The sequence below is a fragment of the Cygnus olor genome, chromosome 1, assembly GCF_009769625.2.
Source record: "Cygnus olor isolate bCygOlo1 chromosome 1, bCygOlo1.pri.v2, whole genome shotgun sequence".
Classification (NCBI taxonomy): Eukaryota; Metazoa; Chordata; class Aves; order Anseriformes; family Anatidae; genus Cygnus; species Cygnus olor.
This window is the reverse complement of record NC_049169.1, coordinates 129230156-129518513: the sequence shown is the minus strand read 5'-3', so window position 1 is coordinate 129518513 and position 288358 is coordinate 129230156. Positions and strand designations below refer to the sequence as shown.

Genomic DNA, 288358 nt, shown 5'->3' with positions numbered 1-288358 from the left:
GTTCAAGCTTTTCTTTTTGGATATGAATGTTCTTACTAAAATCTCTGTCAGAAAACAATTGCCAGGTCTAGGTAATACCTGGCTGAGAGGAGAAAAGGGAAAACCTAAACTCAGCTAGAGAAAACAAAAAGCCTGGGGCAGGGAGGAGGGGGAGCATCCACCAAAGATTTCCCAGCTGGATCTAGCAGGGACAGGCTGCATGTGCTTCTGCTTTTATGCTTGCTTTGCTGGATAGGAGGCAGAGCACACCTCTCCCCAGGTGTCCCTCGGTGCCTTCTGACGTGTCCTGTGCCTCACCTCTGAAGGGCAGCAGTCCCCACAGATGGGGAGAGCTGTTCTTGTGTGCTTTCCCAGGTGTCTGAGCAGATTGCATTCTTCAGGGTGGTTAGCTTTTCTCCTGAATTACAAAGAACAGCTTTATGAGGTTACTCAAACAGTGGTCTATCCAGAGGAAATCATGTGTAACTTGTGACCTGATGGCGTTGTGGCTGACTCAAATGGGTTTTGAACGTTCACATATGGTGTTACCGAGTCTGGCTTTTGTTGTCCAGTAAGTTTCATTTCAGTATGCAGTGTTGAAAATGTTTCTTCAGTATGCTGCAACTTTATACAGGAAATCAAGAACCTTTTATCCCCTCCCTCCAAATTCATGAGATTTATGTAAATATCACAGGAAACATGAGAAGATTTTTTTTTTGTTTTGCTCTATTTAAAAGCCCTTAGATTTATGACTATGGTGGTTTAACTCCAGCTGACAGCTAAGCGCTTACGCAGTTGCTCACTGTTTCCCTGCAGTAATTGGGAGAGAAAACTGGGAGGGAAAGAATGAGAAAAAAATTGTGGTTCAATATAAAGAGTTTAATAAGTAGAAGTAAATCTGTACATGGAAGAAAGCAATATAAGGAATTTATTCTTTATGTCCCCTTAGTAGGTAGATGTATAGCAGCTTTCTTGCAAAGTAAGAAATCAGTATGTGTAACAGTTACTTGGGAAGACAAACACCTTAACCCCTTCCTCTTCCTTTCCCTGAAATTTTATTGCTGAGCATGTTGTCATGCTATATGGAATATCACTTTGATTAGATGGGATAAGCTGTCCCAGGTGTGTCCCCCCTTGTTGCAGTTTAACCCAGCAGCCAGATAAGCACCACACTGCCATTCACCCACTCCTCCACATGCCCTCAACCCTGCAAGTGGGACTGAGGAGAGACCTGAGAATTGGGAAAGAAAGAAAAAAAAAAGGTAAAAGAGTAAATTTTTTTTTTTTTTTTAACAGATAAGGACAGTTTAGTAGGAAAGAAAGAGGGAAAAAAAAAAAGAATGCACAAAACAAGTGATGCACAGCACAACTGCTCACCACCAGCTGACTGATGCTCAGCCAGTCTCTGAACAACAGCAGCAACCTGCCTCACCAGCTCCCCCCAGCATTTATTGTTCTGCATGGTGTCATGTGGTATGGGATATCCCTTTGGCCAGTTTGGGTCAGCTGTCCTGGTTCTGTCCCCTCCCAGTTTCTTGTGCACTCCCAGCCTCCTCACTGACAGGGCTGCATGAGCAATCAAAAGTCTTTGACTTGGTGTAAGCACTGCTCAGCAGCATCTAAAACATCCGTGTGCCATCGGTATTATTTTCATCCACACCAACTACTAGGAAGAAAATTAACTTGATCCCAGCCAAAACTGGGACACCTCCCACCCCCTTGCCTGCTCTCATAGGAGTGTGTATGTACATTCAGCAAAAAATGTGATGAACTCTGTCTTGACTCTACTCTGCAGCGCTCTACTCTGCGCTGGTGCGGCCTCACCTCGAGTACTGTGTGCATTTCTGGGCATCACAGTACAAAAAGGACATTAAACTGTCGGAGAGTGTCCAGAGGAGGGCGATGAAGATGGTGAAGGGCCTAGAGGGGAAGACATATGAGAAGCATCTGAGGTCACTTGGCCTGTTCAGCCTGGAGAAGAGGAGGCTGAGGGGGGACCTCATCGCAGTCTACAACTTCCTCGCGAGGGGGAGTGGAGAGGCAGGTGACCTATTCTCCGTTATCACCAGTGACAGGACCTGTGGGAACGGTGTTAAGCTGAGGCAGGGAAAGTTTAGGCTAGACATCAGGAAGAGGTTCTTCACCGAGAGGGTGGTTGCACACTGGAACAGGCTCCCCAGTGAAGTAGTCACTGCACCAAGCCTATCTGAATTTAAGAAGAGATTGGACTGTGCACTTAGTCACATGGTCTAAACTTTTGGGCAGACCTGTGCGGTGCCAGGAGTTGGACTTGATGATCCTTATGGGTCCGTTCCAACTCGGGATATTCTATGATTCTATGATTCTATGACGGGCTGCTGTTTGAATGTATACTTGATTAATATTACTTGCATTCATAGCGGTACTTGACATGAGCAAACAAATTTCAAAATACTAAGTTAAATGCTTCCATAATTCACTATTGGAGGAAGGATACAGTGCAAATGAGACCTAGAAAATTAGTCCTATAGTAAACACAATCCATCAGTTTTCTAACATGGTTCGTTGTGGGATACAGGGAGGATTGTATGTTACAATTATCACTAGAATACATATCTTATATAAAATTTATATAAAAAGATACTACCCTGTTTTGTGAATTCTAGACTATCATTTTTCATATTTTAATTACAACTGATTGTAATTCCTAAATGTATTAATTGTCTCTTTATCAGCTTCATCTACAGGAAGGAGAGTCCAGCACAAAAGCTGTCCTATCAGCAAATAGCAATTCTGAGAAGAGCAAGGTTCTTGGAGTATATTCTGGGACACATTTTAATGCAGTTTTCCTTGTACTTCAAATATTACTATAAACAATGTTTTGTTCCTGTTTCTAGAGATTAATTTATAGTATGAGAGAACCTTCAGCTACACTTTCTATATCTTGTAATTTTTATTCTGTAATTCAAACTGCTCTTATTTGGTTTTTGTCCTCCTGGAATTTTCAGCACTGTCTCTGGTCTCAACTGACACCATAATTTGGGAGGTACTGCACTTTTTGCTTAAAGGAAAGGAAGTACATGTAGGGTCTGGGTGTTCCTATATTCTGACAACACTAGGGTGCAGGATGGCAGCTCCTTGGCACAATTGCAACTGGGTGTGATTTGGAAAGAGCTGTGCTGAGACATCTCCAGACAGTGTTGGAAATTCGGTTCACAAAGGACTTAGAAATGGAGGATGTGTATTACCATTGACTTATTGTGCAGTGTTGCTGTCTCCTGGCCAAGGCCAAAGTATGAATCAGTGGGTGAGAGGAAAAAAAACACGTGAAGATGATGTTCCTGCAGACAAAGTATTCTCATGTTACTCTTGGGGTTTTTCCCTTGCAAATCATGAGGTAATATTCAGGTGCTTATTTGTGAGTGTCTAGTACTATCTGAGATGCTTCGGAGCACCCAAAACATTCATAAGGCTGTAGACAAGCCATGGATCCTACAGTCTGTATCCTTTTGGAGAGAAAGTTGTAGGCCAAATGGGAAGCTAGGGAGACTTAGTTGGTATTAGATGGCTTGTGTTTATCTGAAAGATTCCTGTCTGTGTTGCTTCTCAGGTGAGTGTCCTGTGGCTGAAAGGAGAGGGCAGAGAGGTGAGAAGAGAAGTTCACATATATTTATTTGTAGACTGTATTTTGTAGGTTGGAAAAGTTGGCTCTTATCCCCACCATAGCTGCTAAGAAAACTCATTATGTTTTATATAGCATTTTATGAGTATGCCTTTCAGCACATGAAATGTTCTTATCATGTTTGTTCTGAAAACTTGTTTCTTGTCCTACATGACTGCTGACCAGAAGCCTGAGCACATCAAGGCTTGGATACTTGAGTGAGCACTCATGTAGGTGTATGTTGTCCTTAGGAACTGAAAGATGTTCTTTTCCCATGTTGAGAAGAATTGCTCAGAGTGGAGATTGCTGGTGTTCTCTGAAAACAAGTAAACTGTGTTACAAAAATTGATGAAATGATATCATCTCCTTTATTCATAAAAATACATTTAAATACATTTTTCTCAACTCTTCCTTCTAATTCTCTACATTGATACAGAGTCAGCAGGAGATTGATTATGTTGAGGTTTGCTATCTGATTGAACAACAAAAAAAGAATTTTTCATTACAGAATGGTTCATGGACAATGAACTTTTTTTTTTTTTCTTATAGTTGTACTGTATTCTCATGTCATGTGTTAGAAAATTCAGGTGTGTTCATTTCATTTCTCTTCAGGGAACAGAAAAAGATTTTAAAATTTTTGTTTGGACATATGCCAATCCCCTCCCAATCTAGCATAAGGTGGCTTGGAAATGGCTTTAATAGACTGCTCTGGGAACAGTTCCCACCTAATGAACATTATTAAGTAGCCGGATCTAGTTCTAGGATGATGTCTTTGGTAATTCTGTGAAGAGGACCTTGCTGTTTTTGCTTTACAGTGCAATTAGTCTGTGGATGAGGCACACCTACTTTTATTTTAAATGTAAACTTTATGCTTGATTTATGAAAACCAAACATCTGCTATAGAGATGCTAAAATATTCACCTTAAGATATCTGCTTCTGACACACTTCTAAGTACCTTAAGGCAAATTAGCAAACAATGCAAATTGATATTTTAACACTGAATTTATGGTTGGTTGTTTAACTCATATGTCTTCTCAAGAATGATACTTCAGACTTGCATAACTCACTTGCTCTAAAAATGCCTTTTGTATTTCTGAGTCATCTTTCATATATTAACCAGACTTGCTTTGCTCCCATAATGAGTAAATCTTATAAATTCCTCTGCTTAATTGTACTGGCATTGATTCATCTTGACCATTGCTTAGTGATGTTTACCTTAGAAAGATTTAAGACCTGTTTATCACCTGACAGTTGCTAGCAGAAGAAGAGACACCGACTGATGGAATGACCATTTAAATCTCACCACATAGGCTGAAACTGTCTAAATATTCTTTTTGCAGCGGTATTTACAAGAAAAATTGTTAAAATATACCAGTAAGGTAGATGGATGTGAAAGTCAGACTGTTCTGCTGGTGCTTTTAAGAGTACCAAATGCTTAATTTTCTAAATGGTGATACCTTTTAATAATGCGAAGCACTGTTATCCTACGCCTTTCCTAACAGTGTTTTAGGTTTGGTTGAAGTTTTAACATTATCTTTCCTACTTATTGTGACCAAAACCCGCAATTAGTACATTTTATAGTTAAACTGATGTCCTGGTTTCAGTTAGGACAGAGTTAATTTTCCTCCTAGTAGCTGGCAGGGTGCTATGTTTTGGATTAGAATGAGAAGAGCGCTGATAACATGCTGATGTTTTAATTGTTGCAGAGCAGTGCTTACACAGAGCCAAGGACTTTTCAGCTTCTCGCTCTGTCCTGCTAGCGAGCAGGCTAGGGATGCAGCAGGAGCTGGGAGGGGACAGACCCAGGACAGCTGACCCAAACTGGCCAAAGGGGTATTCCATACCATCTGACATCATGCTGAACAATATATAGGGGTGGCTAGCCGGGGTGGAGGGGGGGCCGGCTGCTCGGGGATAGGCTGGGCATCGGTCAGCGGGTGGTGAGCAATTGCATTGTGCATCACTTATTTCGTACACATTATTACTATTAATACTATTATTATTATTATTATTATTATTATTATTATTATTATTATTATTATTGTTATTATTTTCCCTGTCTTAATAAACTGTCTTAATCTCAACTCACAGACTTCACTTTCCCGTTTCTCTCCCCCATCCCGGAGAGGGAGGGTGGAGGGTGAGTGAACGGCTGTGTGGTGTTTGGCTGCCAGCCGGGCTAAACCACAACAGTCCTTTTGGCGCCCAACGTGGGGCACGAAGGGTTGAGATATCGACAGATTTGACCAGAGTGTGTTAAACTAAAATTGGTATAAGTATTCGACCTGCTTAATAGTTGCTAGTCACAATGTTGATTGCCTTAATCTCAAGTCTGCTGTGCCTGTTTCCCAAATTGAGTTTTATAGCACGTTACTTTCTGTATGTGCTCCCTGTCATGCTGTTTATCCTTTCCGGGCCCTGGTTTAAGATTGTTATGGTACTGTGTGGTATAATGATGGCTTATGAAATGACGAGATTTCTGGTCATGACTCTAACCTGGTATTTGTACTCAGCACTGTCGTCGACTCTATGCTTCGGAAACCATATCTCAGAAACTATTAGCAATTACACCTATTGCCTTTTTTCATCAGGGAGCCAATCTGTGGAGGGGACAGGGGAAGATATTTTTTCCTACCTGTTCACTCTCCCTTCCTCCTTCACCACCCTCTTATCCCCTGAGCTAGTTACGGTAGTTCTCCAAGATGTTGAATATCCTTGGGATACTCAGACCAGCATGTTCTTGTTGTTATGTCTCCTGAATGTGCTTCAGGTTTTGTTTAAGGTTAAACAACTACTTAGGAATCTCATCTGGAGATCTGTCTTGAGGCGGGATATTTGCGAGTGGCAGGGAGTGTGGGAGGATATGGGCAGGTTTCTAGAGCAGTGGGCACCTCCAGTGTTTTGGACATTCACCCCTGAACAACTGCAAAATCCTAAAAAACTGGTAGAATGCTTGAAAAAAAGGTGTCATGACTCTGGCAGTTCCAAAGTGACACAAATCACTGTGGCGTGCTGGGGTCTGGCTTGTGCCTATCGAGCTGCAATTGATGCTACTATCAACCTAGTGACAGACCCTGCGGCCGTTCCAGTCCCGGCTCCTGCAGCCGTTCCAGCTCCCGCTCCCGCAGCCGTTCCAGCTCCAGCTCCCGCAGCCGTTCCAGCCCCTGCAGCTGCTCCAGCTCCTGCAGCCGCTCCCACTCCTGTGGCTGGGTCAGAGAAACAAACTGTAGCAGTGCAAGTTGTCCCTGCAGAGGGTATTCCAACCCCTGTGGCAGACCCTGTGGCTGGGTCAGAGAAACGAACTGTAGCAGTGCAAGTTGCCCCTGCAGAGGGTATTCCAACCCCTGTGGCAGACCCTGTAGCTGGGTCAGAGAAGCGAGCTGTAGCAGTGCAAGTTGCCCCTGTAGAAAAGGTGAAAAAATGGTATAGAAACTCAGGTCGTTTAGAACGCAGAAAGTCTTCTGCTAAGTCTGGGTGTGGAGAAGACGAGGCTGGGCCATCAAGTGTGCAGGAGGATGAAGATGAGGATGAGGATGTCGAAAAATCAACAGTAACTACCCGAACCCCATACCAGCGTGAGCTACGAGATGTGCGAAAAGATTTTGGTCGCTGTATAGGTGAACGGCTTGTCACCTGGCTGCTCCGGTGCTGGGACACTGGAGCCAATGGTGTGGAATTAGAGGGCAGGGAAGCCAGGCGGTTGGGATCCCTTGCTAGAGATGCAAGCATTGACAAAACAATTGGAGATGGAGCATGATCTCACAGCCTCTGGAGGTGTCTCCTGTTAGCTGTGAAGGAAAGGTATCCCTTCAAGGAAGAACTTGTATGTCTACCAGTCAAGTGGACCACCATGGAGAAGGGAATTCAGTACCTGAGGGAATTAGCCATACGGGAAGTAATTTATAAGGACCTAGACAACGCACAAATATCCACAGATCCAGATGAAGTCCAGTGTACTCAACCCATGTGGCGGAAGTTTGTACGGAATGCACCATCATCATGGGCCAGCTCATTGACAATAATAACCTGGAAAGACGGTGAAGACCCCACAGTGGGTGACATGGCTAAACAACTCCGGGAGTACGAGGGAAATCTCTCCTCTTCCCTACAGGCCTGCGTCTCGGCTGTGGAGAAACTCTCTGAAGAGTTCCACCAACTTAAAGAGAATTTATCTTCCCCCCCACCTGAACAAACCAGTGGCCACCTACTAAAAGAGAATAATTTGGAGAAACTTTTTGAAGAGGTCCACCAACTTAAAGAGAATTTATTTCCCCCCCCACCTGAACGAACCAGTGGCCACCAACTAAAAGAGAATACTTTGGAGAAACTTTTTGAAGAGGTCCACCAACTTAAAGAGAGTGTATTTTCTTCCCCACCTGTACAAACCAGTGTCTCGGCTATTAGGGGTAAACGTGCATCCGTGCAAAGAAGACAATATGGTGGGTACACACCCCATGCCACCCTGTGGTTTTACCTACGTGACCATGGAGAGGACATGAGGAAATGGGATGGAAAATCTACTGAGACCCTAGAGGCACGGGTACGTGAGTTGCAAAAGAAAACAATCGGGAGAAAAGGGTTCTCTGAAAAGTTTGCTGCTCCAACTTCCAGCAGGCAGTCTTTTAAACACAGAAACGAAGATTCTGACCAGGACTAGAGGGGCCCTGCCTCCAGCCAGGGGGAGGAAAGGGACAATCGAGTTTATTGGACTGTGTGGATTCGATGGCCTGGCACGTCTGACGCACAGAAGTATAAGGCTTTAGTAGACACCGGTGCACAATGTACTCTAATGCCATCAAGCTGTAAAGGGCCAGAGCCCATCTGTATTTATGGCGTGACAGGGGGATCCCAGCAGTTAACTGTATTGGAAGCTGAAGTGAGTCTAACCGGAAATGAGTGGCAAAAGCACCGTATTGTGACTGGCCCGGATGCTCCGTGCGTCCTTGGCATAGACTATCTTAGAAGAGGATATTTCAAGGACCCAAAAGGGTTCCGCTGGGCTTTTGGCATAGCTGCCTTAGAGACAGAGGACATTAAACAGTTGTCTACCTTGCCCAGTCTCCCAGAGGACCCTTCTGTTGTGGGGTTGCTGAGGGTTGAAGAACAGCAAGTGCCAATCGCTACCACAACTGTGCACCGGCGGCAATATCGCACCAACCGAGACTCCCTGATTCCCATCCATGAGCTAATTCGTCAACTAGAGAGCCAAGGAGTGATCAGCAAGACCCATTCACCTTTTAATAGTCCCATATGGCCAGTGCAGAAGTCTAATGGTGAGTGGAGACTAACAGTGGACTATCGTGGCCTGAATGAAGTCACGCCACCACTGAGTGCTGCAGTGCCGGACATGCTAGAACTCCAGTACGAACTGGAATCAAAGGCAGCCAAGTGGTATGCCACAATTGATATTGCTAATGCATTTTTCTCCATCCCTCTAGCAGCAGAGTGCAGGCCACAGTTTGCTTTCACTTGGAGGGGAGTCCAATATACTTGGAATCGGCTGCCCCAGGGGTGGAAACATAGCCCTACCATTTGCCATGGACTGATCCAGTCTGCGCTGGAGCAGGGGGAGGCTCCTGAACACCTGCAGTACATCGATGACATCATTGTGTGGGGTGACACTGCAGAGGAAGTTTTCGAGAAAGGGAAGAAAATAGTTCAAGTCCTTCTGAAGGCCGGTTTTGCCATAAAACAAAATAAAGTTAAAGGACCTGCATGAGAGATCCAGTTTTTAGGAATAAAATGGCAAGATGGACGTCGTCAAATCCCAATGGATGTGATCAACAAAATAACAGCTATGTCTCCACCAACTAGCAAAAAGGAAACACAAACCTTCCTAGGTGTCGTGGGGTTTTGGAGAATGCATATTCCAAATTACAGTCTGATTGTAAACCCGCTCTACCAAGTAACCCGTAAGAAGAATGCTTTTGAATGGGGCCCTGAGCAACGACAAGCCTTTGAACAAATAAGCAGGAAATAGTTCATGCAGTAGCCCTTGGGCCAGTCCGAACAGGACCAGATGTAAAGAATGTGCTCTACACCGCAGCCGGGGAGAATGGTCCCACCTGGAGCCTCTGGCAGAAAGAACCTGGGGAAACTCGAGGTCGACCCCTGGGGTTTTGGAGTCGGGGATACAGAGGATCTGAGGCCCGCTATACTCCAACCGAAAAGGAGATATTGGCAGCATATGAGGGAGTTCGATCTGCTTCGGAAGTGGTCGGTACTGAAGCGCAGCTCCTCCTGGCACCCCGACTGCCGGTACTAGGTTGGATGTTCAAAGGAAGGGTCCCCTCTACACATCATGCAACTGATGCTACATGGAGCAAGTGGGTTGCACTGATTACTCAGCGGGCTCGAATAGGAAACCCCAGTCGCCCAGGAATCTTGGAAGTGATTATGGACTGGCCAGAAGGCAAGTACTTTGGGATATCATCAGAGGAGGAGGTGGTCCGTGCTGAAGAAGCCCCACTGTACAACAAGCTACCAGAAAATGAGAAGAAATATGCCCTGTTCACTGATGGGTCCTGTCGTATTGTGGGAAAGCATCGGAGATGGAAAGCTGCTGTATGGAGTCCTACACGACGAGTTGCGGAAGCTGCTGAGGGAGAAGGTGAATCGAGTCAGTTTGCAGAAGTGAAAGCCATTCAGCTGGCCTTAGATATTGCTGAACGAGAAAAGTGGCCAGTTCTCTATCTCTATACTGATTCATGGATGGTAGCAAATGCCCTGTGGGGGTGGTTACAGCAATGGAAGCCGAACAACTGGGAACGCCAGGGCAAACCCATCTGGGCTGCTGCATTGTGGCAAGATATTGCTGCCCGGGTAGAGAACCTGGTTGTAAAGGTACGCCATGTAGATGCTCATGTGCCCAAGAATCGGGCTACTGAAGAACATCAAAACAACCAGCAGGTGGATCAGGCTGCTAAGATTGAAGTGGCTCAGGTGGACCTGGACTGGCAACATAAAGGTGAATTATTTATAGCCCGATGGGCCCATGACACCTCAGGCCATCAAGGTAGAGATGCAACATACAGATGGGCTCGTGACCGAGGGGTGGACCTGACCATGGACACTATAGCACAGGTTATTCATGATTGTGAAACATGTGCTGCAATTAAACAAGCCAAACGGTCAAAGCCTCTCTGGTATGGAGGACGATGGCTGAAATACAAATATGGAGAGGCCTGGCAGATTGATTACATCACACTCCCCCAAACCCGCAACGGCAAGTGCCACGTACTTACAATGGTGGAAGCAACCACCGGATGGCTGGAAACATATCCTGTGCCCCATGCCACCGCCCGGAACACTATCCTGGGCCTTGAAAAGCAAGTCCTATGGCGACATGGCACCCCAGAAAGAATTGAGTCAGACAATGGGACTCATTTCCGAAACAACCTTACAGGCACTTGGGCCAAAGAACATGGTATTGAGTGGGTGTATCACATCCCCTATCATGCACCAGCCTCCGGGAAAGTTGAACGATACAATGGACTGTTAAAGACTACACTGAAAGCAATGGGTGCTGGGACATTCAAAAATTGGGAAACACATTTGGCAAAGGCCACCTGGTTAGTCAATAATAGAGGATCTGCCAACCGAGCTGGACCTGCCCAATCAAACCTGTTTACGCACTGTAGAAGGGGATAAAGTTCCTGTAGTGCACGTAAGAAACATGCTGGGTAAGACAGTCTGGGCTACTCCTGCCTCAGGAAAAGGCAAGCCCATTCGTGGGATTGCTTTTGCCCAGGGACCTGGATGCACTTGGTGGGTAATGCAAAAGAATGGGGAGGTCCGGTGTGTACCTCAAGGGGACCTAATATTGGGTGAGAATAGCCCATGAGTTGAATTGTAGTATGTTAATTATCATATAACACTGTATGTCATCACTACCATGGTTGCTATATATCATAGATGAAAATGGTGATTAATTAGAAGGTATTGGAAAGAGTGTAACCTGAGCATGACATAAATGGTATGGAATAAGGGGTGGATATCTGTCCTGGTTTCAGTTAGGACAGAGTTAATTTTCCTCCTAGTAGCTGGCAGGGTGCTATGTTTTGGATTAGAATGAGAAGAGCGCTGATAACATGCTGATGTTTTAATTGTTGCAGAGCAGTGCTTACACAGAGCCAAGGACTTTTCAGCTTCTCGCTCTGTCCTGCTAGCGAGCAGGCTAGGGATGCAGCAGGAGCTGGGAGGGGACAGACCCAGGACAGCTGACCCAAACTGGCCAAAGGGGTATTCCATACCATCTGACGTCATGCTGAACAATATATAGGGGTGGCTAGCCGGGGTGGAGGGGGGGCCGGCTGCTCGGGGATAGGCTGGGCATCGGTCAACGGGTGGTGAGCAATTGCATTGTGCATCACTTATTTCGTACACATTATTACTATTAATACTATTATTATTATTATTATTATTATTATTGTTATTATTTTCCCTGTCTTAATAAACTGTCTTTATCTCAACTCACAGACTTCACTTTCCCGTTTCTCTCCCCCATCCCGGAGAGGGAGGGTGGAGGGTGAGTGAACGGCTGTGTGGTGTTTAGCTGCCATTCGGCCTAAACCACAACAACTGACTAGTTACTTCATGGAAAACTTAGCTGTACTACTTCAGCTTGTGTTAAAATTAGCAGCCCACTGAAGGAACTTGGCATTGTATTTTCATCATTCTGTTGTAAAATGGCAAGCTTGGAAGACAAACTAAAACATGCATGATGGCTTTTTGTCACTGAACACCCTTTAGCCAATAACTAAATGCTTACACAGTGTGTGAGTTAGCAAGAGGGGGAAGCTTGCTCCTTTGAGACCCTGAAAGTTAGGGGCCAGGTTTTCATGAGTTTGCTCTAAAACATTGCACTCATCAGTAAGAGCTGCACTTAGAGACACGGCAGTTAAAAACAGAAGTGATTTCTTCTGAGAGTCAGAGATGTATTTCATGGGAGGAACTACTTTTAAAATCATCTGTTACCTGAATGGAGGTTGGACAGATGGGTAGGTTAATAGTCTTAAGTTTCTGTCTGTACACTCACATTTATTTATTTTTGCATGTTCTGAAGGAAGAAACAGAAGGAGAAGAGTAGATGTCTTCACATAAAGCTTTGAAAAATAACCACCAAATTACTGCTATGAAGTATCCATCTTGTCCAATGAACAACATTAAGGAACTCTCTTCTATCAGAAAATGCAGATTTTTAAATTCAGAGTATTTCACGGGGATTACATTAAGAAAGTTTGGAAAATAAATTTGTTCCAACTTCATTCTTCAATGAAAAAGAGTACAGTTTTGTATGATGTATATTAATGATAAATTTGAAATACAGACCAAATTAACATAAATATATATGTATAACAATATGCAATTGTGCAAGTTATTCAACTTTTAAAAAAGAAATACAATATTTTGTGCTGAAGTCATTCTGAGTCTTCATTCTGTAGAAAATTTTGACTCCCATTTCAGTACAGTTTTAGTTGTAATGTCTCTTTCAAAAGAGAAACAATGAACAGCTCTACATGTAAAGTTCTGTAGCAGATGGGGATGTTGCCTAGAAAAAGAAATATTCTACAACATTTGAAATCTACCCCATTTGTATTCTTGTATTTGGCAGCCTTAAAAAAAAAAAAAGGCATAAGCTAGTACTGTTAAACACAGGAAGACAGTCTTTCTTCCTAATACAAGGTTTTAATGTTAAAAAAAAAGAGGGAGAGAGAAAAAAATTAAGACAAATCAAAACTAAGTTGTTCATTTTTGCTCTCCTAGTACCTTTTCTGAGTGCATAAATTAAAACATGGTCTTATTTTGTCTTTGTCATTTGTCAAGGAAAAAGAAAAAGTTTAAGTTTGTGGCCCTGTTCTTGAAAAAACAACAAGCAACTTGTACATAATGGAATAACCTTTTCATCTAAACAGCTTTTCAGTGCTTGTGTATGTTTGCAGAAAATAACACTTTCTTTCCTAGCATCTGTCTGTAATGCCATCTGCTACTATGCTTCAGGCAGCTTTGATTGTGTAAACTTAGCTTTACAGTTTGCCAAATGTAGTGCTTTTGAAAATGGATCCTCATTCATCCACTACTAAAACATTTGATGGTGTTCAGCAGACCCGATGCAGAATGTACCAACCTCAACTATAGTAAAATCTTTTCTTGTTTCCTTGGTTCTGCTTGTGACTTCACACATCACAGACAACAGGATGAGCCTTTAGGGACAGATAACAGTATTCTGCCTGTCTCTACAAATTTATATTAAATACACTCCCATAATCTCCTTTAATTTCATTACTGGGTTTAACAACTGGTTCCACTGTTTAAAATCTTTATTACTTCAGTTTGTCATTGCTACTGAAAGACAAATTAGTCCCATAATAGTGAATGCCACAATTACCATCAGCCACACACCCTGCTATATTATATTGACCTGAAACAAAATATAAAGTCTCGTCATTTATATATACAAAGTCTCATCATATACATAAAGTCTCGTCATTTTTTGAACTACTTTGTCAACTATTTCTTGGCTGTACTTGTGTAGTTGTATGTCTGTTCCCCTGTTTACCAACCTTAAACTTTATGTCATATAAGCTGTCTCTTGCCCGTCCCCATTGCTACTTGCAATATATAGGGAGACAGCCTATCTGTACCCATGTTGTGCAGAATCAGTGCATTTGGCATGTATCCCTAGTGAGCGATACACACAGCTGAGTCTTTCTGAGAATTTTCATGTGCTCTGCTGTGGGGCAAATTCTTTAAATCTTTTTTTTTTTTTTTCTTTTCTAAACAGCTCCCAGCTTAGAGCATCCATCTTAAAAGCTTTTTAGGCCATTTCGTTGCTTTGTTAATGTGCACCATATTTTAATATGCTTGTAGCATTAAGGAAGTCCTCAGAGACTGAGCCAGACCAGTCATTTTAAAGGTCAGCCATGTAAATATCACATTACTGAAAGACTTTCAGGGCTTTATGGAGGCAAAGTTTGCAGAAACTGGTAGTATTTTTTATTTTTATGGTGATAGAATTTGCAAAAACACCTAGGCTTTCAAACACATCAGCCCTTCTTGAGCTCTGAAGGAGGAACAGCATCACTCTTCAAGATAAGAGCAAACTGAGAACAATTGAATTTAAGTTAATTATGTTAATCCAGTATAAAATTTGAGACGAAAGGATGATTGGCACCTTTGGAGCAGAGAGGGATGTTAGCAAGGGAAGAAAAGTTAAGATTTTTAGTCATTGTGACATGGAAAGAAAGGTAGGTAATTATCACCACTGGAAGAGAGAGGTTACCAGAGGTGAGAGTACAAGTAAATAGTAGCATGCCAAAATAATCTTTTTGTGTCTGTCTTTTTTAGTATCCACTGAAACTCCAAACTGAGTTACCATTTTCATCCTCTGGGGCTTAAATGTCAGTTGCCCTTGAGACTCAGAATTGAAAAATGAGAGGTGGGTCAGTTTATACCACAGAGAGTGAGTGAAGTATTCCACTTGGCTTTCATGAAATGTCTCATGTTGTGATCAATACTGATCTCCATTTGAGCTCCACTGTTTCTGGCTCAAGAGGGTTGCAGACCCTGGGACCCTATTGTCCTGTGTATCAACTTCTCTCAAAGGGACTGGATGCCTCTGAGGAACCTATGCAAGTAGCTTGCCTTGTCCTTCTGGGACCAGAATATGTGAGTGAAAGAGCTTGAGACTGTACCCACATAAAAACAGCTCTGACTCATCAGAGGCTAGGGATGTGGGTACAGCAGACTACCTGTACCTGCACACTGCAGATCACAGTTCCATGAAGGATGCAAGACAAGAGGCAGCTGAAGTGCCTACATACCTGGAAACCAAACATATCTAGTAGGCCCAGGTGTCACCAGTCCTGGCAAATGAGCACAGAGTTTTTAACCTGGGTGTGAAGACAGGAAGACTTTGAATGTGAGCTTTTTTGCAATCTAGGTTTGTTCCTAATGTGTAAACTAGCAAGATATCTTTCTGACCTGTACCTTCATAGTCAGTGTGAAACGCAAAAGTGTCTTTTCTTAACTCGCAGCAGGTGTCAGGTCCGTGGCTATGCTGGGGTAGGAATTGTGCAAATACATAAATAGTATTTGCACTACAAGTTTTTCTCAAGAATGGTGTAAATCATAAGACACATATTATGGCAAACATAGTGTATTAGGCACTTTCTTCTGATTCATTACATTTCATTAAAAAAAAAAATGTATTCCCATTTTAGAGAGAGCCTGATTTATACATTTTTAATTCATATTATGAAAAATGGGGGAGAAAATATGAAAGTGAGCAAAGATGTAGGAGTTGATGGAACAGATCAGAGCGTAGAAAAGCTCATTAAACACTGATGAGCGAACATGATTTTAAATGTAGATGTTTTGTATCTTTTTAAAGTACCAAATTTAAATTTTTGAGAAAGAAGAAAAATAAAGACATGAATATTAATATAAGATAGATCATCTATTAGAAGTCTGTAGTGCATTCTATGGAACAAGTAAGTTATCAAAAATTTGCTGTTTGAAAGTGATAGATGAAGGGTAAAAATAAACAGCACTAGAATTTTTTTTAGCAAGAGCTATGGGAGCTGAGGCTAATGTTTCCTTGGACCAATTGTTCTTGAGAACTATAGTTCTGGATGTCTTGGAACATTGCTGTACATACAGAGGAAAAATCACAAGAAGTTCTGATCAGATGAAGCTGAATATGTTCTTCAGAGGTGACTGTATAGCCTGAGACAGATGAGTGAAAAGAATGGTAATATCATGCAGCCAAACAAATTCCTTTTGAACCTGATGACAGTGCTATTACTCTGAACAGTGATAGGTGGAATTACTTGCTGTTTTTCATCCTGGAAGATCCTAATCCTGCCCTGAACTGAGAATGTAAAATGAAGTAGCATGGGATAACTAGGCATTAATGTTCTGTTTCAGGAAGCCCATCCAATAAGCTGTTAAATGACTACATTTTGTAAAGTCTTTACAACAGCATGAAGAAGTAATTTAGAATTTCTCTGTCCCTCCAATGTTCTGTGGGGAAAGGAGCTGTACCATACATATATTGGAATACTGGTAACACATCTGATCATGCAGAATATTAGCAACGCATCTGATCTTTCATTGAGTACAATAAACAGAGAGGGAACTACCCACATCCATATACATATATGAACAACATGCCAGAGGATGCAGTGCATAGCAAGGTAGACAAGTTAGCAATAATTTATTTCCTGGAACAAAATGGCTGAGTACTAAGTAGAGAACACAAATAGACACTTGGATGTACAATAATAATAGCTGGTAATAGAAGGCATGTAAAATAACCAGAGGTACAATGAGCCTTGAGATAAAGACTGGTACCATAAGGTAAAAGCGACAGACTTTATATTAGCTTAATGAAATAAATAATGTTCTTGCCTCAAAGGGATTAAGCAGCATTTGCATACAGAAGAAATTAAGTCATCTGGCTGTGAACTTGATTGTTCTTTTCTGAAAATAAAGTCATAACGAGAAGAAGGAGGAATACCCTGGGACTATGGATATCTGAGATTAAAGCCACTGTTCACTCAAAATCACTGGAATAATCCACCTTCTGCTTGATCTTGCCAGACTGCCACAAAACATCATGAATTATCTTGGAGGTTGGAAGGAGCAGATGGTCCCATGTATGGAGCTGGCAGTTGGATCTCTGGTCCTCCTATGATGGATGTAAAATGGACTTTGCTTCTCATTCACAAAGGCATTTGCCATCTCAGTTGCAAGCTTAAACTTTTTTTTTTTTCTTTTAATGGAAGAATCATAACATTTTCTTTTCAAAGTTACTGGTTTCTTTCTTTTCCAATCAGACTGTTCATATTCTTATGCTTTTTATTAGTCTGTCAATGTAGTAAAGAATAACATCTCTTCCTCATAATGACAAGTTTTAGAAGATAACCGAGGAGTATGAAGGCTTTTATATTAATACAGGCTTGTGGGGGTACTGTATTAATAAGGACATTAGAGCAGCAGATGTTCTGTGATCTCTTTTGTCCTTAATGGTTGTTGACACTTGCAGAAAACTGTCCTTGTTGTTGATGATCACACCAGCCCTTTCAGTTCTGAATTCCTATGAGTGTCACTGGGAAGCAGCTAATGACACCAGAGCAAGTAACTTGTATAAACAAATATTTTAATGTCTATTATCAGGAATCCTCTCTATCATTCCTTTCCTCTCTATACCTGAATTGCTGTTTGAAATTTATAGAAACATGTAATTTTTGGTGGGTTTTATCAGAGTTGATAACATCCTAAGCTAGCATCACATTTACTATGTTAATTAAGCATGCTTTCCTTAAGTATTGGTGATAATTTAGAATAAACATCTCACTCTTCAGAGTGAAATATTCTTCAGAGTCTTCTGTGTTATAAGTTATAGGGTTGAACAGTATTGAACTGTCATCAGGCTAAATTCTCCCACTTACATTTATTTAAAACAGGCTCTCTTAGTCCAACATGGAACAGTTTAAAAGTTTTCCCTTGATACAAACCCAGATTACTCAGATGTGAGAACAAAGAAGAGACTTTCTGGCTAACTACAAGCAGCTATGTCCTGCTGTTCAGCATATACCAGGAACATTAAAGATATGTCAACTGAGTGAGTGCTACCTCACTGCCTAATTTAGTGGCAATTGACACAAATCACTGCATTAAAGGAAACTAGCTGGATACCTCTATGGTCAGCATGGTCTATATCATATTTAAAAAGATATCTGCAGTATAAAAGAGTCTAAAACACTTACTGGATTTAAAGGTCATCTCCTGATTGGAGATATGCATGTGCTTGGCAGAATTTGACAAGAAGGAAGGAGGTAAAATCCTCTTCTAACCATGGATCTTTGAGGCTGCTGGTTTGGCCTTCAGTACAAATGAGAGAATATTGAGAATTGTGTCATTTATATTGGCCAAGGATGGCCTCAGCAATTATTTTAGCTTTGATATAAGATGCCTTTTCATTTTTCTTCTCAAGTGAATGTTCAGATTCATGCAGAGTGGACTCGTTTATGGCTTAAATACTAACTAATCAAAAGGGGAAAAAAATAGACTTTAAATACAGGATAATTCTAGTGTGTAGCATTAAACTCTGCAACTTCTATAGCAGCTGCATTTTATGTAAAACATTTGGTAAAAACTCAAAAATGACTGAATAAAATCAGATCAAAGTTAATAGGTGCATGCAACATTCTGCTTCTTATTCCTCTGGCTTTTGACCATTCCCTGCTCAAGAAGTCTCTGTACCTAATGTGATTTCTATTTTAGTTACACTCAGTGGATCTCTTCCAGTACTTGTTCAGACCCACACCCTTGAGTCCCCGTGGAGTTTCAGACCTCACAGTTTTTGTGGTGAGACATTCCCCAGCTCTGCTTCTCTTTGAATTCACCCTCTCCATGCCATGATTGTGTATATTCCCCTCAGCCATCCCTTTACCGTGCTGAAGAGATCTAACTTACAAAGTCATTCTTCATATGGAAGCTAGTGCATGTTTTTGATCACCATTCTCAAAAGGTTTCCCTTTGGGGGTATGGATGTTGGGAGGGTAACCAGGACTGTGCACCAAGGAAACCATGTATATATTTAAGCGTATACTAATGTTCTCTTTCTGATATTGTTCGTTCATTCCTTTGTTTCTTCCCTCCTTCCTTCCTTCTCTCCTTCCTTCCTTCCTCCCTGTCCCTGTCCCTGTCCCTGTCCCTGTCCCTCTCCCTGTCCCTCTCCCTCTCCTTCTCCCTCTCCTTCTCTCTTTTACTAATAAATCATAGCATTGACTTGTTGTTTTGGTAGGCACTGAATTGAAGTTTCTATGGAACTGTCTATGATAAACCCACAATTTTTCACTTACATTGCATCAGACATTCCAAAGTCCATCATTTTAAGTAGAGTTAGAATGTTTCTTCCTTTTTTTTTTTTTTTCCCCACTTGTATCCCACAAATATAGAGTTCGATACATGATTTTTTTCTCCCATTTTATTTACTATCACTTGATTTTATAAGGTTCATCTGCCAATATTGACAGTTAATGATACTGGTAAGTCATTGTAAAAAAAATAGTTGCAGCTGCTCAGTGTGTGTGTGCACATTTAGGGTCAGAAGATGACAGCTGTGTAGCAGGGTGTCCTGTAGAAAAAGGTATTTCTTGGTGGAGGCAAGTGTATGGCAGAGCAGTGCTGAACTTCTGTCCATGCTTGGCTGGGTGTGGTTGCTTGTTGTATAATAGTCTGTCAGTTCCTCTGCCTGTGATGTTGAAAGTTGGGATGGAGCTGAGAGGTCTGGTGAATTTCTGTTTTCCCACTGTGGTCAGAAGATCCTGGCTATAGCAGGGAAAATGTCTCTGCATGCTTACAGGTATCTGGACCTCCTTCTGTTTGTTTTCATCCTTATGGCTAGGCTCAGGAATGGTATAAATCTTTTGTAGGTTCCTTGAGTGAACTAAAAGACCATTGGTTTCAATATATCTAGGAATCAATAGGTCCTCAAACAGTAAGTAATTTCTTTTAATTTGTACAGGAAGAGATTTTAATATCCATTCCCATAGCTATCACAGAGAAAATAAGACAGGAACATAATCTTCCAAATCAACATGCTCACATGTTTCAGCCTTAAATATTCATGAATAATATCCCCCTTGCTTCTTCGAAGAGTTTTGACATTTACTTAAGTAATTACTGTCATCTCTAAATGACTGCCCGTATTTTGTCCTTTTGTAAATCCTTCTCTCATTTTATTTATGCCTTTGTTTCATCTTAGCTCTTTGAGCCAAACTTTATCATGTCTGCCAGGTGTACTGTGCATACACATTCTGAATTAATCTCCCTGGTCTGTCAGGGTGTAAGGAAGTTTATTTATTCAAAGGAGATGGGAAGAATGAAGGAAATTCAGCTTGTACTACTCTGGTCTTGGTTATCTTTGTAAGTTCCTTACATTGGGTTGTTGTTTTCTATGTGAATAGTTTCAGTACAAGCAAAGACAATGTCAAACATAAGTAGCCTCAAGTCAAATCCTTTGCCATCAACATGCCTCAAAACAAGATGACTGATTCTTCAAAATCTTTTATTCCAAGAGCTTTGCTGCATCATACACATTGCCATCATGTAAAATCTCACAGCAATGTTCTTTCCCATCACAAGTCAGCCCTATTTCTGCAGCTAGGCACTTTGGTCTGCAACTCGTCTAATATGTGCATAAATAAATGTTTCCTGAAAGAAATTTAATATTAGGTTTCTACACCTGGGCAAGCTGATTTATAGGTACAAAATGATGTGAACAGCAACACAGTTGCATGAGCCTTCTCCTTTGTGGAGATAGGTGCTCTGATTATGTTATGGAACTCTGACTTTCTGGAAAAGTTTGGGGGTGTCACATGGAAGCTGAAGACATTGCTGATTAACTGGGAACTCAGCCGTGACACATTGGTGTTAATCAGATGATAGTCACATTTAAACAATCAAGAGTGAAGAATAAAGTTGGCAAAGACTTGAAAGAAAACTAGAAGCTCTTCTCCTACAAGGCAGACTCATCCAGATTCAGTATGACTCCTTCAGGTGATTTGGAAAAGACTGGCTCTTAAATTAGAACAAAGAATATCTCTGAGTGACTGTTTTCCACCTGGAAATGATAAGCAAAAAAAGAATCAGGAGAGAGCTAATTATAAGTATATGCTGAATAAACCAAAGTTTCTGTTTAAGTTTCAAAACTGTCGAAGAAATGTATGTGCTCACACAAATTGGTGAAAACAGTCCTGAATAGATTTCACCAGTGCACAGTGGAGGCTGTATAAGAGCCCTTAGATCCTGATGAGAAGGTAGGTCCATGGAAATGCTTTGAAGGCAGTTAATGAATACAGTCAGAAATAAGTAACTGGGAGATGCTAGGAAAACCCTAGGGAATGCTGGGAAGAATCACACTGCATAGCCATTATCACAGGCTCCATTTTTGGACAAAGCACTGGGAGAGAAGGAAATCCAAGTGAAGAAGAAAACTCAAAAAATAAGAAAGTTATTTCTTATCCTATACAATGACAAAGCTTGTTTAAGTTAGCTGTTACAAAGTTTACCACTTCTGTCTTCAGCTGATATAAGTCAAGTGATTGCTACACGATAGACATCATAGAATCATAGAATATCCTGAGTAGGAAGGGACCCACGAGGATCATCAAGTCCAACTCCTGGCTCCACACAGGACCACCCAAAAAACAGACCCTATGTCTGAGAGCTTTGTCCAAATGCTTCTTGAACTCCATCAGGCTCAGGGCTGTGACCACTGCCCTGGGAAACCTGTCCCAGTGCCTGACCACGCTCTGGGTGCAGAACCTTTTCCTAACACCCAACCTGACCCTCCCCTGTCCCATCTCCATGCCATTCCCTTGGGTCCTGTTGCTGTCCCCAGAGAGCAGAGCTCAGTGCTTGCCCCTCCGCTCCCCTCGTGAGGGAGCTGCAGGCCGCCATGAGGCCTCCCCTCAGCCTGCTCTGCTCCAGGCTGAACAAATCAAGCGGCCTCAGCTGCTCCTTATACGTCTTGCCCTCGAGATCCTTCACCATCTTTGTAGCCCTCCTTTGACACTCTCTAACATTTGTATGTCCTTTTTATATTGTAGTGCCACAAACTGAACACAGAACTCGAGGTGAGGCCACACCAGCACAGAGCAGAGCAGGACAATCCCTTCCCTCAAGTGGCTAGCAATGTCGTGCTTGATGAACCTCAGGTTACGGTTGGCGCTTTTGGCTGCCAAGGCACACTGTTGACTGATGTTCAACTTGTCATTGACCAGAACCCTCAGATCCCTTTCTGCTCTCCAGCTTCTGATCCCCCAGTCTGTACATATAGTCAGGGTTGCCCCTTCCCAGGGGCAGAACTTGTCACTTGCTCTTCATAAACTTTAGTGACTGTCCGTCATCTTCATTTACTTTGAGCTCAACCCATCAGCCAATTGTACACACATCATATTAGGTATATATCTAGATGTATGAGAGAGATTGTGTACAGGAGGATGCTGTGAGAAACAGTACTGAAAGATTGACTGAAATCTAAAAATATACCATCAACTGGCTTCCCTTGGTCAGCCAGATAGGTGACCTTGTCATAAAAAGAAATTAAGTTGTCCCTAAAGGTATAGTTGTTATTAGTGATAACTCTTTTTGTTTGGTTGCAGTGTAATTTCAAGCCCCACATTTTGGGGCAATTTCAACTGGAGAAACAAACACATAAAAATATTGAATCTTAATTTCTAAGATACATAAGGAAGGACGGCATATGCCAGACACTCTTATCAGGTTCTCAGTTGAGAAAAAAAACAGTGACCATGGAGAGAGAAATGAATGAGTAAACTTGTGACAAGTCAGAGCTCCCATTTTTGAAAATCTGCAAATGGATCATGTTATTCTTAAAAGTCATACAGGACAGTCTGTAAAATGATGTATCTAACCTTTTAATGCCTACCTGCAGCTTTGTAATATTTGTTTACCAGTGAACAGCTTTGTCATTTCTTGCACTCTGAAATACCTATAGCCTGCTGGCTGGACAAAGCTGCCTCAGTGAGGTTTATTCCTTGTTTATTCTTTGAGCTTTGTCTTTCAGCTTGTGTGTCCACAGACCTCAGTGGGACTCTTGCCTGGCCTCTTGAAGATCCTGAGCTACTCAAGTGCTTGAGGAATGGGTATGAGATCGTGAGGTTTTGGTGTGCTGGTTCTGGTGTGCTGCCTTGTGCGAGAGAAAAGCATCCTGGCTTCAGCTGTCTGCTAGGAGGGAGAGAGAAGGAGAGAATATAAATATGGTTACAAGAGAAAACCTTGTGTGTCTTCTCAGTGTTGAACTGATGGTAAAAATGTCTGCAGGTCTGTGTACCAAGAGGAAGGATATATTTCTCTTTACACATGCTATACAGAGGAAACCAGTTACATGAGGAGCAAGCATCAGAATGCAGTCTGGAGGAGAGATTGTAGGCCAGTTTTTTTTTCCTCTGCAGAAAGTGACAAAGAAAACATTCTAAAAATGTTTCTGGTGTTATAGTATTACTAGTGGTGAATCTTTTCATCTCATTTTCTGTGTTGTCCTTGTTGGTATTGTCTCTTGATCTTTGTTTGTTATTGTGCATGTTGTACTTGCATCTAAAAAATACAGAAAGAGAATAATAGTTTGATTTCTTCTGTGTTCTGGTGGCTGAATGGGATGTGTAGGTGTATGCAAACCACTTTTTTTTTTTTTTAAATATTTGCTTACGTGTGCCTTCAAGTAGGTCTTAGGTAACTACTAAAAAAAAATAAAAAAGTCTAATAGTATTTACTGAGAGAGCTTTTGGTTCTTAACCTGTAATGTCAAAGAAAACTTCTCATATTTTTTTTTGTTGTTTCCCCTTTCTGTAGATACATGTGATTAATTTTTTCTGTCATAAGTGTTTATGGAAAATGAAGTTAAAACTTACTTGCTCCAACATTCACTTAAAGCAAATTTAAATTCTTTACCCATAAGCAATTTTCTCATCAGATAACCATCAAGCTTGGCACCTCTGTTCGCTGAAATCTTATGATCTGTTGACTCATAAACTTGCCACTCTAGCTCAGCCATGATCTGAGCTCTGTGTTTATTTACCAAACAGACTGAACACAGATTTCCTTCTCTCTGCTGCAGAGTTCATATCAGATCCTGTGCAGCAGGTTAACAGATTTTGCGTGCAAGGAGAGGATTATTTTTATTATTATTTTGCTGGTCTATGTTGAGGACATGCAACTGGTGCCATCTTCAAAAGATCAAGACAATTTGTGAGTTAATAGACCAAACAAGATTGCACTAGACCAATTTCAAACTGAGTTTATGGAAGTAAGCTGTAGTGGCAGGTTTATGAATTAACAGATCATAAGGTTGCAGTGAACTGAGGTTGTGAGCTTGATGTTTCTGTGCTGAGAAAATTGCCCGGCTTCCAGGGGAACAGACAGATATTATAACACACACGTTACTTTTATTATATGTGTCCTTTTTGTTGATGTAGGTCCCAAGTCTTCAGGGTTTGTAAACAGAAGTGCCTTTGAAACTCTGCTGTGTCAGTTGTGGACTGGGCCAGGACTGAGAGAGGAAAAAAAAAAAAAATAAAAGCCTTGTATCACTCCCTCTCCTCAGTTCTGTGTGTAATGCATAGGAATGGAAGAGCCTGTCTTCAGAGAGATCAGTCTCGCTGTTGGCTCTTTTGCTCTGTGCTTAAGGAGCCATCAGAAACTTACAGGTACAACTCATGGGCTTCCCATAATAACTAAGTGGTACTCCTGGGCCACCAGCTGGGCCTGTGTACTTTCTTCATGATGCTTTTCTACAACATAAGGCAAGAAATGTGACCTTTTGTAAGTAAATAAAATAAAGGAACAATATTCTTTGCTATAAAGGAATAATATTATTTGCTACAGTGTGAGAAATATAACTTGCTGGGGCTGGTTCCTGTGTTTATTCTGTATCTTCATGTCATTCCAGTGATGGCAACATCTGCAAACCTGTCCAAGTAAACATGGATGACAACTGCTCAGTGATCCTGTAGGACTTCTGGAAACCCATTGGAGCTTGCTAGTGACTGTAGCACATTGTAGTTGTGAGGGAAGTGCAAGCTCAAAGCCTAATTTACCCTTAGCTTGTAATGCCAGTCTGCTGCTGGCGAGGGTGGTGACTTCAGCCCTTTGACTAAATCTGTTTGTTCTCCTGGATGTACATGTGCTCCTGGTGACTTCTGAAAACTGAATGTGAGTAGGGGATAGAGAGAAAACAACTGAGTGTGAGTGCTGGAAAAGTTCATGTTTTTGTGGTTGCATTGATGCTGCTTAAAGTCTTATTATAATGCATTGCTACAATACAGCTTATAGCTGCAATAACTATAGTTCTGTTCTCTGCATGACTGCTATTAAATAATGCCTTTAGTTATTTAGAGTCACATCTTTTCCATTGCTGGTGTAGAAAAGGTGCACTTAGAATGCTAGTTGGCTGCTGTGGTCATTTACTCTTGTGCTACACATATTGCTTCAGTTATTGTTGATACACATGTCAAGCTGTTAAAATAATACAGATTTAAAAGTGCTGACATTATTTTCAAGCAAAATTTTCACACTTTGGCCAAAAAAAAAAAAATCATAATAAGAAATTCTAATTCCTCAAATCAAAGTAATTCTATGATGTCTCATGGAGGCTGCAGTTTGGTAACCTTAAATTTCCTTTCCTCTGTAGATGACTTTTCTGGTCAAACTATATATACGAGAGTCAAGAGTCACCTCTCTGGGAGGGAAGGACCTTGTTCATCATGGATGTTGCTGGCTTTAAGATTACATTGACCCAGTGAAGGTGGCTAGTGAAGGAGAATTAGAGTAGAAGTATAAGTGAAGTACAACTTCTGTGAATGAGAAGACTGGGATTTCTAAATCAAATTGCTCAGTATTGCTATTATTTCTGTATTAAGTGGAAAACACATCTTTTGTGAAAACACAGTTGCGTACTGACAAGAGATTGAGCAGAAATTTTCAACCCCTCACTTGATACACTCATCACCTTTTTAAAAATTTGCACCTGCAACACAGCTTCTTACTCCGTTCTGACCAGTCACTCCATCCACTTAAATTTTAAAGCCTCTCTCATCATTATAATGTACTATTAAAGGGATTCTCTTCTCAGAAAAATTGTGGGATTGTATTGGACACACATATGCACTCTGGAAGACATGAATTTACATTCACAGCTTTATCTGTCAAGTGTAGCTTTTCATTTTTATAATTTTCAGACTGCTCAGAACAGGTTTCTAAAGTAAACTGGGTGTAATCAAATGAGTATAAGATTCTTGAACGAGCGTGTTTGAAATTCAGGTACTACTACTCATTATTTTCATAACTCTGAGACGTATATGAATCCAGAACAGTTCAATGAATATTATTTTCAGTTTTAAAGCTGTCAAACATTTAATATAAAATAACCTGTATCAAATGCAGATATTAGAAATTATCTATCATTTCCCAGTTTTAAACTTCTAAGCATTTCCAAATTTGCTGCCAAGATAAACGGAGCTTACACTAGGAACTAAATATCTCTCTTGGCCATCTGATTTGCTAACAGAAATGTTGTTGAATTTTGAATGAGTGTCAGCCACTCGGTGAGGAACCACCCACAGCTTAAACATGGTCCAGATTGTCTCAAACTGGGCTCAGGCACACCAGCAGCATCTTTATAGGTAACGCACTGAAAATGTTGTGGTATATATATCAATGACATAATTTAAGAAACACTGCTCAGCTCCAATTTGGGAAAAGTCCACTGGGAGGTGGGTGGGCAGCTGGTTAGTTGAGGCTAACCAGTTTGAGAAAAAATAAACGACAAAAGTAAACCAGTTGCAGTGGCTTTATGAATTACTCCATCAGCCCAGCTGAGGTATCCTGACTATGAGGGTGTAAGATGAGCTATGAGCTTTCCCAGCTCTGAGTACTATAAGCTTTCCCAGCTCTGAAGTTAAATGTCTGAACTTAAACTTGGTTCACAGCTTCTGTTGTCCCCATTACTGTACTTTGTATTTTGCATTACTTTTACATTGTGTTTTGAATGTTTAACTTCACAGTTGGGGTCAGCAGGAGGCCAGCCCCCAAATTTAAGGCATCTACAGCATCTACATTTGGTTAGCTGAATTTAGGTGCTTGAATCTGGAGCTGAGCTATACTGTTGCTGGTGTGAAAGGCTGTAAAATTAAAGCATACCACCAAATACAAGATATTAGCTTATGATGCATTTTGTCATAAGACATTAGTGATGTGAGGAATTTAAGGCTGAAAAAGAGATGTGTAGATGTATCATAGTTACATTAGAGACAGATCCACTTAGAGTAATGAGACAAAATTTCACACTTTGGGGCTTGACCATTTTTTTCTGATCAGTTCCTGAAGGTCATTACAAGATGTGATTGTTTAAAGTAGAAGGGGAGTGGTTTCACTGATCCAGAAGAGATTTTCCATCCTCAGTTCTGTTGATTAAGACCCAGAATCTGAGAGATGATTTCCTCCATGAAGGAGTGATTTACTTAATTGTCCACGACAGACAGTTTTTATAGTGTTCTCTGAAACATCTGGCACTCACTGCTCTTAGAAACAGGGTATTGCAGTTGATGGATCCCAGCTCTGGTAAAGTTGGCCAACCCTGTAAGTTGTGTTCAACCAGCCATCTCCACTACACAGTCTTGATTATCCTCTGACCTTTAAGTAACATAAAGAAGCTAATGCAAACATCTTATTTCCAAAATGCTGGTGCATGAGGCTTAGGTTGGTGTTAGGGCTGAGGGAACTCTTTCTTACGAACTTTTTCTCTGTTACACTTTAACACATGTAGCTGTCTGCAGCTCTGATGCACCACTCTGCTCATTTTCACTCAGATGCTTTTCCTGTAAATGCTTTTTTTTTTTTTTTTTTTTTTTTTTTTCCCCTTTGGGGGCAGGAGGGGAGGAGGCGGATGGGAAGCAGTAAGCACGTGTATTTAGTACTCATGCCCAAGGGACATGCTAACAAAGTCTTAGTTTACAGGTGAGATCACTTAAAGTCTATGTAGCCTTCAGCTATAATGGCTGTGTGCCACGAAATTCCTGATATTTGCAAGGACACTCTCAGAGGATCTTCCTATTTCAATGATAGAGAACTCTCCCTTTTTAGAGGGAGTCTTTCCTCCAGATTCTCTCCCTCTACTCCACTCTCATGAGGCCCCACCTGGAGCCCTGCGTTCAGCTCTGGGGCCCCCAGCACAAGGAGGACATGGACCTGTTGGAGTGAGTCCAGAGGAGGGCTACAAGGTTGATCAGAGGCCTGAAACACCTTTCCTACAAAGAGAGTTGAAGAGCGTTGGAGTCGTTCAGCCTGGCAAAGAGAAGGCTCTGGGGAGACCTTATAGCAGTCTTCTAGTACCTAAAGGGGGCCTACAGGAAAGTTGGAGGACTCTTTGTCAGTGAGTGTAGTGTCAGGACAAGAAGTGATGAATTTAAACTAAAAAGAGTCAGTCTAGATTCAGAAGAAATTCTTCTCCATGAGGGTAGTGAGGCACTGCAACAGGTTGCCCAGAAAAGCTGTGGATGTCTGATACCTGGAAGTACTCAAGCTCAGGCTGGATGGGGCTTTGGGCAACCTAGTCTAGTGGGAGGTAGCCCTGGCCCAGGGCAGGGGGATTACAACTCAGGGCTCTTTAATGTCCCTTCCAACACAAATAGATCTATGTTTCTATGACTCTATGATATTTACCTTGCATTTCAGCAGAATATGATTTAAGGTGTTATTTATTGTTTCTACTTGTGGAACTCACAGATCTGCAGGATCACAGCATGGTTGAGATGGGAAAGGAACCTCAGGAGGTCATCTGGTCCAGCCCCTTGCTCAAGCATAACCACCTAAGCAGGTTGCCAAGGACCTTATCCAGACAGCTTTTGAACATTTCCAAGAGCAGAGAGTCTCACTTGCTCTCACTCACATTCACAGTTCTTTTTCTCTTAATTCAGCTCACATATTCAGAAGAAACTATATATGCAGCAATATATGGAAGTGAAAGTGTGCTCATCTGTGCGCTTCCCCATCCTTCTTAGCACTGTAAAGCGGATCATACAAGAAAGAAAACTGTAACTCCTTCAAAACCCTAGATCTTTTAACTTAAAGCAAGACTCAATTCTATGTGATCTACATTTTAAATCTGCAATGTTTAATGTTCTTATACAAATCTGTTTGGTGTCCCTTGATTATAGTGACACGTGGATGAAGCTGTGAACTCTTTATGACACATTAAAATCAGCAGGCTTGTTAGTATATCATTATTACTTTTATTAATTGTCAATAAAGCATGAAAGGTTTATGAAGTATTTTACAGACAAATAAAAAGGCATTTTTTTTTTTCTCAACAGCAAATCACACTTAGAAAAGGAACCTGGCCTTTGAGCTGATTAGTAATCCCTCCTCTTTTTTTTTTTTTTTTAAATGAAAATGTTTTCTTTATATTTTCCACTTTTTTCATAGAAATAAATTGAAGCAAAGAAACCCTGACATTTCAATGAAAGAGCTGTTGCAATTCTGAACCTAGATACAATGTGGAGATATCATCCTTAGCTTTTTAAAATCCTTTTACTATTGTTTTGTGCAGAATTGTTTGCATCCAAATAATATGAAGTAGCTGAGATGGGTGGGATTTAGGAATTGCATACATTGAACCAACCAGGGCAGTAGAGTTAGCAGTGTATTTCTGATTCCTTCAGTCTTAGTTCTGGTAGTACTCAGCATTGAGTTATCTCCATCAGAAGCAGTAAAATCATGCCAGCCTCTCCTCAACTCGGTGACAGAGTTTCTAAAAGGAATCAGAGACCTTAAGAGTTCCTGCAGGCATATCACTACAATTTTATTTATCTTGACAATATTTAAACTTTTGATTTGTATGGATTTATGATTTCGAAAGATGCCAAAGGGAGTTAATGTCACACTGAAGCAAAACATTAAAACATGGAGCTGCAAGTTTGAGATGTAATGCCTTGACTTAGATACAGGTTGCACTTACAGAATTTCTGAAGCCTCTTTAAATGTCATTTGTTATATGTGATATCCTTTACAGTCTGTGACTGCCTGCCTTAAATGATTTCATTTTATTATGCTGTGAAGCATTTGCTGATAAAAGAGCCTTCAGGATTACCTTTGGCAGTAGCCTGCATGAAAAATTCTTGATGCCACAGTTCATTGGAAAGTTTTATTCTCAATCTGGGTTCGCATTAGTTGTTGGTGAGTTGTAAAAGTACCTATAGTAACTATAGTATAGTTAAAAAAGGGTGAAAGGAGAGAGCCAAAACAATAGTTTATGAGAGGCTTTGAAAATTGTAGAGTTATAAACAAAGAAAATACCATGGAATATATTATTTTCCTTTTTCCTGCTACTTCTTATATGCAGAATTCAGCACTTAATACCATAAGTGCCTACAGACAGACCTGTGAGGATTCCTTACCTCCTTTGAAGGGTATATCTGCAGCACAACCATTAGAGGAAATACAGATTTTCTGAACATTAAATGTGAAGAGATGCCTGCTATGTTTGCAATTAATTCAATGATTTCAGGATTTAAAGGAAAATTTGAAGTAGCTTTTAATACTACTTGGCAAAGTTAACTGAAGCTAATTATTTGGCCAAATATTAGATATGCGATATTTTTCCTTAAAGCATGAAAAAATGTACAGAAAACAAAACAAAACAAAACAAAACCCTATAGCTAGGCCAAATAACGTGGTCACTCAGTGACAAGTGGTATCGCTCAGGGGTTCACCTTGGGACTAGAGCTGTTTAATATATATTATATTAATGACATAGACCGTGGGATCAAGTGCACCCTCAGCAAGTTTGCAGCTGACCCCAAGCTGTGTGGTGCAGTTGATACAACAGAAGGAAGGGATGCCATCCAAAGGGACCTGGACAAGATTGAGAACTGGGCTCACATGGACTTGATGAGGTTCAACAAGTCCAAGTGCAAGGTGCTGCACCTGGGTCAGGGCAATCCCAGACATGAGCACAGACTGGGAGAAGAACTCATGGGGAGAACACCTGCAGAGAGGACTTGGGGGTTCTGCTGGGTGAAAAGCTTGACATGAGCCAGTAGTGTGCACTTGCAGCCCAGAAGGCCTACTGCATCCTGAGCTGCATCAGCAGAGGAGTGGCCAGAAAATGTAGAGGAGAAAAGACGGGTAGATAGTGACAGAAAAAGAGGAATGGTTTTAAACTAAAAGAGAGGAGTCTTAGATTAGGTGTTAACAGAAAATTCTTCACTCAGAGGGTGGCAAGGCACTGGAACAGGTTGCCCAGAGAAGCTGTGGATGCCCCATCCCTGGAGGTGTTCAAGGCCAGGTTGAATGGGGCTTTGGGCAAACTGAACTAGGGGGTGGCATCCCTGCCCATGGCAAGGGAGTTAGAGCTGGATGGTCTTTTAATATCTGTTCCAACCCAAGCTATTCTATGATTCTTTGATTCAAATGTTTTCATACACTTTACATTTGCATTGAAATTTTGTGGTCTTTCAAACTCAGTGAAATATAGAAACAGAGACAAAGCTATGCCCTCCCATATAGCCAAGAATAAATAACTCCACTTAGAAAGAAAATCTGTTTTGGTCTTTTTTGTGTTTTAGAAAATCTTCCAAAATGAAAAGAAGGAATTTAAAAGGAGGCATACATTAAATCATTTTAAGCAGCAAGCTTTGGATCTGTTCCCTATTTCAGCAGGCTTGTCCTTTCAATTGTTATGTAATAAAGGCAATCTGATGACAACATGAAAGACATAGTTTTGCTGTGTGTCTTTTGCAGGCTTGTTTGTGACTTTGGCAACACAGTCTCCTGGGGGACCAGCTGGTTTGAGACAGGTGCTTGTAAGGCTTCAGAAGTATAGGGCAGGCTGATGAAGAGGAGGAGAACTGGACCTGCCTTCAGTCGTTGTGCCAGGCAGTTGGCAGACTACCAGCTCACTTTCAGACACAGGCATCCTGTATTCATGTATTTATCTTATACTGACCTAAATGTCTCATGGTAAGAGGTCTCTCTCTTCCTTATGGTCCTCTTCTTTTCTGCTGTTCCATGTGTAGCCAGTAAATCTGGAAAGTAATGTGATCACCCTGTCTAGGACCAGAGAGAAGAGAAAGTACTATAGTCAGACTTACTAGGTGTGGAAAATGCACAGATGCCTTTTTGGTGTTTTCAGCCTCAGAAATTAACAGTGGGACCACTTTTTTTTTTTTTTCTTTTTAGGATACACATCCCTCTGAGCATATTACAGAAGTGCACAGTCATAACAGCTGAAGGGGGGCTAGCTGATTTTGATCAAACAAATTATGTTTGGCTTTGAAAGCTATTCTGAGTTTCTGAGTTTACTTCTAGCTTAATAGGTCTTTCTATAATACTTTTGTCTGCTAGGCTTCATTTTCATCATTTGTTTTCCCATTAAGAAAAATGGCAGATAAAATGGTCCACTGGAAATAAACTTGCTTGAATCTTGGCAGTGTTCATTAGAATAAATGCTGCACTTTCACTTGAGAGATAAAAGCATATATTAATCTTGACTGCATCATGGTAAGAAGGATGGGTTCCAGTCCAGGTTCAAGAACACAGGAACTACCCAGCAACATCTGTCTTTTGCCTTCATTGTTGCTTGGGGAGCTAAGGAAGAGGCAATGATTTGAAAAGTACGAGGTCTGATTGGAATCATATTTACAGTACAAATACTTCAGGATGATTTGGTGTGTAAGAAAATGCTACTCTTGGAGAAGATTGTTTTCTCAGTCCTTTTAAACAACAACAACAACAATACTACAACAATAACAAAGAAAAATGGCAGAATTTGATCTTCCTGTGGCACATTAGGGTAGAGAAAATAAAGGGACGTTGGAAAGGCATAAGTTATCCATCTAAAGCTCTCGAGCATGGGATTTCACATTAATGGTGGCCTAATACAGAAGGAAGAAGAGCACTTTGAAGACTGAAATATCAACATACAGCAGCTGGGTTAAATCTATGTAGTTTTCATGTACCTGCAAATAACTCTGTGCCATGTAAACTTTGCATTTTTGTTTGTTTTTAAGTAGGCCTGCATGTCTTTTTAGTAGTGACAGAAAGCTGTCTGTCTTGGTGAACAAGAAGTAGTTTGTAGCAGAAGGAAAAAAGAGAACAGATATTTGCTCTGCAGTCCTGGTGCAATCTGAGGACCACCAGACTGACTAGACTGTTATGCGAATAACTCTGAGAAACAGAAAGACTACTGTAGTTTTGAGTTGCCTGTCTTCAGAAGTAATGACTTTGTCTGATAGGTAAGAAGTAAACTGTGTGAAGAAACCTTTTTTTTTTTTTTTTTTTTTTTTTTTCCTACTGCGTATAGCAGAGAAAGGTTGTAGGAGATCCTTCAGATCCATGGACCTTCATCTGCACAGATAAATGGGCATCCTGGAAAGATATCATGTATCTTAGAGAGACATGGAGTAGCCATCTCCAGAGGTGAGGAGATGGATTTTAGAGTTATCATTGGCAGATCACAGTCATTTAAAACCTCCTCGGCAAATTCTATGTGGAAGAAAAGGCCTTATCAAGCAGTTATCTGAAAGCAATGGCTAGCAAGCTAGCAGCTTCTGCTCTTTCATATTAAGAGGTATCTCTCCAACTACTCTAAATAGTGAATGGATCTTAAAACTCCTCTTTCCTCTTTTTCGCCACCCGAACTTATGTTTTTCTATCAACAAGTTGGATACCTTTCTTATTGTCTTTGCATTCTCAGCCCTTGCATGATCAGCTTGGGTACTAACAAAGATAAAAAATGTAGAACAAAATATCACTAAGTTAAAAGAACTGTAAGAGACACTTATCTGGAATGGAGACTCTTCTGGGGGAACTATCATGGCACAAACACTCTTCCACTACCTGACCTCTAAGTGTGGTCTTCTCTTTAGTGCCTATTTTTTCCCAGATAATGTCATTCTTCCTACCCTCTGTAGCCTGGGAGCTTGTTCCCAAATCCTGAAAAGGGCACTAAATATTCACCATTAGGAACTTCCTTTGAAACACTGTTCACCTTGTTCTTCCATGTCTCAAGACATTTAGAAATACTGTATAAGCTTTAACTGTTAAGTAACGTTGGACAATGTGAAATTGCTTCTGCTCTGAAGGTCCATGCTGTAACTGTAGTACAAGTAAAATGAGCATTGCAATAAAGGCACAAATATTTAAATCTAACCTAAAGGGACTCCAGCATTGCACCTAAGCTAAGGCAAAATGGAAACATGCTATAGGACAGTGAGCAGATCTGTGGTCATTGAGCTCTGAATGAGCTCTAAAGCATTTTACAAGCAAAAATCCCTTTCTGACTGCTGTACAGAGAGTCCTTGCTGTAACCAAAGCTGGCACATGATAAAACGAAACATTCAGTTTCCAGCACCCACTTGGGAAAAACATCCTCAATTGGACTTTCACAAAACATCTGAGATAACAGAAGACAACTTTTTGAAGTATGATGCCAACGGTGTTCAAACGACATGAGAGCCTGAAAGCTCAGCCCAAGGTTGGGAGCTGATAATGCAGAACAAGGGGTTAGCATCACAGCAAGTTGCGGGGAAGGTGAAACAAGTGTGAGTGCTGTTGGTCAGATAGAAGCATGTCTGGATACTTATCAGAATTAATTTTTCATAGCAGCTTGCTTTTTAAGTCTTTACTGCAGATAAAGGCTAACAATGTCCTTAAATTATCTTTGGTTGTGTAAAAGGATGATGTGTTTTGCAAGCGGAAAGGTTTTTTTTTTTTTTTCTTTTTCTCTCGCCTTTTCTTTTTCCCTACTGATAATAATGTCCTTTTATCTATATCACATTCAATGGTAACTCCTAGAATATGCAAAATCAGGGAGCCTTGAGGCTGTATGAAACTCTGGTCAGCCTGAAAACTTGTATAATATATTTACCATGGTGCAGGTTGAGGATTCTCTTAGTTAAGTTGATTAAAGTGAATATTTCTATATGAAACAGTGTTTGTACCTGATAGCATATAACAGAAAAGTTAAGCATGTTATAGTGTAGCATCAAAATATTATAAAAGATCCTGGTATTGTCATTCTGTAGTACAATGCAATGAAATCTGCTAAAGAATCCTGCATAAAAGCCTGTATCTAGTGTAATAAAAATTGGGATGGGCTGTGATGTTATTTGCAGCTTCTTGAAATTTTACTGTGACACTGTAAGTATATGTAGAATACACATATTTGTAAATTCATAGTGGTAAGAAGCTTAACAGTTGTGGGAGTAGCACTTAAATGAATCAAGGGATTTTAGAACAATTTTAATTCAAAATCCTTCCCAATCCATCCAGAGCAGGGCTGGGCTCTTTTGTACTTCTTGCATGTGTGGGGTATGTGTGCTCTGTCTTCTGCATAAGACAGAAGGAGGACAGATGCACCTTTTTGTTAGTGAGATGCCAGTTTAAGAATGGAAAGCAGAAGCTGGTAACAGGAAGGCAGTAGCAGTAAGTAGTTATTTAGATGAGAATCATTGCTGTGCTCAGTTGACTGCACTGGGGAAACTGGAGGTCTGTTGGGGAACACAGAAGTTCTAAGAAATGTACACTGATTATGAAAAACACTGATTTTTATTGCTTATCTTTGTTTTCCATCAGAGTGCCGGCATTTGCATAATGCGTGGTTGTCATCTAGAAGTGAATGATAGGTGCAGGCAAACTTACAAACTCAGCCAGATGGAAGTGAGTGTGCCTTTTGTAAGTCAGATGGCAATGGTATACTGTAAGCCAATTTCATGGAAGACAGTAAACTCCCACTCATAGGAACATTCCCTTCCTCTGGCACCAGCTGAAACCCATTACAGAAATGTATTCCTCCAAATGTCCTGTTGGTCGAGAACTTAATCAGCTCATGGCTGGCCACATCTGGGAGATGATCTGAGCAATATATGAAACTGTCACTGAGGAAATTCAGTCCAAATACTTTATGGTGGTGAAGACGGCTGAAGCTAGATTTTAATTAACAGGGAATAAAGAGGAAACTACTTCTCAAAATTATGTGTTTTAATAAGACAGACACAGGTATGAATGCATGGTTGTAGGGATGTAGTATTTCTCAAAACAGTTGGGGTCCAATGTTTGAAGAGTGCATCAAGCATATGAAATAAAGTAGATAGATTATTATCTCAATCCTGGATTATAGTAGAGGGAGCTTTAAATAGCAGCATGGCATTTAAGGAACAGTGGAATGAATACTTCCCTCTTAAGGAGGAGTATGGGATGGTTATTTTTTTTTTTTTTATTCTTCTACTAAACGTGACAAATATATGAGAACATTTCCTCAGAAATAACTGAGAGGGAAGCAAGTATGGAATATGGCCTGTCAGTGTAATTCTCAGTATCTGACAGAGGAATGTGAGCAGAATGAGATTCACCCAGGAAAGCAGTACTGTTGTCTGCTAAGGAACAATCCTGTGAGGTCTGAATAACTCTCAACATGCGTAATTTGATTGGCATAAACTAGGCTTAGTAAACCATAGGAAAATGAACCACAATGGTGCAGGAAAAATGCGTTTTGAAGAACAAGTAAGGAAATAGATTTTTTTTTTTTTTTTTTAGGTTAAAATTTCACATGGGGGATCTAAATATTGTTTTATCCATGGAGACATTACTAATACCTTCTGTGTTCAGCATAGCAAATTCCGGATATGGTATGAGTAAGTGTAACTGGTAATGAAGATGACAAAAGAGGCCTAGCATTGTTTTAAAAAACAGATATTAATATATAGGACATACCTGCATAGTAATTCAAGTCTAGGAACTCAATCCTTATCTGCTGTTATTTAAAGTATCAGTGTTGGAAACAAATTTAGTATGCTTGTCTTCACCACTGTCATATCTAGTTTGTTCATATGCGGCAAAGCCAAGTATTAGTGTTACTAACAGTTCAGATAATTTGACATAAAATGTAACCCATGGTAGCTCAAGCATTCATTATCACATTTTTATTCCAAGAAACCTGCTTTTAATAATTGATGCAAAGTATGTGTTGCTGCCACAGTTCGTTGTTTAATTACTTTTCTGATCAAACACATTAATGAAGGAAGACCTAATAAATCATGCAAGATCACAATGAAGTACTTAGTTAATATGTGTTGCATTGATTAAAGGTAATATAAAACCACAGCAATCTTGAAACATTGGTTATATGTGACCATGTACAATTACAAGGTCACCTTCAAACAAATTTCTTGGGAAAAAAAAAAAAAAAGAAAAAAAAAGAGTGGCATGGCATTCTCTTAAAAATGAGTGCCTGAGACATTTTCTGACTTGCTCTGAGTTCCAGACCTGGAACTGTGATAAATTAAAGGTATTTTAAAGTCCCAGTGAAAGCTGGATCTGCACGGTTAGGCAGAGGTGCTGCAGGATGCTCCATTATGGTTGGTGTGGGGTGGTGGGATGGGGACTCCACAGGGCACGATGCAGTGACATCCCCCTCAGTAGTCAGGAGCTTTGTGGTGAGAGTTGTTGTCCATTCTGATGATGGCAGATGATATACTTCTTCCTTTTCCCAGAGAACATATTGTGAAACATCATTTTACAACCTTCTATTAGGAAGGCAAAGGGTAAAATGAAGGTAAGGAAGAATGGCATAATAGCAATATAAGGGAATGAAAGGAAAAAAAAAAATATGGGCAAGTGGTAAAAAATGAAGTTACCAACACCTAGGTATGCGTTGTTCAGTGTTAGAAGGTATGTGGCTGCAGTTGTGGGTGACGTGAAGTAAGATACCAAGACCTCTTGAGTGTAGAAAGGCATACTGAGATTTCCATTTTAATTTAGCTTCAATTTTTATAGGCCACTCAAAACTTACATTTCTTCTGGTGCTGTGCCCTCCCCTTACTCTCTGCAGTGACCAACAGTACTTCACAAAATCCTCTCAACACTTCCCCTCATGCCACAAGGTACAAAGCTTATGGCAATGGGCTCAGAAATGGTCCCTGGTGGAGAGGGTTGCCTTGCTGCTGCTGCTGCAGTTTTCCCAGTTAACTTGTCTGTACATCAAAGGAAGGTTTCTGGGACCAGTTCTTTCCCAATTAGCTCTGGGCATTTCAGGGTACATAATGCTCAAATGATCCGCCCAGTTTGCAAGCACTTGAAGCAACAGAAGAACCAGATAGGGATTTCCAGCAAGTGGGTATGAAGCACCTGAGTTGCTCCAATGCTTTTCAAAATCCCACTGGGCTCTGATTGCATCTTTATGTGCTGAAATATTCTGAAAAATTTTGCCCTGCCCAGCTTTCTCCATGTCCCACTTATGGCATGTGTTACAGCAAGGTCTTTCTCAGCCCACCCTCACCAGCAAGACAAGTGTTTGCCTTGACTTGTCTTTGCAGTTTGTCCCTAAGGGCTTACCTCCTGAAGCAGGTGCTTGCTTTTCCTTTCCTTGTACAGCCTCAGAGGAGAATCCCCCACAAACTATGATTAATGCATACACAACCATCTTCCTCTCAGAAAATGGTTTCTTTTGATTTCCAGGCGAACCACAGCAAAAGGATGGAACAAGTTGTTCACCTGCCAGAGGAACTGAGGGAGCTGACCTGTTTTCCCTCAGACTCAGCTGTGACTGTGAAGGAGAGAGAGGCACCGAGAACGAGTTCGGTTGGCTGAGCCTTCACAAGCACTTAATTCATGTGATGCAAACTTCACTACCTTCCAGCTAAGAGAAAAGTAAGGTTACTGTTTTCTTTCTGCAGAACACCTTCCTACATGTCCTAGAGGAATTTGTCTGCAGTAGCTCCTTTTAAGCTGATTTCCCATGAGAAGAAACTGATTGTTTACAAGAGTCTTGGAAGAGGCAAGAAACCCAAATTAGATTTAGGATCCTGTTGCTGGACTATCTCCAAAAGGGGAAGCTCATTGTCATTATCAAATATAAGATAATTTGAGATGCTTAAAAATACTCATGGGTGGTAGAGGAAACTCAGGAAAATAGTGAGGAAAACAGAATGGATGTAATTGATTGGGTATATTCTAATGAGGAAGGACACAAGAGCTCCAATGATCTTTTGATTGACAAGGATGACAAACTTTCTCTTTTGAAAAGTGAAAAAGAAAACATGCAGCCCAACAACATTATGAAACCAAGGGGCAAAAAAAAAAAAACAAAACAAAAAAAAAACAGGGCATGCTGGAAAGGAAATTGAGGCAATCCATAAGCAGACCATTTTTAGAATCATGTTGAAATTTATATTTATTAATTTGGTAGAATTTTCTTTTAGAAAATATCTTGTAATTAAATAGGAATTGGCTTGGAAATAGTGGCAGACTGGTCTTCTGACTGCCAGGTGAGTCAGCTTCTCTGTGTTCTCATCTTCTTATAACTACTAGGGACCTCTCCATTGCAAATGTTATTGAAAATGGGTTTGGGAAATCATTTTCTAGCTTTGTGTTGTCATTGCAGGTTGAGTCATTGTTTAGATTTAATGGAGGTAACAGACGTCATATTCCTCAGAAGGGAACAGAGAGACAAAGAGCAATAATGATATGCAGAAATAGGATGAAGGAGTTTTTGCTGTAGGTTATTTTAGCAATGACTTTGGGTTAAGTAACAAAAATTGAACCAAGTAAAACTACATCAGTTAAAGTCTGCATTGTGTAATCCCAGACTATGTAGAATGGGAATAACAAATATCTGTATATGTTCATACACAGCATTCTGAAGGTAATCTCTCTTCTTACCATGTTAAGTTAAAGAGTCCTGAGACATTTTGTGCCTGTCATCCTCTGTTCATGAAGCTGAAGGCTGAAAAACAAGTCCAGGAGAGGGCTTCTCTGGATCTCTTTGAGGGATGAGTTTCAAATGAACCTTGTTCATTCTTCCGTTTATGGTAACTTCTACCTCAGTAGAATTCCCATCTATGATTTCCTTTTAGGTATTTGATCCCCCAAACCTCAGATGATGATGATGATGATGATAATGATTTTCAGAAATGGTGAAATAATTTTAAATATGTTTCCTTTAAATAAGGAAAGTAATAACTGCAACTCAAGAAGAACAATTGATTCTGATTGATTAAGAATGTTAGGGCTTTTGGTCACATCCAAAAATAGACTTTGGAAAATAGCTTGGTTCAATCAAGAACATAAGTTTTTTTGTTTGTTTGTTCTTGTTTTGTTTTGTTTTTCTTTCTTTCTACAACAAATCCTCTAATCTGAGGAGAAAGCTTTGAACCTCCACCTTTTTCTTCACAGCCACAAAAATGAGTGTATGGAAATGTTTCATGAGAAATGGTACAAAGAGACAGTTGTGCACGGAAAAAGTTTTCTACTGCTTTCACTAATTCTATTAATCTTTCCCCCAGCTTCATTAACCCAAAGGTTGTTTCCTGATTGTTTCTGGTGCAAAGGTAAGAGAAGACACTCTTTCAAGGGTCTTTTTCCATTTCAATCACAAAAAAACAGATGCCAACTTGCTCCCTGATCAAGACGAAAAATCATAGGCTGTGTTAAACACAAGCAAACAAAAGAACTTACTAAAAGTATAAGTTCTGTACAAAAGATAAACATGGCCAGTGAGAATGGGATCCATGTCACTTGTCTTCCAGTCCCTGCATGCCATGCCTGAAGAGGTGAAGGCTTTTATAAGAGACATAAGTGCTCACCTACCTAAGGTGAAGGGAACAGCCTCCTGTGATACATCTCCCACAGGTCTCGGGGTCAGCTCTGAGAAATGGATGGAAAGGATGTTACTCTCTGAACAGGAGACAGTTACTCTCTTTGTATAATGGAAGATGACTATCCAAACACCCTGCCTTTCTTACACACCATGCAAATAAGTGTCCAAAGATTGCATGAACAGTCTTCCTAAAGACAGCGATCCCAGAACAGGCATGTTTCCTGTGTACAGGAGCCCCAGGTCAATTAGAAAAAATGATATATCATGGAATATGAGATCTATCACTGCTGCCAGATACCTGAGTTGTGATTTGGCTAATTGTTTTTTATTCTTCACCTATTTTAATAAACTTTAGAGTTACCAGTATAAAAGACACTTGTACCATGTGACAGGTTTCTAGAACATAAATGCTGATATCTGATGTACACTGCTTGGGTAAGAGACAATAGAGAACTCCTGCAAGTTGCAGCTATTTGTTCCTGTCTAACTGGAACAATAAAGAGCTGATACACTGCAGGCTTTTGAAATGATCTTTGAAAGTAAAAATAATGCTGCAACATGTGTGTTGCTTTAGGGTACCTCAAGAACAATGAATATAAAACACCATGCGATCATTATAAGCAGCAATTGGACAAATTAATTTAGTATGCTGTAAGGCTAATACATGTGAGCCAGATGCCCATAGGGTGAGAGAAACTGGAGGAGGTCAAACTTCCTTTTCAGTGACACTCCCTCCAATTCCTGCACAAGGCCTCAAAGTCTACTATATCTAAGGCTTGTTCAAGCCCTTGCTCAGTTTTCTGAAAGCTGAGTGACATGTAGCTGTTCACAGAAGAGATCAGGCAGGGTTTTACAGTCACACTGACAGCTAGGGGTGTGTTTGGGTGCACGGGGGACCCTAAGGGCAGAGTATATAGAGCTGCTTACTATGATGAGAAAAACGAGGTTGCAGTGTTGCTGTCTTAAATGCAAGAGTGAAATCCCTGAGCAATTAATAGCACGATACTCCTTGCATTACCGTGTTTCAAGCAAGGCAAGCCTGTGCTTTGCATAAAGTGATACTGTTGTGAATAGCAAAAGGGGTAAACCAGAAACCAGCCACACATGAACACAAAGTTGATTATTTTGAGGCAACCTTTAGAATTTCAAATTCAGCAAGCAGTGAGGATCCCTTTTGAGTGAGATTCTTTAATCAATAAATGCAGATCATCTCATGTTCAGCTGTTCTGACCTGATTCATGTAAATGGGTTTATCAAGGCATAGACTTAAAGATCAAGTATTGTGTTTGTTAGGATGTGCTTTTACCTGGAATGATAATACTGAACACCGATTCACCATCTTTTTCCTAACACAAAATCATGTTAGTAAATGAGTATAGTGAGAAACCTTTACAAGTTATTAGTGTTCCATCATAGTATGAACAAACCCACATGAAATATACTAAACTTGCCAGATCTTAAAAACTAATTTATAGTACCACAGCACCGATGAATACACATCACATAAGCAAGTATACCTCTCCCCAGCACAGCCAGTTAGGAATAAACATTATACAGACACCTGTGATGAATATTTATGGGATTAAATGTGCTGGCTGAATTTTACTTTGGATAGAAAATGCAACATTAGAAGAATTTGACCAAAGAGAAGTAATTATACCCTGTTATTGCTAAACGAAAAGCCTTGGATAAGAGTTTTACACACAAGCAGGCACAGACACATACACAGTCACAAGGCACACACACACACATATATACATAGTGCTCATGTTATAGTATCACCAAAATGCTATGTATGGTATAGCATCATTGAAAACCATTGGGATAAATCATAGAATATCCTGAGTTGGAAGGGACCCACAAGGATCATCGAGTCCAGCTCCTGGCTCCACACAGGACCACACAAAAATCAGACCCTATGTCTGAGAGCGTTGTCCAAACGCTCCTTGAACTCTGGTAAGCTTGGTGCCATGACCACTGCCCTGGGGAGCCTGTTCCTGTGCCTGACCCCCTCTTGGTGAAGAACCTTTTCCTGATACCCAGTCAGAACTTCTGTTGCAGTTTCATGCTATTCCCTTGGGTCCTAATGTTTATGTTTACCTTCTGTTTTAACAAGACTGAAATCTTGTGTTTTGATGACATCAGAAGGTTAGTATCTGACCAGTGCGGTGCATGAGAGTGGTTACATTTAGTGGACTACACATTAGGGCTGTGGTGATACCCTCACTGACCAAGCAGAGACTGATCTGAGCTCTCTGAGGACCTCTCCACTGCTGCTTGACAAGAAAAGTGTGCTACAGATGCTGGATCATCCTCACCAGGAATTTCCCCAGGAATCTGCTGTCTTAGTTTAGCATTCAGTATGTTGAACACTGGGGACCATGATCTATGTTGTTAAAAGAGGTTATCAGAACAAATTGCTTCAGTTGTATTAGAAAACATTTTGGACTGTGTATTAGAAAACATTTAGGACTATTTTGCTGGTTATATTGTCATATCAGGTCTTTCTTCTATTTCAAGACTTATTTTGCAGTTCCAACAAGCATTCTTTTAGAAATGGACTTTCATCAGAAATCGGACTTCTTACAGCAGTGTGGGGGTTTAGATAATTTTTCCTAGAGAAAAGGCTACTTCAACACAGAATGATTACTTGGACTGTGGTTAAGCCTACCTCCCATGGTGCACACTGCCCTTATTTCTTTCTGTTCTCCTCCCCATTTGTATACATAGGCATGTAGCATTTAACTCAACACTCCTTCAAAGAAGTCTTTAAAATCAGCAATTAGATTTAATTTCACTGAAGAGAGCAGTGTCTATTTGTATAAACAGAGATTCTGCCCTATGAGAGTTACTCTCTGAACTAACTTGTCTCAAATTTTATATAAAATTCTGAAATTAAAAATGAAAATAATGTTCTGGTTCTGTAATCATTGTGGTGGATGAAATCCATCTTGTTCACACTCTAAAGTACACAATTGAGTACTTCATTAATAAATCTGGTAGATTTTGTCAAGATTAGGTTTATGACAGTGTAAATAGCCACAAGTTAAAAAAAAAAAAAAAAGCATATTCCCATCAAAGCTAATTAAAAAAAAAAAAAAAGCCTGCAGATTTATTTCTTTTTAAATAGGTGCGAGTACTTACCTGTAGACTGACATTTCTAATAAGGGTCATGGCTGGAAGTTTCCTGAATAATGCTTCGAATTATACTGCCAACAGCAAATTTAAATGTTGTTTGCATACGGCACATTAACATTTGTTTGCTCTTTGTTCCATTCTTGAATCACACTGCAGATACTATGGCAAATTGTCATGCCATAGGAAATAAAATAAATGTCATGGGCAACCAACTTATGCCATGTCATACTAAGATATCTTTAGGACAATTTGCGATAAAGCTTAAAATCATTTAAAAGCTTACTCTGAATGCCTTTCTTTGTGCTTTGGTATATGACAGAACACAGAAGCATTACAAGGTTTTCAATGGCATTTCTTTTTCTGGCAGATCATTGTAGATAGATCTTTTACCATTTAATGCTGAAATTCTTAAACTAATACCCTTCTGCTTTCACCATATTTGTCAAATAGCATCAGCTCTTACTCTGTTAGCTGGTGACCAGGCAGTTATCCAGGTAATCTGAAAAGATGAAAGGATGAATCATTTGGTCTGTTTGCCTGTTCTTGCTTAGTCTTGGGGAAGAGACAAGGTGGTCCCTGCTGCCACTTGTAGCCATTTAGGGTGTAGAGCAGAACCAATGGGCAGTACAGAATGCAAATAGCTCAGCCCATGTAGAAAAAGGCATGTTCAAACACCACTTCCCCAGTCTAATAGCCCAGGGAAGGTTGCATTAACTGGGCACTAATTTAGGCAAAAATTGGTGTGTTATTTCCAGAAATATGGAAGCTTTTCTGGCTTTTCCCAAGCCAGAAATATGGATGGATCCACATTATAGGCTTCACAGACCAGGTTTTTGGACTCTCTTTCTCAGGAGCCCCTCTGCAGTGTGCTTTGCCATTGCTTTCAAGCTGATGCCTAACAGCTGGTCGAGCTGGTCGCTGCCTCTGGGCCCAGAAGTTGCTCTGCCAATGAGAGATTTGGAGGATCAAAGGAAAAAAAAAAAAAAAAAAAAAAAAGAGCTTGGTTTAAATTCAGAGAAATTGGTGGGAAAATGTTGCAATGGTTCCTCAGCATCAAGAGATTTTCCAGGCTATATGAGATTTCAGTAAATGAGTTTTGTCTAGTATCCGTCTGTTCTGCACTACCTGACATGTAATACTGGAAAACCAAGAGAATATGAATGACCAAGAGTCAACCTTAGACTTATCAGTAGACTCAACCTTAGATTTATCAGAACTCAATTCATTAGGAAACCAGTGAGGCTTTGGAGCAGCCTTGCAGGTGAGACATGGGGGTACACAACATAGACTGTGGATGTTTACCGTGTTTAGTACTTATATTCTGAATTATCTTAAAGACCATGTGGCCAGGCAGAAGAATGTAAGGCTGCTTAGTTGTCCCATGCTGGCTGGCACAGCCTGGTTAAAAGGTGAAGTTGATGGAAGAAAAAGGAAAGTCCCTCTCCCTGAGAACTGCTGGGCTGATTTGGTTGGAAGAAGCTTTCAGAGCCTAGATGTGGCAAGTAGGGTGGGGGAAGGAGGCAGAGCTGACAGTAAAGCTGTGGCACGGACACTGACTATACGAAAGAAGCACCATGGCTGGTTTCTGCAGGGAACAGACCCATGGACAGGCCTCAAAGATGGTGGAAGAAAGAGATTTGGATGTCAGAGAAGCCACAAAATGTTACTGCTTGGCTTGTTTTCAAACTGAAATTTCTGTGAATTTTCTGCTTTAAAGAGGTACCTGGTCATAATTATTTGTGGAACTTGCATGCCTTATGGTATGCTTTTTTCGAGAAGGAAGCAGTTCTTCTATTCCAGGGCTCCAGCCCTTTCAGCATCAGAGGAAGAAAAGCCCACACTTGTTTTAAAATGGAGACAGATTATTTTAATGAAAGACCCATAAAATTTAGTTTCTGTATTCTGGCAGCAGCTGGACTTCATGATCTTGGGGTTACAACCACAGTGGGGTATGGTATTCATTAAGTAAGGCTGTAGGTTAGTGGACCCCAATCCTATTAAATTGTCAGCACATTCTCTGGTACAGTTTTTGTGATCAATAAGCACTCTTCATGCAAGACCAACAGTGCTTAGGGAACAGCATGGGCCATAGACTATTCTTAATAGGTGATATGGATAAGGCTGGTGTTTTTTGGGGATTGGTGGTGGTGGCGTGGGGGTAAAGTAGAAAGCTTAGCTGCAAGATGTTCTGCAACTCAGCCAAGGATGGGCCATGGTCCATTTTGTTGACTGGGGCAGACATGCACTGCTAGTGCTGCTTAATAGACAAGCATATAGTTTAGAGAAGTGTAAGCCAGAGCACTTAACTATACATTGTGGAGGAAGTATTGTTTCATAGGAATTTGCAGGTAACAAGTAAAATGTACAGATGGCTATATTTTCCTTTATACAATAGATGTGAAATTCTAGACCACTGATGAGAAAGGGGTAAAATTGACTTCTGCAGCTAAAGATTTATCCTAAGATTGTGTAATCTTAAAGGTTATTTCCCTGCACGGATAGTTTCAATAGTTTCCTAGCTTTGCTCTCCTGCTCAGGCCTGCTGAACTGTGTTTCAGGCTTGACTTTCTTAAGCATCTGCTTTCTTCCTGTGAACAATTTTTCTTGTCCTGAGAATAGGAAAGGAAATTTGCTGTTCGATTGTGTAGAGATGGGTAAGTTTTAAACAAAGCAACTAGAAAGAGGAAAGACATTTCTAGAAGTCACTGGGAAGGTGACTTGTTTCTCTGTAGGAAGATTCACAAAATTTCAGTGTGCTTTATATTGTAACCTGTTGTACAGCGTATTGTGCCCTTGATGATGACTTGCTGGTTCGAGGTGTGATTATGTGTGATCTTCTCTTGTTCTTTGGCTGCACTGTATTGAAATATTTCTACTATTGAGGCACTTCTTCAGATGGTTTACAGACTACATTTCAGCCCTACAAAGAGAAAATATTAATGTCCTGCTTTGTATGAAATCTGTGGCACCTTACTGTGAGCATCCACCAGCTGGAGGAAGATGATTTTCTTCCACTCTGCCTCATGAACTATATCATATTTGTGCAGGGATATCACCACAAGAAAAAGAGGCAGAACATCTCATTCCACCACAACTGCTCTCTCACTCCCCCCTCCTCAAATGGCAAGGGGGAGAAAATACAATGAAAAAAGCTCATGGGTTGAGATAAGGACAGCGAGATTACTCAACGATTATCGTCATGGGCAAAACAGACTCAGCGTAGGGAGGTTAATAAAATTGATTGCCTATTACTAACAAGCTGGAGCAGTGAGAAACAACAACATAAAACCCTAAAAACACCTTCTCCCCATCCACCCTCTTCTACCTCCTCACCCCGAGTGGCGCAGGGGAACGGGGAATGGGGGCTATGATCAGTCCCTAACGCTTCATCTCTGCCGCTCCTTCAGAGTCACTCTCTGCCCTTGCTCCCACGGGATGCCGTCCTGCCCGAACTGAGCCTGCGGGGGCTGCCCACAGGCAGCAGCTCTTCAAAAACTGCCCCCATATGGGTCCATACCACTGGGACCATCCCCCAGGAGCAAACTGCTCCAGCACGGGTCCCCCACGGTCGGCAGCTCCCCCCAGACTCCCTGCTCCTGCGTGGGCTCCTCTCCACGGGCTGCAGCTCTGGCCCCGGGGCCTGCTCCTGCGGGGGCTCTCCATGGGCCGCAGCCTCCTACAGGCCACATCCACCTGCTCCACCGGGGGCTCCTCCACGGGCTGCAGCGTGGAGATCTGCTCCATGTGGGACCCATGGGCTGCAGGGGGACAGCCTGCTCCACCAGGGGCCTCTCCACAGGCTGCAGGGGAACTGCTGCTGTGTGCCTGGAGCACCTTCTGCCTTCCTGCTGCACTGACCAGGGGGGCTGCAGGGCTGGTTCTCTCTCCTTGCTCCCCCAGCTGCTGTTGCCCAGAAGTTTTTTTTTGTTTGTTTTGTTTTGTTTTGTTTTGTTTTTTCCTTTATTAAATCTGCTTTCACAGAGGCACAAACAACATTGCTAATTGGTGGCTTGGCTCTCGCCAGCATTGGGTCCCTTTGGAGCCGTCTGAAACTGGCCCTTATCTAACATGGGGCAGCTTCTGGATTCTTCTCACAGAGGCCACCCCTGCTACCAAAACCTTGCCACATAAACCCAATACACTCATGAAGGCCCCTCTGGGTTCACCAACAACATAAGGGGAGGTAGCACAAGATGCTGTTTTGGGGGCTTGGTCCATATGGACATCGTGATGTTTGAACTGGCTGATGGTGAATGGAAAACTCCTGAAGCTGCCATTGGGTGCTACTGTGGTATAATAGAGATATCTGGATTCAGCTGCTGCAGGACAAATTTCACCAATATTCAAATTTAGGAGATCAGGAAAACTAGTGAAATTATTTGTAAAGAAGAATTTTTGCAGGACTATGTTAATAGCTGAAAGGGGAAAAACATGAAGAGAGACTATCAAAGGGAGAGTAAAAAGGTCAGGATAGAGGGTAGTTTGTGTTAATGGATCCTTCTTTCTTCTCATTGAGTAAACCCTAAGAGTTGAGCTTCCCTAGTCCACCTTGTTTCTGACTGCTGCTGCTGCTTGCATCTACAGCCATCACATAATGTATTATTAGTAACTGAGTTTAAAGTGATTTGTTGAAACCTTTCACAAATGTTTTTCCAAGTTAGTTCTTGAATTTTGAATTATGTTTCATTTTATTTTGCATTAAACTGCAATGCTTGTTCTAGTGTATGTATGATATTTTGCTGTGAATGAGCGCATGTATTGTCCGTGCGTTCTTAATTCAGGCACACACAACTTGAAGACCTACCTGTTTGTTGTTGTTGTTGTTTATTATTATTATTTATTTGTTTTTCTGTTGTTGTTAAATTAATTGTGAGTAAATGACCTCCCTGCAAGATGGGATCAACTTAAAGTACCTGGACATGATGAGACAATCGGAATGATTTCTGCTTTGATTTCAATGATAGAGATATTTTTAGTAGTAGAGAGACTTTTAGAAAAAAAAAAGAAAAAAAAAAGAAAAAAAAAAGATCAGCACAGCCTCTTCTCTTACAACCCTGAAAACATTAGAACTGTGGTTTGAAAATAGGAATATAATTAAAGCATGTGCAATTTCATCAGTTTCTCTGTTAGCCAGAGCAAAGGCTAACTGCCAAGCCATTTGCCAGACCATCTGTCTTTTTACAGTTTAAGAAAATCTCAGTACTTGTCATACTCGATACTTAGATGAGACTGTTGCTTTTCAGTTCTCTAAAAATGTGTAAACATTTTATTTAAAAAACTGGTCATTTGAGTTCATCTAATAATGGTAAAGTAGGACAGAAAATGCAGTAACTCACAGGCTTTTGATGCCTAAAGGTGCTGGACGGAACTGTGCACCTCCAGTGCAGAACAGTGCAAGCTAGTGCACTTCAGCTAGTGTCACCCCGTGAGGTTCAGCCAAGCTACATACCTCTGTGATGCTGCTCATACACAGCTGTGTTAGATTGAAACTTCTGGATACCCTTTTGTACCACCAGCTTGTCTGCTGCTGGGGAATCACATGGCTAGATTCAAGTTACAGTGACTTTTACTATTTTCTAAACATTTCCATCAAGAGCAGGATCACCTTGTGACAAGTACTGTGCCTGTGAAAGAGGGTCTATCCCAACTAACTGAAAATCTAAAAAAAACCACAAACAAACAAACAAAAAAAACTTTATGACAATCCAAAGCATGTTAGAGGAAAACACATAAAAGGAATAAAAGCTTTCTGTCCCTGAGCTAAATATACTCAAGCAGATCCTCAGGCCTGCTTGCTATGGGGTCTCATCTCATCAGAGAGGCTGTGTATTGTCTGCTTTTCCTGTCTTTCCTTCATGCCCGGGTACCAATGGCCTTCTTCCCTTGGTGTGCCAGCACCACACCTCCCAGGGACAGGGCATCCCTCTTCCCTCACCGTGGCAGGATTTTGGTCTTCTTAGGATATAAACCCTGCAATCCAGTGCTGTGGAACATCACTTAAGGTAGAGCACATCTCAGATCATTTTAAACAATCAGTTGTTGACTCTTTTTTTTGCGTGTGTGTGTGTGTGTGTGCATGCATGTGTGTGTCTGATGCAACTTTACAGCCCATCTTAGGAACAAGTATTTAAAAGCACTTGTGGCATGTTGGGCAGAAAATCAGGGCCAAATATCAGTGATTGATGAAGAGAGTGATTCTGGAATAATTTAATGAATGTAATAGCAGTAGATGAAGTTTTGGCACTGTATGGCAGGGAAGGGGGAAGCAGTCACTACACAAGGGGAATTCAGAGGCTGTGAGAGGTTAGGTATTAGACAGTCAGCAGGCAATTGCTCATTAAGTAAAATTTCACTCTCATGTTAGGGAGCAGGTTCTGTTAACAGGGCTGAGTCCAAAAATAAGTCCAAAGGCAGAGCAGTTCCACATCTCTGTACAAAAGCCATCCCAAATGCTTCCAAGAGTCTCTGTGAAACTGCAGCACAGGGATGTTGAAAATAAAGGAATAATCTCACCTGTTGTATGTGCACTGTAGTGAAAACAGATGGTGGTGTACCAGTTTATGAGGACTATAAAGCAGCAATTAAACTTTTCTCAGACATGGATCAATGCTTCCTTCACCCAGTGTGTCGCAGGAGGGCCGGGGCTCACCGAGCTCTGTACGAGCTTACCAGAAGGTGGTGCTGACCGGTCATCCTGCCTTGCCATCAGTTATTAAAAAGATTACTCCAGTGTAACTTGTTGCCTTGGGATGCAGGAGTGTAGCAGTGTATTTTATTTTTTTTTCCAAATCGCTGTAGAACAGATGCTGCATGGTATTGCTTGGATGGCATTCTGGTGACTGGAGAGACAGAGCAGTACTTGAAACGTGGAAACCATATTAAGCTGATTGTCCACCTTTGTATTAAGAGTGAGAAAAACAAACAAAACACAAGTGTTTGCAGGCAATTATAAAATAGTTCAAGGGAAGGTTGATGCTGCTGGAATTCAGCTGCTTAAATTAGAAATACAAATGGTAGATCTAGTACAAGCTGGGAACTCTCTTGACATTGCTATAATGCTAGGGACAAGTCATTTCATGCTTCCTTGCTCTTGCAAATCGTGTGAGCAAATTGTTACTGAAAGGTAAGATATTGGGGTAGTCATGTGAATGCCAAAAGGCATTTATTTGTAGTTAATTTATAGCAAAACATTTCTTTTCTTACCTCTCTTCATTCTATTCTCTTTTAATATGAACCCAGATGAAGGGTCTTGATAATGAAAAGCACAGTTTGTTTTTGGTCGTAGTTAAACTGTACAAGGGATTTGGATTTTTTTTTCCTCAGTAGAAATCTCAAATTCACTGATAGGATGTTATGTAGACTGTGCTTGACCTGGGCATCCTTCCCCCAAGAACAAAATATGTTCCTCAGAGAGTAGTAGAAGGTAGAAGAAAATGATTCTGAAGGTAAGTGGAGAAAACCCATGAGACAACAGAGGCCAGTGGTCTGTAAATTGACATTTAAAAAAAATTTTTTTTGGGGAGTGACATGTCTATGTAGAGCTCACACTGATAAATTTCAGCTGCAGAACTGATTTTTTTTCTGTTAGTGGCACAAAGAGATGTTTTCATTATTAATTAGCAAAATCATGACATGATTTGGACAACAAGCAATAGATTATTCAGTAAGACCTCAGTAGAAATAATAAGAAATTACCACAAAAAGATAAAATTTATGAATCCATTGAAATTCACTACCTTTTTTTTTTTTTTTTTATGAAACAGTTAACGTGCCATCCATAATTGTACCCTCTTAAGTATGAGTTTTTTTAATAAACTTTTTCCTCTATGTGTGAAACTTTCATAATTAAAAAAAAAACTAAGGAGGCCTGTGGTGTTTATAATCTTTTCTAGCTTGTTGTTCAATTTCAATTATTGTGTATTTAATTTTATAAATTAACAAACATAATTAAATGTTTATTTACTACAAACAAGCAATCAAACAACAACCAAAAAAACCAAAACAAACCAAAACAAAAACCACATGCCTCAATCTTTCTTGATCTCACATATTGAAAAGATAATTTGAATTCTGAAACCATATTACTAGAAATATTATTTTTCAATTTTCTGCTGGGTATGAACTTTGTAGGAGCAGGTGACTAACAAACAGATATTGACTGCTTATGAAAAAACATATAAAGATCTAATGAGATATAAACAACAACAACAACAAAACTAAAACTGAAAAGGAATCAAGAAAAATCTGTTTTCCTATATATACATATATATATATACAGATTTTTACAGTTTACCTGCAGTTTACTTAGTAGAATATATATATTATATATTATATATTATATAATATATATTTATATATATATAAATATTATATTATATTAAATATTATATAATATATTATATAAATATACAATACATAATAAATATATAATTTATAAATTATATTATGTATATATATACGTATATATATACACTTCTACTAAGTAAACTGCAGGTAAGAAACATGCAGAACTTTGTCAGTTTTAATCCACCTTATCAGGGCTGACCTTTGTATCTCCCCTATCAAAATTTTCCACTGGAATTGAAAATTTGGAAAAAGAAGACCAGTTCTACTTTGGACTTTTTCTTCCTCGATGTATGTTCTTCTTGCACCCTGTATTTTCTTTCTTGGTTCCTCCTCGTAAGGGCCCTCTGGCAGCAGCCTCTTTTGGAGCCTGGTTTTGGTGCTCTTTCTCACCTCCAGAAGGCTTTGAAGAAACAACAGCATGGAGCTGCCCCCTCTATGCAACCTCAGTGTTTCTTTTGCACAGTGCCTCATTTCCTTGAGTTTGGGAAGGTTTGACTGGTAGCTGTTTAAAGACATAAGAAAAGTTATGATTACAAAACCAAAACCAGACAACAACAGCAACAAAAAGAAAGCAGTTATACAGAAATATCTTCAATTAAGTTATTTTTTATTTGGCCAGCCCCCCCACAGCATTATTGTTGTTACCCAAGCTCAGTGTTACTTCGAATAATTTTGTCCTGTTCCAGAAGTTTGTTGTACTTGTTTTCAGACAACTTAGAGAACATCATTATTCTGTGCATTTCTTTCTGAAACACACCTCCAGTTTTGCAGAGAAACATCTATCCTTGAGTCACATCTTTCAAAAACATGAACAAACACTGTTTCATCTCCCTGGCTCACAAGTACTGCACAGCGAGCAGATATTACCACAGTCACATTAAAAGTAATTGCAAGCAGTGATGCAGACAATTATTTCTGACTGACCAAGTTGTTGATCTTTTCAGTTCAAGAAAGCAATGTGAAAATCTTCTGCCCTTTTTCCCTATCTTGTCCTGTTTAATTGACAGGCCAGCATTACTTACAATTTACTGCAGATAACAGTCTCCTGTCAGAAGATGTTTTGAATTCAGAACATGGTCTTGCATTGCTTTGCTGCTAAGGTTAATTAACACTTGATTTTTGCTGATGCCAGTAACAGAAATGTGAAGGAAAAAAAAATGGCATAAGTGGAAATCTGCCAATTATAGTCTGCAAACATGAGTTCAGATATTGTTTGGTGACAGTAATAAGACAAACAAGTTTATCATCTCTATTTTATAGAAAACATTTTTCCACATTTCATGTCAGTATCTGTAAAGCATAAATTTTATCATTTTTGTCTTCCAATTTTCTCTCTTTTTTTTTCTTTTTTTTTTTTTTTTTTTTTTTTTGGTAAAGCAGTCTTATTCACCTTTTGAAGTATCCTCAATTTATAATTATTTCCCCATTTATTTCTGTCTTATCTGTTAGCTCTTCCCCAAAATGCTTCCAGTGCATTCCTCTTCCATTTTCCATTATTTGGCCTCTGTGGAAGTCCTCATCTTTCCCTAATGATTCCTCAGCCATTTTATGGCAATTATTTCTTTGTCCTTTCTAAGTTCCACTTTCTACAGTTTCACTAAGTTTTGAGACAGAAAAAGAAAATTCACCCTCAAATAACTCCAAAAGATCCACATTTATATCAATTAAAAAGCTGGTTTCTGTGAAAGTCATTCACAGACTCCCATCCACAGAAGGATGAATTCCTTCCTACAGCTCCCTGTGGGAAAAAGATGTGCTTTAGAAGCCTTTCCTTGAACCCATGCCACTCATGGAGACAAGCCTGAGTAATGAATATAGCAGCTATAATAGTTGCAATAGTAGATGCTACCTAGTGTGGTTGTCTCCAGGCAGAGCAAGAGCTTCTTCTCCACTTTCTTCCCTGAGCGTGTCAAGTAAGATAGCTTTAAGTTTAACCTGGAATTGATCTGAAGAGAGGAAATCACAGAAAGGATACTGATACCTTAGTGTCCTTATCCCTACTATGTTTGTGCCACATTGTACAGATGTTTTTCTGTCCTGACCTCTTCACTGTGAAATGGTTGTATAAATTTAAATGCTTTTCCTTCCAAACTGAATTGCTCTAGTTTTCTAATTTTATGCTTATCCAATGCACAAGTCATTACAAAATCCTTCCTCCTCTCTTTACCTACATAAGGTCTAACACGGCTGTACGACCAGGTTTCTAAGTGAAAAGTCAAGATAACTTTGTGTCAGTGAAATGTTCAACAAACACTTGTTTAGGTGCAGCCCTAGAATGTGGGAGCACTATCAAAGGGCACCCTCACAGTAACCACATTACTCATGATTCACTGAGGACTTCTGGCAGATTGTGAGAACTTCATGCTACTGTAAGTTCAGTTAAAATTTACATGTAGTTCAAAACAAAAACAAAAACACCACAAACAAACAAACAAAAAACACAGGGAAATATATTACTAGAAAAGAGGAAAATGACAAGAAATGGAAGTCAAGTGTCAGTGGGAGGAACGGGGACTGAAAATCAAGATGGTGTTTGTAGAAGCTGTAGAAAACCAACACCTTTCCTTCAGTATGAACCTTAGACTAATATAATTAAGGATGCTGGCAAGACTTCTCTGTTTAATTATTTAATTATCATCCCAGACAGACCTTAACTTATTTTTTTTTTCCAGTATATCCCAGATATACCTTACTTGTACAATCCAGATTGTAGGAGAAAAATAGTGATTTCATTTAGGGCTTAATGCTCTCTCTGGCACAGGAAGTGGGGAACTATCCGCTTCTTTAATGCATAGAGTGAACACTTTTTTTTTTTTTTTAACTAGACATAACTACAGAGTCAAAATGGGATCTACTATAACAGGGTATGATAGGTTAATTGGACCATTATTGTAGGATGATACAATGCAATTATCACTTCTGATTTTGATATAATGTGGAAGTGTAGGTTCACTGTATATTACAACCTATTGTAAAATCTCATGACTGGTATGAAATTAACCATGTTCAACATAGTAATTAGGAAAAAAATTCTTAGTAACACTAGTGTTGGCGCATCTCCAGTTCCTTAAAAATATGAAGACTGTTCTTCATAAATTCACTATTCTGCAAATTAAAAATAAGTACATTCAAATTGATTCTGTCTCTCTGGGACTAAATTATAATTCTGCAAAAGGTACAATATTAATGGTAGACTACTTTGAAGACCTACTCGAATACACATCAAATTAGGAAACTAAATATTCAAGAATAACTTAGTGTGTTATTATTTTTATAAGGCAAGGGGAGCAATATTAGTTTAAACAAATCTGTATGCATTAAGAATATCATCAAAGACTCAAAGGGCAGGAACTATGATCCCTCTCCCAAAGACCAAGGAGAAAGTTTTCACCTTTATCATTCTTACCTGACATTTATCTTGCCTACACCCAAATCTAAGCCATTATGCTTCTTTAGGTGAGAGGTAAGATGAAAAGCTTCAGTTCCTAGCCCAAGTAATCTTTAACACACAAAGATGCTATCCAACTAGAAATAATTCTCATACACTTCATGCTGTCATTAGGAAGTTGAAAATCCCCATAGCTGAACATTTACTTTCCACAGTATTCCTATTATTTACATTACATAGATTTTTAAAAAGGAACTGGAAGACTAAGGGAACCATTTCAGTTGCTCCATGGCAGCTCTGCGTATTATTGTGCTCTTAAATTATAAACTACAATTTAATTAACCTTATAGATCAGTGAAATTATTAGTCATAGTTTTTGCATTTTTGGTGCAGCTAAAACAAAACCTGTGTTATCTCTATTGGCTGTAATCACATTTAATACTTTGAACACGGGAAACCAGGAGAGTGTTCCTGGAGTGCTTTCTGTCTGCTGTTTGCAGGTCTGAGCACTGTTTGAAACTCAGAAACATGGATCTTTCCTCAACCATTCCTATTAATCAAGCAAACTATCTGGAAACTAGGAATTCCCCAGAATGTCAGCTGTTCTGTAAAAGAAATTGCTTATAAATATTTACTTCGAATGAGGCTGCAGGAGACAGAGGAGAGATTAAATGCATCTATAAACTTGTTACTAGAAAGCTGTAATGCTTCTGGGAAAAACAATTCACTGGTCACTGAAGGTGCTCCCTGGGGTTGTGGTCTTAAAACCTTCTGGTTTAAAGATGCAAACATTGTGAGATTTATTCAGAAAAACAATTACCCACAACTCCACTCATTTCAAACATTGGTTCTACAGGTTGTGTGATTTATACTAGCCTCTTGATAGCTCTCTGTTAAATTTTTTACTTGCATGTGGAGTAGTCTCCATTGCTGTTTTTCCAGACACACAAAACTGAAAATGCACTTACATAGACATGTGTAAGGATTGTGAAAGACGTTTGTCCTTTCAGTGTGAGGGGCAGTAAGTTTTGATCTATTAGGAATTCAGGATGAAAACAGGAGGAGGTATTATATTGATTATAGAAAAGAAAATACAGAGTAGGACGGATGCTTCCCTCTTTAAGAAATAGCAAATAATTAGTGTCCTAAGACACTTGAGCAATGTCAGCAAATCTGTTCTGGCATCCAAATATACTTACTATAAGGAAGTTTTTCTTGAAGTTGAATTTTCTTTGATGTAATTTAAGCCCATTATATTTTTCCCTACCCCAGGCTGCATAAAGAAGAGTTTATTAGTGTTTCTTTTTGCAGCTACCTTTTCTCTAGTTGAAGACAGCTGCACACCACCTTGGGCTCCTTTTCCCTAGACTAAGGAACAAAAATTTCTTCAGTCTGCAGGACATCTAGACCTTTGATCATTCTTCATAGAATCATAGTATCACAGAATTATGGAATGATTTGGCTCGATCCAAACAGACTGACCCAAAGATCATCTAGTTCAAATCCCCTGCCATAGGCAGGAAGATCTTTCACTAGACCAGGTTGCCCAAAGACACATCCAACCTGGCCTTGAACATCTCCAGAGATGAGGCATCCACAGCTTCTCTGGGCAACCTGTGCCAGTGCCTCACCACTCTCCGAGTGAAGAATTTCTTCCTTATATCTAAATCTACCCTCTTTTAGTTTAAAACCATTACCCCTTGTCTTGTCACTACACTCCCTGACAGAAAGTCCCTCCCCAGCTTTCCTGTAGGCTCCCTTTAGGTACCGGAGAACCACTGTAAGGTCTCTCTGGAGCCTTCTCTTCTCCAGGCTGAACAACCCCAACTCCCTCAGCCTGTCCTCATAGGAAATGATGATGCTCATGGCCCTCTGGGCTCACTCCAACAGATCCATGTCCCTCTTGTGCTGGGGGCCCCAGAGCTGAACACAGTGCTCCAGGTGGGGTCTCACAAAGGCGGAGGAGAAGAGGAAAATCACCTCCCTCAACTTGCTGGTCATCCTTCTTTTGGTTCAGCCCAGGATACAATTGGCTTTCCAGGCTACAAGTGCACATTGCTGGCTCACATCCAATTTTTCATCCACCAATATCCCCAAACCCTTCTTCATGTGTCTGCTCTCCATCCATTCTTCCCCCTGTCTGTACTGATATGGGGGGATTGCCCTGGTTGTTTCCTTTGAACCTTCCCATAATAGTCTGAAGACCTCAGGAAAACAAAGCCCTAACCTGGACCCAGCCTCTCAGCTGAGCCCATTCCAGTGCTGAGCAGAATGGAAGATCATTTCAGCTTTTTTACCAATGATGCTCCTCTTTGTAGCTCACAATATAATTTTACCATTTTAAAAACAACATAATATCAGTCGCTCAACTTCAGCTGTAAGCCTTTTAAAGTGTTATCCTCATTTTGAAAGTTCTCAAACATGTTTTGATTAGCACGCTGCTATTATTATGTCTTTTGGTGAGATATGGCTCTCAGCAGCAGCAAACAGAAATTATAGGAGACCATTGGCTGGAACTCTGTGGTACTCAGAAGGATTGTATTTCAAAGAAAAATGTGAACATGTACTTTCATATATGCCTCTCTGTCCTAGCAAAATATATGAGCTTGTCTGAAGGGGAAGCAACAGACTTACAGCCAAATAATAACATCTTAGCATGTATTTTCAGTTAATTGTTGCAAATGCTGAATGTTGTTTTTTCATCTGTTATCAGAAAGAACAGCAGGCTATATTAAACTTCTTACTAGGTGCAAGGGATTCAAAGGAAAATGCATGGTCCCTGTACCTGGTTGGATTTCCTTATTAGCTACAGTACTTTTTATGTTGTAATTTTTATTCTGTGTTCTCTGGAACCAAATACAATTGTTAACAGCCATAGTCTAAGGGACATCTGGAAATAATGAGGAAAGCTTGAAATGCTTTCTCTACTAAGAACACTCTATCACTTAAATGAATGCTTCTAGGAATGCCTCAGGAATAGTATACACAGGATGGATCACTTCAGATTAGTTAAAATAATGATGCCTCATAGAAACCTTTTTAGCTCTTTCTACCTCAAACTGTGCTAAAAACAGTAAAATATTGGTTTTCAGATCCATTAGCAGTCATTGGATGCTTTCCTTTTTGAGTAAAACTGAAACCAGGGGGAATTGTGAGGCCCGCCTGCAAGAAATCTATGTCAGAATCGGGCATATCTAATAAATTCTGGTCTGAAAGGTGCAGAGCTACTGTTCAATTAAGGAACTGAAGGACAGAAAATGGTCATAAAGCTAACTGAAACATTCCATGCAAAACTATGTTTAGGTACATGCTGTTACTAAGGTGCACAGATGAAAGAAGTTGCATGAAGGAGAATGGGAAAGCCATCGCATGGCCTGGGTGCAGATATTCTGTACGTCCTACTGAACACAAGGCAAACTCAAAGACTCCATCTTATGATGATCTGTAGAGTCATTGATTACTGCCAACTCTCACAACTCTTCATGGACCACTGGGCATTCTTGGTCTCAAACTTTTAACTGTAAACACTTTTATTTTTATTTTTTTTCGCCATTTCACAGAAACCAGTGTGTTGTGGATTATAGTTTTGGAGTCATTCATACAAACAGACTTAGATTACAAAACCCATGCTGTCTTCTGAGGGTATAAAAGGCAAAATAAAATCTTAGTCTGAACAAATGTGTCACAGTGTTGACATTTTCCAATACCTATACTAACAAAGTGGATAACTTCCAGTACTTAACACCAAATAAGAAAATTGGTGTTATAGCCTTACTTTGGTTTATGTTATTGAAGTTTATTTTCTTTGTACACAGAAATAACTTTACTGATCATTTCAAGCTGTTTGATCCAAAATCTGTTGCATGCATTTTTTTTTCTTTTTCTTTTTGCCTCCTGTTTGTTGGCTGTCTCATTCTTTCATACAGTCAGATGTAAAAAAAAGAAAAAAAAAAGTGATATATCTAATTTTGTAAAGTGAACAGTATTATTTGAGAAACAAAAAGCTTTAACAAATAAACTCTGCCATATATGTGTATGTATTTTTTTTTATCCATTGGATTAAAATTTTCCTTTGTGCTGAGCTTGGAAATTCCATTAATAACTTCCATCACATACAGTATGCGGCTACAGAACTGACTAATTTGTCATTCTTACATGAAGTCAGCTGCTTATAGTTCATTTTTTTCCCCATTACCTCTATATTTCCTTTTACATCCCAATGCAAAGCAAACAATGAGGGACCTGAGGTTCACTTCACTGTTCTAAAGATACTGTGAGGAGCCAAAAAAATTAATTTGATGGATGGAACAGTTCTTGACAAGTTGTATTATTAGTGATTATACAGTCCTCCCCTTTTTTAAAGAACTGCAAGTGTCACTGAGATGTCTAGCTGGAAGTAGACTACACATGACATTTCAGCAGCTTTCTTTCTGCTTTGTTTCAGATTAATGAGGGCTAATCTTTAAGAATGGAAATGAGGTTTTATCAACAAGGAAAAATAATGTTCTCCTTAATAATTGGCCATCTAAAACCTCTTTAATTAGCTCAAATGGTTCATGAGGAATCTTGATACCTCCTGTTCTGAAGGTGGTGTTAAATTCCCCCTCTCCAGTTCTCAGAAACATTTTATTAAATGATGTGGAACTGAACAAGGTAGAACTGGCAAATACCTCCAAAATATTTGCAGTAAATGTTAGGTTGTGTAAAAAAAGTATGAATAAAAATTTGATTAAGCTTTGAAATAACACTGTATTTTTATAACTCTTCAGAAGATTCTACAAATCTGGAATTCACTTGTTGTTATATATCATTTTTCATCTCATTTGTATCATTTCCATGGAAACTTAGACTTGCATTTTATTGTTAGTCAGGGTGACTGAATCAGGTAGTTGACTGACTGAGTCAGGTGACCATAGATGATGATCAACAAGAAGGGCAGAAAAGAAGACCGAGGAAGGCTTAGGTTAGTCTAACCTGCCCCTAGAAACGCTATGGAGAGGATTAAGCTAGGTGCTATTGAAAGGCATTTAATGAATGAGGCTTTTATCAGGCATAGTTAACATTGGTTTGTGAAAGGAAAGTCCTGCCTTAGCAATTTGGTGTCCTTCATAGTCATCCATAGTCATGTCCTTCATAGTCATCCATAAGATATGGATGACTTAGTGGATGAAGCAGGAAGGGGGGGGATGTTTGGAGTGATGGCATTTGTCTTCCCAAGAAACCGTTATGCAGAACGAGCCCTGCTGTCCTGGAAGTGCCTGAACACCTGCCCACTGATGGGAAACAGTGAATTAATTCCTTGTTTTTCTTTGCTTGCATGCACAGCTTTTGCTTTACCTAGTAAACTGTCCTTATCTCAACCCATGAGTTTTTGCACTTTTACCTCTCTGATTCTCTCCCCCATCCCACCTGGGGAGAGTGAGTGAGTGGGTGTGTGGTGTTGAGCTGCCTACTGGAACTAAACCACAACAGCATTAGCAATGCAGTCAGCAAAGGCATCGAGGCTGTCACATTGTGGTGATCAGCTGCTTCTGGTGAAAATGGCTACAATATTATATAAATTTCAGGTAACACATGAAAACTTTGTGTGATGCAAATATATGATGTAAATGCCTTTATTCTTATTGTTCTTGAATATCTGGAATGATAGAAAAAGTATTATTCTTTTTATGCTTGGTTTTGTTTCCCACATATGTGATATCAGACTGTATTTAACTTTGCAAAGAAAAGAGATTCTCAAAATGCTGATCAATAGTGAAAATCCATAATAATTATGGGAGTCAGTCATGTTCTTTGTCCAGTATTGATGACATTAATATACTGAGTGATATCTGAGAACCTTCTGAATCTGACCATTTAAGGATGAGAGCTTCCCCAGCTCCTTCTCTTCTTCACGTTGAAGAACAAAGCTGATGGATATGTTACTTGCCAGCTGCTCAGCTGCACTGCTGTAATAAGTATTCCCAGTGATATCCTCTACCACCTTGTGTATTAAGGATTCCGAAGGTCTGAAGATAGGAATACATGAAAGAGGGAAAGAAATAACAGCTATTTCCCTTTCAGACCAGACTTCTTTTCTTGTAGGTGAAAAGAAACATGATTTGAAAAGGGAAATACTGCTCGTTTCATAAGGGTTTCATTTTTCCTTGGGAAGAAATGGTCAACTGGGAAATGGCTTTTGTTTGTTTGTTTGTTTGTTTTTAAATTTAGCTGAACTTTCAAAGCTCAGAGTCAGTGCTGTGGTGTCACAGTGACTCAGTGACCTCATTGAATCTCAAGCAGTAGAGACACAGCAGGTTTGGATTTCTCAGTATTCCCAAGCAACTGTCCTGAAACAAGTTTTCTGCTGGAGACGAATAACCCAGAAGCACTGCTCCTCAGTCAATTTTTGTGCATCAGACTTAGCAACGATATTACCTGAATAATAATAACAGATCTTTACTGGTCCGACTCAATTCTAATTTAAGTGCCTATGTGAACATCTGCATTTGCTTTTACATTAATGCACAGCTTTAAGAACATATTTTCCAATTTACCCATGTCCATGTGGCATTCTGCTTAAAAATAAAGCTATGACACTATCCAAATAGGAATGCTCCTTTATAGCCTGAACACCATCTTCATTTTAGGCTATTTTTTTTTCTTATAGGATAAGTCTACGCTTGTCTTCCTGGGTAATCATCTAAAAAGTATCTTGTAGTTCTGCACTGGGAAAATGAGAATCTCATTACAGGTATCTGCCACTTGTTGAGATGACTCAGTATTTCACTAATGACCTGATTTTTTTTTAATGGGTCAGGAAACTCTAAAATCATAGAATACCTGAGTTGGAAGGGACCCACAAAGATCATCAACTCCAGCTCCTGGTTGCCCAAAGGACCACCCCAAAAAATCAGACCATGTGTCTGAGAGTGTTGTCCAAAGGTTTCTTGAACTCTGGCAGGCTCGGTGCCATGACTGCTGCCCTGGAGAAGATGAAGTTCATGGCCATGCAAGACTCTAGATGAAGTTCATGGCCAAAGAACTGGGTTATCTTTCCTATTAAGAAAACTGCGGATTATTGTAGGGAGCAATGCTTTTTGTGGGGCTGAACTAGTGTTTAGAATGTGACAAAGTGGGAATATACTTTGAGGATATATGTTAAAAAATGAAAGTGAATAAATAATGTGAAAAAGACTAGGCTGCACTGTGAATTTGTTGTGAAGGATCGGTGACATTGTGAATAATGTTCCGTTACAAGAGAGGAAATTAAATGCAGGAAGGTTGTGCTCTAAAGAAAATGCAAGACAAAAAGATTGATCTCTGCTAAGTGGAAAAGACTAGCATTTATATTCAGAGAAATATCACTTTTACATTTCTAAAAAGTTACTTCAGAAAAAAAAAAAATAAAAAGAAGCAAATGTCTGAACACTTCCTTTCCTTTCTCTGCATAGTTATTCACCTTTTCCCAATGAATATGAATTCTAACTGAAGTCAGAAAACAGACTTGTTTTGATTGCAGTAGGAGGTAAATCAGATAGTCACAATTCCTGTTGATACCAATATGAGTTCTATATGAAGATACATAGAAATCAATGATGCAGATCAGGCAAAAGAATTTAAATTTAAAAAATGAGTAAATAGAAAATTTAAAATATATTCCTTATTTTTTTTTCTAAAAAAATAAATATATATATATATATACATATATATGTCTGACTGCATCACTAACGATCAGTAGCTATGCTCTGGGTGCTGGTTACTCTTGGATCTCTATTTGTTTAAATAGACTTGCAGGCTGTCTTTCTGTATTCATGTCAGTCTTTTGCCTACTATCAGGGTTAATTCCACAACACCACAACATCAACTAGTGGGTGGTTAATATCCTTCTTTAAAAAAATCAGTACTGTTCTTGTCATTTTTAATATACATAGCAACAGCTGCAAGACAATCTTGTTAATTTTTTAAGATTCTGTTGTCAGGAAGGGTTTGATTTTCATTTATTTATCTATTTATTCTGGTGTGTGTGTTTAGTTTTATAATAATTGTTCAAGTGGCAAAAGCTGAACACTCTAAGTTTGTCAAAATATATATATTTTTGAGAATATGTAGATTCTGGGACGTTGTTGTTAGGATACACCACGACCTAAATGATTTTAGAAGAGTCAGTAATTACCTGACTATAAAATATGACTGTGGAGATGACTGAGGCCTTGGCATAAGCAGGCTTTATGGAATGTACTTGAAAAACACTTTGTTGTTGTCTTGTTTTGTGTTGGTTTTGTTTGTTTTTGTTTACAAACCTGGTTAACAAGCTGAATACTTAAAATGTCTGAAAGCTTCAATGAAACTACAATTGACTTTAATTTGGCTCATACTTTGGCAGGAAAGGATAAAAGCCCAGAAGAATGACCTTTGCTTATTCCCTAGAGTATAAACAATTGAAAGATAGGTATGAACTGATTCAAATTCTCTGTAGGACCATTTTCTCCTCCAGTACATACCGTGTAATGAATGTATACCTCACATCGGTGTCAATAATAATTATGCATATTCAACGAGAGGGAACAGAAATTTTAAACTGCTAACTCTTCATAAAATCTTATTACCACTGCTCCATAGACTATGGATCAATAAAGTGAGTTAATAAGCATTAGTCAAATTCCTGTTGGGGCAGTAGCAATAATATAGGTAAAATGTTTAATATACATTTATTGCTTAGTTACTTTCCAAAGAGAAAAGAGTTTAGCTAAAAGATGTGTTTTGTGACTGATTTTCCTTCTACTGTCTCTCTATCACTCAGCACTGGTTTTTACTAGTGAATACCATCAGGTGTGAGCAGAGTAGTTTAGATTTTAATAATTTAAACACTGAATTAATAAAAAAATTCATACAAAAACTAAGGTGGGAGTATAACCACATGGTTAAGCATTCCAATCAGGAAATGTATGGGCAATCTTCATTTTACTCTGATGAATAATGCATTGTGTTACATCCTTTAATTATATGATTGTATACCACTTGAAAAATATTTTTTCCCAACAAGTTTAAATTACTAGTTTATGTGATTTTCTAGTACTATGTATTATTAGTTGTATGCTAGGAAGAATTCAAGAAAGTCTTTTATATAAAATCACATAGCATGCTGATGTTACTCAATAAATTTATAAATAAATCACAGTTTCACTGTTCATCTTCAGATCTCAAACAGCCTTACAGATGGATTGGTCTTAATCAAATGTAACTGAGGCAGTACTCAGCAGCATTTTGATTCCTATAGGTCAAGGCACCTGACCCCACAACAGAATATATTTCTGTCACAAGCAGAGATGCTTTAAAATTAAGAAACAATCATAGCTCTAATATTGCTAATGACTTAGAAGATACCTTGTAAATTGCCTTTACTCATAAAGAAAACTAATTATGAATGTGCATACCAATAACATGTAGCCTGTGAGTCTGAAGTCAATGCATCTTCTAGGGTCTTTCCTCTGCTTTTGAAGTTACACAGACTGCTTATAGCAGGAATATTCGCATTCTGCCTGCTACCAGGAGGCTGCTGAGCTAAGAGTGTGTCACTGGGATGCAGAAAATGAGGCCCCTTTCTCTCTACATTGTCCTGGTTTGAAACTGAAGAGGTTGTAAGGTGAGGTAGAAGAACCACTTTCCTTCCCAGTAACTAGAACTATGGAGAAGAGAGGGGAAAGATATTTATGCACCCACGCGTTCACAGATTTGCTCTTGATACTTCTCTTTAGTAAAAGCTAGAGAAAAATTTGAAGTAAGAGCCACTTTTGTAGTGTGGAAAATGACAAAATGGACTTCTCAGAGCACACAGCATTATCTCTTTTGTGATGTTGTTACCCTATTGCATACATCATGCTTTAGTCACGGCACTTTTCTTTGTCACTTAAGAACATCGTATTGAAAATGCCATATGTAGGTGTCCAAATATCACCTGTTACTATTTATTTTATTTTATATTTTATTATTTAATTTTAATTTTAATTTTTATTTTATTTTATTTTAATTTTTACATTCTTCAGTAGTACTGAAAATGACCATGTGTCTGCATTTTGGATTTGCTAGGGGATGGCTAATCCTGGTAAGATAGATCCAGCACATGCAGGACATAATTACCTAAATCATTCATATTTTGTACTATGATTGATCTCATCATGCTCCTCAGCAGGCATATAAAATTAAAAGATCGTTTTAAAGAAACTCTTGTAATCCATTTATAAATAAATTAAGCTTTATAGCTTTCTTCATTCTAAATATATGATTACAATGTTCTGGATCTTAGCATCCTTATGCCTAGATCAGATGCCATATTGTAAAGTCTATTTTAAAATGTTATTTTGAATAAGCTCGATAAGCATTAAATGGGGTAAAAAATTGTTTTGTTGCAAGCTAGGAAGAATGCATACTTGATTAAATATCAAAGATCAAAATTTACAAAATAATACCATCAGAACAGAAGCAAATTCAGCTTACAAGCATTAAGAGAAGACGTGATTAAATTGATTATGATGTGCAGCATTAGTCATCGTTACTATACAATTGTGCTGCCTCTTGAAGTCTCTATTCTACAGTAAAAGTAAGATATTTTGTTCATCAGACTAATATATAACATCTGGAACAAAATAATTACTGCAAATGAAATCAAGAACTGTGACAGAACTTTCATGTATATATATATTGGAAGCACTTGCTTCACTAGATAAATCATCTTAATAGCATGATATAACAGAACTCTTTGTTAGTCATCTTACCAGGCATCCATGAGACAAGTCTTTTGTATAGTACTTTCTTGTCACTGTTTGTGTCAAGACTTAAAAAAAATTTGAAACAGTAGAGACGGATGAATATTCAACAGCTTGGCCACCAAATTCTAAAGAAATGAATGGTCCTACAAAAACTTCTCTCATAGTTGCAGTTAGGTCAGATAAATCACAGAATCACAGAATGGCTGATGTTGGGAGGGACCTCCAGAGATCCCCCCTGCTCAAGCAGGATCACCCAGAGCATGTTACACAGGATGGCATCCAGACAGGTTTTGAATATCTCCAAAGAAAGAGACTTCACAACCTCTCTGGGCAGCCTGCTCCAGTGCTCTGTCATCCTCATAGTAAAGAAGTTCTTCCTCATATGGAGATGAAACCTCCTGTGGTTCAATCTATATCCATTACCCCTGGTCCTATTGCTGGCCACCACTGAGAAGAGTTTGGCCTCATCCTCTTTACATTGTCTCTTCAGGTACTTGTAGAGGTTGATCAAATCCCCTCTCAATCTCCTCCTCTCTAGGCTAAACAGGCCCAGTTTGCTTGGTCTTTCCTCGTAGGACAGATGCTCCAATCCCTTAATCATCTTCATGGCTCTTTGCTGGACCCTCTCTGGAAGTTCTACGTCCCTCTTGTGCTGATAAAGTAGACAAAGGAAGTGGGCAGGAGAATGTATTTACAATAAACTTCTCAAGTATGGGTTCATACACAGCAAATGTAAAAATAATTTAATTCACACCATTGATCATTCATTTTAGTGGCCTAACATAGTAACCTCAGTTTGCATGTGACTTATTTTGTAGAAATTTTAATTAAGGATGTTTACATTCAATTGAGATTAAAACAAGAATATATGGGAAGAATTGTAAAATGTTTTCACGTAGCAATAGTGTCTTAGGGAAGGTAATACAAAGCCCAGACACACAGAGAGGAACAAGAACTTATCTCACAAACACACTTAACAATACTTTGGATGTAAGTGTGCAGAAGTAAACAATGTAATTTGCTGTTTATACTTTTCCTGGACTCTATAAAAAACAACAACAACAAAACAGGCAATGGATAGCACCCTGTTAATTCATGCCACTTTCTCTGCCTTCTGGCTGTCATAAACTAAAGCAGCACAGTGCAGAGAGGGAGAAATTCACTGCTGGAACGGGTCTCAAACTGCTTCTGGCTACTGGAGTTCCTTCCAATAACCCAGCAAGTATCTCCAAGTAAGGAAATTTTGGATTCACAAGAAAACATTTTTAAAAACAAGGCATCAGTTTAAACTTTAAGACTGACTTTTGGTCATTAGTAGAGGCTGCCTTTGGTGGAAGGGTTCTCTTTGAATACTTTCTTGAAGCCTGTGATATGTAATGCATGCATGTAATTTAAGTTATATATGACACCTACGAGCTATCAGTGATTCAGAGCCATATCTATATTTCCAGGAGGCAATATGAAATGCAGGATAAGATCAATATTGTGATGTTTCTGAGTAGAATTTTTTTTCCTATTGGATATCTGCCTGTGCCTTCCAGTATGAACCACAAAAGAAGGTCAAGGACTGAATTAGTACCTCTTGTTAACCTTTCCTCCTCCTACTGTTCCCTAAGATAAGGAGATTTGAACTGGTTAATGTGTATATAACTATATTCATATTTGTCCTTTTTTTCAATGTTATCCTACTCTAAATACCAGATGTCATTTTATTTGTATGAAATGCTCCTGTATACTGTAATGGCTTCACTGGTACCACACCAGAAGCAAGGTGTTATTAGTCACTTAAACAGGCCTTGTAGCATAGAAAGCTCTTGGGAAAAGCAATAATTTGAAGGCAATGCCAGAAAAACAAGGGCTGAACCCACTTGATCTGACTGTTAAAACTGAAGTAAATCCCTAATGATACTGTGAAACTGTCACACCTTGAATAGAGAACACATTTTCAAATGAGATTTGGGGCGTTCTATTTTTTTCTATCTTTACTGTGTTTAAAAAAAAATTAAAAAAATCACACTAGGAACTGGTATTGTAAGGACGGGACAGGATGGGACAGGACAGGATAGGATAGGATAGGACAAGATAGGACAGGACAAGACAGGACAGAATAGTTCCAGTCAGAAGAGACTGACAAAGATCAGCAAGTCCAACTGCCAGACTGCTTTGGGGCTGACTCAAAGTTTAAACATATTCAAATACCTCTTGAACAGGCATGGGGCATCAGGCACCTGACGAGGAAGCCACTTTTTCCAGAGCTCTTGCTAAAATCCAGAAAAAAAAACATGCTCCACCTTTCCTTCTTCCACTAAGTGGCTGATCTTATCACTGAAGGGTATCAAATTAGTAGATAAATATGTCTATATATTCTATATTCTGTATAGACTCAAACTTTCAGAAAGCAAAATTCACATGTAGGAAGTGAAGTCAGTACAAAGAATATATTTATTATATTTAATTATATTTAAGAGAAAATTACTATAATCTCTTTCCATCTATGCTTATTATTTAAAAGGGGAAAAAAATATGTAATAGAGAACAATAAGGACTATACTTTTTGAAAATACTTTTTGAAAAGTTTAATGAGACTCAGGCAATTAATAAGAAAAAAGAGAAAGAAGGATGTAAAAATATTTTGAATATATGCAAAATGGAGCTGTACTGACAAATGATTTGTTAGAGCTGTTAATGTCAGATTTAAAAAATGTTTGAAATACATAATTTTATTTTATATTGAACAGCTGAATAAATAGCTATTACATTGTCCTAATATAAACAAGGGCATTATTGTCATTGTTCGACAGAGACTTTTTACTAATACAATTCTTAAAGAGAAACAGGATTTGCTTACCTTGTTTGATCCTTTACATTATTTGTTATAGTACAGTTTGAAAAACAGGGCAGTTGTTTTCTTCTCCCTAATTTGTCATTTGTCAGTCATGTTAGATTACCTTCAGGGTTTTTTTTTTTATTTGTTTATTTTTTGTTTTGCTTTTGTTTTTCCCTCCACTATAATTGTGCCTTTTACATAGGATGTACTCTTTATTAATTTATGTTTGGCAGTATAGTGAAATACACTTGGTCTTGTTAACAAACATCCAGCAATTATGATAATCTGACATGCCATTTTGAAAGTTATATTGAATTTTCTCTTTTTATGGACACTAATTGCATATTTGAAGTGATGGATTTTGTTCCTTCAGAAGCATGCTCCTGGATAACTTATTTATCATAATTTGGGAAAGTGGTATGACCTTATTTCTTCTGTTTCTTAGGTTTCCAAAAATGCACACACAATGCAAACAAATATAAATCATGTGCCACCAATTAACTGTTATAAAACCATTTACATGGAAACAGGGTGATTCTGTCCTATTTTCTGCTCAGCAGTTAGTGCTTAAGAAACTCAGGTAGAATAGAGAGGTGACTGAATTAACTTGTACTCAACATAATATATCATATTTAGTACCCATATTAATCTTTGGTATATTCCTGGGGAACTGCAAGGATGCATTATTTAGCCTCTTCACTGGAAGAACAGCACTTTCCTGTCATCTTTCTTCACATTCCCATGCCATTTTACCACACACACCCTCCCCGGCTCCCCCATACTGCATGGGAGTCCTTGACTCCCATTCATTTGCCACACTTCTGCTGTCAAAAATGTGCTGTGAGAGATAACAGATGAGTGGCACTGGAAAGAATCACATCTGTAGAACAGGACATACACAGCTCGTATAGAAACTGCTGCATTTTGATGGCTCCGGCTCTTGAGCAGGAAGGGGACATGGGAAAGTGCTGTGGACATTTAGGCAGTTATTTCCCCTGACCTGTAGGGCTGTAGCTTATTCCTCACAATTGGCTGTGCATTTCATAGACACCATTTAATTGTGAATGAATGGCAACGTAGAAACTTTAGAGATTTTAGAGACTTCCAACTGTCAAAACAACTTTTTTTTTTTTTTTTTTTTTTTTTCCAATTTGTGGTAAAGGATGCAGTAAAATCCTCCTCCCAGTATACAGACGGGAGCATGACCTGGAACCCTCTGGTTAGAGAAAATAGCTGCTTTGATCCCTCAGAGTTTTGAGGAGAGCTATTCAAGTGAAAGTTGCAGTTCACAGAATCAGGGCAGAGCTGAGGCTGGCAGGGACCTCTGGAGGTCACCTGCTCCAAGCCCTGCCCAAGCAGGGACACCCAGAGCAGGCTGCCCAGGGCCAGGCCCAGGCAGCTTTTGGAGATCTCCAAGGAGGAGACCCCACAGCCTCTCTGGGCAGCCTGTGCCAGCGCATCACCTGCACAGCACAGAAGTGCTGCCTGGTGCTCAGAGGGAGCCTCCTGTGGTCCAGTTCGTGCCCACTGCCTCTTGTCCTGGCACTGGGCACCACTGAGAAGAGCCTGGCTCCGTCTTCACTGCATCCTCCCTTTTGTTTTTATAGACATTGATGAGATCCCTCTGAGCCTCCTCTTCTCCAGGCTGAACAGGCTGTTCCTTAAGTTAGTAAATCCCCGTTTTAAAGCATTTATTAATTTCTGTTTGGTACTTCCATTCAACTACCATGTTGATTAACATGTCACTGAAGCCTCTTAACACTGGGAGATGTCAGGAATGATGGAGCAGGTACCCCAGATTCATATTACTACATCTCTCATCATGTTTTTAGAACCCCCACCCTAATTAAGGGCAGGTTATTTTGAAGCACTTCCTGCAAAATATATATATACATATATATACACGCATACACACACACACACACACACACACATATATATATGTATTTAGCTTAGGGATATAGTTATTTAGCATTTCAAATAACTGTGAAGAGTACGAAATGGTTGCTAGCAGCTAAATCTTGGAAAGCAGACTTTCAAGTAGGTTTTCTCCAGTTAAAAAAACTTTAAAAATGTTTAGGTACTTTTTCCAACAAAAAAGGTAATGAACATTTATAGGTCTTTAAAAGCATGTCATATCACAAGATCCCTGTGAACAGCACCATCTGAAAGATACCCGCTGTATTCAGTGATGCAATGGGAACTCTGCATGCATTCCTGAGATTCCCCACACTTTTAAGCAGGTGGCAGTGTCGGTTAAAGAGACATAGTTTTGCCTGCAGCCGGTAAAGATTGTTGCTTTCCAATTTCTCGATTTATCTTAACCAAAGGTAACAATATATAGCACCATTATTGGGTTCCTACCTAGACAGGGATAGGAAGAAAATTTGAAAAGAATGTCTTTGTTGACTAAAAACTATTTTATTGTTTCCAGATGTAGCTTAGTGAGCTTCATTCCTCAGAATGAGACACTGCAGTAAGAGACATAACTCTTCTTTAATACCACGTTAGCATGAAGAACTATCTTCTGACAAGGTTAGAGGATGTTGTAGTGCAGTGATTCAGCATCAACTCAGTACCTACCTTTAAATGCTGATAGTTATAATAAATGCAAACTTTGTGGTCTTTCTTCTGTTGGACCTTCCGTTATGCTACTGACACAGACTTGGCAGGCAAGGCAATAAGGACTTAACTTAGATTTGCATGTTTGGACTGCTTTTTCTATTTATCTATTTATTTATTTATGGCATAAGATGTTATATTATCTACCATTTGGACCTACGAATAGCTAGTAAGCTATATATTTTTTCCAGACGTCCTACAGCATTAAACAAAAATAAACAAAATGCAATAACTGAGGTTAATTTAATGAACGGTAAGTGGCTTTGATCTCTTGCTAATGTGTGAACACAGCAACTACTGTTCAGAAGACATTTTTGACTATGACTCCAAGCATGGTAAAAGTATCTGTCATGAAGTGGTAGGTTTTTTTTGCCTGGAGATATGAGAAACGTGTGCGCGTGTGTGAATTTTGTGGAAACAAAACAATGTTCAAGCGGACAGGTTTTCTGGTGGGAGAAAACAGCTGGACCTCAAACTGGAAAAAGAAGAGTAAATTATTTTGGGCATGCACGGTAGGGGAAAATACCACTTATGATTATTTTTCATGAACTGGTTTTCAGTTTGTTTAAGCACATTTGATTCCGATTCACGGAAAGTTTAGGATTTTCCTGCAGGAACCACCTGAGCTGACGTGGAGGCATGCAGCTCCCCGACAGGGCGTTGCACAGGACACAGGTGCAGCCAGTAAGGACTGTGAGAGGGATGGAGGCAGGGATAACCATGCGGGCAGCTGAGGGAAGGCAGCATTTCATGCTCCTCCACGGCCTCCCCAGTGGCCAGTCCCCCTTCACACCCGCAGAGACCCTCCCGGACCCCACCGGGGCCGTTCTGCCCCCTGCCCACCCTCAGCCCCGGGGCGCGGTGCTGCGACATGGCGGACCCTCACCACCCCCCGGGCGCGCGCACGCGAGCGCTCACCCCTCATCCCCCACTCCCCACCCGAAAGGCCGCCAGGCGCATGCGCGGCGGCAGGCGCGGAGCTGTCCGCGTGCTGAATTCCCAGCGCCTCATTCCGGCACAGGCGCCGGGGTGCCCCGCAGCCCCCCGCCTTCCTCCTCCCTCCATCCAGCCACCCCTCCGTCCCCTCCGTCCCTCCATCCCTCCTTCCACCCGTCCCACCCTCCCTGCCGACAAAGGGGAGAAGCAGACCGAGCCACTAGCCCCGCCACCGTTCCTAAATACTACTTTTCAAAGCAAAAGGGGGAATAAAACACACCGGCAACAGACTGCTCGCAGCGCTGCTCCCCGTTGCGTGATGCTCTGTGGGTAGTGGGGTTTCCTCTTTGCTCTCCTTTTCCTTTTTTTTTTTTTTGTTCGTGTCTCTCTCTCTTTTTTTTTTTTTTTTTTTTTGTTTATCCCTCGCACTAAAATCAAGGCAAGGGAGCGACCAGGTCTGATGCTTTGTCTCCTTTGTGTTGGCTGCTGGAGATGAGCCTAGGCTTGACCTGACCATGATTCCAAGGACTGGCACTTCTTTTTTACCCCCAGTTTGTAGAGATCCAGACCTTCTCTTCCCGACTGCCAAGAAAAATAAACTATTGCTGAATTGGGGAATCTAGGCAGCACCAGCGTACTTTTTCCCTGCATCTCTCTGGAATCGTTTCTGGGATATTTTCCAAAATCATCACAGAAAGCAGGAGGAATGAACCGGCAGCTAGTGAAAATTTTGACAACCTTGTTTGCATTTTTCTTAGAGACAAACCACTTCAGGTAGGTGATATGGTTCTATGTGATGATATTTTTCAGAGGTTATGGAAATCATAACTATAAAGAAACTACGTCACATTAACCTAGTTTGTTTTGCTGTACTGAGAGTATTTCATGTTCATTCTATATAGGCTATCCCTTTTACACTCAGAGACTCGTTGCTTGGTAACAAACACACCAAAAAATCAAGTTTGGGTGATCTATTTTCCATTTCTCTTATTCAAAGACATACATTGTCACTGATTATCAGTATAGCTAAAAGCAGTTCCTTCAGTTTTTCTTCTGAATTTAATCTCTGCTCCCATCAGAGGTTATGTAGGAAGTTGCTTTGGTTCCCTCCTCTTCAAGCTCTGGAAATGACTGAATCAGTTTTGTCAGGGACATGGTTATTTGAAATTAGAGAGCCAGCCCTCTGATTTTGGGAAAACCCTGGATTAGACCAGTACTATGCCCACTTAAATTATCAGTACATATGATTGTTGCTTTTTTTTTTTTTTTTTCTTTTTAAATGTTTTATAAGCTTTTGCTTTAGCTATTGACTTTTTGCGGTACAAGGCAAACAGGTCAGTTTTATTAGCCAAAACACCATTTCAGATGAGATTCATTATTGTAGTATACACAGCTGTGTATCTACATGTACACGTATAAAGTGTATTTATATGCATACTGATGTATATATACAGTGACAGAGTGAAATGATGCTTATATTAATGAGTTTGCACACACGAGATCACAACACAACTTGTAACTAGTGGATTCGGAATGAAAACAGAAGTAATTTATATAGGATCATCCCAGATAAGTGCACTGGATTAATCTTCCAGTTTTTCTTATCTAACCTGAACATTTCTGTGATTTAAGATGGAAATATAATCTATTTTGTATTAAAAATTAAAGATGTTGTAACAGTACCATGTCACTGACAAAAGCAAAAAGAAGCAACTACCCTCTGTATATGGAACCTGAAAAAAGCAGGGAATCACACCTCAAGAATTTGCTATCATTGCCTTTTAACAGTTTTGATTTTTTTTTTTTTTTTATAAAGAGGTAAAAGATTTAATATTTGCTTCTAATTTCAGATGCTCACTTGTATATCTATTTTGTTTATACTTACATGTAGATGCACAAAAAAGAACAAGAAACACTCATGAAACTGAGTGGTTCCCTTTGGGTGAATATTTAAATAGAGAATGGTTAAGAAGACAGAGATAGAATTACTTTTTGTATAGCTGAAAGACTATATTGAAACATAGATACTATGACATTGGTTATTTGGAATCAAGATAATGCTATTTATGATAAAATCCGTGCCCCTGCACACCAAATATTACTATTTCATTATAGTTTCTTTTCCCTTGTGAATGACCTGGGGAAACTCATGAATTCTCTTGCTTTGAAATACCCGATGTGCTTGCAATATGTAATATGCTATGTACAGAAAGTTTCATATGCATGATATGGTACCAGAAGTTTGCTCTTAAAACCTGAAAACAGAGATATGTTCTAAGAGCTTGCATATAAATACCAACTGGTGATAATACTGATCATTTTTATAATTTGACGTTCATTATTAAAAAAAATAACAAAACTAAACTAAACTAAAGAAAAACCCTGTTAATATCAGTTGTGACCGACTCTGAAACATTTTTGCCCTCTTGGGGTAGAATCCAGACATTCATTAGCATGATTTCAGTCTTCTTTGGGTGGCATTTGTAAAGAACAATTAAAAAAAAAATCTATATCCTTTCCAATAAAAAAACAAACAAACATATTTTTCAGTGTTGCTTGGTGAGTGTTGCCAGCTATTGTTTGGAGTTTTATGACCACCTTAAATCAGTGTTAACATATATGCATTTTAACTGCATACATATAATTAAAACAATGATATGAAATAGATATCAAAGTTTCTGTGTGATTATCCTATACATTAAGATAAATAGTAAACTTAATCTTCTAAAGTTTTAAAACTCTAATAAATTTCTTCCTGAAGCTGTTTGTTTTTTTTTTTTTTTTTTGTGAAGAGCAAGTTGTGTCCATGCATACTTTCTGAAGCTCATTTTTATTTATAGAATAAAGTATTCTGATGAAAAAATAGACTATATTGCTCTATAAAAATATTAATCATTACATTCATTGGATTGAGACAATTTTATTTAGTCCTCGAATTTCTTCATGACTTGAATGAAACACTAGCTAAATAGTAGCTAATGGTGGCTAATAATTTATTTAGGACGACTTTCTGTAAAGAACATGATTCAAGATCTGGAAAATCCCCCTCACAGACCCTGTCTCCTTCAGATTTTTTGGACAAATTGATGGGAAGGACATCGGGGTATGATGCTAGAATCAGACCAAATTTTAAAGGTAAGTTTTTTAAGACTGCTGACAAATTAATTGTTTACCTTTTGGCCAAAATGTAGTTTTAAGGGTGTTACCTCTAGGTTTTTATTCTCTTTTCAATAACTTCAGTTGTCTAATGTGATATTGTCATGGAGATCAGTCATTTCAAGGGAATACTGGGGGAGCAGTGTGGGTGATAAGGATACAGAGCTTGAAAACCCTCTTTTCAAATTTACCTGTACATGACAATAATACTTAGCTGCCAGAGGTTGTTTCTGAAGATCTTACTAATTCCACATAGTAAAAAAGATTTCAGGTTCCCCTCTAAAAACAATTGAGATGATTTGTGCCTGAAATTTTTAAGCCATGAAGAGCCGATCTTCAACATTTCCATGATGAATTGTGATCTTCTTTATAGCAGGCTTCTTTTCCTTCTTTCTGAAAAAAAGGTCTATGCTTGTGATCAACTTGAAGAAAGTAAAATCTTCTTCCCCAAAATAGGGAGGTAGGACTCAGGGTGTGCACACAACATTTATCTGGGTAACCTTGATAAGAATCAATTTTTCAGGATCCCTACAAACTTGCAAAAACATATTTTGTTTGGGGAATTTCCACTTTCCCCTTTTCTTCCAAAATTTTGACTGAGTTGAGGAGAATCACCACCACTATTCCAGAATGCTGTGGACTGGAGGCCTCATTTGCAATCATTGCTATCAGAGCACGTTTTCTTTGCTCTAGACCTTTAAATCCTGGTGGAAGTGAACACAGAATGTCTTTTGGCTTCAAATGAAGAGAGTCTGGAGACAAGTTTTCATTGTAAATATTTAGCATTTTTGGAGAGCTCTCTAATACCACCCAAACAGGCTCCTCTAAGCCAATTCAAAGCTTGGAATGTAGTTCTACTTTGAAAATTAATAAAACTATTCCTTCCTCAATAAATCTGGTGCCAAAGTACATTTGCACTCGTATCTATTGGCTTTGTTGACCAAAATGCATGTTTTTCTATGCTGATCTTTGTTAGCGATGCTGTGAACATTGATAACGAGTGGAATAATCATTTCTTAGCCAGCGAATGAACCATTAGGAAAAAAGGAGCTCACATGTCAATGAGAAAAGTGTTTAATTAAATTTAGATCAAAGATCATTTTCTCTCTCTTTCACATGTGCAAATTACAAGACTTGTAATGAAATGTCTTTTTTGACTGCTTACCAGTGAGGAGGAATCTAGTTTGACTTTCAGATCCAAAGGTTTTAAATTAATAAAACTCTAGTCAGACAAGTTTTAAGTATTAATTTCAGAATAGTTTTCAAAGTGTTTATTGAGTTCCTGAATTGGAGTCCACATTGGCTTGTAGTAATATTACATTAGGTTTTTGCATTCATGTAATATGTTTGCATGAATATCAGAGATATTTCAGAGAATGCAGATAAAGGCAGAAAATGCCTGAATTGAGATTGCTAAGAACTTCTTCCTACCCTTTTTGTGGGATGGACAGTAAAAGAAGACTTCTGCTTCATCTCTTGTAGCTCAGGTAAAATCAGTGAGACTGGCAGTCATGTACATAGGACAATAAAAATACAGCTCTTTATTTCCCCCAACACATATCTAAAAGCATTTTGTGAAAAAGGCAGGAGAAGACAGATCCACAGCTTTGTTCCCTTGATGCTCAAGTGGGTAGAGCAGGTACGGTGTGCACAATGTAAGGTACATGCTGATCTGTTTGACAAATGCTTCTCCCCTCCAAGTCCCATAGTTCATGTTCCCAAGGTGAAGCTGCTGCCTGATGACACCTATGAGTGTTTAATAACAAAGAGTCTGGCATTTCATATATGTATACTTTTATGACGTCACTTTCTAGTGTGGTGTGGTACTTTGCAGCAGTTTGAACTGACAAACAGATCTGCATTTTTTCATAACTTCACATCTCTGAGCTCTCAGTCGTGAGAGGTATACAAGGTTTTCTTATGAACTAGAGAGTTAAGTCATCTGGGTTTGAACTTCACAGCACAAGTGAAAACCTTTTCAGCTGATAACTATTTTTATTAGTCATTATGATGCACGCCTATGTTATAGTTGCCCAGGTCTTGTTATTTTTTTCAAAGAATAAAAAGTACATAATGTTCTATATAACATTTTTTCCTTATAAAGAATAAGAGCACAGCTGCAAAGAGATCATAATAAATTTATCTTGATTAGAGTTAAGTATTATAAAGATTTTTTTTGTACTGAATCTTTATTGTGACCTTAATACAAATTGTTTCCATTTCTAACATTTATTAGTCTGTGTGAGTTTTTTTTTTTTTTTTTTTTTTTTTTTTGGTGATATGCTCTGTTGTACAATACTGATATTTTAAGTCACATAACTCTATTGATGTATGAGATATTAAAAGATTACCCAATCTATAACCTTTTTTGTATTTTAAGGCAAGAAGTTTTAAGCATAAAATATATCTATGGGAAGAATAGATTAAACTAGGGATAAAATATCTGACTTTGTGTATAGTCTGGTGTTAATATCCATTTCCTGTGACTCACAAAAGATATTGTGCATGAAGATAATGTGTTCACTACTCAAGTGTTTATCTGACTTTTTCTGCTTTAGACCAGTTATATATCTTTCTCCTAGTCCACCAGGCATTTTAAAATGTCAGAAAAGTCTGATATTCTTGGAAAGGCAACTGAGTAGAACCCATTTATCTTATACCACTGATTATAGAATAATTAAATGTGTTTTTATGACTAGTCTGAATTACTGGAAAACAGAAAAAACAGAACCTATTTGATTATTTTGTGAAATAAAGGCAACACATTCTAAAAAGAGAGGAAAATGTTGCTTACTGGAACAAGGTGTTTTATCCAGATAAAGCATTTCATCACTAGTTACTGCTTTTGCCTAACCGGCTCTTGTGAATTAGAACATTCAGGAAGACACTGGGAGAGCAACAGATGAATATATAAACGTTTAGACATCAAGAACACATATCACTGCCTAGCTCTTTTTTTTTTTTTTTTCTTCCTAGCAGTGCTGTATAGTTTAAGATCCTTTCTTTTCCTATCTTTCTCTCTTATACAACCATTGGAGAACACAAAGAATGATTTCTGGTTCTTGTTGACACAGCCTGTGGTCAGATACAGAGCAACCAGGGACTTAGAGAAACTGTCGCCCCAATGATCAGCCAGAGAGAAGTGCCAGAATGATGCTCTCAAAATTGCCTTTCTTTAATCACTTTGTCAGATACTTAATGCATGCTTTTCTATCTCACACTTATCTCTTATTGAATTTGAATAGCCTAATAATTTCTGTAAGGATACAGAAGGGAATACTTTTAAATGTAAATATGAAGACTACAAGCTAATACTAATTGAAGTTCCTGAGAGTCTTTCTGTTGACAGCAAACATACACTTGGGGTCCCATGACTTGATTTGCTTTCTTTTTCAATTATAACATCAATTAAGTGTGGCTTACATAAAATAATAAAAAGTGAACCTGCATGATGTTCTTTTTGTGTGATTAATATCAATGATATATACTTTTAATGATAAAAAGCAACAACAAAAATCAGAGTGAAGTCTTGTACTTTCTCCATTGCTCTCTTTGTTTTCCTCAACAAAGCCAGAAGTAGTGCAGGGCGCTTGTGTTATAAGACTAGCCAAGAACGTAGTTTTGTGCTGGTAGAAACTAGAGATGGCAAAGTGGTATCATAGGTCCCTGTGTATTCACCTCAGGCTTCCTGAAGAATACTACATGCAATGCCGTGGTACACAGGATCAACCTACAACTTAATCACAACATGAGATGCAAGGCTGATGGAAAGTCAGCTTGAATTTAAGATTTCTTGGCAAGTATTAACCTCCAGAACATAATAAATTATTTCTGTGTTGTAATACCTTCATCTTCTAAAATCACTTAAAATCTAAAGTAAACTAGAACTGATCAGATAGAGAAAACTAATTACCCATAGGCATTACTAAGTCCTTTATGCCTAATACTTTAAGAAGTAGATGACTGTCATGCACTGGAGAGAGATGGGGAATTTGTCCCCAAGATCTCCAGAAAATGTTAATAATGAGGATGAGAGTAATTTTATTTTTATTGAATTTAATTCTATGTTTTCAGTACATTCTTTCCCATCGTCTTTTTTTTTTTTTTTTTTTTTTTTTCTGAAGAATATTCTGATTTTCATGGAGTTAGATGGAGATGTGTAGCAAGCGTGCCCATCAACATTATCCTCATCACTGGATGGTGCAATGCAGTGTGAACCAACTTGCTCAAAAGCTGCTGCTTTTGAACTCAGAAGTCTTGTTGGAGGGATATAGTTTGGGCATATAATGACTGTAGCTGTAAAAGATTAGTCTGTGATTACAGTGGTGTAATGCCATTCTCATGCCGAGTCAGTGGGTTTACATCTGAATAATAAACACACGGACTAAGTCATTTACTGAAAATTAGCCTGACAACTGTTACAGGAAATGGCTTATGCACTTTAATACTATAACTCCTTGGCACCAAGGGTCAGTTTTTCCCATGCATTCAAGCCTGTTGCTTGTTTGGCACCTAAGTTGACCAACAATAAAATATTTAAAAAATCATGAATAGAAACCACTGAATGACGTTTAAGGGTGAAATGAATGACATCAGGAGTAATACATAAAAGCAGCTTCTATGTACATGCTAAGAAGAGGCACTGTCTGATGAAATTTACCCTAATCTAAACATACACTTCACAATAAATACCTGTTGGAAAAATAACCTATAAATATATTAAAAGGCTGAAAAATATACATGACACGGAGCTGGCATGGTTTGTTCTCCAGTGGTTAACAATCCCAATGCCAGACTTTAGTTGGTAATGACTACTGCCCATAGCATCAGATGCAGTGAGTATTCTACATTGGGCTACTTTCCATAGAGTTGAGGCTCAAAAGGCCACATCCAGTAGAAGCTCAGATCAGAATCAGGCAAGACACCACATAGGAAGGAAGTGCACCCTACTGATGAACATGATAGGGCATATGCAGAATGTTTATTGTAGGTGGAGGGAAGACGCCTGGCCAGTTTTTGGAAGCAGCCAGGCTGTTACACTCCTTAAACACAGGTTTCCTGAGATGTGCGCATATCCATTGTTAGGGAGGTATGCTTATGATTTACTTTCATCTTTGAAACAGGCCTCTCACTGTAAAGGTAGATGCTATATAAGATGCTATATGAGGATATCCTGCCCACAGAATATCATGTTTTGTTTTGTTTTTTATTATTTTATTTTATTTTTTAGGGTTTTTTTGTGTGTGTGGGGGGGGGTTGTTTTTGTTTTTGTTTTGGTTGGTTGACTGGTTGATTGTTTCTGTTTGTTTGTTTGTTTTGTTTTATTTCTTCAGCTGTAGAAAAGTAGCTAAGAAACTGATGTTCTGTCACTGCTCTAGACATGCATGTTTTCATGCAGAAAGCTTTCCACTGCAATTATGTGAGGAACCTTTCAATTGTGTTTCTTTTATAAATCCTTGGAAAGAGGGCTATGGAAGTTGTCCTTCTCCCCATCTCTTTTAGTTTCATGTTCTTTCCCAGAACATCAGCACTCTACGGGAATTTCATAGCTAGTTACGTTATGTCAAGCCTACTAGACAAGTGGGGCCAGACAGCAAGCTCAGGTAGACTCCCCGACTACCTACACTGCTTATGTGTTTGCTTATTCCCTGAATCTCTTTCTGAGCTTCCTCCAAATAGCTTCCTTCCCTCCAAAGCAAGTTTGAAAGGCTGTGAACTTGCAGCAGTGTAAACACAATGTTGCTTGACCTCCAGGCTAAGGATCTGTCCCTGGTTTTCTCTTATATTTAAAAGGTTAGCCATGGTCATTCATGTTGTGTTGGTGTGTTGCTTTTATTCAGTACCAGTGGTTTAATTAAGAGGTAACAATGGATTTGGCAGTAGTCATGGAATATTGGTCTGCTGCTGCATGAACTGCCAAGGGGATTTATGATAAACAAATGTTAAAGCAGATCCAAAGTCTTTTGATATCTAAACAGGAGACACTATTGTTCTCACCATGTTCTAATTTGTGTTATTTTCATTATTTCCAGTGTCGGGTTTAGATTTAAATATCTTATGTAGTTGAAGCCAATGCCCTGGGGTCAGTAATTAAGTGTCTTGTTATGTTTCGGCTGTCTTAAAAAACATTCAATTTATATATAGAATATATAAAACATGTACACTTGATTTACTATAACATTTGTAAACTGCAAAATCTATTCCATACACTGATACAGTAACTAGGAATATGTACACATAAAGCAGAAATGTGCAGTTTTATTAGGCAGATTCATTATTTTAATCCTCCCCACCCCCCAATATGAATATAAATCTCTGATTAAGTTATCAGAAAGTGTATGTTTGATACTTCAGCTTCCAAATATGCATTTCACAGTCTTTCACAGAAATAAGTGATTTTAATGGTCTGCAGAGAAGAGCCCTCTAAATGATGCAGACAAGGTGGTACAGGGTCTAACACAGCTTTCAAATGAAGAGTATTCAATAACATAATGGCATAAATAGCTACCTGCCGATCTCATTTAGACAAAATCCATGGTTAAAATGAAAGTGTACAGAAATATAAAGGTTACAATTCTAGAAAGCATGAGAGATCACCAAGTATTCAGTTACTTAGTCCAGGGAGAAAATGCAAGGGGAACATGGCTTTTTAACCTTGTAGCTGGTTGTCTAAGAGTCTTCACCGTTTTGATATAGTGCGCAGATGTGACTGTTGTAACCATCTCATGCTGTGGTCAGTTGACATACCTGTTACAGAAAAAGTTGTAAGGACAGGAACTGGAAACCAGCACTTCTCTCACTCTTCCCAATAATTACTCTGACAGCTAAGATACAAATTTTCATGAGTTCAGTTTCTCTCTTTCTCCAAATATTGTATCCTAAGTGCTTTGCTGCACAATAAGGTGAGTTCAGAACACCATCTTCACCTATTAACTATTTTAAAAAGTGACCATAGCTGCACTTTGGGATTAATCCCATCCACTGTCAATATGAGACGACAGTGAGAGATTTCTCTCCCCAGTTCCCAAGAAACCCATAGACTTGTAGCTTAGGAGGTGCGAGTTTGCATCCCTTCAATCTGAGGTATGCATAGAAGATCCTAGAAACGACTCTTTCTACATGGAATTTCCCAATGTCTTGTTATTAGCTGCAAAGCTGGCTGTGTTTTAGAAGGAAAGACTGACATTCTTGCTTGCTCTTTCAAAGATTTTATATGTTGCAGAGTAATGATCCAAACTGTGGATACTGAATGAAGTACCTAAACCTTACTGAGGAGGGACTCAGAAATACCACCAATGCATCAGAATTACAGCTGCTTCTACCTGTCCCAGGACTAAGATTTTGTTGGCTACAGCAAACAGTGGCCTGTCCAGGGAAGCACAGTAGTGTTATGATGCTCTTCTCTGAAAGCTAATACACCTACCTTTGTGTTTCTGTCTCTCCAAAGCTCAGGAATGCATGGAAGAAACTGGGCACATCTGAGACTAGCTGAGTTGTGGGCAGTTTCTCTTAAAGAATAGTGACTGATATTCAATTGATAAAGTTATTCTGTCCCAGGAACATGCCTATGTTATCTCCTTTGTTTTTGTACTTAAGGAAATACAAGTGAGAAGAAGCCAAATGCTTTCCTTAAACCAGCACAGTTAGGGAAAACCTAAGATTAAAATTTACCAGATCAATATTTGTTACATTAGGCTGTCTCTAATGACTACATTCCCAATGTGTGTTGTCTTCATGTCTTCATCTTAGGTTACAAAACCATTTTATCAGGACTGCTCCTTCTTCTTGTGCTGTTTAGTGTGTTTAATAAAGAATAACTCCTAAATAATAAATAAAATAATAACAGCACTTTGGCAGGAATGTTGCTATAACCTCTCACACTGAAATTTAAAGCAATATCTCACTCTGTTGAAGAGATGCATGCAAATTACATGAATTAGATCAAACCAACATAGGATGTGAAAACTGCTTTCTGTCAGGATGGGAATATAGCCTGTTGCCTATGCATAAATTCATGCACAAACCAAAATGCACATGTGGCCATTCCACATAAGAACTTCAGTCTGCAGCAATTGTCCTTTGCAGACTGTGATGTCCTATCAGATGGAGAAGTCTGTGGTATTAAAAACCTTTGGTCAGTCTGGTTATAGGAGCCATCCTAAAAATAATAATCTGGGAGAATTTTACAGACATTTGGCTCCATAATACTGAGATGATTTTTGCATTCTTTGGCTCCTTATCCCTGAAAATTTTATTTTATTTTACTTTATTTTTTATTTTTTCACACTTCTGAGGTGGGTTTTGCGTGGGGTAAAGCCTGAACAATCTGTTAAAAACAGTTTCTAAGCACACACACGCACACACACACACACATATATATATATTTCCTGTATAAGAAAAACTTTGTAGACTTATCAAAATTGTAAACAGTTAGGGACAGATTCCATATAGGCCGGTAAGCTCCTCAGTGTGAATATAGTCTCATATGGGCAACTTCGTAATAGACTCCTACTTAACATGGATATTGGTCATAGAAACTGTAAAAAGATTGTACTCTGACCCTGCAATGAACTTTATGTCAGCAGAGCTTTGGGCCTGTTAAACCATGTGATGGTCCTCTCAGTGATGCAGTGAGCATCCTGCATTGAAGAGCTTATCATTTCTTTACTACAGGTGATTTGGCATTAATAAAAAAGTAAGCCAGCCAGTTTATAAGATGCTTATTTTCTAGGCTGGTGAAGAGTTCTCATTTCCTCTTCCATTTTTCAAGCCATTTTATACACAGAGTTCCTCGATGATTGAAAAATTGCTGGTTAAAGACATCCAAGAAGTGCCTTAATCATAGGATTATAGAATGGCTTGGGTTGGAAGGGACCTTAAAGACCACTTAGTTCCAATACCCTTGCCATAGGCAGTGGCATTACCCACTAGATCAGGTTGGCCAAGGCCCCATCCAACCTGGCCTTGAACACCTCCAGGGATGAGGCATCCACAACTTCTCTGGGCAACCTGTTCCTGTGCCTCACCACCCTCTGTGTGAAGAATTTCTTCCTAAAGTCTAATCTAAATCTATCTTATTTTAGTTTAAGAACATTCTCCCTTGTCCTGTCATTATCTACCCAAGTAAAGAGTTCCTCTCCATCTTTTTTATAAGACCCGTTTAGGTATTGAAAGGCCACAATGAGGTTTCCCTGGAGCCTTCTCTTCTCCAGGCTGAACAGCCCCAGCTCTCTCAGCCTTTCCTCATAGGAGAGGTGCTCAGCACTCTGACCATTTTGTGGCCCTCCTCTGGACTCCTTCTAACATGTCTACATCTTTCTTGTGCTGAAAGCCCACACCTGCATGTGGTACTCCAGGTGAAGCCTCACAAGGGCAAAGTAGAGGGGGCCTAAAGGAGGTCTTGCAGATCCTTTTTTATTATTCAGGATGTGGGAGACAACATAGCAGGTTCTCAGAGGGAGACAAGATTTGTAAAGAGAGGGTACAGGAGACTGAGCTAAATGTACAACAGAACAGCTGATGGGTCAGGAGGGAGGAATTAATTTCAGAGTAATATTCTGCATAGATTGTATGGAAATGAGTGGAATTATAAGGAGGTCAAAAATGGGAGTTCCCAACAGCTGAAATGTTTAAAAACAAAAAGAAAAATATTAGTGCTAGGTGTGGTGAATATATGTGGTTTTGTCTCTGACCAGTTGCAGATTGCCATCTATATCAGCTCCTGACCTTTTCTGTTGTCATTTGTCCCTATGCCTGAGCCATCTCATTTGTCTAAATCCCATTGTTCATCTGTGTCCCATACATCATTTGGTGCATAATTCCCTAGCGACAATAAATCAATGTCTGGTCAGTAATGTTAGTCAACCAAACTGCTCTTTTTCTTGAACTCCTGCATATGCCTTCTGACAGTAAAGCAAGGAACATTAGGGAGAAGTTAAAAGAAAAGCTGGCAGAATTATGAAATAAGGTGAGTGTCCAAGGCTCAGAAGAATAAAAAGGCAGTTAAAATATATTCTGAGACCTCTCTGAATACAGACAGTGATAGTGACCAAGATCTATATTTGAGACTGTACCTATTGACACATATAACTAAGCTTCCGTCAGTTTCTGTGGTGCAAGATCGGAATCGCAGAGAAGGAACAAAGGAAGAAATATTTAGAGAAAACGGAATAAGACACCATTTATTATTATTAATAAATGTTTTGAGGTGAGTATGCAGAACAGAACAAAGCAGTTAATTCTGACTGAAAATAAAAGCCTAGACTGGGTTAACAGAATTTCAGTATTATTATTAATACTTTTTTTTTTTTTTCATTAAACAGATCTTTCCTCCTGCCTTCTCCTCTCAGTGCATATTTTTTATCTTGTGTTTCCGTGTGGTCTCTTAGATGAATTGGCTACAGTGAATTTGTAAAATATTATTAAAAATAAGATTACCCAGGAAGAGTTTGACTGACCCTATGCAGGAATGCAGATTTCATGACTAGAGGTGTAATACCATATTTTATTTAACCACATTAAGGAGTGTCCCAGGCCTCTGAACACATTAGGCAGTTCACATGCTGATCAGCAGCAAAGAGCTCTGCCTTCATTAATGCAAAGCAAGCAAGCAGTTTCTCAGAACCAGGTGCAAGGAGCATCTCTGCTACCTGCTCCCAGTGAAGCTGAGAGCCTCTGCTTTCCATTTGCTCATGTTAGTGAAAATTACTTGGTGATAAAAAACAAAACAAGGCAAAGCAAGTAGGTGCCTGGATATTTTCATCCCATAAGAAAAGCTAACAATTCAATTTCACCAGAAAGTACCCATTTCTCTCTTGCACTGGAGGAACAAAGACTTCAGATATAAATGCCTTGCAGTGAGGTGCTGGTCACTCCTCAGAATGGAAAGACATGAGAGAAGAGAGGAGAGCTCAGAGAAAAAAAAAAGAAAGATGGACATATGAAGAATTAAAGCATTTATTTGAATATTTTCAAAGTTGACATAAGTACTAAAGTACCTTTGCAGTGCAGGCTTCTAGTTCCAATAGGAAATTTTTGGATCAAAGATTTCTTATTCACTTTTTTTTTTTTTCTTTAAATTTGTTTCCACAGACTCATTTGCACATGCATGATTTTAGCTTTGGCATTGGCTGCACTTAGTCACAAGTGTGACAGGCTTGTGTAGAAATATCTCACCTAGCTTTCAAGTAATTTGCTCAGAGGTGCTTTGTGCCACATAGAGATGATACAGAGCTCAGCAGGAGCTATAATGCCTGAGGTTACTGGCCACCAGTGAATTCCAACCTGCCATGACTGCACTGGTAGCAGCCCTCAAACTGCCTACGTGAAAGTCAGCTCCAATGCCTTTATATGGTCCATTATGTCTGTTATTGCTACATATTCTTTGTAGACTAGCTCAGGTTAGCTGGGTAAATCAGGAGCATGTCAACTGTTTAAAGGGCTTTTCACTTCTGAGCTCCTGGTTTGGGGAGTGAAATGAAATAGTGCCTGAAAATTGTTCTTGTGCGGTGTCTGTTAGATAATCTGCATGGAAATATCCCACTGCACCCCAAAGCTGACAGTAATACATGTTTCTGTTATCAGCCTTAGCAGAAAGAGGCAGGGAAGAATGAACACGTCATATGGACTATCCTGTAATGCCAAATGCAGAGCTGAAGAGGTTTTGTAGCATGAGACTCACCTTCCTCTTCCAGCGCTGGGTCTGAGGACAGAGGCATTCCTTCAGTGCAAGGCATGCCAATCCAACAATTTTCACAGGCACTTTAAAGCACAAAAAGTGCATCTTAGCAGGGATTTTCCTCCTGTGACGTGCTGATGGGATTTTAGCAGCATGACTTCTGTTACATTCAGCAATAGTCCCACAGCTGAAAACTCGCATACCACTTCAAAAATTGATTGCTTACTGTTTGACCTCAGACTATGTCAGTGCATATATGGATGGCTTTAGCTCTACTTACCTCAGAGACCTTTTATTTCTGTGACTCATTCTGTAGTCACCTGAATCTGACAATCACTGGAGTATTTGTCTTGTAAGTCTTCAGTGGTATTTTAAGAAAAGCTTTCAATTTTGGAATGTGACGTGCCCTTTTTATATCCATGTAATGTTGTAAGGCTGCATTTTTGCTCAGATGTTTTCTGAAGTTAAACAAATGACGGAAGCAGCTTAAATTTTGGTGTAAAAGAAGAGTTGTCTTGATGCCATTTTGTATATTTATATGTGTGTGTGTGCCTACATGTGCACTTCTGGAAATAGGCAGAGCTACAAAAACTAGGGAAAAAATGTACTTAAGGCATTCCTTTAACTGTAATGCTTTCGTGCTGGTTCTGTTTAGTGTTACCTACTTTGGGCAGAGCATTCTGTGTGTCCTCCACTCTACAGATATCACTGCAATAAGTGGCATTGCTCAAATATATTCTTTAACTACTTGGTAGTATTTGGGCTCAGTAATATCCATGGGCATGAGATTCCTAAAGAGGCTTTAGGCACCTAAATTTGTCTGCAGATTTCGCTCTGGATCTGTCAATGCTTTTGTGGCTCTTGGACTTCTCCTGTTGTTCATAAATGTACATTGACTTCACAGAATACAATTCTGTATTCCGATGCAAGAGTAAGAACACAAAACTGTTGCTACATTCCCACCAGGAGACATGGCATTCTCAGCAAGCTAAGTTTTTATATATGACAGATGAACTTTCAGAGTATGTTGGTTTTAGCTTGATGAAGCAGAACAATAATTTTGTTTTTATTTTATTTTCCCCAGTAAATTACATCAGGGCAAAGTACCATACAATTGCTGTATTGCAGAGGTTCCTGAGACCTCTGCCCTTGTGAGGTTCCTTTTTTATTTTATTCATTTGTTTAATAGATACAATTGCCATCAATGAATAATAAAATTGATGTAAGCATAATAATTTCTGTGTAATGTTGGTTTGTGGTGAACACATCTAAAGAAAAAGGACTAATTTGTTTTCTTGGCATGATTATACTTAGGAAGTTAGGGTGATGTGCCCCACAGAAATCCTATAGAAAAACAATGTCCTTAATGAAAAAGCATCACTCCCCAACAATAAACGTCACCTAGATTTTCAACCCTTAGGGTGACTATGTTGTCCTGGTGTTATTAGTTTTGCTTCTTATGACTGATATATTTCCTTTGCTGTTAAGACACAAATGAGATGATGGAGGAAAGATGGGGGAAAATGTTGGTTTTGCCTAAAGGCAGAAGAAAAGGGAAAGGGAGAAGGAGGCTCACCTAGGTACTTGAAATAAAGACCACCTGTGGTGTGGTTCCTGCTTTCTTAACAAAAACCTAAGTAAACTTCTTAAATCATGAGCTTTTTCTCACCAGGGGTTGGACTAGATATTTAGGCAGAACATTGAAAACATGTGTACAAGCTGATCTGCTTCTGGAGTAGCTTCAGGACCCCTGTGCCTCGGGGGAATTTTTCCAGCACATCAAAGCCCCCTTTCTTTCCTTGGCCATGTATCCATGGTCCCTGGCCACAGGACTGGCTGAGACACATTTGATAGCACTTTTCCAGTCCTTACCCTGCCTGCCTCACTCTGAGGAGGGAGGAAGCTCGAAGAATAAATAACTTGCTCCTGCCTAATGACCATGGCAAGCTGTGGTGTCCCAGCAGCAGATCAGTGTTGCTGCCTGACATACAAGGATGTGCCTGCAGGGCCATGAAGATATGCGTTGTGAAGCTCTTGAAGTGGTAATTCAGGTACATGTAGTACTGCAGCTGCAGAAGCAGAGCCCTCCATGGGAGTTGGCTGTTTCTGGTCTCATGAGGACTGTGCTGGATGTTGGAGGCTGTTCGGTTTGGTGGAGGAGAAATGGTTGCTAAAACCCTGCCTGCTTCCAGAACTGGCAACTTAAAAAACTATCTTCAAAAATCTTGCTACTCTACCCTGCTGTACTGGTATCTGTGTTACCAGCTCTCAGGTCAGCATGTATGTCCTCTTCCTGCCCTCAATCACATTTCACTCCCCTCCCTTATCTAAGCTTGGATGTGAAATCCCCACGCCACTGATGAGGGGACACCCAGTCCCTAGTGCGATCACTGTTCCCTCACTTTGCCTTACGGTCCTGGTTCTGGATCCCTGCTTTATCCTTACATTCAGAAGGGATTGATTTTAATCTTTTCAAACAGTCCTGATCCTTATCCTGCTCTCTATGGCATGAGGAGAAAGGCAGTTCAGTTCAGCTTTCTCACTAATATACAGAATTAAATAGATTATCCAAGATAATGGCAAAGCACTTGTTCCATTGGCACATGTGCCAAAGTCAGAAGGTGGACCAAAAAATACTGTTTAAAGAAAAAGATGGAAGATTTGGACTTAAGATTCTTAATAGATCTGTCAACATCTTGCCAAAATTTTCACTTTCATTCCATGAGAGTTCTGGTTCATTATCTCTAATTTTGCTTCCACGCCTCTCTGCTTTGCCCAGAGTTCTCTGTATGTGTACCCGTATGCCTCTGTGTGTGTGAACTGTATTTTAGTTTGCCTTACAAAACTGACAATTGTGCAGGTATTGTTTTAAATCTTTTATATAGACTAGACTAGACTAGACTAGAATAGAATAGTTCAGTTGTAAGGGACCACCAAAGACCACCAGTCCAGCTGCCTGAGCGATCAGGGCTGACCAGAGGTTAGGGCACATTACTGAGGGCATTGCCCAAATGCCCCTTGAGCACTGATGGGCACGGGGCAGCACCCACCTCCCCAGGAAGCCTGTTGCGGTGTGTGACCACCCTCACGGCAAAGAAACGTTTCCTGATGCCCAGCCTGAACTCCCCGGCGCAGCTCTGTGCCGTGCCCGTGCCCTGCCATCGGGTCCCAGGAGCGGAGGCCGGCGCCTCCCCCTGCGCTTCCCCTCCTCAGGAGGCTGCGGAGAGCAGCGAGGTCACCTCTGGGCCTCCTCTCCTCCAGGCTGAGCAGCCCAAGTGTCCTCAGCCTCTCCTCACAGCACATGCCTTCCAGCCATGCCTCCAGCTGTGCTGGCCTCCTCTGGATGCTTTCAGGGACCTCAGCAGCCTTTCTGTGCTGTGTAGCCCAGAACTTTTGGTATTGTGGAGCACACAATATTCAAGCTGAGGCTGCACCAACACTAAATATAGTGGGAAAATCACCTCTTTTGACCGGCTGGCTGTGCTGTGTTTAATGTATTTGCCAAATGCAGTATGATTATAATTTTCCTAACATACACATTTTAGCAATAAGGCTGAAATTAATGTGAAGAGCAAAAGGCTGCCAGGTGCAGACTAGAAACAATGCGCCAAATACACAGAGTCGAGGTGGACGTGATAATACAGATATGGTTATTTGTGGTTAGAATGATGTCCAGTGAAAGAGTGCAAGTAAGTCTTCCATGAACCTGCCAAATGAAGGAAGCTTTGGGGTCATGTGCTAACCAAATTTGAGAATATTAATCAAAAGCTGCAGTTAGCAGTTGGACTGGTCTCAGCTTACAGCTTTCAGCACTCACCAGTCAACAGTGGTACTCCCTCAGACTGAGATGGATTTGCCCCCTCTGGCAGATGACAAGGAAAGGATTCACTCTCCAGCCAGACAGTGGCAAGGTCACAGCAGTGCACCTTTGGTACAGGAGCTATGAAGCAATATACCAAAGCAAATATAGGGGGATATTCAATATACTCAGGGTTTCTTGCGGATGAGTATTGAGGACTTTCTGTGAGCGTTAAGTGCCCTGAAGTCACAGGAGGGGTATGATGTATTACAATGTCAGGCCTTATTAAGAAGACAGTCTACTGGAGAGTCACATCAACTGGCAACAGCAACACACCGTACAGGGAAGCAGGGGAAGGGAGTTGCAGGGAACATAAATGATATCTTGTTTGCTTGTCAGAATACCAGACACCTTCTTTGTGGTGGATTTGTACATTAGCTACCAGGGGGTTATTTTTTGGCCTGAGTACTTTTATGAAATAGGCATTTTTCTCATGACTTAAAAATGACTTTGGCAATCTCAAATGTGCCTGAAAGGCACCTAGACTGCTTGCTTGTTCATTCTAGGTGACAAAAACAGGCAGTAAAAAAAGTTTGCTTATAAAGTATATTTTGCTTAAATTTGTAGAGGTTATATCAACTCTTTTGAGATTTTAGGCAACAAAATCATATTAAATGTGTTCTTTACCTTTGAAAAATTTTAGATTATGTTCACAAACCTTGGATTTACTTCATAGAATTTTACTGCTTTCATTTTAAATGAGCTATTAGATTAGAAAAGTCTGATAGAATGGAGGGTGAGTGTGTGAAAAGTTTCATGGGAAAAAGTGATGTGCTGTGCCCTCTTTAAACAACACTTCTTCCTTAAGACATACAACACCTGTACAACCTCTTCCCATTGGAATAATTGCATCAACTTCTATAGGAAAAAACATAAAAATAAAATCAATAGACAAAATAATAAAAGCATTGCAAACTTCAGTGCTCAGATATTTTTTTTCCTTTTTTTACTTCATTTGGTCCATGTTTCCTATGCACATTTACTAAACCCACCACTAACAGAGTGACTTTAAGAGAAAATTGGGCTCTTTGCTCAGAATCTGTAAATTATATGGTGAAATGTCATTTTATAAGATCATTTACTAAGTACCTTCTGTTCTCATATGATTATAAATCCACCATTACACCTCTGATATTTAAAAACAAATATAAATGACCAGGAAAAAAGACTGATAACTCACCAATAACTCTCTTTCAAGATAATTTTGAGAATGAAGGGAATGTGACTGATTTTGTTGGCAGTACTTATGTTTACTGAGTTCTTATACAGCTCCACATCTAGCAACAGAGAGAAGGTAACAGATGTTATGCAGTTGAGTACTGAAACGGAAGGAGATATTTGCTTTGTTATAAGATATGATACTGTAGCATGTAACCATTCAGTGTACGGATGTCCTGCATTCTGTGGTATAGTAACAAATCCCTTAACACATGTAATTGTGTTTATCTGAGCTTACCCGGTTTCCATTGTCACTTAGGAACTGAAACCTGGGGTGCTCACATGTGATAGTTTGGCCAGACAATGTTGTAAGGTTAAAGAGAAGGTGACACAAGGCATGGAAAATACTGAAGTACTCAATGCCTTCTTCGTCTTGGTCTTTACTGATAAGGCTGGTGATCACTAATCCCATGCTCCTAAAACCTGTGGGCAAGTCTGGAGCAAGAGTTGTAGTCAAAGAGTTGTGATGAGCAGCACAAAGTCCATCTGGGGGCCAGGCAATGCTGGTGCACTCCAGGGGTTGATACTGGGCCTACACTATTTAACATCTTAATTAATTACCTGGATGATGGGACAGAATGCACCCTCAACAAACTTGCAGGAGATATAAAACAGGGAGGAGTGTTTATTACACCAGTGCGTTATGCCACCATTTAGAAGGAATTTGAGAGGTTGTAGAGATGGACCAACAGGAAATTCATGAAGTTTAGCAAGGGGGAATGCAAACTCATGCTCCTGGGGAGGAACAAGGCCATGCACCTGCAGGTTCACCAACATAGTCCATTGGAATTTAACAACCTTAAAATATATTACTGTTGTGTTTTTTCTTCACAAAGGCAGGAAATTTGTTTCCTGGAAGGTGGGTAGTCTAGCACTCAGAAAGATGATACTGTAGCATTCTGCACTACTGTGTGTCACTAAGCACATCACTTTGTCTTTCCATTCTTCAAAAAATAAATAAAAAATAATAATTAAATCATTCGTAAACAATTTCTGATGTAAAGGTGGAACTGAATATAGGTAATTATGTTTTGTGCACTGTTTTTTTTTTATTTTTTTTTAAATATAGGGAAAGTTGTGTGATTAAAATAGTAATGAGGAAAAAAAAAGAGAGAAAAGTATTTGATACTAAATGTTTATCTCAACTTTTGTGTCACTAAAATTCAGGCAATTCAAATAATCCATTTTAATTCAGTTGTGAACCCCTGTTTATTTCATCAAGCCTAAAAATCTAAGGGGCTAATAGAAAACTAATTAAATATTAAGTCCCCATTCATTCTGCTACACATCAGTGCCTGCTAAATAGCAGGAAAGGAGGTGGAAGGGAAGAGATTACAAACAGCTGCCTAATTACAGCTGTGTCAAGCCAAAACAGATATTGCTAAAATATTTTGTTATAGCAAGGCAGACAACTCCATATCAGATGCATGAAGACCTGCTCTTCTAAGTCCTTTTCCAGTAGACTGGAGTCAATACGAAAAGTGGTCCTTGTTGGGAATTTCAGTGCCAAGCTGTTAGACATGGAGTGGGATAGATATGGAGAGATAATCTTCCAACTGTAAGTCTGAGAGAAAGGGAATGAGGAGTGTTTGCAATGCTGTAATGTATCCTGCACCGGAGCTGTGGATTAAGAGCTGTTACACTCATGCTTTCACCCAAAACTTTTCCTACATCCTTAAATGGAAGGATGCAGTCCTGCATATTTACATAACAACTTGCAGTGGAACCAGGTTAATTAATTTAGTTTTGATAATGTTTTTCTTTTGGTAGACGTTTATGTGATCTGACTGGGAAAACTCACTTTCTGCTTGTTTTCAGCCACGTCTGTATCAGATTGTGCGGAGGCTGAGGGATCTGTACTTTTGTTTCAATGTATATTGCAACATTTTTATTGCATTCCACAGGTCCTCCAGTAAACGTTACTTGCAATATTTTTATCAACAGTTTTGGATCAGTCACAGAAACCACAATGGTAAGTGCTATGATGCCATTGGCAAGAGAACAACAATACGTAATATATGTCATGAACACAACCTGTCAATTTTTCTATTTATTGTTCAACTTGCAGGTCCTCCTGTAAATGTTACCTGCAACATATTTATCAACAGCTTTGGTTCAATAGCAGAAACTACAATGGTGAGTGGGACTGGTCATTGAAGCCATCTTGTGAAGGAGTGGGATGTGATATAGAATAGAGATGCTCTAGATGTGGGGACATTTGCTAAGTTCTCAAGGTACTACCAGCTAAATTAAAATATAAGAAATATAAAATAATTTTATTTAGAGATATATACATTATTAAACTCAACTATCAAGTCTAAATGTATATATATAGTGGCTGTTCCACAGTCTGTAGTGACTGTGATGGCAGCAAATAAAGGGATGCCCAAGGCAGATTTCCCAGCTCTTGTTAGCACCAAAAAAGCAGAGGAATGGAATAGTTGGAGCTCAGCTGTAGGGTTGCCTGCCAAGAACCTGATATTTTGAGTGAGTCTTATACCCCAAACTGAATTATCTGCTGCTGCAGACTGTGCTGACAAAGGTACCAGAAACATCTTCTTTAACTTAGTTAAAGTATGAACTGCAGATAAGTTAGTTATCTCTTTGAACTGCAGTCACATCAGTGACTGAATGAACTTTAGTCAAATGACTGAAACATATAGCTATGAGAAAAATTGGGTATTTTCAGGGCCAATCTCATACTTGAAAATGACACGAACCCAGGTGACTGAAATGCAGATTTTGAATAATTCAAAGAAGACTATCAGCCATACAAACAGGGCCAAAACAACAACAACAAACTCATTTTAATAATTTAAAAATTAGATAGTTCGAATTTTCATTTCAAGATGAGATTTTTCTTTTAAAAGTTGATGAAGTTTAAGAGTAAAGAAACCAAAGACAAAAAAATAGAAATGAAAACTGTAGTCCAATCTTTTCTTTTCTTTTCTTTTCTTTTCTTTTCTTTTCTTTTCTTTTCTTTTCTTTTCTTTTCTTTTCTTTTCTTTTCTTTTTCTTTCTTTTCTTTTTTCTTTTCTTTTCTTTTCTTTTCTTTTCTTTTCTTTTCTTTCTTTTCCTTTCCTTTCCTTTCCTTTCCTTTCCTTTCCTTTCCTTTCCTTTCCTTTCCTTTCCTTTCCTTTCCTTTCCTTTCCTTTCCTTTCCTTTCCTTTCCTTTCCTTTCCTTTCCTTTCCTTTCCTTTCCTTTCCTTTCCTTTCCTTTCCTTTCCTTTCCTTTCTTCTTTTCTATTTCTATTTCTATTTCTATTTCTATTTCTATTTCTATTTCTATTTCTATTTCTATTTCTATTTCTTTTTTTTCCTAGTCTGGAGTTAGATTTTCATTTTGTTTAATATTTCCTAAGAAAAATGTTTTTTTTTTTTTTTTTTTTTTTTTTTTTCTGAGTACATCTGAAAAGGTGCTGAGTTATTTAATCTTATTTTTCAAACAATGAATGAAGAAGATCTGTTAACTTATCCAAGCATATATACACCTGATTACTAGGTTAATACTGAGAGAGATTTTTTGATGAAAATATAATAATATAATAGAGTAATAAAGCTATAATAATTACCAGATGCTTCTGTATGTGGGTTAAAACTGTTCTAGAAATGGTATTGTGACAAATCCCGGCTTTATTTTAGATTCTTTAATACTCCTCTCCCACAAAATAAACTTAAAAGGGTGCTCTCACCTTCACTGAAATTTTGGAAGAGTTATGTGCATAACATAGCTGTCCATTACCTTGGGATGTAATGGACAGCTATGGACACTTCTGAAGTGATTGCAATATAGTTTCACTACTTTGTTTTCTGACAATTTCTACACAGTGCACAGGTCTTGCTCTGTTTGCTGAAACTGGAGACAATAAAGATGCTTAGCATCCTGTAGGACTGAGTTCTTGATAAATAAAAAATGAACTTGTTACCTAGAAAAATACTTAAGTTATACAAAAGTTTTTTTTAAAATATATATTTATACTACTACTAATAATAATTATTATTTAATGGGATAAAAGATGCCTTGAAATCTTTGCTTTTTGAAGGAACAGCAGATATTTTGCTTAACTTAAATATCATATTTAATATTAAAATGCTAATATTAATATTAAAATATTAATATTAAAAATGTAATTATGCCGTCACTTGGGAAAGAGGTAACTAAGGAATGTAGAGTCACAAGTCCCCTGCTCCTAAATATTTTTACTTATACAAAAAAAAAAAAAAATCAGCAACAGCTATTTAACATTTTTGCAGAGATAAAGGGCAAGTAGTTACTAGGGCAGGTTGCTTTCTTAAATTGTATAGGAGAGACTTTTATAAATGATACAACTATAACATACACAGATAAAAAATAAACAGATGTGTTAATGCTTTAGAGTACGTATTTGCAAACTTAAAAAAAAAAAGGAAATTAAAAATAAGTTTTAAATGGCATAAAAAAACATAATCTTAATGTAACGTAATGATCATCAGACAAATTTTATTATTTTTGGTAAACTTTGTTTTCCTGTGTTTAAAAGATTCTTAAAATATAGTTACGAATGTAGCCTTTTTTATCCAGCTGTGTCTGTTGATCTTAAGATGTAGAGACATCAGCATAGCTTTAAGTAGCAAAAAATCCTGCACGTCACTGGCTTTACAAGATGGCATTCAATGAAAATATTTGCACGACCTAATGCTGATTGCATTAATTAGACTCCTTCATTGCTTTGATTAAATCCCCTCATTGCATTTTACCGTCTATCAAATATGTTAATGTGCACCTTTTCAATGTTCATTAACACATTCTGCTGAAAACAGCTAAACATTCAAGTAGATGAAAACAAAGACTGTTGGCTTTCTTATTTTGCTTTGTTCATAATATCTGCTGAAAGTGTGGAAAGTGTTCTCTTAGATGCTGTACAATGGTTTAATATTGATTTTCTTAATGCTGTCACTTATTTACTGACTAGTATGACTAGTTTTAGGATGTTTTAAAATTTCTCTGAGAGGCAGACATCAATTATAGTTTCATTTACTTTGCCTTTCTGAAATAGATGCAATCAAGGTAAAAATGTTGGCATCCCTTGTGGTAAATAATGAGTTTTGTTTGACTCCTAGTATTCATTTTTCTCTGTAAAATACTCTTGATAGTTTTGACATAAAACTAAAAGATTCATTTAAGACCCTGGATTGTAAGTCAAAAAGAGATGTTCTTGTCTCAGAGGACAGGGATGCTTAGTGAAACCACGTATACATACTGAAGGGACATTATCAAGATATAACTTGGAAGAGCTGCAGTAACTCATTGGAAACCTTGGGAGATGAAAACTTGTTAGAGAGGCTTTCAGTAGGAGAAATGAACATGGCAAACAGGATTACAGTCCCAGACCTGCTTAATTCAATAAGTTCTCAATAACATTAGCAGTAGTAGCTTCATTTTTTTTTTCTGATTAAACACCAGAATGAAATTTATCCCTGTGTGAAGGCCAGCACAACTCTGTGTTGTGCCTATGTGTTATGCCCAGTGTGTTTTAAAAGCTAAAATCTTTAATTGAGAAATAAAACAGAGGTCTGTGCTGGCTGTCTCCAAGTGGATGAATTCCACAGAGTTTTCATGAATTTTTTTCCCAAAGATTTACGGAAACAAAAAGCAAATATGTTAATCTCTCTGCTCTATTATGCACATGTGGGACAGTAAAAAGATTGATTTTTCTTTGTTCCAAAGGAAACAGTTTCTTCCACGTTAAAATGATGTATATTATACCAAAATAAAATAGTAAAAAAGGCTAGATCATAGTCAAGATAGAATGGATAGAATTGTTGGGGGGGAAAAAGGAAAGAAAAAAAAAAGAAGAAAGAAAGAGCAAAAGATTTTCTTGAGTAAGTTCACAGAATAAAGCAATTATGCCAGTAAGCTTTGTATCTATTTTTGGAAGCATTCACACATGCAGTATTCAGCAGAAAATCCACTGTACAGCATGACTGCAGTTGAGTATCACAGATGAGTAATCTACATCAGGCTGGGCAGAGTCCCAAGGAATTCAGATGTTCAGTGTCACAAATGACCAGGATTTTTTAGCTATCAGCTGTAGGAGAAGATAAGAGCAGTTTGTGCATTGATGAACTAATTGCTGATTACAGAAATGACTAACAATGAGAACATTATTATTGTCGTTATGCCCTATAATTAATAACTGATACTATGCATCAGGTTCTCTGTTGGGATAAATGCATCAGATTCCAGTTGTGTTTTGAGTACTTACGTTAGCAGAAAAAATAGCCATTCTTTTAAAAACTTTAGTGGGGATAGAAGTTGGCTGTGGCTGGATAGATGATATTCCCACAAGAAAACACATATTACAAATAAGCTTGTTAGATTCAGTTGAGCAATTTACGTGTCTAGTTTTAACTGCATAAAGGACTCCCAATGAAGCCATTGAGGACACCTTGCATGCTTAGATGCATTGTTAACCAAGCACTTTTCTGTTGCATGGCTTTGAAATCGATAATTAAGCCACTATTTTCCAGTTAGCACTCATGTTCGGGACTTGGCGAGAGAGTAGTCTCCCTGGTTAGCCCTTCCTATGTATGCAAGACCAGCTAAGTCTGCTGTTTGCATCAGACAACTGACTCAACACCTGGGTGGTCAATGTGATCGGAGGGAAGGTGGGAGGAAGGCTAAGATCAAAGATGGGAGTAAGCTCAGAGTTAGTAAACAGGACTGAAGAGGGAGTGGGGATCCCCAGCACACCCTGACACAGCAGTGCCTGAGGCCAAAGGAACACAAAACTTTGTGGAAGGTCTGGGGAGTGAGCCTGCTGGCTGCGGAATTGCCATCCCTGACCTTGCCCAGCATGAGGTGAATGGAAAAATCTTTTCTCTCCAGATTCCTATAACAGAAACTTAGTATATATATGGATTGAGTCCCTAAATCTTCATATAAATCTAATAAAACTGATCAGATGAATATTCCTTTAGTGTGTTAGCATTACCATGATCTTATGTCTTGAGAACAGAGGAAAACTCTTTATCTAAGTTACCTTGAGCTATTGCTGGCATCAATATTGCCAGAGAGATTTAAACTTCAGGTCCACACTTCTCATTCAAAACAGTGGTGCTGTCAGAAAGAATTTGTGGAGCAGGTGTACGTGTGGTAGTGTAGGAGTGCATTACTACAGTCCACCCACACCTACCCTCAGGAGCTCACAAAATAGACACTATAGTCTGCCTGAGCTCCATGTTGTGGTATCATTCTCAGGAGAATTTCTCTTCATAAGATAGCTACAGTGCTAGCACAGGAAAAGTAAATTCAAAATTCTGCACGATTACATCTGACTGTGTAAATGCACATCCCTCTTGGCTGCTTATATCACAAGCATAGGAGAAAACAAGTAACTGGTATTTTGATGTGCAAGTTACATTTCCATTTTTATTTCTTATTTAAATATCTCTCTATATACATAAATACATAGATATAGATATTTATAGATAGATAGATAGTAAAGCCAGTCAGACATAAAGAAAGGTTTCAGTGCTGTTTTGCTTCTAACACAATCTGCAGAGAAAAACCACTACCACCACCACCAACAAAAGCTTTTTTAAGTGTATCAGCGTGATGGCTCTAATATATTTATGAATTATGAAAATATATTTTCAACATACATATGTGTTGGAAAAGATAGTATAACTATTGGTATTATTTATGATTTTGGTATAATATATATAATTATATGCAAGCTCTTCTATGAATAAGGATTTTTCAGACTGGCTTTTGCTAGCTAAATCAACAACTACTGAAATTCATGAAGGCACATTTATTTATTTTTAGATATTCCTAAACAGTTTGCTGATTTGACTGATTTATGATTTCTATGTCATGGGGGAAAAATCCCTCTGCTTTCCATGGACTTCATTACATATCTTTTTTAAGAAAAATTAAAAACAGTTGCTAAATTAGCAATAGCAATTGTATATTATTATACAGTGATATGTCAATCGCTGATGACAGTTCCTGCCTTCTTTGATGTAGAATGAAGGTCAAGGGCTTTCCTGTCTTTTTTACTGATACTGTTCCATGTAAACTTATAAGACAGTTTTTAAGACCAGGAAACAAGACAAAGTATGCTTAGTTTTGCTGTATCCTCACAAGATGTGATGATATTTTTTAAAAATCAGAACTGCAAGTTAATACTTGATCTTAAACTGCATGAAACAACACCATCATAAAAAGTGCGGTGGCTTGTGAAAAGCAGATACAGGTTTTTCTAAGTATCTTTAATAAACATGTTATTCTTAGACCACTATCTGGTCTGTCTTGCTCTGGTTAGAAGATGTTCATATTTTGAGTCACATCTACACAACAGCTAATATGGAAATGATAATGAAAATGAGAAAATACACATTCCTAGTAAGATTGTGAAATATCATTCCATAGGTCTCAAAAATTACATCCGTTTGGATGTTAGCAATATTCTGCCTGAGCAGCAGCACATTTCATCATGAACCTACTGACAGAATGGTGGGAAACGCTGAAGCTTGGTGGGGCTCATTCCATGGAGTTTGTGTATTTGGCAAGCTGCGTACTGCAGCTCTAATCAGAGTGAAAATATTTATTTACATTTCAAGAATGATGAATTCTTTAGACTATGAGGTTCAGTGGCCTAACTAAACCCATGCCAACTCATACATTTTCCAAGTCAAAAGCACAGAGCTGCCATTTTAATGTACTGCTGCTACTACAAAACAAATCCTGAATGTAAGGCTTTTGTACAGTTGGCAGAATTATTTGCTAATGTATTCCTTCAGATAACATAACCTATATAAATATTATTAAATATTTTCCCTTTAGAGGAAGAGTAGATATATTTCCAAGAAAGTATTCACAGACTAGCTAACTGCTATAATTTCAGGTAAATATGGTGTAAGAGAAGGGAAAGATGGGGGAGATGATGCTTTTATTTGTTGACTTTGTAAATTCAGGATAAGGAGAATAGGCATTAGAAGCTTTCCATTCTCTCTGTTGGGTTCTGGATTAGACCCTGAAAGCTCTTTTCATACTCTTTTTTAATAGCTAGTTCTCGACACAGTATTAATGCTGGTTCTAAATGAACCTCTATATAATTGCTGTCTTCCCGGTTGTGACTAACAGACCACTCAGCAAAAGAATGCAATTAGAACAATTTTAAAGGGATACAGGGAGGGAGGAGTGAATGAAATAACATACAGAGAAAAGCATACGGTAGATAGAATAAGGATGCAAACGGTAAATAAGAAGTGCTGATTTAATTTCTTCTCTACAAATCTGGCTTCACTGAAATTAGCAACTATTCATGAGTACATTAGAAATAATTGATTTACACATTGGAAGCAATTTATTTAAATTAGTAGTTTTATAGCATCTTTGTTGAAATTGTATATAGCTAGCCACGATGCTTTCTGACTTTCTAAGTACCACTGGGATGATCCATAGCATTTGAAAGAAGGTTGTATTTAACATTGGAGGTTGCAGTTAATATTTTCTTCATCAATGAAGTAATTTTGATTTGGAAAATGTACCAGTTGTGTTTGTTTGGTTCAGTATGGCATTTAGACTGCTTAATTTTCAAATGACATCTCTCACATTCAGTAGATAACATAAATATTTGCTGTAACACTGGTACTGTAATAGGTGTAATAGCATAACGAAAGCTAAAGTGGGCTTCCAATTTTGGTAAGTGGCTCAGTAACCTTTTTATATGGCATTTCTGTAGGACTACAGAGTGAACATTTTTTTGAGACAGCAGTGGAATGACTCACGCCTGGCTTACAGTGAATATCCTGATGATTCCTTGGATTTGGATCCCTCTATGCTGGACTCTATTTGGAAACCAGATTTATTCTTTGCCAATGAGAAGGGAGCAAACTTCCATGATGTCACAACAGACAACAAGCTGCTAAGGATTTCTAAGACTGGAAAAGTGCTGTACAGTATCAGGTAAACCAGTTAACTTTATTTTTCTGCTCTTCATCCCATTCTTTCCTCTCAATCCCTGTTTTTCTGGATGCAGCTAGGCTTGCAGAACACACTTTACGTATTTAATTTTTTCTTGTCCCTTGTATACAACTGAAATGAGACTTAATCACAGCAGGGTAGAAAGAAAATATGCCCACATTCCTTTGCTAAGCTTTTACTTTTCACAAGATAGTCTGTAAGTGGCACAGCAGTACTTCTTAACCTTGTTGGAAACTTAAGGATGTCTACTTCTTTATAGGTATTCCTCAGTAATTCCCATAAACATTAGCTCAAGTCTTCTTACAAAGAGAAGAAATCAGCTCTTTAGTGGATGGTGGGTTGTAATTCAAAAGTAAAGGGGGATAGTATTTAAATGATTTCTGAAAACCTTAAGTAAAAATGGGCTTGAAACACAGTAAATGACACATGAGTGGCTGTGTAATCGGATGTATCTTTTCACAGTTAAAAATAACTGGAATTATGGAAAGCTTTTGTTCTAATACTAAGTGTATTGAAGTGTGTGTCATGTGACTGGATTTAGGCTGAATGAATAAACACTGTTTGACAAAATATGACTGGATATGATCTGATGAAACAGGACATATGCAGAGAATCAACATTTCACAGGCATAAACGACAGGAATTTTGCAGTATTTGTTTGACATTCAGCTTACTGTGCATCATTAACTTAGTATAAGTAGTCAAAGGTGCAAAACCACTGCCCTTAGGGTGGTTTAAAAAAATGTATTGTTTTGTGTGTTCCTGGGAATGCTTTTTAGTTTTTCCCATTCTGGCTTTGTGGAAAGTAAACATGGTAGTATCTGTTTAATAGATTGCTTAGTGAATTTACTTGTTGGTAAGGAAAATCAATTCAGAAGACAGTTGTTTCTGACAAGGCATTCTGTTTGTGACCTGGATTTTCACTGAGGAATTTTTATTGATCCAGGTTAAGGAGAGTGGTGTTCTGTAGGATGCTAGATTAATAAATAATAACATGGCACTTTCTCCATTTCACAGAATCACAGAATCACAGAATTGTAGGGGTTGGAAGGGACCTCAAGAGATCATCGGGTCCAACCCCCCTGCCAAAGCAGGTTCCCCAGAGCAGGTTGCCCAGGGAGGCGTCCAGACAGGCCGTGAGTATCTCCAGAGAAGGAGACTCCACAAACTCCCTGGGCAGCCTGTTCCAGTGCTCTGTCACCAAGTACTGGATTTTACTTGATTCCAGTGGAAATGACTCGATAAGACCCCGTCTGTATTTGGATAGATTAACCAGTGTGGAACATATACATTTATTGACCAAGGTTTCAAATTGACATACCTGAAGAGTTTGAGAAAAATAGTAGGATAGAAGGATGAAACTAGCACTAGCAGAGTGATAAATATGCTGTCACTTACAAATATTTCTTGTTTCATCCTGGGAAAGAAATGAATGCATCTGCTTGTTTGAATGACATCAGACGCTGTCTTATTGGAGGCAACAGTGCAGCTGGGTGCTGTTCTGAATACAGACAGATAATTTCTCTGACATTTGTCCATGCGGGAAAAGTAGTATTTCAAGCTGTCATACTACATTTGTAAAATTCCCACACCTAAATGCAAATTCATACAAAGTAGAGTAAGCAGTATTCCAACCGAGGACTAAGCAAAACTCATTGTTTCTCATTTGTAACACACAACAGCAACAAAGGCTTGCCTGGTACTTCTCACATGGCATAGAATTTTGAATAACACTTTACAGTGAAGAAATCTTTGCTGAGTACTGGACTTTGAAGTCAGAAGTAATTAGAAAAACTTGTCTTTATTCTCTAGATGCTGGTTGCCAGTTGCTGTTAGTTGTGCTGTGTTGAAACAAACGAGCATATTTTAGTGATTGGTTTCAGTACACCAGGAAAAGTATAATGTTGCCATTTTCACTACTACACCAAAAGGACTTAACCTGACACAGTGATATTTAACATTTAGTGTTTAGTGTGCTCTAAATGTTTAAAGCACTTCACAAATATGTCTGAAATGTAGTAGTGTAGACTGTTTTGTCATATTTCCAAATTTAATAAAATCAAGGGCAAATTAATCTTGTATAAATATGCACTGTCTCTATTAAATGAACTTAAAACATCTCCCGGTAATTAATGGGTAAGAAACAAGTTGTGTGTATTATACAACAGCAGTATTCATCTTCCCTATACAGTGCACTTAAACAGGGAAATATGCTATACCAGAGGCACAGCAGGTTTATGCTGCTAAATGCTGTGAGAGGTAAATCCTGCCCTTTCTGATAAGAATTTGGAAAGCCATAGTTATGGTCCATATTTTACTTAAAAGAAACGGTGTAGGAGATGTGTGCTCAGGTAAGTTATTTCAAGGTCACTGAGGGAATGGTCCCTATGTTACTCCCAACACAGTGCTAAATTCTGGGAATTGTTTTATCCTGTGGTAAGCATGGAGCTGTGTGTCTTCCTTTCAGTGAAGGATAACCCATCTTGCATTCACTGGTGATGGTAGACATGACCTAGATTTCAGTCACTGTTTACCTTACAATAATTAATTATCATGCTCATGCTTGCAAACTGCTAGATCTATATTTAATTCACTGGGAGCTGTTATAGAAAAATAAAGCCAGAGTGGTTGATGTACTCATCTATGAATCATGTAAGTTTAGGAGTCTAAACTTATTTTTAGATATTTTCTGCATGCTCAGATGACTACCTTGGTATCTGTTTTAATCTCAGTTATCGATATCATGGTATATATGTTATATAAAGCCTGAAGCAAGATCAATATGGAGAAAGCTTCTGAGCCTACAATATTTGTAAGAGATTTGGTGATGGGTATGGGAAACATGAAGGATTATGAAGCTATAATGGTTTAGTTTCATACTCACAGAAGAATCTGTATTATTTTAAAGGACTGCCAAACTTGAAGTTTTAAGGTGGAGGATGATATTTTTGCTCCAGCCCTGGAAGCGAACTAGCACACGGACTAGGTCCTTGGATAAAACTGATTTAAAACCTTGGGTACTGCAGAGAGAACAAGAACACTGGGAAGGGAAACCAGATTTATTCAATACCACAAATGCACGCTTTTGTCACTAGTGACATGGCCACAGCTCTTAGAAGTGCATGGATTTTAAAAGTCATCAGTTACGGTAAAGTTAAATTCAGCAAACAATTGCACTTTATTCAGGATCAGTCTCAGTGGCACTCTATGAGCTGCAGAAAACTGTTAAATAAAAATAGTTTTTGTTTTAAAGCCCTCTGCAGAGAGCACTCAATGAGAGGGGTTCATTATAGCAGCATTCAATATAATTGGCTTATGTTGTGTATATTTTGTATGCCGAAAAACAATGAGAGTTAGAATCTCATCCCACACAATGTCACCCCCCAGATGCCTGTGACTCATCCCTCTGAGCTCCCGACCCTTGAATGATCTCTGCATGGACTGGATTTTGTAGAGGGACTACACACTTGGAAAGAATGGCAGTGCTATGCGATGGTACTGAGAGGCCTGTTCCTGGCACTCAAATCCCATATGATACCTGGGTTTTGTATTGTGTACACTGCTCAGCTGATTTTATGTTCCAGGGGCAAGGATCATATCTTCTCTGTCCCACTGTGGACACCTGGGACACCAGTAAAATGCTAAAGAACCACATGGGAGACTTTGCTTTCTCTCTGAGCTGCACATTCGTGCTACCTGATTTCCAAAAACTCGTTCCAGGCTGCCAGCCAGCTCAGAATATTAGCATCTGCCAAAAAGGTTATTTTAGCAAAATGTCTTTCTTTCTTCCTTCTTTCCTTCTTTCCTTCTTTTCTTTTCTTTTCTTTTCTTTTCTTTTCTTTTCTTTTCTTTTCTTTTCTTTTCTTTTCTTTTCTTTTCTTTTCTTTTCTCTTTTCTTTTCTCTTTTCTTTTCTTTTCTTTTCTTTTCTTTTCTTTTCTTTTCTTTTCTTTTCTTTTCTTTTCTTTTTTCTTTTCTTTTCTTTTCTTTTCTTTTTTCTTTTCTTTTTTCTTTTCTTTTCTTTTCTTTTCTTTTCTTTTCTTTTCTTTTCTTTTCTTTTCTTTTCTTTTCTTTTCTTTTCTTTTCTTCTTTCCTTTCCTTTCCTGCACTTTCCTTTCCTTTCCTGCACTTTCCTGCACTTTCCTTTCCTTTCCTGCACTTTCCTTTCCTTTTCCTTTCCTTTCCTTTCCTTTCCTTTCCTTTCCTTTCCTTTCCTTTCCTTTCCTTTCCTTTCCTTTCCTTTCCTTTTCTTTTTTCTTTTCTTCTTTTATTTTCTTTTCTTCTTTTCTTCTTTTCTTCTTTTCTTCTTTTCTTCTTTTCTTCTTTTCTTCCTTCCTTCCTTCCTTTTTATGCATTAATTACCTCCCTCTCCTTTTAATATTTTCAGTGCATCTCAGTCATATGAGCTTGATGCACAAGCTGATATAACTCAACAGTAGCATTGATCCATTGAACCTGGAATATATTGGCCAGGAAGGTAAAGAGGCTGGAACAACAACAACAACAACAACCACAAACAACATCAACTTCTTCTTCTTCTTCTTCTTCTTCTTCTTCTTCTTCTTCTTCTTCTTTTTCTTCTTCTTTCTTCTTCTTCTTCTTCTTCTTTCCTCTTCTTCTTTCTTCTTTCTTCTTTCTTCTTCTTCTTCTTCTTCTTCTTTCTTCTTCTTTCTTCTTCTTTTTGTTTGTTTGTTTTAGTGTTTTTTAAATACTGCTCCAGAAAGAACCTTGCACTTCCAATAACCACAGAGGCTGAGAAGCTGTGCTTTGAAATGTCGTGCCATTACATTTAGTCAGGCAGAGTTACAAAGCAGATTACTTCATATTTTTAAAATATGCAAAGAATTTAGAAGGTGTTGCATAATTTGACAAGAGAGTTATTTGGAATTCTAGGGAGGAGATTTGAGCATATCACAAATTATTTTTCTGTCCTATTTTTGTTACTCCTGTTACAAGAGCAATGAAATACCTAGGAAGAAATCCCTCAAGTCTTTCAAAATAGCATTTTTATTGTCTTTGGAGTTATTTAGACAATTGCTTCTGCGTGGTTTCAACTCTTAACCTAGATTTAATTGTTAAATGTTATTACAGAGGAAGGTGGTGTCTACTAGAGAGCAGCACTGTGCAGCTACAGCATCATGAATCAGGAAACACAAGCTATTAGGCTGGTCTGTATTTGTGCAGCTCTTCTGGGGGTGATTTATAGACCCTCCATTTGGAAAAAGTATCTGACAGGATGAGCTGGCACATCCAAAAGCTCTCTCCTACTTATGTAACCAAGGAGAGGTATCTGTGAAACCAGCACATTTATTTACAAAACCATCTCCTGTGCCACTTGTGTTACCCACAAGTTTCCAAAATTGACTCTTCGTTGACAGACCACTGAGTCTAACCCCCTCTGGATCACCACCACACCATGCACCATTTTGGGTTACGTTACAATCTATGGTTACAATATCGCCCATGTAAATCATCAGAATTAATCTATAACACTTCTATAATTCAGCTTTTCTGAGTGAAAGTCCTGTGCTGTGCAAGTCTCCTCTGTACCGGTGTTCTTTGCCCTATGGGAAGAAAATGCAAAGCAGATTTAGGAGATACATAGGTTACACTGGTTTTCCATTCACAATAGACTATTTTTGGGAAATGATGTCCACTACCCTCCTGAAAAATGTTACTTTTAAATAAGAGTATATCTTAGATCTTTAGTGTTACTACAAAATCTGTTGCCATATTACAGTAAATTCAGGCATGGGTCTTAGGGTAGGGTAGGACAATAATCTTAGGGTAGGACAATAATCTTAGGGTACAAACCTTATCAGCCACCCAACAATGCAACTCCATTTACACCTGTTGACATCGTTGTGTGTGATCATCCACAGCACGGCAAAGTCTAGCCTAACAGAGTAGTAGAAAATGTTACGTTCCACAGTTCTGCACACATCCTGTGCTTAAGTTCAATGACTTCAATCTTATTTTACAATCCAGTGTTGGGATTTAAGAGGATTTGGACTTCACTAGCAGCATTGTCTTTCCATGTGACAGATTAGCAGAGGGGGAGGAGACAGACTGTTACCACGATTGAAGTGGCTGTTTGCTACGTAGGAACCCCTGTCTCCTACCTCACACTCATATTTATTACCTCAACTTCTACCAGAATAATATTGATATTGACAAGGTGGGGATTGTCCCTTGGAAGTGAATCTCAATCAACACATGAACATTTTCTTATAAAATTATTTATTCTTCCACTGGCAAAACTCCAGTTCCATGCTCATTGCCATGACTTTCCAAAAGCAAAAAAAAAAAAAATAAAAATCTTCACAAGCCTTGAAGTAACTTTTCTACATTAAATACATATATATATATAAAGACAGTTAAGAAGAAATGCAGAACTTCTGACTGAAATGGAAAACATATAAAGAAGTTTTGAGTTAGCTATTCTGTACTATAGGCAGAGGCTTTACAGACATATAAATAGTGCTAGAACCACTAGACTTTATTAAACTATACATTGTTTGTTGCAGGGACATGGTGACTTCTGAAATTGTAACTGCATGCTATGTGAATCCAACACGCTTGACAAATTTGTCTTCCCATGGGCATAATTACAATAATAATGCTTTCAAAGGCTAAAATGTTGTGTCCTTTTTTTAGGACAAGTAGCCATTCTAATTATTGCTGAACTCAATGTCTTTGAATTATGATTAGCTCCCCAATTTTCACCTTTTTTTTTTTTTCTTTCCTTCTTGCCCTTCCTCCTAGTTCTCCTTTCACCATCATCTCCCTTCCTTTTGGGGTCTTTTAAATGGTCCTTTAAATGGTCTCAGATGCTTCTCATCCTTTTGCATGGTTTCCTAACACCTTCTTAACTGTGCCCTCCCATCAGCCACTTTTCTCTCTCATTTCCTCCTAATCTACATACAAATCCAGGCTGAGTCTCTAGCAATGAATTTCCAATACCCTTATTTTTCTGTTGTGCCTAATGTACTTGTTTTGCATAAAAATAATAAACCCTCCTAAATAAATAATAAAGCCTAATGCAGGTATTTTGTTATGCAACTAGCACAGCTATTGTCAAAACCCCATTGATCATCTTGCTTAAGGAAAGAATAATTTACATTTTAATGACACAAAATTAGTTGCTTTTTCACTTCATCAGGCATTTAAAGCAAAGTGGGGATATGGACATTATACTTGAACATGTACTGCCTCACTAATTCCTCTAATTCTGTGCACGTCTCCAGCTGACACGCCAAAACATTGGATGTGAGGTAAATACAAACACAACAGAAAAGCTACATAAACTGAAGGACAATGCTGCCAAGAGAACAAACGGCTCTGAGCTGGTCATAAGAAAGCTTAAACTGGAAGTTATAACCTTCCAGCCATCTACGCTTTGAATTCCTAAAACAATATTCCGACAGAAATAATGGAAGGCATAGGAAGGAACTCAGTATCAGTAAATGAACCATGATAATTTTTGAAAGGGCTTAGATGATGTGACTATATGTGATAGGAGCTGACCATATTTAATGGTCCAAGATGTCACTTCTACAGCCCTATATTCCTGTGTCTCGAATAAAAAGGCTTTTTTTTTTTTTTTTTTTTTTTTTGAGTTAAAGAAGTGTGAAATGCTGTTGGAGATCATTTTGTACACATGCAGTTGTCTTGGCTGACAGGATCAAAAAATATTGGCAGCTGGTTACTTCTGGATAGCTATGCCAACGGGATTGTAAAGCCAAGCCACATATCTGCATGCTTGCTCTCCTTCTGGTTAACAGTGATGTCTGTCCTTGACTGCTAGTGACTGATCACTGCATTTAACCATTGAGCTTACATTAGAGCAGTCAAAGGTTAGATGGAAAAAGTTGTAGGTACAGGAGCCTTTTCTAAGTAAATGGCATAAAAAAAAAAAACATGTTTTCCTGGAACTTGCTCTCAGGGATGGAGGTCTTTTGCCAAATGCATTGCAATATATGCCTTAGTACAGAGATGTCATCATTCCAGGAGGAAAGCAGCAGCATCCTAAACACATACTGCAGGAAAATTAAGATAGAAAATAACAGAGGAGAATGGAGAGATGAAATAAGATTCTTCCTGGAAAGGAAACAGGTGGTTACAGAATTTAACTGTTACATGAAATCATACGTGAATGTAATTCCACAGATTTGGTTGAGCAACAATCGGGAAATCATTTGCTGGCAACTCATGTGCTGGCATTGTGTATTTACAGACAATACTGGCATTACAATGAGAAGTGGGATGCCCATAATGAGAAATCCACCACCCTGTTCATTCTGTGCCAGCTCCCATTTTAAGCAGTACATGAAGCAAAGCAAAGCACTGGAGGGACAGCACGCTCATAAACAGCAGTACGTGAAATTCCAGGCTGCATTTCACTTTTTGCCATAGCAGAGAAGGCTCCATGTCTCCTCTAAGCTCAACTTCAGCCCGTTCCCATCTGACAGAAATGAAACTGCAGAACATGACAAATATTAGAAAGGAATTCCAGGGCTCCTCAAAAATAAGGGGAAAAGCAGACAGTTTGACTGTTCCATTTAACAAGACAAAGCCTGTAAACTGTAAAAATTACCAGAATTGACATTCAAAATGATGAGTCAGGTCTCTGAAAAATAATGAGATGGTCTACACAATGAAAAGCCTTTTAAAAGATGAATGTAACCATTTTTCTTTTTCTTCTTAATCTTCTTCTTCTTCTTCTTCTTCTTCTTCTTCTTCTTCTTCTTCTTCTTCTTCTTCTTCTTCTTCTTCTTCTTCTTCTTCTTCTTCTTTCCTGTTGTTGTTGTTTCAGCCTTCTGATGTATGAACAATGTGTGTGCCTTAATTTCAGGCACAGATCACTCATGAGATGGGGCTAGGAAAAATATAAGGAGATTTTACATTTTCCTGCCTGTTTCAGTGCCACTAGTCTAAATGGCATTTGCTCCCATGTCATGCGATGCTGTCACGGTTGCTGTGCAACTCCATCTCCCCTGCCAGTTAATGGGAAACTTTGCCTGTTTGTGCTTAGGCAATATTTTTATGTTCTTTCAGCAGCTGAAAGGATCAGAAATCCAATTTTCCAACGGGGGGGGGGGGTGGGGGTGGGGCGGGGGGTGGAGGGGGGAGAAAGCTAAGATGTTTACATTTATTGTCAGCTCAGAGCTTTAAGACAAACATCAGAAATCGTGGAATTTATGATAGCATCTTTAGAATTGGCAATGATGAAAAAAATCCCAGTTCCTCTAACAGGCCCAGCACTGGCTTTGCACAGGTATAGGAATTTTCATTGAAATGGCAGGTGGCCAATATTGACATGACCATGCACGCGCTACTTGTGTTCTGGTGTTTGCAGCATAAACTCCCAGATTGTAACGTTGCCTGTCCCACCAGCTAAGCTGCGGATGGGTGTAGCTTGAAAGAATGAAGGGATAAGAATAGAAGCAAAAAGTTATTTTTGATACCATGCCCACTCATGGCAAGGCATTTGTTGCTTTTCTTACTTGTTGGAAGCTAATCATGCTTTCTTTGGAGACAGAGATGACTTGTACCCTTGTCACCAGCACTATTTAAATTTCCAACAGTACTTCCGTAATTAAGTCTGTTTCTAGTTATTTCTCATTATAAAAATGGTATGAGGCAGCTGGTGTTCTGTAGCCCACTCACAAACTGCCACACTTGCAGGTTTGTTAATGAAAATGCTATTCTCCTTGTTGTCAGACACCTGGTGCTGGAAGATCCATGGGGCCTTTCTCTCATGGGATCAATGCCTTCCTCCTGGATGGGAGCTATCGCTTACATCAAGTGAGGTTTGGGGCAGTCACAACATATCAGGCTGTATTAGCTGCTTGTAAACATGAAGTGGGTTAGAACACAATTTAATGTTTGCTGCGGATCAGAGCAGATTGGCCTCCTGGCTCCAAAGAGAGGTGGGGATGGTATGTGGCAGGAACTGGGATAAAAGAGAGGGCAACAGGAAAGGAAGGGGGGAAAGGTACAATGATAAACAAGGATGCAGAGGAAAGAGACTGGGCTTTTTGAAATGTGGTGTGCAAGAGCAAGCACAGAAGGAGGTGGGAAAGTATGTCCAAGGATCAGAGAAAGGATAGGACAGGGGTGAAGGATAAAAGGGAATGAGGTGAGCACCAGTGAGCTCAGGGTTTCATTGCAGTGCACGTGAATACCCCTGAGCTCTCTTGGCTGCACATATATGCCACCCTCCCTCCACAGGCTTTTCCTTGGATGTTGATGACTGGCTACAGCTGCTATTTTTAGGGCATCTGTAGTGAGCTGAGCTCTGCTGCTGGCCCATCTGAGGGCCAGCCCATTTCCATCTGGAGGAAACACTGACATTGCAAAACAAAGTGTTCAGGTGTTAAAGATCACCAGCTTGAGTGTTGCTATTTATTTTTTCCCACAGTTTTTTTTTTTTTTTTTTTTTCTGTAATAAGGGAGGCCACAGCCTACAGGACTTCTGCCTCTCTGCTTGCAGAAGTGGGAAATGCTGACCTTTGGATGATGCTGATAAGGGGACTTTCTGGGGTTACCAGAAATTAAAACAGAAATGAAAGATGTTGAGCTGGGACGGAAAGAGAGACAGGTCCACAGCCCAAGTCTGAATGATATCTTATGACATTCTGCTGAAACCAGGGTATAAAAGAGTGGACTTTGAATGAAATGCTAGGTGAAGAAATCTGATCAGTGTCTATTGCACTTTGAAGATATTTAAGGAACATCAGCAGATGCTGCTTAGAAGGATTTACCTAGTGTATGAACTAGACCTTATGAAGAGGGTCCCTGGAGTATTTGGTTACAGCCCTGCCTCTGCCATGACATCACTCAGTAATATTAGTGATTTCTTTTTTATTATTGTTTTGTCACAGTGCTGGCTAATTGTCCCTTCTCTGCCTCTGCGTTTTGTTCTGTTCATACTCTATTTGTGATATTCCAGGGCTCATTTCTTCCTTGACTGTGGGATGGGTGAGGGAAAGAAGGGAGTAACTTGGCCTCACCTCCAGGGTGTCCTGCTGTCCCTGGCATTGTGCCTGATGTGCTGGAATGCTGAAGCTCCAGCTCTCTTTTGACCCCTGCCTGCTCAGCTGCAAAGTCCCCATCCCCAGAGCACTCTCCCTGAGCTACCTGTGTGACCTGAGCCTACCTTCTAGGAGGTGGTTACAAAATCTGGTGTTTATGAATCTTAAATGCCTTGGGAGTGGCGTGCCTGAAAAATAATTGTTCTATAGCAGTTTCTTCTGTTTTATTAATGATTAAAGCACTCATCAATGTAATTGCCAGTTAAACTTGCGCTTTGTACCAAATCTCTGGGGGCGTCTCTTGAATTTGCCAACTAAATTTGAGACATTCATTTTCTTGAAACTTTTTCTGTCAATGTTATTGTTATAGGCAATGTGGGTAGCTACATCAGCCTAAGCACTTCTGATCCTGTTTCACTATTAATGTAAATGTAGAAGTAGTGGCACGGCACCTAAGTATGGAAACACATACAGGATCATATATATATAGATATATATTTTAATGAAAAAGTGTCAACTGCTATAAAATGACCCACCACCGTAGACTTCACTTGAGCTACTTCAGACTTCGGGAGCAGAACATTTAGCTTGTTGTAATCTTGTTGAAAATCAGTGGGTCTACAGATGATGCTAGGCGACAAGTGTTGGGTTCAATACTTGCATTACTTCTGGTAAAAAGGATTATAGAGGCAAAGATGTTAAATATGGATGGCTACTCCGCTAAGAAGAACAACAAGTAGTGATAAAGCTGTAATGGCATGGTAACTTGAGCTAACCTCATCAATCAGTGAATAGAAGTTATCTTCCATTTGTCAGGGTAAGCAGAAAATAATTTAGCCTTTCTGAAAGACACTGTTGGTTAGGCAGAGAAAGAAGAGATGTCAACCTTTGTGTGAACCAGCATAATAATCATTTTTTCAGCTCTCCCGCAGAAGAGAAATTGACATATCCATCTAGCCATCTGTGGAGATAGACCAATTTATCCCTGGGAGACTTGGAAGCTGTAGATGGATGCATTTGATTAATAATTAGTTTCATACTAAACTAACAGAATAGACACCTCTTCCCATGTATGTAGTCAAGCCCCCAGACTCCTTGACGGTTTGGGGGAGGAGAAAGGGATGAAGGAGAGAAGAAACAGTCAGCCTATAATCCATGCTTGACAGTCAGTAAAATCTAAATAGTAGATAGGCCATATCTTCTTCAATGAGTACAAGAAGATGACATATTTTGCAGCCTTTTAGAAAATCATTTGCATAAAGACACTCTTGAAATGAACTTTAAAAATCTAACCCATATTTAGAAGATGACTGAAAAGAAGGAAGAGAATTTGATATATTGACATTTCAGGAAAAAAAGGCAGAAGCAGTCTTTTGTTAATACTGGAAATCAGCAATTTGAACAGCTCAATCCTTAATCCAGGAAATTACCTAGTAAAAATGAGACTAGTTAGCATTTTCAGGACACTTCAAATATTTAAAGAAGGAGTAAGGGTCATATTTCCATGGCATTTATATGTCTACAAAATGTATGTGTTTTTTTTTTTTTTTCTCTAATGGCTTATATTTTTAATGCATATGCTATTTGCTCCCAAAGGTTAAATAAGAGTTTATTTCCTATGGTAATGTACAGAGGACTACTAGGTGCTTTTCTTTTCTTAATCTCAATGCAGTTCACTACCACCGACAACCAATCTCTGATATCCTGATATTGTCATCTTGCACACTGAAGCCTGTGTCAAGAGGACAAGAACAGTAAATTCTCTATGTAGCCCATGAGTAGGCAAAAGCACAGAAATGGTGAATGGGCTTTTTGATCAGATTCAGAACATTTTGATTACAGTTTTCTAAATATCATCTTCTCATCATAGTGATTTGACTGCAGGACAGTACGACTAAGTGATTCAAACCATCCCAAAAAATTCACATGATGAAGAAGCAAGCTGAAAGATTGAGTAAGCTGTATTTGCTGAGAAACAAATATGTCTTGAGGAGCCACAGGAGACAAACAGTGAAATATTTCTTCATACAGATCACATTTGCCTGTAGGACAACCTACTTTCTAGGTTAGCAGCTGGCCCGTTGGTTCTAATAAATGTGCTCTTTTTATATAAACTAAAACGAACTCTTAAATATTTTTTTTTTTTTTTCCCAAAGCAGAAAGTCTTTTGTAATTATCTCATCCCAGCACCTTGGCTTGTTAAAAACAGTTTATTCTCACCACAGATACAAGAAAATATAGCAGAGGAGAAGCCTTGAAACAGATTTCAAATCAACTGTAGAAAAATAAACAACCTACCCACTGCTTCCCCTCAAAAAAAAAAAAAAAAAAAAAAAAAAAAAAAAAAAAAACCACCTTTCGGTATATTCCCCTCCAAGTAAAATTATGCTTTATCTGGGACAAAAACAACTGAAAAATTAAAAGAGAAATTTAGTTTGTTCCTTTAGGCTTAGTTTCTTGTTTCTGCTTTCTTTATCTTTAAATGTTATGTGATTCTAGTTTTTACTGTTTTTTTTTTTTTTTTTCTTTTAATGGCTAAGCAGTAAGAATGAATGGTTGAAAATGGGTCTCATACCCCAAAAAAGCACTCTCTATTGAAAAAAACCTCAATTGTTATGTTTTCTTCCTTTGCTGTTCCAAAACAAAGCCTTAAAATGTATGTCCGTCCCATGATCAGTAACTTCAGGTTTTGTATTATTTGGGTTCACCGCTCTACGTAAAACATTCACTGGTACATTAGTGGAGAGCATTTCTTGCTGTCTTACTGTTCTTGTCTCTGCCTCTTTTCTGTCCAGCCAATGCAGCCTGCTTTGCTTACATGTTCGGTCTTCACAGACTCTTATGTCCTTAAAAGCTAAGAGGGGACAGAGAGTCCAGTCTCTGAGTCTCTAAGATTTGTCCTTGATTTTTCAAACTATAAGTATGGAGCTTTGGATAAAATCTATAGATTTCTAACAACAGCTTTTTTTTCTTTTTTCTTCTTTTTTTCCTCCAATTTTAGGCTTACTTTAACCTTATCCTGTCCCATGGACTTGAAGAATTTTCCTATGGATGTACAGACATGTACAATGCAGCTAGAGAGCTGTGAGTGTCCAATTGCTTTACCTAGTGAACAACAAGACTTTACTGTAACTTTTGGTGGTTAGATAGTATGTGCATTTTTGTATTTGTGTGTTCAGACTCAATATTCCTATTTTGTGATGAAAAGTCATGGAGGAGTGCTTTAACTACCAATCAGCTATAGTGCTAGTCCCTGCTCACTGTGCTCTTCCAGCTCCCTTTCCTTTCTTTCTTCCACCTCTCCTGTCAGGGCTGCACCACTTCCAGGAATAACCACAGCAGTACTGTACATGAGAAAATAAACCTCAGGAAAGTAAGAACAACTAGTACGCAGCCAGGGATGAGCTATGTCTCATCAAGACATGCTAAGGTCTTTTGAGAAATGCAAGCAACATACTAAATGAAGCAACGGTCTTATTGGCTATCACAGACTCACAGCATGGCTGAGGCTGGCAGGGACCTCTGGGCTCACCTGCTCCAAGCCCTGCCCAAGCAGGGACACCCAGAGCAGGCTGCCCAGGGCCAGGCCCAGGCAGCTTTTGGAGATCTCCAAGGAGGAGACCCCACAGCCTTTCTGGGCAGTGCTCCATCACTTGCACAGCACAGAAGTGCTGCCTGGTGCTCAGAGGGAGCCTCTCGTGCTCCAGTTTGTGCCCAGTGCCTCTTGTCTGTCACTTAACATTAATAAACCAAATATGACTTAGGTTCTAGCACATGCTCATCCATAGGATGTGACTGTTAACAGGATCCTTGACACCATTTTGACCAGTACTAAGCAACAGTCAGAAAAAAAACAGAAGTGTTTCAGATAACAGCACAAGCCAGCAATCATGCCTGATAGCCAGTATGTGCCAGGCCACCTTGTTGTTGTTGTTTTTTTGGTGGGTATCTGGGAGAGAAACAGATTTACCTATATGACTATAAGCTGCAGGTTACCACTTTGTGTGTGGCTGAAGAACAAGCTGGTCAGGGCTTCTTTAATTTACTTGTAAATGTGTAGCCACTGCAGTCAAAGAGACTTCAGAGAGTTCAAGACTCTCTCTTACAACTACACACCTCCCAGTGGTAAGGTTTACAAAAGCTGCATGTTTATTTTTAGGTAAGGACCGAGCATCATGCAGTCTGGAAATCCTTGTTTGCTGGTGCCCAACAACTAAATAATGAAAGGATAATGTAAACAAAGCAAAATGTTGGCTGATACATAGACACACAGACACACAAAAATGTCATTTCAGTTGTAAACAGTACCTTTGATAGGCCAGCAAAATTATTTTAGGGGCAAACCAAGACAGTATTTCAGAAAATAATGATGTTATACATTTGTTGCTCTTAGTATAGGAGTAGTGAAGTATTGGGAAATTAGCAACTAACAGCAATTCTGCTATTGTTAATCAGTTGAAAAATATAGTTCACATTAACTGGAATAAATGGCATTACTAAGGCATAATAATACTTGCTTTTGATGTTTTCAGTCAGTTACCATCTAATGAATTCTGATTTCTTTATTTTAGTCGGCTACACTATGAACGATCTGATATTTGAGTGGCTAAGTGATGGACCTGTGCAGGTTGCAGAAGGCTTAACCTTGCCACAGTTTATTTTGAAAGAAGATAAAGAACTTGGTTATTGTACAAAACATTACAACACTGGTGAGCATTATTCTATTTTTTTTCTTAATAGTATCTATTGTCAATGTGAAATGGGAAAAGATGAGTGAAATGAATATATATATATTGAAATTAAAATTTGATTCAGCCACTCATTTTTTAAATCTGAAAAAAAAATCTCCCTTTTATTTTTGTTTGCTTTAAAGATTTTTTTTTTCCAAGTTTCCTTTAGCTTAATTAAGGATTATCTAACTTGCATATCCTTATATTCTAACTTCCTTAAAATCATTAAGGATTTTAAAAACTTTAAAAATTGGAAAAATCTACTAATTTCCTGTTCCTCAAAATGAAACATTTATAGCAAACTATTTTTTAAAACTATATTGATACATCAGTTTTAAAGTATTGAGTCTTACAGATTTGATTTATTTCTCCCGTATATCAAAATACTACTGAGGAAAAATATCAAACTTTCACCAGCATATAAAAAATATGTGGTCTGATTTATGAGATGTAGTATTTGAAGTGACAATGCTTTCATTGCTGATCTGACTAGTGTACAGACATGAAATGAATGGAATTTGTTTGCTAAATAATGTAATTTTCTCCCTGCTTTTGCTTTTTAAAAGTTTCAAATGTGTTTTCTATCTTTAGCTTCACAGAACAGAGAAAAGAGAGAGGTCTGTTAAAATTTTGGATTTATCTGCTTTGAGTCTGTTTAATAAGGCCAGCATTTAGAGAATGGTTTGCTGGATGTTTCCTGGGATTAGATATAATCCCTGTCATCTAAAATAGTTTTTTTTCATCATTTCAGCATAAAAGTCAATCTGTTTGCATCAGAGACATTTGTTTCACTCTGTGAAATAACACAACATGAGATGTTCTGCCCCTTTCAAAAATAAAGTCACATTCTTTTATTATGAAAATAAAATTATCATCTTTAATTTTTAGAAATGCAGATTCTAATTTTGGGGCCCAAATTGCCAAGGAAGGACTTGTTGTGATTCCACAATCCAAGATCTGTGGAAAGGGGGACTAATATTACTGCTCATTGTAAAAGGGAGCATCAGAAGTAAATATCAATCAACAGAATTTATGCACTTGTAATTTGGCTGTTGCAAAGTTTAACTATTTCCCACCACATGACTCAAGCTCTGAATAGGTGAGTTCATGTGCTTTTCTAACTGCTGACTCTCAGTTAACCAATTTGCAGGGTGGAACATCAAAAGTAAAAGGCGAGGGAGAGCATGGGCAATAGCTTCCTTGTATACCCATGGAGGTTCCCTGTAAATGATAAAAAAGCTTGTTAGTAGTTCCCAGTACAAGTAGTTAAAAAAAATGACTGTATAATTAGTTCAAAGTGTGTAGCCTGGGAAGGAGAAATGAGAAGCAGTATTCAAGCCAAAGAAAACTTTGCCTACATACGTCCACAGTAATGCATTACTGTCTTCTCTGAGGCATGGTCTTTCAGGTTTGGGGTTAAATCAAAATATAGATGAAAGCTGTATTCAGCCTTCTCCTCCTACCTACACTGCAAGGTGCTCCACCCAGATTGTGCTAGAGGAATCTGGAGAGCATTTGACAGACTGGTCTACTCCAGTGCCATCACTGCCACAGGTAGCCTCTTTCAAAAAAAAAACAGATTCCTTCTGTATGGACAGACCGGTCAGAATGTGTGTCTACACAGGTTTCAGAGTCACTCATTTCACAGTTTCTGTCCTACCAGATTACTCATTTTTTTTTCCCTCTCCTCACTTTGACAAATTGCCTCTGTATTGTCCTCTGTAACAACTCTCTTACCTGTATGAACCTGCCGTTTTGCTTTTCAGACTAGCAGAAATTATGTGTTTATCACAAAATGGAGCAAAAGTCTTATTACGCCTGAAAAGGATTTATGAGGAACAACGCCTCAAGTGTACTTGACCAACTGACACAAAAGGGGTTCTTTGAAACAATTAGCATGACATTTCAGGAATGACAGACATTACTGTGCTTTGGATAGTCTACCTTGAGTGAGAGCATTCATAATATTTAAACCACAGCAAGGACATTAATATGGAGATTAGCACAAAGTGATTGGCTTCATAGCTGGAGAGCTCTTGCAACTCAGGACATTGATGTAATGTCCTGATGTCCATTGATGTAAAACCCACTGCATGGCTATCTCCACTGTCAGGCAATCCTAAACTTCCGTCCTCCTCTACCCCTGCAAAGCAGGTATTCATTGTCCGGAGAATCACTTACCTCACATGAGAGGTAATCCATTATTATGGATTTCCAGGAGATAGCATCTTGGTGAAACTCAAAGTAAACTTTGAGCTGATTCCGCCATTAGAAGTAAAGCCCACAGACAAAAGTAAATGATGTGGCCAGAATGAAATCTACCATAGGACTTTGATTGTTTATAATTTGCCTAATGACAAGTTTACTTAATCTCATGCAATTAATAGAGCAAAATACTGACACCCTTTAATACTACACAGTATACTTAAAACAAAATCTTTTTAAATTTTTGAGAAAAAAAATATTATATTTTCTGGAGGTAAAACAACTGTTCCAATACTTGTTTTCTCAGTTAATGTGAATAATTGGACACAGTCTCCTTCAGGGGCTCCATGTGTCTCACAGGTTAGGGTGCAACAAGTGGCTGACTAGTACTGCTAGGTTACAAAACAGGCCTCACCTCTAATATATGTTTAGAAAGCAAGATAAAACTGTGCAAAAAACATTTATGAAAATAATTTCTTGTTCTAGGAAAGTTTACATGCATTGAAGTCAAGTTTCATTTGGAGCGTCAGATGGGATACTATCTAATCCAGATGTACATTCCTAGCCTGCTGATTGTCATTTTGTCCTGGGTTTCTTTCTGGATCAACATGGACGCTGCTCCGGCTAGAGTTGCACTGGGTATCACTACAGTTTTGACAATGACCACCCAAAGTTCAGGATCAAGAGCTTCCCTCCCAAAAGTAAGGAAATAATTTTGTACCATAGGTTTGTTATTACCAAGAAATAATGGTAGTACTTCTGAAGTTTCTTAAAGATCTGTGTATGTATGCATTTGATAAGAATACCTGAGAAAGAAGTATCCAGGTATTTGGTATTTGAATTAAGGTTTTCTCTTGGTTTGCGGGATGGTGAGAGTGTTCTAAGCTCTGGATTTTTAATGAATTAAAAATTAAAACTGCTAGTTTTGACACTTAGACATCAATATTTAGAAGACAGGTTTTCTCAAGTATGTAGGTACTTCACTGTATTTCTGAAAGCACTTTCCTGAAAACTAGACTGGAGACTTTATAAACTCTGTCTCATCTCTTCTGGACTGTTTCCCAAATGTAGTCTCCCAAATAACTTGACATGGCTAGATACGGCATTTAATCTGATGGATATATAAATATATTTGTGTGTGTATAAAATACATATATATAACATATATATACCTGAAATGTGTTTCTGGAGAATCTTTTCAGTGAGGAACTGTCAATGTCTTTCTCTGTTTTATGGCAGATTTAGTTTATGTTCTTATTCAAGTGTTGCCTGCAGTTCTCCATCCGGTCTACTCACAAAAACATCATCTCGCTTGATTACTTATTTATTTATTTATTTTAAATTGGGGCAGCTGCTGTAGATGAGATTATAGATTACAGATTGTGTTCTTTGATTAGTCAACATGACAGCTCTTTTCAGCATGGGCACAGCCTTAATGGTTTTATTGTTAGCATTCCGAGCAGAATTTATTGTGTGTGTTCAGGTTTTGTACAATTTTCTGGAAGAGAACTCAGAGGTAGATCAGTTTACAATCATCTGTGGAGTCGTGAGATAAATTCCCTGAAGAATTCTCTCTTACAGATGCCCAGAATCACAAGGTCTAGGATCATAAAACCATGCTAGCAACAATGAAAGCACAATTTTTGAGTGTTTGTATAGCATATGATCCACTCCAAAAGGCATGTTGTATTTTGTTCTGCTTTACACTCAGTGTCATATTTAGTCTCATTCCAAGTACTGTAATTTGTTCAAATGGAGCATACATAGGGCGACTTTAAAAACTGCACAGATTGTGTTACTATTCTGTTGGTAATAAGAAAGTATCACTTAAAATTTGGTGACTACAACAGTTGGTTCAGCTTCACTTGCTCACTTGGAGCTATGTATAATTTTCCATGCAAACTAAAGATCTTTCATGTATTAACGCAGAATTTCAAATGTATAATTTCTTAACATTTGTTCAGACAATTCAGTCAATATTACCAAATGAACACTCTGAGAAGAAAGTCAACAAAGAGACAAACTTGGCAAGAACCATGCAGGCTCTGTAGATAGCAAGCCTGGAGTTACTGAAGATGGTGTCTAGATGGTACAACATGATTCCATGCTGATATATTCCAAGTTTCTTCCAAATTAATTGCCTTGAGTACTGGAAGTGGTACAATCACTGTAGTGGAGATTTCCACCAACATTTCCAACAGAGCATGCACACTCTGCCAAGAAGCTCTGCAGTGTTACTATGTCCATAAAGCTAATGCTTTAGAAAGACTTTTTATCATGTGCCTTAGATCCAGCTGAAATTTTTGTTCATGTTCTCCCTTGTTTGCAATGAAAAGCATTAGCTGGATACACTTCTGGGCTTCTGCTGAGTTGAAGAAAAGGGGAGATCCAGAATATACCGACTGTGGCAATTTGATTATTGGAGAGGTTCTTCTCCAGCTTCAAGATTAAATAGATATATCTCAGTGGTTGTCAGAGGTGATGCTCTGGCCCCATTCCATCCTCTCCTAGTATCTTTCACTGTTCCTTTACCAGAAGACAGACACTAAGGACATTTACCTCACCAGAGAGTCCAGTACACTTACTTCAGTCATACAACACCTGGTTGTTGCATTTCTGCTGTGTGAATGCAGCTGAGCTGTGCCATAAGAAACATGGGACTGATGTGAAACAAATTGCTTCAGAACAGGCTCTGTGTGCAAAAGTAAGCAGTACACCCATGTTTGTGTACAGGTCCACATCAGCAGTATCTGATTCCTTACACAAAGAAGAATGGCTCTATGTCCAGGTGGAGGCTAGTGACGAGCCGTGTCCCTCAGGGGTCTGTCCTGGGACCAGTGCTGTTTAATATCTTTATCAATGACAGACGACTGGAATGAGTGCATGCTCAGCAAGTTTGCAGCTGACCCCAAGCTGAGTGGTGCAGTTGATACAACAGAAGGATGGGATGCCACCCAAAGGGACCTGGACAAGATTGAGAAGTGGGCCCATGTGAACCTAATGAGGTTCAACAAGTCCAGGTGCAAGGTGCTGCACCTGGGTCAGGCCAATCCCAGACATGGGTGGAAGACAGACTGGGAGAAGAACTCCCTGAGAGCAGCCCTGCAGAGAAGGACTTGGGAGTTCTGGTGGAAGAAAAGCTCGACAAGAGTCAGCAGTGTGTGCTTGCAGCCCAGAAGGCCAACTCCATCCTGGGCTGCATCACCAGAGGAGTGGCCAGCAGGTCAAGGGAGGGGATTGTCCCCCTCTGCTCTGCATTTGTGAGGCCCCACTTGGAGTGCTGCATCCAGGTCTGAAGCCCCCAGCAGAAGAAGGATGTGGGGCTGTTAGAGCGGGTCCAGAGGAAGGCCGTGAGGATACTCAGAGGGCTGGAGCACTTCTCCTATTAAGAAAGGCTGAGAGAGCTGGGGCTGTCCTACTGAGAGAAGAGAAGGCTGCAGGGTGACGTCATTGCAGCTTTTCAGTACTTAAAGGGGGCTTATAAAAAAGGTGGAACGCAACTTTTTGCTCAGACAGGCAATGACAGGACGGGGGGGGGATGGTTTTAAACTAAAAGAGGGGAAGTTTAGATTAGATGTTAGGAGGAAATTCTTCACTCAGAGGGTGGTGAGGCACTGGCACAGGTTGCCCAGAGAAGCTGTGATACCCCATCCCTGGAGGTGTTCAAGGCCAGTTTGGACAAGCCCCTGAGCAACCTGATCTAGTGGGTGGCATCCCTGCCCATGGCAGGGGGGTTGGAGCTAGGTGATCCTGAGGTCTTTTCCAACCTTAATGATTCCATGATTCTATGATCTTTAAGATCCCTTCCAACCCAGGCCATTCTCTATATTCTATGATTCTATTACAAGAAACAAGCTTTTCTTGCTGTTGTTTCATGAACCTAGCTATTTTAAAACCCCATCTGTAAGTTAACACTAAAATTGTATTTCTTAATAAAATCTGTCCAGCTGAAATGCATTTAAAAATAAAAATATAAAAATAATTGAATCAAATCAGTGTTAAATCTGAACTTGCAAAATGGCTCTTTAAAAGCAATGTTTTTCTGAGTCCTGTCTACATATTGCCAAGACACAGGAAGTTAGGCTGTCAATAGGCAATTCCAAAATTGCTCCAAGCATGAATATCTAAGATAATAAGACATGAGAGGAGGGTTATTTTGGTAAGAGCACTGAAAAAAACAGATGCAACTTTGGTTTGTGAAAGCAGCCTAGATTTGAATACAAGAGTTGTATTCTTCCCCATCTTTCTTTGTGTCCTATTCTTAACACGCATTTATAGAATTTGACTTTACCTTTAACTTACCCACTGTCTCCTGCCAAGAGTTTCTCCTTATTCTTCATTATTTTATTATAGCTTTAACAAAACAAACAAACAAACAAATAACAAACAAAGACAAAATCAAGCAAGCAAGCAAGCAGACAAACAAACCCCACCAAGCATCAACATTCACAAACTTTAAAGGCAATAATTCCTTTATCTAAAGAAAGGCAGAGAAGAACTGCACCAAGAAGACACCTAGTTACTTTTTTGGTTAGTTTTCAAGTTACTATCTAAATGATGCAAGTGGTACTGTTTAGAAGTAATTACCTACATATTGTTCTCAACTCCGGTACAATATTACATGACAGAGTTCTTGCTTGAAATTATTAAAAATAATTGGGTATTTTTCAGATTGCTTTCTTCTTAGAACACACATATAAACCAAACCTTAACAATGACAGTCCAAAAAAGTGAATTACTTTTCATGCCATAAAGCAAAACATTTGAGGATACTTTAAGTCAAGTAAATGATAGTAGCTTTATTTTACACAGTTGTATAGCATTGATATTGTGTTACTTTACTGTGTAGTACTTAATGAATGCATATTCCTTCCCTAGGGAGCAGTCTGCGCAGAAAAAAAATCTTATTCAAAACTCACTGAACCCCCTGGGAAGACTTCCATTCACTTCATTTTGCTTTGGATCACTAAATGCATTACCAGTTGTAATAAAAGCACTATATTCTAATAGGTGCAGAGACCTGCAAAGCCAAAGTCCATGAAGTCCATTCCATTTGGTAGTAAATTACTGCTTTTACATGTCATCCACTATCCTCAGCATTTTTGAAGCCTTTTCAAGATTCTTTGGCTTCTGGCAGACCAATCTGAGAAAGTAACCTCTCCTTTCTTTAATGCCAAAAGTTATCAAGTAAAGAAGCTCTGAGAGTACATCACATTTTTTTATTTTGAATTAGGGTTAAAAAAATGTCTTAATAAATAAAAATAAAAAAGGATGAAAAGGAAGAAATAAGGAGAAATAACATTAGAGAAAAAGGAATAGATGCTGGTTTTAGAAGTTACACTATTGTATGTTCATTTGTTTTCATAGGAAGCAGAGTGTCTAAGGTGATAGCTTGCTCTTTCATGTAACAAAACAGAGATGATGCATTTTGGTGCAGTAATATGGTAAAAAAAATAAAAATAAAAAGTAAATTTGAATGGAAGAAGTTTTTGACAGATTACTTCTACTCTAGTTTCAGGATCTGAGGAGGAAGTACAAGAGTAATTCAATGAGCATGAGATATGTTAATTAGTTCTTGGCTAATATGAGCTGTATGTCTGAGTGCTTGACACGTTGCTTAAATAATTAGGCCAACCCTATTCTTATTAGTTATTTACAAAATCCTGTTGGAGACGTGATGATCCTAAAACACTGCCATGGTGTTTAATATGTCTACCTTATGTTACATATTTATTTGTTCTGATGGGGGAACTGCAAACAAATTTCCACTTTTTAAAAATTTGTTCAGTGTCCTTGAGTAGATTTAGAAAGAAGTTCACAGAGAAGTTTCCCTTCCCTTCCCTTCCCTTCCCTTCCCTTCCCTTCCCTTCCCTTCCCTTCCCTTCCCTTCCCTTCCCTTCCCTTCCCTTCCCTTCCCTTCCCTTCCCTTCCCTTCCCTTCCCTTCCCTTCCCTTCCCTTCCCTTCCCTTCCCTTCCCTTCCCTTCCCTTCCCTTCCCTTCCCTTCCCTTCCCTTCCCTTCCCTTCTTTTCTTTTTTTTCTTTTTTTTTCTTTTTTTTTCTTTTCTTCTGAGCTTCAAAAACCTAGATACAACTAAATCTTGTATTCACACAGTATATTCAATACCCTTTGTTATATTCCATACAGTATCTGAATTTGGATACAGGGATTTATTCTATACTACTTAACGAAGGAACTCACTGAAGTTTTTTTCAACAAAAACTGTTCCAAAGTAAAGCAAGGGTCAAAAATTAGTATGTGTTTGCTTGCTGTGACTTATTGAAGGAATTTCTTCAGTAAAAACTTACACACTAAACATAGCTCTGTGTACAAAAAATCTGTTCTACAAAATACTATAAAATAAATGTCTGTCAAATTGTTTATAAACACATGCTCATAACTCATAGCTCAAAACAAGTGTTTTCTGGTTCTCGTCTACAACTTTTTATATGTAATTTCCTTACTCTTTCTTCTTTTCACGTTACTTACATTTTCTTATCAATAGTTTCTAGTCAAGATATATGTATTTGTGCTAGAGGGCAAGAGAAAGTTTGACAGTAGTGGAAAAAGTGGTACGTGGTGATGTGCCAGAGAGAATTTTCCTGCCACTTTGAGTATTAATAGCACTGTGGCCATGTTAATACCATGTTAACAGCTTGATAATAAATGCTTGGGCCTGATGAAAATTCTCTGTTTCCCTGGCCCACATCAACTCGTAAAAGACACTTTTCCTTCCTTCAAACTTGCTTCTTCAAGATCTAGGTAGATACTTACAGGGCTAACCTATGCAGTTACAACTTCAGCGGGAGCAGTATCTCATCTGAAGCTTTGGCACGGTTATATATGTGTCATCATGAATCTATTACTTCCAGTTCTGTGAAACCAAAGATTTGGTTCTGCTGCAAGGCCAAGAAGATGAAAACAAAACAAATCAAAACGACAACAACACCAAAACCCAGCAGGATCTATGCTTCTTGTGAGGAGAGTAGGAGAAAGAAGGATGTAGTTGTTACACAGAGCATCTAAATATGTGGCTAGAAATGACCACGTTATTCTCTTTAGCTTGGCCAATCTTTGGATCTTGAAGTGTTTGTATATGGTTTCTAGTGAATTTCATGCTGCCCTTCATTCTGTGCAAAGCTGACCGAGGAGATACTGACTGGATAAATATTAATACATTAGGTTTTATAACAGATTTTACTCTATGAAAGTAAAAAATAGAAGATTAAATCAGTCACTTTTTCCCTTGTACTAATCTAAACTTTATAGTTTACTTTCCTGTATAGTGGAGACAGTGGTATTTACTGTACTACAGAAACAGTAGTTGCTGCCATGCGTGACAGCAAAAAATATGCATTAAGATGTGTTTGAATACCTCTGGGATGTAGTTTGAGTACTCCTGGTACTTCCAGGCTTTTATAATGCAGTCATCTGGGAGGTCTGGCATTTGGCATAGCCTATTTCAAGAGTCAGAGAAGAGCTGGAGTTACTGTGCACGCCACTCTGCTGGTTGTTTCATAACCCTGGCACAGCACTGGGACTCTCGAGCTTCATTCCTGCACCCTACAGGACCTTCTAGCGGCTTTTACCAGCTCTCTGAAGAGCACGTAGTGCTGCTCTTTTGCACAAATAAGCACTGCAGGCCAGCTCTGAAGCAATGACATATGCTGTTGTGGCTCATTCACTTCAAATAATCTCAAGCCTTGACTCTATTAGATCATCTAAGAATATTACTTATGAATATCTCCTGTGAATGTTTCATTTGAAATAATGTTGACGGGACCCCCTAGAGCCTGTGAAAAATGCTTTCATTTGTGATGTACCTTAAGACTACTGCATCCAGTCTGAACATTACTGAAAACTGCTTGCTGCTTTAAAGCAACTGGGCCACTGATGCCTTACTTTCCCAAAGTTTTATTTGAGTTGCAGTGCAACTGTAAGAACTTGACTAAAAGTTTTTTTTGTTTGTTTGTTTGTGTTTTTTTTGTTTTTTTCATTTGGGAAATGTTTCTATTTGGAAAAAAAAAAACAACAATTTGTTTATTGATATTGATGACTAGAAGTATTCCCCACACACATGTTTAAACAGAGACAAGTTATTTACTTTTCTTCATGGATGCATCAGACTTCTACAGGAGTAACTAACTGATTTGGTGTCTTTTTTTTTTTTTCTTTTTATGCCTGTGATATGATATGACGATAACTTTAATTTGCAAGTACTGGGGAACACTATTTTTGTTATAGTAATATCAGCTTTTGAAATGAAACAATTCTAAATTAGCCATTGACAAGAAAACAATATAATTTGTTTTTAAGGCATGGAAATACAGTCATGCACTCTAGAATATGTCATTATTCACAGATCCTTAGTAGTAAAGTTAAAAACCTTGAAGAAGTATTCTCTTCTCATTTCTTCTTCCTAGAAGCCTAGAGGGGTTAATTGGGGTATCTTGAGGGAGTGTGAGAGCAGTACTTTTATCCTCAGTAGCTTGTATCCTGTGTTAGACATACCTGTGTGTGAGAAGTAGACAGTTTGTTGTCTTTCCATGTTCTTCCAAAGCTTAAGCCTTTAGAGAATTGAGTCTGAACTCTTAATATATCTGGAGAGAAACTTAAGTGACTAAATCACAGCAGAAAACATAAGTTAGGAAAAAGAGACAACATAATGAATGTTCCTCAGTACATGTTTTCATAGGAATTATAGTGCAGGCTATATTATAAATAATTATCAATAATGGCACTATTATGATGAGAGCATATCAATATCTGTCACTGATAGGAGAAACAACTTCTATTAAAAAATGGTCTGCTGGGACACTAAAAAGTAATTTAAAGTATTTCATTGATATAAATGCATTTTTCATAGAATCTCTCTTTTTTTTTTTTTTTTTTTTTTTTTTCCAGAAGGGCATTTTTCTTTGTGTGTTTAATGTCAATCAAAACACTTTATTGATAGATTTGTCCTGAAATATGATGAACAGTAGTACTTCTAAAATTTATTTGCAGTCAGGAGGCACTGATACCAGCCATTTGTACAGCATGATCAATTTCAAAACACCTCTTAATTTTCCAAGGAACCATGTAGATGGTCACAGACAGTAATGAGAGTAACACATTCCTGGTCAGAATCTGTCTATGACTGAGTATGCTCTGTTCATCAAAAACTGGCAAAATGCAGTATAAAATTGTGTGGAACTGGAGGGAGAAAAATAAAATAAAAAAAATTAAGGAACTGAAGAAACCCAAATGTCAGGATTATGATAAAGACTTTTACAGTTGGACAGTGTGTTCTGTTGCTTTCTCGAACAATCAAATTTCTCTCTTGTTTTTTTAAGGAAGCCATAATTGTCTGACAGGATCTATTTCATATGTTGACTGTGTTTTGCTTTCCCCTGAACCTCCTAACAGAAACAGAATCTTCTCAGAATGAAAACAAAATCCAGTCATTGAGAATGACTTAAATTAAAGCATTCATATGCTCAGATATTACCATTGCTGTTATTTCTTACCAGGGCTTGCCAAAGTAAAGGAACACAGTGTTATGCCACAAAGAAAACAGTGCAGAACAAATTAGTTATGCATATAACTATCCCTGGATATGAAAACAAAGATAACTTTGCTTTTATGTCTCACAAAATCGCTGCTCCAGGAAGCAATGTGGTCTTTCTTACATCTTGTTTTCTCCTTCTGTCCTATCTAGTGAGTGGGAAGAATAATGCATAATTATTCTCTTAATTGGTTAATTATTCTCTCTGAAGTTGGTATATTTGTCATTCTTTAGTAACAATGTAGTGTTGATTGTACAAGTGAATAGCAGTCTTTTTGATAAATGAGAAATGAGAAATGTATTTATTTTTTACCATATTCCAATGCCCTATTAGAAAGGGGATAAACACTACATTGCTCAAACTAAAAAAAAACATAACACTAAAACTGTTATGTGCCAACCATACTACTGCATTTAGAGGTTATCTCTTATCTTTTTCTACATTGACTGGAACAGGAGACAGGTGTTTTGCAACCAGTCAAAAAAGTGTGCGTTACACATGCTTCCAGGCAAGACTGTAGCTTGGCAAATGATTTCATGAAGAATTGTTTAAAGGTAAAACACTCTCAGTGAATGCAGCTATAAGCGTTGATTAGCTTCTTACATTAATGAGGTTTCAGTAAAAGCTTTTCCCAAGTTGAAAGGCATATCTAATTAAAAGACTGTGGATTGCCTGAATGTGGGTAATGCACTTCATGGCAAGCCATTTGGCCAGTTTCATTCATGATTTCCACGATGATGCTGGCTTCCTCCGGACATGCTTCCCTCCTAGTGAAGGCAAGGCAGTCTAAATAGCAGCTGTTGACTGCAGCAGAGTTCAAAAGCCTCTTACCCAGCTCCTCTGTCTACCATCAGTGAAAAAGACTTAAAATATATGCTTACCACTGCTAGCTGTAGTCTGCATGATTTCTTGTAATTCATATTTTTTTGAGATGTCCTTCTGAAAAACAACTGAATGTTACCCTGAAGAAAGAATGAAAATAAATTTTCAGCTACAACATTTTCAGCAAAAAAAAATTCTTTTTTTTTTTTTTTCAGCTAAAACCGAAAATAGATCTTCCTAGCTCCTCTTTCACATTGTATTACACTCTGCTTGAGCTGTAATATGCATTTTAGATGGCGTCAGACATTTTCTCTGAGGATCTCCTAGTTGTAAAAAAAAAAAAAAAAAATAATAATAATAATAATCCTTTGTGGAAGCCATGCAAAGGGTACTTTACAATAATGTTCTCATTTATTGGAAAAATTCCCTAAATGATCGTTGTTGACTTCTAACCACCAGTGTCCCAGTGTCAGATTTCTCCAAGGCATCCTTTTTTTTTATTATTATTATTATTTTGAAACTGCCTTTTTTCTTGGAAATCTAAAGCTAATCAATCTAAAAATATCTGAAAAGTTTGACATGAAAATGGAAATGATGAAAGTGGTTCAGTTGATATGATACTAAAAAAATAAGATTTGCGATTTGTGACTTTTTATATTTTCTTTTTTTGTTCTAATTCAGAAGGCATTTCTGAAATGTCAAAAATCCCTAGGGAGGGGAAAAAACACATCCCACTCAAATCTAACATTTACTGAGATACTGGTAGGCACTTTTCAACTTTAAGTAATGTTAGAAGTTCGGAGCAAAACTGCTCTAATTAAAACTGTCCTTCAGCCACAGGAGCAGGCTCAGGCACTGAAATGTTCTAGGAAAAGAACAAGACCACACTGCCTAATAGTGAGTTCCAGGCATGCTCACTGTAGCTAGTATAGGAAGCTACAAGTCATCAGTTGTTTCTATTCTGGGATAGTTCATGGACTTCTAGAAATTAAAAATCTTTTTTTTTTTTCCCCCCAAGTCCAGAAGGGACAAAGTCACCTTCTAGGATAACACTGTTTATTGGATCTAATTGCTGTTACAGCTGGGTTCTATATTTGACTCAAATGTGTCTTAAAGAAGAGTATCATCTTGTTTTGAAAATGAAGTCTGGATGTTTATTTCAGTTGCTACATTATAAATAATAAATATTGTTAATATAATATCATATAATATTATTGCTATAATATTTCATGTCTATATATTATTTATAATTATATGTTATAGTATTATTATGATATATAAATGTAATATTATGTAATATTATTGTTAATAATAAAAATAAATGTTCTTAAAGACTGAGGATTCTCCAGCTTTACATTCCAGACAGTGTTCCTTGTTGTGCATTTTTCTTCTGGACTACTTAGGCTTCCTAGACATAATGTCTTTTCTTATTCAAGAAATCCTTTGATGGAAGTGAGCAACCTTGCGATCTCCTTTTTGGTAAACTAAACAGATTGTGGTTCTTATGTCTCTCACTTCTAAGACATTTTGTTCAGCCTTCAACTTTGTTTCTTCGTCATTGTGCCAATATAATTTTTTTAAATATAGCAATCACAACTACACTACTGTGCAAATTCTTAATATAGCTTTCTTTTTTCACCTCCTCCTCCTCCTCTTCCTCCTCCTCTATGTTCTGTTTATAGACTCAACAGCCATATTAACCTTTTACCCACAGTTTCGCATAACTGATGCTCTGTTGTCATTCCCCTTTTCAGAACCACTTTTGGTGCAAGTCACAGCTGCTCTTCTTGCAGTTGTGGCCCTCTCTGTGATTTCACAGCATGACCTGATACTGGGCTTTTTTTCAAAAGTATTTGGTTTGGATGTGCCCAGTAATTCTAATTATACTGTTCCTGCCATTGCTGATAATTCTACCACTGTTTCTTTCATCTGGCATTTTTCTGGACCTCTTATTCCTATTGTTTGATTCTCATATTCCTCTAGTTTTACCTGTCTTGTAAATATTTACTTTTTAGCTTTTTTTCAATTGTAATGGCTATTTCTGCTCCTCCTCTGATGCCATAAAGGATATTAATGTTAATAATAATAATAATGAAATTATCCTGTTTGATTGTTGTGATTGCAGTTATTAAAATCTTTAATTATTGCATGGTGGTAGCATACTTAGTGCTAGTAAATAAGAAAATATTTATTATAGCCTGTGCTCATTCCATATACATTAGGCCAAGTCACTGCTTTCTGGAAGCCCAACTGATTCTAAATTGCTAATACTCAGTGGGAGAAAACTTAGAGAAAACTTACAAAGAAGTAACAGAGTGCAAATACAGACAAGAAGGAAGACTGAAAATTTCCATGACTTTTGTTTGCCATTTGTGGGATAAGGGGGTATGCTGAGAACTAAATTGAAATCAAAATGGAAAAGTTAGATTAAACTGGGTAGTAACTTGCAACTAGTATAAAACAGTTTAGTGAAAAATGTCTATTTACGTCCATTTGGCCAGTTAAATAGTGATGGAGTCTAGGGCAGCTAGGAGAAACCTAATTATGTAAGAGTCTGGTCCACAGCCAGGCAAACAGCTGATAATTTAGGTGCAATAAGTGAAACAAACAAAGAATTCGTAAGAAGTCATATCACCAAATAGGAACGATTTGGATTAAGGTGGAACACATAAAAGAGTTTTGTTAATTGTGAGACCACAGACCACTAATGGCAACATTAGCCTGAGTGATTTGCTTATGTAATTGAAGAACAGTAATAATATAAGGAGTTACTTTTCCATCCATGTAAGGTTAAAAAAAGTGCAGGAAATTAAAAAAAAAAAAAAAAAAAAAGTTAACATATGGGGGCTGGGGGAAGAGAGAGGAGGAAATAGATCACAAGACCCTAATAGCTATTGCTTAAAATCAACTAGTGATATACATACACTGAAATTATCCATATGTAGCTATGTGCAGAGAACATGAATAAAGGATTATTTTCAGTTTTGGTTTATAATAGCAGCTTATAACAACCCATAATGGAAAGAAATTGTGTCCTTGTTGCATTTGCATTTCTAAAGTTTTCCAGAGAAAACCAGAGCAATTTTTTTCCACTTATACTAATGATGACTACTTTATTATACACATCTGTATATCACAAGCAATTTTAAATCAGAACAAAAATATTGAACTTGTAAACCTGTGGAGAGATTAATCTGTCAAAACTTAGGTGGCTGAAAGTTGTTTTATGCTGCCTTTCTAGTCAACAGAGAAAAAGAGATACCTCCACAGCAAGATTCTTCTGACACCCAGACAGGTACACAGGGTAGGTCAGATGAACGCATTTCAGATGCCTCTTTCTGCAAGTCAATAAGGGAAGCTAAGATGACCAGCGTTAAAATCAGATGTCTGAAGTTATGTGAGGGAAATCCCAAACACAGTGTGAAAAATAGTGAAACACATATCATCATCATTTTGAAATATTCAAAACATGAAGGTTTTGTTGGTGGTGGTGGTGGTTTTTCCTCAGAGAGGTGGTTATATAAAAATCTTCTTACCTATCATTACTTATCTACTATTTGAGTGTGATTAAGGTCAAACCTGTTGCATTTTGGAAAACAAATGCATTTTTACCTCCTCTTTCTTTTTCACATGCAATGCCAACAGGGATTAGGGTGAATGAACTGTGGATGTAGAGGTTACCAGACCCTTATTTCATTGCAGTCTGTTAAATATCTGTTAATCTTTAAGACAAGTAGTTTACAGGATATGACTCTAAGGCCCTGCATAGTGCTAGCAGGGCTGCCCACAGAGCATAATTCAGTCTGCAGTAATAATTTTACAGGCAAAGAGCTGCACGATCACAAAGATTCAGTTTGACTCTCAGAGCTGTAAATTAGGAAAGAAAATTGAATACATACCAAGCAAAAATAATTGAAACAGTAGATGTGTAACTTCACAGTGGATTAAAAAAATCAATTCTCAGCATAAACTGGCATATGGCTTTGTGCATTCTAGGAGGAAATCAGAAAAAAGTTCTTATATTAGTTAACTATTTCTTCAGTGCCAGGATTTATAGATAAAAATGATTAAGCATTTCAAGAATGTGTTGTCATCATCTAATCCTATCAAATCCTTCTGTACATAAGCTGGTCTCATTACATACTGACTGGAGCCAATATTGATTTCTTAGACCATTTTGAGTGACATACCAGTAGCACTGTTCCATTTATGCATAGGTCTGCCAGTCATAGACAATTTATATAATGTTCCTTACTCTCTGAGCATTCTGGGTAGCATTTATTCACATTTTGGATGTTTAGACCTTTGTGGATGTCATTGTTCTTTTGAAGGAAGGAGAGGAAAATTCAAGGCATCTTAAGTGTCTGGCTCAGAAGGTATCTCTCCCTCTGTGCAGAAGACTGGTGCTGAAGTCTAGTCTATATTGTCAGAGCTACTTACTCACTGGGGTCACAGCTTGTTTGCTATTTTCATGTAAATGCATTTAGAGTTCAGTTCATGAACAAGGTTAAAAATGCATCACAGAATCTAATATAAAGCATTTAATTGAGTCCTCTGCTTTAGTATGCCCAACAGGCTACGTGGAGAGATTCTAAACTCTTAAAGAAAACAAAAAGCTGAACTTTCCTGGATAAATTCTCTAGTATTACCAGACTCATGGATCTGTCATATGCATGGAAATAGCATAGACCATGCAGATGACAACTGTTTTTTATAAAGGAGGCTAAATCTTCTGTTCCTCTAAACTGATACAAATCCTCTGGCTAACTTAGCAGCTGGAGACCTGGTTTGAGGACATTTCTATTTTGATGGAAGAATATATATATTTAATTACATCAACAATCTGTAGACAAATATCTTATTTTAATGGAAAATGTAGTGATTTTTATTCCGATTATTTGAAATTGAATTACCCAAGTAAAGCATGAAGTGTTTCCATTTGGATACACTACTGCAACTGCTTCATGAAAGCTGGGAATCACTTGCATTTTATGTGTTCTTCTCTGACATTTCAGATGCTTTTTTGTCTCTTATAATGCACTACCTCCTCATTCCAGGAGGCTGCATCACATGAAATATAGTCTTGAGCTGAGAGAATGACCTATGGATATCTCAGAAGAAAATGGAGCTAAACCGTACCCCAGCAAATATGTGGTAGCACTTCCTCACTGAATGATTTTGTTATGTTACAAATTTGAAAGCTATACACAAGTACATTTTTGTGTGTGCTGTTACCAGTTTCAGTGCTATGTGACCACGTAAGGGGAAGTTGTTGCAACATTTCAACATTATTCACATGAACGCTTATGTGATTTATAATGTCTCTTTGTTGTTCTCTCTTGGTCATATCTAGAATTTGAAGATTTTGGGATCTTAAATCAACAGGAAGGTTTGCTGATAAAGAAAAACAAAGCTGTGAAACCACAACCAGTTTCAAATATACCCATCTTATGAAAACGTTTGCTTTTCTTTTATTCTTTTTATTCTACAAGATATGCTTCAGTGCAACATTTTAGCTTTAAAACTAGCAGTGACCTACCATTGCACCTTATTTTTATATTTTATATGCAATTATTTAAATTTTGAATGTCATTTTTTTATATGAATCATAATATTCTGTAATTTAGACTCTCAAAATGAATTACAATTCAAGAATTCTGTGATGAGATTAAACCAGAAGTGAAATTACTTTTTACAAATAAACACATTTTGCCAGTTGCAGGGAGCATTCCCCTCCTCTGAGAATTTTATCAGGGATTTTGTACACTTTCAACACTTCTGCCTACTAGTACATCACGAAAAGCCTTTATAGAAGGCCTAAAATATCTCACCATTGCTGCTAATGGTCAGTAATAACTGGTAGATATGAGCAGTAGATATGAGCAGTGCAACTGGGATTTGAGTGTTAGAATGGAATTTGTGGAATCTTGCACCCTTTTTGCCTTTAACTCTAATTTCTTTAATCTCTAATTTCTGATGCTATTAACTTAGCCTAGAATCTGTAAATTGGTGGATTCACACAAAACCAAAGCCAAAATGGAAAAACATACAAAGAAATCCATCCTTGTACTGCTCATGGCACTTGTAGAAAAGGACTTGAAGTGAACATATTTATACAAATCTTTTCAGTCACACATCCTTCACCATCCTGCCTCTCTGCCCTTACATATAGGCACACTTCATCTGGAGTTGCCAGGATGTCGCGAGAAAGGTTGCTCTTGCAGGGCTTCCAGCTGTGACCAGATGTGGGAGTGTGATTTCTTTGGAGAAGGCTTCTCTTCACAGGGTTTTCATGCCATTTTGTCAGGTTTGCTAGATATGCATAGTTTAAACACATGAAAGGGGAAAGTATGGGAGGCTTTCTGGGAGAGGCACATGAATACACTGAAGCATGTTCTTTTTGAAATCTATCTCCTTCTGCTGTGTTTTTCATATTTGTCTCTGTTAACTGTCGCTAAGCTTATCTAGCATTTATGGCTTTTGGAGAAGCAGCAAGAAGGTGCTGAAATTAGCTACTCTTTACCTTTCAGCAGTGCACAGGGGTCCAAGTGATGCTCTGGACTCATCAGTGTAGCCAAGTACCTAAATTGTCTGTTGAAAAATTAGGATTTTTGACTTATGGGGAATTTTTTAGCACAGTCTTAATTTCTGCTTGAAAATACCAACCCATCAAATTCAGGAAAGTTTCTTAGGGTCAAGGTGACATTTTATGATCACAGAGTAACAAGCAGACTGAAGCATAAAACTGGGAAATTGAGATCTCTGGGTCTGATTAAAACTAGGTCTGTTTTTAACTCTAAAGCTTAACTCCACTGAATAATATAAATGTCTCAAATAGATGAACTGAATTACACCCCAGAGATTTCTGATCCTCTCCACTTATTGCAGAAATCACAGGTCAGATGTAGAGCTGTAAAAATGCTGCAGCAATGACCCCCCCTGTCATCACACATATCTGTAGCTTGTGCACTAAGTACAATTTTGCTGGCTATTTTAGTTTATAATCTTCTGTCTCTGCAGAGTCTTATGAAAAATGTAGATAGATCACCATTTTTTTCTTTAAATAGTAGAAGAAAAGCAACAACACATCAAACTCCAAATATTTCCAAGATACAATTTTTATTTTCATACTATTACATGCATATGGCTTACATTTCAGGAAATGTGTTTTGGAAAGCAGTAACTCCTCAAAAGGTTTTAGAAGTTACAGTGGACGAATAATTACACATGAACTATGAGAGGTGCCATGTAATAAGGACTGATCCTGTCCTCCATGGGTGTGTAAATTGTGAATGAGAATGGAAAGATGTTTTTATCATATAGCTGTGCTGTATGGATACTGGGATAGTGCAGCTGAGATAGTATAGACATCCAGGACAATTATAGGAAAAAATTTAACCACTGACTTCCTATGAATGTGTTTAAGAATACCTGTGTTTTGTGGTGAAAACAAGCAAAGAGATATGGGAAAGGTGTATTAGCAAATCAACAGAGGGTTAATTTACACTTCTGAAGAGATGTCCTGATTCATACCACAAAGACATATTCTAAATTTCTTAGTGATATCTGAGAAACAAATGCAAAAGATTCATGCTAATTAGGGGCCCCCACACGTTGTTACTGGCAGTTTAATAATCTAAATGTTTAAGCTGTCTGTGCTGTTTCAGCACCAGACTCACTCCTGATCCAATGAGAGATGAGGAACCCCAGCTCATACTGGAGCCTTGAAAGGCAGTTCTTGGAATGGGTATGTCTCAACAGCATGGTATGTGGTGTAGGCAAGACATGGCCATGTCCTACTACTGTCTGGAGCTCTTCAGGGACATGAAATATTTGGAATTAGCTTTCTGCTCTGCCTAGAGCTAAAGACAAGAAGCATCTTCCTGAGCCATGTTTAATTAAAAGTCTTTTGTTATTTGTGTAGTAGAGAAAAGCCTGTCTTTTTCCGTCTCCTCCCTTTCTCCTTCTCCTGATCTCTTGGCACTGTTCCTATCTCCTTGAGTAGTCAGTAGCTGGAAGGTAAGACGTTCAACTGGTACCCATTTCTCTATTTCTTTCCAAATCATGTAGAACATGTCTTTGTACCTGTCAAATACTTGCTGTACACTCCTGGGTTCTCAACCTTCACCTACTCGGGTCAATAATACAAGAGTACAATATCCTGCTTGGCTGTCAATGTGCACAACTGCAGAGCCCTTCAGTAGTGGAGGACCACACCATTGATTGTGAGCCATGGGCTGGGGACTGCTCAGCTGCTGATAGTTTGCAAGTTGTCTCAGCGAAGATGTGCTGACAGAAGTCGATTTCAGGATCTAAATCCAAGGAAGGGTGGTTGTGTTTATGCCAAGCATAGACAGTTAGGTGTCTAAGCCTTTTAGCTTCTCTCTGTATCTCATTGCTGAATAGTTTTGATGTGCCTCCACTTGGTTTCTGAAAATCTGCTTGCATGCCCGACTTTGCCCGGGAAGTGAAAGGACATGCAAAGACAAGACAGGAGACCCTTCAGATACAGGGCACCCTAGGAATTACAGATTGAATCCTCTGGGTTCACCTGAAGATTTAACTGACAGACAACAAATGAATGGCACCTACCACTCTACTAACAAGTCCCTGAAACTTCATGTGCTAACAGCCTACTTCTCCTGCCCACACTTCACTCTGTTACAAGGTAGAAAGTTTAACAGAGGTGTACCAGAAGATTTGGTGTAGCATCATTCCAGTGAAGCCACTGTAAGATCAATTTATTGCTTAATGTTTTGTGCTACAGTCGATTTGTGTCCCATTTCTTTTGTTGCCATTTCAGCCTTTCCAGGGAAGGGAACAGCAAGCTGCACATACAGCTACCCTTGTTCTTGTTATGTTTTCATGGCCTTGGCCAGGGGTGAGGAACCCTGGAAAATGGCTGATGGGCTCTGGATGTACCTTAGAGCTATCTTAGGCTGTGCATCACAGAAGGTGACTTGAGAGCTCCAAACCCATATAGGTGAAATAACACAGTCATATGCTGACCATGTTGGCAGAGAGCCAGCTCTGCTCTCTGTTCTGCTCTGGCCAGCCTGCTGTTGCATGATCATCACTAAAAAACATCTGTTTCTATTAACATGTTTTGATGTTGTGCTAGTTGGGCAAAACCTAGAGCAAAGTTACAGGGACACCTGACTGTCAGGGAACATCTGGTGGTATTCTCTGTTTGCAAAGTTATCTGTGGTACTTCTTGGTGAAGTATGGGTTAATCCTGCCCTGTGAGATACAGACTCCTTCAGACCATGCTTGGAGAGTCCCTGACAGACAGCTATCAGCACTCTCTGTGTCTGTGTATAGGTTTAAAGCACTCCCCTGCCTCCTGTGTGCTAGGACACAAACCTGCCTGAAGGACTCAAAGCTGTGATGAAGTCCTTTGCTCCCTTGGAGTACACATTCATTTCACAGCCAACCAAATGGGGCTCAAATAAAGAAGTTCTCTGGTAGATCAAGTGACAGGGTTGACTGGAGGCATTAATTCATATCACTGTGCTGTTTGTGTGAGTGTGCGGGTGTGCTCTGCAGTTGGCAGCCATGATATCTGTATATTCACAGCCGTGGTTTAATTAATCCTCTTATGGACAGAACCTACCATGGCATTAAGAGAGCAAATATTTTTAGCCTGCATAAAGAGTCAGCACTGCCCACTCATATGAAATACCTTAGGAGACAACTTATCTACTGCAGGTAGCTAGGGTAACAAAAGAAACTGAGGTTTAGATTATAGTAATTAAAATTTACTGAGCAAATAAGGCCCTGTGTGAAGGGACAAGAATAATTGGTGACATCACCTGTTAGATGAAAAGACCTGCTATTTCATTACATGCCAGTCCTCCTCCCTGCCCACAGGGCAGAGGTCCTTCTGCTTTTCATTGTGGCTTTTACAAATCTGTGAAAATAAGTCACGTTAGTTGCTGCTTTTCCAAGTCTGAGACATGATGGAAGCTAATTGCAAGGACTGAGGAAGAAAACACCATAAGAGAGGCAGGATTTTATGTAAGCATTAGGAGCAGCATCACTCATATCTTTCTGCTTGTCAGACAGATTTGTGCCTTCTCAGACCCATTAGGACAATAGCATATATGAATTTTTTATAAGTGCACAAGTCCTAATGAAAACTGAAAAGTAAAAGTTACCCTTTGCTCCCTCTCAAAAAAAATGACAAAACTGAATGTCTGTTGCTGACTTGTCTCTACGTTCATGACTTAAGGATAGAAAAGACCTATAACATCTGAATATTACTTCCTGACAACAAATAAGGATTTTAGCAGCACTTCATGCCCTTCCTTATGCACTTAGAATCAAAATAAATATTTACCCTGAAGTTTACATTTATTTACCTAGAACTCAGCCAAATTCCACTTTCTGGAAGAAAGTGCTCAAATGTTTCAAGTGTCTAAGTCCTGTAGGAGTGCTTAGTGGGGTGCACAGTGGGAGTGGCAGACTTTCAAATTGCTAGGGGAGTACTGAGCCATAGCAGAATCACAGAATCATTGAGGTTGGAAAGGACCCTTAAGATCATGAAGTCCAACCATTACCTAATGCTACCAACTCTACCACTAAAATATGACTTTCTTTAAGCCTTCTATGACCATTTCCTTATTCAGGTCAAATACATATATATACATATATTTTTGTGAGAAAATTATTTTCTGAATGTGCATTATTTCCTTGAGCTAGAAATTCAAGCAAACCATTATTATTATTATTATTATTATTATTATTATTATTATTAATTATTATAGAAGCTGGTTCTTTTATGAGAAAAGGGCATCAGTAATGAATTTAACCCACCTCAATATATTGAGGAAGTAGCTTATAATGTGTTGGGATATGTTGAACAATATTTACCTCTTTTTTTTTTTTTTTTTAATAAATGGAGAAAAATTAATGTTATACATGCCTGATCAGAATAAAGTCAATTTTGACTAAAATTCATGTGCTGTGGAATATCAGGCTATGCACCTCAAAGGAGGATAAAATGCGATTTCTAGTATAAGGGCAGACAAGAACAGGCAAAGAGAACTATTTTCCTTTGAAACTGATTATACAGTTGTAGTTGAAAGTAAAAGGCAGCTTATACTGTCTCACATGTGTGGACATATACCAGTCTGACAGATACACAACAGCCAGTCTAGAGTCTTTTGAAGCCCTCCTTGATTTGCCTTTACCATGCCACCCTCTACTCAGCCACAAAACTTCTCCCCCTCTCCTCATCCTTATTCCAGTCAGGATGGGAATCGGGGAAAGAGAAAGAGCCAGAGACAATATGTGACTACATCTAGAGGTTTCGCAGAAAGTATCTTTCCAGTTTCATTCTTGACAACTTGCTATTTCTTCTCATAAGTTTCTCTGAACCACCCTAGCCCCTGACTCTTGTCACCCTGCAGCCATACGTTTACAGCAGCCTCTCATGAAGGCTAGAATGGGGAGGATGTAGGATCACTGACTCTGTTGCTATCAGAAAGTTGGACCAGCACTCCTATAGACAAAGACTGGGGAAAACCACAGGCTCCTGTACCTCACTACACCTTTCATCTTCTATTACATGTCCTTGGGACCTCCTCCCCACCTTCACCTTTATGAGGACAGAGAATTCACTGAGCTGATCTGGTGAGACAGCCTCTGAGACAGGAACCAGAGCCCATTATGGGCTGGACCTACAGGATAGGGGGGGAGAGAGTAGATAACCACCTCAGAGAATGAAAAAAGGGCTCAGCAGGCTCTTTATTGTACTGTTGCTTTTTTTGTGTGTTGTGATTTCTGTGTGTTGTGTTTTCTGTCAGGGTTATGCTTACAAATAATGCCTGATCCCCCAAATCAAATTGCTTTTCTCAGGAATGTTACATGCTCTAAAAAGACAGAACTCATCTCCTCAAATCTTCTTGCTTTTGAGTTTGTAGACCATCATGGCTGCAGCAACTCCTCTGCTGTTATTTATTTGCATTCTGCTGAACTGCGGTGGATTTCAAGGCTCAGCTGCTAAAACAGTGCTAGGAAACCCAGTCATATGGCTATGTCTGTCCTCAGCAGTGACTGGACTCCTGCTGGATGGTACTGGAATTATATCTTGGAGTGGATGGCTTTGACCAAACCTCTGTCATGATTGTCTTCTGCAGGTTCTGTATTAAAGAGCTGTGTAGCCAAGGCAACCCTTCAGTAGGCTGCATTGTCAGTCTAATCACTCTTTCTCAGAAAGAGAAATTCACATTCCAGTACACATTAGACTTTTTGAACTACCTCTGTGAAATTGAGATTTTAATTGTTCTGTGTTGAATATCAGCTGAGTATTAAAATACGTGAAAAATACTTTGAAAGTGTCAGGGATTCACTAATGGAAATCAAAACAATATGCATCTCTAGTTAGTAGTGAGTGCAACATCAAACATCTGCTGCAAGTTATTATAGAAGGAGAAGCCAAACAAGAATGGCAAGTGTGTACTCTGAGCTGCAGGGGCTGGAAGGAGACAGTGTGCAAGTGCCATTTGGAGGAATCCCTGTTCACTCTGCATTGCTCCCTGGAAAGCCAGAATCTTTTGTGCTGGACTATTCAGCTCCTGAACAGGGCCTGTGCACAGCAGGGAATCAGCAAATGGGCTAGGGAGACTGGGAAAAGGGCCTGGCTGTGAGCAGCAGAGAAAAAGGCAGCAGAGATAGTTACGTGTGCAGGGATCAGACTGTGGGAGACAAGATGGATCACAGGTTGATTCAATTTGCTCCCTATTGTGGGAATTAATTAGTTGAATAGGGGAGAAGAAAGGCTCAGCGGAGGTGCTTCAGCACCTCCTAAGGAATGGCTCTAAACCTAACAATCTATAAGCTGAAGCTTGAAGAGTGTACAGTATATGCCTATCACAATTCAGTTCTTTTTCTGGTGGTTGTTGTTCAGGACTTGAGGTAACCTCTTGTTACCACTAATTAAGGACATCTGTCCAGTGTGAGGTATGGAAACATAATAGGTAGAAGAATTCTTTGGACCAAATGTTTCAGATTCAGAGTCTGTTCCCAGTTTCTCTGAGGTCATAAGGCATCGCTCAGGTCCAGAACCAACCAGATTACAAGGGCATCTATAGGTAACAGAGACAATGTCAGACCTAATAAGCATGTCACACACAGCTGGGTGAGGGCACCTCATGACAGTGAGTTCACTGCACCTGCCATATAAAATCTGGCATGTCTCTGCTGAAAAGCTATCTGTGTGGCTGAGACCAGCTCTGTGTGCTGTAGGCTGGATGATTCTGCTCAAGTCACTGGGCTCTGTACTCTTCAATTTTCCAAGCTTCAAATTAGGGATGAGGAAGTTTCATCAAGACAGTCATAAAACACAGATACCTTAAAGGAGGCTGTAGCGAGGTAGGGATTGGTTTATTCTCCCATGTGCCTGGTCATAGGATGAGGGGGGATGGGCTAAAGTTGCGCCAGGGGAGGTTTAGGTTGGATATTAGGAAGAACTTCTTTACTGAAAGGGTTGTTAGGCATTGGAATGGGCTGCCCAGGGAAGTGGTTGGGTCACCATCCCTGGAGGTCTTTAAAAGACATTTAGATGTAGAGCTTAGTGATATGGTTTAGTGGAGGACTTGTTAGTGTTAGGTCGGAAGTTAGACTAGGTGATCTTGGAGGTCTCTTCCAACCTAGATGATTCTGTGATTCTGTGGTGTTTACTTCATGACAAGACAGAGCTTTACTCTGAGAACCCAAACATATGTGTATGTAGAGATAGCCATGGCTGCCCCATCTCAGCTTTCAGCCCTTCCTATTCAGTCAGTGTCAAACCAGTCAGGCAAACCAGAGAGCAATGGTGTCAGCTGGGAACGGGCAAAGCTGCTGCTCTGTGCCACACATCTGACCCAGAGGGTTTTATTTTGAGGGACTCTTCTTTGCAGCCGGCAATGTTTTAGAAACAAATCCATACTTTTTACTAGGATCGTGATGGAAGTCTGGAAAATTCCTTCCCTTTTAGTCTTCTGTGGTGCAGGACAAACTTGAACATCAGTGATATCTGCCACTTTGTTTTCCAGAGGAAAGTGTAGCAGACAGTTCCTCATTTAAATTTTCTCTGTCACTATCATTAAACTCACATTTGGAAGGATTCTTCCAAAGAAGCAAGCTTCATGCTATCGTAAGAACAATAGAATGAGAAGTGCCCTTGCAGTAATGTTCAATTCATTTTATTTTGGCTGTCTGAATAACTCCTTATGTGGCTTTGAATGATTAGCTAGAAGCATGACTGTATATTACTACTTTTTTTTATGTTAATGTAGATATTAAGAGGCTTAGTTGGCTTAGTGTTTTTTTTTTTTTTTGGGGGGGGGGTTGTTTGTTTGTTTTGAGGATGTCTCCTGTAGGAAAATCTGGTTCATTAGTACTCTGGTATCTGCAGTATAAAATGGCCTTCCTAGTTCTCTCCCATGTCTGCTGTGTTAGACTCCCTTAGAAATGGTTGTCCTGTCCAGTCCAGATATACCTACGTGTTGGCTAGCTGAGCAGTACACATTTTTGTTGGCCAGCCAGGAAGGTGAGGACTTGCTGTGCTTCCTGTACAACTGTTTTTCAGAGGGCAAACAAATGCAGGTTTTTTGTGGTTTGTTTGTTTGTTTGTTTGTTTTCCTGATTCAATAGCTTTGGGTATTTTAATTTTTCCCTTGGTGTCAAATTGCTCGATTTCTTCAAGGTTCTTTGAGAACTGGCAGTGAGATATATGCATAGAGCAGCAGGAGGGACATGTACAGCAATACAGTGTTCTTTTCCTTAGAAATCAGGTTTAAAAAAAAAAAAGTTAAAAAATTGAAATCTAGGAAAGCATGTTACAGGTATTTTTGCTCAGGAAACTGTGACTTTAAAAAGTTGCAGTGTATGCACTGCATTTTCCCTTCATTCCCATTCAGACATGTTGCACTCTTTCACCACATAATCAATAGTGTGCTGATTAGGCTGGCGTCAAATGAATGTGTTAGACAGTCTGAAGGCTTAGAGCATGCACAAGAGAAATGGGAGAAAGACTTTGGAGGTGTTGCCGTGATTAAACATCAATTTTCTTTTGAACATGGAAGTCAAAAATCAAATTAGCTAACGCGATTCTCTGCACGACTGACTCTTCTGAGGAACTTAACGTCCAGTATCATGTCAGCTAATTATGATTAAATAGCTGACAGTGAGATAGCTCTTGTCAGTTAAAGTTGAATGTTGCTGGCTAGTCAGTGGTGTCAGTTTAGTCATGTCATAGAATTATGGTAAACTAGTTCTCGTTTTCAGGAAGTATGTGAAGTAAGCCTGGATGCCACCAAATGATGGAGCTGGCAGTCTATCTTCTGCCAGGACAGTGTCAGTGAGAGAGAACTGTACACTTGCTTGTTGTTCTTATGTTCTATGGAAGTGGATAAAAGATGTCCTACATAGTTCTGTGACCAGCTTCGGTCTTCTGAAATTTGACTAATGTATTGTGAAGTTTGCATGTACACCTTTCTAGAATCTGTCTGTCCGTAAGGTACTCAGAAATCATATCAGAAAAAGGCAATGAGCAAACGTGATAATCAGAAAAATTACAGCAGATTATTATATGCATGTGTTTAGGTTGTTTTATTTTAAATTCAATATCAGGGTAAAAATGTCATGATTTAAACAAGGATTCCAGCTAGACATGTTTCAGAGAGTAAAAAGCAATGAATCAGACATGTAAAGAGTAAATAAGCTGTTCTTGCCCTTCTCAAGATATGAGTAACTAGTATTCGCCTGTTACTCTTATTTCTGTATGGGGATTATGGAGCTCACATACTCATCCCCTTCCCACACAGCTCACCCACATTGAAAACATGGGTCATGCAAAAATACTTACACCAAATGTAATAAACATCTCACAAAGCCATATGCAAATTATGCAGTAATGCCATCACCATTGATCTTATATTCCAGCATGCGTTCCTGTAAAAAAAAAAACAAAAAAAAAACTAAAGGAATAGAAGGCCTGCTGTGAATCTTAATGTGATTACCCTTTTGTTAAAGAAACTGAAAGAATGCTTTTATTTTTCCCGTGAACCTTGGTATTTCAGAGGTACTTTAACGTGAATGCTGTAAATTTACAAGACTCTTTTTTTAACACTACAGCAAGGGCACTTCTCATTCTATTGTTCTTACAATAACATGAAGCTTGCTTCTTTGGAAGAATCCTTCCAAATGTGAGTTTAATGATAGTGACAGAGAAAATTTAAATGAGGAACTGTCTGCTACACTTTCCTCTGGAAAACAAAGTGGCAGATATCACTGATGTTCAAGTTTGTCCTGCACCACAGAAGACTAAAAGGGAAGGAATTTTCCAGACTTCCATCACGATCCTAGTAAAAAGTATGGATTTGTTTCTAAAACATTGCCGGCTGCAAAGAAGAGTCCCTCAAAATAAAACCCTCTGGGTCAGATGTGTGGCACAGAGCAGCAGCTTTGCCCGTTCCCAGCTGACACCATTGCTCTCTGGTTTGCCTGACTGGTTTGACACTGCCTGAATAGGAAGGGCTGAAAGCTGAGATGGGGCAGCCACGGCTATCTCTACATACACATACCTGCAGGTGCTCAGACTAAAGCTCTGTCTTGTCATGAGGGTAAGCACCACAGAGCTGTGTTTGGCTCTACATGTTGCCGTGCATCACACTGATGCAGATGGCAGGTAACTTCCTAGTATTTCCAGAGTGCTCCCCCCATCACTTCCAGCTATCCCCCCAGCAAACTGTTGGCATATTTCCCTGATGTGAAAATGAGGAGGATAAACACAAAACAAATGCGTTTCAAGTATTTTAAAATCACTGTCCCCAAGGGAAAATGCAGGTTCCTGAAGCTTGCTAGTGTGAAACTGTGACATGGTGTAGGTGCTTGTGCTCCCTACACCAGGCAGACCTGGGCTGGAAGGGGATTTTACAGGCAGTTTGACACACGGCCTTTGCCTGCTACACTTCCAGGGGCTGAAGAGTCTAGAGGATCACAACTTACAAACAACTTAATTTACTGCCATTTTCCTGGGTTATGTGTCACAGAGAAAAGAGTCAACAGCGTGTTCATAGTCAGTAGCTACTTGTGAGAAGGAAATGTCGCTTGCAGTCTTCCATATAAATGGAGGAGACTGGGTGTGTAACTGCTCAGACCATGTTCCCTGACTAACCGTTCTGCCCAGACAGAACAAACCTGTGTGACAGTAACCTAGTCTGAGGTGCTGACCTGTGCTTTCAGAGCATCAGAGCAAATCACTGGATTTCATTTTTGAAGTGAGCAGAAGGCCTTTGAAGATGGGCAAAGAGATTCTACTTTACTTGGTTGAGCAAGTTTGGGAATGGTCAAACACACATCGAGTTAATTTCCCCAAGACCAGGTGTTCTCTGTGTCCCCATCCATCTGGGTCTCAGTGCAAGGAGTATAAGGAGGAACAAAGCTTTCTTATAGCCCAGGAGGTCATAATCCATACATGCAGTGTATAATGACTTTGAATGGGACCTGTGGTCCTGGTAAAACACTAGATGTGATTAAGCGGTTTATCATGTACTGATGCTCCACAAATATAAATTAAGAGGGATTCAAACTGTTCATAATTCATTTTGGCAGAGTGATTACATGTTTTACAAGGAAAATATAATGGTTTGAACTTACTTACGTACATACAATTGTGAAATAAAATTCTCAGAAGGGCATTTCTTATTTAAAAAAAAAAAAAAAGATGTGGGGAAAACTGTAGTTACGTCCACTTTTTAGAAGTCACCATGCTGGCTCTGTTAGAAGTCTCTCTCGTCAGGTGCTGAGTACTCCTCCTTTGCCCAGATTTAACCACATGTTTTGTTTTGGAGCTTGTGAACAGTGGAGCTGAAGTCCTGCATTACAACTGGGCACTGACTCAAGATTTCAGTGAACGTTCATGTGGAGACTGCATGTTGCTGGAGACTTTAGTTGTTTCCCATCTGCTGCAGATAAGGAGGCTTCCTAGGGATGCTTCATGTGGCAGGTTACTGTAGCATCAGGCTTTCTCAGATGCCAGGGTAGCATTATATTTTTTCATTGTCTTGGCAGGACCAAAGAAGTGATGCACATATTACATTGCATTTGTCCATGCAGGCAATTGTAGTCTGGTATGAAACATTCACTACGCACAAATCATGGGTATCGTGCCATTACCTAAGGGTATAAATGGAGAGAAGAGATTCTGACATTATTCATGAATGAAGATAAGCCTAAAAATGGCAGTTACATTGATCAAACTTGAACTTCAGTGAACTATTCACCAGAAGATGTAAGGGCAGGTAAAGAAACCACAGCAGCTTTTTAAAAGTTGCAGTTAGGGCATCTTTTCACAAATGTATTTTTTGTAAGGTTCACAAAACCAAAGGGAAAAGTCTCTGATGTGTAGGAGCTCATTAAAAAAAGTAAAACAAAGAGTACCTACGTGACAGTAGAAGTTTCTGTCACCATAAGGTCACTGGAAAACAGAAATAAGGACTGAAAATAGTCTTACTTTGGGACTACTAATATTCTACCCTAGATTAATGACAGACAAGTACTTTTAGAAAGATGGTGTTCATATTCCTAACATACTGCCACTGTTCTGATTTTGCGTTATTGCTGAACAGACCACTAAAAGCAAAGAGAAAAAATGATATAAATGTTCACCACTACTCCTTGTATGTTTCATTTTAGGGGAACTCAAAATTATGTCATCCTTACTATCATTCTTTTTTTCCTTCTCTTGAATTTCATGCTGATTTCAATATATTTCATCTCAAAGACCACCAAAACCAATTTATTATACCATATAAGGGTTTGGATATCCTTGTTTTGAACAACATAATGCGTGAATCTATGACCAGTGGTTCATAATTTGAAGATAGGAATTGCTAAAGTAGCATGGAAGACTAGGATAAAATTCCCCAAACTGTAAAGCTATTTTCAACTTTAACTTTTCAGGTGTTTGTTCTGGATCATAGAGTGGCTGGGGTTGAAAGGGACTTTAAAGATCATCTAGTTCCACCCCCCTTGCCATGGGCAGGGATACCACCCACTAGACCCAGGGCCTCATCCAACCTGCTCCTGAACACCTCCAGGGATGGGGCATCCACAACTTCTCTGGGCAACCTGTGCCAGGGCCTCACCACCCTCTGAGTGAAAAATTTTCTCCTAACATCCAATCTAAACCCCCCCTCTTTTAGTTTAAAACCATTCCCCCTTGTCATGCCACTGTCTGCCTGAGCAAAAAGTTGCCCTGCACCTTTTATATAAGCTGCCTTTAAGTATTGAAAAACTGCAACAAGGTCACATCTGAGCCTTCTCTTCTTCAGCTGTCATCTCCAGCTGTCTCAGCCTTTCTTTATAGGAGAGGTGCTCCAGCCCTCTGAGCACCCTCGTGGCCCTCCTCTGGTCCTGCTCTAACAGCCTCACATCCTTCTCGTGCTGGGGGCCCCAGACCTGGATGCAGTACTCCAGGTGGGGCCTTACAAGGGCAGAGCAGATGGGGACAATCACCTCCCTTGACTTGCTGGCCACTCCTCAGGTGATGCAGCCCAGGATGCAGTTGGCCTTCTGGGCTGTGAATGTACACTGCTGGCTCATGTCAAGAATCACTGAAAAAACATGTATTCCAAACAACAACAACTAAAAAATAAAAATAAGAATTAGAAACAGAGAAGACTGTTCTTCCAGTAAGTGGGGAATCATTCACTCATTGTTTGCAACTGTAGAAAAGAAGGGCATGTGTGTAGAGTAATGGAACCAGCTGTGGAAGGGAAAACCAGAAATTTACCCAAAGAAGCTTTCTGCCATCTCTCATTCATACCTGTGAAGAAAGACCAGAGAGGCCTCAAGAAAAACTGATCCATTACCAGAAGCCTTAGCAGCACAAAAGTTTGGGGACACTGCCTGAGCTCTTTCCGTTGTAGAGCATTTGTAGGTCCTGTGAAGCCTGGTGTTTCTGCGTAGATCTAGAGTGGGAAGAATGTCTTGAAGCTTCGTAATGTTGCATCACCAACTTTTAGCCACCCTGTCTTGAATTATTATGTATTTATTACCTTTGTGTCGTTCCTCACCAGGTTTGATAAGTTAAAGCAAGATCATGCATAAATTAACATCTTAAATTAAGTTTTCAGTGGACTTGAGATTCCCCAGGATAAGTATTTGAAAGCTCTGTAGCTTTCATACTGCTGCTGGCAAAATGCTCTTACACACTTCAGAGTCCAAACACATAGCAGGAGGAAAGACCCATAAAAAATGGAGTAAATCATAAATGACTGTGATAGTAGTGGTAGTAGCCCAAAGATATCTGCTAGGGAGTGGCATAAGTTGGGCTGCTCCACTGTGGAGAACAAGCCAGGGGCCAAGGACACTTGCAGCACAGACTGGGCCAGGGTCTTTCCAAAAAGACACTGTACCCCAGGATCTGAGCAGGGGTGGGGTGATGATGGCCAAAGCTACCAAGACTTGGAGCCCCTAGGGTTCTCACAGTATCTTTGGTTCCCCTACCAAACTGCTAGTGTCTCTATTTAACAAGAAGTTTTGCACTGGAAAAATGAGTCAACATTCAGATACAACTGTTATTATTAAAAGTTTTTTGAACTTTTCTGCACTAAACATTATTTCTGCAATAATCAAGGCTAAGTAACAGGGGTATACAAATAGCAGTGTAAGCCTTTGCCTCCTTAATGTCACTAAGAAAGACTTGTCACAATTTGTTGCTATGGGCTATCTAGATGATTAAATAAAGCCTTTCCGGTGTGAGTTCTGTGACTTAAAAAAAAATAATGTATAGGATAATTCACTGAAAGGATAATGGATACAATGCTACAATTACACCAAGAAGAATTATCATTCAAATGAGAAATATGAGGCATGCATGACTGTAGAGTCGTGGCATACTGTGCATATCATGGCCCAAGAAACTGAATAATATTTGACGTTTGTCTGCCCATATCTTTATCTCTTCTCCTTTTCTTGTGTTTTTGGTTGGATTTATTGTAAGTCAGGTCTTTCTTTCAGTGTCCAGAATGAATCATTAGAGCAGAAAAATACTGATGTAGTTTTGCTTTCTATAGCAATTACTCCATATCTAGGAATAAACTGCATTACAATGAGTGCAACATCTGAGGAAGTATTGTATTTCAAAATGTTACACTTGAGTGTATGTGTGGGAGGTGGCTTTGAAATTCAGACTGCTCCAGTAGAACAAAAAAGTCTGAGTAATGCTACTTGCATTCATGCTATTTCATTTTATTTTTGTCTTTCTTTTTTATCACTGTTTTTACACTGCAGGGAAATTTATATGAAGGGATTGAATACCATTTTGGTGTGCAAATGTGATTAGGTTCTACCTGTGGAACCATTTAAATTAGTTGTGGAGGGTGGACTGAAATACAACACTATTAAAACAGAAGGAAATTGTGCAGGTCTCACATCCAAAGTTAATAACAAGTCCTGTCAAACTAAAGCATATCTGAACCTTGCTAATAGTTTTTAGCCTAGACAAATATTCCAGCTTTCAATTTCAGAAAACATTTGCCATTTGAACAACATTATTTTGGTTGTTAGGATTTATTTAAGTGAAAATTAGAGGCTAGCAAGGTTCCTTTCAAAAGGGAAAATCAATGGAATAAATGACACTAACACGCAACTGCAATCTGGTGCATAAAACTGTATTAAATATTTTTGCAATGGAAAGTCATAGGCCTGGAACATCTCAGCTTTCTAAGCTGATAACATTTTAGTGAGAAAATAACTTTTAATAATTCCCCCAAACATCCTATGCATGCACAAATTATTAGATTAGGCTGTCCTAGTTATTTGGTTATTATGAAGCTTCTACAGGAATCACACCCAAGCTACAGGAAAACACTGATTAAAAAATCCTAAAGCCTAAACATAGCATAATTACCACAGAGAAATTGGTGATTAAACAATAATGTTTAAAATAAATGGCAGTGTTGAACATTTTTTTCTAAACTGTATTTTAATCATGTTTATCTATGCTAAGCCTTGAAGTTAAAGAGACATATCAGTTTAAAACAAGGGAATGTCTCTTCCAATTAGGAGACTGCATCGAGAAAGAGGATGGAATGTCAGGGAACCCTATGCCTTTGCAGTTTCTAAATTAAACTCCAAATTAATTTCATTAGATTATTCTATACTGTATTTCTAGCTTCCTACCTCACCCCAGAATGCTGAACGTGGCTTTTCAGATCGATTTGGCCACTGGGTATTCTTTATCTTAGTTCCCTCTTCAGTGGATGGAAATTGATACCTCCAGAGAGAAAATTCATTCCTATGGCCAGTAAACAGCTAAAGTAGATGGGATGAAGTTTACCCAGGAGCTGCCTATCTGTTCTGATGGTAAACTGAATCCTGCCCCTATCATTCATACAGCTGAGGATGTTTCCTCTGACAGTAACAGTACCATAATTTCAAATTGGATAGAGAGAATAGCTTACCAACCACATAAGGCACTTCTTTATAGCCAGTGAATGACAACATACCAGAGGCATCTAACTGATAGCTCCTTTTCTCCTCTTCCTTGCTACTAAATTCATGAATCTTGCTTTCCTTTCTATGCAGCAGAATAGCTCTTATTTGAGCTTTAAAGACCCTTCTCCTCCCAGTCCAGCCCACGGCCTGATATAGATACCATAGGAAGTAGAAGAGATGCATTGGTATCCTCTCAGGACTGGGAAGGTACTGAGGATGTATTTCCCTCTTCCTTGGTGAGGGCTGGTACCACAAAGCTTCCTATGGAAAGATTGCCATGACTTTATTTTAAAACTTCCACAACCACCAAGTCTTTTTTGGTTTTGTTTTTGTTTTTTTGAGATTCTGAGTGGTGTTAGGTGTCTTTGAATAAGCACCCTGTGCACTGTCCCAGAATGTTCTCGTTGCAGCGCCTGAATCATGTTTGGACCCAGGCTGGAGCTAGATATTTCCCTGCACATACCAGGAGCTATTCTGGGCATGAGCAGAACTCAGCTGCCCAGAAGACTTTGAAGTCAAAATAAGAAAGACCTACCGAATTTAGGTTATCTCCAGAGTTAGGCAGCAGCTGAATGAAGGCAAAGTGTTTGAACTTATTATTGGACTTAAGTGCCCATATAATTTGCCATATTATGGGATCAATGGGATACTGGACTAAGAGGAAAGAGGAATTAAACACTCCCCATTAGCTAATTGTTATTCTTTTGCACAGCCATTGGGTGGAAAAGAGTAAAGACTTTGGAGAACTGATGGTGATGGTGTTTTTTTGTGTGTTTGTTTGTTTTTGGTTGCTTGTGTTGTGTTTTTTTGTTGTTGTTGTGTTTTGTTTGTTTGTTTGTTTGTTTTTTCTTGAGAAACGCCGAGAAGGGAACGTTGCTTGAGTTGAAAGAAAGAATATAGTATGAGATAGCAAATTTACGGAAAATCAGACCTCATGCAGTTTCAAAAACACACCTGCCCTGTGCAAAGGGGATGTTTTTGTTAGGAATGAGATTGTGAGCATTTATTGCAGCAGTGGAAAATCCATGTTACTGCACCTGCTGCATTACAATACAAGTGCCAACAGGAACACTTCCTGTAGATATGTACTCTAAAAATAACAGCCCTCAGATAAGAATCATGGAATCACAGAATGGTTTGGTTTGGAAATTACCTTAAAGATCACCTAGTTCCAGCCCCCCTGCCATGGGCAGGAACACTTCCCACCAGACCAGGTTGCCCAAAGCCTCATCCAGCCTGGTCTTGAACACCTCCAGGGATGGGGCATCCACAGCTTCTCTGGGCAATCTGGTCCAGTGCCCTACCACCCTCTGAGTAAAGAATTTCTTCCTTATTTCTAATCTAAATCCACCCTTTTTTACTTTAAAAACATTATCCCTTGTCCTATCACTACACTCCTTGACAAAGAGTCCCTCCCCAGCTTTTCTGTAGGCCCCCACTTTCCTGTAGGCTAAGAATGCAAAGGGCTCTTCAAGAGCTCAGCGGATCCTCTTTGGAGACCACCCTGAGCAGAAGAAGCTGCTGACAAACATGCTGGGGAGCTCTGAAGGTATTCACTAAAGACAAGAAGCTTTTGGTGAAGGTTGCTGTGTGCACCTCTCCCTGTGGTAAAGGCATATTAATATCAGTTGGATGGCAATGATGGTGTTTGGTGGGATGTGCATAAAAGGGGTATTGTGAGCACGTTTGTTGGAGAACCAGGTCTTGCTTGTGGCTTTTTCTGTGATCTTCTGCGGTTACTTGGCAGCTATGGGTGTTAAACAGATGTGGCTTTGTTAGAAACAGGAGTCTTTGGGAGGCTCTTTTCCTTTGCTTGCCTCCCACATTAACACCACTTAATTTAATGCTTGTGCCTATGACACATGGGAGTATGGCTGAAAGGCTGTGCCCCCCTTCATCCCTGCTGCCCCCACATTTCAGACTGGGGTTGGGGCTGCCCTGGCAACAAGAAGCATGTTAAAGAAGCAGCCTTTAAATTTTAATTTCCATACTTTAAAGTGATTTTGTGTAGGAGTTTTCTGTACTTAAGCTTCCTGATGTGCAATCAATCAAAGTCATGGCTGCTGGAATAACATGAGGTTCAAAGTACCCTTTAGGCAGCATAAGTGTTGCAAACTTGACAAACATGTTTACAAAATAAAGATTGTATTAGAAACTTAAGCAAAATCTCTCTTGCAGCTGCATATGCTGGGGAAAATAAAAAAGAAAGAAAAAGAAAGAAAGAAAGAAAGAAAGAAAGAAAGAAAGAAAGAAAGAAAGAAAGAAAGAAAGAAAGAAAAAAAGCCACTTAACCATGAGGATAACCTATACTGAAAAAAAAAAAAAATCTCAAATCTTTTTCAATTTCTCTTCATTGTTTCTTATTATGTCAAAAACATAGTCATCAACAGGTAAGGAGTAGGTATTATTAATCCACATTTTTTTCCTGTCACTCTCCCATTCTCTTCCTGATGTACCTGACAATGATATAAATAGGCATCTTTTGCAAAACTCCATGGTGAGTGATAGTGATGCCCAGTCATCCCCAGAAAGTTCCTGTGGATTTAGGCATATCTGCGGAATTGCCAGAAGTGTGGACCCTCTCTCAAAGCCAGGTGGGAAGGATGATCTAGACTGTAAAACATGGTTGTGGTAGCCAAAGATTTGTTCACAGCTCTGCCACTGTCTCCTACTGCTGCCCTGGGAAGTGTGGTTGCTGTGTGTACACCTTAATTTCCCTGTTTATAAAAGGGATCTGGTAATATTTCCTTGCATTGTACATACTCTTTGGGAAACAGGTGGATGAGCTTCTTTGAGACTTTTTATTAAGATCTTTCAGGGGAAAAAAACAGAGAAATACTGCAAGCTATTTTTCAGTCTCTGAGTTTTATTATGTACAATCTACTCTCTACTAACATGTACTGCTTCATGCAGAATATTTCTCTGATTTTTCTGTTTGTTTGTTTTCTTTTTCATCTCAAACCTAATGACAAGTGAGAAAATGTCAGTTCATATTAGAAACATTTACCAGGGTTCATCAGCCAGGCAAGTACTTCTCCACAGCTCTAATTAATAATGATAGAGCAAGTGTTACTGAAATTTCTGACATCTATTAATAACTTATCAGACATAAAGATAGCTCTTAAATATAATATGAAGTGTGTCTCTTTGTATTTCTAGCCATGTGTCACTCTTCTCAGCAACTTGCTAGCAGGGTCAGAGAGAAGGACTTTTCAAAAGCTACAAGTATTAAAGTTGAATGAAAATGCTGTGTAACAGGGCAGCACAATCTGGGCTTCTACACAGGACTATTAGGCTCTTATTTTGACCTACTAGGAGTCAAAACTGTATATTAAATGCTAATTCTGCTGAGCCATAATGGAAGTGGAACTTGTAATAACCATGTGGGTATAAAGGATGTAGGTGTGTGCTCCTGGTGTAGTCATTTATGCTAGCAGCAGAAAAATACTCATGTTGCAAGAATCTGTAGCATTGGAAAGAAAGCTGAAGGTGGATATTACTATCTTAGACTTATCAGTAAGGCAAATGACTACAAAACAAAGAAGATATCTGTTCATTCCTAATTATGCAAATAGAATTACTTACCTAGGCTGCTGCCAGTTTATTAAAATTTCTTGAAAGAGTTATAATTTGACCCTGATCTTCATGATTTAAAATTATGGCCAATGTGTTTTCTGAGCTTCCTTATGGCGCTCAGAGAGGAAGAGAGAGAGAGAGAGAGAGAGAGAGGGAGTTAACACGACTTGCTTCAAAGCTTTGTTCATCTCTACCCGGTTATGGAACTAACAGGGGTAAAGTTATATAGGTTGTTATTTATATATAAGTTGTTGTCTTCTCTTGAATAAGCTGGTTCAATTTTGCAGCCTCTTTTAAGTTGTAGCATGGCAATTGACTTACCTGAGGAGTTCAGAATTGCCCCTAGACCAGAAAATCAGTTTCTTTTCTCTCCTGCCTTTGACATGTGCTCTGTGCGACCTGTAAAACTTTGGCTTGTGCAGTGCTCATATCAGATGGCCCTGTTGTCAGAAGGAAAGCAGAAAACATGCTCTGTGGCATCCAGGTCTGTGACTTCTGCAAGAGCAACAATCCCTGGAAGAGCCCCTTGAGCTGCTTGGCAATTTCTTTATGGGAGCATTGTGGGGCAGCAGCAAATTATGCTCTTGGTGAAGAAGCTGGCTTTTGCTTCTTGCTCTGAAGCCCTGGGAGTGAAGAGAGGAGTATCAAAGGAAACGCCCTCTAACTCAGTGCCTGACACATGAAAGGCTGAGCAGTCTGCTGAAAGGCACTGAGTGTCCTTGTTTCCCGAAATGGTGCCTGTGTCAAGACCTTGAATCAGCCAGAGCTTTGAGATGGATATGCCTGTATCTTCTCCTCATAATTAGATGCCTCAAGAGATTAAAAGTTTTTCTGAACTTAAGAATCCCCCATGTTTCATTAACCATATTGCATGAATAGATCAAGAAAAGATAACTGTTTTTATTATTTTTTAATTATTATTATTTTTTAAGCAAAGAAAGTCAAAGCAACTAGGTAAGACTGAGAAGAAATTCAAAGGTCCATACACAGCTCTCCTCCTGCCTCCCGTGTCTTCGATTCCAGCCATCTCATTGACTGAGTAGCAGAAAACTCAGTTTGGTCCCCTCTGGGTGTTAGGAAATTATTCTGTCCATCATCTCTGAGGCGTGTCTGACTTTTCCACAGTGCAGTTGCTCCAGACGTCATATCATTAAGCCTTTCAAAGCTTCTCTGTTTGAACAGGATCCCTGAGGATGCAGCAGCCTCCTCTCCTTGCAGGTGACTCTACCTCTCCTATTCACTCTTCTAAAGACATAGCATGTGATACAAACCAGAAACACACAAAACCAACAAGTAAAGTGACCAGTATCACCTATTATAGTGCCATGCTTTCAGGAAGGATATAACTCCATACACCTTATGCAAAAGCTTAACACATAGCAAACAGAAATAAAAGAACCAGAAATTATATTTTCCCTACTTCCTGCAAAGACGAATGTTCTTCACTGTGAATATTCACTGAGCAGTGGTGATATGCTCGGTGGATATGGAATTGCTAGCTCCCTCCAGGATTTCTCCAGCCTGTTTGTAAGGTAAGCATTTATCTGTCAGTATCACAAAGTCATCCTGCAAGCAGCCAGAAAGCTTTATCTTGCTATGGGGCAACAGACTTCAACAGCTCTTGAGAGAGTGGCATCAGAGTGACATGAAAACCATTTCCCTCACTTGTGCTGCAGTGCTTTGAACCTCCAGGGCTGATGGCAGCCTTTCTGAGAGGTGTCTGCATGATCCTGCATATAGCTCTCCTTCTGTACTCTAGGCTGCTTCAGTCACTACTACTGAGGGTGTTGTGGGCACTTCCAGTGCTCAGCTGTATGCAGCTCTGATTCCCTATTCCTCAGACAGTGTCTGAATGTTTTAACTGTAGCTGCAGACAGTCCAGAACAAATGCACCTACTCTGGCATTAGAAAATGGATGAGGAGCAAAGAGGTTTTTATAGGAGCAAACATTGGATTTTAGGATAAACAGTCAAATAACCTTCAGAAAAAGGTCTCATCTGTTATGAAATTCCAGTACTTTGGCTCAAAACTAAGCTGCGAAGAGAAAATAGATGTGCCCCAAACACAAGAATGCCTGGCTAGAAGGCTTTTGCACAAACATTTTTCAGTGAGAAGTAATGATGTTCTTAGCTGTTGATTTTTTTAAATATATGTATATATATATTTGCAATAGATTTCTACTAGATTTCTAACTGTGATATATATTGTGGCTGAAAATGACTTCACTCAGCCTCACTACATGATGGCAAAGTTCTGAACAAAGCTCTTAATATTACAGTTCTGGAGACAATCTAACATTACAGTATGATTCAGAAAGTACTTGGATTTACAGCTCAAGTGAGAATGAAATTCTATGAAAAACACAATAGCTGCAAACGAAACACGACTCCTGCTTGGAAGCAAAGGCTCAGAATTTGGAGGCCCGAGTGTTACTATAAATCAACAGATTATCTTGTCTCTTGAATTGCTAAGGAGACAATTGCATTCTGAGTTGCAATGTTATCAACAGATCTTCAGTAAGCTATTACAAATAATCAGGATCTGCAGCAGAAAGTGAGCATGAAAGATGACATGGTCTCTTCTGAGGCTTGACAGGCTGCAGAGGTGGGCTGACAAGAACCTCATGAAGTCCAACAAGAAGAAGTGCAAAGTCTTGCACCCGGCCAGGAACAACCCCAGGCACCAGCACATGCTGGAAGGCACCCAGCTGGAAAGCAGCTCTGCAGAAAAGGACCTGTGGGTCGTGGTGGACACCAAGTTGAACATGAGCCAACAATGTGACTTGCTGCTAAGAAGGCTAACAGTATTCTCGGCTGTATTAGGCAAAGTATTTCCAGCAGATCAAGAGAGGTGATCCTTTGCCTCTACACAGCACTGGTGAGACCACATTTGCAGGACTGTGCCCAGTTCTGGACCCTTCAGTACAAGAGGAGACGTGGACATACTGGAAAAAGTCCAAGTGGTCCAAATAGGGCCACCAAGATGATCAAGGGACTAGAGCACCTTTCCTATGAGGAGAGGCTGGGAGAGCTTGGACTGCTCAGCCTGGAGAAGAGGATGCTCAGAGGGGTCTCATCCATGTCAATAAATACCCAAGGGGGGATGCAAAGAAGACAGAGCCAGGCTCTTTTCAGCAGTGCCCAGTGATAGGACAAGAGGCAATGGGAACAAACTTGAACACAAGGTTCTGATCATCAGGAAGCACTTCTGTGTTCCCAGTGGTTCTAGAGGGACACTAAAGGGAACATACAATGATGGTTCCTGTGCTGTTTCTTCCTGCTTTTTCATTCCAATGTATGGTCTACCACAACTGGATCAAAAATGTAATTCAGTTAACAGGAGGTAATTGGTCAGACACCTCAGACTGGAAAGGACAAGTAGATCTTGATTAGTAAAGTGAACTAAAGGATTACTAAATTCCAAAGGATGTGAACAGGAAAAACAGGAAATGAGGTACTTCAGGAGGTACTTCAAACCTGCTGTGTGGGCTGCTTCTAACACAAAACCTGGTGCAATATAAACCCTGAGTCCCAGCCTTTTTCTTCTGAAGAGGTGGTGCAGGTTGCCTGGAGCACCCCTGTCAGTCTGGAGCTGGTTGATCAGACCTACATTTCGAGTCAGATGGGTCATCCCTTGGAGGAGTCCATGGGACAGGATCCAGCTAAAATTTAGTAAAAATAAAAATAAAATCATTGTAAGAAACTTGCTAAATGCTGCTGTTCAAACCCAGTTATTTTAATTCCTTATTCTCTCCCTTAACGTGCCTTCTTTATACCATTTTGCTTCTCCCTATTTATTAAAATTCAGACCATCAATTTCTTTCTGCATACATTTTCACCTTTAGCATATTCTATTATTCCCATTGTACATCTTCTTTCAATTCTGCATTTCCTAAAGTGCTTTACTGTACATGAAATATGACTCAGTACCACTTACAATTGGAATTGCGTTGTGTTATCCCTCCTGAGCCTATGTTTTCTTCAATGTCAGCTTTGGAATCTTTTTTAAGGAGACCTATTTTAATTTAGAATCCCTTTTTCTTAAAAAAAAAAAAAAAAAAGAATAAAAAAAGCAATAGAAGGTGAATTCTTTGATGGACCGTATATACAGATTGTTTTGTTGCACCATTATTATTAGTTACATATTGCTTAAACTATCCACACACACACAAACATATTTTTTCTCCCTTCCAGTCAAATCAGATGAAAGTAGCAATGCAGAATACAGAGCCAGAAGAATCATTAAGAATGATATGTGGCTCAGGAACAGTAACTAATCAAGTGATACTCAAGAAAGAAGCATATGTAGATACTGAGTAATGTAATGTAATGAACCATCCTATTCTCAGTTGTTTTACTCGGATGTATTTAGAGTTGGTAAGGCAATTTTCTCTAACTAAAGGTTTTGTTTAATTTACCCATCTCTAATCTAGAAAGACTGACAGTCACAAAAATCAACTCTGTTCACAAAAATAAACAAATGCTTTTTTCCACCAGATTAAACTGCTCAAAGTTCTAAGAAATCCAGAATTTAGGAGTAGAATCTTAGGGAAGAATTAGAAAAATCAACTCTCTTCAGCAAAGACCAAGAGTTAAAGAAAAAAGGCATATTGCCCTAGGCATCCTTTTTCTAATTTTAGGTATTTGTTTTTTTGTTCAATGAATTGGATAACTTTTAATGATTCACTTAGTTGTGACTATAATAGGAAATACAGCATGGAGAGGATGTTTTAGAATGTTCTGCAGTCACCTAAGCATTAGCCCAGTTTTACTGATATCAAATTAAAAAAAAATTTATACCTAAGAATGTATGTATAGGTGCAAATGTTCTTGGTATTAATCACAGCAGCTACTCTGCTGCCCACCAGTTTTGTGGTTCTTACCTGGTTGATGAGAAAGGAAGGGATTTGTTCCTATTGCTACAAAAGTAATATTGTGAGTATTATTTGATAACAGTCAGGCACTGAGTCAGTCAACTCTTCAAAGGTTAAAGAATAATGGAATTTAGTGCAATTCTTCCTAACTGGGTGGCAGGTGTAATGACTGCATTCAGAATGGATGTGGCTGAGCTGAATGATGATTACTTTTCACTCTAGGTGACTTAGATAGTTTACGATCTACAGAGGAAACAGAAAGGGTTTTCTGAACCTAAGTTAATGCTCTGTTAAAAAAAAAAAAAAAAGCCAACCAACCAACCAACCAAAAAAACTGTAATCACAGTAGTAATCACAGTAGAGAGCCTGGTATTCCAAAAGTAGGCATTTTGTCTGTATCCAGATATCCAGATACATACCACATTGGCTTCTTATTTCAACTGAATCTGAAATATAAATTCTCCTTTGGTAAGTATCAGTATTTCACTCTGTTAATGAATTTAATGACATTGTTTCAAAATCCTGCCAGCAGCTCTTGCCAGCAATCATGCAATCATGGTTTTGTGACTACACTTTAATCTTCCTCAATTTTTTTTCCTTGGTGATTGTTTTTATCCACAATTTTATGCACTGAGGAATTTACCACTTAGAGTCCAAGTAGACAAGTGAGCATTTAATGACATTAGAGAAATATTATCTAGATTTCACTAGGAAGGAAGACTCAGAAACTTTTATTGTAAATGATACCTGAGACATTGTCATGTATCTGCAAAGGCTGCCCTTATGTGTATTTGCCCATGTCTTAAAGCAGCCACACATAATTCTCAATTTGCACTGATCCAGCTGGATATGGGGGTGTTTCTGAGTGATAAATGTCTTTCAATTACTTAGAAATGAGAAGCTGCTTCTTTGTAGCAGGGACATCAATCCTTATTTGTCACCTTCATAAACTGATCACCACTGCTCTGCTGATCTGTTGATTAGTTTCTTCAGTCCATACACAAGAAATGTCACAAATACTGGCATTTTATTTCTTCCAAAATGAGATTGCTTTTATGACTTTCTTTATTCACAAACCAAATCTGAAGGATTAATTGATGGGGAACTGAGATGTTGTAGCAACCTGTGGGTAGTTCACGGTTGCAGAGTCCTAGTTTTTTGGTGAGGGCAGGAAGATTGTTTTTCCTTTTGACCGTAGAAAGCTTTATTAGAAATCTGATTGCTTTTGAAGGAAAAAGAAGACAGTCAAATGGCTGTGAGCTCTTATTCAACACTGATTTCTTGAAGACCGAAGAAGACAAAATGAGATCGAGGAAAAGAACAGAGATGTATGGAATATATATGGAGAGAGCTTATGCTTGGTGTTGGAGGTCTGATTCTGAGTTCTTCATGTATCCTTATGTGGATCTGCTCACTCCTAGTCCCACTCTGCCCTTGTTTAGGAGGCATGAACTCAACACACAGCTCTGGGGCAGGGTCACCAGAACCTCTTATTTTCAGATAACTCACTATTTCCCTTCTTTACCTTTTTGTTAACCATTTCTGTAGTGGTCTGAACTAGATTCAGCTCCAGGCCTTGATAAGATACATTTCCATTTTATTGTAATCTAGTCAAAATTGAGACCACATATAATTGACTACATTTTTGCAAAACCAGGCTTTTGACTGTGGGTACAATTTCAATATGAGTGTTACTTCATTCCCAGTAGGAGAGGCCAGCCAGTCCCTGCATTATCACTGCATAATAAAACCACTGGGTTTGCTCCCAAACTGACTACCAACACCGTTATCTGTCCAAATCACAGGATTTTTCTCAGCTGCAAAATGTTTGGTTAGAAAAACTACCACAAGCTATTGCTCAATTTCTTTTCTTTCTCATTAAAAATAATCACACTATTTTCAAAGAAGTCAAGGGACTTTGAAGTGGAAGTGGTGCATCTTGTCTAAACTTCCTGAACAGAAAGAATGAATTGTCAGGAAGGGGAAATCGCGTTGGGTTTACAAGGCAAGGTCTTGGTAGTGGAGCATACAGGGGTGGCCTCTGTGAGAAGAGTCCAGAAGCTGCCCCATGTCAGATAAAGGGCCAGTTTCAGATGGCTCCAAAAGGGACCCAGCTGTTCACCAGAGCTGAGCCAATACACAATGTTGTTTGCATCTCTGTGAAAACAGATTTAAGAAAGGGAAAAAAAAAAAAAGAAAAAAAAAAAACTTCTGGGCAACAGCGGCTGGGAGAGAGGAGTGAGAAGCAGCCCTGCAGCCCCCCAGGGCTGTGCAGCAGGAGGGCAGGAGGTGCTCCAGGCACGCAGCAGCAGTTCCCCTGCGGCCTGTGGAGAGGCCCCTGGTGGAGCAGGCTGTACCCCTTCAGCCCATGGGTCCCACATGGAGCAGATCTCCACGCTGCAGCCCTCCCGTGGAGGAGCCCCCGGTGGAGCAGGTGGATGTGGCCTGGAGGAGGCTGCGGCCCACGGAGAGCCCCCGCAGGAGCAGGCCCCGGGCCGGAGCTGCAGCCCGTGGAGAGGAGCCCACGCAGGAGCAGGGGGTCTGGGGGGAGCTGCCGCCCTTGGGGGACCCGTGCTGGAGCAGTTTGCTCCTGGGGGATGGACCCCGTGGTAAGGAGCCATGTGGGAGCGGTTCTGGAAGAGCTGCTGCCTGTGCGCAGCCCCCGCAGGCTCAGTTCGGGCAGGACGGCATCCCGTGGGAGGGACCCCACGGGGAGCAGGGGCAGGGAGGGACCGTGAAAGAGCGGCAGAGGCAGTGTTAGGGACTGACCGCAGCCCCTATTCCATTCCACTGTGCTGCTTGGGGGGAGGAGGTAGAAGAGGTTGTATGGGGGTGAGAGGTTTGTAGTTTGCTTTCAGTTCTCACTGCTCTAGTCTGTTATCAATAGGCAATCAATTATATTAATCTCCCTATGCAGAGTGTGTTTTGCCCATGCTGATAGTTGTTGAGCGATCTCCCTGTCCTTCTCTCAACCCTTGAGCCCATTTAATCATATTTTTTCCCCTTTTCCTTTGAGGATGGGGAGTGAGAGAGCAGTTGTGGCAGAGCTCAGGTGCCCTGCTGAGTAAACCCACCACAGAAATACAAGGCAACTACACCATATGATCACAGAAAATGACACATGATGAATATGCCAATACTTCAAATGCCCTTGGGAAGGAAAAACAAACAGTCTTCTGGCTTCACCTGCCTGATAGCTGACTCTGTATTTATGGGATTACATTTTTAGAGGTGTAAATATGCTGTATGAGAAGAAAGATCATAAAATATGTACAGACACAGCTCATGCTAAAAAGAAATATATATATATATATATATTTGCTTCTCTAGAATATCTTTCCTTTACCTGGTACACCTGTTTATTTTTTGTAATATATCATGCAGAATAAAGTTACACACTTTAAAGAAATAGGGGTCTCCTGTGTGAAGTAACTTTTCTGTGCTCCCTTTATCACTTGCTGCTGATACACTGCACTATAACACAATCCTGTGTCATCTGAATCAGGTTTCAACCATGTGTTGCAGAGGTTCACAAAGTGTTGGGTACTTGTAGTTTCTCAGCAGCCAGTTTCACTCTGTTCACCAGTTTTTGGTCTGACTAAATGTGGGGAGCATCTTGTTCTCCCTCTTCCAGGGGAGTAGGACTGAACTGGTACAGTGGTGGCAGTCAGCACTTACAAATACTTACTGCATCTGCAGCATTTTGGGATGGTTAGCAACACTAAAATCACTATTAGCAGTATTAATGAACTTTGTTAAACACCTCCTCTGGCCCCTGCCCAGCATCTTTGTATATGCTTTAACTTCCTTACCATCTTTAAAGAATATAAGAAGATACTCTTCATCTTTGAAGGCACAACAAATCATAAGTGTTTTCCATACTTTTTCTGGCTTGAATACAGTCAGCATTTAGTTCTGCATCAGTGATGGATGGGAAGCTTAGCATCTCACGACTTGGCAGAACCCCCGATACAACTAGAGCAAAAAAGAAAAAATCGGATGAATAGTTTATTCACTAAAAAAGGCATTTCTGGGTGACTGGAACAACTTGTGAATCCCTGATGATTTGGTGGATAGTTTCAGATAATGGAGGGAGGTTAGGATAGTTTTTTTCAGCATTTTTAAATTAAATATTTCTTCCTTGTTTTGTTCTGAAAATGTTCCACATTTCATTAGAAAATGGAAGACAAAACAGATATTTCTGGGGAAAAAATGAACAAGATATTTTGGTCAAATTAAAAAAGTAAAGTTGTTTTATTAAAATAACTGGGAAAAGTGTGTTTCACATTCACCAGTTATTACTGTTTTTCCATTCATCCAACGAGCCAACCAAACCAGTTACGTGAGCATAAAATAAACATTTTACTTTGAGGATAGTAGCTGGGCTCTGGAGTGGAACATCTGGGACTTGGTTTTAACCCCATTTAACCTCAAAAGGAAAGAAGGTCACCAGCCAGGCTAGTATCTTCCCAACCTGCCTAGCAATGAAGTAAGTGAGCTGGTGAAGGACAGTACTGATGTTTAGCCCTGGTAGGCAGCTAAGCTCTGTGCAGCTGCTCACTCACTCTCCTGCCCCAGTGGGATGAGGGGCAGAACTGGAAGGACAAAAATTCGAAAACTTGTGAGTTGAAGTAAAGACAGTTTAATAAGAAAAAATTAAATAATAATAAAAAGAACAAGAAGAAACGAAAAACAAAACGAAACGAAACGAAACAAAACGAAACGAAAAGAAAAGAAGAAAAGAAAAGAAAGAACAACAAGTAATGCAAAACCCGATTGCTCATGACCATCTGACAGACACCAAGCCAGCCCCCGAGCAATGGCAGCCCTGAAAACGTCTCCCCGAGCATTTATTGCCGAGCATGACCTCATATGGTATGGGACATCCCTTTAGTCAGTAGGGGTTAGCTGTCCTCAGCAGGGGTCAGCTGTCCTGGCTGTGTCCCACCCCAGCTTCTGGTGGACCCCCAGCCTCTTCGCTGGCAGGGCAGCATGAGGAGCTGAAAAATTCTTGACTCAGGATAAACTCTGCTCTGCAACAGCTAAAACATCGGTGTGTTATCAACACTGTTTTCATCACAAATCCAATACATAGCACCATATGAGCTGCTATGAAGAAAATTAACTCTATCCCAGCCAAAATCAGCACAGGCGCATACAACTTCCACATAACTTAATCACCAACGAACCATCTCCTGTTACAATCAGGCCCATAGTACAAGTGCTTATTTTCCAGTAACGGAATAATAGTTTTGATAGCTTAAACTTTTTCATTAAAAATATATAAGTGAAAGAATGTGAACAATGAAGTCTTGAAGATGCAAACAAACATTTGCCACAGTTTCAGTCTGGGAGATGACAGCTTTTGTTATCATTCCCTCCTTTTTCATCCTTCACACTGAACTTCTGGAGCATGACAATATTCCTTTTTGCAATAAACCTTGTCATTACTTTGGTTGTTGATTAGTGTGTTGTAGTGGGTGCGCTATAAACATCACAAAGATGGCCTCGCCATCCCAAGTCTCTTAACCTTAGTCTTCTTTCAAAGATTTCTGTTCCTGTTTATAAGACTGATTTTGAACTCGCCTCTGTGAGGATGTTAACACGTATTGAAAGCCATTACAGCCATTGTCCTTGGCTGTAAAATATTCGTTGGCTCTAAGTACTGGAATTACCAAACCACGGACCTCTAGGGGCCTCCTTTCCCTGTCTGTTCTCACCTTCTTCCATATTTTTTTATGATGTAGAAGGGGCCAAGCAGCTTCTGCAGCTTGTGTACTCACTTCCAAGCCCAAGCAAAGCTCTAGCTCCTAACCCAAGGTATTCTCTGGGTTGGGGCCAAGGACCGAGCAAGTCAAGGCAAGAAAAAATGACCTAGTTTCTCCCTTTCTCTGCCCACATGGTTGTTCCACAGAAAAAGTAAAACATATGAAGGCAGAGTATTTTGGCCTAGAGGACTTTTTCTATATTTCCAGGGATGCTTGTGTAAAGGAGTGAGATCCCAGCAGTTAGAACTGGTACTGATCAGCCCTCTTACTGTCCTGCAAAACCATTGCCCTTTGAGAACAGGTCACAGAGTCAGCTGCGATGGGCAATTGCTTTTCTTGTCATACTTGAATGCTTCATGAAGGTTTTCTCACCACTAGGTCAATCCCATTGATTTTAAAGTTGGTGCTGTCACTTTTTCTCTCTCTCTTTTCTTTTTTTTTTTCTTTTTTTTTTTTTTTCCCCAGTAAGCTAGGAAGTCTTGCTGAGCTGACCAGTCAAGGTATTGCACTGTGATTATGGCTGTCTAAAATTGCAAAACATGAAGGATGATTAACAGGAAAGCATTGCAACAACAGAATAGTATAAAATGCCTGAAAGTTTAGGACTGAGAAAGTAATTTGCATTTTCTGATAAGAATTTGTTTTAGCATGATGATATTTCATGGCAGTGAAACACTTGGGTGAAAAGAGAGGTCCAGAATAATGGTGAAACAAAAAGAAGATACAGACAGCATGTTCTTCATTCAGAAACATTTCTGTCTGGAAAATGCAGAGAAACTAGGGCTGGTGCTTCCAGTTTCAACTGTGTACAGCTGATATGAATGAAAGAGCTATCAGTTTCTTTATGAATTCAGATTTTATGATAACAAAAATTCATGTAAGTGCTTTGATTTAAAAAGTAAAATGAAATTTAATGCAACATCAATTCCTAGTACAGGAAGGCAGTTTTACTTAACTTTGATTTCAGTTTTGAGTTAAAATGTTACTTTCTTCTATTTCTGTATTTCCAATCTGAAAACTTCTCTGACTTTTTTTTTCCCTGAGAGATTCTTTGACTGCATAAGAGACATTTATTTCCAAATTGTACATTTCCCAGTAGCTGAAGATTTGCTTCCTTGAAAATTCTTGCCTAGAATGTAGCATTGTACAAAATAAAGGATCTGGGCTTCATAACTCAAGTCAAAGATATTTTTTTAATGAGATCTTATCAACAAAAATAAGTGAATATATGAATTCTGAGATCTTTACACTGCTTATTGAAATTATTTTCACAATGTAGAATACTGTGAGAGAATGGAAGTGTCTTTATTCCCATTTTACACCTGTTAGACTGAACCAGAGAGTTAAAGCAGTTGTCTCAAGAGGCTTGTGCTGTAAAAGAAATAGAGCTGGCCCTAAAACATTTACAGAGTATCTGAATAATTGATATAATTTATGGTTTTATTAGTGGGAACCATTAAATACCAGCACCACCATCCAAAAAAAAAAAAAGGAAAAAAAAAAAAGAAAAAAAAAAAAAGCTGTTCAACATACAGTAAAAACCAGAGCAGCTATTTAAAGAAAGAAAAGGGCAAAAAAAAAAATCTTAATGTGCTTTCTGAACATGATAACGCCGAATGACACAGAGTTTCCAAACAACTATTTCTAAAAGTACTGCAAAGTAAATGGAGCCAGCGTGCTGTCAGGGTTATGGGCTTTTCAGAGAATGCTTTACAAGCTCTACCTTTAAAAAAACAACAACCAGTACTACTTTTTCATTTTATGCTTGGCAGCTTGATAATGTTAACTCTGAATTGGTAGTGTTATTGTACGCCTTGTGTTCTGTCCTGTAAGAGAAGTTATGAGAAAGGTGGTAGATACTAAGGTAACAGTACATAATACGTAGACTAGTGTGGGGTAACAAGACACCAGGTAACAAAGATGATTTACAGGCTTTATCTTACCATCACAGGCCTGTATAAAGCAGATATCTACACCTGAAATAGCCATCCATAACTCCAGACTTAGTCAAAAATGACAGATAGGCATTTTTAGAGAGTACAATTCTTTTGACTATGGTGTTGATGTCTATGTTCCACTTAGATGCATTTTGCCCCTCCCCCCCCCCCTTATTTCTTAGTATTAACTTAAAAACAAAAACACAAACAAAAAAAAAGTACATAACTTTTTTTAGTTAGGTGCAAGGAAACCTTCTCCAAAAACATGCACACATTAGTGACCATGTTTCAAAGAACTTGGATGCAGTAGTTAGGGAAGTTGGAGATAAAGCATTGTTTGATGAGGTCCTTACTGAAGCAAGCGCTGTTAGCCTTTTGGTTGGGCAGACACATCAGTTTTCATGCTAGACTGCAAACTGGGAAAAAAAAAAACATAGCTGCTAACAGTGTGTTAACTCTTTTTGGGCTTGGTGGAAGAATCTGCCAAAGCAAGGAGTGTGCCTATGTTATCACAAAGTACTCAGTTTTGCAGACCCCAGCTCCTAAGAGTGCGTCACTCAGAAGTATTTTTAACTGAAAATTAGATGTGAAAAGTTCCCTGTACAGTGCAAAGGAGAAATAAGCATCTAGGAATGAGATACATCATAGAGCCTGCTGAGTGGAGAGTTTCCTGTGGAGATAAGTGGGAAATGCTGAGGAGCTTCTAGAAAAGGGCATTTCATTGACATGTGAGATACCACAGTGAGAAGCTGAAGCATCTGGTAGGCAAGTGGTTATAGCATTCACCTGGAATGTGTAGATCAAATTCACAAGCTTTCGTGTTCATGTCCCTGAGGAAATTGTTCATCCACCTTGAAATACTCTGTGATACGGCCCTCTCAATCACTGCATGTGTTTAGGACACAGACAGGGGATGAATTCATTCCACAGGTTATCATTTACATCTGGAAAGAGGAGACTGTTCCCAGTCCCCAAGCCAATGTATTTTTATGTGTTTTCATACAAAGTGGAACAGCTTCAGCAGGGGTGGTTGGGAGGGGCTCACTTCAGAGCAGTCTGTGATCTGGTAGCTGTGGCCCTTTCCTAATTGAAGGAAGATACAGACAAAAAGTCAGCTAAAGCAGGAAGAGACCCTAAGGTCCATAGATTTTTTGTTTTGTGTATGCTTTACAGCACACACCAAGTGCTGATCTAAAAGCTGGGCACCCACCTTAAAACTTCCCTGGAAATGTGTACCAGATGAGGACCTCCTAGTCTTGGTGTAAAAGACTCACATAGTTTTCCAGGCATAGGGATGGCTAGAAAAAAAAATCTGGCTTCAGAAAACTTCATAGGCTTTTAGATTTTTAACAGCAGAATTTTGTACATACCAGGGATAGATATGCAGAAAAAAAAATGATATAAAGTGATATGAAATGAGGGGATCAGATATCACTTAGAAGTGAAATAGCACTTTTCCATATATTTATTTTGAATGTGTTTTGGAAGCAATTGCTTTCTGTCTGCGCATTTAAATCTGTGCCATGGTGTGGCAATGACTAAACAATAAAACAAGCTGCGTACCTGCCAAGTATATTGTGATCCTCTGATCCCAGCACAGCAGCCTGGATCTAAAATAATCCAGATGGCTCAGCAAGTGTGTGGATGCCATTTATGGCAGCATTGTGTCAGTGGCAGGAAGGTTAACTCAGAGTTTTCTTTATTATTTTGCCCTCACTGCTTTAAGCCCACCAGGACAGGATTTGCACAGTCAGAAATGTTGATTCCTGTGACTTCAGCTCCCTGCATTGTGCTGTCTCTGGCAGCACAGTCCAGCTGTTTATGCATGTCTAATATGTCTCCTAAGGGCGTTTGTAAAGCAAAACAAGCTGCCCCTTCGAGGAAGGTAACAAACAACCTAAACTTAGCTGCATTTTACAGAAATTACAGCGACTTGATTCCTACTGCACTTCAGCCTGTGGCACAGAGTGTCTGGGGCATCGCAGTTTTCACTGGGTTTCCCAGCTGCTCAACAAAGATGTCATTTGTAAGATTTTTCTGTCTGTGTGAGAGAAATGCATACATGTATGATATCTAACCAAAAGGCACAGGTTCACACTATCACCTTTGCCTGCTGAATGGTCCTCTTCCATCCCAGCCTGGGCACGCTGTACTGTGAACGCTGCAGTGGGCAGTGCAGTGTGGAGCTGGACTATAGCCTCAGCTGCAGAAATGTGTGTTCTCCTGATGCAGGCTGTATAACAATACTTGGCTCCTCCAAAAAGACCCTCTCGGTGTTCAGGATCTGCAAAATGGAGCTCTGTATCTTTTCTGCCATGCTTTAAATGCTAGTTCCTCCTCTTGTATTGCTTGCTGGAACACATAGTGCAGCATATTCTGTTTGATGTTAACAAAAATGTTCTACAGACTTTGAAAAATAACGCTATTTAAGCACATGGTGAACAGGAGCAAAATCTACAGAGATAGGCATGCTTCCCTTGTCACAAAATGATAGCCGTGAGCATAAGAGCCAGGACAATTTGGATAGCATGTGCAAAGTATCTTAGGGTAAGAGGGGAGTCTCCTGAGGTGGATATTGGCTCTACTAAACATGAGGTTGTTAGATGCATGACATTCTTTTCTGCTCTTTTTTCAGTCTACTGCATATTTTGACTGCACTGGATTGCTTAACCTGCAGGGTACTACTCTGACATTAAATGCCTATTGATTATAATTTTTCAGAGTTTGGGTAGAATCCATTTTTCTTAGCTTAATTCAGTTGTGTGGTGGTGCCATTTGGGATGCTTTTGGCTTTCTGAGATATCTCCAGAGGACCAGCTATCATGATACTGGAGATTTGTGCTGTCCTGGATTATCAAGTGGAGGCTAAATACCTAAGATGGTAGTACGTGATGCTTTTATTTAGACAACTGCATAAAGTCTCACGCATATATGCTGAGATCATGAGGTTCTAAGCTCCTATACACAGACGCGAAGACAAAAAAGCACTGCTAGGGTGTTATGCATCTCATCCTAAAGTAGACATCTAAAACAGCTCAGATGTATTGCATCCTAGAAGTGCCTATTCTTCATTCCTTGATTCATTTATATCAAAGGAGTTTAGGCAACTAACTCACATATATTTTGTAGACATTAAAAGTCAGATGATTATAATTCCACCCTGGATGTAATATCTGATAAACAGTAGAGACATCCTGCTGTTGCTTAATCATAAGATTTTTGCTTAAAAACTCTAAGACTACAAAGAAAGGCAGAGGCCAAATACAGCTATGGAGGACAATGTACCTTTGGTATGGATAGTGTGTAGCTCATTAATTGGCTACTATTTGGCCTGCTGTGTGGGTAATATGATAAAAATCTTGTGACATTACTATGCTTAATACATCTGATCGTATTGTGGACCTGTCATCTCAAATCAGAATAGGGTTTTGCTATAATAAAGGCATCTGGTATTTGGGTATTTCTAATGGATAATGTCTGTGAAGATTTATTTTTACTTATAAAGTTGTTGGATAAAAGTCAAGCAACTGTGATCGAACATTTAATACTACATGTATTAGTGAAGTTATATCAACCATTAGGATACAGTACCCTGAGTTTACTTTCAGGTTATAGATATCAAACGTAGACATTTAATCAATATGCTAATTGGTTCATAAAAGAGAAAAAATGGTGAAAAAAAAAAAAACAACCTTTCTAGGATGTTTTTTTCAATAGGTATTGTATTCATATTCATTCTGGTAAACTGGGATTTTGAGTTTTAAACACAATTGTATTTTGTTATACTTATCCTGATTCTTTTGCTCAGGGCTGTAGCTCATAATTTGTGTGTTCTTTGTGAACACACATATCCATGAATAGCTGGATTATTTTGTTATAAACCAACAAGGCAACAAACCAAACCCAACCAAACAAAACAAACAAACAAACAACAACAAAAAAAAAAACAACCACCTAATTGAGCAACTGGAATTCACGCTGTGCAGAAATGTGTTACTTTTTCATGTCAATATCTTCAGCTTATGAAGAAGTTTGAAACTTAATATGCTATGTCCTTTTTCTTTCTAGGTCTCCTACGTAAAAGCTATTGACATCTGGATGGCTGTGTGCCTTCTCTTTGTCTTCGCTGCATTGCTAGAATACGCAGCAGTCAACTTTGTCTCACGGCAGCACAAGGAGTTTCTGAGGCTTCGAAGAAGGCAAAGGAGACAAAACAAGGTACAGCTTGCCCTTTACTCAGGACAATTGACTTTGCCCTGACAGCATTCTTGACACACAGGTTGATTTCTCACTTCAGTTTTTGCCCTTGCAGGAGAGTCTTATTCTAAAATTTCCTTTTGAGTGCTTTACGTGTTGAGAAAGAGCGGAAAATTGGCTGGTGTGGTTATTTGCAGTTCGTGAAGATATCAATAAATGTCAATAGACTGGTCACAGACTCCAAGAATTTTATTCTCTTCTCGAAATTGCTGAAGCAGCTGCACCTTTACATATAAATTTATTAGCTATTCCAGTCTGGACTGGCATTATATTTTCTTCAAATCCCCAAATATTATGCTATTATGTGGCACTAACTAGCAGATAAGGAACAGTTGGAAGCAGTGACACAGATAGTGTACCAGTATTATTTCTTTGACATCATCCAGATGTGCTGACATCAGCATGTGCTTGAGACCTATCTTTTCTGGTGTCTTTTTATGCTAAAATGGGAAATTCTTTAGCATAGCCCACTGCAGGTGTGATCAGCAGGTTTTTTTTTTTTTTAGCAAAGAAATGCTTTTTGAGAATTATGATTATATCATTTTATACCAGTAACTGAAATGCAGAAGGGAGGCTTGTTCTTAACTTAGATGTCAGTCTAAAAATATTTTTAGGAAGTCTGTCAATCTTTCCTGTTTTTTTTTTTTTCCCCCTTTGGTGAATGAAAAGGCAAGAATATATATTAAACTGAATTTTAGTCCAGTTATGATCATTCCCATAACTATAACATCTTTATCCTTCCTGTATCTGTGCCACTGTTATCTTAGTATCAGTAGAAACTCTTGTGTTTGCTGCTGCACATGAACATTTGCTAGGCAAAGTAAATATTCACTTAAGCTGCACAAGTGTTTCAAGCTACAGATAATGGTTTCCTTATAAGAGGGATGACAACAATGGCATAGGGCATTTTTGTTTTGACAGGTCTGTCTAATAATTGTTCATTAGCTAATGTAATATTTGATGGATACTCTGGGAAGCAATCCAGTGCTGTCCTCTGGTTTAATGCTATTGTAAGATGGTTTGAGATTCCCGTTAATATTAGATTACGGGAGAGACCAGAAATGCTTGCTCATCTGCAGGCACACAAGCCAGAGGTACTGCCACTGGAAACCTCTGTTTCCAAAAACTGCATAGCAGCATCAGAAGCTGCTGAACTGGGTCTGTAAATTCAGTTTGGGTATGATGTCTTCATTAGGGGTGAACTAGTTGGCAAGCAGCCACCACTGGTAACACTATGACAGTGACATCACTTGAAAATTATGAAGTTTTGGTCCATGGCAGTCATCATTCATCTGCTGTGGGAAGGATTATTTTGGTGGCTATTAAGAGAAAGGTATTTAAAATCTAATCTCCAGAAGACACCGCCTAAGCAAGTCAGTTGATTCTATGCAAAATGGACAATGTCATAATTAAATACTGTGAAATATTCTGTTGGAGTAAGACACATCTATTTGTACAGGCTTGCTATCACTTTTCCTATGAATCTGTTTGCACAAATTTCAAAATAGAGAATAGCGATGCTGAGGCCATCTTTTTGTGAGCCATTTTCTGCATCTCTTTACCTGAGTTTGTCTCTCACAACGTTATTCTCAGTTTATTTTGTGTTGAAAGTGGTTCGTGTTGTTTTGCATGATGGTCTTCTCTAACTGAACCATTCTTCTCTTTGCGTGTTGTGTATGTATGTCATTGTGTTGCCACTGTGCTGTTCTCATTCTTGCTGACAATCTGGGGACAGGCACAGACTATGACTGTTGGGAATGAAAGCGTCGAGTCCGTGAGGCGCGTGAATGGCTTGCGGAGCAAAGAGTCATCAGCTTACGGGACAGTGAATCAGATCGGCAATTCAAGTTTGAGGGTAAAACCGTAGTGAGAAAGAGAAAGCAAGAGAGAGATCTTGTATGCACAGTGATGTCATAAATCAGCAGAATGGATGATTTTCATGGCATCACTAGTAACCTCTTGTGTTCTCTTTGCTAAATGTCCCCACAAAATATACAGTACTGTCCCCAGCATGAACAGCAGTTTCATGTTGCACGTTCTTGTGACCCTTCCTTATGCTTGCTTTTTTTCCCACAGTTGGGTTGTGCAATTCCCTTTCCAAACCTAAGCAAAGTGCATGTATATTCTGAAGGCTAACCCTGTTTAACCTGGGGGGGGAGAGGAGCTGTGGGGTGGGGATGGCTGGGGGAGGGAGGGAGACCATGAAGCAGGAGCATAAGGAATGCCTTGAGACAGAAAACCTCACACTGTGTCATCTTTCAGATGAGTGCAGTCCAACCAAACTAGGTATGTATAATGAAATACATTTTTACTGGTGCGGTATTTATTCCTGAACTGTCAGCCTGCACTGTTCCTTCTCATCTTGTCCTAAACCTTGTTTAGTGGAGTATGAATAGCTGTGAACCAAAAAATGTATTTCATTGGTTTCTTTTTACTTGTTTGGAGAAGAACCTTGGGGCTGAAATCTTTTACACAGTGTGATGTGTAGCAGATCTGAAGCAATACAATACCAGCTGATAGATCCAGATTATGGGTGAGTTGTGGAAGTAATAAAATCAGTGATGGAGAGAGAAACGAGCTTAGTGTGCAGCTCACTGCTTGCTACGGGTTCATTCGTTTAAATAAAATGGGTCTAGAATTTAAATCTTTCAGGACCTGGTTTTCTGAAACAAAACAAAACAAAACAAAACAAAGCAAAAAAAATTGCCTGAACAGCTTTTAAGCTGTAATGGGCCTCTTACTTTGATCAAGGTCCGTAAAGTTATTTGATTATAAGATGCATATGATTTCAGTGGATTTTGTACACTGTAAAGGGAATTACTGGCTTTCCAAATCAAAACAAAAAACATTGCTCCTGTTACACAGCAAAATTAGGATAGAGGACTTGCAAAGTAATAAATTGTTCTCTTAAAGAGCTACAGTATCAAACAGTAGAAGAGAGCCTTCATTTCTGCATTTTTTCTGCTGTAGAAATAGTCATATTTACACACATACAGAAATGAATACAAAAATATTTTTTTTAGTGTCTCCTAGAAGATATGATCAGTAGTACTGTGCTGCCAGCGGAAAGCTGGTGTCATACATCTACAAAGCCAGTCCAAGTAAGTACGCAGTGCTGTGTATTTTATCAGTCACTTAGTACAAGTAGCCCAGCTAAGGTTCGCATAAGACCCAGATACCCTCTGCCTAAGGGAAGCTTGCAGAAATCTCTCTTCTGTTTTTTAATATTGATATTATATATACATCCAGGACTGTACAAAGAGGGACTATATCTCTCTAGTTTTCTTTCTGTTTTTGTTCTTGTTTTTGTTTTTGCTTGTTTGTTTGTTTTTGCTGTAAAGCCCTAAGACCTGAAGCTGCATTGGAGTTGATTTCCCCTAGAGAACACCCAACACTGCTCTAGCTGGGTGAACACAGGATATGCATCAAGATGGAGGTTTCTGGAGCAGTGCTGCCATAGCAGCTCTGTACTTTCCTGCTCAAGAAAAGGACACTTATGTGTACAGGGGAACATAGCCTGTGGTGCCACAAGAAGCCTCACAAGCAGGGAGCTTGGCTCGCTGACGTATTGCTCGCTGAACTAAGGGCTTATGGTGAATGCAAACGTAAAACTCACAGGCAAGTGACTGTGACATGGTCAAGAAGAGAGAGTGGAAGAGAGGGTGATTGAATATTTATACTGCATCATTCAGTGCTAATTTGAAAAAATAAGGACCAAGCCATGCCTGAGCAAGATTCCTAGATTAAGCAGCTATATCTACAAAACAAGACTCTTCACGGTTTTGTAAGCCTACACCTCTATCACTGCTTTTGTTCTTGCTACTTCTGTGTCTTGTTCCTCTTAGTGCTGCAACCCTCAGAGCATTGTACAAAAGCACAACAAAACTGAGCCTGTCAAATCTCTGAAACCAGAAGTCAGGCTGGTTAATGTTTCTCTAGGAAAGCTTAGGCTGCATTGTTGATGTACAAGAAATTGTATTTACAGCTGAACCACTGTCCTGTCACTGTATTAGAAAAGATTGCACTGTCAGGACCAGTTGCCACCTTCCATACAGAATAAAACCCTATGTCCTTTGCTACTCAGACCTGCAACCTGTCTGTGCCCCCCGAGCAGTTTCTGTTGGAGGAAATATTCAATGTTTATCCTAAACATTTGTGTAGTCTTCCTGCTCGCAGTGAAATACATCCAACAGTAACTACATTTCACTGATGAGAGAAATGGCTTTTATTTACTATGTATGATACCACTTTTTGTATATATAGTGTATATGCTACAGAAGCCATGAGTCTGAAGGCACTGAAGATGTAGTAGTTTCATTACATTAAAATCTAAATTTTCTTAGTGCCAGATCACCTGAAAGAAAACAACTGATTTTTAAAATATGATTTGTAATAATCAAACAAGATTTGCTTATTTTCCAAAATGACAGTTTTCCAGGAAAACAACTCTGTTTACATGGATTTAATCATCCCTTTTTGAAAACTGTAATTATTATGTTATATGTTCAGTAGTAAAAATGAGTCACAGTACACTAGTATTCTTACCAGCATCTCAAAGATGACTTCCTAAATTATACCATGACCAAGAGTAGAGGTTAAGTCTGGGACTGTTAGTGTTAAAATCAATACTTTGTAGCTTGAACAAAAAACTGTGCAGCTGGAGGCTGTGACAGACTTTAATCCCATGTGCAGGGAACACAGAGCAATACAAATAACAGTGCTGCAGCCAGCAGGGCTCAGATGCATGCAGATTAGCAGAGGGAGGCACAAATGGTGTTTTCGAATGACAGAGCTGGGACTGAGACTCAGTGGTTACAGCAGCAAAGGATAACTCCGCTAAGCAGAGGTGGCAGCAGCTGGCCGAGCAGTCCAGAGAACTGCTGATCTCTGGATGGAACTGCCAGTGGGCAGGCAGGTATCCTGAACAAAACCATTGAAACTGTCAAGGTGATCAAATATTTCCATCTTCAAAAAGGGGTGGCGCGCACTGAGCAGCAAAGACCATCTCTGCCATTTTAATCATATCGAAATCCCTCCATCAGACCCCCAGTAAATTTTCTAAGCTTTCCTAGACTTGCCAGTTGAAAAAATCACTGCCTTTATCCTGACTTGGCCTTTAAAGCACTTGCTACTACTGTCCCCAATGGAAATTTTTGTCCACTAGCATCTGTGTGTACAGCACTCAGTGGGATAACGTGCAGGGTTTGCGTTATGTAAGATGCCGCATCATGTGAATAATGGAAGTGCTCAAGGAAAGCCCTCTTTGCTGTGCTATTTTTGGTACTCAGAGAGCAAGCTCTAGCACATGAGCTTCATTGTGAAAAATAGGAATCTGAGTCTGAATGGCTTTTTCTCTCTGACATCTTGCTTACTTAGCGGATTAAAGAGTGGGTAGCTTCTGCTGTAGATAAACATGCTCAAGATATTGTGGTTATTTTCCTTCTCCAGGGCAATTGCATTAGCACTGTAATGTAATTGTGCAGAAAAATTCTAGCAGAAGATAAATACACCAAAATGATCATTATCTTGAAGTAGTAGTCCCGTGTACAACCACACAGAACCAGTTAAACAATAGGCACAATATATTTCAACATGTTGCTGTTTCTCCATGCAACTTCATCTGAATGTCCTTGTTCATCTTTGTTTGTGAGCATGAATAGACTAGCATTGGCCCTAGTTAACATCAAAGTATCTTTATTATTTATTAAATGGGTTTACTATAGTGAGCTTAAACATTTAAATTCACAATTAAAGCATTGTTTCAAACTAGAAAAATATCGTTACAGAAATTCTTAGTCTATCTCTAGACAGAAGCCTGAAGAGTGACAAGAGTCCTAAAAGACAGAGTAACCTGTAGGAAACGAAGATGTTCAGCCAAGGGGGGGTGGTATACAAGCAATGGATCAAAAAAATTTAGTAATACCAATGTGTTCAGAAGATTTTCCAGTGAAAAGCAAGCATAGACAAAGAAACAGTGGAATAGAGATTTTTTTTAATTAGTTTTTTTTATAAGGAACTGTTTACAAGTGTTGTGAAAAATAGTACTAAAGTTTTTGTTGCAATATTGTAAGAAGCTAGGAAAACTTAAAATAATTGTGTCTGTGATTAATGTGTATTATAGCTTCAAACACTATGTGATGATGGACTTTTTTTATGTATTTCACTTGAAATCAAGAAACAGAAGAGAAAAAGGACAGTTATATTTCCAAAGAGAGAATTCTGAAACCCAAATAATAATAAAAAAGGACAATTAACCGTTCTGTAACTAAAGGCAGACTAATTTATGGAATACATAATACTAGTTTCTGAGAAACGCCTCCAGGTATCAAGTCACAAATATCTAAGCATTTATAAAAGCTGGTAGAGTTCAAATATACAAGCTGAAGTAACGTAACCAAGTACCAGAGCAGAGACAGAGCCAAGTGGACAAAATCAGGAGAACAAAATCCATAGTTCTGTGAAAAATATAAGTGAAAAGGAGGACTGGAAAAAAAAGCCTAGTGTAGAGGTAGTGAAATCCAGAGAAGTAGAGAACTAATGGGAGGCTGATAAGACTGCAAAATGGCAAATATTAATATTCACTGAAATGATCAGAAAGGTGCAACATGGAGTATCCCGTGGGAGATAATTGCACCATAGGGACCAAGCTGTGCTCCAAAACACCAGCCAGGACATGATGCAGTATAATGAATCACATTGGCCAGCTTGCAACTACCCTAGCACATTAATCGTTAACATTAAGTAAGATATGAACAGGATGTAAGTGGCACAGAACGTAGAAGCTTAAAGGAGCTGCTGAACAATAAAAACCACAAAATTTCAGATCTACAGCTATGAAACAGCAGTATGCTGTGCCACCTGGGAAAGGTAGGACTGCAAAAGCCTGAACATGTACCTGATAGAGTTTTTTTGTTTGCTCGGTAGTGTTACTCTTGCTTTAGAAGCTCCAAGTCCCCTCTTGTACCTACCCAGCATGCAGTGGCTGAAAGGACCAGCTCTGAACCGACAAGCCTTGAGGACTGAAGTTTGCACTTCACTTGAGTGAGTTTGTCCTGGTAGTTACTCATGAACAGCAGGAAATACACCAGAAATGAACTCTGCAGTTTTCCAGCTCATGAAAGGTACTCTCCAGCTGGGTGCAAATGTCTCATTTTTTACTATACCTAGGGGAGATTGCAAACTGAAAATAGGGCAGAGAAAGCTAAAAAGAGCCAGGAAGCAGTGTTCTTATTTTTGATGCTTTAAAGCACAAAAAAATAGCTTTTCAAGAACCACCTGACACAGGCACAAACTTGAGTTTTCCAGATTATTTTAGAAAAGGTGGTTCTTTCATTGGATGCATTCTGACCTATCTTATTTAATAAAAAAATCCAGTGGAAAAAAAAATGTTGAATACACATTTCATGATCAAAAATGAAGAAGGAAGTCTGCAGGAGGGAGTACACTTAACCTAAATTGTCCCTGACCAAGTGTCCAAAAAGAGAATGAAAATACGTTGCAGTCTCAAGACTTTGGCTTAGGCTGCGCAAGGTGTCAAGGAAAAAAACTTTGTCCCATGTTGGCTCCTTTGTTTATCCCATTGTAGATATCTTATCTTTACTCTTTTCCTGCCCAGAATCAGGATCCAACAAAGCCCTGATCTCAGGGTTTCTCACTGCAGGTGAGAAATGGGAGAGTGAAGACATCTAGGAGGAGGACAGTTTCTGATCCTTTGTCGATCACAACACTTCTTATCAGTTCTGAGTTCTGTCCTAAGCTTCATATCCAACAGACGAGTATTCCAGCATGAATAAGCACAAACTAGTGTTTCTGCAAGAGAATGAAAGTGTGACACTGTTGTAGCCAAGCATAATACAGGCTAAGTATATCAGCATTGCTGTATCAGTGTATTTCTACCCAGACTTGCAACTGTGCTTGTTCTGCCCATCTCAAGAGGATAGCACACCCGTTGTATCAAATTACATGGTAAATTGGTGAGATGGGCAAGTGTTCAGTAAGATCCATGAAATGCATATTTACATCTGACCCAATTAATCCCATTCTCCACAGGGGATGGAAGCTGTTATTTGAATGTAATTAATTGTGAAGCATTCTGTAATGATGTTGTCCAAATGACATTGTGCAAAACCAAATTGTATTAACTATACTTTTGAAACCTCGTTGTGTCTCAAGGTCTGAAAAACTTCATGGGTTCCAGTAAAATCCAGTTTTTATAGTACTTTTAAAAAAGCAGTGTTGCAGTAATTTCTTTCTTTCTCTCACTCATTTTTTTTCCCCCAAAGGGAAAACAGCACTGTTTTGTTTTTCCTTTTCATGTTACTAATCATTGCTTATAGCAAACTGATGGGTCAGAGACTGATTCTTGAGACCTTTAGTTTGATTTAATAATCAGAGATGTTTATTTCACCTGATCCACTGCTAGAGAAAGACGTTAGTGTAAATATGGATTTCTTTCTTATTACTTTATTTATTATTATTATTGGTGATAGCAAATTGGCAATTGGCCAACTGGGAGTAGGTTGTAGGGAATGAGATTTTTTTTTGCTACAACAGGAGGAAGGGGCTAGGATGAGTTACACTCGGAGGAATAAACACCTTGAAGCTCCACATATTCTGAGGGCTTGCTACTGAGTCTTCCCAGAGTCCTCTCCCATTTCAAACTGGAAGCATCTGAAAACTTGCCAAGGTCAGCCACAGGTCACTAACCCACTTCCATTCTCTGTGACTTGGGCTCTTCTCATGGCATCTCAGAGCTGGCACAGCCCTGGGTCTGCTCACCCAACACTTCTGTACTCCAACAGGATCAATGCCGAGAAGGACTGGTGGTGTTCTTACTATTGGTAAGCTCAGTTTCCAGTGGTTGGTTGGGTGTTACTGGCAGAATAAGTGTGCCGGAGTGTTTTTAGCTCTTTCCAAACAGATTGGAAAGGTCAGAAAAGGCTGCTGTGGTTACCTAAACACGTGGACTAAGAGAAACCCAGAATCATGCCTGCGAATTTCTGCATCAAGCTTGTAACATCTGCTTGAGATGTTGCATAGCTCTTTGAATCATTAAACTTCTAACCCGTGTGTATAATTTCTCACACAGACAGTGTGCGTGCATTTGTACACACACACATATAATCCACTTGCGTAAGTGTAGGTTATTCTAGTGAGGTGCCAAGGTTTTGATTTCTCTGTGATATTATGACAAGACTCTGAGGTGACAGGAAATCTTTATTTTGATGCCTCATCTCACTTTCTTCAACTGATTCTACATAAAGTTTTCTGAGGTGATTCTTTCTGTTAGTCACATGGAAGTGCTCTGCCTAGGACTGACTCATTCATTTTTCTGTTAAGCCTTCCCAAACATGCTGGTAGTGGAGTCTTGCCTTCAGGTGCTCTGTAATCTTCATCTGCCAAAAGAATAGCTAATTAAGAGTGGGGATCATAAACCCTGTTCATTAGAGGTTGTCTGAGTTGCACAAACATGAGTTCTTATACTCCATTATAGGAAAGCAAGTTGTACATTGCCTCTTCAGGATGCAGCCTCACATTGGTACCTGCATGGAGCAGCCCTGATGCTCTCTAGCACAAACTCTCCAAAAAAATGTATCTATCTATTAACTGTCTGTTAACTTGTGTCAGCTTCCTTTTTCATTTCCACGGAGGTCTCGCTCTTCTAATATGTTTTGTCTTGGTTGTCATATTGACAGGCAAGAGCTGTGCAACAGATATTTCTGCAAAAAACAAGGTTTTGGCACATTTACAGTCTTGATGTTTTGCAAAGCATTGTGTAAAATTAAACACTAAGTCTCCTTGTTTGCTCCATCTGCAGAATTGTAGGCCTTTTTTTTTTTTTCTTTTTTTTTTCTGTTCTGAGCATGGAAGGCAAGGGAAATTATAGAAAGTCTAATTGAGTGTGACGCCATTACAGGCTGATGAAATGAAGACAACTTGTCCTTCACGAGATGCTCTTTTACAGCCTTTGGTGCCTTCTGTCCTGAAGACATACTGCTAGGTCCTAACGCTATTTTTTTTTTCATTGTAACGCACCTAGTTAGATTAATTAGGATGTATTTGGGTATTACCATGTGTTTCACTGCATGTGCAGCATGAATGCTAATACTACACAAGTAGTCTGTCCAGACTATGACAGGTTGATGACCTTGCCACTGTCATAGGAACTCCCATGTGAAACTCAGGGGGACATTCTTGCGTTCACAGATATTTACACCAGTGAGTTGGTACTCAAGTCTTCAGAAAATTACTTTGTGCTCTTGCTCATTGATTCTTCAGTCCTATCAATAGGCTATGTAGTTATTTCCTATAAACTTCCAGTGGCTCTCAGAAAAGACAATTACCTTTCATGTAAGTTTTGCAAGCTCCTGCCCCATCCTTTATAGAGCAGCAGTGGCAAATTAGGCAGGTATTTAACTGCAGTTTGCTTATTAGACCATAAAGTCAGCCAATATTCTAGCAGACAGGTCATTCCATGGGCATTTGTGTGTGTAAGTGTTCATGTCTAAGGTGAAAAAGCAGAGGAGGCACAACATATTTTAGACATTGTTCTCCCTACATTACCTTTTGATTGTGATTTCCAGAGAGGTCACCAGATCTCATTTGTGCTTGTCTGCCTAGTAATTGTCAATTTCCCCCAGGCCCTCACATACTGGCATGTCCTGCCATGCCTGGGCTTCAGGTTTTCTGAATTTATTAATTCTAGTTCTCCTTCTGAGCCTTTTATGTTTGGATATCACGCTTCTCACTCCAGGTGGCCTCACCAATGTTTCTAGTAATGATTTGCCTAACAAAACTAAAGGGGATTAGTCATTTCTTGATTTTCACGCTGTCTTCAGAATTATCACTCTATATAGCTACTTTTTTTTTTTTTTAGTTACTTCTCAACTCTTGCCTAACAGCCTAACAAGAATTAGCTTAGTTGCTCTCCCTACCCAGTTTGCAAATAGGCTTTCTGCCTTTTCAGCATATTCAACATGTTCTTCGCTGTAGCATTTGTTTTCAGCTTAAACTTTCTACCTGGCAATAGTCAAGTCTTTCAGCGCAGACCCCATAAAAGTGGATTTCCTCTCAGTTTTCTGAATGAGATTTATGAATTACTGAAACACTTTTTGTAAACTTGCTCTGAGATGTTCATATCAGCTCCTCAGCATTTGTGCAACTAGGAGTTCACGTGCCCTTTGGAGCAGCCAGAATTGTGTGAAGTGAAAAGGGTGTTGGCAGTGGAGAAGGATCTTGTACAAGGTTATTGAAGGAATAGAAATAACCAAAGCCATGTGTTAGATGAAAGCAAACAGGGTGACTAATGACTTTGCAAATTGTAATGCATATTCACAGGGTACATTTGGCATTTGTCATGAAAAAAGTAAGGCTGAGCTCAGTGACTGTGTCTGCAAGGAGAGCAGGGCTGAAAGAAAAAGGAGGAGAGTTAGTTTTGTGAGGCATTTTTGGTATTTGTACTTTCTTTCCTCATCTGATGTATTTATGTTTGTACAATGATGCGAATAAAAGCAGGAACATTTCAACACACTTAAGGAGTTCAGCATAAGCTAGCTTCATCCTGCTATCCTGCATTTCTCAGATGGTGGTTGGGGGACTATTTGTCATCCTTAACCCATCCAAGGAAGTACGCAAAAACAATGGGGAAAAACAAGATTATTTGCTCCCATAATTAAAAACAAAACAAAACAACAACAACAACAAAAAAAACATATCATGTAACACTAAGCCAGTTCTGCTGTGCTATATCTTCACCTTTTATGTGGCTTCAGATCCTACAGAAAAGCAATTGATTAGTTAGCTGTTGCAGTTCTTTTTTTTTAAAAGTTTTTGAGTACTGTCATTTTGTTCCTTATTTTGGAGATGTCCTAGATTTGTCTGTCATGAACTACAGTGGAGTCAGTTCTGTATTTGCCGCTAATGGGTTAGTCTTTTGTTATTCTGCCTTTACTGTTACCTGTGCTGGGTGCTCATGTGGAGGATGTATAAACTGTACTTTTTCGTAGTGAGCTACACAGGAGTATGAAAGAGAATAATAAAAAGTAGAAAAAGGGTAGTTTTTGCAGGCACAGAAAATGTTGTCTTGCTCCCTAGCTGTAAATAAAGACTTTTTTTTTTCAAGTTTGCACGAAGGATGCTTTTTTTTCCCCAAGTACACAACAGCTCTTTTAAGATGCTCTGGTGCTGAATGCTCCTGTTCTTTTATTACTTCTAGATACTGGTGATGCTTACTTGTGTTGTGTGTTTCTTATTTGCTTTTTGATCTTTGTTCACTTTCCCTTGTGGCTTATGTTGTGTTATTTTGTTGTAAAAATAATCTTTTTTTTTTTTTTTTTCAACTGACATATGCAGACTGATGATTTCATCACGCTTTGTTCAGTTATTGCTTTTCCCCTTTTTTTTATGAGTTATCTGGTAGGCATTTATAGCTAGGGTTGAATATCAGACTTGTATCATGACATGATTGTTTTTATCTTACACTGGTTTTGAGCTTAAAAGCTGTTATTTCCTGAATATTTTTCCAACCCCATATGATGCTAATAGATGGTTTTATTGCATGCAGAATCTCAGCCAGTGCTCTCAGTCTCCCTTTCTTCCTGTCACTGCCTCTGCAGTATGTTTCTTGCTGCCCATCCCAACTCTCATGAGTCTGTCAAATACCTACCTCCTTCAGCTAAGAAACAAGAACCAAGCTCTCCTGTGGTATTATTCAGCAGAGGGGAGATAGAAAAGCATTTTGGGGGGCATACCGTTCCTTACCTCTTGTGCAAGCTGCAGGCTGCCTTAGCCGGAGGCAGATACCTGTAATCCCAAGGTGGGTTATCTCAGGGTGATTGGCAGGCTGTGGTGCAACGTGAATTTCTACTTTTCTTTCCCACAAGTCCTCCTCTCTTGTCTTCCATATCAAAGTGAAGATGTCTTGGGAACTGGTACCAGATTCATATGAACCCAGGGATCTTTTTTACTAGCAGCTTTCGAAGTAAAGAGGCTTAGGCTTTAGCCTCTTTGCGTGTTTTAAATATGCAAACAGCATTACAATGTTGAGGAAGCTGCCTGTCCTGGCCAGTTATTGATTCCTTTTCCATTCCTCATATTACAAACACAGAATCAGAGGCTCACAGAAGACAGGACCAGAAGGGTCCTTGAGAGCCAGCTGGCACTGCCAGCAACAGGCAGCACACTGGGAGATTTACAGTGGCTGATAATATTAATCAGTGCTCTTAAACAGTTCCTTCTGTAACATGCCCAATATATCAGGAGGGAGTTTAAGAGAGATTTGTGAGGGATTGCTCCTCAGGGAGACTGTGAGCTGAATTATGTCTCTTTGTGGATGTGCTGACCTGTAGCTGAGTATTTCTGATTTACACCCTGTAATTCTCCTTGACTCACAAGCACTCCTGGAACAAAGGTCAGTAAAAAGGACTCTGAACAATTATTTACCCTTCTGGACAGCAATAGCAATAGGCTCTTTCTGTCCCAAGGCTCTGCAGTTCCCCTTCCTCGGCAGCAGTCCAGGTTACACAGCTGCTGATACACTGCTGAAATACAGCTACATGAGTTCATATTCTGTAACTTGTGCTGATCTCCTGCTAAGCTGCCTGCTTTCTGAGTCTCTGCTCTCATCCTTTCTTAACCCTGAGAACTGCCCTTCATCCTCTAGCCCCCTTTAGAGGTCACTCGTAATTTTAACTTCCGCCTGGACGGAGGAAACAATTTTTCAAAATACATAGAAGAAGAGACAAGATTAATTTAATACTTATTTTGACAGTGATATAAAACTAATAAATGCATGATGCAGTCTAAAAGCAACTTGCCTGTGCAATTAGCTTAGTAATCAGACATAGAAAAACTACGGAAGAAGAGCAGAGCTAGGGATTAAGGTGCATAACAATTTTATTTATTTAAGAGAAAAGCACACAGAATTTTAATTAAGGTCAGGAGATTTTACATTTACTGCAAGTACTTGTGGATTGCTAACGTGACAACTGGGTTTTGACAAGGGAGGACCATACAAGCCAAGACTTGAAAACTGGTAGGTAGGAATACAATGACTATTTCATTTTGGGCCTGGCAAGAGAAGATGCGTCGGAAATGAATACATGACAAGTGGGGAGTATTGGATTTCTGTATGAGGAGTTGACAAGTCAGAGAAGCAGCAGCCATATATTATCTGTGATGGCAAAAAGATCACATCAATTATGACCTTTGAAGCAACAGGAAAACTGAATGCAACATCATATTGTGATGATCTAAGAGAAAGCTGTCTTTCTTTTTTTCTCCCTGGTTATATATAGCTGTTAGAGAGGGCCCTGCTGAGCAGAAAATGGAACATATGATCAAGGGCAGTCCAGTGAGTCAATTTACTGACTAATACTGTAGATTATCATGTCAAATATATAGCAACAGCATTATGAACAATAACAAAGCCTAGATTATTTCTTTCCCTGTAAATTGAAATGAAGATGTGATTGGAATTGTCACACCTTGGATATATGAGCCAGATTCTCTTAATCACCCAAAACAAATTGCCTTATTCTTTATATTGATGTTTATTTTAGGAGCCAGTCCAAGACTGGCAAGCTGAAACCATCTATTTAAATGTGGCAAATGCATTTAAAAAATATCCTCTAGACAATTGTCCCCTCAGGTGGTAGTTCAGTGGTCTTGCACTTTGAAATGCCTGCTTCCCTCGTACCCAGGGAGGGATAACTCAGACTTTCATCTGATGGGGAGAAATCACTCAGCACAATGTCATGCAGAGATGCTGCAAATGGGCTAGCTATGGGATCTTCAGTAAACCATCTTACCACAGTGCTGGTGGGGCAAGAGTATTGTAGAAACCCCAGATGTTTGTCAAATGGAGCCTTTTGTAGCCCCACCTTGTCTTCCCATGCTTCAGAGTTTCAGTGACCAAGCTTGAGGAGTGGGATATTGCCAATATTGTGCAGACTCCATGGTCTTGTTCTATTATTTTTGTTTCTTTCCATATAACAGGTAGAACATGTCCACGTGTTTTGTAGGTTTGTTTACGGTGTTGATCAATAAGGTGGCATTTTCTGTAGCATCAAACTGAATGCCACCTGAAGAGAAAGTACAGTTAACAATGAGCTTTCTTGCGCAGTAGAATTTCACAAGGTATAAGAGGGGTTCATTTAATTATATAATTTAAAATACAGCTAAAATACAGGTTTCTTCTATTGTCATGGTGTCCAGACTCTGGGTGGAAGTCTGTCCACCTTTCAGTCTGTCAAACATTCTCAAAATTCTACCCAGATCTGAACGAACAACAATTTAGGGAAATAACACTTGAATTGTGAGTCACTGCCACACCTTCAGGAATAAAAAAGGACAATCAATGTTAGTGATCTCTAGCCTCCTTTCTCTAAAATGAGAGCTCAGAGTAATTGGAGAGACGTTTACTAACTGTTTGCTAAAGATAAACAACAAAGCCCAAATATTGCTTATCTGTTGAATATAATTTCCTGTAGGTGGTGTGTAAACTAATATAGAAATTAACACAGTGCTATAAATTTAGCACGTATAAGGAAAAGCAGATGGTACTGCTGTGATTGGACACGTCATTGGAGTATTCTAGAGCATGCCAAGTGTTTAATCTGTTACTATATGCACACATTACCCCACTACTGAGCTCTTAGTAAACTGGAACATGTAAAATGCACAAATGATAACACTCTTTGCTGGGTTTTAAACTGGGAATAAAAGCAAAATCCCACTTGAAGGTTTTGCTTTTTGCACTTATTGTGTTCATTTTCCAAAGCCTCCAAGTGGATCTGGTTGCAAGCTCTGGGCAGTCAGAACAAAGGCACAGGAGGCTCCGTGGGCCAACAACGCACTTGGCAATCTCCAGCTTTCCGCACCAGTAGTACGGCATGCGATATATCATGAACAGTAGTACAAATGCATAGTAATACATTTCAAAATGGTTTGTAATGCTGGAACCTCTCTGAGCAATTAGGAGCTCTATGGTTATGCAGAAGTGGAAGCAGGCTTTTCACTAAAAAAGTAATCCATTCCTGATTATTCTTAAAAGTTCACATAACACCTCTCAGATCAGAAGTGGTCTTGGCAAGGTGTAGCTCTACTTTAATGATTTGTCTTCTCTTTGGAGGAAGAGAATTTAGCTGCAGGGACCAGAAAGGGGCAAGAGTAGGCAGGGGTTGAGGAAGGAACTGAATTTTACAAGCAGAATGTGGAGGTCTTGTGTTTGGAAATGAGCAAGGGTGAAAGCATGAAAGAGGTAGGCAAGAGCAGAACTGAGAATTAATGAGGCGAAATGTATAGTAGAAAAAAAGTGGAAAAGCAATCATGAACAGAAGAGACAGCTACAGAAGGAAGGAGACAGCCTGAGAGTGGCTTTTCAATACCATTTCCTAATTGATTTGCTTGTATTTCTCATTAGTGATTTCAAGACACCATTCATGTTTTCAGCTCAGAGGACAAGCAAATCAGGTTAATGTCCACTCGTTGTGAATGCACAATGTGTGGTATGCTACTGTGCACTCCCAAAACAGGTTAATCCCCAAAAAAGGTTGCTCCCAAAGTCATCACATCGCTCGATCTTGGCAGAACATTCCTGCCTGTTGCTCGTGAGGCTGTTGGAGGTCCAGTGAGGTAGAAATCCATGCTGCTGCATCTCCCTTGGTCCAGGAGGGCTCCTACACAACTTCATGCTCTGACTTATGGGCACATTTGCTGAACAAAATCCTTCCCCAGGTCTTAGTCCCTCCCAGAAATAACACCTCAAGATCAGGTGGTCTTAGGCCCTCAAAGTGAGTCCTGATCTCCTCAGTACTCCCAAAGACAGGCTTTTCCAGAGCTCCAGCGTTGGGAACACTGATTTAGAACTTATTGTTCCAGAACGCATGAAAGATGAAACATGCATTGTACACATTTGGGGAAGGCTGCTGGAATAACAGCTTTTTGGCATAGGGTGTTCTCATGCTCTCTCCTCTAGATAAATCAATTGGACATTTCTTCTCCCATTTTTCATAATCATCTTGAACAAGCCTTGAGATCAGATGAACATCTGAGCTTCTCTCTCAAGAATACCTCTTCTACTGCTGTAGTCATTCTTCCACATTTGGTCTGCCTGTGCTTTTTATATACTATTAATTCTATTCTCTCAGTTTATCCTTTAATCAGTTTTGCCAAGTAATAAAAGTCCACCACAAGGTGATCTATCGCTTAGCTACTGGTCTGGGCAGATTGTCCTTCTGGAGAGGTGCCAGCACCCCACCAAAGAGCCTGTTCATGACCAGAGAGCATTGGGAATGTTTAATGACCCTTGTTTGTGCATCCTGTATCCCTGCTCATCAGAACTACAGGCCCATCTGAAGGGGAAAAGCAAGCAGAAAAGCTAGCAAAATGGAGGTTGTAGCTTGAGAAATGCTCTGGAGAGAGCTCCAAACATTACACTGGAATACAGCAAATCTATCTCTGAATTTCTCACTGATAGATGCCTTTATCGAATACACAAGGCATTAGATTACTAAATTAAGTAGATGCACACATACATATATATGTACATATATCTACACATGTGTGTGTATACAGACTGTGTGAGCGTATATATGTATCTTTGTGTTTAATACAGTAGAAGAAAAACTATCAAACTCATTTTAAATGAAATCTTATTTCATTTCTGTTGTATGCATATTTCCAATGACCTTGTAGGATTTGTGGATTTATTACTTACCAGATAAAGAAAAAAAAACATCTGTGTAAAGATTAGACTATCAAGTTGCTATAGCATTGAGTGCCATTGATTTTTACCCCATGATGAATGTTTATTTTGCCGTGAATAAATAATATCAGACCTTTATAGAACAACCCTCATAAAAACAAATCAAAATGAAAATAAGGAAGTGGATTTGTGTAGTAAATTTCTAATATATTCAAACAGTCAAGATGCTTCTAAGAAGCCACAATTTAATTTCAGAAACCAAGTCTGAAGTGCAGATTGCTGGCAAGTAGTTTGTCTAACCCAATCATGCTTCAGAGCAAAGTAAAAACAGCTAGAGAAATGCAGATTGAGATCTTGGCTAACAAGAACTAAATGATATGCAAAGCCAGAAAGGATAATTTGTGTAATAGAAGATAAGAAAAGAAAACCAACCCCAAAATATTATTTATTGGGAGTCCATATTAATAACTGATAACTGGGAAAGGAAGGCATTGATTTATCAGTTGGCTTGTCTCCTCAGGAAAAAAAAAAATAACAAAACTTATAAAATTTGCATATGAACACTTCAAGATGTTGCAGATATTCCTGACTATTTTTAGCTGCACAATTTAAATTATTAATATAATTTGCAATATTTAATTTGTTTTGTGCAGTATTTGCATAAATTAAATGCATGAAGTCTGTCTGAGAAAGCTCTGGCAATCCCTTTCTATGTTTACTGGGTTTTGTGCTGGATGCTGTTTAGCAAAGGGCTTGAAGGAAAGAATCCTTCTACAGAAAGAGAAAAAAAGCCTGTTCCTTCCCCTTCCCCTTTCCCTATGCAGAGCTGCAGAGGTGCAGGGGAAGCCTTTCTCCTCCCTTCTCCCCAAACCTTCCCACAGATGCTCCCCACTCTCAGCATGCACTGAGTGGGATGCTGCCAGTCCTCAGTGGTGGGCACGGATGTCTCAGGTCACAGCGCTGCATCGCTAGTGCCTGGCCCAGGCAGGGAGGATGGTGTACGCTGTCCCTGGGCTGTCACAGCCCGGGCTGCAGGGCTGGCCCCAGTTGCCTGGCCCCAGTAACTGGGGAGCTGCAGGAACTGAAACCCAAGTTTGAAAAACTGGCTAGCAATGTATTGTTCTGGAGGATAATCTGCGTAAATCAAATCACGAGTGTCATTTCCGGGCTTTGTACACAGATAACACTTTTTTTTTTAATTTTGGCTGTTTGACAAATGAGATACTCTGAGATGCTGAGGTCAGGGCACAGGGGTACTCTAAAAAAGCAATCTAAAGTTATTACAGCTGAGGCAGAGAGTAGCGGAAAATTTCCCAGAGGCACGATAAAAACCATCATCTTCCCCAAAATATTTAAATCTGCTTGGAAAAAAGCACCAGAGAAACTTCTGGGAAAAATCCTGGGGAGGCAGGCATTCAGGCACCCCCATCCACAACTGGGGGCCGCAAGCCCAGGTCTCCTGCGTGCAAAAAGGCAGTGGCAGTTTCCCTGCTGAATGTCACACGGAGGCCTGTATCACAGGATATGTCCTGGGACAGGACTTTCTGGGCAGGCAGCAGGTGTCAGGGCAAGGGGGAGCTGCAGTCTGAGGATGGGGCTTAGAAGCTTCCAGCTGCGGGTGGGAGAGAGTCTGCTTGTGGTGCAGCTCGTCTGTCCTGAGGCAGCTGTTTTGCAGAGAGCAAGAGGAAACAGCAAAGGTGGGGTTTAGGTAAGTTTCCATTGGTGTTTCTGGTTTTGGGGGCCTTACATTATTTTGCATTTGTTCAGGATGTAGACAGGTTAAGTATGGGCACTGGAGGTGCTTTAGCTGTATGCTGCACAACCCTCACCGATGCACTGGCTGCTCAGTTAACGAGAGCAGAAGAAATCCACAGCTATGTTTATTGTCAAACCACAGCCACGGTGTCTCTGTGCTTCTTTCCTCTCCACCTCTCCATCCAGCAGTCCTCGTGCTTTTCCCCATCCCCTATGCCCTGCTGTCCTCCCCTGGGTGCTTTGATGGGCCCAGGAGCCACCATCTCACAGGCTAGGTAAAATGTCAGAATAGCCCCACACTTAAACGCTAACTTTGCAGTTTATTCAGCTTCACATGCAGACAGAATGAGGAGAAACTAGTCACCCCATATCCACCAGACTTCTGGTCAGAGCAGATTATCCTTCAAATCTGGGTCATTAACGTGCATTTCTCTGATGTATAACAGACTGATGTGCCATTCCCACTGATAAACTGGCAAAGTGAGTCTGTTTGACACTCACAGATCACTGAGCCTGGACACTGTCATTTAAAACAAATGGAAACTGAGGCACAGTTCTTCTGTGCCAGAAATAGATCTGCTCTTCTTTAGGATCTATAACTATCTATCATAACATTTATGGTGCTTTGCAAAACATCATTTCATCTCTTTCTCCCTCCCTCCCCCACAAAAATTGAAATATTAATCATATTATATATAAAACATGAAATTGAATAATAAATTTATATTAAGTGCATTTAAGAATTTGAGAGAAACAAGTCTTGCTTTACTAAAGAAGGACTTTTTTTTTTTTTTTTGTAATAAACCAATCACCCTTACTAACTGTATAATCTCTATTATTAAAGATTTTCTTGAAAAATTTAGGTACCACTTAAAGATATTTCAAGGCAGGAAAATATTTTTGCTTCCCAACATGTTTAAATTATGTTACTCTTTCAGTTGGATAATGCTCAATTCCTACTCAACGAGGGCAAAGCCACATTAACTACCATTTCATTATTGTATTAACAACAGTTCACTTGCTGTTCTTACAGAAAGAGTAAGTAAATCAGCCATGCTTCAAAGATTCTTCTGCTGTTTATTGGAGATAGGAGGTATTATTAAACACAGCTTTCTAAAACAAGCTTAGATTTGTCCGTTGGAAACCCTTACTGAAGACAGCAATGACTGATTTCTCTTCCATTAATTAAAATGTCGATGCTGTGTATAATATAAGGTCTGTTTCACTTAGATTTTATAAGGCATGGGTGTCCAAATGAGAGAAAAAGCAAACCTCACTGAGCAGAAAAATTTGTGTTAAGAGAGGTAGAAAGGGGACAAAACCACTGTTGCACACAGAATGGTGCATCCTGACAGAGCAATATCACTCAGTAAGATCAGTGAAAGATTTCTTATGTTTTTGATGAAACACCTAGGTGAATATTTAGGAAAAAACTATACTTAGAGCAAGTTTGGGGCCCTTCTTGATCAATACTTTGGGAAGGATTGCAGTGAGAAACTGAGAATTTTACATTATTTTCTGCTCCTAAGCCTGGATTGAGGAGAGGAAATGGCATCTGGTGCAGGTGAGCTGAGATCCAGGTCAGGAAAGAACAGACCAGAGATCAGGTTCCTGAGATCAGGTTCAGGAAGGAAAAAAACAGAGAAGTCTGTTAATGACCAAATAGGTTTGCTATGTGAGAGTCATCACTTTCTGCATCAGCAGGAGTTAGCCTCAAGGCAGAGCTGTGTGAAGAGAGGGGAAAAAAAAAAAAAAAAAAAAAAGACACTCAAAGTGCTAAAAATTAGTGGAAATGCAGAGCATTTCAATACTAGCTCCAGCTCCCAGCATATCACCAAGAGATGGAAGATCTGAATTCTCATAAGACATGCCATATTGTATGGAAAGTGGCTGGGCATGTATATTGAGAAAAAATTTTATTTAAAACCTCCAGGTTCCTCCAGAAGGACTTCTCTGTATTCTGAAAACAAGCAGCTAAGGGTGTACTTTTTCATGAACTAAGGTTGCACATTCAATAGCCGCACATGGTCGTATATTTCCTGAGTCTGTGCCGTTGTGCTATTTTCATCCTCTGAAATGTTCTTACACAATGATTTACACAGGTAAATGAAAGATAATTTCCTCCTAAAAATAAATTTTGCCTTTCTTCCTCCATGTGTCATTGTGTTTTATCCTATTTCCTGCATTTGGAAAAAAAAATATTATAACTATTCATTTTCCCTCCATTAATTAATTTTCACTATGATTTTATGATATCTGTAATATTCCCCCATCCTTCAAACACAGCTTTTCTAAGCTGAAGAGATCTCGTCTACTTCGGATCCCTGCATGCATAAAAAGTCTTTTATAATTGTTGCTGCTCCTCGTTGTACTTTATATCATTCTGCTATGTCTTTCCTGCCTTTGTATGACCAGAAGTGCTCCTCATGTTCAAAAACTGACCACACTTTAAGTGGAGAAATCGACAGCAGGACATTTTCTGATTTGTTTGCCTGACTTCCTTTTAGTAGTGGACTAATGTTTACAGTCATCTACATGGTAATTCCCACAATTCTCACCTAAAAAAGAACCAATTTGAGTTAATCACTGTCTTTGTCTAATCAGGGTTACCTTTTGCAATGTGCTTTAGCTTGCATTTCACCTACTGCCACTTCATTACTCAGTCACTTAGTATTTAGAGATCCTTCTGCTTCGTTGAGATTTGTCCATTCTGAATAGACTGTTTCTCCTGCGTACCTTCACTTGGCAACCTTTTCCCCAGATCATTTATAAATCTCGTCCTTGTTGCTGGTTCTAGTGCTGATGCTTGGGGGATCCTCTCCAGAAAATCCCTCAGCTGTAAAACTGATCTTTTATTCCTAAAATCCATTACTGTCTTTTAAACAGTTAGCCTATGAAAAGTCTATGAAAGGACCTTTTCTCTGACAATTCACCTGACAATTTAACTTTTGGAGAGCCTTCTGTGGGGAACCAACAAGCTATTGAAAGTCCAGCCATGCTTCTTGGCTGAACTACCTTCATCCACTTATTCACTGACTCCTGAGAACAGAAATCATGCGAGCATGAGTGTCTTTGCAAAACCACACTGTGAATTATGTAAGGTACTGAGAGATGGGAGTTGTTTCAAAATCATAATGATTTAGGAATGAAGTCTCCAAAGTTATTTTGCTGTCTAATTCGTATCGATTCCATTTTGCATTCAAGCCTAAATTTATTGTGGTTTTCTAACTTTGTGCTTATGAATGCCAAAAGGAAAATTTCCCTGATGTTCTCTACCCTATAGCTAAAATTAATTTCCTATGTCCTTGAAATTTAATTAAACTAGATAGTCTTTTAAATCGTTTGCCCACCATATGTTGGAAAAAAGAGTAGCAAAATTAAATGAATAAATCACATCAGAGAGTAAATTAAATACACTGTTTGAAGCCAGCCTCTCTCTCATTTTCCTCATTGTTAAAACTGAGTCAATTCTGACAATAAGCATTTAAAAGTGTTCTGGACAAAGAAATTCAGAATGCATTGTATAGAAAGCTGTGCAAGCAAGGCAGAGAATGGACTGATTTTCTGAAGTGTTTTTCCTGTTCATGGTTGCTTTGGCATGAAGTTGATGGTATGAGTTACATTCCAAACCTGACAGAGTAGAAAATAAAGCTTTTCAAAGATGGAAGATGAAGAAAGAAAACCATGTCAAAAATATGATCCTTCTGATTTAGATGTTGTCTATTGTAAAGCAAGGACAAGAGAATCTAATGCTATTATTTTGTAAAGCAAATAAAATTACTGTATTCTTAAAGGAAATTAAAAATTGAGAAAAAAAAATCATGTCTTTCTTGATGAAAATTGGTTAAAGTCAACATCTAAATAAGTTTGGTATGACACCATAATATAATACACAAAAACCTATTTGGAAAATTATGTGGTGTTGAAAATGCATCTGCAGAAACCATTTGCCAACTCTCAGGAAATGTATTTAGTTTTCAGTGGATAATTCTTCTAAAATACTCAGGAGTGTGAACATCTGAGAGAAACAGAGCAAAAGAACACTTTCATCTTGCTATTTATTTCTTTTCTGTTTTTCATCCTAGCTTGTGTCTTTATCAAAGGCAGATTGAGTTATGGGGTGTGCGTTATGCAACACTAACTTTACATCCCTTTAGAAGGATAAAGTCTTTCACTTCAATGTCAGTGGATTTTGCCACTCCAGTTGATGTCCAGTGGCTTCTACCCACTCTTTGATTTTAGCTTCAAAACCTGTAAAAACAAAAAACAAAAAAACAAAAAACAAAAAACAAACAAACAAACAACAACAACAACAACAAAAACAGGGATTGAAGCAAGTGAGATCCTGTCTGGTTTAAAACAAATGCAAGTCATATGCGTAGTCTAATGAAAATAAAGATTGAAATGTTTGCAAAGTGGTTTGCACTATTCTACCAGTGACTAAGCTGGTGAAAAGCACTAATTGAGGACTGTCTTTGGATGAGTCTGCACTGTAGGTTATGTGAGATTGTACAAACTGAATATGATGCTGGGAATGAAGAGGAATTCTGCAGCTGTGTCAGAGGGTACCTGAGGTATTTTGCCCAGTAGTTCTTCAAGCCTCCAGGTGAAAGGAAGACATGTACTATGTTAAGGGAATTCACTTGAGATGAATTTCTCACATACTGAAACATGAAAAAAGAGTTCTTTGTCAAAGTATCTACATTTGGTATCCTATCTCCATGACTCTTCCCCAAAGTCCTTTATGTATAATAGAATGTTGGAAGATACTCTGAAACATCAAATTATGTCTTTGTAGTAAGACTACGGTGTTTTAAAGACAATCTCTTTAACCATGTCTGTATTGCTAAAAGAAAGTACATTGGGGATTTTATTGTTCCTAAGGCCATGAGGTGTCACCACATGTAGTGTAGTGCTAAGCTCCAGTGAATCAGGTGTATCTTGAAGAAAGCTTTTCTGAGTGGTCCACACCATAGTAAGATAAGTAGCATGGACCCTGAAGTTCCAGTGCTAGATTTACCCTCTGGGTCCATTTTGTTCAACAGCAGAAAGTCTCATTCCCTGCCATTTCATTTTGGGTGGAGCAGGTTCAAGGGCTCAGGGGACCAACAGGACACACACCTGACTGCATTCTCACTGGAAACCCATAGACATGTGGTTCTTAATCTCCACAGGGTTTCATTTTCAGTTTTCAACCTTAATGACCTGTTTCATGAAAAAGAGCAGAGACCCCACCACCTTGAGGTCTTTCAGGTAATGTCTGGTGAAGTGGGGGAGCTCTGATGGTGTCAGTGCTTGCCAGTGAGACTTCAGGTGCTGGCAGTGCTTAGAGGGCTGGTGGGTGCAAGACTGCAAAACCACTTCAACTCTTGGTGGATTTTACCACTGAAAGCAATGTGATGGAGATGGAGCTGAGAGCTATCTGTGGGTTGAAAGGACTGTGGCTTTGCTTGCTTACAGAGGCACTTAGATCAGAGAATCACAGCGTAGTCAAGGTTGGAAGGGACCTCTGGAGGTCATCTGGTCCAGCCCTCCTGCCAACCAGAGATTTAGATGATCACAACAACTACAATCCTTAGCTGTCAGTAATGTTAAGTTTTTGTAAGAGTGGAATATCAATCATGGAAACAAATAGTGTGGAAACAGTGCCATTCTCTTCATTAGTTATTAGGCTTTGAAAAGAGTTTTTCTGGTAAACTTAAGAAAAGGAAAGTTACATAAATTCTCACTTTTTGCAAACAGCAAAGAGCTCCATGTTGGAAGAGCAGGTAACAACCCAACAAGCTGACACAAACTTTGATAAGGGAGAAGGAGATTCAAATCTACTCAAGAAGAGAAGGCAACCGAGTTCGTACTCCTCATATCCCAGAAGAATGCTGTACCTCTTGTATTCAGTGTAAACTGAATTTAGGATTGAAGTCCTAAATAAAAAGCTAGCATGGGACCTGGGCACACTTTCCTCTGGGTTTTGTAAAAAAGAAGTGGTGCAGCCAACTGTCTGTAGGGGAAAATACAGGGCTCTGAATACTTTTGGGAAACGGGTGCCTCCTTACAGCTAAGGGTTGGGTGCTGAAGGCCTGGAAGAATGAAGTTTAAAGGTCCATGTCCCTAATCTTAGGTGGCTTCCTGCTGGAATTACAACAGTGTAAGCTCAGAAAAAACGCTATAACATTGAAGATGAGTTGCTCAGCCCCACACAACAAAGCTGTGGCACAGCAGGGCATGGAAGTCTGGGCTTTCCAAGTCCTGCACTGACATTTTATTCCACCCCCTTGCCCCCACTTCTCCCCCCAGGTCCCTCACAAGTAACCAAAATTAAGTATAAAAAAAAGAATGAAGCACATATGGTAACACAGCTGTTGAAAATCTGTTACCCTTTTTAATCACCTTTTATGTCCTGGGCAGATATTTTATCCTTCAAACTCAGTAAAAGGGAAAGTGCTGCAAGGAAAGCAGCATCCTGTATTATTGGAGGACTGTGTGATGTTATTGAGTCATGTGAGAGAAGTCTTGCATAGGACTGCCCACAACTTAGGTCTCAATGGATTTATCTTTAAATAGTCTACATATTTATAATCACTAGGACAAGCAGAACTTTGGATTTTTCAAAGAGGAACTGCGAACTCTAAATAAATACTATTGAAAAAGGAAAGGACCAAGCTTCTTTGCCTTAATGATGATGAGCTTCGGAGATGGAAGGGATATAAACCCTGGAGAGGTGCTCAAACAGTCTTACAATAAAGCAATTATCCACCTGTTAATGGGTACACTGTAGAATAGTCCTCAGCCTGAAGTGACAGGAGCTCAAAAGCACTGTTTATTGCCTATCCTCCTTCCATAACCACTCACATCACCTCAGAGTGACTATTTCTCATTTGGTAGCCTTGGATCCCACTACTGGTTATTCATATTTGCATGTCAGCTCCGAGGTAAGGAGAGCAAGCCTGGTGATATATCCAATTCCAATGCTGAAGACGAGGAGAGAGCAATGTAATTATGAAAAGATTTGCTTCTGCAAAGGAGCAGTGATTTGCATCCTGATTTGGTGTAAATTGTCCTTCGTCCCCATCCCAAGTTCAGCAAACATGCTCCTTCAGTATTAAATATCTTGCTGCTCTGATGTTTTTTCTTGCGGTCTCTGATTCTCTGTTAAGATCAGAAGGCTGTGGGTTAGCGAGAGATATGAGGGAGTATTCCCTGTGAGTGAGTGGGCTGCTTGCGAACCCAAGAAGAGGTCATTTAAAGTCAACAATGAAGTATTTGTTGGTCAAAGAGAAGGTCTTTAATTAGGGCAAGCTGGTGGAACTACATTTCATCACTGCTGGAATGAAAAAGATTAGAGTTGCTTGTTTGCTGGTTTTGTAACCTTTGTGGAAGGCTGCCAGTAACTGTTAAGTCATATATTACTGTGCTATCAGGCAGGAGAAGTGGCTGTGAGAATATACCAGCACAAACAGACACAAACCTTTCATCACATGGTCATGATGATAAACTTAAGTTACTCACCTTCCCAAAAACAAATATTACCCACTCAGACGAGAAAAAATGGATTTCTGCAAGATGTTGCTATGTTAGCTTGCAATATTGCACCTGTTACCACTAAATCCAAGTGTTCAGTGAATTTTGAAATATTGATTCTAGGAGCATCCCTACAAGCACAGGGGTGGGGGAGGATAAGATCAACCCTTGTTTTGCAAATCAAGGATGGAGGTGCTAGGCTGCCACTAGACTGAGCCAAGGGTATTCTTTACCATGATCTTGGGCCCCTGGATCCCTGGGTCATTTAAATTAACATGGCCAGAGCAGATTCTTTGCTACCAACATGGCTAGGTTTCCTCCCCACAGTAAGCCCAAGGAGGGCGATGAGAGTCTGTGAAGTCAGATTTCTTCCTATGGGGTAGGAAGATATGGGCTGTATCCCTTCCTCTTCTACAGGGTTGGGATACAGCTCTTTGCTCTGTTGGCTTAGTCAGAGAGAAAGTAAGGCAGTCACCAAATTTCCATGTCTTTTCTTGTGAGTTTTAATTGCTCACTTGTCTTTTAAATCCGTATTTTGTATCGTAGCTTAACCAGCTAATTCGCTTAGGTGCTTTGAAGGGGTGCACCTCAACTATTCAGGTATATGTCACGCTTGATACACAGGTGATTGTGTCCTATTGTCTTCTTTGACTTATTTTTCTTCTTTATCTCCCAGGAAGATGAAGTTGCTCGTGACAGTCGGTTCAATTTCAGTGGCTATGGCATGGGTCACTGTCTCCAAGTGAAAGATGGCACAGCAGTCAAAGCTACTCCACCTAACCCACCGCCAGCACCACCAAAGGATTCAGATTCCATCAAAAAGAAGTTTGTTGACCGTGCGAAAAGGATTGATACAATATCCCGTGCTGCATTCCCACTCGCCTTCCTCATTTTCAACATCTTTTACTGGATTACATACAAAATTATACGGCATGAGGACATTCACAAGAAATAGGCAACTCTGGTTTGCCAGGACTACTCAGCCAAAGTGATCCACATGTAAATAAACAATGAAATGTCTTTCTGTCATTTGGATTAAAGGTTTCTTTTTCCCCTCAGGACTCTGAAGAGAAAATGAAAGAGAAAAAGAATTATAGAAGGAAAAGTTTATTGCATGAAACAATATGCCTGAGACCAGTCAATAAGGGGTCCCTTTATGTACTCTCAGTGTTCTTCTTCCAGATTCAGCATTAATCAGACATCTGTAAATGGGGCCAAATTTTACCCAACTTTATCACCAAGATATTATTGTTTGAAACATAAGAGAATCAGAAAACAAACAATCCTCCTAAAGCATCTACCAAGAGACTGTGGTGGCTACAGTACAGTGAGTTATAAGAGGACCAAACTTTTTCAGGATAATGTTGCCTTTCTATTTGAAACAAGTCTACTGAGCTACATTCCATGACCATGTCTGTAGTTAGTGGTTTCACCAAGGAGTCCTTCTTTTGTGGGTTGTAAATTATTTCTACTGACAGGGGAGAGAAGATAAAAGAAAAGAAAACAAAGCAAAACAAATGAACAAACAAAAAACAGATTTATACTTTACTATCCTTGTGGGTGTGCATTTTAATATTATCTTGCTTTACTAGAATTGTAATTTTGAGGTTGAACTTGTGTGTCGTGTGATTTATTTGATAGCTGACACTCCAAAACCAGTGAAACTGCCCAGTTTATTTTTGTTGGAATACAGTGCACTTACTTCATTTTATTTCTGCTGATTTTACATGCAACTTGAGGTGCCAAACTGTATTTTACCTATTGTGCTACCCTGTACCACACTACTTAGTAAGAACTTGTTTCCTCAAAGGTGTAGCTCAGTTTAGCATTGAGTTTCTATTATTGCTCTCATTGTAGCTGCGATCAATAGCTCTATAGGTAAACACAACTTGTTTACAGACCTCTAATTTATATCAAAGTGGCTATCATTTTAAATATCATCAATTAACCTAAGAATTTTAAAACTGTACTGTGATTTTCAGAACCTGTTACCTTTTGGTGCCGGATCTGCGTTATTCAAATCCTTGCTACATGTTTTAAAGTAGAAAATAAAATAAAATAATAATTAAAAGATGGTATTTTTGCTTACACAGAAGAAGACAACCTGTAACATAAAATGAATCAAACATTAAAATTTTACACTTGATGTAAAAGGGTTTATTAAAAAAAAAAAAAAAAAGGTTATTTGTTCAATTTCAATAAAGCTAAATGTGCTATTAACACTTCCTTCACTCTTTTTTTCCTATGCAGCTGGGCTGTTCACATCAAGACCCAGCTCTACCACTATGTCACTGCTCAGTCAAGAGAAAGAGGGTGAAAAGCAAACTTCTGTTGATCTGGTACACTGGTCTAACATGCCAATTTTTTCTACCTATTCTACGGTAAAAGGGATGTTGCCACCCCTGGGAGTATGTCAAGTAGTATGTCAGAAATGCAGCTAGGGTGTGACATATTCCAAAAGTCCTGCAGAGCTGAGCCCAACCTGAGTGGCTTCCACCAGCTGCACCCCCCTGGTGCACCATCCTCTCCCATGAACAGGGAGGGAACCCAGAGATCTTGACAAGGCCAATTCCCAAACAGTTGTGTAAGTCAATGGCAGAAAGCCAGCTGTGTATGTTATCTCCCTATACCCTCCTCAGATCTGTAAACTCTCCTGCTACTTACCCCGGGACTGAATTGGCAATAGTCTGCTTCATCTCTTTGAGGCTGTGGATCCAGATGTGATTGACAGTGCCAGAAGGAGCAAACAGAAGTTAAAGGGAGAACTCAAGACAACTGTTCAAACTATTAGGCTTTTCAAAATGAGCTTTTGACTCAAATTTAGTTATCGTAGTATCTGGAATTTTCATAGTGTAAGATTTTCTTTTATTCATTTTTACAACAGAACGGTATTCAATTAGTGGATAGTGCAGTTGAGAAAAAACCCAGGGCAATCCTAGTTCCATGAGCTCTGGTGGGCTGAAGATCCCCATCTGTCAGCTGGATTTGTATGGAAAGTTAGGAGCCTTCACTGGTGCATAAACATTCAGAGCACACTTTTACCCATTCATCATTTCAGAAATTCTGCTTTAAATTAAGGTGTAATGCCAGGATTAATGTTTATTCTCAGTGCCCAGATCTGTTGCTAATGTGCTGCCCACTGCAGCCCACTCCCCCATTTTAGCCCTTTGCAGTGGAGTTGCAAAACTGTTCTCAGCTGATGGGTGTTTGCAGGTCTCTGATCAAAGTGAAGCCAGCATGCCACGAACCTCTAGCACCCATGCTGCAAAGTCACCTGCACACTTTAAAGTGCTTGGCTTTAAACATTGACTAAACAGCTTGCTAAAAAATATTCTGCTGATCAAGTTTGAGGTATGTTGACAGCATGCATGGAAAGATTACTCAGTTCTTGAGTTTTATGAAAACTTAGGTCTAATCACGGGAGTAATCTGTTCACAAAATCCTTATGGGTCTCTTTTCTGAAGACAGACTGAATTTATAGCTAAATAGCAATTAGTTATGAATCTTGGAAATATCTGACTAAATTTTGGACATAAATAATGCATGTAAATGGACAAAGCCCGCCAAGCATGGCAACTGGGAATGGCCACATAATACAGAAGACTTCTTGACATACTGGTCAATGGCCCTGTGAAGTGTCTTACCCGGAGAGTGTTTGATACCAGACTGGTATCAGACAACCTTTCCTCAAAGAACATGGCTGGCACTAGGAAGATGTATACTTGCTGAGAAACTGCCTGCAGATAAAAAGTCTAATAACAAGGTTAGCAGACTTTACAGGAGGACATGACTTTCCTAAATGAATGCTCAGTAGGGTTACCAGAGAAACAAGACTCGAAACCCAGTCACTTCACACTCAGAGAAGTAGTAGAATAAAATAGTGAAGCAGTTTCATTTCAAGACAGTAATTTAAGAGGAAAAAGAATGGCTTAGAAAATAAGTCCCAGACAAATAGCCTTTGTGAAGCAGGAGACACAGCGGGATAGAAGGAAAGAGACCCAGGATTAATTCTAAAGAGCATCCAGACATATTGGAAAAACTGCAGGTTACAATTCTAGCTAGTAAGACAAAATGAAGCCCTAGGACATTTAAACTACTTGCATTTAGCTATAAAGCAATTATACTGACTCCTAATTTATAAAGAAAGCTTTAAAAGCTTTAAGCAGGTCTTTAAAGAATGTAACATCAGGTCAGGTCTTTGGCATCCTGTTGTGACTGGCTGGACCTGAGTGGTTCAGTACTTGAAGAGAAAGGTTTAGTCATCTCTCACTGGATAGATGCTGTCATGCGCTATGATGAAGCCAAATCAATAACAAAAGGATCTTTTTAGAAAAACCTTGTTGCAATAGGAGGAAAATGAGAAAAATGTGCAATATGAGATGAAGGATCTCCTTTTGTTCCTCTATCCTGCTTATTTTTCTCCATACATGTTTTTGCAGGATACCGAGCCATCACTTATGATACTCTGAATCATAGGTGATATGTGTTATAACAATAGAGGCTTTTGGAGTGTCACATGAGTTACTGACAACTCATAATTTTGGGGGGAAACTCCAGGGATGCATGATGCCTCTGGGGACAGACGTTTATTCTTCTGCTGCAGAGGTGAGGAGTAAAGGCCAACCTCACTCCTCCACAGGCACTGTGACTTTTTTGTCCTGCTTCTCTTCTTCCCCAGCACGAGATGCAACAGAAAATAGGCAATACGAAAGAGCTGATGGGAAAATTATGGTTAGTTACTACAGGCTGAACAGCTACAGCCCTTCATCTTTGTTCAAACCTGTTATTGACATTGGTGGCCCAGGTGGCCTAACCAAAGGTGAGGCAGTAACCAAAACCTACAGCCATAAATAGCGGATCGTATGAAAAACATTCTGGAGGAATCTGGAACTAATCTTTTAGATTACTGGTACGAGCATTTCCTGCAGGGGGCTCTCACTGGGTTGAACTGGTGTCTTTATCTAAGAAAGAGAATCCTGCATCACCTGGAAGTCACATTTAATGAATGCAATCAAGAGATCTGACACAGTATGATGTTGACATTTCTATGTTTAGAAACATATTTCTAAATACAGAAATAAATAATTTTAATGTGTGGGCATAAAGCGTATGTGCACAGCTTTATAATCTTTATTCCTCTAAAATTAGAACATGCCAAGGAACAAAAGAAAAAAATAATAGGATGACATTTGCCTTACACAAAGTAGTATGAAAACATTTTAATGAATCTATCCTTTTTTGTTATAAATAATATGGTATCTTGAAAAATAACAGCTTCTTCCAAACTTTCAAGGTAATTTATTTTAATGTTTTTTGACATAAATGTTCATGTCTTACACTGTTTCGGAACACTAGAAAACCAAAACCAAGGCTTCCTAGAGGAACTCGTACCTAGGAGAATATTCTGAGCAAATTCATGCTTTCTCCATAAACGTCCCTTACGGATTTTACTTTAAAAATTAATCTTCTCTGACTTGACAGGAAAAGAAAAAGAAGATATTTTGGCTATTTGAAGATACTTTTCCTACTTTTGCATGGAAAATATGAAATGTCATCACATTTAGGGCTAAGCTGCAGAACAAGAGCAGTTTCACCAGTTCCAGACAAACTCATCTAACCAATTTGCTTCCAATTCCAATGCACTGCTCACTGAAATCAGAAGGAAAAAAAAATGTGCTTTATTGACTTCAATAGCTTCCAGTTCAGCCCCTAATGAAAGATAAGTTTCCGATGCTAAGCAGCAGAAATAATCTGGGAAGGAAAATATTCATAGTGGATTAGCTCTCTTCAGTATCCCCTAAGGAGGAATAGAAACTTCAGTCAAAATAAGCATCTCAGATAATAATTAGGAAAACTGACTTTGTGAAATGCATACACTCAATTCTGTAAGGTCCTACCAAAACAAACATGCTCAATTAATATTCTTGCTACAGAGAAAACTTGTGAGGCAGTATTAATGAAAAAGAAATGAATTCTGGGTATCCTGACAGCATTTTACTTGTGCTAAACTCTGTTTTTACTGGGACAAATTATATAAAATGCTCTCTAGTCATTTGAACAGCTATATAACTGATTCAATAAACAGCTTTTTCAGCTTACTAACTATCTGAATCTGATTTTTAGCAAAGTGGTTTCCTGCTTCTGGGAACAGCAGGCAGTGTGTGCCATGCTAGGAAGACGGCAGCTGGAGGCATTGCTCCTTTCCGCTATCGTTGAAAAACTGCAAGAAGCCTGAGGGTCCCCAGGGGGAATATGTTCGTTAGAAGCACTTAGGGACAATGCATTGACACAAATAGGTTGAGGGTTTCACAAATTTCTGCTTTACCTTAGCTTTGGCATTAACCTGTTTTCCCTAAAGTGACTCAGATTGCTAACCTTGACATCACTGCAACAGGATCAGTCCCATCTTTACCCCTTGGGTCCTGGAGAATTCCCTTCTCTGAGCAGCAAGTCTTCTTTTTCTGCCTTGCATGGTCTCTGGGACAGAGCAGTCTGGATATGTCCTTGGGAAACAACTTTGATGGTCATTACACAGCACACCATGGCTTCGGAGTGGAGAGGTGAGAGAAGAGAAGGGAGGATGCACCACCAGTGGTTGCTGTTGGACAAGGAGCACATGTGCAAGTGTGACTCTCCTGGCACCTCAGAGTGCCCAAACCTGGGATATGTTGCCCAGAAGGTCTTTTGAGGCCTGAAGCATGTCCTGAGGCTAAACATGTTGTGGGGGACTGTTCAGAGATCACTTTACCAGCACATTTGTCCTATCCCACCCCCAGATATTCAACTGGGATGCAGCTGTGGCCATGGAAATAGTTTGAGAGACACTGCAGCACTCAAAAAAAAACCATCTTTGTTTTTCTTTACTCCGAAAAGAGAAAAGAGAGAGATCAGTGCAAGCAACACAAGCTAAATCCAGTGGTATTGATGTTCTCAGCAGCATTCATGTGAGGACATGAGTCAGCTGCTGCAGGTGTGTTTCTCTTTGGCTGACCCAGAATGCATCAAACACTGATCTGTGTCTTTTCAGCTCATCGGTCCTCAGGAGCAGTGAAGGCTTTACCTGAGTCAGGTGCCAGGAGAGTACAGACAGGGATTTGAACACCAGGATGGTGCAAGAGGAACAGAGGGAGCTAAAATGTGTTGGCAGTGGAGGGGATGGGGGAATGAGTCAGCCAATACACACATCATCTTGGGTTTATGAGCAAGGTCAGCCAAGGGGAATGGGAAAAAGGGGACCCCCAGGGTTGGGAAGTGATTAAGAAGTGGCCACATAGCAGGGCAGTGGTGGGGCCAGGAGCAAAAACCACTCCAGATTATACTAATGAGAAGGGGAAAAATTCATCAAAGAAAATCCAAGTATAAAATGTGTATTTTCAGGACACTTTCACTCTTGTCTACTGGGTACAATCCTGCTAATAAAAATGAAGGTCCTACTGCAATATGGGTGATAGGACACATGCTCCAAATAAGAAGAAATAGTAACGTTGCACATGGAGCTAGAAAGAGTCTTTAGAAGGAATTCCAATGAGAATATGAGCTGTAGTCACTTATTTTACACTGGAGACACTACACCCTCCTCTTTCTGCATTGTCAGGCAGAAATATCATGAAGAGTCCTGAGAGTCTGGAAGAAGACAGCTGCTGTGTGCTTAAAGATGTCCTCAAAGATATTGCTTGGAGTGTGAAGGAGAGATGTGCATTGCTGCTTTTGGGGGAGACCAACAAGAACAGCATGGACAAATGTCTGTAATGAGCTAATTAACCTTTAGAAAAGGAGATTGAGTGTATTTTTCATGCAATAAGCTAGTGAGGTTCATCCTCCGGGAGAAATGTGGGACATTGTCAGTGTACGTCCTAACAGGGTTTGCCAAAGATCCTCTTCAGAGAAGGGGTGAGGAGAAGAGCTACTACCAAGCCATTAGCTTAAAAAAGGAAGAGCTGAAAGAGCTGCCTGCTGCAGGAAAATTGGGTTCTCCTTTCATGTGTATGACATTCATTGTCACGGGGCCCTGAAAGCATGGTCTTTGCTTGGAAGAGTATCAGAATCTTCCAAGAAAGGAAATCAGAATCTTACTTGAAAGGAGTAAAGCAAAAAACAAAACAAAACAAAACAAACAACAACAACAAAATGGTATCTTTTGATTTTTTTCTTAAAGTAGCTTGAGAAAAAACAAACAAACAAAAAAGGAAACTTTTGTACTCACCTCAGATGTAATACTAGCCATTACAAGCTGATAGTGAAAAATCCTTTAGAAAGCTTCATTGTAGGCAAGATAACCTGCATCTCAGCCATCCACTGTTACAGCACTTTCGCTTTGGAGTCTGGTGGCTTTGGTTCCTTGAATTACTGTAATGAGATGTTTCACCACTTGCCCTCTGGTGTTGAGGAATCTGTGTGTAGAGTAGTGCTTCAGAGCCCTTTTCCAAGGGGCACTGGTACAGGCTAAAGAGCTTTTTAATGTTTCCTTTGATTTATTAACATTAGCTCAATATTTAATTTGCAGAAAAGTGTCCCACTAATACCCACAGTCACATTTTATGTTAGACGTCCTAAATGTGACCTATTCCATTTTCAGAGGAACTAATTCCCCTGTGTTTGATGACTATATTCCAGGCATTACTGAGCCTCAAAACTAAAGGGTTTTCCTTGGTTTTGAACAGCTGTGTTGTTATTCTAGCTGTAGCTTTCTGTATTAATATCAGTGGGCAGGACTGATTTTATAACACTAAGGAAATAGAGGAGGATATTTTAGCATAAAGCAAATTTGCATATTCCCTGCTATAACAGCAGAGAAAATTTCAGTGGAAATTAATGGTTTCCGCAAGTTGAAAAGCTCACATATATCACATTTGTGTGCACACATGCAGATACACACACACCATTCACTTTGCTTTCCTTAATCTTATTACAGTATCTCTTTGGCTTGATGTCCCTGAAAATTTCACCTGCTACCCAGTGCTTGCTTGTGTTGTGGCACATGACAATCTACCTTATTTATCTCTGACCTAGTTGTGGAAAAGGTCCAAAACTTACCTTCAGCCTGATTAATCTAAGTCTGATCTGCTAATGTACCGCCATGGATTAAATATATATGTCATCTGAAATAGCTGAGGCACTGTTCAGACATCCTGCAAATGGCAGCCCTCAGATAATGTCTGCGGTGAGTTTTGCTAAGCAGGCACTCTGCCCGGTGCACTCTGATAAGGTTTCTGGGTCACATCTGAAGAGTCTAGCAGAAAATGTGATTGTGGGTACTACTGAGGTACATCTTTTCTGTAAATTAAAATCTGAGCTGATGTTAATAAAACAGAAGGGAAACATGAATTAAGAGGCCTGGAGAGAGCTCTTCAACCTCTCCCTGCACCTTGTGCTGGCAGAGAACGCACAATGACATGGACAGGCTCCAAAAGCCCCGGCTGTGGCTAAGAAGGGTCCTCGTGTCACCTGGGAAAGCCACCCAACTTCCCAGGCATTGCATGGGGCACTGGGATTCTTGCCTTGCAGTGATGCACATGTCCAGAAGCATCTAGATTAAGCTATGAGCAATGATGGTCCTTGGAGTAGTTCAAGATGAGGCTATGTTACAAATGTTTGAATCTTCTCATGGTAACTTGGACAAATTATCTTTTAGAGGTTGCTGGATCCCTTTTGTTCACACTGGTGCTTTCAAACTGTGGTTAGATGGCCACATGGCTATGCACCAGTAGCTTATGTGACCACCTCATGTAAATCTCGTCTCAGGCCACTGAAACCTGATGGGTTTACTAGCTGCCCTTCCAGCTTCACAGGTGATTCTTCCTTCAGGCTGCATGGAAGAAGTGAGCTAGATCTTTTGTAAAATAAGACCGATAGAGGAAAATCCACCCACCAGCATAGAGCTGCACACAGCACTGTTCCCCAGCTTAGCCACACAGGCTCTGGAGGCTTCCTTTTAACTAACACAAGGATGAGAGGGGGAATTTGTTTGCACTGCTATGTGTGCAGACATAGTATAAGTGGGAAACAAAGGGAAGCAGACTTTGGAGAGAAGTCAAAAAGAGCAGAGACATCAGGAAAGTGCTAATAACAAAAGGGAAACTGAAAACAGGGCATGGAGAATGGACCTCCTCTTGCTCATCCTGGTTGTGTTCTGAAGGAGAGAAGCAGGACTCCACCAATGATATTGTACTGGGTTTCTGTCACCTATTGCTCTTTTTAATGGAAATCACCTGGCAGACCCCCAGTACCAGCTACTCAGTTGGAGGGCTATTTCTATTATTAGGACAGTTAGCTGGGAGAATGGCCAAGGCTTATATTAGCTCCATTACCAGCTAGCTTTAATGGGTACTGGAGAGCATCTCTGAATTTGGAAGTATAACTGCATCTGTTGGACACTCCTCCAATGTTCCTCTCTTTTAAGAGGTCAATCTCCTCCTTCCCTCACTAACAAACCAAAAACTAAAAACAAAAACAAAAACCAAACCAAACCAAACCAAACCAAAAAAAAAAAAAAAAAAAAAAAAAAAAGGAAAGAAGTCTGGGCTGAAATAGTGGAAATTCAAAGTGGGAATGACTTCAAGAGATCTTGTAGCCTACCATGGCCCCAAAAAGGTTAGGCTGGAGAGGGAACACTGAATGTATATCAGTGAGTGTGGTGGTTGGAAGGGGTCAGTGAAGGGATTTTGGGGAACCATGGGAGGTTGTATCTGTTTGTCTTTGTTCCTATCGCTCCCTGTCTCCTGGATGCTGCTCACGGTGAGCACTCAGGTTGTGCAGCCATGGGAGCTTCCTCCACTGTCCCCCAGGTCCTCCTCTTATTTCTGCTCCATCTTGTTCTTCAGCCAAGAGGCATTTCCTGACATCATGCCCCAGGACAACTGTCTGGTGATGGAAGAGCAGCCAGGACATGGAGAGAAATAAAGAGGTAAACATCAATAGACAACCCGATAGAAAACTTTCTGTCATGCACAGCATTTTCTGGTTTATACATCCTAGCGCTTGTGAGAAAAGTTTGGTTCCTCTCCACAAATCTTTCAGCTTCATTAGTAACCTTCTGAGTAAACCCTCTCATGGGGTTTTACAAAAGCAAGTATTCAATTCTAAATCAGTAAGGTAGTTCACCAAAGAAACAGTTTGCTACAGAGAGCACCCTTCAACCTTTTAGTGTTGAATGTATAGGTGTTTATCCAAGCTATAGAGTATCCTCATTTGAAGATTTCCTGAGAACCCATTGTTTCTGTTAATTCTCAGAGAGCTGTTATTTTCTAAACCACTGTGCTCCTGTTCCAAGGTGCTGGCTTATTGGGAGATTTTTTTTTTCTTTTTTTAATTATACCTTTGCAAATCTGCTCACTGGGCTTCAAGGACACGGGATTTTTTTATTATTATTTTCATGCATCATTGGAGCACCTAAGCAGTCTCCTACAGATTCAGAAAACCAGGCTGCCCATAGTGAATAAATCCTTCAAAAAACAGTGATATTATTAGCTCTTCTGTGTCACTGAACAGATGAGCTAAATGCTAAAACCAGAAATTTCATTAAAGATTAAAGAAATATCATTTCACGTTTCACCTGCTCCATTAATATCAAATAGGAATTCCATTTTTCATGACACAACTGAAGTGCAGTGTAAGATTTCAGATATACTGTTATTTAATCTCTCTTTCAGAGAAGGAAAAAAAATGTTCAAAATCCTTGAAGAGCTGTGTCTCAGCATGACAATCTGTTTTGTCTGACCATTTTAAGTCACTAAAGAACATCTTGGCCTTGTGATTTTCAATAGCTCCCTTTCTTCATGCACCACTTGAAATATGTTAATGGAGACATAATTTTCAGGAAATGCCAAGCACTTATTCTCTGAACATAAGGCCTCAAAGATTTCTCCAGTGGAATACCCAAGAAGTGAGGCACTCAAAATTATTAAGTGATTTTGGAAATCTCAGTCTTAAATATTATAGCCAGAGTAACTCTTTTGCCTGGAGTTTTACCCATTCATTGATTAATAACTCCCTTCATTTTTTTCTTCCAAGGAGTAGTTTCTGAGCACACCTCTGGCCTTTTAACCAGGGCATGAGGTCCCTGGGAACATAATAGGTTGCACCTTGTGTGTCTGTAATGGGAAACTTTTAAAGGACCTTATAAGTCACCTTAACAGGAAGAAAAATAAAAAGAAAGAACAAAAAAAAATAAAAAGGAAAAATGGTGGTTGGACATTTTTCTAGAGGAGTGTCATAATGAAAGAGCAAACCCAGCAGTGTTTCCATCATGATAACATTACTTACATATCTCAGAGCTAAAAGATTAAAAGAGGACACTCAGATCTTCCCATACAACACAGCTCTTTTTCATTGATCCTATATCATTTCAACAGAGGCTTTCATAAGACCATCAATATCCAAACAAGTAACTGCCACGTACTGGGATGTAGATCTTGGTTATATCTTACATTAGCAGCTATGCACGTCCAGAAGCTTTTATTACATCATTTCCAGCATCCTCTACCAGGGGCCATGAGGCATTGTGTCATGATTCTCTGCATTCCCCGTATGGGTGTAATAGCAACAGCCCCATTTTGCTCCAAGCTTCCCTGGGCCCAGACAGGGCTGAGCTCACAGGACCTGCTTTTTCCATACATTCTGGCTTTCCTTTGCAAGGTGGGTGCAGGCCACTTTGGTCACTGCTGTTCCCTGCTGCTTCCCCTCCCTGAGCCCAGGCAGCCCCCTGGGGCAGGAGCAAGCTGTCCCTATGTGCTCCCAGCTGCCCTGACCGTGCAGCTCGCAGATGCTGGGGCAGTCCAGGCGCTGCTGCCAAACCCACACTGACAGGTCATTGGGTCCCGATGAGCATTAACGTGGTGTGTACTGCTCACCCTGACATGCCACATGGGCTGCAAGCTGTTTTCTCTTGGCTGAAAGCTCAGAGGGAGGTGACCCGTGCTTCCTGGCCAGCTGGGACATCTTCCCCAGCCTTGGACCAAGCAGGGCAGTAGCATGAGTTTCCTTTCATTTGCAGGGAAGTCCCCACAGAGATCACATCAGCTTTATCTCAGTTCCTCACAGGAATCTCTTTCCTGCAAATGCAATATCATGGTTTTCAGAGGGAAAAGATCTCAAACATGCAACCATAGGCCTTGAAAAAACACAGATCCCAGCCCCCTGACTTTGCAAGGAGCACTGGGTTTGTCAGACAGTCCTGAATCAATACAAACCTTCCCTTAGCAGCAAATAATCCCCGTGCCCTGACATTTGCTCCCAGCCTAATTTTCCTGGCCAGCCTTCAAATCCTTGCCCAAAGACTTCTGATCTCCTCACTGCCCTGCCAAAAAGATTGCTGAGCTTGGTGAAGGTCAGGCAAGCTGAGCACAAAGAGGAGCACAAGTGCAGCTGGGTTCCTCGCCTGCCTTGAGTTACTTTTGACCCCACTAATTGTTCAGCTGTGCAAACCAGTGGAAAACAACCTTTATCGGAAGGAAGACTTCCAACACACCTAAACTGTTTGGGAAAGAATGCCATTCAGAGACACCCATTTTCCTGACAGAAATAAATCCGAACATTTGTAATAAAAGGAAAGAGTCCCACCATGATTGCTGCACTGAGACTGTAGTAATTCAAAAACACGAATTTGAGGTTATCCTAAAGCTGTTTTACAATCCTGCACATAATCTTTCAAATCCTCCTACAAACCTAATGCTACTCTTCAGGAGTGTATCAGCAAAAGACTTTTATTTGATCAGTACTGAAATCTTTTAGAAGTAATAAATTTAACCTTCAGGAATACTACAGTGTTCATTAAAGAAAAACGAATTAGTATTTTAGTAGTGCAAAAAGTACAATAGAAACTTTTAGTTTAAAACCTTTAATGTGATGGTATGACAATATCACCTCATAGGAAACTCTATTGATGGGAGCAGCTTTGTCAAAGCGTGCTCCCCAAGGACCTGGTTGATTCCTGGGTATCTACCTGGGAAACCCCAGCTGTTCTCAGGGGTCACCTCCTTCCTGGGCAACAAGCAAGAATCATTCAAACAATCACAATTTAAAAGGTGATCCTCATTTTCTGTTGTCAGTGTCTGAGACTTTGTCCTTCTCTGCTTCACAGGTTTGAGGCTGGTGGAGATTCTTCCAGGAGTGACCCTCCCTTGAGAGCCTCCTTAGAAGACTCTTGTCCTTGTGATGGTGTTCATATTGGGCTGTAGAGGAAAAAACAGACCCGGGGGTGAGAAGAGTGCAGTCATTTTTGAATACAAAATTCATTTATAAGGCACATACTTATGCAGGCACACATTTCAGCTTGAGACCTAATCTGACCTCCTTTTCACTCAAAGAGCATCACTCTGGTCGATATTTCAATGAGATACCATGTTGGAAAGGTCCCAGAAAGTAACTGACATTCTCTATTCTCTGGAGGATGGCTAGCAGGACAAACAGACGCTCTCAGTCACTGCTGGACATCTTTGGAACCACTGTCAAAGAATGCATTTCCTTCATCGATCTAGGAGACCAAGTTCCGTCTTTTACTATCTGAATCCATATAATCCTCAGAGCATCTGGCCAAATTCAACTTTGGTAATTACATTTTCCAGAAGCAGGGTAGACTTAAATCAATAATTAGACAAAATTAGTTAACACTTTCTATTTGAATTGTACTTTTGAACATAGACTTACTGAAAGCCAACATAATTTATAGACATCTCCTTCAAGCATGTTCAGTCTAAACGATAATTTAAATGAACTGGAAAAAAAATTACTTCTATAAGTCAAATCAATATGTCATGAATTGACATACTGCATTAAGCAGGGCAAATAAAATTGGATAGAGCAATTATACATCCTAGACTACAAGGTGACTGCTGAGTTCTCTGAACCTCAACATTTTCAGCTTAATGAGTGCTGAAGAGCCGAAAGGGTCTTGGTAACTCAGTGGTATAGGCTTGGTAACTCACCCTATACTTTCTGAAATGAAAAAGCATCCTTATTTTGTATCCCTTCTGTCTAGGTCTGGGATGCTCTGATTAATTTTATATTTAAAAATACAACACAGTTTCTCTCCAGAGAAATATTGAGTTTTCATGGGATAGGAAATTTTCCCTGTTTTCAGAGGAATATTATTAACTTAGTTTTTGTTTTAATTCAGAGAAAGGTACTCCATACTCATTAGCTGTAATAAACTTCACAAAATAATAACATAGAGTCCTCAAATTTTTCACAGTCATATTTTACTGAGATCTGTCACTTAGCTGTACCTGAGGAAATTAAATCACAATTTGTCTAATTGATTAGCAATGTTCACATTTGTTTTGTAATAGTCATAATCAGGGGCAGGCAAACAGATGTACCGTATTCTTAAATCATGCTGTTGCTTACATCTGTGATAAAATGCAAGGAATGCACTGTAGTGCACAAATGAGCAAAATTTACTTCAGTTGACAGGTATGATAATACCAATGTACCTGATGTCTTCCAGCTGTCCAACCCTCCCAGTCCCTGGCTGCCCAGGGAGCTGTGCAGAGATGAAGGTCGTGTTGTTGTATCTTCACCGTTGTTGTTTCTGTGATTGAGCCTGTAATGTTATTGAACCGCTTGAGTTTACTGTTGTTATTGAATTAGTGGGGCTAAGCCTGTTCAGGTATGACAGCATGTGCAGCAATTACATCTCTGACTGCTGTGTAGACATTACATTTGTGGGTTCAGCAGTAATAATCTGCAAGGATTTTTCCTCTGAATGATGTGCACATTGCCACTTTCTTAGTCTTAAAGTGGATCCCTTTCTACACTTGCCAAGCTGGGCAAGCCCTGCATGCTCTGCACAGCATGGACTGTCCACTCTTCATTTCTATCCTTTTGCTAGACAGCAACAAAATTTCTCAGAAGCCTGGTGGTAAATGGTGACCGTGAAGTCCACCTGCCATGGAGGGTGCCAGCATGCATCAGGGTGGAGGGAGAGTTCCTGATGAAGGTCTGTTAAAAGAGAAATCTGCAGGCAGGAGCCAATTTCTGTAAAGAGGTTGTTGGGATCAGTGCAGCCCTGTCCTGCTGGAAAAGAGCAAAGTTATTTTAGAGTGCAGCAGCAGAGAGTGAGGAAAGAGGTGGCTGGAAGTATCTGAGTGTTAACAGGGGTGTGAACTCAGGAGCACGAGCAAGTTCTCACTAACCATGTATATCCTGTGAGCTAGGATAACTGCAAGGAAGATTTCAACTCCACACCTAGCCTCCAGGTTCTGCTCCTGTGTCTAGATTTCATCTTCTGAGGGGGATTTTAAAATATATTTAGAATAAAGTAATCAGAGACTGCTGTGTAATATGCACTTTGGATCATAGATAAAACCTAAATGCTGGTATTTTCTAACTTTCTTGTGATTGAATTATCACCCTTATAACATCCTCTTGATATGGTTAATGAATGTAATTAGATTGCAGAGGCTGGCTTAAAACATCATCACAACTGCATCACAAGTAGAGATGCTCAGCTTAACGGCCCCTAATTACATCTCTATATATTTCAGCCAGGCGTGCTTTAATTCAGGATCTCTCTATACTACCCACTGTTGACCCAATCAGTTTTCTGAGAGGTAGCTCTGATGTTCTTCTACCGCCAGCAAAAATGGTAATGTTAATACATTATTATTGTCAGCAATAGGAAAGTGTCACAAGAAACAGTGGAAGGCACAAGATAAAATGCAGTTGGGTGAAGAGGAAAAGGTAGAAGCCTCTTGCTGACCCTCATTGCATTCTCGCTTTCCTTCTTAGGGGTGCTTGATCAAATACTTGGCTAAGCAGATAGGACAGAAAAGAATAAAAAATAAAAAATTAAAAATTAAGAAAGTCTGGAGTCAAAACATCTACCAGACAGTAGTAGAATAAGGACCACCAGTGAGAGCTATCTTCTCCCACCAAGACACATTTAAACTTGACATGCATGAACCACTCCAGACTGAGATCGGTCAGTCTCCATGATTCATCAGCTCCACCACAATCTTGTACCTGATAAGACTGAAGTGCAAATTATTTGCATTTTTTGCATTATTTGCAAAGTGTGAAGAAGACACTTGTTATAAGAGGCTGGATGTATTGCAGGTAGGACACAGAGTAACCATGGAACAAAGCAGGTACCCACCCAAGTATTAGACTCCCCATTGTCTTCCATGCCTATACAGAATACTAACTCCCTTATACTCCTATAAGCAAGTAGATGAGTGATCTTGAAGAAATCTGAGTCACAGTAGAAAAAACTTCCTTAGCTCACCTACTGGATATTTTTTAGCTTGTTGTCCTAAGAAAATGGTGCTTGTGAATCATCACCTTTGAGCTCACTGGCTAATTGAAATTGGTAAGGTACACATTCAAAATACCCTGCAGGATATATAAAAGCCAGGATTTCAGTAGAAGTTAAAAAAACAAACAACAACAAAAACACACAAATTAATCTCTTCATCAATCCCTTCATCTCCCTAACAGATAGGCAGATTTCATGTGTTACACTTTTTAATTTTTTAATTTTTTTATTATTTTTTTTAAGAACTACTGGCTGGTGGATCAGTGCATTTGCCAGCTGGCATGTAAGTTGCCCTCAGAGAGAGGTGTCACAGGGACTAGACAAGGCAATGGGATTACTGCAACATGGGGGAATGTAGCAATATAAAGTTTTATTCCTCCTACTGCCAGTGGAATAATTGATATTTCCTCTCACAAAATGAAGGCTCCTATCAATTGCACCACTTTGAGAACAAATGGTAAAAAAAAAGGTCCATCTCGATTCCTGTTTAACAAAGAGGCAATCACTTTAAGTAAGCCCGTGTTGTTCTCTCTGTGTTTTGACCACCTGAGATGTCAGGTAATGTGTCAGGCACTGCTGACCGCTTTTTGGATTCCAGACATGCAGAGAAAACTGTAAGATTCACAGAAAGTTATTTCAACGGGATGCTAGTGCAAGCAGCAACCCTAGTGCAGAGGAAAGAATGATAGGTGGTATGGATCAACATTTCTCTAATACTAGCAAGAGAGCTGTTTTTGAATGGGCTTAAACCCAATGTTGTAGTCATTCATAACTCTTCCCAGGTGAACCGTACAATGATGGGGAAAAGACGAAAATGTGAAGAAGGGTAACTTAACTTACATTATTTGGATATTTGAGATGCTGCATTACCTTCAAACAATGCATTATCTACCCAAGGTGTTTGTAGTTAAGGTCGCATTTCAAAGGAAGCCAAATGTTTTTAGGAATGAAAATATACAGCTGGAACTTGTAAATAGCCTTAAGTCTACCCTGCAGTGACACCTTGAGGGGAAAAAATTAAAAATAAATAACCAGAACACGCATTTCAAATCAGTGCTAAAGAAACGAGAACTAAAAGACTACCTGGACAGACAACTGCCTGGATTCCTGGAGCAAACCAAGACAATGCAGGGTTTTATAACATCATTCCTGCCAAACAGCTTTTTGCTAAGCCTTACCACCTCTACACTTCTCCTGAACACATCCCAAGCATCTAGAGACTCATTTTCCTTCCCTTTTTCTTTTCCTTTGAAGGAGATACAGGAAATATCTTATGATTTTCAAATAATGTTTTGGATCAACACTGATTTTTGTTCTTATTATTTCTGCATTTGAAAATGGCCTTCCAACAAAAATCTGCTCTTTTTTCTGGAAGAGGCAACCTCTCATTCCTTGTGTCATTAGAAGTAATTGCTGAGCCTCCCGGAGATCAAGGAAAGCCCCCTGGGTGATGCAGAGATGGCATCACCATGGGAGTCTGTTCTGGCAGATTTAGATGTGGGGTCAGTGCTGTGGTTGCAGCCACAGCAGGTGGATTGGCTCTTATCTCTTTCTGCATCACCAGCCTTTTTTTTTTTTCTTTTTTTTTTTTTTTTTTGTGAGTTTATCTGTTGCACACTAAAGGTTGGTCCTACATACAAGCTCTTCCAGAGGATTTCTTCAGTCATGACTCAGGAATGGCAGCTGAGATGTGCTCCTGGAAGCAGCCAACATTTAGGGCTGCATAGCCTCATCCCTGCTGAGAACAAAGGCAGCTGTTTGTGGAAATGTTCTCTGTAGAGCTCTTCTAACAAGCTAAGGTGAAACAGCATCTCTGGTGTAAAAGTGACAGTCAGTATGAGATAGAGAAGCTGCAAGTGACCACTGCTCCTTTGAAAGGACATGCATACAGGAAAATATGACTTGCATAAGGCTTGCACAGGTTTGAGGTTCATTGGAAAACCTTCTGTGCTGTGCAGCCAAACAGCAGGTTGGCATACACCATTCTTAGAAAGAGCAGTCAGGCATTGGAATGGGCTGCCCAGGGAGGTGGTGGAGTCACCATCCCTGGGGGTGTTCAAGGAAAGGTTGGACCTGGTGCTTAAGGACATGGTTTGGTGCGTGATACTGGTGGTAGGATGTTGGTTGGACCAGATGATCTAGGAGGTCTTTTCCAACCTTAATGATTTCATGATTCTATGACTCTTTATAACCCCTCCAGCAGGGCTTTGGTTCAATGTTTAAGAGGCCAGGTGTTGCAGTTTAGCCCTAGCAGGCAGCTCAGCCCCACACAGCCACCCAATCACTCTCCCCAGGTGGGATGGGGGAGAGAATCAGAAAGGTAAAAGTGCAAGAACTCATAGGTTGAGATAGGGACAGTTTACTAGGTAAAGCAAAAGCCGCACATGCAAGCAAACCAAAACAAGGAATTCATTTACTGCTTCGCATCAGCAGGCAGGTGTTCAGCCACTCCCAGGACAGCAGGGTTCATCATGTGCGATGGTTTCTTGTGAAGACAAATGACATCACTCCAGACATCCTCCCCCTGAGCATGACGTCACGTGGTATGGGACATCCTTCTGGCAAGCCTGGGCCAGCTGTCATGGCTGTGTCCCCTCCCTGCTCCTGCTACACCCCCAGCCTCCTGGCTGGCAGGGCAGCATGAGGAGCAGAAAACTCCTTGGCTGTATGCAAACACTGCTCTGCAACAACTGAAAACATCACTGTGTTATCACCACTGCTTTCAACGAAAATCAAATACATATCATCATATGAGACTCTACAAAGAAAATAAACTCTATCCCAGTCAAAACCATAATACCAGGTAATGCAGAAACGTTTGTGCAGCTCACAGCTGTCATGTTTTGTGAATAAGTGTGATCATTTTACGTTCACATGGGGAGAAGGGGAAGGCGGAGGTCTTTCATAATGTTACTGCCATGCACAAAACAAGAGATAACACTGTGTACGTCTGCTAAGGAGATAAAGGACACGAAAAAGATTTTATACATTGGATATTATGTGCTCTGGCATACTAATATGGATTAATTTTAATTTCTAATCAGTGTGTTTAATTTGTAAAGCCTTAGAAAATGCAATTGATGCCATTTGGGAAGAGCACATACTAAGAAAATGAATCTGAGGTTTAAGTTCAAAATTCATTTTAACCCTGCCTGCAGAGCTCTTTACCTTTATAATTAGGCTATCTTAAATGTCCAAAAATATCTTAAAATATAACTAAAAGGAAAGTTTGTGACCTCTGCCAAATACTGTATTCAGCACATTGTTTACTGCTGCATGTATGAAACACACATTAAGTTTAATTCAATACAGATGGCGTCACTGCAGCAGTCATGTGTGTCCCATATGTGCTGGCAGCAGGGGAACAGGAAATATTTTTTCTATTCACTGCAACATTAGTCTCAATTACCTTGAAATGAACCTAAAATAAATAAATAAGTGCATATTTTCTTGGTTTCCACTTTCCAAACACAAGAAAAAATTCTGTAAGGGGTTAATCAATATTTACAGACCATTATGAGATTCATCAAGCCAACAGGTTGCTGATAGCCCCCTCAAGGAAACCCCATGGGCTTATCAGCCCGCTCTAAAAACTTACAGGAGGACATTTTATTTCATCCCAAATAAACCACCTCTTGGCACTGGTGATGGCAGGGACTGCCTCCATTAGAGGCAACTCACGTGGAGCCAGGTTCATTAGGTATGAACACGACTATGCCATTTCCAAGGTTGCCTGGGAAACAATTACAGAATTATGCTGCTTCAGCTTGATGTGCAGCCCAGACCCAACCTGCCAAACCCAAGCTCATCTCGCACAATCTCCACGGCTGGGTAACAGCATCACAGGGACAGCCCACCACAATCTGGCTTGCCTGGCAGGCAGCTTAAGTTATTTCTCCTGGCCAGGTGTGTGTTTGGGTGGAACAGTGGGACAAAACTCAGTGTAAGATATTATGGAAGGAGGAGGTGATGTTTCTTTATTAACAGCTCCAAGAAATTCCATTCTACTTGTTAACAACCATTCTCTCATATATTTTTTTCACCCACTCTCTTACATCACTTACTCAAGAGCACCAAGATACCTGCGCTCAGGTCTGGCTTAGATCACTTGTATATAATCAAGAACAAGGGACACCAGCTGTCATGTCAAGTCCTTCATTTTCCACTGGGGTTCATCCTGAAAGCCTCCCCCCCAGGAAGCAAACAAACAACAAAACCATTTTGGACAAACCTCTTATATCCTTTGAGAACCATCAGCTCTTCAGGACTGTTCCCTAGCTAACCTGAGTATCAAGCTGACTTCAGGTTGGCTTGATGGAGTTCAATTACAATTCTTAGACCAGGTTGCTGCCCATTACCCATTTTTCCTTGTTTAGAAGATACTGGAGTCGAATTCAATGATTCTTGTGAGTCCCTTCTGACTCAGTATATTCTATGTCTGTCTTCCTTATGGTCTGACAGGGAAAGGCACATGTGATGTGCTGTATGTGATATGTTGCCAGGTTGGTGCCATCCTCCTGCTGCAAAGTGTGCTGGAGTCAGCTGGGCTGGGGTTTTCTAATAGTGCAGGTTGTCTTGGCTTGGTAAAACAACCTGTGCCTCCACTTTACTGCTGGGTGGGGTGGGTAAGGTTTCTTGATAACCAAGAAATTCCCTCACTGCCTCCTTCCCAGGGGGAGAAGCTGGCCCTGGAAGCCAAACAGCTGCCTTGGCTCTTGCAAACCTACGCAGCTAGCTTCTCATCAGCTCTCTCTCCACATGGCCAGGGTGGTCACTTTTTTGTCATTTTTTTTGTCTTGCATGGGGTAAGCTCACAGTAATTCATCTTGGGCTAAGTGCCAATGTTCACCGTGAGGGAACTGGCTGAATGAAGCCTGGAGCACGTTTTGGTGTGGTCTGGTTTGGAGAGAGAAAAGATGTGGCCCTTCAACACCATTTGTTTCTATCCAAATAGCTTTTATGCACCCGCAACTCCACAAAGCTGAAACATCTGTGCACTGCTACACAGCCCCAGAGAATTGATGGTTTTCACTGCACAGCTCAACTGTGTATTATTGGGTAGATGGAGCGCCAGCCCAGAGTAGCTATCATTTACAGTTTGCCTTTGAGTAAAGTCTACTGGGTAGGCCTTTTAAAAAGGGGTGAAAAACAGCCTTGAATTGTATAAATTGGAAGAAATAGCGGCTAGCTGTATGTGTGCCAGTATGTGCCACAGGGAAGACGGATATTATAAATGCTCTGGGATTCCAAACCATCCTCTTACTGTAACTCTTTCTCCACAACTGCATCCTCTCTAGTAATGGTGTTACATAATGCATACATAATTTTGTTGTTTTATGCAGTGTTTTGCTTCTAACACTGGCCTGGGACTGCGTTCCCCTCCCTTCCCTGAAATACACCATGGAGGATATGGAGATTCTACAAATTGTTTCTGCCACTTTTGAAGAATTAAAAAATATTGTCTGGAGCTCACATCCCATTTTCATTAGTATCTCCTGACTCGATCAGATGGTCAGACACAACATGCCATCTGTAGTAAGCCCTGCAGCTTGACATGTCATGCCAAGAGATTTTGGTTGACAGCCTTTATTCATCAGATGATTTTGTAGGCAGCTCATTACCAAATGATGAACCTTCCTGTCTCTGGTTAATTATCAATTTTCAAAGTCTATTGGGTGAGATCAGCTGCCGTATGAATGACTATTGGTTCATTTTTCTTTTATTTTTTCCCTTGGGATTTTTACTGAGTTGTTTAAGAATACACCAACATTTCAGAAACTTTAATCACAGTGGTCTTTTGGTCTTCTATACAGATATCCTCAAAAAAAAAAAAATTGGCAAAAAACAGATAAATAGATTTATAATATACTGGTTAGCTTTGACAAATTCTGCTCCAATGTGTTCACACTCTTAACATGGAAGCATAAAAGGCCAAAACTTTTCCTCCTGCAACTCCACTGATATCAGAAAAAAATGCACAGAGAATTTCGTGATAATAATCTAAAGTACATATTTTCTTTTTTTTTTTTTTTCTACGTGAATATAATTATGTAAATATAAAAATGACTTTGAAAAAATAATGTCTTTCTCTGTTGAAAGCTATGCTGTTTACCTGAGGAGTTTATGTCTTTCAGATCAGGCATTGTTTTATTCTGCAGCTGGAGACAACCTTTTGCATTCTGGGTACCAGTTTATTTTCAGAAGCTATTAGTTTTGTTTACGATCTTACCATTCAGAGCTGAATTTCATACAAAGGTGGATGAACAATTCCCTTTCTCATCATCTTTCTGTGGGTCAGCGCAAGAGAAGAGAGGGCAGAGCAATAGGAGATTATATCAGGAACTGTGTTGCATCGAGAGAGACCAAGCAAGCAAAGATTCAGGAGCCACCAGCTACAGTTCATAAAAATAAATCTCATGCAAAACTAGGATTAAGGATGGTATTTTATGCCTGGAGAGGCACTGGATTTAGTCGTGTCGCATCAGTTACACTGAGCACATGAAATTTGTATTCCAGGTTGGGTCAGGGCAAGCATCAGGTCATGACCAGCAAAGTATTGCAGAAAGCTGCATAACGGAGGAAACATCACATTATCTGTCTCATCAACATTGCATACTGACAGGTGCTGTTCCCAAGGGGAGGCTCAGCACCCTGCAGGAGGTCCGGCCAGCTCCCATGCTGCTCCTTGTGCTGCTGAGGATCCCTACCAAGGGCCACAGTGCTGAGCTCTGCAGGACATGCTCCTAGCCTGGCATGTGGGTAGCATAAAGAAGGGGAAAAACAACTGTGAAAACGCAGGGCTTAAGGGTGAGGTAGCCTGCATGTAGAGAGCTGCTGGAAGGAAATCGTACCAGGGAAAGCAAAGTAATTCATCTCCATAAAACAGTTTCTGTTTTTACATTTCCTCTGCACACAAAATGAACAATACTGGAAAAAAATGTATTTTTAAAACACAAAAATAACCAGGTAGTATACCAACAGGAATGTTATGATCTTGCACAAAAATTTCCATGTGGATTTTCAGGAGTGGTAAATGTGACATATGAAGGAGGTAAAACAGATGCACCATGCTATCCAGCTGGCCCTCCATCCTGTCTATGGCCATGCATCAATTGAGAGGTATCCTGGGAAACATTCGCTACATATATATTATGCATATAAACCACAGCTAAAACTGAATGGGAAATATTGTCTTTGGGAAAATGCATCTCATTACAATTAACTGATGCTTTGCAACTGTATAGTACTCTAATTAGGAGATTAAAAATTGATTTACTCATAGTTCACATAGATAAAATTTTTATAACAGGCGTCTCTAATCACAATGATAAATTTGCTATCTTTAAGAACTATTCTAGCTGCGAGTTTCTCGCATGATCTCCAGCAGCATGAAGTGATTAAGTGCAATTCCTGATTTAATCACTAGGTGGCATTTGGCAGTGGTGGAAGAGTTCAATTTTGGACGTCAAATGAAATGTAGCATTGCGTCTTATACATAGCAATGAGATACAAGCAACAGTTCAGTAACAGAAATGAGGATATGGATGAGTGCTTGCTATATGTTCATAAAAGTTCTATAATAAATATACAAAATATGTCATCAAAATACTTTAAAATTTCCGTTCGGTGCGTAATGAGGCAAAGTCTTAAGGCTAAACTCCAGTTAAGCTTATTATTGACAGTCTTATGGCTATGTCACCAAATCCAGCAAGATCAAATCAAACAGGTCACATTCAGCCAGGTAGCAAGTTCCTCTCGTCTCTTGTGAACAAATCTATGCAAAAAATATTTTTGAAAGAAAAGCTACATTTTATCTGCCGTTTGGAAAGAAGAAAAACTGATGATAAACTCTCATCTTAACTTTGCTGTTGGGTTTCCAGGGTCTTATACCATAGCCAGGGACTAATTATCCCTACAATGGTTTCCATATGCATGAATTACTTCTAGATATTTACTACCTGGACATGCACAGGGGGTTGGGCAGTTTTTTGTTTTAATGCAAGGGGGTTGGAAAGTTTTTTGTTTTAATGTGCTCTGTTGTCAACATGAAAAAAAAAAAAAAAAAACATGCTTTATAATAATATTGTGAAACAGTAGAGAAAAAGAACCAGGAAAATAAAATGCTATGAGGAAAATAAACATTTCATGCACACTAATGAGCTGAACCCCTCCCTCATCTCTAATATGGAAGCCTCTTGACTTTTTGGTAAGCAGCAAAGTACTAGCAAAGACATAAAAGTGCAGAGCTCACACCAGTTATTTCCCCATACAGTCATCTGTTGACATACAACTGTTGAGATGTTCCCTTGATGTTCCCTTTATTTGAAAAATAATGATAAAAAATAAATAAATTTAAAAAAGCAAATAGACAAACTAGTGGGTGTAAGCAAAACAAGTCACTGTGCGTTTGTCTATTCACCTGAACAAGTACTAGACTTTATTTGAGTGCTTTAAGAGAGCAGCCTCACAGTTGGTTTCCATCAGAAATGCTATCTCCATAATGTGCATAGTATAAAGGAGGATATTTTATACCCGATGAGGCAGCAGCTTCTTGGCAAAAGTCCAGATTACAAATTTTTATTGAGGAATTTATTTCCTCTGCCCCCTTTAACATTGCACTCCATGAAGGCTCACAAACACCATTAGGACAATGAACATTAATTGTTGATGTAACAAAGTTGCAGAATCAATGTAATTTGCCACATTCTGCTTTATCTCCTTCATGCTGGCTTCTTTTAGAGAGATCCCTGGCAGAAAGCAAGAACTGAAACATGAGGACCCTCTAAAGGTGAGACAGCTGCTCGAGTCTAATGCATTAACCTATTCACCACAAATTACTCCTCACCTGCGTCCTCATTGTCACACACACACAGCCAAGCTCCAGCTACACAGTGACAGAAATCATCCCTTCCCCGTGTGTTTGCTCTTCAGCCAGCCATCTGCCTCCAGCCACCAACAGCGGAGCACTTTTGGGAACATCTCTGTCAGTTTGTGCTGGGGGCAGAGTCAGACCGTGGCATCTTGTGTTAAAACCGGGTATGGAGATGTTTGTTTTGTAGCATGGCAAAGTGACATCTAACTGCCTGCCTCATAAAAAATGATTTTGCTTCAGCTTTGAACCATGAACTTTCTTAGCAGGATCATCCTTAGCTTGACAGCAGCTGGAAAGTGAGACCATGGCAGGGGACCCGGCCTTGTGTCCCCCAGCCCTCAGCGTGCACACATGAATACAGCTTTCACTCTGGGTCACCAGTAAAGCGCTCCCAGACTGGGATCTGCCCGTTAACTCCGCAAACTTCTTTGGTAGTTGTCACTGCAAGCAAGTAACTGAGATGGATAGAGAAAAACAAGGATTTTTATGAATTAGATTGCCTGGAGGAGGGAAAAAGAAACAAATAACTCACTGCATGAACCTGATGTTTTGTTACCAAACCCACACAGCTTCCAGACACATAAATAAACCAAGAGCATTGTGCCCTGCCACCCTCATTTTAGCAGTGCATGGAAACATTTACATAGGCATTCCCTGCAGTCTGGTGACACCAAGGCACCTGAGGCCAGCTCAGCCTCCGGCCACTGCTGGGGGAAGGCAGGGCCTGCTGATAAACTGGGTCATAAAAGTCCATCTTAGAGATCCTCCACACAGCCTTCAGTGAGACATCCATCACAGGTGGCCTCACAGCATCACCCACTACGTCATGTGGCAACCAAGGGCAGCTGCAGCCAGGTGCACCTTCAGCACGCAACATTTCTGTCTGCCATGGATTATTAATCAGTAGATATGCGGTATGCTAGCCACCAATAAATGTCACCCAGAGGTTTAAATATGACTTTATTTCTTCCAAGAGTATTTGAAAAAACATATTTAGCTGACCTCAAATTAAATACCAAAGTCACTTTTTGGTTTTGGAAAAAAATTTTTATTTTTCAGGTATCAAGTGAAGTTCTCTATTCTTCCTTCAGCGATACAATCTTGCTTTTCAAGACAATAGAGGAGTAAATTCAAGCCTGATTTTTCTTTCCTCCTGTGGCAAATATAAATGTGTAAATGGCTTTGTAATTGCAGTATGTTGCAAGCAGGGAAGCTCAGGAACCTTATCTTACAAGATAAGATTTGCTCTGATTCAGAATAGATTGATAAGGGATTCCAGCACAAAGGTGAGGTAAATCAATGCACATCACCTGTAACAAGAATAAGACTTGTAAACTGACAGGGGAAAAGATAAAACCTCTTATGAGAAACAGATGAGGAACTTATTCGCTTATTTATTTATATATTTTTTCAGGAAGTGATATAAGGTAATAGTGTTGTTTAGCACCTACGGATGCCTTTGAAGCAATGTATCAGCACTGGTTATCTTGTGGAAGCTTCTAAGGTAAATGAAATGTTTTATGCTAATGTTGCTATCTGCACAAGACCACAGAGGTATACGAAAGAACATCTCAAAAAAAGCAAGCCACTTCCCAAATTGTAGTCTCACAAATCACCAAAATCACCTCAGAGAAACCCACATCCTCAGAGCCGCCTGTGTCCATCTTACAGGAGGACTACTCCTCCTGCTCTTCTTCCTTTTGAACTCACAAGAGAAAGAGCCCAACTGCCTTAGTTGTTTGAATATCACTTTTCCATTTAACAGCTCCTGTCACAGGGAGATTGAGCAGTTCTTGAGTGGGAGGGTGATAGCTGTAGAGCTCCTTATGTTTTGAGGGGCACACTGATAGAAATTTAATAATTCCGTCTGGAGTTCCCCTGGAATGGTGTTCCCCTGTCCTGAAATGTAATTTTAACAATTTCTCATAGCTTATGACTGAAGTCTGGTTTTCTTTTCCAGCCCACCTATGGTATTCAAAGCACATGTTCATTTAGCTCTCAATTTGAGCAATTTGACATGAAGATTTACTTCCCAAAATATCATTAGCAATTACTAAAACAAGATGTACTATTACATTGTTGAATATGGGCATATTATTGGTCTGCTTTATTACAAACAATTTCAAATGAAATTGAAGCATTGCATTTGTTGTCAGAGTAAATAAAAGAGTAAGAACAGAGACTCAGAAACAAACAATAATTAACTGCAAAACAAATTCAGGTCTGAATTTATTGCTGGGTATATTATTTGTTATTCTCTGCTTTTAACTTGCGACATTCGGCCAAGTTGTACCTACACAAAAATTACACTAACAGCTGATGAAAGCTTGGGCAAAAAAGCAAAAAATATTTTTTGTATCTGGGCCTGTGGAATCCCCCCCACTCTAGCACTGAACTTCGAGCTGAGATCAAAGCAGGTTCCAAATCACCACATGGAGGTCCAGACCATGGAAGCCCTTAGAAATCTTTGTTGTCATCTTGGATGAGGCCAGGATTTAACCAAAGGTTCCGTCAGGCCTAAAAAGGAGATCAGGATAGGCAAAGGGGAAGCAGGGGAAGAAAGATTGCAGTGGATCCCAAAAGATTTTTAAATCAAGATTCAGAGTGGAAGAAATGGTTTTAGTTTTGTACAGACAAATAACCACTTCCCAGCCCTATGAAAAAATGCTGATATGTCGACATGTCAAATTTTTTTTTTATGATTTTAAAAGCAGAAGTTCTTAATTTTAATCACACAGCAAAAATTAAATTCCACAGGTGAAGGGGAGGTATGTGGGTCAGGGTTAACAACCAATATAGAAGGACTTTAGAAATATCACTGGGCAAGATGATGGCCCATGAATGGCACATGGCTTAAAAGTGAGTTTTCCCTAGATTAGGTGTGTCACTGGGATAGATTTACATGCGTATGAGCTGTCTAATATGCCACAAATTCTAGTAAATTAAAAAACAAACAAAACCCCACACCACCACCAAAAAAAAAAAAAAAAAGACAACAAACAAACCAAAACTACAAAAAAACTTCAAATGGTGTTGAAGTAATCATTATTATAACCTCAAGCTATCCTCGGTCTCTTGAAACATTCAAATTCTGGATCTTCAGACACACTATTAATTAGAAGGTTAACGTAGATTTTTACGGAATTTAATTCACTCCAAGAATTTTCAAGAACCAGTAAGAAAAAATACTTAGTTCAGAAGGATTTCATTTAAAAATGGCAGTACTCTTCTACTATTTATCCTCATTTTGCCTACAACATGTCAATTTAACCAGAAAATAAACAAGTTTACAGAAATTTATATCCCTTCAGCGGAAAAACAAAGGAGGGATTTATTCCTTCTTTAACTTTTTTCAGTTTTTTTTTTTTTTTTTTTCCAGAGAAGCCTATATAGTTTATGATATTTCAGTGGATTACCTAGATATAACTTCAGAAGACAATATATTGAAGTTTTAGGAAAATCCAGTAAACAGGGATCATTACTCATCTGCTTTGAGTATTTCTGCCAGATCTATTTCTTTATTCAACTATAACAAAGAAAAGTTTTTAAATTAGCTATTTCTTTCAGAGGCAAAACATCGCAGTAATAAAGTATCTTATTTCTTCCAGCCTCTGAAATGTATCAGTCGGTCATAGCAAGACATATACAGTCAGAGCACACTTTTTCAATGAAATTCATTTCTTTTAAAGGGTGAAACTAATATTATTTCCTTAAAATTATTAAATGTTGATCTCTATTTTAAAAATACCATTTTTACCAAGAAAGTGCTGTTTACCAGTGAGGCACTTTTCATTGGAATAGTTCACTTAGTTTTGCAGTGAGACGGAAACACTAAGAAATTAACCCAGGAATATAATGGTTCATTCCTGTGTTTATGCAGGCACTTCTCTGAACAAGCGATGGGTAAATTATGCCACAATGAGCATGACTTGAGACCACATGGAATGAACAAATTTTAGAGTCTTGAGTGTTTTAGTTAATTAACCACAACCGAAATACAGTGTTTGACTAAATAAATATGAGTCATATATTTTGAGAAAGTTATGGACATCACTAGGAAAAAAAAATAAAATAAAAAATAAAATAATAATCTCATAATAATCACCAGCATTAGCAGGCTGATGATTGACTCCCACTGGAAAATGTAACTTCGGGTTTCTCCAACTCACCTGCTGAGGTGACAGTAATTGTTATTCATAGGATGACTTTTGTATACATCATCCTGTCATGGACAGCTTTTTGAGGGAATGGTGAAAGGCAACACTCTTACGTACAACATGGTCATTACACTGACTGGCCAGAATGGGGAAGAGCACGCAATGAAGGTGGGCAAAAGTCAGGCTGATGATTGGACTTGATCATCTTGAAGGTCTCTGCCAACCTAGGTGATTCTATGGAATATGAGTTGATTCTTACTTGTGCTGAACAGATCTTCAAATTCAACAGATGCTCTCAGTGATTAGGTGGTGGTTTTCAAACAGCTGACAAACAGTGAAGAGTACTGAACTGGTTTGTCTGTCTCTTGTTGCTTCTTCTCATTGCACTGGGTAAGTATGCATTCCTACAATTTTACAACTTCCTCCGATTTCTCTGATGTAACTTCATCCTTCTCAACTGATTTGGGATCATTAAAGAAGCTATTATGTTATCAACATTTGGACACACCCGGCTAATTTGACCATTAAGTTTCATACTTGAAAAATAAAGGCAAAAAAATCTGTCAACCCCTCTCAAATTCACTCCCTCTTTGAATTTCTACGAATCTTATCTATTAATCTACATTTCAATTATTTTTTTTTAATTGTAGTAGTATAACAATACATTTAGTGACTGCTTACATGATGTTAAGAGGCAAATTCAAAGAAAAGTTTTTGAATGATTATGAGTAGCAATAAAATCCACTGCCAGAAAGTACAGTTGAATTAAGAGGAAGCCTTAATTACAGAAAGCTGGAAAAAAAAAAAAAAACTCAACACCTTATCCCCAAAATTAGTCATCAAGTACTCAGCTAGGGGTGGTGGTAGTGGTCAGGGTTGTGGATAGGAAATGCTTTATCTGTGTTACAGAATTACTTGTTTGAGTCTTCCAGGCACCTGAAAGCTTTATGAAGGTGTGCTTTGCATCAGGGATGTGACTTTTATCCACAGATTATCTGATTTAGCAGAGATATATCTGTTGGAAAAGAAAATATAGCTGTTCCCAATATGACAAACGCTGGGCAAAGTTAATTTTAAAAGTGACTGTCTTTCTGGTCTTTGGCATTTGATCACTTTTGAGAGGGGAAGGAAAGCATGAAGGCTCTCAAAGCACGGCGTTGGTAGAGCCTATAGGGAGGGAACAGTACAGGCTGTGCAGAAACAGCAGAGTCCCATCATCCAGGTATTTGGGAAGATTTTGCAGCCTCTGTTTTTCCCCTCATGCTTGAGAACATTTCAAAGGCAGGATCATAAAAGACATCACATATTCAGTTCAAAATTGTAACTAGGGCTCTGAGAAAAGGGAAGGGGGCAGGTACAGAGGCAGAAGATGTGGTTTTGAAGAACTCATTACAAAGCACTTTTCTTTACACCTCTCTGCAGAGGTAAGGATAGCAGCTGGGCAGATGACTCACCACCTCTCCACTTAAACAATGAGGAGGAGGATTAGTTAATCTGAGACTGCTTTATGAACCCATGGACCTGACCTAAATACCACAGTTAAGCAACAGGTTTTTGCGAGTGTTGGATTTCAAGCAGGAACTGGACTAATGCAGACCTGACACCCCAGCAGTCTTTGCTCTAACCAAGTTATAAACACGCAAATGCCATCCTGCACCTATGGATTATGAATATCTCAATGCATTAAAGGGGTGAGGTTGCCACATACCAGAAACCTGAGGTCACAAAAGACCAAAGTAGTATCACCTTCTTGAAGCAATAATTAATAAGACTAAAGAGCAGTATGAAACCTCCTACCCCTTTGCCTTTCCCCTGGGAGCATTTGATACAACCTTTCTCTTGGCTAGAAACTTGTACTGAAAATCAAGATGTTCACCTTGTTCCTACCCAGCGGCATGCCTAGAATACAGAGCAGAGAACATCTGGGAAAAAAAAAAAAAAAAAAAAAATCAAATCAAATCAAATCAAAATAATCAATAATTAAATAAAAAGATCCAAACCTAGAACAAACAAATCAAAAAACAACCCACCTGCACTTGTGCCTTTATGTCTATTCAAGATTTTAAATCCTTACATCAACTCTTACTTACCTCTGTCAGACTTCAGCTCTTCCAGGAAAGTAGGGAAGAGAGGAAAAAAAACCCTACCATTATTTGGATATTCCTTTTGCTGACCCTGTCATCTTTGTTAATAGTATTTAATGAGTAACTCAGTCATGGATAAACATACTAGCATTATTATTTTGTCATCTTAGCACAGTCAGCATGATTCAAAACAGTCACAAGACTGTCACAGTTCCCAAATTATCAAAAGCTGTGGGAAAACAATTAATTAGTAGCTGAGAGAGAAGGCTTAGCTGTTAATACCACGAACAATCCAGCAGCCTTTTGGTTGATCTGAAATGTATAAATACATACATACACATGCTTGAAAAAGAAATATGGCCATCCAACAGAGAATGCTTTAGTGCAGACAGGTTTTCCCTGTCTGAGAGGCCTGAGAACAACAGAGAAAATCACTATAATAACTAATTTTATTTATTATACCATCTTGGCTGAAAAAACAGTCCTTTGACACAATGCTTTATCTTACAGTCTTAAATCATGCAGACTTTGAAAGTGTTAAGACAGACGTAACAACGCATTTAGGCATGACAACTCATACTTCTTTTACCAGGCTTCTCTTTTACAGCCGAGTTTTTTCAAACAGCTGGTAGTAGAGCCATTGCAAGGTACATATCTACATATTACTGGCCAGAAAACTATAGCTGTCTCCCAGAAGTCACTGATGTTTGCTGGTTTTCAGAAATTAAAAACTACATTTTATTGACTCTTTGGGGTCAAGACAAGTTGGCTCTGGGTATAATTTGACTACCACCCACACTTGTATCAACCGCAGATTGCATAACTTGGACCTTGTATAAGCAGGTAGCAGTTGCTATATGAAGACAAAAACATTGCAGGTTTATATGTATGCACCTGATAAAGCAAAGGACCCTTCGAGGAATTCTCTGAACTACCGGCCTGGAAGTCAGAGCTCTGAGGGGTTGGGATTAGCCTCCCAGTGTTTGCTCCTACTGAGTAATTACAAATAAGCAAATGTGTTGTGTGAAGGTACCTGCTATTAGCAAGAGCTTCATTAACAAAAAGTGTTCTGTTGTCTGTGATCTGCATCTTCCCCAACCTGATCCACTATTAGGGAAAAAGCAAATTTACAGAATCAAGCATCCAAATATTTTATTAGGTATTTCTTGGCAATACCAATCCCCACCTAACAAGGACTGCTGCTACCATGAACCAATTTCATTTCTCAAAAGACTTGCTTAAAGAAAACCACCTCTGTTCAGAACAGCTCCATTTTCTGCATGATTCCTGGCTCAGAACACATACCCGCAGAAACTTTCCAAGCATTTTGCCACATTAAAGAATCTCCCATGCATATACAGTGCATCTACCAATTGCATCACTCACTACCAGTGAAAGTTGTGCAATATCCTCATGCATTACCAGTCACTTAGAAAACTACTCTCAGGAGTGTCAGAGGTCTTAGGAAAGCTTATAATGACCTCGTCTGAGGACCTGCAAACTAAGCATTCATGCCTCCGGAAGAGCTCTGTAGTAGAAACACGTTGTTGTATGGGTTGTTCTACTCTAAGGGAGAGTCACGTAATTATGTGATTTCACTGCTGCTTTTCTGCTTTTAAATAATAATAGGTAACAATTTCATGGAATTAGAAACTGACAACTTCTGTCCTTTAGAAGCTTCTCTTTATTTGGTCAAGTCTACTAGTTCAGCAAAGGGATTGATGAGAACACAAATGGAGGTTTCTTTTTAGATCCAGAGACACACATACTAAGGTTAGTTACTACATGACACCATGCGGCTACAATAAAAATCAATTACTGGACTGTTTCCACTGCTTTGCATAAACTCCTTCAAGTACCTTGTGATGAATAATAACTTTGCTGCTCTGAAAGTTCCTGCTCAGCTGGTTTACCGAGGCATCTTCTTTAACTGTAAATCACAGGGTTGCATTTATTTTTTTTAAAGTGCTTATAATTAGATATTTTCTTCTGGGAATTCCAGTGACAACAGATTGCCAAGCCCTGACAATGAGCTCTTAGCTTTGACTGTGGGCTGAACCGAATTTTGGCTTAACAACAAGGGCTTTTTCTCTCTGTGGGTGGTTTTAATGTTTCCTTCTCATCCAGTAAATACAGAGTATCTTTTCTTAAGGCATTCTTGACAACTTCATGAAAATTTTCCTTGTCTATATCCCAAAATAAAGACATTCATTACTTGTCACAGTGTCACAAAAGGGAGACTACCTCACTAAACAAAATTGAACTTTGGAAGCACAAAGCATTTTCTTATTTACTGTTTTTCTAGCCAGTGTTTTGTCTTTAGATGTGCACTACTTGAACTCTGGTTGCCAGCATGAGATGACATCTTGTACTGAAAAATATCACCATTTGAAAATAAATTCTTGGCATCTCTAATGCTTCTGGAGAACATACATAGAACTTTCTAATGTAAAAAAGATACAGTATTCTTCTGAAATGTTCTGTTAGGTTAATAAATCTTTCATTCTTCCCACCTAACTCTTACTGTCAGAGCGTGTGCTGAAATTGTTAACTATTAAAACTTTGTTTGCAGGAGAACTGAAAAGCAAAGTTTTGACAACTTTAGAAAAATGGTGACAAACATGAGGGTTTTTTTGCTTACATAAGGCACGTAAAAAGGAAGCAAATTATTATCATTTGGGATTTTCAAAGCTTTTTGCCACTTACAAAACTAAAAAAGAAAAAAAAAAAGAAAAAAAATTGATAAAGAATAACAACTGTCACAGCAAGTAGTACCTGCAAGATCACAGGCAGCTCTCTTCTGGGATGCACAGGTGCTACAGACTGCACCTTGAGCTGTGCATTCAGCTTTGGGCATCTCACTACAAGAAGGACATAGAGGCCCTGGAGTGTGTCCAGAGCAGGGCTACGAGGCTGGTGAAGGGCCTAGAACACAAGTCCTGTGAGGAGCGGCTGAGGGAACTGGGGTTGTTTAGGCTGGGGAAGAGGAGGCCCAGGGGAGACCTTATTGCTCTCTACAACTCCCTGAAAGGAAGGTGTGGGGAGCCGAGGGTCGGCCTCTCCTCACAGTCCTATCACTAGTGATAGGGCTAGAGGGAATGGCCTCAAGTTGTGCCGGGGGAGGGTCAGTTCGGAAATGAGGAGACATTTCTTCTCAGAAAGAGCAGTCAGATGTTGGAATAGGTTGCCCAGGGAAGTGGTGGCATTACCGTCCCTGGGGGTGTTCAAGGAAAGGTTGGACGTGGTGCTTAGGGACACGGTTTGGTGGTAGGGTGATGGTTGGACCAAGTGATCCTGGAGGTCCTTTCCAACCTTAATGATTCTATGATCTTCAAACAAGAAGCAACTCCATAGACAAGGAGTTGTTTATTACTTAAAATATTTGAGATAAGACAAAACGACTGAGCAGCTAGTATCAGCAGATAATCATTTACAACTGAGGGAACGAGCAAACAAATCTAAATCGTTGTAGCTGGACTAAGGTCCAAGGAAGGACAGAGTTTCATCTAGGATTTACCAACCAAATTAGCCCTACGACAGACTTCTGGATGAGGATGGACCTCTCAAATCTAAAAGCATTTTATTACAGGGTGAATGTTCAGGAGTACTTGAAATTTCGTAGGCAGCCTGATCTAGTTTCTCCAGCTCAAATAAGTTCTCCAAACTGTCTCAGATCTAACACTGGCCTCTTGAAAAATTGGTCTGCAAGGTATGGTCAGAGATGTCTTCCTTAAGAGCTATCGCTAAATCTAAGTTATTTAAAAGACTGGATCTATCATGAAAATAGGCTGTTGCTGTTTTGAATTTGTCAAACCCCATATTCAAATTATGAATTAAAATTGTTTGCTTAACTTAAGACCTAACTTCAGATCAGTCTTAAGATTTCTAAAAAGCTTAGCATTGTCTGTGTAAGCAGTCATCTTATAAATTTAATAGGATTATTTTAAACAGTACTTGCTTGCTATTTTTTTCTAATGTATTTCAAGATCAAGAATTACAACTTTGAAATAGCGTTTATTAGAAAATACCTTAATGTATTTTAGAAATCTGTAACAAAGTGACTCTTGAATACTTGTTTTTGCTGAACTAGAAGTCACCAAAATAGTTATTCTATAGTTATTTCTAGAGATTAAAAAAATAATACGAATAAGTATCTATGAAAATATAAATATTTAATACAATATTTTTAATTAAAACTTTGTTCGAAATAAATAGTTTCTAGGACTTGCTCAGTCTCCACACAATCATATCAGAACTGAGCTGAGCTTCTGCTATTTTCAAAGCCATTTCCTGGTAAAGGGTACCATTCATTGTTTGATTCATATTTAGCACACTCTCTTCCCGTTCATTCTGAAGCTTCATTCTGAATTGCTGAACTTTGTCCTCACTGTCCAGTAAAGAAGCCACAGGAGCATCACTGATATTTTTGGCAGGCTCATTCTGCTTTGTCAAACTGTTTTCAGCTTTACTTTCTTTTGAGGAGAGAGAAGTCCGTGAGGTGAGCATTTCTTTTTCCAAAGCCAGTGCTAACTGCTCAGTAAGTACACCTTTACTTCCAGATTTCAGGAGTTTTACATCACAGCTTGGTGGGAGAACTCTAGTAAGGCTATGAAGGCACTGGAACAAGACTGTCAGACTTCTGTAAAATAAGAGTATTATTATTAACCTACCTTGTATGTTCAAAATTCTTTAGTGGTAACTACAGAAAAGCTACTTTAAGCAGGGAAAAAACTTTGGATGATTACGGTTTTAAGTACCATGTATACAGCATACACAACTGTAAGCAAGGACTTTCTAACGGAGTGCACACTTAGACAAAGTACATCAAAAGAACTGTTGCTTCACCACCATTAATTCTACATATGCACAGTTACATAAGCATCGCTTCTTTCTTTATGAAGTGATTCATCGTATGTAAAGACCACATGGGACAACACAAAGAAATGTGTTTCCTGGTCTGCATGCAGGGGCAAAAAACCAAAAAAGTCAGTCATTGATAGGTTGTTGATGTCAGGAGATATGCACTGGACAGCTGGTTGATGGCTCACCACTTGTCTATTTTGAATGGTCACTGGTAAGAAAGTGTTACACTTAGATTCATATATTCAAAATTAGAAAGAACCCACGATAAAACAGTGTTGGTGTTCATCAGGGAACTGACTTCCCTGGACACCTGTATAGAATATACGATGCAGTGACAGATCAACATTCGTTCTAATAGGAATGCAGAGATTTTCAAAATTGTCTTATTTCCTGTGTTTGGCCAGATGAGCTCCTCAGATGTCTTTTTATAAAGAAAAATTTAAGAAATTTCAGAAAAAAAAGACAAAAAGCATCCACAAGCATCTCTAAGTAGCTAGTTTTCTCACACTGATCAGAAAGACATTTTTATTTGTAGTTCAATTTCAATTCAACTGTTTTTTTTTAACATTCTCTTAAACTTTTTCTTAGAAAATCAACGTGCTGATAAAATTTGTATGTTATTCTAAGAATACTGAATATAAAATTATGATACACTGAAATGAAAAAAAGAAATAGTACCAAGCGCATATTAAAGGAGACTAGAATATTTGTAATCTAATATATTACCAAAGACAACATTAAATATTAAAATTCATGTTCTGACATAGTTCTGACATGAAAATAATTCTATGCAGCTGTAGCAAACCAGCAGGAAACAACATAAAGATGATTTAAAGCATATATGTAAGATAAATATACTGCACACTTTTTGACCAATTTTACCTGCAAAATAGTGTTAGAACTCCTTCAAATGGACTTTTCAGGGTCCAGTTAAAAACTGTACCGTATACATTTCCTGCTTTATGACAGAATATATGGTCATGGCATTCTTTAAATGGCGTGCACTCCATTTCTCCAAGTAACCATGAATTTACTGAAGTCAATGTGAAGTCAGAAGACTGAATCTGAAAGGAAAATCTCATAGATGCTGCAAGGACAGCAAGTATGTCTTCCATGGAACCTGCAAGAAAATGCAATAAAAAGATATTTGACCTAAATATTTTGATCAGGTTGCATGCAGTAAATGTGAATAGATTTTTGCTTCACACTCCTAGTTTTACTTGAAGAGTCTGCACCTGCATTCGAGTGTTCTCTGGAAATTTTCTTCTCACCTAAATTCTTACACCTACTTCTGTCAAGCAAAATAGTTACCTGATTAACAGAGCCTCATCTGTATAAGAGAGCTCTAAAGATAAGCACCACCTTGCCAAAAGAATACTATTAATAGCCTCCCGTTATAGTAAGATGACATGCTGGTGTTAGCTGATGATATAGCATTAAAGGAAAAAATTAAAATTAATTGAAAATGATCAGAAAGACATTTCACTACATTAGCAAAAGTCCAGTTCAAAATCAGTTGAATCAGGAACTTTAAAAGTAAAAAAAAAAATAATAGCTGTGAAGATGAGGAAAAGCTTCAATTACAATTACTTTGGTATTATTTGAAAAATAGTAATGCTAAGTCAGAAAAAAGTGTGTCTAATCAATAGTAAATATCTTAGAGGAAAAAAAGCAGGATGCAGCCTTCCATGTTCAGACTTATCTTTAAAGTTAACCTTTCCAGACGCACTTCAGCACCAATGCTAGCTATCACAAAATCTTATAGCAATCGATGTCATGCTTTTTTCCATTTTGATAAGTTTCTTCTGCCTTGTATTTCACCCAGCTCTAAATTCAAAAATCTATGCAGTTTGCGTTCCAAGAGAGAGACATAATTACACCCTGAAAACTTAGCCTCATCTAGAATAAACAGAAGAATCAACCATATATTTATGAACCCAAATCATATCAAGCCATTTACCTGTACAGTAACTATTATCCCTTAGCATCTTTACTGAATATTTTCCATTTGAGATATCTTCCAGACTTAACAAAATTTTCCCACAGAGTAAAGTGATCTTTTTGCTCTTCTGTAAACCATCATTTTGATGTTTTTGTTTCTTTGCATGTAGAAGAACTACACAACATACACAATGAAATGCCAATAATGGTGAAAGGCTGGTAACAGCAGTGACTGTCTTCGCTCCTTCCAGATGAATCTCTGAACATTTCTTATGAACCTCTTTTTTCAGATCATTCTTGCTATGCAAGTCCAATTTCATCTTTTTCGGTGGAGGCTCAATTTGACACGAGGAAACCGATAATGCTGAGAAGGCTTTGTTCAGCTTAATGATTTTATTCCGACACTCAATAATTGGAGAAATTGAAGAGAAATCTTGATCCACCACTAAAGATAAACTGACATCACTCAGTGACCTGTAAAAATCCATGTAAGATGACTGCACTCACAGAATGCATTTTGCGTTCTGAGAAATAACCAAAACTTTTCAGACATATACAGACTTGTAAGACTACCAAACTCCAATATCACTCCAAATTAATTCAGAAACTGCAAAAAGAGCATATTTTGAATGACTATTTCATCTAAGCTTGGTATTAAGAGCTTCTAGGAATTCAATGCCTCACTTTACTCAAATAATTTGGGCATTTAATTCCCCCAGAATATGTTGAAAATTCTACATAACTCTTGAAGATACTCTACACCATTTGTAATCTATTTTTAAAATCCAAATCTTCTTTTAATAAAAAATACAGAAAATATCAACTCTGCTGTCTTTGAGGACTAAAAGCTATCCTAGTATTTTATACTGTTTTTTAGATATTCAAACAAAAGTGTGTGTAGAGACTAAAATAAAAGATTTAAAATACTATTGCCTTAAACATTCAGTAATTTCCTGAAATGTATGAAGCGCTTTGTTCATTTCAACACAGGGTTCTTTCATGAAATCCTAATAGTACTGTTTTTGATCTTCTCTTAATGAAGATTTTTTTTTTGTCAATCAACTCAGTCTCAAGATGTCACTGACACCTGAAAGTCTTATAAATGTCTAATTTTCTTCACAGAGAAGTATCACCACCTCACAGTGCAATCTAAAATATCACTACAATCTTGCATTAGTAGGAAGCCAATAAAATAATCAGTAAAGACTTACAGCTTTGGGATGGAGAGAAAGAAAGCCCTTTTACCCAGAACCACATGTTATCGTATAGAGTACTGAACTGGAGACCAGAAGACCTAGATTCTGCTGCTAGCCTATCAGGTAACCTTTGACAAATGACATCATCTTCACAGATCTTTTCTCAACTGTAAAAATGGGGGATAGGGCAATATTGCTGCTGATTTTTAAAGAACAGATACAAATCTTGAGGGCTTCTGAAGCTATACAGGGATTAGGTATTTCAATTTCAAAACCAAATTGTCATCAAAGTTAAAGAATAAGCACTGGAAAGGCAAAACCAATCTCTTGCCTCGGTGGCTCTTAACAGGCTGTCAAGAAGACAAGGTCAACTTTCCTGTAAAGTTATAGCAACCTGGCAGTTGAGAAATAATATACCCACAGCTCCAGCAGAACAGCCGAAGGGCCTAATAGGTCAGCTCCCTCACAGCCACCGGAATTGTTTTCAGTGGCATCAACACTCTTTAAGCTTACCCTAATGCAGTCTCAGCTACACTGCATGTGGGAATGTAGGTCAAAAGGCAAGTTCTGTCTCCACCGACATAAGTTTGTTTAATGTAATCCTGCTTTTTTAAAGTATGCTCCAAATTAGCTCCCTCCATCTAAGAGGGAAATGACATCAGGAGTAATTAATACCAGAACTAAGCAATCCCAATGTACAAAATAAACAAATCATTACAACAACGATAAGAATAAACAAACAGTTTTGAAACTAAGTATTGAATGCCTCTTTGTTCCATGTGATTTACATAATAGATTAGCTTAGCAAATGTTTTTATTTGATTGGATATCTGACTTTAGCATACCTGAATACTATTAAGTTGATCAGAGAATTTAAAATGTTTTCTTCTGCGCTTCTTTTTAAGCAAATCACACTCTAGGAATGGCAAGATATTAACACTAAGGCAGCAGGAACATTATAGCTAGGACAGAACTAAATTTACACTACATGCTGACGTCAGTATACCTTACTTATGCTGATAGGGACTATAAAAAACTATAATTGTTGTCAAAGAAAGCTCTGTTATAAGAAGTCTCCAGTAACGATGTAGTTATATTGATGCAACTAATTTTTTGCTATCTAATGTATTTTTTGCACAGTGCTAGAGAGAGACAACAATACTGGCAAGACACACACATGAAACAATTTATATACGGATGTTCAAACGACAAAAGTCAAATCTCAAAAATCCACTCTTGCTACTGAAGGGCTTAACTTATAGTCTCAATTTCTATAAAACTACAGAATGAAATTATTAGATTCGTATACTTACAGGTGAAATGATTCAGTCAGTTTTACTCCAACTACCAAGCTTTCACCCACAACACGCTGCCACAATTTCTCTACGAAGTGGTCTGGAACTTTAGATGTTGATGATGCCTCTTTACTAAGAGAATGAGGAGGATTTTCTACGTCATCCCAGAGAGAGACAAGACCTTCCTTACAGAAAAATGTTTGTTTAGATAAATTAAGTGCATATACTTGTTCTTTTCATATTGCGTCATTTAATGTTTTACCAGAAGTGTTCCCTGGAAGTGCTTTTAAGACACATAAAATGAAATCTATATAAGCTAGTTTATTCTCTAGAATAGATTTAAAATACATAATTGCCTTTTCTTAAAAAACAAGCTGTAATGACAAAAGCAACTCATTCTCTCCTAAGCAGCATGAGTATAAATCTTGTACTGTAACATAACTGATTGTCCAAAGAAGACTTAAGGTATTAGAAGTTATATTATTGCATTAATTGCTTAAAATTTGCCGTCTAAACCTGGCTGAAGGGGACAACAACGTTAACTGAACGATCAAGTGCATTTCAGGTAAGTTAGGATGTTTATTTAAAGAAACATACTAAAATAACATTTGCACAAATCCCATCACCTTTTTAGCTTGCAGTTCGCTCTGCCCCCGTTATAAAATCAATTTTGCTTACACATATCTATCATAGCTAATTTTTCATATCAAATAACTGTCCATGATCTAACATGTTACCTAGGCAACTGTGTCAATTAGGACTGTACACTCCCCCTGCTGTTTGTCACTAACTCTTTGTTAGAGCTTACACCTCCATCCAACCTAGTTGTCAGGAGGTCCTGTGTAAATCAATTTCAAGGAAAAGCAATTAAATTTACTCTTATCTACATACATTGACAGGTTAAGAGAATGAACCAGACTTTACTTAGAGCAAATTAATGAGTTTTGATAGTGGCATTCCCTACTGGTAAAAGTAACAAGTGGTTGAGGGAAGCACCCCCTACAAATGGCTCAGCAGAACTCAGAAGTGGTCTGTGCTCTCTTCTGCTTTTTACCTTTTTTGCAGTTGGTAGAATATGGCTTCTTTCTTCAACAAGATCTATTAATGCTCTGCATGATTCAATAAGAACCCTCTTTTTGAGGCCCAAATGCTGCTGTAGCTCTCGAACAGAAGTAAGACCAGCCTGTAAAAGATAAAAATGATCATCAGACTTAGGCTTTAGTCTACAGCAAATAAGAATTGGTATTGAAGCTACCAAGATATCCTTTAACTTTCCATTTTACGCCAGTATCACAACCTGTTGTTCCTCAAAAAGCACTTCTAAATATTGTCTGGGTCAGGTTACTCTGCTGCCAAAGTATGAATCTAAGAGTCCTGGCCTCTTAATATTAAAGCTTGAGTTGAACTTAAACTTCTAAAGTAAATATTCTCAAATCACGTAGATAATCTCTTTCATTATTGCTCCTACTTTTGTAATGACATCAATTTTGATTTTTTGTCAGGACTTGCATTGATTGTTTTTCAAGTAAATATATTGAAGAGTCAACAGTTTTACAAACAGAAAAACATGTAAGCTAATTCTCAGTTAAAAAAAAAAAGGCATGCCAGCACCAGATTATTAGTTTAAGAAAACTCCTCAAAACTCTCCTCTGGAAAACAAGATCCCAAGAAGTCTGCTACTGTCAACAAAAGACATGGGAACACAGCTTGGAACTGAAAACCAGCCTCTAAATTAATGAAGAAATAAAAAGACATCAAGATAAATTATCACCAACTGGCAAGACTGAATAAAAAGCACTTCAAATAACAGAAATGAAAACAGAAATTTACTCAAGCTGCAACAGCAAAGAACATTTAGAGCAAGTAGTACCCATCATAAAACAAAATGATTGGCCGCCTATCAAACCATGTGTCCAAAGTACCAGATTCCACAAAATACTCCAGTGTCAGATTTGAGGTGGGGAAAGAAAAGAAAAAGTTAAGAAGAAAGATGTTTCTATAACCTCTTCCTAACTGCAGTCATCATAAAAACATTACTCAGTCCCACTGGTGAGTAACTCCTGAGTGAGCAACTAATAAACAGAAAACAAACAGGGAAGCACAGACTAAGAAAAAGTCAAAACCACCAAGGATTCGCTCATCTATGCTTGCTGACCCATCTAACTTTTGCAAGTTCTCCTTCCCCTCACAAAGCGACACAAGAACGAGAACTGAAATTTATCACATGGCAAAACTAGACTAACGCTTGGCTACTGTTGTCTCTGGAAGAAGGGAAATGCACATTCTTTGTTTCATATCCCAAAATGTACTGACCAACAAGCGTCAGCAGAAGTCACAACCTTTGCGCTGTGAAACTGAGAAAATAAGAGTGCATCACTTTAAAACAGAAGATAAATATCAACATGAAAACATTGCAGTACAGAGCTGAATACAACAGAGCTAAGAGAAAATCCAGCACAAACAGCAGAACAGATGAATCACTATAAGAAACAAAACAAATTAAGGCAGAGACTTAGTTGCAAGTAAAACAGCCAGTGCTTTGACACACTGCAATTAAAGTTACAACATTCATAATTAAATAAATAAATAACAAAGCTAAAAATACCAAGAATTGTGGCCTTTTTGCAAAGGGCAGAGAATGAAAAGGAAGATTCATTATAAGACTGTAAGACTTAAAATACTGTGAAAAGTAAAGGTGAAACAGAAAAAGTAGACAAAGCCAAAGGGAAACATAATTCAGAGGCCTAGAGTCTGAAGCTGCTGCTATAGTAAGTAACAGGCTCTGTGGTTTTCTAGTGACTAAAATCTGTTATGAGAAAACAAACAGAAAAAAGGATCGATTTACAGCAAAGATAGAAAAAAACTACTGAAAGCTCAGACTAAAAATAGTAATAAAAATTAGTTGTACATAACATTTCTTGAATAACTTCCCACCCACTACCAAATCAACATTACTAGAACGGGAACAGAAACAATTAGACATTGTAGCAATTCAATAAATCAGAAGGATGTGAGAAGAAAAAACAACCACCAACCCGGCCTCGAAATAGGCAAGCCAGGTTGAAGGGAGCAATTTTATCACAGTTAAAAGAACGTGGCACTATAATCCTTACAAAATTGTTCAGTAGCTGGAGGTAGAACGGGCCAGTATTCCTGCCAGAACAGCCAACTAAAATCATCAGAAACCCTGTAACTGTGGCTGTTGTAGCGTAGCTGCACTACTCTGCCAGAGGAAGTTTTCTTCAGAAGATACTATAATGAGTGTTAAGGAAGAATGAATGCATGAGAAACTTAGAACAGTTCCAAAAATAGACTTACAGATTTTTCAGTTTTACCATCTGTAAAATGCAGCTTACATGTATTACTGTGTATAACTTAAGTGCAGCCTATTTTTATGCAGTGGAGCACAACTCAGTCCTGCCAAAGTTTTCACGTGGCTAGAAAACAGCTACATGAGTGTAAAATATTTAGGGGTAACAACAGAGGTATGAAAAAGGGCTGCATTGCTATTTCACTTTGCCCTAACATAGGAGATACCACAGAGACTGTCAAAGCATGATTAAATTGCAAATTTCTACAGGACCCGAATTTTGATGATGAATATCAGAGCCCCCACTCCAAGGCTAAATAACTTTTGGAAATTTCCAAGCTAAGCAGGATCCATGCACTGTTGTATCAAAAGAACCATCCTTGAAATTCAGTAATAAATCAGATTGCAACAAAGCAGCAACAGCACTTTACTATTCAGGGAAACACACAGAATAGTGGAGATCTCAACAGGGAAGCAACACCAAGGCACCTACGTCCACATTCATCACCATGGCAATGGCAAAGATTTACAGCATTAAAACATAAGAGGATTTTTGACTTGCTTGTAGTGCTGGAGCTAGCATGTGGCTTTGAAAATTAGAGATCTACTACTTAAAAAAAAAGTCTTATGAAGGATTCTGTGTCTCTGTCAGAAGGACTGTATCAGCAGATGATACATGAAAACTTTAGCCAGTGGCTTGCTTCTACCAGAACCATTAGAATGCGCAAAACAGAGTATTCATTTGATCCTAGCACAGATCCACCAAGATGTAAAACAGAAAAACAGCTGGTATTTAAAAAGAACGATGTCAAAAGACAAGTTACATAAAACAGTTAGCGATCAGTGGCAGGGCAGATGATCTTCATGACAAAAGTGGAAGGATCAACAAACAAGATGGAAAACTAATGTCTGTCTGGTAGAGGGAGAAAGTAACTTAATGAGCAAGGAGAGACTACAGGAACAAATAATTCAATTTTAAAATATCTGACCATCAAAAGAGTCTAAAAAGTAGTGTATTGTGAAGGAAACATGCACTTAAGTATGTGAAAGCCAATAGGCCTCTAATGCGCAAAGCGAAGAGCTGTAAAAATCTAGGGTTGGAAGGGACCTCCTGAGGTCTTTGGAATGAATCAAACTACTTTCTTCTGCCTTCCAGGAAAGACAAATCCATTGTTCAGTGTTTTCCAAACAACAGTTCTTATCTTTTGAAAGATGCACCTCTAAACATCTCTTTTGTCATTTAAAAACAGTAACATATTTTTTTAATCTTTCCCTAACAGATAGGATTCCTGCTTTTATTTGAGTTCTAATTTTTTCCCAGTCAACTTGCTTCAATTTTTAAGGGCTGAAGATCCATCTGCCACAACACTGAAGTTTTCACTAATTCTCAAATGAACAGAATAATTACCTCCTATCTCGTACTTAAAGCACTCTCAACAAACTAACTACATTCTTACATCATTGGCTCACTTTGAAATTTACACTATCTCCTAAAGTTGCTGGGATTTGATGTTGTTTTTAATTTCCCTATTTAGTCAATTATTAACCATCTCCTTTAGACCAAAGTAACTACACACAATACCGAAAAAGAACATATTGGAGAGCACGCTGGAGGTTTACTAACAGAATGAAAGTTAGAAAGTTGTATTTTCATGTTTCACTAGCAGCCAACAATATATTCCCATTATTACTTATACTCCAGCAAGTTTCCCCCAGCTTGGTTTATAAATGAAGCTAATTAAAAGGATGCATTTTAACTTCACTCACTCTACTTCGCAATATTAGCCTAAGAAAGCTGCTAATAACTGGAAGAAAACCGTCAGCAGGTGATGAAATAACCGTGGTCACTAAGTAGGGCAAAAGTCAAAGCTGACTTGACTGAAGTCCATAGACAGAGGAAAAGTTGATTCTTTCAGGATTAGCTGCTGCTCATTGGCACTCTTTTGGGAACCTGACACTATGCTGTCTCAAAGCATGTAATGCTGAGCAAAATAAGTAGCCACTTTGATTTTATAAAGCTGGTTGTTCAATATCTAACAGTAAAATGACTGTTACAAAGCCTTTATAAGATAGCTTCAGCGTTATCTCAAAATTTTAGTTAAAATTAAATTAGACCCTTCCAATTACCCATATGCATTTATAACTGAGAGAACTGAAACAGACTACCACCAATTCAAGAATGGACACTAAATAACATTGTTTTCTCCACAAATCACTTCTCCAATAAAAAAAAAAAAACAGTACCATTAACCTTACCCTTTGGATAATGTAATGATAAAGTAATGTGGAGAAAATACAGAGGCAGAATTATGCAGTACAAACCTGTAATCTTTTTTCAAGAGCTTGGATGGTAAGCAAACCATTCTCTTGCAATCCTTCTGCAGCAGGAACATCATCTTTGTAATTAATGCCACTCTAAAAAAAAAGAAAACATTAAAAAAGTAAAAATCTGAAAGACAGGTACAGGCTATTACATCCTACTAAAATAAAGGGGGGGGGGGGTGACAGGGAACACCATAAGAGTAACAGCATGCATTCTAAAAGAAAAATCTTATCTTATGAAAGCAATTAGGGTTTGAAAGTACATAACAAAGACCCAATTATGAGAAGATAATTGACAGATAATTTACCTTAATTTTCTTAGCCAAAAGCTAAGCATTGTAGCAAACCTGTTGCAAATCTGAAACATTTTCAACCACATTATTTTAAATTCCTGAAAAAATGCTGATACTATCCAGGAAGTAGAACAATCTCTTCAGATAACTTACATTGCAATTCAGATAGAGAGTGTTGTATTCAAATTTCAGGGCATTTCACAACATACATCCAATTTCACTTTGCACCAGTACCTTAATAATTTCTTAAGTTTTTTTTTAATTTAGTAAGCGCAGGCTGAGCAGCTGAGAAAAGGCAAGCTGAACTTACTTCATAGTTGACTTTTCCCAAATCCGTTATTTTGAATGTACTTAACAAGTCTGTATTGGAGTCATCCTTAAAAAGCAGCAACAGTTGCTCAGTTCCAGAGCCAACAAAATCATCTACCAGAACAGACTTCACCTTCTGCCATTTGGAAGCAACCTAAAGTAGAAGTTTCAAAATAAATATATTGGAATAAGTCTTGTACGTGAGATGTTGTTTTGATGAAGCTTGCTTTTTAGAATGAGGCACCCTAATCGAGCATCTGGAATACAGTCCTTTCAGAAGTTCCAAGACCTTAATCCATCATTTGGAGCCTCAGTAACACTGGGAAAGTTTAGCCACTCCTCTTTGAAGGCCACTTTCCAGAACACAGTGGCAAAGATTGCACTTTTTCAGTGTACTCAAACAGATGAATAGCTGAAAGCTGTACAAGTTATTTAGAACTCATAATACTTTCAGATCACTTACAGATATTATACCTTTAACATTCAGAAATATGTGTAACTATATGCAACAAAGATAACTGAGATGTAAAGCCAAAGTTGTACAGTAACAATATCTATAAAATGCTGAGGACCAGACACTTTCATTTCCTGAGTTGTGTGTCTTCTTGACAGAGTATTACAAAACCCTAGTAGTTTTGTAACTACTGACTTCAGGAAAGGAAAGCGAGGTTGGAGTTACATGATCTTTGTGGTCCCTTCTAACACAAACCATTCTATGATTCCTTAGGAGCAGTGTGTTTTTTTTTGTGACTGGGAAGTGAGACTCAAAAGCTTCTCAATTTCAAGAAGGTTATGCTTTAAAATGATACAAATTTACTATCATTTTAACCTAAATTACGTAAACCCATTCGTAACCATCTTATAACTTTAAGTCCTCCTACTATGGAAGTTTTTAATTATCAACAGAAGCTTTGGCTCAGACTTATAAAATGCATTACTAAATATTAGAATCTAGGATTTATTTTCAAATATATAAGAAATAAATGAAAGTTTATCATTATTCATACTTAAAACAAATTTTAACAGAATCAACAACAAAAAACCTATAGAACTTGAACATGTAGCTTCTCACTTGCAGAAGCTTCAGATAAAACAATACATACAAAAAAAAAAAAGAAGATAGGATAGTAAAAGGGAGCTATTGAAGGCCACAAATACCTGTAAGTTCTCACTCCGTACAACACATATATTCCCAGAGGCAAAAGACACAATAAATAGCAACTGATTGCCACTGGTTACAGCTGTTTTTATTGAACATGGTTTCTCATAAGGAAGCTCACAAACACCTTTAGGGCGACCATCTTGGAACCAGATGAGTTGATTCTTGTGGGTGACGGCAACGACTGATGTTCTGAGCTGTTCTTTCAGCATCTCGCTCTTACAGACGTGGACAGAAGATACCACCCTGCTGTACGCGTGAGGCATGAAGCACGTGCTAGCCAGCATTTTTTGCGCTTCGATCGCGTATCCAAAGAACTCAGTGCCCCAGATGGCTCTGTCCGAAGTGGAGAACTCATCCTCAGCTTCGCTCTCTTGCAGGCGAGCGGTTCTTACCCCTAAGATTACAGTGCCTTCCCCTTCAATTTCACCTGCCCACACAACAGAAGAAAGTTGGACAGGAGCGCTTAGCACCGTGCGGGTGTCGGAGGAGATGTAGAAGAGCCTGTCGGCGTGCCTCCACAGCACCGAGGGGCCGCCGAACAGCCTGACGTCCTCTTTCAGCTCGTAGTCCAGTTCAAACTGACAGGACAGCTCAAACCGGTTGGCGCCGTGGAGCGAGAGCAGCAGGTACTTGACAACACTGCTCCTTTTCTTCCTCCTCAGCAGCACACAGGGAAGGACGACGCCCGTGGGGGAATGCGTGGCGCAGCCGCAGCAGACGATCCCGGTGTCGCGGCGCCTGCCCCTCACGCCAAACGCCCCGCTCGACCTGTGCGCGAAGCGCCCGGCGCCCAGCGCCATCCTCCTGACGCGCAGCTCCGCCGCTGCCTCCGCCCGCCCCGCTCCCGCTCCCGCCAGCCACAGCACCAGCACCTCGCCGCCGTAGGGCAGGGCGTGCTCCCCGTCGCCCGGGGGCACCGCGGCCATCCTGGGCCCCGCTGCCCGCTCCTGCGGAGGGACCCAGCCCGGGAAGGGGGGGGGGAAGGGCGCAGCGGGGCCGCGGAGCCCTCACGGACTAACGGAAAGTTGGGGGGGGGGGAGGGGAGGCAGCGCACAACCGTCCGAAACTCCCGCCGCGCGCGGGGCACGATGGGAGGGGGAGCGGGGCGGGGCCTCCGCTTGTAAGCCCCGCCCCTTTCCCCTCGTTTCCCCGCCCCTCCCGCGGGGTCACGCGGCTCCGAGCCCCGCCCCTCCCCATTCCTTCCTGCCCCCTGGAGCATGGCTGACGTGAGTGGGCTCGCGCCTCTCCCCCCCCCCGTTCCCATTCCCTCCCTCCCTCACGGGGGGCGGTTGGGGTCGGTTGGCGACGGTTGGGGGGTGCCGCGGGCCCTCCTCACGTCTCCCCCTCTTTCTTTCTCTCTCTCCCCTTTTGTCGTTCGCCCTCAGCAGCGCCGGGACAAGGCGGCGCTGGTCAGCGAGACGAGGCGGCGGTTCGAGGCCGAGTACCTGCCAGGTGAGCTCCGTCCCGAGATGGCGGCCGCCGAACCGGCGGCTTCGTGCGCCCGGTGCTCGCCGCTTTGCCCTGCTTTGCCTCAGGGGTTTCTCTTTTGGGGTGCCGGGGACCCTCGCCTTGACTGCTTGTGGTGCTGGGCTCGGTGCTTCTCGGCCCTAGGGTAAAAACGCCCTGCCCTAGGCCGGCTTGTGTGGGGAAGGAGCTGGTTTTCTGGAGCATCTCGAACCTTAACTTAATGCTGATCCTAATTAAAGCTGTGCTGCGTGGCCGGCTTCTAGCTTCGGAGGCGTTTGGACTGGTAAATGAAGGGCAGGGAGTGCTGGGGAGCCCCGGGGGAGAGGGAACCTAGGGAAGCCTGCAGGGCTTTTTGCTCAATCTGGAGTCGATTTGCATTGCTTAGGGTAGAAGGCTGTACAGCAGGTAGGGCAGTCTGCGAACAGCTGCAGGAAGCAGAGCTATGACTGTGTAAAGGCTCTCTCCTACAAACATTCTCCTGTCCAATTTTGAATGCAAATACAGCAAGAGCCCAGTAGTGTAGGAGTTGCATTCATGTCCTATAAGTCCAAATCCTGCAAGCACATGCTGTGCATTAAGGTGCCTGATCAGAACTATTGAAGTTTCTTACCACTTTTTCATAAGGCTTCCACACCTCTACAATTTCTTTGTGATTAGCACTCAGAGCACTGATCTTCATAAATTCTGGAGGATCTTGAATGTGGTATGACTTTGTTTCATACGTTTGCCCTTCTCATAGTCATAAAGAAATTACTTTGACCCATGTTTAGCCATGGTGTGTATTTCTAGCGTAACGATAAAATTATTAGAATAATGTCTTGAAGGGGAGAAAGAGTTTATTTTACCTTTTGATTTGTGAATGAAGTTCTTTAGCAGCCTTGAAACTCAGGAGAATGAAGAATCTTCAACTATAAATTCTTTCGGCTACGAATGTTTTCAATTAATGCGTTGTTTTTCTGTGATAGATGCATCTGTTATCCTAGAGCTACACTTGCTGTTCAGAAACAACCCCCCGAAAAAAACCTACTTAGCTTTAAACTGCTTTGAGACCAGTTGCTGCTCAAAGAGAGTATTATCTTTTCACTTGAACTATCCATTAGAATCCTGTAACTCTACAAACTACTTTAGTTGTAATGAAGCCGCTGTTGGGCTGGTTGTCATAGTCTCTAAAATAATTCAACACTGTTGCAAGGTGAGCTCTAATCCTGCCTGCAGTATTTGGAACACACACTTTCTGAGTAAGCTCCCTTTTTCAGTTGTGGTTTAGGGCTCTCAGCCCTTTCAAGAAAATCGGATTAGGGTTTTTTTGAGTTTACATTCTTAAGTCCTTACCTTAAATTTAGAAATGCCACAAGCAAATTAATATTGTCCCATTCAGTTCAAGTGTGAAAAACACAAAGTTTTAGTGTGACTGTGGTCCTTCTGCCTTTACTGTATATATTCTAAAATGTATTCTTCTATCCTTTCTTATTTGAAAAGGGATGCAGAGGGGCACAGATACAGACACCCCCAAACCTGTGACCTTTTAAGTTGTAAAGGTACAAATGATTGCTTGATATTCAGCAAGTGTAGTCTGCTTGAAAAAGTAAGGTCACTGTCAAGGTACGTTGGGAAACTGATGCTTTCATAGAAAGTTCGATGTGGTTATAGAATTGTCAGTCTCCACAGAATGATCCTAATTCCATTTACAAGTGAGCTGTAAGTGGTAATAGTTGAATAAAACTTTCAGGCAGCTTTTATTTCTGGGGAGTTGCAGCTGCTGCTGCTTTATTTTCTGTCTGAAGAAAACAGTGGTAGTGATTATTCTAGACACTTGGTGTTTGTGTTAAAATGTCAAAGAGCCACTTTGTGGAACTCACAGTTACTGGATTTCCTCCCCCCATGCAGGATGATTTGCTAATGGCCACATATGCTGTGGTGGTCCTGCAGTAGTGTTTATTTTTGTTGTGAAATGAAAATGTAAATGTTCTTTGGAAATCTTTATTTTGGTTGAAATTTATTGGCACAATACAGTGTTTTAGATTAAAGCAGAATATATTAAAATATCTCAAAGTATATCTGACTGAGAAAAGTCTTATGTTAAACTTCCACATTTAATACTGCATGTTGGAATGTCTCATGTAGAAGTTATAATCAAATTGTATGCTACAGTTTTGACAGTTTTCAAGGTAAAGTGGGGACAGTCATTTTCATATAAAAACACTATAAATCTGTTTCTGAATTAAATGGCTGTTTCTCATTTATGTGACTAAGTCAAAGAATGGTTTTAATAGTTAGGTACAGTTTGGAAAATAGTGTCAGAGAACCTTACTGGCTCATTTCCCTGAAGTTTGCATGAGAATTTTCTTGCTGAAGTTGTTGAACTCATGTGGCCCTGGAGGAGCTTTAGAAGGAAAACTTAGCTATTGTGAGATCTTATCTGCAAAACAGTGTTTTATGATAACTGTTATCTTGTGTTTTTTTTCCGTAAATTTTCAGGCTGTATTTGGAAGACAAAACTTCAGTGCTTGTGAAGAATGTATACCCCTAGTAATTAAAACTGTTCCTTTCCAGTATTGGAAGTATGCCTTTGAAAAGTATCTTCTTAGTACTGTCTGATGTGGTAGGTGGACAGCACGTTGTCCTGGCAGTTTGGTGCCTGATTTCTGTTTGCCTGTTTGGATTCTTTGTGAGAGTTGGTGATGTAAGTGGTCTGCGTGGTGACAGGAACAACGAAAACAAAAGATTATTTTCCAGTACTGACTGGTACTAGCAATGTTTTCTAGCAAACAGTCTTTTCTCATTCATTGGTGGATTTTGCTCATTAGAAGATTTCTGAAACTAGCTTTTATTCCCGGACTATTAACTTCCATTTTCATGTTGCAATAGAATTTATTTATAATTCTTGGTGGATTTTAGATTTTAGAAATCTTAGTAGGTTTTCCCATTCAAGAAGTCTGTTTTCCGTGCTTCCTTTTGCACGTTTACTTTTCTTGTCTGTATTCCTTGTTCCTCCACATTTGCATCCTCTTGCGTTTTCCTTCAGGGAAAGCTTAATTTTCACAAAAAAACTTTGCAAGAGAGGTTTCCCACAGCAATTTACAGATTAAATTTCATCATGACTTCAAGCCAATGGCAAAATGTGTTTTATTAACTATATGGGACAATTGCAAATATGGTTTTAGATGTCTGGGGCATCCTCAAGAAAGCATAGTGATATGACTGTCATAGAAAACTCTTAAGGTAATGTTTTGAATAGCTGTTTTTCTTTGCTTATGCTCCGAAAAATCTGTTGTTTTTTTTTTTTCAGATTCATGGCTTTAAGGCTGAGAAATTTTGTGAGGATAAGATAGGAAACATGTATGGATAAGATAGCAAACATACTTCTACAGAAAGCTATGTGATACTAGTGCTTGCCCTTTCCATTCAAAGTAGCTTTTATCATCACCAATAGTGTAAGTTTTTGCTGGAAGTTTAAATTTATTACCTCTTGTTGGAGGCACATATTTTATTTGTATTTTGCATTTTTTTTTTCTATTGAAACAACTCCTTATTGGGTGGAAATGTTTTTTTCTTCCTCTCAGTCTGTGTATGGCTACTGACATTCCTAAATTGCTTTCAGCCCTGTCAATTTCCTTGCTTAACAATCGAAGGCACATATCTAAGTGGTTATAAGTGGTTATCTTAACATGTTAGAAGGCAACAGTCAATTACAGTGGGTTTCCTCTTTCTAAGGCTGGAGGAGTACTTATAACTGTTTCAGACTCAAGACTTCTTGACTGACATATCTTTTAGAAAAAATTAGTTAAACTGAAAGGCTTTGTTTAATGGGAAATTTTACATGATCTGATAAGTTGCTTATTCCAATTCTTTTGTACAATAAATTACTTAGTTTTTAAATTATTGTTTGGAGGCATGTAGGTTGCTATTCCTACTTCTTAGCTTTGTGGATGACTCTTATTCAGTATCATCTTCTTTCTACCTGGACTGCAAGACTGGAAAAGAGGCAGTATAGTTTTCTTCTATTTTATTGAATTGCATTACATATCTGCTACTTCTACAGCATGAATGCCAGAAGAAAGCACAGCAGTGCAGCTTCAATCTCCTGTTAATGCAGATGGCACTGACATGCACACAAAAAGAGAGAAAGGACGTCTCAATTTGTGCATCAGAGAATTTCATGAATTCTTCCGGAAGAAGTGTTGCCGTGAAACTCATGTTTGTTTAGTTTTACGTGCTTGAGGAGTTTAGAGTTGTTCTTTTTTTTAGTATAGAGTCCACTGTCTTCAAAGATGCTAGCTGAGCCATGGTTTTAAGTTGCTTAGCTTAAAGACAACTGCTACTTAAAGGGCAGAACGTGTCCATAATAAATAACTCCTCACTTAGACAAGAAGAAAGGAAGCTGAGTAATAGGAAGAAGTGGTTGTTCAAACTGAACTTTTTTTGGTCTTCTAGTCTTTTCTCCCCTTATCCCACATGTCCAATGAGAAGATGGAAGTAACGTAAGTAACTGTCTTGTTCTTTCAAATTTCCCTTCAAATTTTTCAAGGCTTATTGTCTGTGAGAAGGAAGAGAGCTAGTTTTGGATTCTTCTCCTTGCTGTTGTGACTGTTATTCCCTCAGATATAATGTAGAATTTGGTTTTAATGCTCTCTGGCCAATTTGCATAACTAAGCACTGCATGCTCTCTTTCTTTTCTGAATCTGAGTCTCGATTAGTTTCTACGCAGCCCGTCAGCTCAACAGAAGAGTCTTGCAGCATCCCGGCTGTGTGTCTTCTGCTGGCTGTGGCACTCCTCTGGATGAACAATAGGGTATGAATCTCTTGGGCTGAAGGATGAACCAGGCTTCCAAGCTTCTGGGTAGTTGTCTTACCTATTAAACGTGTCACAGAAACCTAGTACTGCAGTTCCATTTGCAGCTTTTGCTTGCTCTTTCTGAACAGAAGTAGCTGTGAATGCTGTTCCTTGTATTTTAATCTCAGGGCAGCTGGGGAGTGTTCCGAGTACCTTAGGAAGTGTTGGTTATGAACTAAATGATAGAGATGCCCATCTCCCTCAGCAAAGGATGACTGAACTCAGTGTCTTAGCATCTTTGTGATAGTTCTACAGGTGTGAGGAAATGAGCATAACCTCCTAGTGGAGAAAAACAAACAAACAAAAAAACTTAAATAGGCATTCATGGGTGTCTTAAGTGGTTAGGCTTAGAGATTTTGTCTGAGGTAAGATGCTTTGTTTTGTCCTATCAACTGTTGTGCAGGATGTTTAAATTATATGTTGAGAACTAGAAATGTCTATTTTCTTTTAACTAATTCTGGTAGAAAACTCCAGAAATTCCTAATAATCCAGTAGCTACAGTTAAATGTTGCATGAGTAACTTAAAATGAGAAGCTTTCTGATTCTTTTACAGTGTTGTTTGAAAATAAGTTTCCAAATGTCTGTGGGGTTATGGGCAGCGCATGGATTTGAAAAGGAATTCCTCCTTTAAATTGACATACTTTCAATAACTTCAGTATTGGAAGGACTGTGGCAATCTCTTTGCAATGTTTTGTGTGTGTAAGATACAATTGTATTTTGGGTTTACAATCTCATTCTAAATTTTATTTATTTTGTAGCAAGAATTGGATAAATCAGGTAAGGTTAAAATAGCAATCAGTACTCATGTTGTTCTATCAGTCTTGCTGAGCTTACCTGATTGAAATTCTTCAAGTGCATGTGGAAGCAGAATTTGACTAGTTTGACATGTTTGAGCGCTGCATATACATAAAGTTAGACTGTCACTTTGTAGAGAGCTTGGTTGCTGAAGGAGGGGTGGGAATGCATTTTTCTGCTTTCCTTACCTCTCAACCCAGCTTGCTTTACATTGTGATGTTGAAAGTCAGTTTGAAACGTTTTCTCCATTTCTCTTTCATTTTTGTAAAACATTAAGTTAAATTTATATTTTTCAATATTATCTAAGTTCACAGTTTGGGAAAAATTTGTCACTGGCCCACAAATGTGTATTGAGGCATGTTTCGCATAATATGTGGACGTTTTCAAATGATTACTTGATACAAGATGCACTATTCTGTCATTCTGTTGGTTGTCCATAACGAGAACAGAAAGTCACAGAAAACAGTTCGAATCCTTTTAGTTTCTACCTGGGGACGTGTTATTTTTCCTTAATTGCACTGTACCCAAATCCCTTTCACAACTAGGGCATACATGGAACGGATCTTGGAAACATGTTTTGCTTATTAACTTCAGTCATCCTTAACTGTAAGCTAGTGCATGTTAGATGTTGTTAAGCCAAGTTACGTAGCTCAGGCACTAGACATGTTAGGCTGATATTAACTCACTCTTTGGTCTTGCAGAGCTCTAGCTTGCTGTGGCTCTGAGTAGTCATAAATGGCCTGAGTAGCCACAATGCGCTATTGAATAGTCCATGGCATAGGGATAGCTAATATGCCATGGCTAACAGAAGGCAGTGGTTCTCTTATTTTAGCTCCAAGTGGATGTGCCAGCTTAGTTACTGTATGTCACAGTATATTTGAAGGGGATTTGAATTGGAATGCATATTACACCAGGAGAGGTGGTGAATTTTCTACCCTTTTACTTTTCAAGACTTGACTGAGAAAGGTAGTGACCTGTTTGAACTGGTGAATTAGCCATGCTGAGAGCAGAAATCCTCTCTGGTGTTTGTTGTGGGTGGTGTTTTTTTTTTTTTTTGAATTCTAACTCGAAACTAGATACTGTTAATCTTTCTCAGACAAAACTACCCAAATCATAAATCACTGTAGGAATAATCAAATTTCAAATAAGCAGTTGAGACTTTACGGAACTTAATGCTCAAAATCTTTGCACAGTGTTCCAGCTGTGCTTGGCCTAGAACCACAGGGAAGTTGAAAAGCATTTCAGTCGTTTGTGTGCTGGATGTTCAGACTGGTGGACTTAGTGAGAGTATAGGGAATAAGTTGTCTGGTGCGATTATAGAAATGATCAGAGAGGGAACTGGAAGAGCAAGAGAGCTTTTAGTGGATGAGAGGCTAGTGGGCAGAGAGGAGGAAGAAGGGATATGTTCTTGCATTTAAGTTGAATTTATGTTGTACAAAATTGAAAGTATAAATTAAAAGATCAGTAAAATGGCTCAAATCATTACATGTAGGTAGTTAAACTAAAAATATTAGAATTTAATGGTGTGGTGTTTTGTTGTTTTTTTTTTAGCATCTTGTGCAGCGTTATGGTCTAAGTGAAATAGGCATCACTAAACCGTCCACTAACAGTTATAAATACTTCATTTCAATTGTGATGGCCCTCCCTGAAAGCATTTACTTTGAATTTCTTGCTGCTGGGAGAGGAACGGTTGTTCCAGTACGTGAAAATTAACATCTATTTTAAGAACAGTCTTAAATTTTCTCAAGCTAACCATAAAGCAGTCAAGTCACTAACCAGTTTAAGTGAATAGTTAAAAGAGCTTACATTTTTTGTTGGTTAGCAGAGGTGCTTCTCAGTGTCTGTTGCTTTCAGAAGCCTGTTTCTATTGCTCTTTCTTGATTTACATTCCAGTGATGCAGATTGTTCAGAGAAAGGGGAACATTGATCTAAAAACTGAGCTGTCCTTTAAGCATGTTTACAATAAAAGTGTGTTCACTTAGGCATTTGTATTTTACAAACTTCCCTGTTTAAAGACAAAACAGCAACGGCAAAAAAAGCTATTTATTAATAATAAAGCAAAGGGTACCAACAACTCCTGTTTCATCATAAATACTTCCTAAAGCGTGTTAACCTGTTGTCTTGTTAACATGATATAAGAAGAGTATGAGGCTTGGGGGATTTGTACTATTCTAGAGTAGCACGTATTTTGTGTTGAGTAAGGTAACAATCTATAGCAAGTATAGATTTTTTTAAAGGAAAGTCTATAATTTCCTTTTTAAGTGAAATAATTGTTGAATGTAATGATATATAAAGCACGGTGAAAACTAGTAATTTTTATACCACACTTTGTGATCTGTCATGCTGATGCCTAGAGAGCTCAAGCTTGAGTTACTAATTCTTAATACATACGCATCCGTTAGTACGCAGATTCTTAGACTATACACCTTTTTGTGTTAACTGCAAAAAACTGTTTTTGTCTGTAGAAAATTATACCTCCCCACTCCTCAACACACACACCTTGATTTCTAATGTTTTTTCTTTGAATAAGAAATTACTCTTTCTAGTGAGAGTAATCCAGTAGTGTTTGTAATATATCTTCACAGTAGATAGATGGCATGGGCAAGAAAATTAATCGAAAATTTTTATCTCCTTAAGTATGAGACTGCAAAAGAAATCCTGTACATTTAGTAAATGCCTGTTGAAACTTGACAAATCTCTTTTTCTATTTTCATTGCAAATGCTATATTCTTACAAGAATTGATTTATTTGCTAGATAAATCAGATAAATATGATTCCAGAGATGTGGAAAGACTTCAGCAAGATGACAAATGGGTTGAAAATTACCTGATTTGGCGTCAAGATGTTGTGGATGATACATTAAAGATGATTGATCAAAGCTTTCAGTGGAGGAAAGAATATACTGTTAATGGTAAGCTATGTTATGTAATTCTTGTGGTGGCGAATGTTGCTTTCCTGTTGAACTACATCTAACCTCTATGCTTAATTTCATTACATTTCTTGCTCTCAAAGGTTGTGAAAATACCACAGAGTACTAAGCAAGAACTTTTCTACTCAGTTAAAAAAAAAAAAAAAAATTGCTTCTTATATAAACCAGTACTGTAACATTGTACTTCTATATGTCTATTACAATGTTGTTTAAGGGGAAGAAGGGAAAATAGCTATCTTTGTTTTGTGTTTGTGTGCTAAAATGGCGTCCTAATAAATAAATGAAATTCATATCTCTGATGTTGTGATACAAGTTTATCACGCTGACATTGGCCTGTCACCCCAGGTAGAATGGATCAGATTTTTTTTCCTCGAGTGTTTTGAAGATGAACTTCATCTACAAGACTTCACAGTCTGAATTAAGGAAGGATAGAGCAAGAAGGGCTGTAGATCTGAGCAAAAAATAAACACTTGCAGCATTTTTTTCTTCCCTCAGAATTTTATTCTTCTGTCTTCCTAAACAGATCCAATCATACAGCCTGAGAGGAAGAAGATAATGAAATTCTCATATGAGCTCAATTTTTGCATTAATTTCCAAAATTACGTGGGAGGTGGTTTATGAAAACACTTTTATATTTTGTTGTTAGACTTATGCATTTTTAGTGACTTGTGGTAAGTTGAAATGTGATTATTAATGTGAAGGCTGAAATAATTTTTCCTTTGGCTTTTCAGACTTGACTGAATCTGTCCTTCCAAAATCATTACTTGAAAATGGCTCTCTCTTTCTGCACGGATATGATAAAGAAGGCTATAAATTATGTAAGTTACACAAAACATAATATTCAGTCATCCTTCATTACTTTTTGTTTCCAGCATTTCAGTTTTGAAAAATAAATGTTTTAAAAATAAAAGTATGTATGTATTAGCAACTGCCTGTATTGTGAGAAGTTGGTAACTTCCATTATTTCTTTGGATCGCAGAAGTGAATAATTAATTTCATCATCAATTTTCAAAAATCATAAACCTTCAATTGTAATTGTCAATGGGTTTTTTTATCTTCCCTGTTGAAGTGCGTTATTTTTGTATCTACTGTGTTGAGTATATAAGTAGAAGAAACATTGATTATTGCAGTGCATTGTCATTGCTTTTCTAGCAGCCCACATTCTTACATACTTACAGGGGTTCGCTGATTTTTGTTTTGTTTTCTTTTGACATTGGAATGTTCAGTAATAGTGTGAGCAGCTGAAAATTGGTGGAGAATGAACTCCCAAATTGTGTGATTAACTTAGCAATAAGGAGTAAGACTTGTAGAGAAACAGTAAATATTTCCTGAAGTGCTCTTGGGTTTGAGTGTGTAGTAGATGGGCAGTATTTTCTATAAATGAATTTGGTATAACATCTGACAGAAATAACTTTAAAGGCTGTAAAACCAAAGAGTCTTTTAAAACAAATCACCTGATAGACTATCCAGGCAATAATTTTGAATGATGGGGGGTAGGGAGAGGGGAAAGCCTTTAAGTCTGCAATTGTACTTTCCTTCTTTTACCAAGGCCAGGTTGTACCTCCAGAAATGCATTAACAATCCAGTCTGTTACAGAAATGACTGTTTTAAACACTAATATGCTAGTTTTCCGATAAAATAATGACCAGAAAAATACAGCTTATATTCCATGGCTGTATTTTGTCAAATTGTCCCTTTTCTTACTATTGTAAGATAGAAGTGCTTTATGAAAAGTTGATGCATTTTTATGCTTCATGATTTTCGTATAGCCTCCAAGGTAAGTAATCAAGGCTAAGTGGTGGTGATACATTTTTATAGCACTTATTTATAAAGCTGAACTCATTATACTGGGTGGCTCAATTTGATGAGATTGAAGAGGGTGGGAAAATGAAGTAGGAAGACATGATACTTTTGCATTGGTGGTCAGACTTAGAATACTTCAGTTGTGTGATAGGAATGTGCAAGTCAGATGGCTGAATAACAATTTCTGATTTTATTGTCACTGAATGATAACCAATGTCTCAATTTCCTATCCCCAAAGTGTTTCTTCTGTGAATGTTACTGGGTTAGAATATCTCAGTATGCAAGTTGAGATTGTGTTGTAAAGAGTTACTGGTTACTGAGCATTTGAGAAATATTTTTTGGGCCACACACTCCATTTTAACTATTACGTGAAATAGACCTTTTAAGCTATAAAGAAACTTTTCAAGAATTGGTTGCTTTCCAAAGAGTCCTGTGTTCGAGTAGGATATCTTTCTGAAATTCTGCGTTTACAGAATCCAGTTAATGTGCTGGAGTTATAAATAGATAAATAAAAAAACTGTCTCTACACAAGCTGAAAAGCTGATTTTAAGTAAAACTTCTTGATGTTTCAAGGAGAAAAATATTAGCTCATCTACTGCTATTTTCGGGTCTTATCTGTTTTTTCTATTGTAGATGTACCACAAATGAAGGCATCTCTTGATGTTGGGCCCCTGAATAATTCTTTTATCACTTAATTGTATAGTCAGGCATTTTTATGAAGTCTTACTTTGAAATACGCTACTTACATGAGAAACTTGTCTCTGTGTGACTCATTTCTTATTCCAGAAGGATATATATCAGGCTTTCATTTAAGTAATGTTCATCTTCTGAACTTCTTAGTTTTATTTTAGGAAGGTCTGTCGCTTGTTATATAATTCATAATAACTTGTGTATAAATAGTTTTTTTTCAGGACATGACAACTACAAGAACATAGAAAACTTAAGCAGAAAAAGAAGTGTAAATGTCATAACGACAGTCTTCAGAACACAATAGCTGAGGACTGCATGCATTTAATTTGAAGTTATTGAATAATACTCTTAATAAGTAGTAGAAGTCTTTAAATACATGAAAAGTATTCTCTACTGTCCCTTACTTGCTGTAATTTGTAACATTTTCATAATTAAAAAAAATGCGCAAAAAAAAGTGAAAGAAAAGGAAAAAAGTATCCAGTTGTTCTGACTGTTCAGTGTGACCACAAAATCAGTAAGGATGTAGAATACAAACAAAGAGGGATTAGTAAATTTCACAGTGCATCCTGTATGGTTATGAAAATGTTTCCCGCTAATTCGCATCTGTTGTTTCAATTTTTGTGTGTTTTTCTTCCTTTATTCTCCCAAGTTTGGTTTAGAGTGAAACTTCATATAAGAGATCAAAAACAGCAACTTGAGAAAAAGAAACTGGTAGCTTTTTGGTTAGAACATTACGCCAAGAGAGATCATGGAAAGCCCTTAACAGTGGTATTTGACATGGCCGAAACTGGAATCAGTCACATAGTAAGTATGTTTATTTTTTTCTGATTGCTTTCTCAATTATTTAATCTACGTCCTCTTCTCCCCAGAAGAGGATTCTTGTGCAGTCATTTAAACTGAAGTAACTTAACAGTTAACAGCAGTGATATGTAGGGGTTGTTCCTAAGACATAAACAGTTTCAGAAATCCATTGTTACATATTAAACTGTTTTTCAGTCTTGTAGAGCACATTGAAAACTTCCTTTTAATTTGGTAAGTGATGGAGCCAAATGGACTCTGTGTAGTAGTTGCTCACAAGCTTAGTTTGTCACTTGTTATGGATGATGATAGTGGAACTTACTGCCTTTTAGGTACTTAAAAATTAAGTTGAGACCTCTTATAATGAATATAGTTGCTACCTCTTCCTTAACAGTTCAAATCTCATTGTTGTCTTTTCTTTCAACAAATCAAAGTTTGTCAAGAGCAAAGGAAGGAAAAATGGGGTAATGGTGAAATATTGAGACCTTAGGTGCGATAGCTGAGATCTTTGAGAATGATGATCTGTTCTGAAAAGTCAGCATGTTCAGTTGACAACTCTGATTCTGTTTCTGTCTGTCCATCCTGCATGCCGTGTATGTTTAAACTGTGTGTTTCTGAAGACCCTGCATGCATCTTCACTTACTGAATTTTCTTGTGAAGAGAAGTTAGCTTGATGCATAAGAACAATTTATCAAGTAGGCACTTCTTTTTTACTCATCTTTACAAAAGGAGCCCAAGTCTGGTTTTTTGTGATCCATGTTAGATATGAGTCTGCTTCTATGCAGCTTTATTTGCAGTTGTGAATGCAGGCTGAATGAGACACTACTACAATTAGTAGAACTGTTTAGTAATGGTATAGGAAGAAGCAATGGGTCTGTTCGAACTTCAAAATGATAACATTTAGGACACAAAAATGCTTTTTTCAATTTATATGGATTTAGGAGGGAATGTATGTTGTACCTCTTACTTTAGGTCTTTTTTTTTTTTTTACCTGTTAGTTGCAGCCATCTTCTTTTTTTTTTAACCTGTTAGTTGCAGCCATCTTCTTTAAGAATTTCTTTGTAGAAACTTGTTTAGAGGAATAAAACATTGTCACTGCCTACATCTTTACCAGTCCTTAACTTATTAACTTATCCCTGAAATCAGGATATTTTGGGGGGTAAGGGGATGTGGGAGAGGAAGGGACGTTTGAGTAAATATCTGCAGAGTTCTGTGGGTCATTTTCTTCAGCTGAATTGAGCAGAGAAGTGCGTTTTTAGAATCCGCTCTCAGGAGTAGAATCTAAACTGTTTAAGATTGTAAGGTGGAGCTCTTGCCTGTCATTAGATTGAATCTATAGATACCCAGTAACTAGAAATCTCAGTGACTGGGTAAAATCATTGGATTTTTTTCTTACATAATGCCACGCCATCCTTTTATAAGAATGGCTAGAACATGTCTTCTTACATTTTTGTTTATATGGTGGAAATGCCTTTTAAAAATGAGCAAAACCCAGTGTTGCGTTAGGACCTTGCAGCCATGCTATACAGGGCTATAAGCTTTTGAGAAGACATTTTTACAAATAAGTGTGGGCCAATCCTAACTTACAAAACTGAATTGGAGTTCTCACCTGTTAGTTGAGAGCTGCCTATCTATCATCCTAAGATAATACTGAAGCAATGGTTTTTATATAATAAAAATGAAAGACTAGAATATAATTGCCTTTATGGTTGAAAACAAAAAAAAAAAACACGCTAGATTTTTTTTTTAATTTGTGGAACATATCCTGAAGCAACTTATTTCCATTGTGTTTGAGGCTCCCAGAGAGAGTCTCTGCAAGTGCTGTTCATAAGTCTTCCATTGCACAGTCTCAGTTTGCAAGGAATATTTTTTTATGGCTATTTGTAGCCATGTAGAGTAATGGATAAAAGTTATCCTAAAAGAACTTGGGGTTTTTAGTTCTTTTCCAGAGCACATTTTTTGTTCCATTGTTAATGTTGTCTCATCTGCTACGTCAGCTTCTGTCATTGATATGTAGTCAGATAATTCTGATAGCTCATGCCTCGTTGAGGCATTTCAGGTAACTAGAATTGATGCAGTTATTGAATGGTCTGCTCAAATTCAAACTCTTATTTCCAGATTTTCATCAAAATAATGGATTCAACCTCCTTATATCTGATAGTGTTGCTTTTGGCTAGACAGCAGAAATAAGATCAGTGTCCTTGCTAATAATGCACAAGAGATGCTAATCATTACTTGAAAATCTATCACTGTTTATACTGTTAAGTAGGAGATACTGTTTTGGTACAAGCAACTGCTAGTTGAGATAAATGCTTCTGCAAAATGCTATCTTCTTCCTTTAAAGATATCCAAGCTTTCAGTTAGTTGATAATTACTGAAGCTCCTAATGAAGCTTTCAGGTCGTGGGTAATCCTGTTCATACAGCTTTTCTTTATCACTTTATCTGCAAATGTAGTAATAATGTGTTTACATCACTTTAGGAGCCAGTTCCCTATAGCATTTTACTGTTTTTATGTGACAGGCATCGGGGGATCCTCTATCAGTAATATGTTTTGTCCTGCCTCTGAAAGTCTCCTTGTTAGGTAATTTTCTGTTAGAGGGTTTGAGGAAAATAAGTGCTTGTGGCAGGCTTCCCACCTAACCAAAGTAATTTATTGTGATAAGGTAACTCTTACTGTATTGTCTATATCAGTTTCATAGAATGCCCTTTTTGCTCTTTATTGTGTAGTCCCATTAAAGCAGGATTTTGCAGTGGAGACTCGGTTGTGCTGTATCTTACCTGCTGCTCGTTGGATAGGAGCACCCCTACAGTGGGTGGTATGCAGGCAGTTTTGTTGGGTGCTGCCTCTGCCTATAATTTGTCAACATAGCACTAACTAATGCCAACAACAAAAATGCTCTTAAAATGAAATTTTCTTTTTCCTTCTGGTAGATTCTGAATGAAGTTATCTTGAATGCCGTTTGGTATATGAGTTATTCAATTGAAATTTCAGTGTGTTTAAAGCTTTATAAGTCAGCTAACAGTAATCTGTCAGGTTCCCTAGAGCTAAAGCTTTATTTTTCCTTCATGTGTTTCCTGTACAGCTTAAATTTTGTTAATATCAGTAGTTACTTTATTACCTAATCTATTGTGTTGATAATAAGTCTGTTAATTTCTGTTATATCATAAAGCTAAGCCTGTCTGACCACAGTTCTGCAGCAATTTAATGAAATGAGAAGCATTATACATATTTGGGTAATGTTTGTAATGTCTAAGATGAGGAATACAGATGACTACAAGATACTTATCTTGTACTATTCAATAAATGTTTTATCTTAACTGAGCTTATATTTTAATGTTTTGATTTACATTTTATTTACTTTGTTTTTATTTTAGGACTTGGATTTTGTTCGGTTTATTGTCAACTGTTTTACAGATTATTATCCAAACTTTCTCAGTAAGTATTGTATATGAAGCACTATAGACTTGTTTAACAGAAGCGTTTAATAATGTGGCAGATGAGGGGGGAGACTTTTTTTGAAGTCTTTTTGCATGCTCTTTATGTGGTTTTTAGAAATAAGTGGAAGGCTTGTCCTTGGAATTTAGTGTTCTGACTATAAGGTAAGATTTGATTTTTAAATAAAGCCTAAGCGCATGGAACACTTTGACATTGTAGATTCAGGATATTTTTGCACTCTTTTCAGCACAATTTTGAAAATAAAGTTTATTTACAATATATCCAAAATGAGCTGACTTTTCAAGACACATGAATAATTTGCTTTGTATTTACCAGTTTTCAATCCGCATGTTTTTGCAGATTGAAAATCGCTATATATATCTAATACAATTGAATTAGCCTTTTTATCTTTCGTTGTTTTTTTTTTTAGTCTGGGGTGAAGCTTTGGAAACTTATATGACAAGTGGTATCCTTTAGGAGTCTTTAGGGAACAAAAAAATACTGGCTATAGAAAGTCTTCAGTAGCCATGGTCTGCTTCCTCAGAACAGGATTAAGGCATGTTGGTATGTGAACTTGGCAAAAAACTGCATAGTTGCCTACTAATTTTTTATGAATAGATGAAAATTGAATCACTTTTGCCAGCTTGTTGTATGTGAGTGAAAGTGTCTGAATTTTGGAGCTTTGTAACAGCAGTTGCTTAAACTCTCAAAATGAGATTTCAGTTTACTGACTAAAGTTTTGAACTTTGGTCAAAGATTGAACTTAAATAGAAGTGCAGCAATGTTTTTGTTTTAATTTTGACATTTGAGAAAAATGTTTGGGGATGTTTGAGTCAAGGCACTAACTTTTCAGGCTTCTCTCCTAAAACAACAACAAAAAAAATGAGAACAAGTGTAGCAGAGACTTGCTATTTGTTTGGGAAGAAGAGGTGCAGAATATGCCTGTTAACCTTCTTTCTTTTCCGTTAAGCAGTTACTTTTCTAGATCGGGATAAATCCTTACCTTTCTCTGCCTTACTGGGGTAATTACTTATGGTAATAATATGTCAGAAAAGCAATAAGCCAGAGAGATCTGTAAACAGTTTCCACATAAATACTTACTGCCTTCATATAGTAATAGAAATAGGCTTATACATGCTATAAACTAATTTCTTCAAGGAAGTAAGCATGGCAGTTTCAAAAAATGAAGTATTCCCTTTTTACATTACCTTTATTGCTGTACTCCCTGTTAAACAGAAATACCTAACATTGTTTCCTTTTCTTTTCAGCAAAGATAGTGATCTTTGAAATGCCATGGATAATGAATGGTAAGTCATTTTTTTGGTTTGTTTTCTTAACATCATGACAACTCTTTAAAATCAGAGTGAACAAGAAGCATCTTTCATCTTTTTCTCTAGATACAGTTAAATGGTGGATTCGTTAAATGGTCATCTTTAAATCTCTTGATGTGTAGGCTGCACGTTGATGTTTTTCTGTCTAGTGTTGTATTTTGGGTTACACTTTTAAATGGGGTAAAAATTCGTCCTGTTACCTTTAAAACTTAGGAGACTTTGGTAAACAGTCTGTTCTGTGAATGTTTCCAACTGTAATTCTTTAAAGTTAGATGAGTTCATGATTCAAGAATGCTGTCATCAACATTGAACACTAATGACCAGCCAAAAACTAGGCAGATTTAAAAATTAAGGCAGATGCCTGCCTGACACTGGACATGGCAATTGTTATATGCATGTATTCTGATGTATACTTCAATATTTATCATTAATTATAATGTATATGATAAGCAGGTTATTCCAGTATCTATGCCATTTAAAATACATACCTCTTATGTTAGCTCTATGTTCTTCCTGTATATTTAAGTTTTACCACCAGTAAAATAACTATGGTGTTTTAAAGCTCTAAACCAGAGCAATTTAAAGCAGCAAAATGTTTAAAATGGGAGGAGTGTATATGTAACTTTCCCAACCTCCCTCATACAGATTTGGAAATACAATTGCTTTACAACTCTCCCGTGTGTCACCGCAATCCCCCACTTTCTCCAGAACTTGCTAGTTTAAACTCCGAGACAAGGGGATCATCATTAGTTAAATTGAAGACTCTCTTCCCTTGAAGTCTGTGATAAGTCTGCATTCTGCTATAGAAAAAGACTGTCCATAAAATGTTTTCTTTGTAAATATTATTTTTTTTTGTTGCATCATGTCTCCACATTATAACAGATATTTTCAGAACAGGCCCGTATTTATGGGGCGTAGCTCACTTGTTTCATAAAGTCTACTGATACACTGTGGGAAAAATACCTTGACATCTTACATATGCTTTTCTTTTTTTTTTTTTTTCCATTATAAAGCTGCTTTTAAAATTGTGAAGGGTTGGCTTGGCCCAGATGCAATAAGCATGTTAAAGTTCACAAACAAGAGTGATGTACAGGAATACATCAGTGGAGAATATCTGCCACCTCACATGGGTGGAACTGTAAGTATATTAACACTTCATGATCCTTTTGTGATAGGTTGAGCCATGCTTATTTAAATAACGTATGTGGTGTTGCAACTTGGCACTTCATGGATTTGAAATTCCTTCAGATCGTTCTGTCAAAATGGTATTTTCTAAATCACATTAGTAAAAAATGGATTAATTTTATAAGAAATTGGTATCTTGCAGTCTGAAACGCAGAAATCAGTTTCATGAATGATTTTAATCATTCATTTTCAAGTCATAAGAAATCTTGTTTTCAGACCTTCGACAGCAAAAAATATCCATCCATTTTAAATGCCTTTTTCCACTCTTCCCCTACCTGATGAATTAAAGAGGGATTGTGTTGGTTTATGATACAGGTTCTGCAAACAGAAAATAGATTTCATCCTGCTCCAAAGCCATGGTTCAGTAAAGAAAGTATTGCAATTATTTTTCCTTTGTTGTCCCTAGGGCTGCATTTTCTAAGACTCTATAGAAGACTTTTTAAGAGTATGTTAGAGAGCATACTCCAAAGTATTTTTCAATCCAGTATTGCTTTGACAGAAGCTGGATCCTATTCTAGTATGATCTAAATGGCAAAACAGCACAAGGCTCTTGCGCAACAAGCTTCATTTTTTGTAAAGCTAGTAAATAATTTTGCGTAATTTTAATAGAATCTGCAGAAAGAGGATTTTTTTTCTTTAAAACTTTTGCAAACAGTTTTTGTTAATGGAATAAACCCACTGTAGTAATCTTTACATGTTTCTTTTTTTTCATTTTTACTTTTACTCCTGAATGTTTTTGCTGTTAAACAGTAACAACATGGAGAAAAGGAAGATTCTACTCCAGCCAAAGTAGAAGTTTGTTCCTTAGTATTTAAGCTCGAAGCAGAGTGCTGGTAGTCAGAACATCATGCAAAACCATTTTGAGAATGTACATAGTGTTACTTTGTTTTTATTCAACTGAAAGTAGCACCCTGTAAAAAGCACTTTTAAAATGATACTCCTATCACAAAACACCTGAAAAGATGGTATCCTTCTCCATAGAAAATTGCTGCCTAAACTCCACAGTCTTGTGTAAGAACTTGCTCATGTTAGAGAAAGTTGAAATCTCTGAACTTCAGTAGTGGACACTGAGGGAAGGACTGATGGTGTCTTTACTGACCTCGGTAAGGATTTGAACAGCAATGGCTCTTTCTGGGCCTAACTTCCAAGTTGTTGTTCTACTGTTGCAATAGCAGGGAAAGTTCTTCTCTTCACTCTTAGACCTCAGTGTCTCCTGTCTGCTTTATACTGTTGTATCTGATAGCTAATTCCCTTTTCAAAGACAGAATCTTGTTGCTTTGCTAAATATCCTTTTGCATCCTCTGTCCCCCTATATTGAGCACACAGAGTTAGTTTTCCTTTATCCCACCTTGGTCCTGAAAGGTCTCAGTGCTAGCTAGTGGTAGTGACCAAGCTGGCCCCATGTTGGCCAACCTACTTAGCTGTGGTGCTAAGTTGTAGTGACAGTAATAAATTAGTAGAGCAGGAGTACATCTGTTTGACAAGGACTCTTAAGTGTGTTTATATCAGAAAAAAACATATTCCTGCTTATTAAGTCCTGTATTTTGAACCAGCAGATGTTTTGTCTAACTATTGAGTCTCTTCAGTATTTAAACGCTTAATAGGTGTTCTGAACTTTTTACCTCAGAACTGTCACCATCTGGAAGTGTTGTTAGCAAGTATTCAGTTCGTCTCCAGCACTTTTTCTGAGAGCATGTTTTTCCTTGATGTGATCAAGCTTGCTTTCTCCTGAGACAACTTACAACTTGAGTCTGAAGAGGAAGTGCGTCTACTAGCATTAGTGTTGACAGGCCTGTTGGGGGGGGGTTGTTCATTTTTTTAAGGTATCTGATGTGTAAAAAATAACTTCTTCCACTTTCCGCTGAAGCATCTTTTCCCATATCCATTTCCTCTTTTAATGATTTCCAGTCATTTAAGAACATGCTCAGCTTTGCAACCAGCATAGTGCAGGTGAAAGAACACAGCGTATCTGTTCTCTGTTCTTATTCAGTACTCTAGCCATAAGTAGACTCTCCTTTCTCTCCTAGTTTCCTACTAGGATCCATCCTGTAGAGTCAGGTTGTCACAGAATCACAGAATTGCAGGGGTTGGAAGGGACCTCAAGAGATCATTGGGTCCAACCCCCCTGCCAAAGCAGGTTCCCTAGAGCAGGCTGCCCAGGTAGGCATCCAGACGGGCCTTGAGTATCTCCAAAGAAGGTGACTCACAACCTCCCTGGGCAGCCTGTTCCAGTGCTCCGTCACCCTCACCGTGAAGAATTTCTTTTGCATGTTGGTGCGGAACTTCCTGTGCTCCATTTTGTGGCCATTGCCCGTTGTCCTGTCCCCACAAACCACTGAAAAGAGGTTGGCCAAATCCCTCTGTCTCCCACACTTAAGATATTTGTAAACACTGATGAGATCCCCTCTCAGTCTTCTCTTCTCCAGGCTGAACAGACATAGGTCTCTCAGCCTTCCCTCATAGGCTGACAGATTCATTTCATTTCTTGAGATTCATTTCATTTCATGAGATTCATCTTCCTCATTTTGCCAGATGTAAACAGCTAGTGGAGCAGGTCACTTGGTCATTTTGGGGAAAGTGTGTGCTATGGAATCCAGGTGTCCAAAAAGAATGGTTTTTAGAGACCAGTTTTGGAATTAAATAAAAAATCAAGTCTGGTTTGGTAATACAGCTTGAATTGTTGACCTTGGAGTCACCAATTGTTCTGCTTAATCAAGGGAACTGTTCTGTGTCTCCATCTGTCAGGTTGTCTTCAAGTATGTTTTGGTTTTGCTGTGACATGGGTCACTCGCAGGATAAATTTGCGGCTTCCCTTAGCATGAAAATCCTTCAATCAACTGTCACCCAGCTGAGAAAGGAGGAAAATGACCTAATTGTTTTTGGACAACTAGTGGATAAAGGTGTCTTCAGGGTATCCAAAGCATTAATACTAATAATGGATAACAGAACTGTGTTTTTTGCAGGAATTTGCACATATACTTTGCAAGTTATATCTGAGTTCCCATCAATATCTGTTGACTGTCACTGTTTCTGTGCTGCTAATCTAAGAGGGGCTATGTATCGTGTACCTGGTTTTGAGCGTTTCTTGTCTCTGCTGCATAGGTCTCTCTCTCTTTACAAGGGGTGCGTGTGTCTTGAAGAACTTGTTGAAATTGCCCAAAACAGATTTAGGAACAAGTTAATGATAAGCAGTTTGTGACATTGAGTCAGGTGCACAAAAAACATTCCCTAATACTTTGCATATAGTAGTAAATGTATTCAAAACTTGTTTGCCTAGATTCACAATCCTTTGTAGTCCACATTCTACAAGAACAGTTTCAGCTCTTGAAGATAATGATAGAACAGTTCGTTAGACACAGGTTTCTATCTGGCCAGGGAAATTTGTTACCACTTCAATAACATTTTGTACAGGATCGAGTATGTGTACATTTCATAGGATTATTAAGCTTGTTTATTTGCCCAGTTTTCCTTTGTCAGAGGTGAGCAGTTCACCCCTGTTAAATTCAAGGTTCCCTCCACTGGTGCCAGCATTGAACTGTATGTGTGACTAGAATGCTGCAGTATTCACCTGTCTGAATTGACAGCCTATAGCTTAGGTTTTCTTGGAAGAACCTTTTATAGGTCAGTGGCCTGAAGTTTAAGGTATTAGTGGGCCTTTTGCATGTGATTTCATGGCCATTGTGTACATGCGGTCTTAGAAAATACCACTACCATGATTAAAACCTCTACCATTACTGACAAACATAGCTGTGTAAAGTCTGTGTTCACCTTAAAAGAAAGCCATCATTCTGTGGAATGGATGTATCGAGCATTGGATAAATCTGTTTTGTTTACCTGTCTGAGGCTTCAGCCTTGTTAGTAGGTAAGCCCATGTCACTGAAACCGATGGATTGTGATTGGGAAGTGTGGGACTTTGAGTTGTCACAGTGATGAGATTCACGTCAGCTGATGACATAACCCAGCATCACGGATTAATGTGGTGAAGTGAAATGTGCAGCAAACATAGCATCTCTTTTTTTTTTTTTCCTTCCTAACATCACATTGTTGTTTCTGTTTTGAGAAGACAAAACTTTTTTGTTTTAACTCTGCTGGTGGCAGACTTTGGAAACTGGGGGCATGGCTCAAGTCTGCCTCACAGAAGTCAAAGCTTTGATATTTTCCTTTTCCACTGGAAAAGCTGACCAACTATCTCAGTTTAGTTGGCGTTTAAAACTGAAATTGTAGTAGAAACAGAGTGCCCTATTTAGACATTGTTTCTAACATTAAAAACTAATTTAAGAATATAAAGAGCAGTTCTAATTAACAAAATCTAGCTTCTACTTGTCATGTAATAGAAAAGATATCTTCACTGTGGAAGCTTTGAGAATGTTGGTATGCTGCTTCTATGTTCCTCAGTTCTCTGGAAGGCGGTCTTTGAATTGCTTTGGCATGCCAAAGTTTGAGCTGTCCACACACTGGATTAAACTTGAAGGATTAATACATTTCTTTTAAGCTGTGGATATTATGCAACTTAAAATACAAGGATCTGAAGTTTTTTTTTAATCACTTTGAACGTCCTTCAGAAACATACAATAATCATCGTGGGCGGAAAAGACCTTCAAGATCACTGAGTCCAACTGTCAACCTAACCTTACAGAATTCCACCACTAAGCCATGTCCCTTAGTGCCATGCCATGTCCACATGTCTCTTTTCGTCATTGCCCAGGGCAGCCTGTTCCAATGCTTGACCACCCACTCCATGAAGAAATTCTTCCTAATGTCCAATCTAGTTCTCCCCTGGTACACCTTGAGACTGTTTCTTCATGTCCTAAGCTGTCATAGTTGTAGGAAACATGGTATAAAACCTAACAAAAAAAAATTGAGCACTAAGACTTTGAATCCTGATCCTTGACAGACCTAATGCTATGGTTCTGTGTGGCTCTATAAATAACAGTTGCTATAATTTAATGGCTTTATTACGGGTTTGTTTATTAATGATGATAAAATCAAATCTATTTGTAGTATCAGCTTTCTGCACAGGGACCTAATATAAAATAGATAAATGAAATCTGCAAGTCATATGAAACAAAATGAATTGATAGTGCTTCCATTAAAAAAAAAAAAAAAACTACAGAAGGTACTTCTCATCATGCTAAGTGGTCTCTTATAAATCTCCTTATGTTTTAGGATTCTTTCAAGTACAGTTATCCTCCGCTGGTTGATGATGATTTTCAAACACCTTTATGTGAAAATGGGCCCATTACTAGTGAAGATGAGCATGAAAGTAAAGAAGAGATAGATGCAGATGCCAAAGAAACTGGGGATCTGAATGAAGAACAAAATCTTAATCAGAAAAAGGTATCTAACTGAAGGCTGAGGCAGAACTAATGTTATGTTTACGAAGTAAGATAGGAGTCATGTAATTTTTTTTCTGTTCAGGCTTTTGCTTTTTTTTTTTTTTAAGTTTGAAATAAGTTCAGAGTAAACCTGAAAAATATAATTGCAGGTTCAACCTTGCTTCTTAGTTTGCACAGATTTGACTGTTAAGACCAGCTTTGTGCTTCTGAATGAGTAAAGTCTGTACTAAGTACTTAATATGTCTGGAATTTAGTGAATTGCACAGTAATATTTAAAAGGTCTGTGTACTGTTTTCAAAGCTTGTCTTTCTAGCTAGTAGATTTTTAAGCTTGGGTTATTTTGTGGCAGACACTTTAAAATACATCTGTTGTTCTCAGATGCTTAAATCAGTACGCACGTGAGAAAATAATTATTTATGCCTTACTGAAAGCTAACTTTTAAAAATTATTGGTAAAATTTAAACACATGAAAGTAATCACTTAATCTCAGGAGAAATTTTATCGCTAATCTGTCGGTTCTGCGCTGACAACACAATCTTCCTGCAGTGTTGTTTATCCACAAATATAAGGCATTATTTTATATAAGTGCATGACGTTATACTTCAGAATATGCAGTCATAGTCAGTGGGGATATTGTTTTTAAAAATGGCAGGAAAAAAACAGAGAAATCTGAAATTCATTCACCAGTGCCATAATTAATATTGGAATATGAATTGTAAAACTTCTATTTAATGGAGTGGAGCACTTAAATATTTTATTAGTATTAATTTTGGTTTCATTTACTGTTTTAAATTTTTGTCAGAATCACTTGAAGCACACAGCTAACTTTACACTGTTCAGTTTTTTGCAACTTGGCATTCTATTCAAAATAAAAAGATTATTTCACTGATTTTAAGGTCAAAAGGAAGCAATATGTAACTATTGTGGCTTCATGACCACTGGGCTCTAGCTTGTTTTGGTTATAGCACGTCTCCTAAGATCTGACTCTCAGATACGGACACATTAGGAATCCCTGCTTAGTGTGAGAGTTGGCTTTGGTGCTTAATAGCCTCAATATTTCTATTTAATTACTATCTGATTTGCTTGGTTGATTTCAGCTTTATACTTACAGTATTTCTGTCTATTACAGTGTTAAAAATAATGGTTTGGTTTATGGTATCTTCTATTTTTGTACAGTATAATCAAGGTGCTACTCTTTTTTAGTTAGTTAAGCAGACTGATATTTTTACTCATGTATCAATTAACTTTGAGGCATGTTTAAGGCCTCACCTTTAATATACTTTAAAAATTTTGTGTTATAGATCTCACTGTTCCTGTTCTGAAAAATACAAAAAATGAATTGTTTTTCTTCAATTTGCTGTTCTGTTCATGTATTTAAGAATAATACTTTATATTTCTTACACAGCAAGTATGTCAGTTTGCCGCTTCAATACTGCATCCTGTTCCAAAATGTTTTTCAGACACAGTCCCTTATTTTGTGAATGGCTGATATTTCTTAGTCCTAAGCTATTTTGTACTTGTGTGTTTTAAATATAAATGATTAACTATTTTTGAATAAGGCCAGCTTCCAAAGTGACAGGTTTCAAGTGATCTTTGAGAATTTTTCTTCATTATTATTTATTGTGGTACCAATGTTTATCTGCAGTTTTTTTGTCATCATCAAGAATTTGTCTGATTTATTTTTTATGTGTGCCTCCTGTCATCCCATAGAAATGCCTAGTTATCTCACAGAGTAGAGGGAGCCATGAGTGATAAACTTAATTGTAAGTGCCTTTCCTATCAACGCTGATCTTTGGAAAGAGATTCCACCTCTAAAGTACACTACAGTAGTATTTTTTTCTGGTAATTTAAATCAGTTATTTAGAATAAATTCAAACACATGACCAGCGCAGTGTATTTACACAATAACCTTCTAATATAACCACAACTATTAAAAAAAAAAAAAAAAAGCTGTGTGTTTTTTATGTTTATTTTCTATAAAACTATTTCTTTAATTCCCATACTTCAAATTTACATTATCTGGATTCTCTTCTGTCAGTATTTCAAGTGGAATAAACACAAGGCTAAGCAAACTGCTTAGCTAGGTAGCTGATCTTCATCATACCACTAATGCTTCTGATTCTCTGTTTTTTCCCTGTTTTGCACTTTGTTGAAAATAAAGAACTCTAAAATTATGATGTGGACATCCAAGCCTGTTGACATGTATATAGTTTCTTAATATATTGAGGAAAAACTTTGGAACCTACAGTATCTCTGCAGTTTCCTATGTACCAGTTCCATCAGTGTTACTTCTTTTAAGTCCAGTACTTCAGAGTTCCATTTAAAAATAATGAAGATTTGTTTAGCATCTCTTAAATGCAACGAAGTGTGGAACTGTTGCTGTGTTTGCTGTTCAGTGTTGCAGTGATTGTATTGAGGTGTCTGCTTTGAAAGGTTTTTCAGTGGAAGAGTAACATCAGTGCTTGGTAAACTGATATTTGAAGTACTGCAACTTTTATTTCTGGCATTTTCAAAAATAATCCAATTAGGCATCAGGGAAATACTCAAGGGCGAGGAAGGCAAAAAAGCTTCATCATTCATGTTTAAAATATAAAGTAACTTCTAATATGCATTTTTTAACGCAGTGGACATTCATCATCCTTAAAGAATGAATGCACATTAAGCTTGGTCTGTAATATATAAATTGAAATAAGCCTCATGTTCCTTGAAATACGTGCATGAATCTGTAGTGTGTGTAACCCAGTCTTCTAGTTAATCATTATAACTATGATTTTTACTCAGATGAATTCTATAGAACAAAATTCCAAATCAGAGGAAAGTGACAAAACAGAGTTCAAACCAAAAAATGCAAAGAAAGCACTAACCACTTTTAAAGGACCTTTATTACATATCAGGTAATATTAATTTTCTTTAATTTTTTCAACAATGTGCCTTGGACACTTGAACAGTGATTTTTTTTAAATTGTTCTTAGACTATTAAACAGCACAGTAGTTGTAAACAAACAAATTTTTACAATTTTTCTGGTTTTATGTGAATCTTCAGTGAATCTTTTGGTGTAACCATTGGCGTGCCTTTTGTGCTAATTAATAGGTATATATTTCATTTCTATTGGGAAACTCTCATTGGCTCTAAATTTGTGAATATGTGTAATAAGAACCGTTAATGGTTTGCCACTAATTTCTTAAGCCAATGAAATAGCATTTGAGAAAAAAGCTAATACTGTTAAATCTTCTTTTGTTTTAACTTAAGATGTATAAACATCTATACTAGTAGTTAGAATCAATTTAAATGAAAGGGTACAAAATTCTTCCTGTGGGAAGTGCTGTGTATAAATGGTATATCTGCTTAGAAGATTTTGGCATCCAAGATTCTTATGTCTCACAGTTAATGTGCTTCTTATCTGGAAAGTTTAAGAAAAAACAATCAGGAAATCTTATTTTTCTTTTCACCACCTGCTTGTTTAGAAAATGATTTAGATGTTAACTTTTATTTTTCATTTCCAGTTTGCTGTTAGGTGAATGAAGAAAATAATATATAGGTATTCCTTAGCTAATTTCATAAATGCTACACTGAATTAGATTTTGAATGAATTTGAATAATGACATGTTAGCATCTAAACATTTTGTGTATGTCAAATTTTCCTGATGTCTGAAATGAAAATTAGTTATTTGCAAAAAATCTATTTATAGTCCTAGTTTCTTGTATAGCTGTACAAAGGCATAGACTGCAGAGTCATTATCTTAAAAGAATTTCTGAAATCCATGGACGTCTACTTAGGTTTTGTGTGAAGAGAATTCAGATGAAATATTTTCCTTTCTCTCCGTGTGACAAAAGAAGCTGCGTCCTTCCGTCCATTTAAAAAAAAAAAAATTTAAAAATAAAGTGCCTTTTTTCTCTTAGTCTTTGAAGTTCTGCTGTTGGAATAGAGGTGTTGGAGATCATGTAAATTTCAAGAAGAATAAACTTAGTCAATTACAGTGGTGCTAATACTTGCTGTCATGGAAAAATAAAATACTGGTTTCTTTATTGTTTTTGCTGTTTGTTCCTTGAGTAAACTCTTGAAGGAGTATGCACAGTTGTTGTTCTTTATTGATGCTGTCACTTTGTAGAAGCTAGACCTAGTTTTGATTTCCCTGGAGTCTTTCTCATGGCATTGAGTTGACATTATATATTTTACTTTATAACCAAATAACCAGCAGATTTTTCACTCACAAACACCTATATCACAGGTGAGGCATGATTGGAATCTCTGCCAGTAAAGTTAGCTTATGTTTGCTGATACTAGCATTACCCTGTCAAGGGAGCCTTATAGAGACTGAAGAGGGAGCTGAGGCACAACGGTGCTCGTACTGTGAAGTCACTAACAACCAGTAGCATTTTTGTGCCCAAGTGCTGCTGCAAAGTACCCCCTGCACAGATACTTCTTAACCGATGTCTGCCTACTATTTGGTGGCTTTGGTGTACAGCCAAAGCTGAGTAACCAAGCAGAACTGGCAAACTTGGGCTCTTGTGTTTGCTCATGCATAGTTGTGGTCACAAGTGATTCATCTCTTCCTGGTTTAGATCACTATTGCATTTGCTTTGCATTCCTTCCTAGGGAAGATAGATCTCTCTTGGCCTTCCTGATGAATAAATGAATACATTCGGTAAGGCAAAACAAACGAAAAAAAACGCAGTGGTTCACTGCATTGTCTGGCACAAGACTAGCTCATGTTGTAGTATGTTTGGAGACTGGAATTTGTAGTATGATCTGAACTGCTTTATTCCCGCACACATCAGATAGTAAAGAAAGTAGTATGAAATGAAAGAGCTTTGGTGTTTATTTAAAATACCACCCCCATCCCATACTGTGCAACTGTTTGACTTGACAGACAACAAACGTTCAGAGTTGGCCCTGAAGTGTGTGTTATTTTTTTTGTCAGTTGCCACAGTTGGTGGTAGGGGGAAAAAAAAAAAAAAAGGCCATGGCACAATATTCTTTTCCTCCAGCTAGTTTCTTTGCCTATTTTGACACTAGTTAATGCTTTCCAATACTAATTATGATTTATCTTGCAGTTTCTGTAATGTTCACAGCTGCAGTAACGTGGTATTAAGATAACTGAAATTTCTTCATTCCTTTTCCTTACTGCTGTTGGTTATTTAAGCTGACAATTTGGGAACAGGAATAAAAGAGCTGAGAGGAGGAGATAGTTACCCTGTTAGTCAGTTTTTACACATCAGTTTCTTGCTTTCTGCCTTCCTTAGCACAATTCCTTCCTCACCGCCAAGAATGTGAACTGCCTAATGCATTGCAAAACATAGGCACCTTCTCCCCCACACAATCACCTTTGGACTCCTGTTCTAGCATAGCAGTTCAGGCTTGCCATCCAGCACCAAGGATTTTTCTTCTTAGCTAATACAATTGTATGTTTAAATGAGAGAGAAGAAAGAATTGGCATTATGAAAGGAGATCATTTGAGGAAGAGGTCAAATGCGAAACTGACATTCTAAAAAGGGGGGGAGCAGAAGTAAAGTAACATTCATTTCTGCAAAATGTTTTCTGTCAAAGAATACCCAGTTCTGTAGTACTGCGTACTGTGGGAGTTCTTTGCAAATTCCTAATGTGGCATATTTAAAGAAAACATGTTTTTCATTTGTTTCTAGTTTCCTCTGAAATTATAGTATACGAGCATGCCCTGCTCGTCTAGTAGTCTAGTAGTGTTCATTTGAATGCTAAATCCAGAATAAATTGTAGTAGTTTAACAGGGTTTTAAAAGTCTTTATGCATGACTCGTAATTTCACAAGAATGTTAAAAATAAGCAAAGCATTTAGATTTTTTTTTAGCATGCGTCTTCAGATGTATGTGAAGACTGACTAATAAGTACAAGTCAATTTAGCAGTAGTGGCTGAGATACCTCACAGATACCCGCCTACTCCTCTTATGTGTGTACAATGGCCATTACCGAGGATAGACATACAAGGTAGAAATTGCTAGTAGGCTGTAACAGCTTATAGCCTTTCATATTAGCATTAATTGAAACTAATTATGTTTTCCCTTAGCATACGATTATAAAATGCAGAGAGTGAAGTGACTATATATACGTCTGCCAGCCCTGCTGTTGCAGATGGTCATGCTCTTCCAGATGGAAGCAGTCAAGGGCAGTAGTCAACTGTTGCATCTAGATCCACCCACGTGTGGACACTGAGTCAGCCCTAAGCTTCACTACAAAATTTTTGCATTTTTTTCACAACTTTTTAAATGTAAAACTGTTTATAGTGACTGTAGCTGAAAGGTTGAAAGTATTTTATTTTCTTGTATGTGTGGCCAGTTTATTTCAATGATATATGGTAAAGATGATTTGAATAAAACAATTCTTTTAATATTTCTTACTAGCCCTGCAGAAGAACTATATTTTGGATCCAAAGAAACCGGAGAAAAAAAGTGTTTGATAGTTCTGACAAACGTCACTAAAAACGTAGTAGCTTTTAAGGTAAATATCTTAAGCATGACCCGGTTTACTTTATGAAACGTGTAACTTTTTGCATAGTTTTCGGTAAGGAGGTGGAAATACTATTAAGCCACTTTCCCAGTCTAAATTTTTATTCTGTTGGGGTATTTGAAGCAGATAAAATAAATCTTTTGGCTGAATTTGTGCATATGGTGTACCACACCAAAGGGGATAATCAGCAATACAAATCTTTGAAGCATTGACAGAAAAACAGCTATTGCAGTTGTTAGTTCTTCAGTGGTAGTCTAATACTTCACTTAAAAAAAAAAATGCTTAGAGCTTTGAAAATGGATCTTTTTATAACTTTTTGCCATTTTAAATCTTGGCTGGAAACAAGTTCATAATGCTCAGTAATGATGCAGCTCTGTCTGCAAATGTCGCCATCAAAGGAATGAATGCAGTTATGTGTGCTTCAGAAATTCTGAGTTGACTCGCATCTTGATTTGGTTTTCCACCACATCGTTTGTGTTCTCTTCACACACAGATAAACTATGGTTTCCGTAATCCTGTTAAGGATTTTGACAGATAGTCCATTTGATATTCTTGGCTTTTACTTATGCATATAAGAGAGACAATAATAGGATATACCAGGCAGGAAAGAATAAAAGTGGTTTAGAGGAAAAAATGAAACAATGTGATTATTCCTACGGAGTATGATAATTTAAAGACCATATGCATCACTCACTGTGTATTAAACAATATTTTACAGTTTCGGTATTTTTAGTCATTGCAGAATTGGGTCATGAAAAGGTCATAGTTTGTATGTATAAACTATATGCTTGCTTGTTACTTTTTGTATTTAGGTGAGAACAACTGCTCCTGAAAAATACAGAGTTAAACCCAGTAACAGTAGCTGTGAACCTGGCACATCATTAGACATAATAGTCTCTCTTCATGGTGGTAAGTAAAATCTTATTGTAGAATTTTTACAAAGTCTGGAGGATTAACAGGCTAACTACTTTGGATACAAACCTTTGTTTGGTAGTAAGGATGACTGAAACTCCTGACTGAAGTATGATAGTGTTACCATTTGTTACTGTCAGACAGCATTTGAGTGACTGCCCATACTGGTTTACTACAGTTAGCCATAACCAGATGTTGACAGCAACTGATTCTGTTTCTTGTCTTAAACAAACAAAACAAACAAACAAATAAACTAAAAAAGACAGGGGCAGCTGGCTCACTCTCTTACAGTGAAAGTTTATCTGTAGTAAATCAAGTTTTCTAAATTGTTGCAATGGCAGGTGAATTTGCTGGAGAATGCTTCCATTACAAAATTGTGGGTTGCCATTGAATCATTCACATGAAACTCTGTTAAAAAGCAACTGCATAATTTTGGAAAAAAATGTAGTGAAAATTGTTGAGCATAAGAGAATTATTTCATCATTTTTATTTCTAGTAAGTCAGTGTCTAATGTCCTGCCCTAAACAAGCTCTTATTTCATAAGGTTTTTGTTCAAAAATGCTCCATATATGTTTTGTCGTACTGTTATTTTATCCAAGCACCCTTTTTGCTTATTTTTATTTTTACTTTTTTCCTTTGAGGGCAGGTTTTGCAGCATCTCTGCAGGATCGTTTCCTTATAATGGCAGCAGAAGTGGACCAGTCTTTTGGATCAGGTGTACAAGATCTGTCTCAGTTTTGGAAAGAAGTTCCTAGGACCAAAGTGATGGAACATAGGTGAGCATAGGGTTTTCTGTTGACAGGTTTTTTTAGCCATCGTTTATCTGATTTGTAGCATTTGCATTATCATAATCAGTGAAGGATTCTACAAACCCCAGTTGTGCGCTTGCTGACTGAAGTATATCACTGTGACTTCCTCTCTGTTTGAAGTGATTAGAGGAGTTTTTTAACATGTAAAACATCATGGTGTTCTGGACATGCTTTTCTTTATATTGTTGCTTTTTTGCACTGCTTTAAAAATAAGTGGAAATAATGTCAATGGACGGGAAATACACATGTACAGTAGATACATATTTTTAATAAGAATATGCCCCTTCAGTTTTCTAAAAAGAAACATGCAAGGAAAGAATTAACAATGCAAAATTATTTTCTGTGAAATATTAGAAAATACTCCCTAAATGCTTAGGAAAAATAATTGTAGAGAAGATCTCTGTAAAACCCATCACCTGTTAATATGTATGTTTTCCTTGTATAACGGTGGAGAAATACCAGTAGGAAAATAAGTATCCCAATATACTGTTTTAAATATGCCTGTTACTCCTTTCTTAGATCTGTTCACATCTAGTGATGTCACTGCACATCTTTAGGAAAAGTATGCATGTTATTAGGGGAACTTCTGCTGTATTTATAAATTGTGTAGGATTCCACTGTCTTTCATAATGGCACGAAATTCTGTTCCTGCATATTCAACTGCAGGAAAGGCGGTGTACGTGAAAAATATTGTTGCTAAAGATGAAAATGGAAGGAAAACCTTTGTTTTTTGTTTGCTGTTTAATAACTTGTTGCATCTTTGGTAGTAAGTTTTTGACTAAATAATCCAGTGGATCCAGTAGTACAAATTTTAAATGAGGAAGGTATATTTTACCTGAGCTTACAGGTTGTTATGGGCTGTCTTCATGTATGAAAAACTGTCTAAATGTAATTGGTGGTCTGAGGAAGCCTTTTCAGACTATTGTTACAATGGTTATTTATAAAATTCATCAAGCAGAACAGACGATAAAGTACATAACAGTTGTTTGGACTGTTTACTTTCCCTATTAATTTTTCAATGTTACATTAAACTTACAATGTTTCACGTGTCCTTTTTTTTAAACCTTTAAACAGGCTCAGGTGTCATGTCATAGAAAGTAGTAAGCCCTCTACTCTTACATTAAAAGAGAATGCATTTAATATTCCAGCAAAAACCAATGAAGATTTACATATGCAGGTAATAGTATATTCCTTTGTGATGAATAAACTTAAAATATGATAGAGATAAAAATAACTTCTTGTACTAAACTTCTTTGGTACTTTGTAGGTTAGACTGTTTGAAAAACTTTAGTACTTGAGAGTAACTAAACCAGTGATAGTAATTTTTTTTTTTTTTTTTACTTTGAGTGCTAATGATTTAATAAAATATGTTTTCAATGCATTTTATTCATTTCTCTTTTTTGTATGATCTCAGGTATGAATGAAACTCAGCAGTATCTACTGCTTCCTAGCATAAAGATGTCACCTGCTTGATATAGGCAATATAAATAATTTGTAACTCTTAGAAGTTCTAAGTTTCTTTAGGAGAAGAGTGTCCTGAAGTGTGTTGTGATAGAAAATGTATCACTAAGAGAAGTCGTTTTTATATTTTTACTGTGCTTAAAGTTATTGTGGCTAAATAGCTCTAAATCATCAAATACTTTCCTTTGTAGTAATTTTAAATTAATGAAACTATTTCTCATTTCAGCTAACTCATTTACTGCAAATTAATAAAAGACTTCACGAACAGATTGATCGCTGCCTCTGGTTCCAGCAGTTGTCAGTCGTTTTATCATTATTATCAATTACTGTTGTTGCCTTCTGCTTCTACCTGGTGTATACCCAGAGAGGCTGAAACAAACTGCTTTGCTCTGAAGGTGCTGTTTATCATGTTGGACGTGAGTGGAAAAGGTTTCAGTACTGCTCTTAGATTCTGGAACTGCCAAAATGAGGTTTGTGAGCCCACAGCAATGAGTGATGATAAAATTTTCTGAAAAAAGGAATGAATGACTGGCAAAGGAAATTACTGAAACTTGACACTTAAAACAGTTCATGAAGATGTTAGAGCTTGGAGTTATTTTCACTGTACAACTTAATACTACTGAACTGGAAGGAGGAAACCAAGTACAACAATATAATTTAAAACTTTTTTTCCCTCTATTCTATTCAAGTACTTTAAATACAGTATTTAATTTCTTTTCATCATATTCTTACATTCAGAATTACTTTAATAGAAGGTGTAAGCAGTCTGCTTAGTGTATTCTAAAGGTTTACTTGTTCCTTCAGGAAAATTTACAGAAATTGTGTAGAACAGGCAGATTTTTTGTATAATCTATGTACATTCACGTATAAAAGAAGGTATTTGTTCTTAGTAATTGTTTTGGTACTTCAGGGTCATTGCTTTCATTAGTTAAATTCCTTATTTTTGTGCTTTTCCTGAATGCAAATGTACTGTAAATATTTTGTAAACAAATAACATTCACACAGCCATGTTGACCAGGAAAATAACCCTTGTTCAATTCCAAAGATCCTAGTCAGATTGCAGGAGGAGTGTAGCAGTTGACTTTTGATGACCTAGGTATGGTTCCTAAAAAGGCTAATAAATAGTTTAAGGACTTACTCTGAGATGTGCAATATGCTTAAATCACAGATGAATTCATGAAAAAAGACAGTCAAGTCAGGAAGATTAAATGTTATTGAAGGCAACATAAAAGTGTTATATCTGCCATTTCTCTGAAACTGTTGTAGAAATGGTGTATGAAGCTAGTGTGAATTTATTCTAATAAGGATTCTTTGTATTCGTGGCTGTAAATATGTATATTAAAATGCTAAACACCTTAAAGGAGGCTGATGGTATCTTTCATACATTTATTTTTTTCACTCTAGATGAAGTCTAAAATTTTAAAATAATTTCTTTACTAGAATTAGTTTTTGCTACAAATTTACTTTGTAATAGATTATTTAGTTTTGATTTGTTGACTTCAATAGACAAGAAGAGATTATTGGGGAAAAATAAAGGTAATACTCTGCCACTGTCTGTTTGCTGACAGTATCTCTCCAATGTGTTGTAGATGTAGTACCATTTCTAGGAAATAGAAACAGGCAGTTTAGAAAATGTGCTGGTAAACTGATTAACTAATAAAGCAGCAGTGATTGAATATGATTACTAAAAAACTACTATGTAAAAGGCAAGTCTTCAGAATTGTTTGGTGCATGGTCTTCTGTACTGTCTTACTTTATACAGTTTTACTATATCTGCGTTTTCTTAATTTTTCACTAATCTCATTTCTGTACATTTTGCTTCTCAAAATTTGGTTTTCTTAATGAATTGGCAACTTACATTGTTCACTGCTTACTATGAAACTTTTGTGTAAATTATTTCCACATGCACAAAATTCAGATGCTTGCTTTGAGCAAAATGGATTGTTGTCTTGTTGACAAAGGTAACTAATTTGTAACCTTCAGATAATACTTGCTAACCATGCTATTAAAATGATTCCTTAATTTCAGTGGATTGAATAGCACTTTACTGTAAAATTGCAAGAAGTATATTCTTAGAGTCTTTGCCAATATGAATATTTTAATGTTTTGGTGCTTTCATAAATATTTTCAGTATTTTATTACTATGTTGGTATTTTCTTTGTATGATGAATCAGATGAACATTTTTTTCTATTTTAATATGTTTCAGAAAAATGCAGTTACAAAATAAAATTGAGGAAATACATAGTTTTGAATGTTTAGTGTTTTTAAAGTAGCTCCATCTTTGGGTATGGTTCTCATTAGTCTACAGATACTTAACATGAAGTAGGGGTCAATATGGTAATGACCCATAGTCTGTTGCATAACAGAAGTTTTGATGATATTTACCAGACAAAAGTAAAATAGATCACCTTAAATTCTTAGGCAGAGTAAGATAAACAGATATCACATGATAATACCATGGCAGAAGTAATGCAAATCCACACAATACAAATATGCGTATCTTGGTAAACATAACTATATGGTTTAAATATTAATAATAGAACAAATTTAAATTTGTCCATACAGCACTGTTCAACAAAATGCATTACAGGTGAGAGCTCACTGCTTTACATCCTGTGGCAGTTTCACAAGATACTGTGCCTGAGCCATGAAGTCTGTATTTCCAGTTTATGCATTAGTTTTGGAAAAAGTAATTAATAAGCCAAGAGGAACATGTTGTGGGCTCTTCTGTGAGGCTAAAAAAAAACATCTTAAATGAGTTTCTGGAGTGTGTGGCTCATTGTTCCCTGGAAGGTGGGTCACTGAGGAGTAACTGACTCAGTGTTGTGTCAGTTGCTACATTGCCATGATAGGTGGAACAAAGGTAAGGGATTATAAGTTAGTGTTTCAAGCTAACTTTTTTCAGTATAACCTTTGGAATTCTCATGCCTATTTCCCAGGCACTTTCCAGCATTGACAGCTTCTGGGTTTGTGTTTCCTGCAGCTGATGAGAATCATAGCCTCCATTTGCAGTTTTCTAAATTATTTCAGACTTGCTTTTCAACTCAAACTTCACAAATCTTGTTTTTGCCACTTTTATGGTAAATGCCTACAGTATTACAGATAGAGACTACTTAGAAAATAAAGTACTGAAAATCTACCTCCCAAGAAGCATGGCTCTAGTGAGGTTTTTCTTCTTCGCAGAGCAGGTGAGTGCAGTTCCACATGCTGGCCTTGGCTGAGACTGATTCAGATGACTGATTCAGATTGTTTCCTAGTCAAGCTTTGCAATTACTACTTTGCTACTTCTGAGTAGAAGTACTGAAATACCTGAGTTGCATGAGCAACGAGTGAGCAGCTTACCAGATTTTTACCAGTAGCGATCTCAACTCCTGATTTACTTCATTTGCCAGGCTGGTGCATCAAACTACCTACTTTACATGCTCTAAGTCACTTCTGTTTTCCTAAACATTGAAAGAAATGCTGGGCTAACAGCTGGAGAGCGTTCAGTTATTGCTGGGTGATTGCAGCTAATAGCACTTGTGTTTTTTTGGTTGGTTGTTTTTTAAATTGCAGTAGGCAATTCATTGTCATGGTATAGCTGAAGTTAATAATGAAGTCCAAACACAAAGCCCTTTTTGTGGGGGCACAACACAAAACCCTCTCAGTTGCCAGTCATTGCAGTCTTCAGCACAGTCCAAAGTATAGTGGTAGCCCACTCAAAGGGCTGTTAAGTTCTTCATTATGCCAATGGGTCTCTTGATTTATTAGTAATAATTCCTTTGTCCAATTTTAATTCTCATATCAGTTACGTTAGGACTGTACTGGAGTTGGTTGAAATTTAGAAAAAGTTGAATAAGAAAAAAAAAAGCCTGTAACTTTTGTTTATTTATCTTTTATTTTCCACAGTAGAATGTATTTATTATTTTACTGTCACTTGGGTTTTTTTTGCAAAATATTTTTGGAGGTTTTGCCCCTTGCTGAAAATACTTTCTTAGAAGAATGGTAAATTATGCATTTTGCTCATCTTGATGAGCCCGTGGGATATGCCAGGATGCGATTCAGCTAGCAAGAAACAGTGAGTGCCTTGAAATATTCTTCAAAAACATTAAGTTGCTGTGCCTGTTTCCTTTAGTCTCAAGGTCTGA

The 288358-nt window shown here is 38.8% G+C and overlaps 3 protein-coding genes across 9 annotated transcripts; 2 read left to right on the top strand and 1 right to left on the bottom strand.

Annotated features, from left to right (window-relative positions):
- Window positions 1-72933: 72933 nt before the first annotated feature.
- Window positions 72934-203121, top strand: GLRA2 (glycine receptor alpha 2). 6 transcript variants are annotated; one of them, XM_040533194.1, is made up of 10 exons: window positions 72934-73582; window positions 75810-75943; window positions 94787-94854; window positions 102450-102673; window positions 116727-116809; window positions 118297-118434; window positions 121147-121361; window positions 173742-173891; window positions 175666-175785; window positions 201584-203121. In XM_040533194.1, exons 1-10 carry the CDS (start codon window positions 73515-73517, stop codon window positions 201860-201862), a joined length of 1479 nt encoding a protein of 492 aa, XP_040389128.1. In that variant the 5' UTR covers window positions 72934-73514; the 3' UTR covers window positions 201863-203121. The 6 variants fall into 6 exon arrangements, with proteins under 6 accessions (XP_040389128.1, XP_040389153.1, XP_040389119.1 ...); XM_040533219.1 differs by lacking the exon at window positions 94787-94854 and adding an exon at window positions 94623-94690 and having other exon boundaries at window positions 72936-73582; window positions 75878-75943; XM_040533185.1 differs by lacking the exon at window positions 94787-94854 and adding an exon at window positions 94623-94690 and having other exon boundaries at window positions 72936-73582.
- Window positions 203122-236547: 33426 nt separating this feature from the next.
- On the bottom strand, window positions 236548-251001 carry FANCB (FA complementation group B). Its single transcript, XM_040533161.1, has 8 exons — window positions 249959-251001; window positions 248802-248954; window positions 248199-248291; window positions 243621-243749; window positions 242585-242751; window positions 240095-240549; window positions 239017-239254; window positions 236548-237910 (listed from the first exon to the last, which is right to left on the bottom strand). Exons 1-8 carry the CDS (start codon window positions 250886-250888, stop codon window positions 237490-237492), a joined length of 2586 nt encoding a protein of 861 aa, XP_040389095.1. The 5' UTR covers window positions 250889-251001; the 3' UTR covers window positions 236548-237489.
- A 101-nt stretch (window positions 251002-251102) lies between these two features.
- Window positions 251103-285585, top strand: MOSPD2 (motile sperm domain containing 2). Of its 2 annotated transcripts, none has more exons than XM_040533175.1 (15): window positions 251103-251188; window positions 251351-251414; window positions 259814-259969; window positions 260719-260805; window positions 263130-263284; window positions 266655-266715; window positions 267984-268022; window positions 269060-269184; window positions 274398-274568; window positions 277349-277461; window positions 280943-281039; window positions 281861-281957; window positions 282607-282736; window positions 283844-283946; window positions 284457-285585. In XM_040533175.1, exons 1-15 carry the CDS (start codon window positions 251180-251182, stop codon window positions 284601-284603), a joined length of 1554 nt encoding a protein of 517 aa, XP_040389109.1. In that variant the 5' UTR covers window positions 251103-251179; the 3' UTR covers window positions 284604-285585. The 2 variants fall into 2 exon arrangements, with proteins under 2 accessions (XP_040389109.1, XP_040389118.1); XM_040533184.1 differs by lacking the exon at window positions 251103-251188 and adding an exon at window positions 251252-251270.
- The last annotated feature ends 2773 nt before the right edge of the window (window positions 285586-288358 follow it).

What these genes read in the sequence shown, in the direction of transcription:
- FANCB (XM_040533161.1), bottom strand. Translation starts at nt 250,888, where the DNA reads ATGGCCGCGGTGCCCCCGGGCGACGGGGAGCACGCCCTGCCCTACGGC. An exon ending in TGGGAAAAGTCAACTATGAA is followed by an intron (nt 248,292 to 248,801) that starts GTAAGTTCAGCT and finishes CTTTTTTTTTAG; the next exon opens with AGTGGCATTAATTACAAAGA. An exon ending in GTTCTAACACTATTTTGCAG is followed by an intron (nt 237,911 to 239,016) that starts GTAAAATTGGTC and finishes CTTATTTTACAG; the next exon opens with AAGTCTGACAGTCTTGTTCC.
- GLRA2 (XM_040533194.1), top strand. Translation starts at nt 73,515, where the DNA reads ATGAACCGGCAGCTAGTGAAAATTTTGACAACCTTGTTTGCATTTTTC. An exon ending in CAATAGCAGAAACTACAATG is followed by an intron (nt 94,855 to 102,449) that starts GTGAGTGGGACT and finishes GCATTTCTGTAG; the next exon opens with GACTACAGAGTGAACATTTT. An exon ending in TCGGCAATTCAAGTTTGAGG is followed by an intron (nt 175,786 to 201,583) that starts GTAAAACCGTAG and finishes TTTATCTCCCAG; the next exon opens with GAAGATGAAGTTGCTCGTGA.
- MOSPD2 (XM_040533175.1), top strand. An exon ending in CGAGGCCGAGTACCTGCCAG is followed by an intron (nt 251,415 to 259,813) that starts GTGAGCTCCGTC and finishes TTTATTTGCTAG; the next exon opens with ATAAATCAGATAAATATGAT. An exon ending in GGACCTTTATTACATATCAG is followed by an intron (nt 277,462 to 280,942) that starts GTAATATTAATT and finishes ATTTCTTACTAG; the next exon opens with CCCTGCAGAAGAACTATATT.